Here is a 244,452-nt window from a genome sequence, read left to right on the forward strand (position 1 = left end):
ACTGCAATAAAAAGGAAAGAATGAGAGAGCTAAGGATCCTTATAAGGAAATAATTGTAATGGCAGGCTAGAGAGTCTAAGTTGGAAAAGAAAGGAAGTAAAGGCATGAGGGGGCTGATCAGTAATGAGAGTGTGGTGGCATCAGTGTCTTATATAATAGGGCCAAATAATTACTGTATGGTGGATTCATGTTCTGTTGCTGCCATAGCAAATTACCAGAAATGAGGTGGTTTAAAACAACACCCGTGGATTACCCCCTTGTTCTGTGTAGGTCAGAAATGCAGGTTCAGCATGGCTCAACTGGGTCCTCTATTCAGAGTCTCAGAAAGGCAATGAGATATGGGATTGCATTCGTCTCTGGAGATTCTGGGGATAAAACTTCCTCCAAGTTCACTCAGGTTGTTGACAGAATTTAGTTCCTTGGGGCGCTTGGGTGGCTCAGTCGGTTAGGCATCTCCCTTCAGCTCAGGTCATGATCTTGGGATCCTGGGATGGAGTCCTACACCAAGACCCATGATGGGTTCCCTCCTGCTTTTCCCTCTCCCTCTGCCTGCCAAGCCCCCTGTTTGTGCTCTCTTTCTTGCTCTCTCTGCCAAATAAATAAATAAAATCTTAAAAAAAAATTCATTCCTCAGAGTTTTTAGGCTCAGGTGCCCACTTCCTGGCGGGCTGTGAGCCCAGAGCCTTTATCATCTTCTCCAAACTGCCCATATCCCTGTCACATTGCCCCCTCCATCTTCCAGCCAGTAAGTTGGTGATCAGAACAGCGCTTGAAGATAGTGGTCTTAAAACTGGGGTTTCAAAGGGGATGCAGCACGGAGTGTTCGAGACCCCCTGTTCAGGGAGGGTCTTTGACTTCATATGTACTTTTGCTAAAAAATGACCTTCTGGGTGTACCATTATGCCTCTTGTCCTTCCCCTCTACCCTGTTCACAATCCTCCTTCTCTTGATGGAAGAGAGGTTTATCTCTCACCCATCCTAAAGCTTGTATTATTAATTGACCCAGAATATAAAAAATTCATCTCTTTAAACAGGAAACCTATGGTAGGCTTTGTGTCTTCCCCTGTCCCATACACATTTCTGTTAAGTTTGAAGTACCATGTTGGAAACGGGGTAACTTGGCACATGTTGAAATGTTCCAGTTTAGGTATATGGCCAAATGGGTCCAAGGAATAATGACAAGCTTTATTACTTCTTCCTGCCTCACAGTGCTGTAAAAGAAAGCGCTGCTGCAGAGAGAGAATTCTGTGAGAGCAAAGTGAAGGGAAGTCTGGTAGGAAATACTGGGAGTGGCAACATCTTTTATCATCCAGACACAAACTCATGGCCAGGCTCTCTTGCCTTCTCCAGCCAGTCAATTTAGAACTAGAATTCTGGGAGCACCTGGGTGGCTCAGTTAGCTAAGCATCTGCCTTTGGCCTATATCATGATCTCAGGGTCCAGGACAGAGGCCCACATTGGGCTCTCTGCTTAGCGAGGAGTTCGCTTTGCCCTCCCCCCCCCCCGGCTCCTGCTCTCTCTCTCTCCCTCTCTCTCATGAGTGCATGCGCGCTTTCTCTCTCTAATAAATAAATAAAATCTTTTTTTAAAAAAAGTACTTGGGATGCCTGGGTGGCTCAGTTGGTTGGACGACTGCCTTCGGCTCAGGTCATGATCCTGGAGTTCCGAGATCGAGTCTGCTTCTCTCTCTGACCTTCTCCTCACTCATGCTCTTTCTCACTGTCTCTCTCTCAAATAAATAAATAAAATCTTTAAAAAAAAAAAAAAAACTAGAATTCAGTTGAGATGTGTTTGATGGAAACACAACATGCTTATCACGCTCAAAAAATAAAGCCTGGTTGGCTGATTGATTTGAAAATACACTGGTTTTGCCAATTTTTCTTTTCTTTCTTTTCCTTTTTTTTTTTTTTAAGATTTTATTTACTTAAGAGACAGAGTAAGAGAGAGCATGAGAGAGGAGAGGGTTGGAGGGAGAAGCAAACTCTCCACTGAGCTGGAAGCCCAATGCAGGACTTGATCCTAGAACTCCACGCAAGATCAGGACCTGAGTCAAAGGCAGTCGTTTAACCAAATAAGCCACTGAGGTGCCCACCGATTTTTCATAATGGTAGACATTTCTCTTAAATTGAATGAGTCACATATGCAGCTCCAAGGTTTTGACAAAGTATACATAAAACCTACAATAAGATAAAAGCATTTGATCTGTAAAAATTATATTGGCAAGGCATATTAAAATTAATATTTTTATGTTTCCAATTCTGAGTACATGGAGTTAAAGAAAGAGCCTCTATATGAAAGAATAAAAGATACAAGTAACATTAATTTGTTAAATCTTCGTAAAGCCCTTCTTGGTATATTTCCCAGAAACTGAAAAGTGAATGAGTCTAACTGGGCAACAAATCCTTTTGAAAGTCAGGTGATTTCCAGTGCCTTTGCTTTTAACAAAACTGAAAATCAAGTTACCAGCCAGTCAGTTATTAAAAGTAATTTTTGATAATAGATTACTATGTGATTTTTGGCACATAACTCAGAAGTGGCTCAAGTAAGAAAGGCTGAAATAACAAAACTCCTTCCATTCTCATTTACTGATTTCTGTAAGCAGGATAACATTTAACTACCAATTCATGGACTAATAAAAACACAGGCCCAAGAGAGACAGTGTCACTAAAATTTTGTTTTGATGTTTAATAATTATTTATAACTTATAATATACTTGGTTTTTTTTGACCAAGTGTGTACTAATAATCGTTGCAATGCTCTTCAGTCCAGAAGAAATACAGCACCTATAAACCTAATGATGGCAGGAAATTTTTTAAAATTTCAATTCCTATATATTGTCATTACAGAAAAGAATAATAAGGTAATCAATAAAAGACTTTCAAGAATAAGAATATGTTACATCAGGATAAAATATTGTAGGGAGAAGGGCAGTGGATTTTATAAATTTGAGAAGAGAATGGCACAAGATAAAATTCCAACTTTAAGAAGACTTTGTCTATTTTTAGAAAAATGGATAATGGTGGGCATTGAACTGCCATGGTATTCAGATTATTTTTTTCTCTCATTCTTTCTCTTTCTCTCTCTCTTTTTTAAAATTTTAATTATTTATTTGAGAGAGAGAGAAAAAAGCTAGTGGAGGGGCAGAGAACAAAACAGACTCCCCGTGAACAAGGAGCCTGACACAGGACTCAGTCCCAGGACCCTGGGATCAAGACCTGAGAGGAAGGCAGACACTTAACCGACTGAGCCACCCAGGTGACCCCTCTCTCTCCTTTTTTCAAGTAGGCTCCACGCTCAATACGGGGTCCAACTAATGGGCCTGAGATCAAGCGTTGCATGTTCTACCAACTAAATCAGCCTCTACTCTGGTATGTAGATTCCACTAGATACATTTTCTAAAAGATGTTATAACAGTTTTAAATGTCAATATATACAATAAGCCAGAAATTATTTTGTCCTTTGAAATTATTCAAACTTATAATACAAATTCCAAAACTGATTTCAGAGAACACAGAGAAACTGGACAGTTCAAAGACTGCTGGCTGAGGACGATAGCAGGGAACACGTGGCCTGTAGGAGCATCAGGTGTACGGCTGCTGAATTTAATTAGGAGCACATGTAAGAGGCAGGGAGACCAATAGGCGATCACTGCCATAGCCCATTCACCGTTAATATTTATTGATGGACAGACTGGCCACTCGGCTGGGAGCTGTACTGTGCTCCGGTCACCCGATAGGAACCCCGGCCTTGCCTTCCTGGAGTTCACGAGCCTGGAGAAAAGAGAATGAGGGCTAAATCAAGGCAGGACCATGGAGGGTAGAGGTAAGGGTAAAGAGGTCAGGAATACTGACACTCACTGGCTTATCTGTGTGTCCGTGTTTTTATCCCAATTTTTTTTAAAGATTTTATTTACTCATTTATTTGACAGAGAGAGATCACAAGTAGACAGAGAGGCAGACGGAGAGAGAGAGGAGGAAGCAGGCTCCTCGCCGAGCAGAGAGTCCGATGCGGGGCTCAATCCCAGGACCCTGAGATCACGACCTGAGCCAAAAGCAGAGGCTTAACCCATTAAGCCACCCAGGTGCCCCTTTCTTTTCTTTTTCTTTTTTTAAAGATGTTTTATTTATTTATTTGAGAGACAGAGAGAGAGCAAGAGAGAGATCAAGCAGGGTGCGAGGCAGAGGGAGAAACAGACTCCCCACTGAGCTCCTGATGCGGGGCTCAATCCAGTACCCTGGGATCATGACCCCAGCCCAAAGCAGACGCCTAAAGACTGAGCCACCCAGGCGCTTCCCCCACCCTCCTATTTTCCTTTTAAAAGTATCAGAATAACTTGCAGTAAATTTAGTCAATCTACTGAGGACTCCAGTGCATGGCCCCCCTTGAGACCGAGTGATTTTGTTACACGGGCCCTATCCACCATTGATTTTTTAAATAACAAAAATTAACTCCTGGGGCACCTGGGTGGCTCAGTGGGTTAAGCCTCTGCCTTCGGCTTGGGTCATGATCACGGGGTCCTGGGATCGAGCCTCACATCGGGCTCTCTGCTCTGCAGTGAGCCTGCTTCCTCCTCTCTCTCTGCCTGCCTCTCTGCCTACTTGTGATCTCTGTCAGATAAATAAAGAAAAAAAATCTAAAAATAAATAAATAAATAAATAATTTTTAAAAAAATTTAACTCCTGCTCATTTTAAGAATTCAAATAATACCGAAGTATAAAAAGTGAAAGTTTCACCTTGTCCTGCGCCATCTTATTTCTGCAACCATACTTACAAAATGAGATGCTTTTTATGATACCACCGCCCAAGTGGGAAATGATGTGGAGTAAGTGGTACACAAATGTAGACACTCAGGGTGGTTAAGGATAAAACTGCGACACCCTTCGTGTGTCCAGTGGCTTTTGGATCCCTGGGGGCCAAGGACCTTTGTCTGTGCGTAACCCCTACAGGTAGGTTCCTTTCCTGGGGTACTGCTAACCCTAATTCCAAATCATCTCACTCCTTTCAGAAACCTGCACGATTGAAACCCCTGCTGGTTAGCTCAGATGAGTTTCTAATTGGTAGGTCTTCCCAGCACCCCCTCCATGGGCCAACATACCCTACCCCAGGACTTGACTGGCCTCAGGCGGTTCACAGGAGGTGGGGAGAGAAGGGAAGGCTCTCAGTGTACACAGCAGCCCTACAGAGCTGTTTGGGAAGGTGGGAAACTCTGATCCCAGATATGCTGCCCTGGGATCAAGCAATTCGGCATCCTGCTCAGTGGGGAGCCTACTTTCTCCCTCTTCCTCTGCCTGCTACTCCCCCTTCTTGTGCACATACATACTCTCTGTCAAATAAATAAATAACTTCTTAAAAAAGAAAAAAGTTTTATTTTGAAGCAATCTCTATACCGAGCGTGGGACTCGAACTCACAACCCAGAGAGCGAGAGTCGCAGGCTCCAGCAACTGAGTCAGCCAGTTGCCACAAGAACAGTTCTTAATATATAATAATGATACTGCTATAATCACATAATCCTATGTGTACATAGGAGAGCTGATATTAAAAACAAAATTAGTTATTGTTGTTAGGCCTATTAGCGGGTTTATGGGTGGTTTTGTAACTTTTTTTCTTCACATGGGCACAAAAATCTTGCATTCTTTTTTCCTTAAAAGGAACACGTTTTAATTCCCTGGTCACATTGGCTGAAGAAAACCCAGCCCCCTGAAGTCAGCACCTAAGATCCCCCCCAGAGACTCCCAAGCCTGGAGGGAGGGGTCCTGGGCTGGGCTTATGCAGAGGGCTGCCCCAGAGGCTGAAACCAAGTACAAATGAAGCGTAGGGCATTTGCATGACTAACCCAGGGAAAAAACCCACCAGAGAGTTATTTCTATTTAAGCTTAGAGAAATGCAGAAGTAAATCAACTTGAACCTAACTTGCCTTTAAAAGGAAACCAAGGGGCGCCTGGGTGGCTCAGTGGGTTAAGCCGCTGCCTTCGGCTCAGGTCATGATCTCAGAGTCCTGGGATCGAGTCCCGCATTGGGCTCTCTGCTCGGCAGAGAGCCTGCTTCCCTCTCTCTCTCTCTGGCTGCCTCTCTGTCTACTTGTGATTTCTCTCTGTCAAATTAATAAATAAAATCTTTAAAAAAAAAAAAAAAAAAAAAAAATAAAAGGAAACCAAAATTGCCCCTTAAGTTTTAGTGGGGGGAAGGGGAGTACCTTCTGTAAGGAGCGAGAGTAAATTCAGGCTGCCACGACCCTCAGCAGAGAACCATACTCTTCCACAGGGGTCCAGATTCGTGGCTCTCGGACCCTCAGTGTTAGCGCAAACGGTTTGGAGTCCCTAAACCCACTGAGCCTTAAATTTAGACTGGCCCTGCTTAACCAAACTAAGGTTGTAAGCTCTTTGGCAAGCATAAAAGCTACAGAACCCCTTCCAGAAAAATGCACATCAGCCCAAAAACTTGAAACATTTTCATGGATGTCTCCTCCCCGCCTCCACCAAATCCGACTAAACAATCCTATTTGTCCCCCAGATTAAGAACCCCCGCTGGGCCATAATAAATACAATGTCTTACCTACAGGTATACAACGTGAACGCTATTTTCCAAGCCTGTTGAAAGGACTGTGATGAATAAATACAAATTCATGTAAAAGAAATACTTGGTTCAGAGACTTGGGTATGTTCTCCAGAGAGACAGTAAGTGCCTGTGGAGGACGAAAGCCGCCTCTTAGCGCAGGTGTCCCTCATCCCTGCAGCAAGGCTGTCTCCTGCTGGCCGCTCCCCTACCCCAGGCCCCAGGCAACTGGAGGGTGCAGGGCTCCAGATCGCAACCTTGGAGAATCTGCTGAAGCCTACCCCAGCTTTTCGGGGGGGGGGGTGCGGGCGGGGGGTGTTTCACGGAAATGCCGCAGCGGCTGGTCGGTTCGCATGTATTTACGATTTACTCTCCAGTTACGACTGGGTTTTCCGGACGCCGACTGTCAGACCGTGTCCAGACTTACGGGCGTGGGCCCCCCAGCGCGAGAGGCCGGCGCTGAGGTCGCTGCGGATGAGCGCCCTTGGGTGGAGCCGCGAGAGGCCCGGGCGTGGGCGGGATGTCCGGCCCGCTAGCTCCCTCCGCTGGAAGCGCCCGTGGGCCGGGCCCTGACCGGGAGAGCCCACCGCCTTCGCGCTGCGCGGCGGCGGACGCGGGGGCTCTGGGAGCCCCCAGACGAGCTGTGGTCTTGTACTGGCCGGCACCGCGCCGGGACTGTGCGGTCCCTGGACACCCCCCACCCCATCTCGGCGGCTGGCGGATTCATGGGTAGAGAGCGAGTAGAAGGGTGCAGAGCCCAGCCCCTACCCCGTTGCTGCCCGCTGCAAGACCATCGCCCCAAACAGTATTTGGCACACAGTAGTTATGTGTGCATGTGTTGAATATAGCAAATACTTTCTTTTTCCTGTTTGAACTGCGTGTGCTTCAACACTTCCAACAGCTAGCCCCCTGTTAAGAGTGGGTACAGTCAGTAATGTGCGAAGGAGAGTGAGGAAGTGGAGGGAAATGTGCCGGCCCAGAGGCAGCTTCTTGGTACGCAGGAAAGGCTGCGCCCAGAATCTATCCGAGCGCTGCGCCTCGGGGCCGCGGAATTCAGCGCCCTCTGTGGGAACCACAGGCCGAGTGCCCCGGGGCCAGCGGGGTGGAAAGATACAAATAAGAGAGCCCAGCGGCGACGGTCCTCACTCGACGGTAGGGCTCAGGTCCGGCTCCACTGGGTACCAGAGATACAGGATCAGAGAAACTTAAAGGCCCCAGGAGTCCTGCAGGCCCCATATCTCCGGGGCCCCGAGGGCAGGTTCCAGAGCCGTGAGCACCCTTGCTGCTGGGTCGCAGACTTCCTTGATTCTGGGGAACCACTGCCGCCTGCAGGGGGCGAAATGTTCCTTTGGTTCTTCTGAGCCCCGGGCGGGGGACTGCGGTCTGCGGACCTGAGATCTGAGCTAAAAATAGAAGCTGAGCTCAACGCAAAGGAACGAGACTGAATAAACAGAACGTGTGTATGCATGGGAAAGTAGTATTCCCAAATACGCTGTAAGGAAGGGTTACTTAGTTAGGAATGAAAATTTGGAGAGAAGAAAAATCCAAGTTCCACATTATTCATCAAAATAAACTCTGAAAGGATTGAAATGCTAAATATTTAGAGACACTATATTAAGTAGGATAAAACAGTTATTTTGTGGATAATTGTCAACATTCTGGAGGCTTTCAAACAATAGAAGAAACAAAGATTAACATTTAAAGATTTCAGGGCGCCTGGGTGACTCAGTTGGTTAAGCGTGAGACTCTTGATTTTGCTTTTGGTCATGATCTCAGGGTCCTGAAATGGAGCAGGAGATCTGCCCTGGGCTTAAAATTCTCTATCTCTCTGCCCCTCCTCCCCTCTCTCAAAAAAAAAAAAAAAAAAAATTAAACTTGATTTTTGAAAAGACAAAATCTTGAGGAAAAAGAATATTTGCATCAGGAAATGCCAAAAATGTATAAAAGCTTATTTAAACATGTAAAAATAATCAAGATAACAATAACTAAATAGACAAAGAAGGTAATAAATAATATAATTCACCAAGAGAAATAAAATTAGTACACAAATGCATGGGGAAATGTTGGCTGTCCTTGACAATCAAAAATTTTAAACTCAAAACAACCTTGACACAGTACCTTACACCTACTAAAGTAGCAAAAATATTGTAAGATTGCAATGTATAACATTAGCAAATTGGTAAAATAATAAAGTCACCATAGTCCATACATTTCTTTTGAACAGCAATGTACTGATCTACATTCGTGTAGCAAATAGCTGTTGAGAAGTTCATTGTCATGGAGGAGAACAGACAAGAAACAGATGTACACCACAGGAGAAAAATAGAACAACTAGTGATGGGATGTGCTATTTGAATCTGGCTAGGGTAGGCTCTGGGATAAGATAACATCCGAACAGAGACAAATCTTGTTCATATTTGTGGGAAGAGTGCTCCAGGTTATAGGGAACAGAAAGGACGACCCTGAGGCAAGGGCATGTGACTACTAGAACACCATCTGATTCCTTTTTTTTTTTTTTTAAGATTTTATTTATTTATTTGACAGACAGAGATCACAAGCAGGCAGAGAGAGAGGAGGAAGCAGGCTTCCTGCTGAGCAGAGAGCCCGACGCGGGGCTTGATCCCAGGACCCTGAGACCATGACCTGAGCAGAAAGCAGCAGCTTAACCCACTGAGCCACCGAGGCGCCCCCATTTGATTCCTTTTTAATCATGCAATAGTACTTGAAATATTTTAGGAGGTGGGGGGGGGCATGGGCTAACTGGGTGACAGACATTAAGGAGGGCACTTGGTGTAATGAACACTGGGTGTTATACGCAACTGATGAATCACTAACTCTAAACTCAACCTCTGAAACTAAAAAATAAAATAAAATGCTTGGAAAAAAATTAAATAAAATACTTGGAATATTTTAAAAATTTGTTTACTTTATATACATATTACAACAATGATGAATTCATTAAGCTGAACTGATATAGTATTGTCAATTATGTTATTTTATCTTCACTAAACTAACAAAACCTTAGCCCTCATGGTAGGTGACATTACAAAAAGATTGTTTTAGCCCCATCATCTTCCATAAAATGTTACTTATTCATTTCCAGCACACTCAGCCCTTCTCTAAATGAAGCATACAAAGATATGAGTTAAAGTGTTGCCACAATTTAGAGAAAGGGTGTTCAAAGTAAAGACAAAAATGTGGTTGTTCTTTAGTAGGTTTATCCAGTTTGGGGGATCAACGAGCCCAACCATTCTCAAACAGATCCCTAACCTTGAACTTCCTCAGCCTTGAACTTCATCCAGTTTCAAATATCCATTTGCCCACTTGACCTCACCAAATGGATGCCAGACTTAAATATCCAAAAGTGACCACCTGTTCTCCATCCCTCCATCACACATATCCCACCAACACACACCACGAAGAAGACTCCAACGGTCTCCTCTCAGTAAATAGCAAGTCAGTTCTTTCATTTGCTCAAACCAATTACACGAAGCCATCCTTGACTTCTCTTTCCTATTTTTTTTTTTTAGGATTTTATTTATTTATTTGACAGACAGAGATCACAAGCAGGCAGAGAGGCAGGCGGGGTGGGGGGGGATGGGGAGCAGGCTCCCCGCTGAGCAGAGAGCCCGATGCAGGGCTCAATCCCAGGACCCCGGGATCATGACCTGAGCCTAAGGCAGAGGCTTTAACCCACTGAGCCACCCAGGTATTCTGACTTCTCTTTTCCAAGTCAGGCCAAGTCAGTCCTCTATTTAAACCTGTTCTTATCTCCCCACTTATCAGATGTAAAAGCTGAAGAGTTCACTACGTCCTAACGGCCCAACCTTTCTGACCTCTTCACTTACTCCTCTGGCCTTTCCTTCACTCCGGCCTGTCAGACCAGCCTCCTTGCTGCTCCTCAAACACAACAGGCACCAGCCCACTTAGAGGACTTTGGACTTGTTCCCTCTGTTCGGAATGCTTTTTCCCTCCAGAGTCTCATATGATCAATGCCTCCCTTCCTTCAGATCTTTACTCAGAAGCCAAAGCAACAAAACAACTTTTTCAGTGAGGCAAGCATCCACAAAACTCCCACAAAACAGTGAGGCAAGCATCCACAAAACTCCCACAAAACTCCCGGCTTTGAAACACCTGGTTGGCTCAGCCGCTTAAAAGCTGGACTCTCGGTTTCAGCTCAGGTCATGATGTCAGGGTTGTGAGATGGATCCTTGAGTTGGGCTCAGTGCACGGAGTCTGCTAGAGATTCTTTCCTTCTCCCTTTCTCCCTCCCCCTCTGCTCCTTCCCGCAATTGCGCTCGCTCTCTCTCTAAAATAAATAAATAAATAAAATCTTTTTTAAAAAAGTCTCCCTACTTTGGATTTTCCACTTTATCTGAATCTAAATATACAGACACATATCTTTTTTGTTCCCTGATGTACCCCCAGTGCCCAGAACAGTGCCTGCCACCTGGTTGGCATTGGAAAAATACTCATTGATTGAATGAGAGGGGGTAGGGAAAGCAGATAGTAACAATGTGGTAAAGATAAGAGACGAGGAGAAACATTAACAGAGTAGTCACTTAGGGAGATTGCTAAGGATGCAGGTTAATAGTGCAGAAGACTCTGCAAAAACAGAAATAAGCATCTGGGTCACCAAGGTAGAGGCTGGAGGCCAGCTCTTCTCGGGCAGAGACTGGCTCCCTCCCTGACTCCTAGTTTATATACCTCCAGCTCCGTCTTCAGAATCACAGTCCTCTGAGGGGTAAGAACACCGGAATTCATGCCATGCCCTGCCCCACAGACAGACGTTGGCCCTGAAGTGGGATGTGGCAGAGCCAATGGGAGAAAGAGGTGCCTAAGACAGTAACAGAAAACTCAACTCAGATTAGTTTAAACACTAAAGGGCCTTTATTGTCTCAGAAGCAATGAGAACTTGACTAATGGTACTAATGGTTCGATCCAGAAATTCCCAAGATCTTCAGAGTCTTGGCCTCTTTCAGGACTCCCTCAACTCTGCCCTGCTCTGTATGTTGGCCTTGGCCTTATTCTGTTTCTCCGAATGGGTACAGAAACAGCGTTGGTTTTTTCAGGTGTATATCCTTAGACCACAGCATCCTTACGGATGACTGGGCTTCAATCTGTTGGGGCCAATGTCCATCATGTATCCACCCCCAAGCAACCGCTGTGGCCAGAGGAAAGCCAACATGCAGAGGAAGACGAGAGGGCTGAGGTCCCTCCCTGAACCAGTCACCGGCCAGGAGGCTGGGGTTTCGCTAACTGGCTGAAGACACACCACTAGGGCTGGAGGTGAAGTCAATCCTACCTAAAGAGCAGGGCCCCTCCATCTAGAGGAAAGGGTGGCCATGGATGAGGGACCCACCACAGGATCCACAACAAAGGAATATCCCCTCCTCCCCGACCAGGGCTGGAGATGCTGGAGGACCACTGTCTACTCCTTTTCTTACTCAGGTCTAGTTACCCATCCCTTCATCAGGGCCAGACCCTGCAGAAGCTCCCACAAAATGTCACCAAGTTTCTGTTGGGAACCTGGTACAGATCCCTAAACAGCACAGCATGGAGGCCATTTCAGTCATGGTCTCCTTTGGCTTCGGGTCAACCAGTCCCACCGAACTCCCTCCCCACCATCATCTCAGGCGAACTCCTAAATGCAAGTGAGTCCAGTAACCTGACTTCTCCTGCACTCTTAGGCTGATGCTGCTTTCTGCCCTGCCTGCCACTACACCCAGACTCCTGAGCCTATCGCCTGGAACCTTTGTTCACCTATAGAAAGAAGCTTCCTCCATTTTCTGCCTTAACTGAAATTTCGCTGAGGACACAGCTTCTGTTGCTGCCATTCTGAGAGAGGCTAACTCATTCCCATAGCCCACCTACCATGGCACAAGGAGGAGGGTGGTCAGCATCCTTGATCCCTCACTGTCACTCTAGGACCATCACGTTTCTTTGAGATTCCCTTTCTTAGCACTACCATCTACCTACCTCCCAATGTTCACCAGGACTTGGGTCCCTGGTTCTCAGGGTTCCCAAGGGGAAATACTGCCACCATCTTGGATGACTTAGTGTTTCTGTGGGTGACACATTCTCTATCTTAATTTTAAAGTCTCTGATTCCATCATCTTCAACCACCCTTCTTTCCACTTGGGCCACTTACCCCTTGTACACACTCTGAGCTTTGTCATTGTTTAGCAGAGCTACACTCTCTGACAAAATCCCATTCTCCAAATGTAGCAGTTGACCCAAGTTGAAGGGCCTAGGTTTCTGGGTTTCCTCTCTTCTCCTGAACTGTGGGCTCCCAGAGTTAGGGATCAGCTCTTTCCTAAGTGAAGTTTCCTAGAAAGGCAAATCTAGCTCTGGTACCAGAACATTCCAAAAATGGCCTATTGACAGTTTCTCTGACAGAAGCAGAGTAATCTGAGGTCTGAGGATGAGCAAAGTTGTTGTGTGTGTGTTTTTAAAGATTTTTATTTATTTATTTGAGAGAAGAGAGAGAGAACGAGTGGGGGTGGGGAGGGGCAGAGGGAGAGGGAGAAGCAGACTCTCTGCCTGATGCGGCGCTTGATCGCAGGACCCTGAGATCATGACCTGAGCCAAAGGCAGACGCTTAACCGACTGAGCCCCCCGGGGGTCCCAAGCAAAGTTTTAGATAGCATTAATTTCATCTACCTAGTTTGTCATCTGTGTGAGAATTCCTGGTGCATGATGCATGAAACTAAAAGGGAACCCGCTGCTTTAAGAAAGAAAAGTACAGAGTGGGGCTTCCTGGAAGGATAATTGAGTCTTTCAAGTATCAACTAAACTGGAGGATGGGGGAGGAAACCCTGAGTTTGATCTTAGATCCAAATGACATAAAGATTCAATGTCTGGTTCAGTGCTGGCTCAATTGTCCCTGCTACAGACTGGACTCCTTGGAGTGGCTGAGTGCCAATAGCTCTGGCCTCTCTCACATCCCACCTATCCCGCAGGAGATGAGGGCTGGCCTTTTCTCTCTTTGCTATGAGGAGGGATTCTGGCCTGGCTGGGGTTGAGGCTGGCTCCCATACTATTTATGGCTGGACTGTGAAGAGCCCTCTAAATTTGAGTGTCTACCACTGGACCAATCAGTTATGCTACGAGGATAGGGTCTAATAGTATAGCCTGGCTGTTAGGCACCTGCCTGAGGTAACAAAGATACTTTCCAGGGTAGAAGGAAGTGTTAGAATGTTGGAATTAGAATTAGAATAGGGGCATCTAGGCTAGGGTCGTGATCCCAGGGTCCTGGCGTTGTGATCCCGGGGTTCTGGGATCCAGCCCAGCATAGGGCTCTCTGCTCAGTGGGAAGCCTGCTTCTCCCTCTCCCACTCCCCCTGCTTGTGTTCTCTCTCTCTGTGTGTGTGTCTCTCTGTCAAATAAATAAATTTAAAACCCCTAAAAAAAAAAAAAAAGAATTAGAATGTTGGAACTGGGGGGTGCCTGGGTGGCTCAGTGGGTTAAAGCTTCTGCCTTTGGCTCAGGTCGTGATCCCAGAGTCCTGGGATCAAGCCCTGCATCAGACTCCCTGCTTGGTGGGGGGGGCCTACTTCCTCTTCTCTTTCTCTCTGCCTGCCCCTCTGCCTACTTGTGATCTCTGTTAAATAAATAAATAAAATCTTAGAAAAAAAAAATATTGGAACTGGAATGCGGCACCCATCCCTAGTAGGGATTACTACATCACTACTAAATAAGTGTTTCTTTTCTTTTTTTTTAAGATTTGATTTATTTGACAGCAGGGAGCCCGATGCCTATGCTGACACCGGGCTCCATCCCAGGATCCTGGGATCATGATCTGAGCCAGAGTCTCCTTACTCCGTCCTCCTCCCTCTTAGGTTCCTCGGTCACCCTCCCTTTTAAGGTTGTAGCCCATGGCCCCTCTCCCAAGCTGCCTGAGCCTCCACACCTGCCCAGGCCGCCCTCTGTGTTTTCCTCCCTCTCACTGGCAGCCTCCGAGTCGCTTTCTTTACTATGCCCAAAGGGAGAGACTTGACATCTTTCTGAGAAGGAAAAATGCATACAGATGTAAGTCTGCACATGTTCCCATTCCACAGACAGAGACTGGTGGTCCAGGAAGGATTTCCTTCCAAGGCCAGGTTGCAGAAAGAAGAGTCAAGGAAGGAGCATTCGTGTTGCAGATGCCCCAAACAGATCTGGGTCCCTCCCTGGACGAAACCAAGGTATGCCCTGGCCCCCCAGATGTGAGCCAATGTGTGTGAACAAATGTGTGAGCCAGTTGGCCACATTAGCTGGACACGGCTGACAACCTAAGAGAGAGCAGATGGGATCGTGCCGCCCCCCACCCCACTTACTCCGGGTCCTGCCAGGATCCGAGCCTTCTGCCTGGACTTGGAGTTGAATTTGGTTTTCTGCACTGGTTCTTGTTGCCCCCGAAGATTTTAGCTCTTATTCAGCCTCTGGTGAATAACTTTGATTAGGATCTGTCTCTCTAATTTCAGCCTTGACCCAGAAAGCCCCAACTCAGCCGACTTGGCAAGCACTCCAGCCAAGTTCACAACGGCAACAGCGTGGAGGCTCACCAGCAGATATGTTGTCTTTAGATGAGAGAGGCAACTATTTTCTTGGTTCTTTCTGGGCACTGAGGAAGAAGAAAGGAGAGGCAGCTGCCCCTACCAACGGGGAAGGGATGTTCAACTCCAAAGCAGAGCCCTTCGCCACCACCACCAGCCGCCAGTCCTATCTCTTTGCTGGGGCTGCTCAGTATTCAGAGACCAGGAGATAGGAAGGGGAACAGAGGTGGCAACACCCAAGGCTCAGGCACAGGGCCTTGACCCGGGGAAGACAGCACCAGGAACACAGGGGACAGGAGGGACAGTGCCCAGGGTTGACCTGCTGAAGGAGCAGAGAGCCGGGCCAAAGTTGTGGGAGGACCAGATTCTCTGGGCCCGGCTCAGGAGAAAATGGAGCTTGGAAAAGGCGAAAGTTTCCATGGTGGTGGAAGCTCTTCTCTCCTTTTCCTCTTAGAACTGTTAGGACTCAATATTCCTTGATTGCAAGGCCTCGGACCTCTTACATATTTTTCTTTCACTTGCTCCATTCATCATTTATTTTCAACTCTTCTCTGAATAAGAACAGACAGAAATCTGTTTTTCTCAGCAGTTTATCACAGAACTGACACCTAGACATGAAAATCACAAACCTGGCAAAAATGAAGTTGGGTTCCCAATATCACTGTGCACAGCCAGTTTCCTTGTCCTCTAACACACACAATGTGCCCTCACCTTCCTCATACCCTGGGCAGTTTCACTCTTTGTACCTTGTTCATGCAAATCCCTTTGCCTAGGAACCCCTTCTACCCTATCCACTTTGCAAACTTTTACTCCTGGGAACAGCAATATCCATCCCTTTGTCCACTGGATTAATTGCTTATCATTTTGTTCCAAAGTGATCTCGGCGAACCCTCAAAGAGCCCTTGTTTTACTGTATATAGTTAGTTGTTTCTGCCTAATATCTCCAAAGTCCCTTTAACTATTAATGAGACCGTGTGATGTCTCATCCTGTTCAGCAGAGATCAACTTCTACCTGTGGAGTTCTTTCTGGAACTGCAGTGGTGGTGCTTTACACAAAGTATTCATTAGAACATTTATGTTCCTGGGGCTCCTGTGTGGCTCAGTCAGTTGGGTGTCTGCCTTCAGCCTCGGTCGTGGTCCTGGAGGCCCCTGGATGAAGCCCCACATTGGACTTCTGCTCAGTGGGGGGATCTGCTTCTCCCTCTGCCCCTCACCCCATTCTTGTGCCCTCTCTCATTCTCTCTCTCAAGTAAATAAATTAAAAGAAAAAAAAAATTATGTTCTCACCATAAGCAACCAGGAAAATGAGGTAGGCCAGGAGCAGATGCTGTGGAGTCTGTGATGTCCCACGCCCGTCTTGACACAGCAGGAGGCTCAACAAAGGAGTAATCCAGGAAGCTTAGGATCTGTGGCATACATTTCTCAGTCACACATCTAGACTATGGCCGCCAGTTTAGAAAAATATGTTGCACCAGTTAAACTGTTAATTGCAAGCTACACCTCAGACTCACCTCAAAATAGCGTAGTTTTGTGAAACTGTAAATTCACCTCAAAATAATTCAGGCCAAAAAGAGGAATATACAAAGTTATGGAATCAAACCAAGATTGGCTTCAAGGACTGATCACTGTCAGATCTTACTTTCCTCCTTTCTCAAGTCAGCTTCTGTGTTTGTTTACTCCTTCTCCTGTGGATAGGCCTTTTCCAGGCAGTGGAAATCTTGGCCCACATAGCAATTGGGGCATCTACAAGGTTTCAGGAGAAACTCCATTTGGCTCAGGCGAGATCATGTAAGTGCCCCTGTATTCAAGGGAGTGGTCTCCATTACCAGAAATCTGGGGGAGTACAAGCATGATCACTGGACAAATCTTTGCCAATTAGGTGACTTGATAATTTGTATTGATTGCTATTAATAATGTCAGATACCTTTTCATTTTTTAAAAGTTTTATTTATTTGAGAAAGAAAAGACTAAACACAGGGTGGCGGTGGGGGTGTGCTGGGGGTGGTGGTGGTGTGGGCAGCAGAAGGGTAAGGAGAGGGAAACAGACTCTGCACTAAACCCAGAGCCCCACATGGAGCTGGATCCCAGGATCCTGAAACATAACCTGAGACGAAGGCAGTCACTTAACTGACTGAGCCTCCGAGGCACCTCTCATTGTTCAAAATATAGAAAGTTCAGGGATACCAGCCTGGCTCAGTAGGGAGAGCACGTGAGTCTTGATCTCAGGGTTGTGAGTTCAAGCCCCATGTTAGGTGTAGAGATTCCATAAAAATAAAATCTTAGGGGCACCTGGGTGGCTCAGTGGGTTAAAGCCTCTGCCTTCGGCACAGGTCATGATCTCAGGGTCCTGGGATCGGCTCTCTGCTTAGCAGGGAACCTACTTCTCCCTCTCCCTCTGCTCGCCTCTCTGACTACTTGTAATCTCTCTCTCTGTCAAATAAATAAATAAAATATTTTTTAAAAATAATAAAATAAAATCTTAAAAAATAAATAAAAAATAAAATATAAAAAGTTTGGAATGGAAAAAGGAGTGGGAAATATCCCATAATTCTACCACTCAAACGACAGCCATGTTCGCCTTCTGTTTTAATATTTTTTTAAAAATCCCGTATATGTAACTTTTCTTCCTGATTCTTACTTCAGTATAACACATGCATTTCCCCATAAAACTTCTTAAAACATTGCTTTAAATAGCTATTGTGTGTGTGGGGGGGCTTTTTATTTCAACACAAAGTTGAAAACTTTTAACCACCTCATTCAGAAGGAAAAAGGTGGTGGAGTGAGTCAGCATTCCTCCCAGAAACGAGCACTGGCCTCAGGCACTATACAGTTCAAGGGACTCAATTCCAGCTACAGAAAAGGAGCCATCATACTGGAGTTCTCCTCCCCCATTTCCTTCATTCCTCTAAACACTCCCAAACTTGTCTCATCTTCACTCATCCTTCCCCTGTTCCAGGCTCAGAGGATTTGCTATGAATTTGGATAGTGCTGCAAACAGTTCAGGTTTAAATCCCAATAATTTGTGGTGATATAATCTGGGAAGTTCCTTTTTTTTTTTTTTTTTTAAAGATTTTATTTATTTGACAGACAGAGATCACAAGTAGACAGAAAAGCAGGCAGAGAGAGCGGGGAGCAGGCTCCCTGCTGAGCAGAGAGCCCGATGCGGGGCTCCATCCCAGGACTCTGGGATCATGACCTGAGTCGAAGGCAGAGGCTTTAACCCACTGAGCCACCCAGGCACCCCTGGGAAACTCCTTTTGCCTCTCTTCCAAATACTATATGTAAAACAGGGATTTTTGCTATGGAGCTCTTATGAAGATTATATTATATATGTAAAACACTTAGCACATACTAGGTGATCAATAAGTGGTAGTGAAAACAGAAAAACCCAGATTCCCATCTAGCTATAGTCCTCTCTTGCCCTTCTCTTTCAGCCATGTTTCTTTTCTTTTCTCTTTCTTTCTTTCTTTCTTTCTTTCTTTTTTTTAACAGATTATTTATTTGACTGAGAGAGAGGATGCACAAGCAGGGGGAGCAAGAGGTAGAAGCAGACTCCTAGCCAAGCAGGGAGCCTGACACTGGACTCAATCCCAGGATCCTGGGATCATGACCTGAGCCGAAGGCAGACACTTAACCGACTGAGCCACCTAGGCGCCTCTCAGCCATGTTTCTTGAAAATGATTTATACATGCTATCTCTATTTGCTCATCTCCCATTTATACCCCAACTCACTACAATCTAGCTTTTGTTCCCCATGCCCCTCTTCACCCACTAAAACTGCTCACCAAAGATCTCCACCCTAGATGCCTTCATGGAGCTTTGAGTCACTTCTTAATCTTTTCCATATACAGTCGTACCTAATTTCTCTTCAAAATTCTCTCTTGGGGGACGCCTGGGTGGCTCAGTTGGTTGAGCAGCTGCCTTCGGCTCAGGTCATGATCCCAGCGTCCTGGGATCGAGTCCCACATCGGGCTCCTTGCTCGTCAGGGAGCCTGCTTCTTCCTCTGCCTCTGCCTGCCATTCTGTCTGCCTGTGCTTGCTCTCTCTCTCTCTGATAAAAAAAAAAAAAAAATTCTCTCTTGGTTACCATGACATTAGTCTTCCCAGTTTTCCTAATATTCAGACAGCATCTTCTTAACTCTCCTTTGTTGCCTGCACTTTTTCCCTTAATTAGTATTTGTCCTCAACTTTCACGTGTCCAGAAAAAGCAGGATTCTTTGCCATAACATTGGAGTTGGAATTCTCGCTTTCCCACTTAGCAAACTGAGCTCCTAAGCTATTTAACTGACCTTGGCCTCTATAGTCTCATCAGCGAAAAGGGACCTCTCTCTGGATAATCATCGGAAATAGAGTCATTGTACATTAAACCCATACTTCCCGTTGGCATTACGGATTAGTAGGCATAAGCTGGAATTCCAGGCCTGGAAACCCAGTTCATATCATAAGAATGTCAAAACTCAAATAAGGTGCTCTTCAAAATATTTATTAACATATAAAACTAAACAATATGAACTATGATATAAATGTTCCTTGAGGTATTTTTCTTCATGGGCTGGACTGGCCGAGGTTTCTTAGACTCTTAGTTTAATGAAGTTTGGACAGAACATGTCATCTTTTCCTGGTAAATCTTCCTAGAGCATACATAGATATTTTTCCTTATTCCAGAGACCTTTGAACTGCATTGAAAATTAGGGTCATCTGCCACAAAGAAAAAAAAAGTTCAATGATGTTCAGATGAATGCTTCTCAAAGTTTTAAAAAGCTAATTGCTGGGAAAGGGGCAGTTTCAATGATGTCTTACTTCTCCATTTTTATAAAAATCTACCTTGCTGAGCTTCTGAGAAGTTTCTAACAACATAACCGGGTTTGCAGGAGAAACTTCTAGATCCACTCACTCTGCAGGGTCAAATCAGTTATGGTGATGTTTTTTACAGTTATACAAATGCCTCAAAATACTGAGTGAGAGTTTCCTCCAAATTCCTAGTTCCAGGCTTCACTTACAATTTTCACAATATCCAAAACACGTCCAAAAATTCTTTTTTGATCCATCCTTTGTTGATTGCTTTAATTGGTCTTTAAAAATTTCACACATAAAAATATCTTAGGGATGCAATCACTTATTTGATCTGTTGACTAAAGTTAAGGAGATGCTTTGTGGAGATGAATTGGGGAGGAAGAAAACTACTCTAATGTCAGGATGCTGCTGCTTTAAGGATTAGGAGACAACTGAAAGCGGTACCCAAATCCAGGTGTTAGCAATATTTAAGTACCATTATTTCTTCACCTCTGGAACAGAGTGAAAACCAACGCTTCAGAACTGGCTCTTCAAGACATTAGCTCCCTAGTTAAAAGGGGATGCCTTGGATTCATGTCAAGTTAAAGGTAAGGCAATTTAATTTGTAGTCAACTGCAATGTATGATTCCTCCTACCTACCTACATAGTCAATATTTTAAAATCTTTCTTTACTAAAGTCAGTTTTCCAAAACAGTAGTTAGAGATCTGTCTCAAATAGTAACAGGCCCTTACATTTTGGTTAACTTTTCTGGAAAATTCTTCAATGCTTCCATATTAGCACTTGTAGTTTCCTCCTGATGTTATGCTAACAAGTTCTCATTCTATTATATAAAAACAAAAACTGTTTAGTGTACAGTGCTCCCAACTAATGAAATCCCTATTCTCGTGTGGCTGTCCACAGGGGTCCTAGTTCAGGCCCTTTACTCTTACCGAGTCAGTACAATGACTTTGAAATCAGTCTAAATGTCATTCCCTGGATCTACTCTCTGCTCTACCACCACCAGCATCTTTGCAAGCTAAGTAATTGTCCTTTGAGCTATCACTCTACCTGCAGAATCCCTCCAACATAGCACTTATCAGATTTTATTGTCATTTTATGTTTACATGGGTCTCCTTGATTTTATTCTGAGTACTGAGGGGCAAAGACTATTTCTTACAAGTCTTTGGTCTACCAGTTAGTACACAAAAGGCATTCAACCTAAGTATCCTGTGGTGAATATGAGCCCAACTCGATCAGCTTTTAGATGGCTTAAGAATTCTTTCCTAGAAAACCAGACTTTTTTCTACTTAATCTAATATTCTTAAACAATATGAAAAATTTACTGCAAATATCAACTTGGAAAACACCTGATTTTTTTTTCTTTGAAGCTAGCGCATTAGAAAAATGCACCTTAGTGACTTTGAGTGACCCTAATGTACACTGATTATACTTTTTATAGTTTTGTCTTCAGTGACTACTGAAATGTTACCTACTCCAGTCTCTGCAGTATGTTTTCCTCAACCCCACCTATCAGAGTTTTTATCTCATTTACCTGTCTGCACTAATTCCTCTCACACCTCTAAAATGTGCTTTTTAACATGTCATAAGCTTCAAAGCTAAAGTAATTAAGCTTATTAGAAATGGTTATAGTGGGAAGAAAGAGACCTTAATCAACAGAAATTATGTACCCTTGATCAAAAAGCACAAGGATCTTGCGAAATCCTTTTTGTTTTTTTTTTTTTGTTTTGTTTCATTTTTTTTGTTGGGGGGTGGGGGAAATCCACTCTAAGCTCTAAGGCCTTTGCTGCTTACTCTGGTTCTAATCTGTATCAGAAAAAGATGTCACATAGAATTAGCACTGTTTATCACTTAAATTTGCACTCTCAGTTCTTAAAAAATCTAGCCTAGTTGAGTTACAGCCTTACTTTGAAGCTCTTGTGTGACTCAGCTTAAATTAGAAAGCTGGGTCTTTTTATCCACTTAATATCTAAAGCTATTTTAAACTACATTATCTTACATTTCTAGCAGATCAAATGCATAATATGCAATGTGATACACAAATATTAAATATTTACAGTGACAAAAAGTTTGTGGTTGATGGACAAATTTTCTTCCAATTACCAAATGTAACTAATATAGCCTAAAACTCATCATTAAATAATGTTCCATATTCTATCAAAAACTGTGCCCTCTTTTAGTATTTTATATACATTATACTCTACTAAACGTTAAAATGTAGTGATACTAGAGACAAAATGGTAGAAAACAGGCATCACAAGGAATTAGACAATTAAGGTAAGCTCAGAGTGACTTTTAATATGCCAATCAATGTTAATAAAACACAAGTCAAACAGACAAGTGCAAACAAATTGTAAACCAAAATTAATAGGAAAACAAATAATAGACAAATTCTATGTTTTTGTTTTTTGCAATGTCTGGTTAGCCAGTATTATTAGTCAAATGGCTTATCATTGATAAAATATATTTTGTGTAAAGCTTGGAATAGTCAGAAGTCATTCTGGCATTTCAAATAGCTATATACACTATCACCAAGATTAGTTTATATACACAAATATTGAAGAGAAACTGGGCAAAACATTTAAAAACAGACTAACAATACAATCAAGTACAAAACTTGGGTAGAGGGAGGGAACATTTTAAAAAAGAGTCAGGGAAGGGCATTATCAGGAAAAATTACAAAACCAGTAATAATTATACTACATTAATACAGCAATCCAAAAGGGAAAAAAAGGTGCATTACTCCAATGCACTAGCTTCAAAGTTCAAAGAAAAAAAGGCAAATAGCTGCTTGTCATCAAGAGCAGCTATGTATTTCACATAATTGTTTTCCAAAAAAGCCTATTAACAATGATTGTTTAATGCTACAATTTTACAGCAAAGACAAAACTAAAATAGCAGCAAATTCACAAGGCAATACTTCCACAGAATTATCATTCCATGGTTGATGCAATGCCTACAAAGTGCTCCCAGTTGGATATACAAGTATAATTCACAATTAAAAAAAAAAAGAAATATAAGATTGACACACAGGTACATTGAAGGCTGAGTAGTACTGAGTCTCTTAGCATTCCCCTTCTCAAAGGGAGAATATGTTTGTAATAAAGCCCCTGCATCCCTTTTACAGGTCACTACAGGGAAAGACACCTTTTATTACAATGCAACAGCAAACTATAAGCAGCACACCACCACAGTGGTTAACCCTGGAAAGGCTGGTGTAACATCCAACAGTCACTGATATCCTACAGAAGACAGACTAGTAAGACTAGACGAAAGCCTGATATACCACTGGTCAAGATACAGCTTTCAACTGTAATTCACAAATAAAAGTTCTAAAAGGTATTTCAGTAAAACTACTGACACCGATTGAGAAAGTAATTGCAAACTGGATTCTAGCAGTGATTTCAACCTAGCTTCCTCTTGTCACAGTTTTTTGGGGGAGGTGGGAATTGAGTAGTTCAGTATATGGTAAGGCTGACAGAGCGGTTCATTTTCTTTCCAATAAGTCGAGATGTTCTATTACTCTGGGTGGTGGACCTAGTGGTCATCCGATCAGTGAAGAGTGCTCTTTCCTCAGCTGCAGCTTTGGCCATCTGAGCTTTCTTGAGTTCTCTAAGAACATAAAAATAGGAAACAAGACTTTTCACCTATTGTATTAATCCTAGGAAGGATCCTAAGAGGCCAAACACAAACTATATTATCAGCTGGGAGATCTTATTAGCATGCTATGATTAGAATAATAATAATTAGTTTATTAAGATACAACTGAGGAAAAAAATTACAGTATGAAACTTTAGCTTGTGCTCAAACAACTTAAATTTATGAAATGATTTTATTTTGTGTTCTCAGAATTAAAATATCATATATACTTGGACCTAAGTAATAAAGATGTTAGTAATGACAGAATTGTAATACAAAATAATTTCAACCAGAACTCTAATTCATATTGTGAAAATATTACATAATAGAGATGAAAGGAAACTTCTACTTCCCATTTGTATAAACTGTGATGGCTATCAAATTAGTGGCAAATAAACCTTTTATATTTCAAGTCAGTTTTTATTAGGTTAAAATCAGCAATAAAGCAAATGAATTAGAATTATCATTCCCATCAATTTTCTGAAATGTCAAAAGTCATTCAAAATATGAGACTCATCTACTAACTTAACTGATACTCATTTAATCCCTCCATAAAAAATGAATAGAACGAATGAAGGAAACTTAATCTACGGTGAGACTTTAAGGGGGAAAAAAAAGCCTGTCTATTGTACAGGCTCACTTAGTTTTTGCTGTAAGTTAAGGATTGGGGATTAATACCACTTGCAAATACATGCTAGTCTTAAAAATTTTTTAAGTCCATAATTTCCAAGTTTAGGAACAATACCAAGTCATATGTCACAAATAATTTAAGGCAGAAATCCCCAAAATTTAACTGTATAACATACCAAACCACTACAGCCTTCACTGACAGAAAACCTAAATCATTGCTCATTAAAATTTGAAAATGAAAATGAGAAAGTTAAAACAAACATTCCATAAAACTCTCACTTACTTCTGTAAAAGTGAATTTTTGAATTTTTCAGCATTCAATTCTATTCGTAATTGTTCTGCACTTTTTCTAGAAGCAGACAGCAATACTGAGTGCTTTACCAGTGCCATTGCTGAAGGTCTTTTCTCAGGATCTGGATGAATCATAACCTTAGAAAGAGAAGTAAAAATAAGGCAAAGACATGCAATTTAAGAAATATAAAACCATGTCAATAAAAAGTGCATTATATACCAAAAATGCTCACTTTTAGCAAATCTGTAAACTCTTGGGAAAGCACTTGAGGAATCCGAGGTAATCTACCCTGTCTGATTTCATGCCATTGGTCTCCATTTCTGGGAAGAGGTTCAGCTCCAGCAGCACATACCACTGTGAGGGCAAGGGCAAAAATATCCGCTTTTGGTAGATGAGTATAATTCTGTAAAATTATTAAAAAAAAAAATTTTTAAGGGAATATAAAAATGGCCAAAATAAAGTAGAATTACACTTCAGGGATGACTTAGGTGAGAAATAAGACTAAATTAAAATATCCAGTGCCACATTTAACCTTTAAAACCTATTCAGAGAAGAAGTTAAATTTGAGGAGATTTTTAATATCACAAATACATACACAATCAGGGAGATGAGTAAAAGTAAATGCCTTCTCTCTTTCAATAGTCCAATTCATCTCTCAGAATAAACTCCTATCCTGGGGCACTTATATATGAATACAGGAGACATACATACATTGACAAGTTACAAATACATATATAATTATGAAAAACAAAGGGATCATGCAATTTATTTGTTCTGCTTGTTCTACTTTCATTCTAAACTGTTATCAAGAAATATTTTGTCATACTTTTTTTTAGGTCACACTTTTTCAAACAGTACTATTAACTATATGCTATAATTTATTTAACCATTTCTCTATTGCTAAACATTTACATTGTTCTCAATTTATTTGTATATGAACATTTCTGTGGATAAGACTCCTAGAAAGGAAATTCTGGGTAAAAGGATACAGCATTTTAAAATGTTGATAGATACAAATACTTTGATCTCCTAAAAGGCTATGCCATTTTACAGTTGCACCAGTAGTGTATGTGAACTTCTTTTATAACTCCATCATTGTTGAACACTATAAATCTTTGCCTTTACTGAATTTTGCTAGATTAAATATCCCTGGCTGATGGTTTAGGCTTTCTTTAAGATTTTACTAGTTATTAGAGCTTAAAATTTTAATATGTCTGCATTATTATAAAACAAATAGCATTATTAAAGAAAAAAACTACCTCTTGCAAAACTTCATTTGCAAGAAACCGGCTATCACCCTCTTCAACTTGTGGACTAGAGATCCTTGTTACGTGTCCAAGATCACCTATAAGTATTGAAAAAAATAGAGTCAAGAGTCAAATAGGCTCTTTCTTTATTTTTAAGGCAATAATCTGGTTATCTTTCTTTCTTACCTATTTTAAACATAACTTTGTTGGAAGCCCAGTCATCTTCATCTCCTTCTTCAGAGGAAGCATTGGGGATTGAGGTTCGAGATATGAAAATATTACCTGTCAAACAGTTATTTATGTCAGCTGCACTAACAATTAATAGTGTAACCAAAACTCATAAACAAGGCCATACATCAAAATCATCCCAAAAGCTTTCAAACATATAGATTTTCATATGTTCTACCCTAAAGCCCAATGAGAATAAGAATCTCAGGAGAGAGGAAATGGGTTGTATTTTCTAAGGAACATATTTTCTGGCCTAGTACTGATCTTTGAACACCTGGAAACCACTTCCTTAGACTCTAATCTATACATTGATCTTTAGTTTTAACTACATAGAAACAATACAAAAAAGGCAATAACGTAGTAATCGGTGGTGCTTCCAAATCATAAATTTTAACCTAATGCTAGGGGCTGGTATGAAAAATACAAGTAATATAACTTGAGTTTGGCTGTATCTACATCCCAATGTGGCTCTGTGGTTCCTCTACTATACATACACTTTTCTTCTTCAAATTCAGGTAAGTTCATGATTAACATTAAGTTTCAGTCACAGATTTCATTTTAATAGTTTTACCAATGTAAATAAATAAGTAATGTAAATGTAAAATGTAAATAAACTACTGAGTTTATAAATGTTACACTCACTTAAGTCATCTTTCAATTTCACTTTATTTATGGAATTACTTATTTTTCAATGGTATTTATAAATTTGAAATTTTAAAACTCCACATCTTAATATTTTCAACTTTTGTACTTATAAGGATCTACTATGTTTGTCTGACACTTAAAACAAGGTATGAGTGAGTATAGGCAAACCTTACTAATTTCTATTTACTGCCATCAATTCAAATATTATTTTTTCCCCATTTGAAAAATAAAAATTTTAGTGAGTTATTAACATACAGATAAATTCTTCACATAATTGTGTAAAATGATTTAAATTCTCATGAATCACACATTTCCGTAGACAAAAACAAAACAAAAAAACCTTCATTAAGTTCAACTTAGAAATACCTAGCCTAGGGGCACCTGGGTGGCTCAGTGGGTTAAGCTGCTGCCTTCTGCTTAAGTCATGATCTCAGGGTCCTGGGATCGAGTCCCGCATTGGGCTCTCTGCTCAGCAGGGAGCCTGCTTCCCTCTTTCTCTCTCTCTCTGCCCGCCTCTCTGTCTACGTGTGATCTCTCTCTGTCAAATAAATAAATAAAATGTTTAAAAAAAAAAAATACCTAGCCTAAAATTCATACTTGAATTCATCAATCTGTTAGTTTTAACTTCCAATTTATAGGAAACATAGGGGAAAAAGGAGTAAGATAAATGATGCAAGGGAGCAACCAATCAAATCCATAAAAAAGGACATCTTATATGACAAAGTCCATATCAGTATTATTTTTTTAAGGCAGAGGAAGGGCAAAACCTAAAGGGTGGGGGAGGGGGGTGGGAAATAGAAGCAGATGGAATGCATGGTCCTGAAAACGGATACCAGTTTGGACAAGTAAACCAAAAAGACTTGGGTCACCTGGAAAAAATTTTAATATGATCTAGCTATTAGAAAAGATGAAAATTTACTGAAACAAAAAGGTAGAGTTGACTTACAACTTTTAAAAGTACACATTATGAGGTTATTTTAATAAAATGAGAGGGATGTGCACGCTGTTATAGCTGCATTCACTTGCACCCTTTTAAAAATGCAAGATAACCATACTGCATATGCCATTTGTTTTCTGAATAATGCAGTAACACTTTCATGGTATACAGGCTAGAAATATCACCATGTTTACATAGCACTTAAGTTTCCAAAAATATGTTCAAATATCTCATTTTATTCTAACAAACCTGTTAGCAGCACCAGCACTATTTTGTAACTATAGTTCTATAACCTAGAAGAGAGGGACTTTAAACAATAGGACTTTAAACACTAGGAAGTCTTCTTAGTCTTCCCATCAGAGTCCCACTTCATGACTACGGGGTTTCCATAAGATATAGCAAATTTTTCCAACTTTTATTAAAAATGAATTGCCTCAAATACTTTGGAATAACAGGAGAAGAAGTGAAAGGAAATCATAAAACAGTATGTGGCTCAAAGGTCTTTTAAAACAACAACAAAAAACCGTAGTAAGATGTATATGTTTTCATATTTTTTTAATGAAATAATTTATTCTCTATAACACTAAAGAACACAGGTCAGAGAATTTGTAATACTTACTAGGCTTTATATCCATATGAACCAAAGACATTGAATGAATATACCTCAAGCCCCGGCCAACTTGCAAAAGGAGATCCTTCAACTCTGCTTCTGTAAAGTAACTCATGCTTCTATAGTTTTCACTTATGGCATCAGCTAAACTTCCACCTAACAAACACAGGAAAAATTAGCAATTTCCTCTTCATGAGATCTTACTTCTCTTCCCTCCATCTTTATTGAGTGGCCACAAACTCAAGAAAAAAAGTAGCATTTTATATAACCTATTCTTTTTCCTGCTTGTGAAATCTAAATTTTATTTATTCTTTCAATAAGTAATATATTCACATGGGTACAAAATAAAATGTAAAGTTTTTTTTCATCCATATACCCCAGTGGCCTACCTGGTTCTTTTTCCCAGAATAAACCAATGTTATTGGTCTCTTATATATTTTTCTCAACTCCTTTTCACACAAATGACAACATATTTTCATTATCTTGAAGATCATTCTTTACTAACATACAAAGGATACCCTGTTCTCTCTTGTGTCTCCACAGGATTTCATAGTGTAAATGAATGGCAATGTATCAGCTGGTCTCCTAATTGATGAATATTTTAAAGTAATTTCCAAGCTTTTACTACTATATACTATAGTCTAAGGAATAACTTTGTACATTGGTCATTTCACACACACATTAAACAACATATCTTATAGAAAAAAATTGCTGGTTTAAAGGGTATATATGGGGTGCCTGGGTGGCACTTGGTTGAACATCTGACTCTTGGTTTTGGCTCAGGTCATGATCTTAGGGTCGTGGGATCAAGCCCTCCCTCGAGCTGGCTGCTTATCCCTCTCTGTTCCTCTCCGTACCCAACCCTCATGCTCATGCACATACTCTAATAAATAAATAAAATCTTTTTTTTTTTAATTAAAGGATATGCTTAGTCACAAAACAATGGTAATATGTGGCTCAAGTATGTGTGTGAAACACTATCTTATATATAGAATATGTTTTTATAGCTGAGAGGGACGTTTCTCTGTTTATCCTGCTAAAAAAAGGGTTGGTATTCACACCAGCCTTGCCAAAACTACAGGGCCTTTGAAAATTCACATAAAAAAAGTAACAACGTATTCGGTTTCTGATTTCAAAATGGCCAGTACTTAAACTTTGCTAACATGTGCCTTATGTGAATTTGAGGCTTTGGAAGACAAATATGGGGCAATTTTACTTATACTTACACACACACACACACACACACACACACACACAGTTCCCATAGAGAAGCCCGTACCAATTTACACTCCCATCATTAACGTATGAGAAAAACAGTTTTCCCCACACCCTTGACAACAGTCTATAAATTTTATAGGTAAAAACCAGTATTTTAATAGTTTTAACTTATACTACTATTATTATGAATGAGAATAAAACCTGCTTTTGTAGGATAGGTCAAACCAACCAGTTCATTAGTTTATACTTTAAAAAAGCTTTTAAGTTTATACTCTTAAGTTTTATTAAAAACATTTTTAAGTTTATAATTTATCTTAGGAAAAGAGGAGTTACGTAAAACAAAACAAAAATCAAAAACCAAAACAAACCACTTCTGTCTAAAGCTTAGTTAGGAATAATGAAATCAGAACCAGGGTAATAAAATCAGGAAGGTATATTAGTATACATTAGTCAGGAAAGATTAGCCAGGAATACAATTTGAATAAGACTAGGTAGCAGGGCGCCTGGGTGGCTCAGTGGGTTAAGCCGCTGCCTTCGGCTCGGGTCATGATCTCAGGGTCCTGGGATCGAGTCCCGCATCTGGCTCTCTGCTCAGCAGGGAGCCTGCTTCCTTCTCTCTCTCTCTCTGCCTCTCAGTGTACTTGTAATTTCTCTCTGTCAAATAAATAAATAAAATCTTTAAAAAAAAAAAAAGACTAGGTAGCAAAATGTCCAATGTATTTTAAAAATAAAAATAAATCAGACACCTCAGTATTTTAGACTTAAGTATGTTCTCTATACTCATAACAAATATTGAGCTGCAGGAAAAGGGGCTCTAGAAGGGAGGTCTATAAAAGGGCTTGAAGTCCTAGTCTAAGTTTAATAAGCATTTGAGTGTATCTACCAGCTATAGCTAGGTCAGTTCCTTCTATTTCACTGCTGAAAGGCAAAGAGAAGTAAGAAGAGCAAGACACTCATCTGATATTTCACATTCTCTTCCCCTACCCATCAACATTTTCCCACACTTGATTACAGGGTAAAAATTTCAGTCTATCACCAAACCAAGACAAAAGGCTTAAAATGTAAATGACTATTTGAGATAATAAGGAAACTTAGTAAAGATAAAGGACATCAGTTAATCACCATGTATAAGTGAAATAATAGAATGATTTCCCGTAGAACTGTGGAAAGCGATCTGAAGATCAGGCCTATTATTAGTACATTCAAAGCTTTATGTGGAGAGAACAATGATGGCAGAAGGAAATAGAAGAGTTTAGGAATGTATATAGGTAGCTTCATTTCCTTTCATCTAAACAGAAAAGACAACTAATCTAAGAGGCAACCCTTTTCACACAGGTCAATTTATTTTTAAAGATCTGTGTATTCTTTAAGTGTTTTATACTGTTCCAAATTAATAAACTGTTACAAAATATTATTTTATAATCTAACTGTATTACAAGACAGGGTTTTGTTTTATTTTGTTTTTTAGGACAAGGTCTTTATAATCTGAGAGGGCAGGACATCAACTCACCCCTCCCTATCCCCTCAGGCCCAAAGTTTTTCAAAATCATCTGAATTATATAACCACATTATTTATTTGGTGGATTGTTACAAATGTGTGATCCCTGGACCGCTACTGAAATACTTGTTAAGAGGACCAACTACATCAACAAAGTGAAAGGGAGAAAGAAACCAGAAGATGGCATCTAGCAAACATCTAGTGGAAAAGACATGGTCAAACTGCCCTATATTAAGTGCAGTAACTGAAAACTGAAGGTTAAGAAACAGATTGGTCCACAAGGTCATGATAGCTACATAAATATTCTGATGATATGAATAGAAACATTTCAAGAGATGTGTGAAACAAATTAGCGCCAATGCTATATACTGAGCACTTCGTTTTTCAAGTACAGAGAATTAATATAATGACAACTCAACAAAAAGCTAGGTGTGAGAAATGGATCTTTTACTTCCGTTTTGTTCAATGTTTTTAAATACTGAAAACCTGAATCCACTACCTACACCACTTATTTATTAACAAGCTATGAGAAGGCTGGTCTTGTTGAAGGAAAAAATAACGAGAATAATAAAAAAAAAGAAACAAACCTTTGCTATCACCTCCCAACTGCTCACTAAATTCCAAATTCTCTAATATTCACAGAAGATATAGAGAAATGGAAACCCAGCATATATAAAGATTTACCTATTTAATAATAGGTACTTACAAGAATCAGAATTGAGACTAGGGTTTTGATAAAGATTTAATTAAGAAGGGGGGAACAAAGTTGGTCCTTGAGGGACTTTTTGAAAATTGAAAGCTCTCCAGAGGTCCAAAGTTGATCCTCTACAGAAGCTTTGTTTCTTGTTTTGGGGACGAAATGAGGGAGAGAGGCACAGCTAGAGAACAAAAGGCATAACTTAACAGAAAATTATGAGAGGATTCTAATGGTAAACTAGGTTGGAAAAAATGGGAATGGGGGGCAAGATTATAGAATACTTTAACAAATGGCTGAAGTTGAAACAATGGAGAGTTACAGTCACTTTATGATTAACCAGCATCAGTTTTAACTTCATTTCATAAAATGAAATGGAAAGGGAAGGCTAAAATGAATTGAACCTATATTATGTACTACCATACCCTACGTACACTATGCTACATGCTAGGGATGCCAAAATATGTATGGCAAGACCACTGTCCTCTCAAGATCAGTTTGACTAACAGGCACACTACCATGCACAATTCTACTACTGAAGTAACCGGGACAAGGTTTTCAATCTTTTCTTAATATCCAGGTAAGCAATGAACTTCACTGAAACTCAGGTTAGGCTTCTTCAATTTATAAAAAAGATAGGCTCTCTTTGAATTTATAAGAGATAAAAGAGGCATAGAATTAGAGCAGGATTTCAAATAAAAACGATTTCCTCAGTGTTCATTTTTTTGAGCTCACAAATCTGTAACAGAACCAACATATTACTCACCATTACAATATTCATTCTGTATAAGCATATGATCATCTTCTGCCCATGCAGAGAAATATCGAACTACATGAGAATGTTGTCCAAGCACTGCATGAGCATATACTTCCCTCAAAGCGTTCTGCCTAGGAGAAATTTGAGATTGATAGAATGGTAAATCATTTTTGTTCAAGCCTAAACTGAACAAATTTATCTGACTTCATAAGAGAAACTTAACTTCTGTCATCAATCATTATGCTGAAGGATAACTTGCTTAAGAGAGAGGGGGTGAGAACCTCTGTACCAGATTTTTCTAAAGGATTCCATTAAAGAAGAATGTTACAAATAAGGAACCTTGCTGGCCCTAGAACTTGGGAAAAATGAAACTCCATTTTACTCTGAATTCATGGATGCTATCAGAACAAAGAAATTTAAGTTAGGTTTCAAGGGGCGGTTGGGTGGCTCAGTGGGCCTCTGCCTTCGGCTCGGGTCATGATCCCAGGGTCCTGGCAACGGGCTCTCTGCTCAGCAGGGAGCCTGCTTCTCTGCCTACCTCTCTGCCTACTTGTGATCTCTGTCTGTCAAATAAATAAATAAAGTCTTAAAAAAAAAAAGTTAGGTTTCAAAATCAGACTACTCATATAATTCTTCCAAGTCCAATAAGAATTAATGGCAAAAAATGAAAAGGACATGATTAAATTATTATAGCTTCTCAAAAGTGAAAGAATCTTAGTGCTTGATTATGTAAAACCTTAAGGTTTGTTAACACCATAGGGAATAAAAAAGCAAAAGACAAAATTTTTAATACATACTCATCAACAGAGCCAGCCAATGGCTTTTTTGATCGTTTAATGGCATAAATGCATCCATCCAGCCTCTTCACACACTTAAACACTGAACCAAATTCTCCAGAGCCAATTTTCTCTAGCTCATGAAATTCTGTTGTATACCGAGACTTCATATTGCTTTCAGTAATTGTAATTCTCTGTAATAAAAAAGCGTATCCATATACGTAATACAAAGATATAAAAATGATTTTTTGCTATGATGATAGCACTGTATGTGAAACTTAAAAGTCATTATATCTTATGTTTTAATGGATATTTAAAATGTATATATGGAAACTTGTTAAGAAGTAGAAAATGAAATCTCAGAAACAATAAAAAGAAAATGAAAAGATATTTACTTTAGCAGGTCTTGTTTCATCTTCAAACTCATAATCACTGGCCTCCATGTCTTCACCACAAGAACTGAAAAATATTATGTATTTTTCCATCAAGAGATCTAACAGACACATCAACTAGAAATCCAAAACTTAATCTGATAGGTGTACGGTGAAATTATATTTTAATGAATAGAAACAGACAAGAAAGAGCGTCTGGGTGGCTCAGTCAGTTAAGCAAGCCTTCAGCTTGGGTCATGATCCCAGGGTTCTGGGACTGAGTCCTGTGTCCAGCTCCCTGCTCAGCAGGGAGTCTGCTTCTCCTTCTGCCCCTCTCCACAGCCTGTGTTTATGCACATGCTCTCTCTCCCCCAAATAAATAAAATCTTTTTATTTATTTATTTAATTTATTTGATAGAGAGATCACAAGTAGGCAGAGAGGCAGGCAGAGAGAGAGGGGGAAGCAGGCTCCCTGCTGAGCAGAGAGCCGGATGTGGGACTCGATCTCAGGACCCCAAGATCATGACCTGAGTCAAAGGCAGCGGCTTAACCCACTGAGCCACCCAGGCGCCCCCAAATAAATAAAATCTTAAATAAAAAACGATAAGCACTTAATTTTATAATCACAAGATATGGCTCAGCTGATGAAAATGCTGTCCCTGCTGAAATATACTTATTAACTACAAGCCAACACCACTACACATATCAAAATTAAAGTCTAAATCAACTCTCTCTGCCTGCCTCATTTTTGACACCAGCAGATTTTCTACAAGCTATCTAGGCTTTTTATTCCTTCCTTTTTCACACCACTACTTTTCCACAGCTGATTACTTTCCACCTACCTCTCCTGGAAAGTGGGTGCTAGCAACAGAAAAATTTCAGAGCACAAACTTCCATGTAATTCAGATGAAACTGAATTTTGATAAGTACCACAAACCAGTCGTGAGTGGTTGGGGACCACACTGTGGAATACTAAATAACTTACTCATTCCAATGTGTTCGCTTTCTTCTACGACATTGTCCTGAAGAATGAAGTAACACAGAATCTGGGGTAAAAGGATTAATATTCACTTGAGGAGTCTGTCGCATGTCAAATTCCCTTTTTCCTGATTTTTCTGTATCCATGAATAGAGAACCACCTCGGAGTTTAACAGAGCTGGAATCGATTCCTCGCGCTTTGGAGAGCAAACTCTAGGACAGGAAAAATGAAATTTTTAGTTTCCAAGTCCTACAGACAGCCTTCTCAACCCAACCTTCAACAAGCCTTCAACAGGTCTGATAGTGTAGATCAAAGCAACACACAAGCCTCTGTCACATCTCCAGCAAAACAAACCGTGGATAACTACAGCAGTCTGAAAGGTAGATACCAACCACCCTTTCTAAAACAGATAGCCACATAAAATAGGTCTCTGACCCTAAAAACAGTAGAAATGCAGACTGAAATTAAGTTTATTCTAGAGTCCAGGAGTTAACAAAAACTTTCATTCCATCTAAAAATAGAAAGCAGTCAGGGAGCACCATAAAAGCTCCCTTCCCCCCATCCAAATAGGGCTCTGAAAACCACCTCCGGCTGACTCCTCCCCTCACTTCCAGAGGGATCATGTTTTGGGCAAGTCCCTAATAAACAGTAACGCTCCAAAAACACACTTCTTCGTTAAGTTTACGACCCACGGTACTGAAAGGGACTCAAAAAGGTACATTTTCCATATGAGTCTTATAAACGCGATACTTGTCTCAATTTCGTGATGGGTCCGCTTTTAAAATCTGCCGCTACATCTAAAGTTTCAGAAGTACTAATCTGCATACTCACTTGCTACTCAACAAACAGGTCCTCCTTCATTGTGATATATTATCAGCAATATGAGAGCACAAGGGTCCAAGAAACTCCACCGATGCTGGCTTTTAACAGCTGGATGTCCCTAATCGTTACAGTTAGGGGGACCACACATGGGCACTGCAAACCCAAGGGTGTAAACAAACGCTCACCCCAATAAATACCATGTACGGACAGTAGCTTAAATGCTACTCTGGGTTAAGGAGTCTTTTAAGACTGGAAATGCTTGGAAGGCCAGCCTTTTCTCCGGAGTCGAAGCGCAGTCCCCCTCCATACCTCAAACTTAACCCCTTAAGGTCATGACACGAAACGATAGGCGCATGAAATTTTTTAACCGAACTCCTACGTGCGCCGCCCAAATTACAGGGCCCATCACTGCGTTTAAAAGGCACCATATGGCTGCGGCGCTCAGGAGTGTCAGGTGGCCGGGCCAGCAGCACTCCAACATCCTTCCAAACCACGTTATCAGGGCCACACTCCGGGCTGACACTGTCGGAAAGGCCCCCACTCGACGGGCGTGAAATCATCAGCCACCTGGTCGGCGCCGATCAACCCCTTTGAAAGATGAAGAAGTTCCAGAAGAGGCCCATTGTTCAGTTACATAATCTTAACGGACAACTTCTGGGCAGGGCCAAAAAGAGGGGCTGCCAACTTTTTGTTGCGGCTCAGGGGAACGAGTGGGGGTGCGGCCGGGCGGTTATGTAACCGAACCCGGGCAGCGCCGCGCTCAGCTCCCGGCGCCGCGGCCTTTTTAAAAGGCTGGGCGGGCGCGGACTCCGGGGGCTCGGGGCGTCCGGGGCCCCGCGTCCTCTCACCTTGGGCGTGTGCGGTGTGTCGAAGAGCCGCAGCTTGCGGAAGGTCTTGTGCGGCGGGGTGCCTGGGTGGTCCGGCAGAGGCGAGCAGGGGCCGCCGCTAGCCCGGCGCGCCCCGCAGCGGCGCGGGGACGCGTCCCCCGCGCCGCCGCAGCACACCGGCGAGAACGAGCTGCCCAGGAAGTAGGCGGCTGCCGGCGACTTGACCGGCGACGAGGAGCCGAAACCCTCCTCCTCCCACGAGTCGCCCTCGGCCCCGCCGCCCGGCGCGTCCGCGCCCGGACAGGCGCCCCGCAGCAACATGTCCTCCTCCAGCTCCCCGGGGCTGCCGGGGGCCGGGCCGGGCGAGCGGCGGCGCTCGGGCCCGGGCTCTGTGGGGCTACGAGCGGGCGGCAGCGGCGAGTCGGGCTCTTGAAAGGCGGAATCCTCCCCGGTGCTGTGGCCGCTGCCCTCCTCCTCTTCCTCCTCTTCCTCCTCCTCACAGTCGCTGCAGGGCGAGAAGATCAGCTTCTGCCTCAAAGTGCAGGTAGCCCCTGGGCGGCGGGGCGGCGGCGGCTGCTGCCGGCTCAGGAAGCTCATCGCGCCCCTGGGACCGGGGCCGAGGACCGGAGAGCCGGAGCCGGAGGAGTCCAGGACGCGGACGGCCCAGGGGGCGGGTCCGCCACGTGCGACTGGGCGCGCCTGGTCGCCGCGGCGGCGGACCTGCGCGGTGGTGGGCTGCGGCTTCGGGGCGCTCGGGGCTGCAGCCGGCGGCGGTGGTGGCGGCGGCGGCGGCGGCGGCGGCGTGGACTGTCCAGCAGAGGCGGGGCGGCCTGAGCACCGAGGCTGGGGTCTCCGCAGGTCCAGCCGCAGGTTCGGGCTCCGAGGCTTCCCGCGACCGTTAACCACGTGAGTGCCCGACGGACCAATCCCCGCCCAGCCCTGGGTTTGAAAAAAAAGGAGGGCGCGACGTAGCCCGCGGGGGAGGGATCAACTACGCGATTTTGGCGCGAACCCGCTGGTTCCGCCTCCCCCCACTCCTCCTTCAGGCGGGCCTGGCCGCGGGCCTATGAGGAAGCCGGACTTCTGGGAGCGGTGCCGGGAGCCGCCCGGTCGGGGCCGGGCGGGAGAGCCGAGGCAGCTCTCTGGGAGGGGCGAAGGGTGCCCGCCCAGCCGAACGCCAGCCTGGAGGCGACCTGCCCGCGCTCCCTCAGGCGCTCTGGGATCTGAGGTGGGGGGTGGGGAACATTTCTGGTCCCGGCGGGGTCGGAGCGTTCGCGGAACCACCGTGGCCCTTGGGCTCAGCCCAGGGAGTCCGGCCTCGGGGTCCCGCGTCTCTTTGGTGCAGGCCTGGGGCGTTGTGGGCGTTGCTGTGGCAGTCACGTTCCCCCGTAGAGTTTTGAGCCAGAAATGGTGACTGGGGCCTCGGGAGCTTTGCGAACTGAGCGGGTTGCTTAGCGTGGGCACCGTAATCAACAAGGAAGCCAGCATACGAGAACTTGCGGCGGAGGCACCGGCTGTGGGGAAGGCCTCAGTTCTCCCCCGCCCATGGTTGTTAGGGTCGGGTGTGTCCTCTGCGAGGTGAGCTTCCCCTAGGTGGTGGCCACCTTTGCAGTCTCCCCCCCCCCCCGCCCCAACACACACACTAGTCCAGAGTAAACAGCAGCAGCACCTGCCCGAAACCCAGCGCCCACCACGCTGCCACGGTGTTTATATTGGTTTGCCAGCACGTGGGCAAGTGTTGGCAAAAAAAGATTGGCACACCCCTCTGCAAACTTAAACGCAACTTGAGAAAAAAAATTCCCCCAGGACTCCCGTCAAATAGTGATTTTATCTGCCCTTTATCTTGCACAGACAAGTTTCTTGTAATTTTTCAGTTGCAAATAACCCCGTGATGAATATTCTAACTTCTCATGCGGTTTTTTTCTCTGCGTTCTTTGAGGGTTTGGGTTTTTGTTTGTTTTTGTTTTTTTGTTTTTTTTAAAGAAATTCACTGAAGTGAGAATTACTGGGTCAAAGGATATAAACTGCCAAACTAACCTCCAGAAAAAAAACAATTTACATTGTCATTGGCAGTGGCTTAGAGTACACTGCTCATGAATTCTGGACGTAAGTGGATATTTAATGTTTGCTAATGTAATTTTGTTGTTTTGATACATATCCTTGGACAGTTTTCCTGTGCCAGTGGCCATTTATACTTTTCTATTGTCTTTTTCTTATTGTAGCACTTTATGAATACTAACACTTTGCCATATATGTTGTTCTAACACTTTTCAGAGGCTAAACTCAAACTGGATTTTTAATAATGGGAACATACTTTAATACTTATCACATGGGAAATTCCATACTTATCACATGAAGATGCAGTGAAGGGTAGACAGCTGTCTTCTCCAGACATTTGCTACCTGATATATGTCTTTTTTTTTTTTTCCATGTTAATCCAAATTCAGTGTTAAGCTCCTGCAAGACAGGAACTCTGTCTACTCTTTTGTGTGTTTCAAAGGAGAGGTATTCTCTGATGCCTGCAGGCCAAAGCCAAGGAATGGTTTTTTAGCACTCTCCCTCCAACACCTCCTCTCCTTCACTCCTAATGGCAAATATGTTTCTTTGATATGCTTAGTTGACTATATTGAGTTGATTTTCTCAAGTTCATGTGAGTGTAAATAAAAATAATTTGAGAAAATGACTTTTTATTGATCTTTAACATGAGTTGTATGTAAAAATCGTGTTTCCGAAGTAAACTTTAAAGCCCTGTAGATAACCTCTTCTGCAACTAGAATGTTGTTCCTAACCCCCTCCTATGTAGGAATTCTGTATCCTCTGTTGCTGTCCCTGCAAACTCACATCCCCTCCCTCTTCACTCTTCCACAACGCCTTGCTTTATTCCCTTGACATACTTATATCTATCTCAAAATATGTTGATTCTTTGTTTACTACTATCCCCTTCTAGAAAATGAGCTCTCTGAGTGTAGGGACCTTTTCTATTTTGTTTATTGCAGTGTTCTAGCATGGCTTGAACCTTCAATATCTTCTGAATGATAACAGAACCCTTATTTAAATATTTGTTGATTGGTTTATTTTTCTATCTCAGTATAAATTCAACTGCTACAGATCTCCCAGGTACCCCAGTATAGCCTGTTCTTGGAGGTAAACTGTCCCTTAACTTTTTTTTTTTTTTTTCCCCAACTCTTAACTATGCCACCTGTCTGCTTCTCTAAACTGGGAGGTCCTTAAAGTAGGCTGGAGCAAAACGGCCTGGCTTCTGAACGGGAAGGGAAGAGTTCTTGGTACACAGCCCCAGTACTTCGAATACTTGGCACCCAAGCCCACCCACAGAATGGGAGAGGTAAATTTCCACTGAATGTATAGAATGACCGGAGGAAAGAAGGAGTGTCTTTAAAAGTTGGGAAAAAGGCTCAGTTGGAAAACCATTTCTTCTCTAAAGCCTTTCCTTAACTTTCTCCACTTCTAGGTAAAAGAGACACTGTGCACCAGGTTTTCCACCATACCTGTAATGGACAATGTAAACACTCTTTGTTTACTTGTCTGGCTGCCCTTCCATCCAGGGCTCAGATCAAGTTTTATTTATCTTCAGAGTTTCAGGAGCCAGCAATGTGTCTTGGCCCCTGGGAAGGTACTTAAATAAATGTTTCTGGAATAAAAATCTCCGTGTTCTTTAAAACGAAAGTACCAAAATAAGTAAGAAACCCAGGCCTTACCCCCTCCAGCTGACAACATGGCATAGTGTTATGGCTGAACTGTCAGCAGTGTCCTAACTGAAATTCTAAATGATCTGATTTTTTCAATTTCATGCTCCTCCAAGTACAGGACTCACTGTACTGGAAGAATGGGGTTACGCCCACCTGCCTCAGGGCATATCTAATTCAAATTTCCTGTTCTTTCTCCACCCAGTGTTGTACCTAACTGTAATGTTGCTAGGCAACTTTTGCAGAATCCACAAGTTTGTGGTAATGTTGTAATAACTGAGTAAAAAATCTTGCCTCTAAGTGTTGGGAAAACAAACTTAACCAGTTTATCCCTTTAGACAGATGACTTAGCAAGTATAAGGCTTTAATACCACCATTGTTGGCACAATTCGCCTACCTTAGCAGCAAAATAAACAATATTCCTGCCCTGAAGATTTATAATTGAGAGTCCTAAATCACCCTCCCAAATACTTTTAATACATGCAAGCACATAAATATGTATGCATATTCTTATTAACATAAGCCTGTACTTTTGAATAAAAGATCCTACAGAACTAGTAACTAATTTTCACAGTCTGTAGGAGTGTTTCGTAAGAATAGTTAGGCTTTACGCAAAGCTGAATCTTTTCTAGTTTATGCTTTCGATTCTGGGAAACAATAACTTTCTCTAAACAAGAGCCTGCTCTCTGATAGATTTTTAATTTTTTTTTTTAAGATTGTATTTATTTATTCTAGTGTGAGAGAGAGAGTATGTGGGCGCTGGGAGGAGGGGCACATGGGGGTAGAGAGAATCTCAAGCCAACTCCAAGTGCTGAGCGCAGAGCCCAACCTGAGGCTCAATTTCATAATCTGAGATCATGACCTGAGCCAAAACTAAGAATCAGACACTCAACTAACTGAGCCATCCAGGCATGCCTAGATTCCTAATTTTAAAAAAAAGAAGAAGCAGAAGCAGCCAGGGGCTAGTGGTTGATTCAGTTGGGTAAGTGTCTGCCTTCAGCTCAGGTCATGATCCTGGGGTCCTGGGATCAAGCCCCACACCAGGTTCCTTGCTCTGCAAGGAGTATGCTTCTCCTCCCTCTGCCTGCTGCTCCCCCTGCTTATGCTCTCTCTGTCAAATAAATAAATAAAACCTTAAAAAAATTGTAAGGGAAAAATGCATTTCCAGTAGTGTACTGTATTAATAGAAAAAAAATCCATGTACTAGTGGACCTGCCCAATTCAAACCTATGTGGTTCAAGGGTCAACTGTATTGCTATAATAAGAAATTGAAAAATATAGTTCAGGAAAAGTGGCCAGCTGAAAACTTGTATTTTAATGAAATAAATATTATTTCTTGTCATGCCTAATTAATCTTTAAAGACTACTACTACCATTTCTCTTTATCCTTTTAACATTTATATCAGGTAGATAAAGGGCATATTTCATTACATCCTTTAACTATGGATTATATCAATGATATGGTCTGCATACAAAAAGTTTGAGGACCTAAGATTCTTATTCAGTTCTTCCTTTAGTGTCTTCAGCTATGAGAGATCCTGCTGGGGTACTCAAAAGTTGTATCCACAAATGTCCAAAACCGTGACTGTAACAGGCCTTATTTGTGAAAGAAGCCTTCAGGCCTGCTCCCAGTTATCTTAGCCCTTACACAGGCCTCAGAATCTTGAAAGACTTGATAGTCCATGGCAATCAGCCACGCCTCTGGCAATGATACTAACTTCAAGACTTTTCCCAAGAAAAAATACTGACCACTGACCTTATCAGTCCTAGATGAGAAAGGAGTTCTCAGTTAACATATTTAAAACTAGAGCTCTATAAAGCAGTTAGCCAAAACACCATGCTTCCTCTTCGCTATTTTAAAAATCCTTTCTACTGGGATGGAACCGAGTAGCCCCATTTTCTCCAATAATACTTTTTTTTCCCTTTGCAGAAGCACAAAGGGTTGTTTTTCCCTACATTGTCAGTGAGTTTCAATAACTGAAAAGGTCACTTCACAAAAATGTTATAAACAGGAGGAATCATGAGTGCACAACAGAAAGCTGGTGCTCAATACACATTTGAGTAATTGACTAATTGCCTCTCCTCTTGGGTCAGTGACATGCTCAGGAAATGACCTGGATAACCACAAGGACTACTGTTGTTTGCTGACCACACTGTGATTATTTAAGCCAGCTTTGTTCTTATTATTGCAGCACAAAAGATGTGATGACTCTTCTTCAGTGAGTCAAGGGGTTCAGTCCCATTAGGAGAGGGAAAGGAGATAAGGCAGACGTCCCATGCTGCTCTTTTGTGTAGCAACAGGAGTGTGTTTGGGTATTGCTATTTTGATGACTCAGTAGTGAGTTTTAAAGTTCTGTAAAAGGCCTTGTTCAGCTCAGACAGGACTACGATGAGCTCATTTGATAGCTCATTGGGTAGAGAGGATTGGGTAGTGTGTGGTCCAATCAGCTGATTGGTGGTGTAAATATGTACGTGGAAAAAACATATCAGCAAGGATGAAACTAGTTCTGAATGCAGAAATCAACTGTCCTTGGCAGTCACCTGTTGAGTGCCTGCTGTGTTCAAGCACCATCTATGTTCTACCCATTCCCCATTAACTTTATGAAGATTAGAATATGAGAAATGTGGGGGCGCCTGAGTGGCTCAGTGGGTTAAAGCCTCTGCCTTTGGCTCAGGTCATGATCCCAGGGTCCTGGGATCCAGCCCCACATCGGGCTCTCTGCTCAGCAGGGAGCCTGCTTCCTCCTCTCTCTCTGCCTGCCTCTCTGCCTACTTGCAATCTCTGTCTGTCAAATAAATAAATAAAATCTTCAAAAAAAAAAAAAAGAATATGAGAAATGTGTTAAGTGCTACAAAGATCTGGGGTACTTGAAGGAGCTGGGAAAGGTAGATATACTACCTGCTATATGGTAGGTACTGAATCAGACGCTTTACATATTTATCTTATTCACTCCATTTATTTCTTTTTAAAGATTTTATTTATTTGACAGAGACACAGCGAGAGAGGGAACACAAGCAGGGTGAGTGGGAGAGGAAGAAGCAGGCTCCCTGCTGAGCAGGCAGCCTGATTCAGGGCTTGATCCCAGGATCAAGCTTAACAACTGAGGCACCCAGGCGCACCTTATTTACTCTCTAAAGTACTAATGAAAGAAGTACTTTATTCGCACTTTACAGAAGGAAATGAAAGCCAGATAGGTTTGATGCCTACCTACACCATAGCGCTAGGACTACTGAGACTATATTCTGGAGACTGTATTACTACTGGCTTTCAGACTAGCTCTTTCTACTTCAGCAGGAGTGGGGTAAGGTGAGGGTGAGAATGAACAGTAAGACATGATGAAGGTGGGCGCCTGGGTGGCTCAGTTGTTAAGCGTCTGCCTTGGGCTCAGCTCATGATCCCAGAGTCTGGGGATCAAGCCCCACATCAGGCTCCCTGTTCAGCAGGAAGCCTGCTTCTCCCTCTCCCGCTCCCACTGCTTATGTTCCTTCTCTGTCTCTCTCTCTCTGTCAAATAATAAATAAAATCTTAAAAAAAAAAAAGACATGATGAAGGTAAGGTTGCTGGCCCCAGCCGGTGAGTCAGACAGTCATGCAGTGTGATGCTAGGATTCTGACAGCAGGCCATACGCCTTATCTGGTGTGAGTGAGGGAAGTGCGATCCAGAGAGTTAGACTTGTACCTTTTACTTTTTTGTTTTACATAAAATCCACATGTATTTTACATTTTAAACTCAAGAGGAAATGCTACAAGGATTGATGTTATCTTGTGTTGTGTAGGGTGTAGGGAAATGCATTCTTGTCTACTATGTGGGGGGGTGGGTATAAATTGGCACCATTTTTAAAAAAGATTGTTTTGGGGGTGACTAGGTGGCTCAGTTAGTTAAGCATTCAACTTTTTTTCTTTTAAAGATTTCATTTATTGGGGTGCCTGGGTGGCTCAGTGGGTTAAAGCCTCTGCCTTCGGCTCAGGTCAAGATCCCAGGGTCCTGGGATCGAGCCCCATGTCGGGCTCTCTGCTCTGCGGGGAGCCTGCTTCCTCCCCTCCCTCTCTCTCTCTCTGCCTCTCTGCCTACTTGTGATTTCTCTCTATTGAATAAATAAAATCTTAAAAAAAAAAAAAGATTTCATTTATTTATGAGAGAGAGAGAGTGCATGCATTAGCAAGGTGAGAGGGACAGAGGGGGGACAGGGAGGGGGTGAGCAAGAGGAGGGGAACTTGGAGGGACATGGGGAGGGGGGCGCAGGCTCCCTCTAGGGAGCCTGATGTGGGTCTCCATCCCAGGACCCTGAGATCTTGACCTGAGCTGAAGGCAGACGCTTAACGACTAAGCTACCCAGGGGTCCCTAAGCATCCAACTCCTGATTTCAGCTCAGGGTCGTGAGATGGGTCTCACGACCCTGAGCTGGAGCCCCGCCTCCAGCTCCACACTCAGTGGAGAGTCTGCTAGAGATTCTTTCCCTCTGGTTCCCTCTCCCTCTGCCCCTCCCCACCTTTTCTCTCAATCAATAAATCAATCTTTAAAAAAAAGATTGTTTTGATGGTTTCTGTTATAATTTAAGTATGTATACTCTTTGGCCTAGCAATTCTACTGAAATGTTTGCACAGATTTGCAAAAAAATATGTAAAAGTATGTTTATTGTTCTATTAGTTCATTCAGGGAATACTTAGGGAGATTCTCCTCTGAGCTTGGCACATCTTCGGGCACATCCCTGGGCACACATGAGTGAAATAAAACAAAGTCCTTACTTTCATGAAAATTGTGAGGCCTCTGGTGGAGAAACACAATGCATAAGTGAGCAAATGTACAAAAAAAAAAATCACATAGTGATAAGTGCCATCAAAAAGGGAAATAGATTAAGAAGTGGTAGAGGGTTGGATGGAAATGCTATTTTATTTTTATTTTTTTTTTTTTTTTTTTTTTTAAGATTTTATTTATTTATTTGACAGAGAGAGATCACAGTAGACAGAGAGGCAGGCAGAGAGAGGGAGAGGGAAGCAGGCTCCCTGCTGAGCAGAGAGCCCGATGTGGGACTCGATCCCAGGACCCTGAGATCATGACCTGAGCCGAAGGCAGTGGCCTAACCACTGAGCCACCCAGGCACCCGGAAATGCTATTTTATATCATGTCATGTAGGAAGGGTTTTCTGAGAAGGCAGCATTGAGCAGGAATCTGCATGAAGTGAGGGAATCAGCCAAATGACATCTGGAGGATGTATATTCTAGGCATTGTTTCTAATACCCAAAACTGCAGACCACCCAAATGTCTGTCAAGTACTCAGTAACCACACTCTGCAAAATAATGAGAGGGCTGTATATACTGAATGAAAAGATAGCTAAGATAAGATGAAAAAAAGTTACAAAAACTGCAGAATGATTCAATTTTTTTAAAAAATTTCCTGAACAAATATATTTATCCCACAGAAGACATCTAAGGAAATACACAAAAGTGTCCAAAAAAAAAAAAAACGCACAAAACCAACCACCTGTTAAAGAGTTGTTGTATGGATTGGATGAGAGAACAAGTCGAAGTGCCTAGGTGCCAACTAAAGAAAGAGCCTAACTAAAGAGTAAGGTAGGCCTTACTGCAGTCTCTAAAAACAGAATGGGGCAGACAGGATTAGGACACAAGTCCTGGGGCACCTGGGTGGCTCAGTGAGTTAAACCTCTGCCCTCAGCTCAGGTCATGGTCTCAGGGTCCTGGGATCGAGCCCTGCATCAGACTCTCTGCTCAGCAGGGAGCCTGCTTCCCTTTCTCTCTCTCTCTCTCTCTCTCTCTGATGGCCACTCTGCCTACTTGTGATCTCTGTCAAATAAATAAAATCTTAAAAAAAAAAAAAGACACAAGTCCTAAAGAACAACCATACCTTTGTCTTTTTTTTTTTTTTTCTCCAATCAGGGGAGAGCACAAATGCAGTCGCCCATGACCACAAATTATGCAGTAGAATTTCTCACATCTGGGGGAATCACAAGGGTGCAATAGATAAGCCTCGCCCTGGGAAAACCACCTTCATGATCATGGTCTCTCCACTGCCAGGGAAGTATACCCTTGCCTTTCCTGATGTACTTGGAGCTCTCCTCTCAGGCCGCTGATGTCTGAGCCCTCCTCCCCTCTCCTCTATTCCCCACATCCCTATCCCCCCCACTCCTTTTGCTCTTGAGAAAGGGTCCTGAGCTTCTGTTTTCTCAGCCCAGTTACTTCATCTGGACTGGTCTTCCTTCTCTTCTCACACAAGCAACATTGTGCTCTGGCTGCAGTCTGTGGCGAGATGCTGATAAGGAAGAGGGCTTCCAGGACCACTCTGATTTATTACAGGCTCACTTCTTTTTTTTTTTTTTAACACTTTTTTTTTTTTAAAAGATTTTATTTATTTGACAGAGAGAGATCACAAGTAGGCAGAGAGGCAGGCAGAGAGAGAGAGGAGGAAGCAGGCTCCCTGCTGAGCAGAGAGCCCGATGCGGGACTCAGTCCCAGGACCCTGAGATCATGACCTGAGCCGAAGGCAGCGGCTTAACCCACTGAGCCACCCAGGCGCCCCTACAGGCTCACTTCTAAGGGCAGAATAAAAAGGCTTCATCCATGGTTCCCAGCTCCAGAATATAATCGAGCCAGGAGCTCAGTTTGGGGAATGGGGTTGCTCACACACGGGTTCCTGCCAGTGCTGACCAAACCACCTGCATGGCCATCAAGGTTTCTGAAGTAGTTAACCCTTAAGTGTTTGGTGCCCACCCTTACTCCCCACTGCTACTAACAAAATCCTCTGACTTCCCCTGGCCCTGTGTATCCATATGCTTGTCAACCAGTTGTTAGAAACAACATACAGCACAGAAAAATGGCCAGTATAAAATAAATACTCAAAAAATGTTCTGGGGCACCTGGGTGGCTCAGTTGTTAAGCATCTGTCTTCGACTCGTGTCATGATCCTAGGGTCCTGAGATCAAGCCCCACATCGGGCTCCCTGCTCAGCGGGAAGCCTGCTTCTCCCTCTCCCGCTCCTCCTGCTTGTGTTCCCTCTCTCTCTCTCTCTCTCTGTGTCTCTCTCTGTCAAAGAAATAAAATCTTAAAAAAAAAAAATGTTTTGTGGCCTTACATAGTTTCTAATATTTCTTCAGTCGATATTCTGATTTCTAGGTAGACAATCATATAATTAATAATAATTCTTCTGGTGTTTATGACTTCTTTGGTTGTATTGTCTAATTGTATTAACTAGCACTTGCAGAACAACATTAAATAATAGGAGAGGTGTTCAATGGCTGGTTAGCTCAGTTGGTTAGAGCACAGTGCTAATAATAGGAGAGGTGGTGAGGAGCCTTGTCTTCCTCCTGACTTTAATGGTAATATTAAGAGTAATACTGGGGTGCCTGGGTGGCTCAGTGGGCTAAAGCCTCTGCTTTCGGCTCAGGTCATGGTCCCAGGGTCCTGGGATCGAGCCCCACATTGGGCTCTCTGCTCAGCAGGCTCTGAGCCTGCTTCCCTCTCTGCCTGCCTCTCTGCCTACTTGTGATCTGTCAAATAAATAAAATCTTAAAAAAAAAAAAGTAATACTGCTCGGGGCGTCTGGCTCTTTCAGTCAGTAAAGCATGCAACCCTTGATCACAGGGTTGTGAGTTCAAGTCCCATGCTGGGCATAGAGCTTACTTTAAATACATACATACATACATATATACACACCCAAAAAGTAATACTGGTTGATGGATGTATACACGTGTGTGAGTACACAGGCACAGGATTTCTACCTGTGTTATGTTAAAGAAGTCTTCTTTTCCTTTTATCAGAATATTTGTTAGGAATAAATATTAAATTTTTAGCATTTCTCTTAATTATTTTGCTTTTTCCTATTTTGATTTATCTCTATTGTGAATTGGATTAATGGATTTCTTTATACTACTCTATCATTCCTGAAACAAATAAATGTGTTTAGTCAAGTCATTTTCAAAATACCCTGGAAAATCATATTCATATATTTCATTTAGGCATTTTGCATCTGTATTTATAAATAGGACTGCTCCCTAGTTTTTCTGTTGTACAATCTTTTTTTTTTTTTTAAGATTTTATTTTTTATTTGACAGACAGAGATCACAAGTAGGCAGAGAGGCAGGCAGAGAGAGAGAGGGGGAAGCAGGCTCCCTGCTGAGCAGAGAGCCTGATGTGGGGCTTGATTATAAGATTTTATAAGATTTATAAGATTTTTTATAAGATAATTTATAAAATTTTGGCTTCATGAAACACTGGGCTATTTACTTCTTTCTCTATGCTTTGTATAGCTTTTGACAGTTTTTGCCAATGATTATTTGTTTTTAGATTTTCTCTTTTCTTTGAGTCCCTATTGGTAATTTATATTTCCTGAGCATTACCCATTTCATTCAGATTTTTTATTTTATTTTTTAAAGATTTTATTTATTCATTTGAGACAGAGTGATACAGAGAGAGAGCACATATGAGCAGGGGGAGAGGGAGAAGCACACTCTCTGCTGAGCTGGAAGCCTTATGCAAGGCTTGATCCCAGCACCCGGAGATCAGGACCTGAGCCCAAGGCAGGACCCAACCATCAGAGCCACCCAGGCGCCCCTCATTCAGATTTTAAATTACATTAGCATAGGTAGAATCGGATAAATGCTGACTGAACCCTCTCCCTTGTATTTCCCATTTTTTCTATACCCATCTGTAAATGCTTCCTCATTCCTAATTTGTGCATTTCTGTTTTGTCTTTCTTTTTTATTATGTTAGCTGGTGGCTTATCAGTTTTGTTGTTTGCTTCCTCCCAACCCAAAGAACTAGATCTTAGATTTATTCATCAGTCATGTCTCTTCTCTGATTCTGAAATCATTCACGTTTCTTGTGTCTTTGTTAACTCCTTTCACTGTCTTTGCATTTCGCTTTCTGCTGTGGCTTTTTTTCCCCCCTTCTAATTTCCTGTGTTGTCTGCTTTCTTTCTTTTTTTTTTTTTTTAAGATTTTATTTATTTGTCAGAGAGAGAGAGGGAGAGAGAGCGAGCACAGGCAGACAGAATGGCAGGCAGAGGCAGAGGGAGAAGCAGGCTCCCTGCCGAGCAAGGAGCCCAATGTGGGACTCGATCCCAGGATGCTGGGATCATGACCTGAGCCGAAGGCAGCTGCTTAACCACCTGAGCCACCCAGGCGTCCCTGTTGTCTGCTTTCTTAATAAACTTTTCTTTTTTCTTATTTAGCAATTAAAGTGTTTAGAGCCATCCATTTTCTTGTGAATACAACTGTGGCAGCATTCCATAAATAGTGTTTCATTGAGTTATTTTTAAAATAGCCTATAATTCAGTTTTTAAAATTTTGTGCTGAAGTATGATACACAAACATAAAGGCAAACACACCAATATACGTACAGTTTAGTGAATATTCACAAATTCAACACCTAGATTAACTAACTGGGGCACCTGGGTAGCTCATTTGTTTAAGCATCTGCCTTTGGTTCAAGTCATGATCGCGGGGTCCTGAGATAGAGCCCTGGGTCCCCTGGATCCGGCTTCCTGCTCAGCAGGGAGCTTGCTTCTCCCTCCAACTCTCCCCCTACTTGTGCTCTCTCTGTCAAGTAAATTAATAAAATCTAAAGAAAGAAAGAGAGAGAGAGTGAGAGAGAGAAGAAAGGAAGAAAGAAAGGATATTACCAGTACCCAGGACTACTACATAATTTATAGAGCCTGGTGAGAAATGGAAATATAATGTTCACATTTATTAAGACCTATAAGATGCGTGACAGCAGATCATTAAAGCCAGTGTGGGATCTTTCTTTTCTTTCTTTCTTTCTTTCTTTTTTTTTTTTTTTTAAGATTTTGTTAAAATCTCAGAGAGAGAGGGAGCCAGAGTGCACAAGCAGTGGAAGCGGCAGGCAGAGAGACAAGCAGGCTCCCTGCTGGGAGATCAACACTGGGGACCTACCCCAGGACCCTGGGATCAGGACCTGAGCCAAAGGCAGCCACTTAACCGACAGCCGCCCAGTCATCCCTCAGCATGGGATCTTTCTAAACACAGGGTCCTGTGTGCACACTAATGAAACTGGCCCGGCCGGCACGCCTCTGGGCTCTCCACCCATCCCTCACCCACCTCCTTGCCAGGGGTGTCCACTCTCCTGACTTCAGATGACAAGAATAGCTTTGCCTGAGCTCTTCTGTGTCTAGTTCCCACTGCTCAGCATTATATTTGTGGACATCATCCATACTTTCACATGTAGTTGAAGTTCATACCTTCTCATTGCTACATAGTTAAAATGAGTCTGTAATTCAGTTTTGGTTTGTTGCTGATCGAAGGGTTGTTTAAGAGAACTTGAAAATTTTCCTAGTTTGAGTGCATCAGGGTGACTAAGGACCAACTGCCTAAATTCAGGCTCTTTTTCCTCTGAATGAGTGAGTCCTTACTCATAGAACATACCCTATGAGTAAGAGAGGTGCCTGGGCAGCTCAGTCAGTTAAACATGGGACTCTTGATGTCAGCTCAGGTCGTGATCTCAGGGGTCTGGGATCGAGCCCCGCATCCACACCCAGTCTGCTTGAGATTCTCTCCCTCTCCCTACGCTCCTCTCCCTGCTCATACTCTCTCTCAAAATAAATTAGTTAATTAATTAAAAAATATATAGTAAGAAACAGTGAGCTTTATTCCTTCATCATGTTCTCCTGATACACAATGAAGAAGAAAGAAGTTAGCCAAAGTTAAAGGCAACATCTTTTTTAGCCTCTCCAGGCAGAGGTTTTTTTTGAACTTTGCCAGAGTAGTAGCACACACAGATGGTAGACAAAGGGACCGAGGTCATACTGTCAGCCTTGTGAGTTGCCAAGGAAACTGGAAAGAAATTGGGTCCTTTGTCAGATCAAGGAAAACACAGGACTTCTCTCATGGATCCAAACAGCAATGTCCCCTGCATGTCCATTACCTCAGGTTGTCCTGGAGCAGTGACCAGTGGGCCCTTTCTATGTATGGGGACAACTGGCTACAGTTCTGGCATTGCAAATGGTTGGATATTCAGGGATGAGACCAGATAAGTAGTCCACTGGTCCTTAAAAGATGTTATCACTAGGGGTACCTGGGTGGCACCCCAGCTCTTGGTTTTAGCTCAGGGTTATGAGATGGAGCCTGGGTCGGGCTCTGCACTGATCAGGGAGTCTGCTTAAGACTGCCTCCTTCCTGCTTTGCCCCTCCCTCCTACTACTCTCTCTCTCTCAAATAAGTAAATCTTAAAAAAAAAAAAAAAAAGTATTGCTAAAAGCCAGTCACTCTTTTACACTTCCAACCTAATGCTGAAGGCTAAATTCAAACTATTTTACTAAAATCAACTTGCACCAGCCAACCTTATATTTAATGAAGGCCTGTAGCACAAATTTGGTGACCAAACATAGACAATCTTTTCAACAAAGTGCTACAGGTAGAGGTGAAAGGTCTATCATTGAGACTGAGATTTATCCATTTTTAGGTAATAAAAAGCTCATAATACAAAATTCAAAAGGTACAAAAAGGTATATAGTCGAAGGTGAGCCTCCCTTTCAACTCCAGCTTCTAGCCTGTTCCTCAGGGGCAACCAGCATTATATTCTTGTCTATCCTTTCAGAAATGGTCTATGCAAATATATGAAATCTTTTAAATATTTGTATAAGAACTTGTAGCATATTATGAGGTGCACCTTGCTTTTTCATTTACTGTTTCTTGGATGTTGCTGCATGTTAATATATATAGGACTAGTCCGTTCATTCTTTTTATTTTGTTTGAAGTTTATTATTATTATTTTTTTTTTAGTAATTGCTACACCCATAGGAGGCTCAAGCTCATGACCCTCAAAAGTCACATATTCTACCAACTGAGCTAGCTAGATGCCCCCATTCTTTGTAAAGGCTGCATAGTATTCTGTTATCTAGATGAACCATAATTTTTAAAAAAGTTTTTTAACATCTTTATTGAGGTAAATTTGCATACCATAACATTCATCTATGAAAGTGTACAATTCAGTGATTTTTAGTGAATTTATAGTTATGTGCCCTCACCACAATCCAGTTTTAGAATGTTTCTGTCAACCCAAAATTTTCCTTATGCCTATAATTTATCTTTTAACTATTTAATTAAACTCTGTCTTTCCTTCTCAGTAATTCATTTTAACATTTACTGGGGTCACAGTCTTTTGTTTTACAACACTGGAGAGGATTTGGAACCGTGACCATGTGTTAAGAGAGCGTTTCAAACCTTATATATATTTCTCCTCTCTTTCGAAGAGTCACAATTCTCCATTTTATTCAAGGCTGCGGTGAATTTGGAAAGTGAGATGGAGGAGATCTTGAATGCTCTGCCAGTGAGCATTTTACTGAGTAATCTTTTTTTTTTTAATTTTTCAGGTTTATGTATTTTTAGTTTATGTATTTTAATCTCTACACCAAATATGGGGCTTGAACTCACAACCCTGAGATCAAGAGTCATAAGCTCTTCCAGCTGAGCCAGCCAGGCGTCCCCAAAATAAGTAGTTGGAATGGGCAAGCATCACTTCCTCCAGAAGGTTGCTGGTCGTGATGATCAGTAGCTAAGTTACAATGACTACAGATTGCCCTGGGAGAGAGCACAGAGAAAGCACAGAGCTCCTCGTATTTACTAACACACTGTCTTGGGCAGGTACCCTGTATGTAGCTGAGGGTCATCAGGCTGATCAGTGAGTGTGTGTGTCTTGTTCCACTCACAGCCCATGGTTGGCAGACAGAGCACAATGGAAGGTGACGGCCGGAGAACACAGACTTGCAGAAGAGCCTGCGGTAGCCCTGTCGTCCTGTGGTCCAGAGCATGAAGCTAGCATCAGATGGCTGTAGTTCTGCCTCTTTCCTCAGCTCTAGTCAGTCAGCACTCTCTTGCCTCCGATGTATGGCCATCCATAGCTCATGCTCCAGAAGGGGAAATGTCACACTGGAATATACAGTGCAAATAAAACTTCTATTTTCTGAATCTGCTCTTCCAAAATTAGAGCATTTTTTGTTTTTCTCTGGCCCTTTTTTCCTCCTTGGTGTTAAAACTAGAGTTATGTACCTTTCTGTTCCTGTTACTATATAGCCTCATTTAGATTTGTATTTTCAAAATCCATAATTCTCCAGTCAAAAACTAAGCAGGTGGATCCTGTTCTCTTCATCTCTCACAGGGAGGAGAGAAGGGCAGATACACAGCGTGATCAAACAGAGCCCTAGTAGAGCACAGAGGAAGGGCTTCTAGGCCTTTCCCACTGTGCTGGCTCTGACCAGGGCATTGGCACTCCTGGACTGTCACGGGGGGAAGTGATTCTCCAGGAGGAAGTCATTACCTGGCCATCCTCAGGTCCTCCTAGAGAGTGTGCCCTCCCTCCTGCTGGGAAGGACTCTCGTGACTCAACTTGCAAGTACGGGAAGACCATCAAGCCAGAGCATCTGTGTGCTTCAAAAATCCAAACTCAGGGACCAGAAAGAACAGGAGTCTGAGGACATCTCTGTAGAAGGTGCAAATGCCCATGGGCCTGTCAATACAGTTGCCCTTGTGAGAGCTGCCAGTGCGGGTGGAGGCCTTTCCGTACCTTTTTCATGAACTAATCTCTGAGAGAAGATCCAGGTTGCTCTTTCCTCATGGCCTGGACAAGTGGTGGTTTGACTTCTCTGTCAACTCCATTGGGCTCCAACTCCAATGCCCATGCATGGATGGGAGCACCGAGAACCAGCAAAGGACGGGTTTCACCTTCGGTAGACACTTCATTTAGATGCTGTCCTTGGTCCCTGGGTCAGATAGGCTGGACCAGTGGCCACAGTTTAGCAAGTATGGAGACCAGGAGAGGTGACCAAGACAGAGTCAATCCTGTCTTGGATTGACCAGGAACAAGGTCAGAGCCCACTTACTAGACTTGGAGCCAAGCGCAGGGCAGCAAAGGACATTTATCCCAAGAGCTGCTGTCTAAAAACATGGAATAGGATCTATGGGCATCCTGTTGCCTCCAGTCATGATAGACAATGGGGTCCTGGGCTGTGCTCTGTCTTTGGGTGAGCAAGTGACTCTGGAGATGGAGGACAGTGTCCCTATAGACCTTCCACTTCCCCCTGAGACTGTGATGTGATGCAGAATGCCAAATACTGCCAGCAACCTGCCCATCCATTAGGACTGGCCTTAGGAGTGTTGAGTGACTGGGACTTGGGAATCCTCAGGTCTGGCAGAGATTTGCCCTGTCAGTGTCCGTGTAAGAGTCACAAAGATTCGTGATCCAAGTCACAAAGATTGCCACTGGCATCTCAGGACTGAATCTGAGATGCCCTTGAAAAAATTTCTTTAGTCAATTTGATTATAAATCCAAAAGTGACTGTCAATCTCCTGTTGGGCAAGGAGACAAAGCTAGTCTCCCAGGTCTGGTGTGGGCACGTCCTCCTTAGTATCATCCCAGCAACCTGAGGAGGCATTTGGGGTCTTTTTCCCATCACTCAACCTGTTTTCTCCCAGCATTAAATAATTTCCTTCCAGGTAGAGAAAAGACCACCTCCCCCCACCCCACTCTGGCCCAGGCACAGCAGGTTGATTTGTTCGAGAAGGAGGTGGTGAAGCCAGCTGCTCAATGAGCCATCCAGGTGCCCCAGCTAAGATCACTTGGGCAGAAAAAATGGTCCAGTTTTCTACTGTTCCTGATTTTCTGTTGAAAGGAACATAAAGCAATTTCAGGATTGCTTTATGTTAGAAACTAGCCCTAAGACTGCAGAGAAGCTTCTTGCCTGATCAACTGTATCTGGGTAAAAGATCTGGTGAGTGTGAAGAGCTGCTCCCAGGGCCCTCATCAGCTCAAAAGCCCGTGGCTGGCTTGGAGAAAAACTTCCCCACTGAGAAAGATAAGACAACCCCCTTGCGGCAAAAGAGATTTCACCTCTTTGCTTTTTCCATAGAAATTGCAGACTTTGGGGGCACCTGGGTGGCTCAGTGGGTTAAAGCCTCTGCCTTTGGCTCTGGTCATGATCCCAGGTTCCTGGGATCAAGCCCCACATCAGACTCTGTGCTTGTCAGGGAGCCTGCTTCCCCCCCCACCGCCTGCCTCTCTGCCTACTTGTGATCTCTGTCTGTCAAATAAAAAAATAAATAAGTAAAATCTTAAAAAAAAAAAAAAAAAAAGAAAGAAAGAAATTGCAAAATTTGGAGACCACTAGAACTGAATCTGTAACCAAGATTAGAGCTGTTTTCCACAACTCTTTCTTAGGCAGGTGCGGCTTTGGGACAGATTACCAAAAGTGTTTTGTGGATGCTTCCAGTGGGCCCAGAGAAACCCTGTGGAGGTGAGGCAAACCGGGGAGACATTTGGGATTGACATTAGAGCAGGAATCCCATCCTCCTTCATAAGAATGCAGAAAAGTAACAAGAAAAAGCTTTCCCTGGGTAATTTTCATTTTAACTATTTATGCAATTTTTCCAGATCTTGAGCATTGTTTGTTCTCAGCGTGACCTTCTGCCCTTCAATTTTAGATGTGCTTCGGAAGCCAAATGAAACCCCTGCATGGGGTCTGGAGGATTCTCTGTACTTCTCAAGCCAGGTGAGCTTAGAGCTGGGGGCAGCAGCTAGAGGAGACCCGCTGCTCTGTGAGGCCTCTGGGAGTTATGGGGAAGCTGCAGTCCCCAGTTACTCTAAGGGAGCCCATGCTCTAAAAGGAGAAGCAGATAATGTATTTCCAAAACCCAAGTCATACCTCTTGTGTGGCAAGAAAAGAGAAGGGCTAAGAGAAGCGCTTTCCTCAGCTGGGCAGGCTACAGACTCTGTGGGACTCAGTGCAAAAAGAAAAATGCCAGCCTCTTGGTCAAAAAACAGGGAAAAAGTTCTGTTAAAGGTACATGTAAAGCCAGACACAGAAGGTCAAAGAGTGGGCGCCTGGGTGGCTCAGGGGTTAAGCATCTGCCTTCAGCTCAGGTCATGATCTTGGAGTCCTGAGATCCAATTCCACATCGGGCTCCCTGCTCACCAGTGAGTCTGCTTCTCCCTCTGGCCAACGCCCCCCATCTCCGCCCGCTCATGCTGGAGTGCTCTTACTCTCTCACACAAAAATAAGTAAAATCTTAAAAAGAAGAAGAAGAAGAAGAAGAAGGACAACTAGTGATTCTACTTATGTGAGGTCCTGAGAGTAGTCAAATTTATAGAAAGTGAAAGAAGGGTGGTTGCCAGGGGCTGGGAAGATGGGGGGATGGGAGCTATCATTAAATGGGTAGAGTTTCAGTTTGGGAAGATGAAAAAATTCTAGAGTTGAATGGTGGGAATAGTTGCACAATGATTTGAAGGTGTTTAATGATACTGAACTGTACACTCAAAAATGGTTAAAATGGCATATTTTATGTTATATATATTTTACAACCCTCCCCCCCCACATATGCACACAGGAATACATGAGTTTTTTTCCTTCTTTCAAGGTCTCTCTCTCGACTTGTCTTGAGTTTTTTAAATTTGCTATCTAATATTGTTCTAAGTAAAGAAAAATTAATTTCAAATTTTTAGTGTGAATTTTACCCTTTATGTTTTTATTGCACAATGCTAGTATTTTTAAAAGTTTTGTTTATGTATTTGGGATGCCTGGGTGGCTCAGTGGGTTAAGCCACTGCCTTCGGCTCAGGTCATGATCCCAGGATTCTGGGATTGAGTCCCACACTGGGCTCCTTGCTCGGCAGGGAGCCTGCTTCTCTTGTTGCCTCTGCCTGCCACTCTCTTGCCTATGTGTACCGCCCCCCTCAGAAATAAATGAATAAATAAAATCTTAAAAAAATATATTTTATTCATGTATTTTGATAGAGAGAGGGAGGCAGAAAGCACAAACAGGCAGAGCGGTAGGCAGAGGGAGAGCGAGAAGCAGACTCCCTGCTGAGCAAGGAGCCTGATGTGGGGCTTGATTCCAGGGCCTTGGGATCATGACCAAAGCTAAAGGCAGATGCTCAACCGACTGAGCCACCCAGGTGCCCCAAGTGCAATGCTAGTTTTAAATGAAAATATCATAATATTTAACTTGTATTTGAAATCACTGAAATCCCAGGACCCTGAGATCATGACCTGAGCCAAAGGCAAAGGCTTAACCTACTGAGCCACCCAGGTGCCCCAGATCTCCTCCTCCTTAAGGAAACCTAAGGGCAGCGTGCTTACAGCAGAGGGGCCTGGGCTCCCTTTCCTTGCTCACCAACAGACCTCAGCTGTGCCCTGTCATTTTCACCCTCTCACTCCCTGCTCACTGTTGGGATCTGCCGATTGTCTGGTCTATAGTCTTACCTGAGCTAGGAAATACTGGACTGTAAGTCCCTGAATCCAGTCCATTTCAGCGCTAAGTGTGGGGTTTCCCAAGTTAATTCCGTAGTCCCAGAGGTGCCATGCATGATGGGTAGCATGGGAGACCCTCCAAAGCTGGTTTGCCCTAGCCAGCCTGGGGGCATAGGGTGGGGTGGGGGTGGGGGCACAGGGCTCCCCTGGCCATCTGGGCAGCTGCCGCATTTGGAGGGTTGAGGAAGCCAAGCCTTTCTCTCATTCTATTCCCTGAATTCTTACAACTGCAGACCGTAGGCAGTACCCTTTCTTTTTGTAGTGGCCTCCAGTGTGTCTGCGAGAGTGGGGGTTTTTCTTGGACGAAGTTTTGCCTTGAGGCCTGTCCAGCTCATGTTGCTGAGTTATGCTCCAAGCAGCTCCACTGGTAAAGTACTCTTGTTTCATCAAGTGTCTTTGGGGAATTTTCAACTTCGGAGGGCTCCTCTCTGCATGCTACACTGGGAAGAAACCGCACACCGGCTTTACTAGCACCTCTCTGCACATCAGCTGGAGTCTTCCCTTGGCGGAAATGTGCCCCTTCCTTAGGCGCCCGAGGTCCTGTTCCCAGGCAGGCAGCCAGGTGGCCAGGCAGGGGACACACCCGCAGCCTCCCTCTGCCCTCTTCTCAAGCTGAGGGATAATCGGGCCTGCCAGTGCAGTCCAGCTCTGCCCTGTCCAGTCCATCTAGCAAAGGAGCTAGGGTGAGGGAGAAAGCTTGGGATCTGAGCAAAGGCCGCTGTCAGCGGGGCAGGGAGGCTGCAAGCCTGGGTTTGGTTCTGGGCAGCACAGGGGGCCTGAATGGGCCCAGTGGAGGAGCTCCCGGTCAGTGGCCATGACCCTGGGACTTTGCAGTTGCTCTTCTTCCTCAGTCTTCCCATGTCAGCCCCTATCTAAGCCTCAGCAGGCCTCAGCTGGCAGTTCTTCTATGTGTGTTCCAGTCTAAGACTGAAGACTGGATCCATGTGGGACTAAGACCTTTTCTAATGTTGACTATCTGTGAGGAGCTTTGAAGGGAAAGCAACCAGTCCCGGCCCAACCCCCATTTCAGATGACTGAGTCATGACCCTTTTTAACAAGACTTCAAAGAAACCTCATCAAAGATAACATTTATATTGAAGAAAACAGTACAACAGTTTTCCCTTTTTTACTGTAAAGCTTGGAATGAAACACAAGCCCCATTTCAGCTCTCTGGCAAACAAAGCACAGTGAACCACAGTGAAGGAGTGGTTATTGCAAGACAAACCTTCCCTCACTCAACCCCCCTTTTTTGGGACCTTGGTGGCCCCTAAGCTGAATCTCTGACATCAGACCTGGTTTTTCAAGTGCTCAGGTCATTAGGCAATCAGAAAACACCAGAGCTCATCTTGATCATCTCTGCCACAAATTATCATCTGAGAAGGCACAGTTTCGGTGTGGTGAAGGCTTGTGGGATGAGGTGGTCACAAAGTCTGGGTTTTGCCCTGTCTTTGCCCTCCTTCTGCACAGCCAGAGGCCCCAGAAGGCATTTAGCTTCTTTGGAAACTGTTTCCGCTTGTACAAAGGGGGATAATAAATCCTTTGTATTTCACAAATTTGCTTTAAGTACATTAAAATGTATGAAAAAATACTTATTCTGTGCTTGATCAACAACATACTCTCGATATACGTGTGTTGGGTTATAATCGATGCCATTGGTGGTGTTTTCTGCAACACTTTCCCCCACCCCCATACCAGTTTAATAAAACAAAGGTAAAGGTAACAATTTAAAAATCGCTGTATTCAAAATTAATAATAAACTTTAGGGTAAATAAGCTTTAAAACAAAAGTACATAAGCAAAAATAAATAATTTACACCGACCCACTAACCTAATTTTCAGAGTAAAGCCATTTTCAATTACAGCACTGTTATCCCGGGCTCCAGCCTGTGGTCAAACTTTGATAGTTCATTATTTTTAAAAAACAGTAACAAAAAATTGAACGCTAAGTAAAATCTTTAACAAAACCAAAGCACTGGATTTAACTTTTTAATTTTAAATAACCAAACTTTGTCATTTCATACATAATCCAATGTAATGGATCCAATTCAATATAATTAGCATTTCAGCTTGAAGAGGTGGTATTTTAACAGGGATGGAAACTGTAATGAATAGTCTTCAAACCGTGAGGTACAAATAAAAACATACAAGTATACAGTAGAACAAAAACTGCAGACACTCTATTAACTTGGGGAAATATCCGAAGGCTTTACATCCTTTATTATCCATGATGGCTTTTGGAATTGATTGTTTGAAGTATAGAACCTTTGACGTTTTAGATACAGCCTTTATTTTATTTTTTCACAGTAAGTTAAAAATCCATCATAAGACTCCGAAAGACTCCACTGATCTTGCACGTAGACTCTAGGAGTTTGCAAAGTGATAAAAGAGTAACGTGAAAATTTACCGTATTGCCCTAATTTCATACATCCTTGTACACAATGAATCAGTTTGGGAATCTATTCCAAGAGTTATATACACAAAAGCATCAAGAATAAAATGTTCTCCACTCTTGCATAAAAATGTGTACAGTATGTCAGGAATGGAAAAACTCTAATTTTCCTGGGCCCGGGCTCTTGGATGTCTGCTGCCTGAAGATGAAAGGCTCCTCCCGATGTAGTGCTCCACTGTTTCGAGAACTAATCATCCAACCCTGGCGTTTCTCCTTGTTGGATTCTAGATGCTATTCTGATGGCTTCTTCCAGAGATGGCTGTTCTCCAAGCTGGAACAGGAACAAACACATGGGCATAGTTAAGATAATACCAAAGAAATAGTATATGCCAGAAGTTTAAAAAAAAAAAAATCAAGACTTTTATTTATTTCACAGAGAGAGAGAGAGAAAGAGACAGCACAAGAAGGGGGAGTTGCAGGCAGAGGGAGAGGCAGAAGCAGGATCCCGCTGAGCAGAGGGATCATGGACCCAGGGATAATGACCTGAGCTGAAGGCAAATGCTTAATCGACTGAGACACCCAGGTGCCCCCAGAAGAAAAATTTCTTTCTGTAATTCTGACAGCTGGACTTAAGACACTACTGCTGATGAAAATCATTAAGAGCTTAAAAAAAAAATTCTTGCAGAATGATGTAACTTCTTTCTGTAGGATTTTGATAAACCTTCACTCGTACAACAGAAAAAAGGTGCTCATCTTTTCCAATGGGGGCACTGAGAACACCCTGCGCCTTTGGCTTCTGTGCCCATAAACTAAATTAAAACCAATGGTCAGCATTTTCCTGAATGTGTTCTCTTTTCCAAGTAAATACACGAGAAACAACTCTTCCCCAGGAAAGGTAATCTGCGCCTAGCATTCTAGACTCTCAGCTTCAATCCAGTGACTTCCCCAAGAAGAGTTTTTTCTGTCTTCTAATTTCCCCCCAGTGTGAAATACAGCTGTGCAGGGACTCTCAGGGGATTAACTTAGGGTCTCTGTTTACACGAGGTTCATTTGCAAGGAGGAGCTCTTAAGTGCTTTACAGAATCCGCCTAATGAGACTTATTTGGAAAGTAAAGATGGCTGGGTGGGGGCACACTGGGATGTTTACCAGCAGCTTTTCTTTTTTCTTGCTATAAACCCCTAAAACACGCAGAGATACTAGAGAACAAAGTGCCGGTCTTTTCGAGTGCACCGCAAACAGCAGTTCTCTTCAAGGAGCTAAGTGCCACACATTATTCTGTGTCCTGCCTCCTGTGAAGGTTATGAATGAAAGGCAGTGTAAGAGGCCGAGAGCTATGAAGGAGTCCAGCTGTCACCATACTCACCTGAACTGCAATCTGGGTGCCGTTGGATGTGGCCACTAAGGTCAGAGGCCTGGTTTCTGTGGTGACTAAGTGATGGCTGTGCTGTTGGTGCCCCATTTCTGATGAGGCAGTATGGAACGCTGCCAAGTCCTGAGCCACAATTGCAACCTTTATCAAAAAGGACACAGAAGGAAAGCTATGATTAAGTACATTAAACTCTGCTTAATACAAGGGACTGTCTTTGGATCTGAAAGGAAAAACTCCCTTCTGACCACAGACTTGTAGAAGCCTAAAGCTGGAAGAGAACTTACATATTGTCTATTCTAGACTCTTCTTTTTTTTTAAGATTTGTTTATTTTATATAGAGACAGCAGAGCAGGGGGAGGGGCAGGGGGAGAGGGAAAGAGAGAATCTCCAGTAGACTCCCTCCCCGCTGAGCAGCCCCACACAGGGCTCAGTCCGGGGATTGAGCCCCATATCCGGCTCGCTCTACTCAGTGGGGAGTCTGCTTCCCCACCCCCCTCCCCGCCTCTCTGCCTAGTTGTGATCTCTGTCAAGTAAATAAATAAAATCTTAAAAAAAAAAAAGATCTGTATGTTTCATTGTATGTAAATTGTACCACAATTAAGAAAAAGCATTGTAGGCTGATATGAAAAACCTTGTTAATGGTCAGACAAATGAGAATAAAAACAGAATTCAACTTTTGCTTGTGAATTATGCAAATATAAAAAAAATCCTCAATTCTAGCAAAAAGAGTACAGAAGAACCAGGAAGCGTTTAGACCCATGACATAATTGTTCAAACTTTTAGGAAAACAATTTGGCAGTATGTAGCAAACAGCTTAAAATACTTTATACCATTAATTCAATAATTCCATGTCTAGAATTTATTCCTATGAATATAACCAAAGTCTTATACAATAATTTCTGTATATGGCATGAGTTAATAAGGTCCATTTGATGGATTACTTTACAAATGATAAAAATCCTTTTAAAAGACCATTTAATTGGTATAAGAAAGTGCTCAGAACACAGTGTTAGATGGACGACAAGCACAAAATTATAATCCTAACTCTGTACACACACACACACACACATACATACATACACAAAGTAAGTAGTTCTAAATGTTGAGACTAGTTATTTTAACATCAAAAGAGTATAGTAGATTTTTTTAAAAATATGTTATTTTTAAGTAATCTCTAAGCCCACTGTGGGGCTCGAACTCATAACCTTGAGATCAAGGGCCATATGCTCCACTGACTGAACCTGCCAGGTGCCCCGATTACAGCAGATTTTTAGTTTGAGTCTCTATTTTTAATTACTTTGAATATATTGCTACAAGTGGAATTACAGGATCACATGTAATTCTATGTCCATTAAGTAGGCTCTATGCCCAATAGGGAGCTTGAACTCAATGACCCAAGATCAAGAATCACACACTCTACCAACTGAGCCGGCCAGGCACCCCCTTACGTTCAATTTTTTTTTTTTTAAGATTTTATTTATTTATTTATTTTTAAGATTTTATTTATTTATTTGACAGACAGATATTACAAGTAGGCAGAGGCAGGTTGGGGGTGGGGGAAGCAGGCTCCCCGCTAAACAGACAGCCCGATGCAGGGCTTGATCTCAGGACTCCAGGACCCGAACCGAAGGCAGAGGCCCCAACCCACTGAGCCACCCAGGTGCCCCATTCATTTATTTTAGAGAAAGAGAGAGAGAAAGTGTGAACAGGGCAGAGGGAGAGAGAGAATTCCAAGCAGACTCCATGCTCAGCACAGAGCCTGACACGGGGCTCGATCTCACAACCCTGAGATCACGACCTGAGCTGAAACCAAGAGTCAGATACTTCATCAACTGAGCCATTCAGGCACCCAGAACTGCTATACTGTTTTCCATAGTATTGCATCATTTTACATTCCCATGAGCAATGCACCAGAGTTCCAATTTTTGAGTTGGATCCTCAGCAACACTTGTTACTGACTTTTGAATAATAGCCCAAGCTAATGGGAGCAAAGTGGGATGTCAGTGTGGTTTTGATTCGTATTTCCCTGATGACTAATGATGTGGAACATCTTTTCATGAGTTAATTGGCCATCTCTAAATCTGGATGGAGAAATGTCTGTTCAAGTCATTTGTTCTGGCTTAAACTGGGTGGCTTAGTTTTTTTATTTTTTTGTCATTGAGTTATATAAAGTCTTTATTCTAAATATTCATCCCTTATCACATATATAATTTTCAAATACCTTCCTCTCATTAAGTAGATTGTGTTTTCACTCTCCTGGTCCTGGCCTCTGATGCACAAAGTCTTTAATTTTTTATTTTATTTTATATATATATTTTTTTTCTTTTTCAAATTTTTCTTTAAATTCTAATTAGTGAGTGAAGTTTTTCATTTTGAACAAGTTTGATTATCTGTTTCTTTTGGTATCATACATAAGAAATAATTCGCTAATCCAGGTCATGAAGATTTTCATCTACATTTTCTTCTAAGCATTATGTAGTTTTAGCTCTTAAATTTAGGTCTTTAAAATATTTTGAGTTATTTTTAGGGACGCCTGGGTGGCTCAGTTGGTTGGACGACTGCCTTTGGCTCAGGTCATGATCCTGGAGTCCCGGGATCGAGTCCCACATCGGGCTCTCAGCTCCACGGGGAGTCTGCTTCTCTCTCTGACCTTCTCCTTGCTCATGCTCTGTCTCACTTTCTCGCTCTCAAATAAATAAATATTAAAAAAAATATTTTGAGTTATTTTTTATATATGCTATAATGTAAGGGTTGAACTTCACTCCTTCTCAGTGGATATAATTTTCCCAGCACCATTTGTTTAAATGACCATCCTTTCCCACTGAATGGTCAAATTTTAATTGTTGAAATTTAACTGACTGACTGTGTGAGAGTTTGTTTCCTGACTTTCTATTCTATTACACTGGGAATATTTATTATTTTCGTAATCTCAAACTAAAACAGATGGAGAGCATGGACTCTTCTCTCTCTACCTGCTAACTAGGATTCCAGAGGCATCTACAAAACTGAGTCGAAGAATGGATGACAAGCACAAAATTATAATCCTAACTCTATACACACACACACACACACACACACACACAAAGAAAAGCCAGTGAAGGACCATTTGCTTTCTTCTCATGCATGTGAACATGCATGTGAAGAACTAGGCAATTTAAGCGTTACAGATAATTCACAGGTGGTGTCTGGACACCCCAAGTGGATAGCCGAAGTTTGCCCAATGGCCTACAGTTGCAGCAGCAGAAGCAATGGGGGCATCTGGTACTCCAACGAAACCCCCACTCCTGTTGTAATATTCCTGGTTGCTGGAAGATGCCTGGCTTCATTCCAGCCCTCAAAGCTGCCTCTCCTGAAAATTTTCCTACTCCCCAGGCTACAGATAAACTACAAAAGAATGTTTGCTTTGGGGTCACTACCCTTCCAGACCTGCAACTCTAACTGGCATAAGGTATATGTACCCATGCTGTACCGTGCAGCCATCCAGGGATCCTACACTTATGGAAATGACCAGGACCACTCCATAAGACAGCCTGAAAGCTAGTGGCTGGGTTTTGCTTTTGTTTCTGTGTTTGCAGAGACTATAATTAACAAGCAATAAATGCACAAATCTTTAGGTGTTCTGTTGAGTTCTGGCTGTTAGATACATCTGTAGAACCATCACTTTTCTAAAACAAAAGAGATGACAGTTCCTTCATATTGCATCCCATCAGTTTCCTTCCCCTGGGCAAGCAGCATGTTCTGATTTCCATCACGATGGATTTGTTTTGTCTGTTCTTGGATTCCATGTAAGTGAAATCATATGATACGTATTCTAGTGGAACTGCTGGGTGGTGGGGTGTAAGAAACCACCGAACAGTTCTTCAAAGCGGTTATATCATTTTACACTCCCACCAGCATATACGAATGTTCTAGTTGCTTCGCATCTTTACCATTTTCTTAGTCTTTTCACAGTTTTAGTAATCTTCCTGTGTCTGAAATGGTGGTATCTCATTGCGATTTTAAATTGCATTTCTTTGATAACTACAGATTTGAACACTTTTTTGTTACTGGCCATTCTTTTTTTTAAAGATTTTTATTTATTTATTTGACAGACAGAGATCACAAGTAGGCAGAGAGGCAGGCAGAGAGAGAGGTGGAAGCAGGGTCCCTGCTGAGCAGAGAGCCCAATGCGGGGCTCCATCCCAGGACCCTGGAATCACGACCTGAGCCAAAGGCAGAGGCTTTTACCCACTGAGCCACCAAGGTGCCCTTCTTACTGGCCATTTTTATATCTTCTTTTGTGAGAGGTCTGTTCAAATGAACAGTCAAATGATTTGCTCATTAAAAAAAAATTATAAGGGTGCCTGGGTGGCTCAGATGGTTAAGCGTCTGCCTTGGGCTCAGGTCATGATCCCAGGGTTCTAGGGTCGAGCACCAAGGCAGGCTCTCTGCTCTGAGAGGAATCTGCCTCTCCCTTTCCCTCTGCCTGCTGTTCCCCCTGCTGGTATTCTCTCTCTATCAGATAAATAAATAAAATCTTTAAATAAAATAAAATACAATATTGTATTTATTTTGCTCACTTTTAATAGGCTATTCATCTTTTTACTGTTGATATGTAGAATTTTGTTATATATTCTCAATATAAATCCAGTGTCAGATATATAGTGTGAATATATTTTTCCCAATCTGAAATTTTCCCAATCTCATTCTTTTCTTTTTTTTAAAGATTTTATTTATTTATCAGAGAGAGAGAGTGGGAGAGAGCGAGCACAGGCAGACAGAATGGCAGGCAGAGGCAGAGGGAGAAGCAGGCTCCCCGCTGAGCAAGGAGCCCGATGTGGGAATCGATCCCAGGACGCTGGGATCATGACCTGAGCCGAAGGCAGCTGCTTAACCAACTGAGCCACCCAGGCGTCCCCCCAATCTCATTCTTAATGAGGTCTTTTGGTGAACAGAATTAATTCTGATGAAGTCCAATTTATCTTTTTTTTTTTTTTATTGGTAGTGCTTTTTTTTATCCTAAGAAATCTTTATCCTAGGGTTACAAAAATATTCACTTTTCTTCTAGAAGCTTTATGATTCTGAGTTTTGTATTTCAAGGTGTAAAGACCTTCAACTTCGTTCTTTTTTCTAGGTTGTTTTATTTATCAAAGGTCCTTTCATTTTCATGTAAATTTTAAAATGAGATTATTTAATATCTTCAAAGGAGCATACTGGAATTTTGATTGTGAGACTATGGAATTTATAAATGAATTTATGAAGAATGAGAGCTACTACTTTTGACAGACTCTTTCACTGAACACGGTAAGGCAGCTGCAGCAAATCTCAGCGCTGCTTTCAGCATAGCGTAAGAACAACTGTAAAATGTATTAATAGCCTGTATTTTGAAGGAAATGAAAAATTAAAACTACAAAGAGATACATCAGATTGGCAAAAATGCAAAAATTTGATACCACTGTGTTGACTCTACAGAAGGGAAAGAGGCTGTCTCAAATGCTGCTGGTGGTCATGTGGCTGGGCACCATCATGTGGAATGGAAGCTTGGCACTACTTATCGCAATTATAAATGCACTCCAGGATTTGCCTAGCAGACTTACACACATGCCAAGTCACACGAGCATGAGGTGATATGTTGTTTGAAACAGCACAAGTTTTTAACCATGGTGTTCATATAATGAAACATGGTACAGTTTTTAAAAATGAGGAAGTGGTCTGTATAATGAAACAGAAATATTGCCTAGATGTATAATTAAGTTCAACAGAAAAACAAACAAGGTGAAGAACAGTATAGTTTACTACCATAAGAAAGAAAGGGAGGGGAGAAGACGACCGTATTTTTTCTTATACACTTCATGAATTGCTGGAAGACTACCCAAGAAGCTAGCAAGCGTGGATTATCTCTGCGGGGGCAAGAACTAGGTTGATGGAGGCAGGGCTAGGGGGAAGACTTTCCACTGCACACTTGTGTATACTTTTTGATTTCTGAACTATGTGACTATATTACATATTCAAAATATTAAGTAAATTTTGCAAATCAACTTTTCCTAACTATCTGATGATGATCACTGGAGGGGTTACGATTAACGAACACCTTAATATACACTGGGGCTTTGTATTAACTACTTAATACGCACTTTCTCATTCAGTCCTTACCTCAGCCTTTTGGTGTGGATGCAACAATCACTCCTCTTTTACAGAGGATGAAAAACTGAGACTCAGAGCTGTGTGTCTAACAAGCTGTAAAGCTGGGATTCAATCCAAGTCTGTGTGCTTCACAACACCATATCACACTGCATATCTACATAACGGTTATGATATTGACACGTGTACTGACTCATATCCAAAGAAAATATCATTACCTGCTGTCCTTCTGTGCCCTCGGCTGTAACCATAGCAACAGAGTGTGTTCCTGCTGAGGAGATGACTGCGTCGTGAGCCGGGACTGTAATGGGCGTGCCATCCTGCGTTACCATTGTGATGGTATTGCCAATGGCTTGCATGTCAGCTTGAGATATGTTGACCTGCAATACAATGCATTTTACAAATCAGTATCTCTCTTTTTTTTTCCCAGTTTTTAAAATAAGCTCTACACCCAATGTAGGGCTTGAACTCATGACCCTGAGATCAAGAGTTACACGTTGTACTGACTAAGCCAGCCAGGTGCTCCAAATATTTGGCAATACTTATTGAGGACTAGGCCTGATCCTTGTATAAATCTACTTTGAGGGAGCAAATAGTAATAATAAACTCTTTTAGAAAGAGATAATCAGAAAAACTATTTCTTTTCGTTTTTTAAAGGTTTTATTTTTAAGTAATCTCTACACTCAATGTGGGGCTTGAACTCACAACCCTGAGATCAAGAGTCACATGTTCTACCGACTGAGCCAGCCAGGCAGCCCAAAACTGCTGAGCAGAGAGCCTGATGCGGGGCTCGATCCCAGGACCCTGGGATCATGACCTGAGCCGAAGGCAGAGGCTTTAACCCACTGAGCCACCCAGGCGCCCCAAAACTATTTCTGAAGTACATTTCCTCCTCTCCATCTCTACTGCCCATTTAGACCTTTATTTTCCTCTTGTCTGACCTCCTGCAATAATATAACTTCTTCCTAGGGATCCAGTCTAACCTTATCTAAACCATCCTCTACCTTGACACCTTTTTAAGAAAACAAATTTCAGGGCACCTGGGTGTCTCAGTAGTTAAGTGTTTGCTGCTCTCGGCTCAGGTCGTGATTCTAGGACCCTGGGATGAAGCCCTGCATCTGGCTCCCTGCTAAGTGGAAAGCCTGCTTTTCTCTCCCACTCCCCCTCGTGTTTCCTTTCTCACTGTGTCTCTTTCTCTGTCAAAGAAATAAATAAAATCTCAAAAAAAAAAACCCCAAATTTCATTTCATTATGCTCCCTCCTTATATCCCCAGTGACCTCCCATCACTAGAGTTCAGACTTCTTTTTTAGAGATTTTTATTTATATTTATTTATTTGACAGACAGAGATCACAAGTAGGCAGAGAGGCAGGCAGAGAGAGAGGGAGAAGCAGGCTCCCCACTGAGCAGAAAGAGCCCGATGTGGGCTCGATCCTAGGACCCTGGGATCATGACCCGAGCCGAAGGCAGAGGCTTTAACCTATTGAGCCACCCAGGTGCCCCAGAATTCAGACTTCTTACAAGTCTTTTGCAATATGGCCTTTAACAGCTTCTCCAGACTCATCTTCTACTACTTTGAAACCAGCATCTGGCATTCCTAGCCACAACTAACTATCTGCAGTTCCTGAGTGTCATATTCTGTTATATCTTCGTGACTTTTCCCATCCCTTCATTCTGCCTGCCAAACTATGAAAATTCTTCATGATCCAACTAAATGGCCACTCTTGGGGTACCTGGGTGGCTCCGTTGGTTAAGTGTCTGACTTCAGTTCAAGTTGTGATCTCAGAATCCTGGGATGAGCCCCACTCTGGGCTCCCTGTTCGTCAGGGAGTCCGCTTCTCCCTTTTCCTCTGCCCCTCCCCCCGCACTCATGCTTGCTTTCTAATAAATAAATCAATCTTAAAAAAAAAAAAATGCCCATTCTCCATAAGGGCTTCCAACATTCCTTCTGGAAGAATTATTTACTCCTGGGGCACCTGGGTGGCTCAGTCATTAAGTGTCTGCCTTTGGCTCAGGTCATGATTCCAGGGTTCTAGAATCGAGCCCCACATCAGGCTCCCTGCTCAGCAGGAAGCCTGCTTCTCCCTCTCCCACCCACCCTGCTTGTGTTCCCTCTCTCGCTGTGTCTCTCTGTGTCAAATAAATAAATAAAATCTTAAAAAAAAAAAAAAGAATTATTTACTTCTTCCTCCAGGATGACACTGTGCTTTACACATCCCTCAATCATATGACCATCATTATAAGAAGTTATTGGTCATTTAGGAATAGCTCTCTCCTAGAGACTATGATACCCACCCCTACTTTCTGTACTCCCCACATGAAGTCTATCAAAATATCTGGTACTGGGTAGAATTCAGTAATTGTTTACTATTTAATTGACTAAAGGAATGGAAGAAAATATCTAATCCCTGAAGGAAATGGGAAGGCTACATGTGGAGAAAATACCTCACGATAAGGAAAATAGCTGTTCTGGAACACATGAAGGGGGATGAGACTCATTTTATCTGGTCAGAGAGTAGCCAAGAGTGGTTGACAACAGTAGGTTCCAGTCTGATAAACAACAGAATTATCCAACAATGGAACAGGGTGCCTCTTACGAAAGAAATTGCCTTATCTATTTGGGGGCTGCTGTAGCGGGAAATTCTCCTGTATCAGGAGGGAGGAAGGTTACCTAGCATGACTTCAAGAGGGTCTTTGTCTGTTTGACCTAGTTCAAGAAAGTCTTGGGTTTGATGCTAAATTAAAACTGCATTAGTAGGGCGCCTGGGTGGCTCAGTGGGTTGGGCCGCTGCCTTCGGCTCGGGTCATGATCTCAGGGTCCTGGGATCTCTAAAAAAGAAGTCTGAACTCTAGTGATGGGAGGTCACTGGGGATATAAGGAGGGAGCATAATGAAATGAAATTTGGGTGGTTTTTTTTTTGAGATTTTATTTATTTCTTTGACAGAGAAAGAGACACAGTGAGAAAGGAAACACAAGGAGGGGGAGTGGGAGAGAAAAGCAGGCTTTGCACTTAGCAGGGAGCCAGATGCGGGGCTTCATCCCGGGATCCTGGAATCACGACCTGAGCCGAGAGCAGCAAACACTTAACTACTGAGACACCCAGGTGCCCTGAAATTTGTTTTCTTAAAAAGGTGTCAAGGTAGAGGATGGTTTAGATAAGGTTAGACTGGATCCCTAGGCTCAGCAGGGAGCCTGCTTCTCTCTCTCTCTCTCTCTCTCTCTGCCTGCCTCTCCATCACTTGTGATCTCTGTCAAATAAATAAATAAAATCTTTTAAAAAAACTGCATTAGTAAATATATTTAATCTTTCATGGCAACGAGTGGACAAAGAATATGGTGAGGAAGTAGTGTTGTGATGGTGGAGGGAATGAATGGGATGGTAAAAACACCTTGAACTTGCCAATCCTGAACATGTTCTGTCTCCTAATTAACATCAGCATAGTAACAGTTACCAACACGAAGGCAGATTCATCATGGGGTAGGGAGGTAAGCTCTGAGAAAGACAGGGAAAGAGAGAGTTCTCCATGGAAGACAGTTATAGGTGGATAAAGAGCCCCATATGTCTATTTCTATCAGGTACTAAGACAACCTTAATTGGAGATTAAAAATGAAATCAGTGGGGTGCCTGGGTGGCTCAGTGGGTTAAGCCTCCACCTTCAGCTCAGGTCATGATCTCAGGGTCCTGGGATCGAGCCCCGCTTCAGGCTCTCTGCTCAGCAGGGAGCCTGCTCCTTCCTCTTTCTAAGCCTACCTCTCTGCTTACTTGTGATCTCTCTGTGAAATAAATAAATAAAATCTTAAAAAAAAAAAAGAAATCAAATCTGGATTATTTTAGGCTAGTGGCATCTAGAAACCAATTATTTGGAGAATAACAATTACATGGCTTTACCCCAGGAAATAAAGATACTTGGTCCATTAATTCTGGGAGGTAAGTTAAGTGAACTCCCATTAACTCCAGGTAGGGAGAAAATCACATATGCTGGAAATTTTACAGTTTTGCCCATTGCTAACTTTCCAGGACTTTTTTTTTTTTTTTTTAAAGATTTTATTTTTAAGTCATTCCTACACTGAATGTGGGGCTTGAACTCACAACCCCAAGATTAAGAGTCACATACCCCACTGAGACTGAGCCCGTCGGGCACCCCCTCCCAGGATCTTTCAATGCTGCTTCCCTATCCTCATCTCCTCAGACAAGGTTCTACTGGTTTATCAATCTTACCTCCTGGATTTAATCAACTACTAAATAATCCTAGCCCTTCTCGGATTTATATTTCTCATGAACCATTTACTTTTCAAGCCCTCAATTTCACTGTGGTTCTGACCTTTATCACATTACCTTTGAACTATACCAGTAACTATACCAATGTCACTCCAACAGTACCAACGCTGGAGTCACAGGCATCCTCCCTCTCCTAATGCCCCTGTACGGAGCCTCTCTCAGTGGCCTACAGGAACACCTTTAGCTCTCACACTGCCTAGGAGTTGATATTCTTTTTTTTTTTTTTTTTTTTTTTTTTTAAGGAGTTGATATTCAAGGCTTTCCTCAGTTGGGGCTGAACCTGCCTTCCATGTCCATGTTCAAAGAAATATTATTTAACTCGTTTGGCTTTTGGTGGATACTCACATGCTGAGTCCCATCCTGGGATATAAGTGTAACTTGTTGACTCAACCCGGACTGTGTCACCGTGGCTACTTGTGTAGACACAACATCATCCCCTTCCACGCCTGTAACATACGTGATCTGGGACCCTTTAAGAACATCTTCACTTTGACCTATTTAAAACAAATGAATCATTTGTTTGACCAACCAACCAAGCTGTTTAGAAAACAGAGGATATATTTTCTTTTTTAAATCACTTTGAATATTTCTTATTTATCTTTTCCTAAATTTTTGTTTTAATTCCTGTTCATTAACACACAGTGCGATATTGGCTTCAAACGTACAATACAGTGATTCATCACTTCCATACATCACCTGGTGCTCATCACAATACTCCTTAACCCCCGTCCCCTATTTCACCCACCCCCCCCTCCCTGCCTACCTTCCATCTGGTAACCATCAGTTTGCTTGACATAGTTAAGAGTCTATTTCTTGTTTTGTCTCTCCTTTATTCCCCTTGCTCATTTGTTTTGTTTCTTATATTCCATATGAGTGAAATCACATGGTATTTCTCTTTTTCTGACTTATTCCACTTAGCATATACTCTTTGCCTCCATCCATGTCATTGTAAATGGCAAGATTTCATTCCTTTTTATAGCTGATTAACATTCTGTCGTGTGTGTGTGTGTGTGTGTGTGTGTGTACATCTTTATCCACTCATCAATTGATGGACAGACACTTGAGCTGCTTCCATACCTTGGCTATTGTAAATAATGCTGCTATAAACACAGGGTGAATAAGAGCATGAGTGGGAGGGACAGAGGGAGAGAGAGGGTAAGAATCTCAAGCAGACTCCACACTGAGCTGGAGCCCGACTCAGAGCTCAGTCTCACAAGCCTGAGATCCTGACTTGAGCTGAAACCAAAAGTTGATACCCAACCAACAGAGACGCCCAGGTGCCCCTTGTGTTTTTGTATTCTTCAGGTAAATACCCAGTAATTTGATTACTGAATCATAGGGTAATTCTATTTTTAACTTTTTTGACAAACCTTCATACTGTTTTCCACAGTGTCTGCACCAGTTTGCATTCCCACCAGCAGTGTACCAGGGTTCTTTTCTCACCAACACCTGTGTGATTTTAGTCATTCTGTTGCAGTGTAGTTCTGATTTGCATTTCAAAAACAGACAATATTTGGGGCGGCTGGATGGCTCAGTGGTTGAGCGTCTGCCTTAGGCTCGGGCCATGATCTCAGGGTCCTGGGACTGAGCCCTGCATCGGGATCTCTGCTTAGTGGGGAACCTGCTTCCTTCTCTCTCTGCCTGCCTCTGCCTGCTTGTGATCTCTCTCTCTGTCAAATAAATAAATAAAATCTTAAAAAAAAAATAAAAAGACAATATTTTAAACACGACATAAATACTTGTATAGATAAAGTGTATAGGTATTATATTCCAAATCATAAAAATGGCTTCCAGCACCTCTTTCCAATTCTTCCACCTCCACTTTTGTAGAGCCAAACCGAATCAAAGCAGACCAAACTGAAGCTTTCCAAATCAAATTTAAATGTTCTAATTTCGAGGGTGTCTGGGTGGCTCAGTTGGATAAGCATCAGACTTCCGCTGAAGTCTTGATCAGTCCTGGGATGGAGCCCCACATCAGGATCCCTGCTCAGCGGGGAGCCTGCTCTTCCCTCTCCCTTTGTCCCTCCCCCTGCTCAGGATATCTCTTTCTCCCTCTCTCAAATAAATAAATAGTCTTAAAAAAAAACTCCTAATTTTGGGAGACCCCTTTTATTCTTGGAGTCCTTTTATTCTTGGAGACCCCTTTTATTCTTATGACTTGGAGTCATTCTGTGATACCATGCATGTGTGCCAGGGCATGGGGGGTACAGGACAGGAAAATTGCCTGGCAAACAACCCTTCCAACAGGGCAAGTATGCATGAAGTTCTTGCAGTCACTTAAGAAGCTGTTAAAAATGATAAGACAATCTTCATAAACATTAACCACAAAACCAGAATGTGGTGTCAACAGAAACTACTATAATACTAAATTACTTACTCTTTAACACAAGTGACTGATTGCAAGTCATCAGTACACAATGACCACATTGTGTAAAGACAAGGTAATGGCATATTATCTGGGGTAAGGTTAATCATTTAATGAGGGACAGAACAGGAACCCCCATCCACTTCTTTATTTCATAAAGAACCAGCAAGTAAACAGCAATTTCAACAGTCCATTACTGCTATACTTGGCAACCAGTAAGCCTGCTGATCCTTCTCTTCTATGGCTTTCTACCTCCCACGAAGCCAGAAAAAGGGCAAATATGGGATATGTTTTTTCCTTCAAGGAAGGACTTATGCTAATTTAAGAGTACTTCTCCATGGTAGTGGCTGATGCTTGCACGCATATGGCTCTGATCCCGGGCGTGTAATCTCCACGGCAGTCATTACTTCACGCCTGTCTGTTCTGTGTCACAGCCATTCAGATACTATGATCTGAATGGGCTACAAAACTTCAAGAATCATACGAGAGGAAAGGAATGCAAACACATCGGTATTCTTGGAAAAACAATCTTTGTTGATTATTTTTTTAACAAAATGTACGCCAGTATTTCACGGACTATTTCCAGAATACAAGAAATTCAGACCATCTGCAAGATCAACTTTGAAGGGAGAGACTGAAGAAGATTAAAAAAAGAATTTCCAGGGCACCTGGCTGGCTCAGTGGGTTGAGCGTCTGCCTTTGGCTCAGGTCATGATCTCAGGGTCCTGGGATCAAGCCCCGAATCCGGCTCCTTGCCCAGTGGGAGGCCTGCTTGTCCCTCTCCCTCTGCCCATTCCCCTTACTTGTGCTCTCTCTGTCTGACAAAAAAATAAAATCTTAAAACAACAAAAAAAAGAATTTTAAAACCTGAGTTTGTCATCATTAAAGACTGTTTTAAAAACAAACAAACAAACAAACAAAGCCTGCTTTCTAACTGCAAGGACCCAGCATTTGGGGGGCTACTGGACCGTGCGCACTCACAGCACTTTGCCAAAAACACAGCACCCAGGACTGAAGGAGCTGTTACTTCGACACATGACAGACGTCTGAAAAGACAAACAAGAACTACAGGGAACCACCGCAGCAGGGAGCAAATGATGTGCTCTTCCCCTCATTCTCCAACCAGCATTTTTCACCTAAAAATTTTTCAACGCTTCACTCTAAGAACGGGAAAATATGATTTCTTTTCATTTTCAAATCTATCTTGTTTAGGAGGTATGTGGTGACCAGCAGGACAACCTAGGTTTTGTTTTTTTAAGAAAACCTTCACTTACTCTACTTCCTCACCTATGAAATTACAGAATGTAATCAATCCTCTAATGTTTTTTCCCAAGAGTTTATTCTTATCGAAATGAATGCTTCTGTCTCCTACAACACTGCTGAATAGCACATGAATCAATGAAGAGCTATTTGGCAGTGCTACACCGCTCTAATGCTTAAGACCAACATCGTCAGGGCACCCAAATAGCCTAGCTGCTCCTCCCTTCCTTTCTAGGGCAGAAGCGCCTCACTGGCCAGACGACTTCTTCTTTCTTTTTTTTTTTTTTTTAAGATTGTATTTATTTATTTGATAGAGAGATAGACAGCACAAGCAGGCAGAACAGTAGGCAGAGGGAGAGGAAGAGACAGACTCCCCGCCAAGCAGGAATCCCGATACGGGGCTCAATCCCAGCAAGACCTGAGCTGAAGGCATCTACCCAACTGACTGAGCCACCCAGGCACCCCTGGCCAGACTTCTTTTAGTCTCTCCAATTTACTTTGCTCCCTTCACCCTGAGGGCTTTCTGTATGCGCCCTTCCCTCTATTGTAATGTCCTCTTGACTTTGCTCCTTATTTCCCCTTCTTGCCAAATCCTTGCCTCTCCACCAAATTTACCTCCATCCACCCTCTCCCATCTCTCCTAGTAGCTGTCACTTTAACCTATTTAAGAACTGTGCCTAGCTAACCTGTAATGAACTTTACAAAACTAGGAAGCTCACATAGCCTTTGCAAGTGATTTACTGCAACTCTTTGCCTTCACAGTCTATTATACCTAGAGGTCACTTATTAAGCAGCAAAAGAAGTCACTCAAACTCAGCTTGAAGCAAGGCGAGACTGCTCTAGATATCTAGCAGTGGGTCCTTCCTCTGCTTCCCGGCGTGGCTGACCCCTCTGCTCCTACCACTAGAGGCCACTGTCACTTGAAATAAGCTTAATCTTCAGGCTGCCAGGTTCCAGGACTTCTTTAGTGACAATACAGCTTTCCTTGCTGAACAGAAGCCACAGTCAAGAGCTAAAACCCTCTGTCCTATATGCAAATGGAACCAGGTCTGACAAAAGAAAAACTGCCATTTGAGCTAAGCTGTGTGTCCTAAACCCACTCTATTGCGATCCTTCTGTTTAACAAGAGGAGAACCAAACAGGGAACAAAACAAAACAAAACAAAAACACCTCCCAGACTAGGTTAACTTCCCATAGATGTCCCAGAGCACCAAGCCCATTTCTTTGACAGCACTTACTACAGTTGTAAATTCTATGTCTGTGTGATTATTTGAATAAAACTCTGTGATCTGAGAAAATGCTATGAATCACAAATTATGATAGCTGTTAATTCCCCAACATAGAGTTTTACTGGAAAGTACACTCACCTGGGGGAGGCTCAAAGAAGGCTTCCTGCTCCTCCTCGATGGGCTCAGTGTCATTGTGGGCTGTCCGTTTGTGCATGGCCAGCGTGGAGATCTGCTTGTAGGTCTTCCCACAGTGGTTACAGTTGTATGGTTTGGAATGAGTGTGAACAACATGATGTTTGTATAAACTGGAATATTCTGTAAACCTTTTGTCACACCCAGGGACTGTACAAACATATGGCTTTTCACCTAAGTAAAGAACACACACACAGAAAATCAACTTTGCATAGGAAGGCATAATCAATCCATTTATCCCACGGGGGGGGGGGGCAACTAATAGCAAAAATAGATAGTTCTCAGATCTCTTTCTATACCGCCATAAGACAAAACATAAGAAAAGACTCCATTAACTATGGTTTTTGTCTTGGCTCAAAAGGTAGTCTGATTTCTGAGTCTTATCTCGTGCCTGAATACCATTTTTCCCTTAATTTCAAGGGATGAGAAAAGGACGGAGAAGTTGCCAAGTTTAATGCTAAGCTTTGATAAAACTCATTGATTGTTAACTACAACTAGACAAGCTAGATATGAATACTATACTAAAAAATAATAAATGCAGTTATTTTTAAAACAAATACATCTTTCCCTAAGGGTTTTATAAGGACAATAAAAAATGATTGCCTAAAAAGTCCACTAGACATGGTCTAGACACTTAGAAATCTAAAAGGACATACCCATATAATTTCTAAAATGTGCACATGCACGTGTGTATACACGCGCATGTCTTATTTCATTCTCATTTGTACCATTCCTTGCGTAATCACATTTTCTTGCATGGTTCTAAACACAGTAGAACCACCCACAAACAGTAAAATCTCACCCTGATGTCATCTGTAACATAAGTCTGAGCATAAAGTAATTGGAAATTGCTTCCTTCCTCTGCCCAGTCTATGTTCCCAAAGCCGGGTAGGTTAATGTTCTTATCTTGGTAACCGTCTGTGGGACAGACCTGGTAAGGTCAAGGCCAGGAAGGGAAATGGCAGGCAATTCCAAACAGAAAAGCTGCTCCATTGCTATTCAGGCTGGAGCAGAAACCGCCCCTAGGTGGCAGCAAACCACAGTCAAGACAGAAGTGGATTTGAATTGGGCTTTGGCGCTCTCTACTGGCTATCTGCGCAGCCTTAACTGGATCCTCTAACCAAACCTGAAAGAATGGGTTGCATTTTACATAGCTGAATATTTGCACTCCACTTATAGCATAATGTGGGCATTTACTGTATTATCTACCTGATATCATTAGCTAATCTTTTCTTCCACTCCAGACATCCTCTGGGTCAGACCAAAAATTATAGCTATGTACTATATCTCGAAACTTCACTGCTTCTCAATTACATAAAAGACCAGGTGGGTGGTAATTTCTTTATGTATTTTTACACACACACACACACACACACCTGGAGCTTTCTAAATATATACCAATACCTGGGTTTCATTCCATAAAATTATGTCAGACTTGTGCAGACAGAATATGGGGAATAATCTATTTTTAGAAAAGTGAATCCAATGTACGGTCACATTCAAGAGCACGACTTTATTTAAATGTTCCAAAGCTCTAAACTTAATGTAGGCATCCCTCTTACAGGAATCTAATTTGCCCATTAAACATGTGGAACAGTAAACTCTTAGGTAATGCATCTATATTCCACTTGCTTTAAATGGGAAAAATAATGTTTTCCCAGACCATCTAAAAATTCCAGCCAATGGGCAGTTGGGTGGCTCAGTTGGCTAAGCATCTGCCTTCGGCTCAGGACATGATCCCAGGGTCCCTGCTCATCAGGGAGTCTGCTTCTCCCTCTCCCTAGGCCCGTCTCCCCTGTTTTGTGGATTCTCTCTTTGAGAAATAAATAAAATCTTTTAAAAATTAAAAAAACAACAACAACAACAAAACAGCCAATTTCCCCAAATATCATACAAAGGCACCTGTGTTATAATCCACCAAGAACATCTACCTAATATGAAGCACTTCAAACACCAGTTATCTAATTATTTAACATTCAGGGAACTCAGTAGCAGGTATATGATGATTTGTAATACACAATGATCCAGTACAGAATCAGACAGGAATTCTGTTTTCCTTTTACAACACAAACATACTATAATCTAAAAATCAAGTATCTTAAAGATATAAAAGAAAAACACATTATAGTAGGAAAATATAATTTTTCCTTCTAATCTATGGTTTTCTTTTCCATTTTTTTAGAGAACAGTGTAATAATGGAGGGAACACGATGGCAATAACGCATACTACACAATGTAAGCACAAGACATGACCGTACAGAAATATGACTTCAGTATGTCCTATGTTTTCACAATAGACTCACTTAAAATATTTTTCTTTCACAGAAAAATGCATCACAAGTAGATTCATTACAGTGGGCTTTCAGTTTGGATAATAAATTTTGGGTAAAAATTTTGAAAATCCTTATAGCAAACATACAGATGGTTAGAGTTCAAGTGGGGAGAGAGACCCAGAGACTGTAGATTCCAAAGTGACGATGTTATCTTCCCTTTCTAACCTGCTCTCCCCCATTTTATGATTCACACAACCCAGACTGATAGGTTCTTCTTTACACCTCGTGACTAACCAAGTCCTGTGCAGATACCTCTTCAATGTCTTTTCATCTGTATCCTTCCCCATCTCATACTCACTTTGAATATTCTAACAGCCCTCAGTTTACTTGCCATTGGTCTCATTTTCCTTTAACATCTCTCTGTAGGGGTGTCTGGGTGGCTCAGTGGGTTAAGCCTCTGCATTTGACTCAAGTCATGATCCTGGAGTCCAGGAATCGAGCCCCACATCAGGCTCTCTGCTCAGCAGGGAGCCTGCTCCCCTCTCTCTCTGTCTCTCTGCCTACCTGTGATCTCTGTCAAATAAATAGATAAAATTTAAAAAAAAAAATCTCTCAATAATATGGACTGAGTGATTTTTTTCTTAAGAAAAAGCAAATGTTTGGGTGTCTGGTGGCTCAATCTGTTAAGCATCTGCCTTCGGCTCAGGTCATGATCCCATGGTCCTGGGACTGAGTCCTGCATCAGGCTTCCTGCTCAGGAGGGAACCTGCTTTTCCTTCTCCTCCCTGTGTGCTCTCTCTCTCTCAAATATAAATAAAAATCTTAAAAAAAAAAAAAGGCAAACCTTCTTTAAATCCTCTTAAGGTTTCCTCTCTGCCCATGATGATATTCAAATTTGTTAATGTATTCTCTTCAAAGGGAAGGGATTGTTGTGGATCCCTGAAAAGATTTCCAGAGATACTCAGGGATCCGGGGAATACAGCCAGAGAAACACTGCAACTTCTGTAAAAATGTCTTTTAATTTTAAATTAATGCAAAGTTACTCTTTTTTTTCCCCCCATTTATTTTTTTTACTTATTTATTTGTCAGAGAGAGTAAGCACAGGCAGACAGAGTGGCAGGCAGAGGCAGAGGGAGAAGCAGGCTCCCTGCTGAGCAAGGAGCCCGATGTGGGACTAGATCTCAGGATGCTGGGATCATGACCTGAACCGAAGGCAGCTGCTCAACCAACTGAGCCACCCAGGCATCCCCAAAGTTACTCTTAATACCAGTAATCAAGACAATGTATTAAACAACTTCTTGAAAAACTAATGTACATTCTGCCTTAGCCTCCCTTTTGCCTTTCCCTTTGCAACCACTAAAAATACATTTGCAAAGTGCAGCATCAAAATTAAAAACCTTTGTACTGCAAATGGTACCATCAAGAAAGTGAAGAGAAAACCCACAAAATGGGAGAAAATATCTGTAAATCATGTATCTGATAAGGGACTTGTATCCAGAATATAATAAAGTATTTTTACAACTCAACAATTAAAAGAACCAAATTTGAAAAATGGGCAAAGGATCTGAGTAGACAGTTCCCCAAAGACCTGCATATGGTTAATAAGCACAGAAAAAGATGCTCAACATCTTTTGGATACAGGAAAATGCAAATCAAAAGCACAATGAGATAGATGCCATTTCACACCTGCTAGGATGGCTACAAGCAAAAAGATAATAATTCATAGCTGCGTTGTGGAGCACTGGAAACCCCACATGTCACTAGAGAAAAAGCAGTTTGGAAGTTCCTCAAAATGTTAAATACAGAGTTGCCATGTAAACCAGCAATTCCAGTCCTAAGTATACATCCAAGAGAAATGAAAATAGAATTCCATGCAAAAACTTGTACATGAATGCCCAGAGCAGCATTATTCATAACAGCCAAAGTGAAAGCCACTGGTCAATGGAGAAATAAAATGTGACACATTCATATAATGGAATAATATTCAGTAATTAACAGGAAAGAACTACAGATACATGCTGTGACATGGCTGAGCCTCAAAACCCCATGCTAAGTGAAAGAAGTCAAATGCAAAACCCCCTAGGTTATAGGATTCCATGTGGCTAAAATGTCCAGAATGGGCAAATCCATAAGGACAGAACGAAGACTGCTTACAGCTAGTGGGTGGCGGTGGGAGGAGACCGCTAAGTATGGAGTTTCTTTTAGGTGGAATAAAAATGCTCTAAAATTGGGTTGTGCTGATGGTACAACCCTGTGACTATGCTAAATAACAGTGAATTATATACTTTAGTTAATGAATTTATTCATTTTTACTGAAGTAGAGTTGGCACACAATGAATCAGATTTTTAAGTGATTATACATTATGTGAATTATATAAAGCTGTTTTTTTAAAGAAGAATATAGCCACAGACTGCCCCTCCCCCTCTGCCCCATAAACACCACAAAGGCCAGTTTAAAAAACACCCTCACCATGACAGCACATACACAAGGCCCCTGCCTGCCCCTCCAACCTCACTTCACGATTGTCTCCTATGTGTGCCCTAGGCCTGCCATATTCTCCAAATAAATCATGTTTTTTGTACTTTGTGTCTTTAACTGTGACATTTCCCCTGTCAGGAATCATGGTCCCCCTTCCTTCTACCTAGCAAATTTTAGGATTCCGTCTAAAAGTCAATTTCCGGGGCGCCTGGGTGGCTCACTGGGTTAAAGCCTCTGCCTTCAGCTCAGGTCATGATCCCAGGGTCCTGGGATCGAGTCCTTGGGCTCGCTTCCCTTCCTCTCTCTCTGCCTGCCTCTCTGCCTCCTTGTGATCTCTGTCTGTAAAATAAATAAATAAAATCTTTTTAAAAATAAATAAATAAATAAAATAATAAAAGTCAATTTCCCCTGGAAAGCCTTCCCTGAACGCTTCTCCCTTCCCACAGAGATGGCTGCTCCCCTCTCTACTCCCAAAACATCTTGTTCAAGGAATGGGAGACACTCTGCACTCCGTAGCAATTAGAGGTCTATCATCTCTCCCCAGTTTAATTGCCCTTGACCATGTCGTATCTGTCTCTGTATCTCTGATGCTCGGCAGGGGAACACACAACAGATGTTCAGTGTCTGTTAAATAAATCAGTGTATAAAAGCTAATGGGAAGGTTTTTTTGAAGTTGCTTAATCCCCCTCCACCACGCCAAGTGTTAGGAGGGAAGGAATGACTGGAAAATGGTTTATGGAAGAAAGACAGAGACAAAAAAAATTGGAGACAGTTACCTGTGTGTATTCTCACGTGATTTTTATAATTGGTTGCACTGGCAAATGCCCTCCCACATCCTGGTTCTGTGCAGTAATACGGTCTTTCTCCTGTATGTGTCCTAATGTGCACTTTTCTGATATTTGATGTTGTAAAAGACCGACCGCAGCCTTCAAAAGGACATTTAAAAGGCCTTTCACCTGAAAACACAAAAAAGAATAAATTACATGGTGCAAAAATACATAGAAAATTGAAATGTCTTTTTTTTTTAAGCTTTTATTTATTTGAGAGAGAGAGAATGAGAGAGAGAGCATAAGCAGGGGTAGGGGTAGAGGGAGAGGGAGAAACAGACTCCCCACTGAGCAGAGAGCTTGATGTGGGTCTCGGTCCCAGGACTCTGGGATCACAACCTGAACTGAAGGCAGATGCTTAACCAACTGAGCCACCCAGGCACTCCAAAAATTAAAATGTCTTATCCTTCAATTCTGCCTAGGATTATACTCAAGACTGTAGTCTTCCGGTACAGGGCTTCCCTTTCAGGGTTTTTTCCTTTTTTTCCCTGTAAATAGTATCTTCAACTCCAAATTTAAATTTTTTTTTTTTTTTAAGATTTTACTTATTTGACAGAGAGAAAGATCACAAGTAGGCAGAGAGGCAGGCAGAGAGGGAGGAGGAAGCAGGCTCCTTGCTGAGCAGAGAGCCTGATGTGGGGCTCGATCCCAGGTCCCTGAGATCATGACCTGAGCTGAAGGCAGAGACTTAACCCACTGAGCCACCCAGGTGCCCCCAAATTTAAATTTCTATAGGAAATCTGAATATTGTTCAAAACTTGTCACTGATTGCATGACTTCCCAAGATGGAGTCATCCAGATGGGCATATTAAGAAAATGAGCTAAGAAAAGTAGAGAGAAAAAATCAAAAAGAAATACAAAAGAAAAATAGAGTCAAGAATAAGAATTATAGGGAAACCTGGGGGGCTCAGTTGGTTAAGCGTCTGCCTTTGGCTCAGGTCATGATCCGAAGGTCCTGGGATCAAGCCCCACATTGGGCTCCTTGCTCAGCGGGGATCCTGCTTCTCCCTCTCCCTCTGCATGCTGCTCTCCCTGCTTGCATGAGCTCTCTTGCTCTTTCTCTCTCTTGCTCTTTCTCTGACAAATAAATAAATAAAATTATTTTAAAAAAAATTTTTTTAAAGAGTAAGAATAATATTTGAACAATAAAAAATAAAAATAAATTAAAAAATCAATTAACTAGAAAAAAATATCTGAACTCTAGAATCCCCCAAAAGCTTATATCCTAATTCAATTTTTAATATTTTGAAAAAATTTTTGTTTTTCTAAAAATCTAGTAGTGTCTACCATATAATACATATCAATATATTTGCTGAATATATTATTATGCTCATAATCTAAGCTTATGAAAAAGTCTATTCTGCCAATTACATTCCTCTTCTTCATACTTGTTTTATACAACCTCAGAACTTAAAGGGCCTTTAAACTGTTAGGCAGGAAGCAGTCTTTGGTTTTGATTCCCATGTGCCCTATTTAGAATAAGCTCAAATTCAGCAAACAACTTTTGTGGTTAAAAAAAATAATCTGTGTGTGTATAGATAAACAAATATTTACCTATATATAAAAGTTGGTTATTTTATTTTGGCCAAGTGAAATTATGATTTACCTGCTGGTAAAAATCATTTCAAAATATTTGTACCTCAAGTATGAAATCATTTAAAAAGGAGCAGGAACCTCTGATCCTTTCTTTAGAGAAAGTTTTTTTTCCCCCCTCAATATGTTAACCTAAGGAAAAGAGTCTGTCTTGGGTAAGTTCCTTCTCTCTGGCTCTAGATGACCTTAACATTTTCCCAGCTCTGACATGCTGTGATAAGGAATCTAGCATTCCAGCAATTCCCATGGTGTTATATACACTACTCCTCTGACCTGTAGCACCTTGCTTTGTTTTTGCTGAAATCATTTGTGTTTGTAATAGACATCCCTGAAGCCCGCTTACTCAGTCCAACATCTTACCAATGAAAATACTCACAATTTAAAAACTGATGCATGACTATATGGTTTGCTAAGTGAGTACTATCAAAGGAATCACAATCCCAATGTTTTGACCAAATATTAATGGAACTAGACTGTGTTTTTATGTAACTTTTAAATAACAGGTTGGCATTATACAGCAAATCCAAATAGAATTTGCAGGAATTTGGAAACACTTGCATCTGATAACAATGAATAAAAAAATAACTACATGAATAAAACAGAAGCAGAGATCTATAGCTTTGTTCCTGAACACTGTAAAGCAAAGCGTATCTGGGATCATGTATGAATTATAAGCTAAATTTTAATGACTAGCAAGTCCTCAATGGAAATTTGCTGAACTATTTTAGAATACTTAGAAGTATCTGGGGGCAAAGTTATCAGACTATGTGGTAAAATTTTAAACTAAATTATTAAGCTATAAATCAGCTTAATCAATAGTTTGTAACAGCATCTCTTATCAACAGTTTCTGAGATTCCTCCAGCTCTCATCCAAAGCAAATAATTACCTTTATAATTGGTATTCCAATTCCACAAATAATTAAGAACAAGAAAGAGAGGGGAGGGGAGATAAAAACAAAGTACCCTTTAGGAAAAGGAGAGGAGGAAATTAAAGGAGGTGAGAGATGATCACAAGGAAGTAATAAGCCTTTCTTTCTGTAGGGCAGTTAGGAGTTCATTTTCTTTAGCAGCAACTTAACACAGGAGAAGCAATGCTGAATTGAGAAGGAACTGGGTGCCTTAGGTTCTAGTCTGAGCTGGGCTACTAAGTACATGAGCAATCCTCGGTAAATAAGCCTATTGTTCAGATAATACCTACAAACTGTATCTATGACTATAGTCTATTGACTATAATACCTACAAAGTGTATCTATGTTGTTCATCCTTTTTGGGACATGGACCCCTTTGAGAATCTAACAAAATTATGGGCCTTCATCCTGGAAAGATACAAACAGCAAGGAGTGTAAGAGAAACCCTTGAAGCTAACTCTGAAATTTCCAGAGACTCCTTCCCCAAGTCCCCTCCCTGCAGATTAAGAATTCCTGGCCTCGGGGCGTCTGGGTGGCTCAGTCGGTTGAGTGCCTGCCTTGGGCTGGGGTCATGATCCCAGAGTCCTGGAATGGGCCCCCGGCATCCAGCTCCCTGTTCGGCAGGAGGTCTGCTTGTCCCTCTCCCACTCCTCCCGCTTATGTTCCCTCTCTTGCTGTCTCTTTATCAAATAAATAAATAATATCTTTAAAAAAATTTTTTCTTAAGAATCCTTGGCCTAAGGGTGCCTGGGTGGCTCAGTCAGTTAAGCTTCTGACTTCAGTTTGGGTCCTGATCTTGGAGTCCTGGGATTAAGCCCCACATCGGGCTCTGCACTCAGAGGGGAGTCTGCTTAGTTTGCTTGTCCCTCATTCTCTCCCTCTGCCCCTCCCCGCAGCTCATGGGCACACATGTTCTCTCTCTCTCTCACATACATGAATAAAATTTAAAAAAAAAAAAAAAAATTTCTGGCCTTAAATCAATCAGTCAAATCCCGGCCTACATATGGTATTTCTTCATACCAGTACCTGTATGAGTTCTGATATGTTTCTGTAGATCTCCTGAAGTTTTGAAAGACTTAGTACAATTATCTTCTGAACACCGATATGGCTTTTCTCCTGTATGAGTTCTGACATGACTTTTTAATCCATAACCTTTAAGAAAAATATAAAAGAAATTTCATTATTTGAGATCCCTCTAAGCATGCCAACTGAGATTAAACAATTGAAAAATATGATATAATACTGGCAAACACAACAGAGCAGCTATCAACAATCGACAAGAATATGACAGCTAAGGGTCATCATGCTGGAAATTCCATAGTTTCAACTCTGTCTAGAAGAGGTTGTATGTGTTTCTTTTTTTAAAGTGCCCAAATCTTATTAGATGTTCACAACTCCTACCCCAAAAGCTTGAGGTGGTATTGAGATTAAATGAGGAATAGGGTGGAAGTCAGGAGGCCTGGTCCCAGTGCTGGCCCTGCTGGATGTCTCCCCAGGCAGGCCCCAACCCCTGCTAAGTCCCTGTTGCTCATGGTTCCCTCAGGTCTGTCCTAATGTTAAATTCTGTGTCTGCTTCTAATGCTTGGCCTTTATTTTTCTGCTAAAAGAAAGCAGAGTATGGAGTGAAACACCACCGTAGGCAGAGGTAGGCCTGAGGAGAAAAATGGAAGCAGAAAGAGAAAGAGAGAGAGAGAGAGAGAATAGAGCAAGCAGGACAGGAGAAAGTTAAAGGAGAGACCGAAACCCTGGTTATTGAGCATCTACTAATTCAGACAAAGGCAAGCGGTCAATTCCTGCTCCTGGCCAGTCCCTGCCCCGGGCCAGTCCCTGCTTGCCCCCTAAGTGGAACTATGAAATGAAGAAAATTAATGTTTTTACCTGTTGCAAATGCCTTCCCACAGCCTAGATGCTCACACTGATAAGGCCGGTCTCCCGTGTGTGATCGCTCATGGACCTGTCATTAAAATGCAGGCATGAGTCTATTTTCTTCAGGCATCCCTCAGGTAGATGGTCTCAAGAGAGACCTATTTATTCCCCCCCCCCTGTTGAATTACAGTTGACCTTTGAACCACATAGGGGTTAGGAGTGCTGACTCCCGCCTCTATGCAGTCGAAAATCTGTGTATAACTTCCTGACCCCCCAAAAATGTAAACTACTAATAGCCTACTGATGAACAGAACCGTTACCAAGAACATAAAGCATAATGAAAGTTTATCATGTTATCACATTATTTCCCATACTATATTCTTCCCAAACAGGAAGCCACAGAAAAGAAAATGTTATTAAAATACATTTACAGTACTATACCGTATTTGAAAAAATTCACATGTAAGAGGGCTGCACAGTTCAAACCTGTGTTGTTCGAGGCTGAACTTCAGTCCGTTATTTGTATGTGCTTTTTTTTTTTAAAAACAAAAGACAGCTTTTCTCAAAAATTATAGCCCACCAATTCTCGATACAAACCTAAATCCTGTATGTTAAGAAGTACTTATTTTAATTACAGAACAGAAGTACTGGAGGTGGTCAGAGGTGTCCGTATGGAACACAGACATGGTGAGTGCTAGGAGCAGACCACAGGGAAGCTACACAACGTAAGGTTAAGAGCGTGGAGGCTGCTGCGAGAGGGGCCCTGCCCCGAGGCAAGGCTTCACCGTGGACTAGTGGGATGGCCATGGCAGGTGCCTTCTCTAAGCCTCAACTCCTCTCTGTAAAGCCAAGACATAACCGTATCTACTGGAGAGGGCTGCCGTGGCAAATGAACAATCACGACAGTGGCCAACATTTACTGAATCTCTACCACGCCATTTTTTTCGCTATTTTACATATATAAAATCTACCTATTTATTTCTCATAACCGCTCTGTGAGGGAGATGCTTTTACCATAAGGAAATGAGGCCCCAAGACACCAAGTAACAACATGTCAAGGTTACACACCAATGAGTAATGGGGACTGCTATTCTAAACAGGCTAAGTGACTGCCTCCCGACACATTGTAAGTTATTCAGTGAGTGTTAGCTACTGAGTCGTGGTATGTTGTGTGTAGCCCATGTGCCCCATATATTTGAAAGACAGGGCACATGAACAGCAACTTCTGCTAGATTTCAGCAAATCACTGATAACAGAATTACACCACCAGCTCTCCTAAACTTACATAAATTTCACATCTGACAAAAATATATTCAAATACACAGAGTATCTACCATGTGCCAGGTAGAACGACAGACATTAGGGAGACAGAAAGGAACAGCTCAAGCTCTTGGAGAGTTGACAGTTTCTAAAATCTGCATAGGGTTTTGCATGGCCTGTTCGAGTGTGAGCGTGTGTTTTTATCCTGGTAAGTGAGGGGAAATAACGGCTTTTAATGCTATCAACATATGGTGTTGGCATTTAATGTCCTCATTATTGTCCTACCCAGATAGAGCATTTCCTTTAAACATACCTTAAGGTGATGAGCTGTTGTATACAATTTCCCACATCCATCATATTCACAGCGAAATGCCTTCTCTCCACTCTGCTGGGATTTAGCAGTTACTCTTGTCGCATGTCCTTGTAAGACAATCTAGATGAAACAAAAAGTACGGTTTATTCATACAGAAATAAGGTAGATGAAATTACTATGTGCAGAATAAAAAAGATAAAAAACTGTAATGTGGGTTTCCAGATTCAGATTATTATTTTATAAAGATTCTGTCATGTTGAACCAGTTAGATTATTTCTGTTCCAGAGCTAAAGTCAGCAGCTAGGGAAGAAGTCAAAAGATGAGCTCCACGAGGGGGCAGAGCTAGAGCTCACAGATCTATTCCCGTTCTAGAGAATTCTACCCAGGAAGCATCACCATTGTATGCAAGTATTCCATGACAGGCTCAAGGAATATATATATATATATATATATATATATATATATATATAGGACATCTGTTCTAAAAACAACGTAAAGAGCATTTTCAACTTCAAGAGCCTTTCAAAGCACTGAAAAACGAGGGGTTTATGTTGCTGTTACCGTCACCTGCAGGAGACAGTACAGTGCATCTGATCCTAGTCTATACTTATATTCAGGAGATTTTTCTGGGACTCAACACCACAAGACTTCAAACAATTTTCCTGATTTCAGAAGTTTTTAAAGATGACCACCTATTTTAGAAATTAAGATACCATAAAAATGGAAGAACAACTTTCTACTCTTTGGTCCCTGGGGTGACAGAGCTGTAGGTCAGGGTGCCTTGTTTCACAGTGAAATTTAAAGGCTGAAAATGAGAAGTGAGGCAAGCAGTCCAGACAGAAGTAGAGTATGACCGAAAATATGGAAGTGTGCCTGGAAGAACTAGAAACTTAGTATGAGAGGATTAGGTCTATATAGCAGTTGAGTAACATGAAAAAGAAGGGGAAGCTGAAGATCACATTTGGGAAGAGCTTTAGAAGCCATTCTTCTTCTTCTTCTTTTTTTTTTTAAGATTTTATTTATTCATTTTGTCAGAGAGGGAGAGCACAAGCAGGGAGAGCGGCAGGCAGAGGGAGAAGCAGGCTCCCTGCTGATCAAGAAGCCCAATGTGTGACTTGATCACAGGACTGTGGGATCATGGCTTGAGCCAAAGGCAGACACCCAACAGACTGAGCCACCCAGGTGTCCCCAGAAGCCATTCTGAAGAGTAAACTTAGATAATGAATGCAAAGGCAGGTATTAACATTTTTTTTTAAGTTTATTTATTTATTTAACCAAGTCCTACACCCAATGTGGGGCTTCAACTCAGAACTCCAAGATCAAGAGTCACATGCTCTTCTGGGGCCCCAACATTTTTAAAGTAAGGGACTGACTGAGATCAGTTCTGTGTTTTATAAAGAGAACTCTGGTAATGGCATGCAACAGTGAAAGACAAAAGATGCAAGGAAACTAAAGTCTGGGTAATCATGAATATGCAGGGAAGAAGTGGTGAAGTCCAGCCTAGGACAATGACCAAGGAATAGAAAGCAATAGATGATTCTGCAGATATTTTAAGGATGAAAGTGGACAGAGTCCAAATTTCAAAAGCTAAATGAAGAGGCAGGGCTGTATTGGTTATTTCAGTATAGGACAGACATAGTCTTTGTAGAAAGAAAAGCCTGATGTATTATTGAAAGGGAAATGTCTCAAGGGCAATAGAGAAGCTAATACCAGTGAAATGCTAATCAGCTTCTAGAACCATCTACAGAAAATGACTTCATTACTACCTTGCTTAATGTATGTTCTGGGAATTGAGAGAACCTCAGCTCTGCCATAAATTCACTGTGTGACCTTCTGCAAGTCAGTAGGGCTTGCTTGTCTGTATAAAGAACACACTGTCCTAAATCAGTGATTTTTTTTCTTTTTTAAACTTTCTTTAAGGAGTTAAATTCCTTTGCTAGATGAGATCTTACATAGCATTCTACTGCGTAAAACAGATAAAAGCATTCCTGCCTCTGCCCAGGCAGGTATGGGTGGCTCAAAGCTCTGCTAGTCCTGGAGGGACAGCAAAGAAACCCTAGGACCAGCCCCCACCGAAAAATGGTGGTTTTCAAACTCTGATAGGTAGGAGAAGATAATGCTAATTCCTTTCTAGCTTTAACATTCCTGGGTTCTGAGGATGTGCAAATCCCACTGGTAAATAAAGGGCGGAGCCCAAGACTGAATTCCAAAGTGACTTCAATACTAAAGAGGTTCACTGCCCTTCCCTGAGGGGGTGCACTTCTGTGCTGCCTGGTGGGGGGTGCTTTGCCTGTGTGCTGCCTTGCTGGTCCTCCGTGACTATCCAATGAATTAACTATTTCCTATGATTTACAAATAAGAAAAACGAGGCTCAGGGTAGTTAAGTAATGTCACTTGCCCAAGGTCAAAGGCTGGGAAGTAGGACTTGAAGCAGATGAGCTCCAGAGTTCACGCTAGTGAGCCACCGGGCTTCAGGCTGCAGCATTGGCAGAGCTTCTGTGGCTGCAGTGACTGAGCTGACAGGGCTGTGGAAAACTGGTGCTTTTACTGCCTAGCTCAGTGCTTGAAATTCCATTTACTGTAAAGGTCTGATACACACGGAAAATAGGACTTTTGTTATCTGACTTATGTAAATCTGTATATATTAGGATGTCAATAATTTATACGCTTGGGAAAGGATAAAATTCAAGCAACCTGAATAATTTTCAAAAGTATGTTCTCTTTCAAGAGAGGAATTAATCGAAGAAGAAGTGTGGCAACAGAGGGACCTTTAGGGAACAGGGGACACATAAGAACTGCCAGGAAGATTTAAGAAAACAAAGGTGTGCCTGGCTGACTCAGTCGGTAGAGCATGTGAGTCTTGATCTCAGGGTCATGAGTTTGAGTCCCACACTGGGTGTAGAGCCTACTTAAAGAAACAAACAAAAATCCTTCATAGCCATTCTAACTATGGTTATTATTGGGTAGCGGTCCTTCACTTTTTATTTTTCTCTCTCTGTACCACTTGGATTTTTTTTTTTTTTTGACTTAGAGAGATACAGTGAGAGAGGGAACATAAGCAGGGGAAGTGGGAGAGGGAGAAGCAGGCTCCCCGCCGAGCAGGGAGCCCGACAAGGGGCTCAATCCCTGGACCTTGGGATCATGACCTGAGCGGAAGGCAGACGCCCAACTGACTAAGCCACCTAGGTGCTCCCCATTTGGATTTTTTTTAAGGGTACAATGAGATAAGGTTTTTTTTTAATCTAATTTTTTTTACTTGAGTATAGTTGACACACAATGATGTATTAGCTATGGGTATAGAGCATAGTGGTTCAATGTCTCTATGTGACATGCCACCCTTACAACAATATAGCTACTGCCTGTCATTATGCAACACTGACTAGTTTCCCTGTGCTGCGCTTTTTATTCCCTCAATGTAGTCATTCCATAGTTGGAAGCCTGTATCTCCCTCTCCCCTTCACCCATTCTCTTCTGGCAGCTATCGTTTTATTCTCTGAATTTAGAGGTCTGATTCTGCTTTTTTCTTAATTTATTTGTCTTGTTTTTTTAGATTCCACACATAAATGAGACCATATGGTATTTGTCTTTCTCCTACTTATTTCATTTGGCATACCCTCTAGGTCCATCTAAGTTGTCACAAATGCAAGATCTCATTTTTTTCATTTTATGCTGCAAAATATTCCATTTTATATATACCATAATTTCTTTTATTCATCAGTCAATAGACACTTGGGCTGCTTCCATATCTTCACTATTGTATGTAATGCTGTAATAAAAATAGGAGTGCATATATCTTTTTGAATTAGTATTTTCAGGTCCTCTGCCCATTTTAATCCAATTATTTGTTTTTTTGGTGTTGAATTGTTTAAGTTTTTTTTCTCTCTCTCTTTTTTAAAGATTTTATTTATTTATTTGACAGAGATCACAAGTAAGCCCAGACTCAGGCAGAGGGAGAGGAGGGAAGCAGGTTCCCCACTGAGCAGAGAGCCTGATGCAGGACTCGATCCCAGGACCCTGAGATCATGACCTGAGCTGAAGGCAGCGGCTTAACCCACTGAGCCACCCAGGCGCCCAAACTGTTTAAGCTTTTTTTAATATATAACTTGGATAATAACCCCTTATTGAATATATCATTTGCAAATATCTTCTCCCATTCAGTAGGCTGTTTTGTTTTATTGATGGTTTCCTTTACTGTGCAAAAGCTTTTTATATTAACATAGTCCCAATACTTAATTTTTGCTTTTGCTTCCCTTGCCTTAGGAGATCTGGCTGCAAAAAATGTTGCCATAGCCAATGTCAAGAAAAATTACTGCCTTTGTTCTTCTTTAAGAGTTTTATGGTTTGGGGCGCCTGGGTGGCTCAGTGGGTTAAGCCGCTGCCTTCGGCTCAGGTCATGATCTCAGGGTCCTGGGATCGAGTCCCGCATCGGGCTCTCTGCTCAGCGGGGAGCCTGCTTCCTCCTCTCTCTCTATGCCTGCCTCTCTGCCTACTTGTGATCTCCCTCTGTCAAATAAATAAATAAAATCTTTAAAAAAAAAAAAAAGAGTTTTATGGTTTCAGGTCTCACATTTAGTTTTTTTTTTTTTTTTAGATTTTATTTATTTATTTGACAGAGAGAGGGAAAGAGATCACAAGTAGGCAGAGAGGCAGACAGATAGAGAGGGAAGCAGGCTCCCTGCTGAGCAGAGAGAGCCTGATGCAGGGCTGGATCCCAGGACTCTGAGATCATGACCTGAGCCAAAGGCAGAGGCTTAACCCACTGAGCCACCCAGGTGCCCCTCACATTTAGGGCTTTAATCCATTTTGAGTTTATTTTTGTATATGGTATAAGAAAGTGGTCCAGCCACAGCAGTCAGACAAGCAAAGAAATAAAAGGCATCTATATTAGGAAGAAAGAAGTTAAACTGTTACTACTTGTAGATGACATGATACTATATATAGAAAACCCTGAAGATCCCACCAAAAAAACTATTAGAATAAATTAATTCAGTAAAGTAGCAGGATATAAAATTAAAACACAGAAATCAGTTGTATTTCTATACTCTAATAATAAAACAGCAAAAAGAGAAGTTAAGAAAACCGGTACATTCCCATTGTACCAAGAAGAATAACATACCTAGGAATAAACTTAACCAAGAAGATGAAGACCTGTACTCTGAAAATTATAAAACACTGATGAGAGAAATGGAAGATAAGACAACAAATGGATTTTCTAAAAGTAAACAAGCTGATCTTTTTAAAAAAAAAGTATGCAGTAGCTACCTACATAGTAAGGTAATTGGTCATTTGGTTTTTACCAATGTACTTCTTTGAAATAATTAAAAAAAAAAACCTACTAAACGTATTTTTTGAAAAAATCCTGGGTTCTATCTCAGACCTACTGATCAAATCTCTGGAAAATGATTTTAGTCATGAGTTTTTTTTGTTTGTTTGTTTGTTTTTTAAGATTTATTTATTTATTTTAACAAAAGAGGGAAAGTGTGAGTGGGGGGTTGGGGTAGAGGGAGGGGAAGCAGACTCCCCACTGAGTGGGGAGCCCAACTCGGGGCTCAATCCCAGGACCCTCAGACCATAACCTGAGCCAAAACCCAGAGACGGAGACTTAACCGACAAAGCCACATGACCCAGTCAGGGGTTATTTTTAAAAGTTCTGTAACTCAATCTCATGTTTGCCCCTGATTCATAACCACTGATCAAATACCTTCCTTTTAGAGATGAAAAGAAAAGGCTTAGGAAAGCAAGGTTTGTTTACTCAAGATCACATAGCTAGATAAAAGTACAGATAATATGCATAGAATAGGATCCAGACTAAAACTGCCTATATATACAGGCAGGTTTGAGGGGAATCACCCAACCCATGTTCTGGGAGATCTGCCACACCAGCCACAGAGCCTGATAATCAGAACAGATGGTATATATAAGGCTGACCAGTAACCTATGCCTTACACAGCTCAACTCAAAAATCAAGCTAAGTCCAACTTTCCTTCCCTGGAATATGACCTGAGAAATAAAGGAAAATGTTGAGTTAGTTGTGGGTGGTAAACCTAAAAAAGAATGGCTGTGATGAGCCATATGCAAATACAATGAAAACAGGACACCTGTCTGCATAGAAAGCAGAGATGCCATGGAAGAGGGGAGGAGGAAGAAAAAGGAGTGAGATCAACCTCCAGTCCTGACTTCTTTGCAGTTCTGGCTCCTGTGAAGTCTGGCTATCCATCAGTTCATGCTCTTGGCTTCTTATAAGCTCTGCTGTAGGCTTACAAGATCTCTTTTTTCCTGAGCTGGCTTCACTGGCTTTCTGTACTTTCTATTAGATTAAAAGTAATATCTGATTAAATCAGATATGATCTGATTAAATATCTATCTGATTAATATCTATCTGATTAAAAGTACCAAGCCAAAACACTTTGATCTCCAATATTTAGAATTAGTTTCAAATGAAGTTAAAATAAACTAATGGCTACCATGAAAAAAAGCCTTAGTATTCTAGTATTCTTAGTATTCATGTTGTAAAGCATGAACAATGTCATATAATACTTACATAGTTAAAAATAATGTTCTCATGGGTTACCTAAAATGTCAACCAAATGAAAATTTCATTTGGTTTTCATAACCTCATGAGATGGGTAAGGCAAGTTATTCTCATTTGCCAGATGAGAAAACTCAGATTCAGAGAAGTCAAATGATTTGTTCAGTCACACAGCTATTATATGGCAGAATAGAAACTACATGGACTTTTTATTACACAGTTGTGCTACTTTAATACCATGCTGTTTTCTACTTAACTAAGGGTGGTACAGCATGAGGGCAATGATAGCAGTCAGAGTCTCTCCCAAATACCTACCCCATTAGCCTTATAGTACCCACAAATGAACACTTGGGCATTCTTAAATCGAGTACTTTAGACCATGGTTTTCAAAAATTCGGCACTACTGATATTTTGAACAGGATAATTCTTTGTTGTGGGGGCTGTCCCATGCCTTGCAGGACATTTACCCACTACATGCCAGTAATATTCCCCCAACTGTGACAACCAAAATTGTCTCCAGACATTGCTAACTGTCTTCTGGTGGTGGGGGGTAGGGGAGGAGTTCTGCCCAACCCCATGAACACAGCTGCTTTAGATCCTCTAGGTATTTCTTGTCTTATGAAATCTGGTTTCATGCAAGAGCAACTCAGCAACACAATTAGTATATTTATGTCATAGATGAAAGAAAGAGTTCTAAACTGTAAGCATCAGAATGAAAAGAAAAAATCTACAGCTGTGAAACAAGACTACTTAGAAAAAAATCTACTGTATTAGCTACAGATCTCTTTATTTAAAGTTCAGCCAGGCATGGAGTTAAAAGTTCTTAAGCATTCTGGCAGAAGTAGGAGTACCAAGAGGAGGTGCTGCTTATTTGCAGTGGTTCTTTTGCGATATTTGACCTTTTAATACTATGTACTGGACACTCAACGTCAACTATGGTACTAAATTGTATGAAAGGATGGAGGATTCATGAACTTCTGGTCCAGCATTAATGAAGAGAAATAGAAGTCATAGGTGCAAGCCATGTATATAGTTAAAAATGTTCTAGGGGCACTGGCACAGTTAAGTTGGTTAAGCTCCGACTTTCGATCTCAGCTCAGGTCTTGATCTCAGGATTGTGAATTTAGGCCTAGTGTTGGGGCTCCACACTGGGCCTGGACTCTAATTCTAAAAAAATATGTTCTACTAATGATGAATTAGTAACCACATTTAAAATGTAAAAAGAAACAGGTGAAACTAACTTTAGTAATTTTTTAATTTAACTCAATGTCTAAAATATTATTTCAACATATAATCAATATGAGAAATTACTGAGATATTTTACATTCTTTTTCTCATAATAAGTTTTCAAAATCTTATATGTATTTTACACTCACAGCACATCTTAATTCTGAGTGGCCACATTTCAAGTGCTCAACAGCCACCATGTGGCTACCATATCAGATACCTGTAAAGGGAAGGCACAAAAGGCAAAGGAGAAAAAGCTACAGCTACAAAAAATAAATCCTATTCAAATTCCTTCTGTTTCCTTGTCTACTGGCACCAACACCAAATGGTTATATGTCTGCAGTAATAGGGCTTTTTACAACATTTTCCTTTAGCAGTACTGAATTTCTAGTTATGTTTCTGGATTCAGAAATAATTATTAATGATAATAGAACTTTAAAAAAAAAAGTCTTTATTTATCTGACAGCAAAAGAGAGAGTGAGTGAGTGAAAGAGAGCATGAGCAGGGTGAGAGGCAGAGGGAGAAGCAGACTCCCCTCTAAGCAGGGAGCCTGATGTGGGGCTCCATCCTAGAACCCTGGGATCATGACCCAAGCCGAAGGCAGATGCTTAACTGACTGAACCACCCAAGCGCCCCTGTAATAGACTTTTATGAGAGACTTTTATGGTAACAGTATAATGTTATACAGTCCAGTGGTAAATTCACTCGATTTTTTAAGACCCATTCTATGTTAGTTTATTACACGTGTAGCTACAACTGTCTCTCTTTAAAAATATTCCATTATTGGAGACGCCTGGGTGGCTCAGTTGGTTAAGCAGCTGCCTTCGACTCAGGTCATGATCCCAGCATCCTGGGATCACGTCCCACATCAGGCTCCTTGCTCCTCCCTGCCGAGCAAGGAGCCTGCTTCTCCCTCTGCCTCTGCCTGCCACTCCGTCTGCTTGTGCTCGCTCGCTTGCTCTCCTTCTGACAAATAAATAAATAAAATCTTTAAAAATAAATAAATAAATAAATAAATAAAAATATTTCATTATTTAAAAACTTAATTGTTAGTTACTAATAAGGGACAGACTCCAAGGCACTGACCTACCTCTCTTGAATATATTCATACCTCATTTGCATTTTAGTAGAACTTGACTCGGTGGATTTGACATACTGCAGTACAAAAAATATTTCTCATTTTATGACTTCAAAGACTTGAAAATTTCACCAACAATCACACAGTATCAAAGCTGATGAGCTTGGTGAATTGCTAACTACTGTTCATACTACCACCCCTTCGTGATACCACTTGAGAAAAGAAACAGAAATGCTGGCTCTTCACCAATGTTCAGAAGTATTACATTTCTGGGGGTGCTTGGGTGGCTCAGTTGGTTAAGCCACTGCCTTTGGCTCGGGTCATGATCCTGGGGTCCTGGGATCGAGCCCCACGTCGGTCTCCCTGCTCTCCGGGAAGCCTGCTTCTCCCTCTCCCACTCACCCAGCTTGTGTTCCCTCTCTCATCCTGTCTCTCTCTCACAAATAAATAAATAAAATAAAATAAAATAAGTATCACATTTCTACCAGCAATTTCAGTGATTCCTGTCATTTAATCATTTACTATTATTATAAACGTAAAATCTTCTCTGTAACTTTTTTTTTTTTTTTTTTTTTTTTTTTTTTATTTTAAAGATTTTTATTTATTTATTTGACAGAGAGAGATCACAAGTAGACAGAGAGGCAGGCAGAGAGAGAGAGGGAAGCAGGCTCCCTGCTGAGCAGAGAGCCCGATGCGGGCCTCGATCCCAGGACCCCGAGATCATGACCTGAGCCGAAGGCAGCGGCTTAACCCACTGAGCCACCCAGGCGCCCTTCTCTGTAACTTCTAATAGTATCACTCTGTGGTAAGTGGTGATACTAACGTTCAAGTTAAAATTGTGGCCTGGAAGGAATCACTTTAGAACAGGAGTTAAGTATTACAAAACTGTCAAAGAATGTGAACAACTGCCACGAGGGAACAATTGGCAAACTATTAGAGGTAGCTGCTGAAAAAATAAGGTGCAGCATTAAAGCAAGAATATTTTACAAGGATTATATAACTCCCAAACACCTACCAAACTCCCCACACAAAGAGGTAATTCAAAGCAGAATCCTGAATTATGCCAGTTTGGGATTTTTGACTTGTATATCTCCCAGAATGCATCTGTGACTACTTTGCACTTAATATAAAACTTTTAGAGACACTGCTGCTGTGGGCTGTTGTTTGGGTAATGGATGCCCAATGACTGGACCCAGGGTGAGCATCTGAATTAAGGATAGCCAACCCGTGGCCATGTGTAGCCCGGGAAGCAGTCTGGTACAAAAAGCATAAATGGCTTTGCCCAGTAGGAACAAGGATGATTAGCAAGGCTGGACCTTCTCTACGGAAGTTGAAAAGGAAATGTATGGGGAACCAGGTGGAAGCAAAAGAAACAAAAAGACACAACGAGCAAAGCAGGGAGGGTGCTCCCTGTAAGGGTGCCCTCACAGTAATTGTGGGGCCCCAGAGGAAGGATCCATAACCTGCCATGCCAGCCTCCAAAACTGCCTTGGATTCCAGAACATAAACTTCATTGGGATTTCTCGGATACTTCTATTTCTTTAGTGCCACTGTGGATCCATAATAAATCCTGAGACCGGAGGTAGTTCGAGAAAGCTACTGCCTAATATGTACACTCTTTCCCTGGTAAGATCTTCCTATAGAAGTAATAAGTTCTCTACTCTTGCTTTCACTCACAGAAGGGCCTTCAAATGCTAAGGGAAAGAAATTCTTCTGTAAAAAAGTAGCTCTACATACCTGCATTTTTTTCTCTTGTTCATTTTCTCCAATCATCCCAGTACCTGTTACACTTTCACTGCCATCAATGGACACCTAGAAGAATAAAATAAAGCTTTAAAAAGTTTCACCTTTTGGGGCGCCTGGGTGGCTCAGTGGGTTAAACCTCTGCCTTCGGCTCGGGTCATGATCCCAGGGTCCTGGGATTAAGCCCCACATCGGGCTCTCTGCTCAGCGGGGAGCCTGCTTCCCCCACTCTCTCTGCCTGCTGCTCTGCCTACTTGTGATCTCTGTCAAATAAATAAATAAAATATTTTTTAAAAAAAGTTTCACCCTTTGCCATTTCTTTGGGTGATAAGTACACAGGGATTCATTATCATTTATTTTTGTGTGTGTTTGAAATTTTCTACTATAAAAAGTGGGGAAAAGAAACCTTTTAAATTGTATGAAAGATACATGTTCCGTGCAAGGAAAAAACCCAGTATTTTTGATGTAAAACTTCACTGAGACTTTCCTTCACTTTTTCCAATCTCGAATTTCTGCTTCTTAATTCATAAACTGTTCCATCTATACTTTATTATTTATTTTACGGCACTCATCCTTGAATATATCTTTCTGTGACTTATCAGTCCCCATTTCTTTTCTATAAGCTCTTATTCCATTCTTGTTATCTGTACTTAACTATTTTTTCCTACACTTTACTTCTTTTAAGATAAATGCTGATCTCCTTAAGGCTGTCTGATTTTGACTTTGAATTGCTAGTTTCTTCTTCGATAAAGTAGACTTTTTTTGTTTTATTTTAATGAAAAGTAAAGAAGCTATATCTGGGACATTCTTGACAGTGTAAAATGCTGTACCTTTGCTGCATACTGTTCCAGAGCACTGATGGTATCGGGGTCAATCGTGGCATCTCCAGTGTGCAGACCTGCCACCGTCCCATCAGCCTGAATTGCCAAGATGGTGTCCGATTGCGGGACCTGCACCGCATGGTGAATGTACGCAGTGGTGCCGTCTTCCAGCTGCACCGCCTGTAAGGCGCTCTGGTCATAACTGTCTGGGGGAGAGGAAGAGAAGGGCATGAAATTATAGGTAGTCTGACAGAGTTACAGATTTAAAGGAAGAAGGGAAGGAACTTTGGCTGAGTAGGTCCATGTGCTTCACATGTGTGCTCTCCTTCAATTCCTCACAACAATTCTGTGAGGTAGGTGTATGTACCACCCTCATTCAGGAAAAGGGAAACTGAATTCTGGGGGAAGGAAAGTCACTTTCCTTAGAAACCAGAAAATGGAAAAAACTAACATTTAACAGTCAAAATCAGTATGTGGAGGAACCATGATCTAAACTCATGCCAGGATGACTCCAAAGTCCATGGGCTTTTTTTTCCCCCTTCTAAATAAGCATGTTCAGATATATAGAGCTTTGTAAAATCATAAATCTAGACAATCACAATGAATCTGTGATTAAGTTCCCCTGCCAAAGAAAAAAATTCAGAGTTTACATCTTCTTAGCTTTAATTAAATTACTTACAAATTTAAGTATTCCAAATTTAAAAAAATTTCCCCCTTTGGTTTCACAACTAAAGTCTTTCTAAAACATGTAATGTCATTCTGTAATATATTCTATAAGGTAATAATAGCTCACATTTTTCAAGCCTTTACTAGGTGACAAATAGTATGCTTTACATATGTTTGCACATTTTGTCCTCAAAACTACCCTATGATGTGGATACTTACTGTAACACTCATTTTACCGAGGATGAAACTGAAGCATAGGTTAAATAATTTGAACAAGGTCACACAGCTAAAAGACAGCAGGCCCAGATTTGAACCCAGACAGTCTGGCTTCAGAGCTATGCTCATTACTACTATGCATTCCACCTCAAACCCCTGGAACTCCCTACACGAAGTTAAAAAGCGTTAACATTTTTGCCACATTGGCTTCAAATAAATTTAAAATTTTTATTTCATCTTAAAGACCAACATAATAGCAAAGGATCTTGCTTAAAAATTATATTCAATGGGGTGCCTGGGTGGCTCAGTGGGTTAAAGCCTCATGCTCAGGTCATGATCCTAGGGTCCTGGGATCGAGCCCTACATGGAGCTCTCTGCTCAGCAGGAAGCCTGCTTCCTCCTCTCTCTCTGCCTGCCTCTCTGCCTACTTGTGATCTCTCTCTGTCAAATAAATAAATAAAATCTTTAAAAAAAATAGTTATATTCGAGGAGTGCCCGGATGGCTCGGTCAGTTGAGCGTCTGCCTTTGGCTCGGGTCATTACTTCGGAGCCCTGGATTAAGCCCCACATTGGGCTCCCTGCTCAGCCTAGAGCCTGCTTCTCCCTCTCCCCCGCAGCTCATACTCTCTCTTTCAAATAAATAAAATCTTAAAAAATATATATTTAAGAGGGAAAAAATCAATAATTTAAATTTCAAATGTTTAATTTTATATTCAAATAGTAGCCTCTACTTGAAGTCTTTCAGAGACCAGGGGTTTGCCCTTCCAACCTGTTACTGGGCAGCTCAAATGATCACGAAGTTTTTCCTTAGAATGTGCCCAAATCCACCATCTTGTATTTCGGAAAACAAGTACAAATCTTTTACGTGACAGCATTTCAGCAAATACAGACAGGTCTTACTTTTCTTGCACTCCTCCCTTCTTCCTATTTCCAAAGTTAGTTTACCTTTGGAGGTGTGGTGAATAAACGCTGTCGTTCCATCTTCTAGTTGCACTGCTTGACCATCCTCTAAACGCAAACTGTCCCCTGCTCAAGAACAATGATTACATTTAGATCCCACGTTTCCTAACGATCGGATAACTCGGCGATAAGACTCAATAAACCATTAAACACATTATAAAAACCTACACGTGCTTTAGGAGTCCTTGAACACTACAGTATTTTCAGTAAAGCTACTGTAAGTAAGTGTTAGTAAAAAAAAAAGCAGAATACTTGTTTTAGGAATATCTACTAGTAAGTAAGGAGAGTTGAAAAAAGAGGGAGATAAAAGAAAATGAGAGACATGCGGGAGTGAGCTCAAGTGATAGAAATATTCACGTAGGACTACTGTCCATTTATCTCCAGAGTACAGTCCAGTAATTTCTTTTCTGTGATTTTTAAGACAAAGTCTCAATGAAGTCCAAATGGTCTTTAGATCCTCTCTTTGCCACCTACTGATCTCCCCTTTCAAAAGAAGGACTAGAGACCTGAACCAAGTTTACACCAGTAAGAGTTTACACTCCAAGTTTACACCTGGAGGCAGCAAATACCCAAGGATGAGAATCAGGAGCGTAAGTATCAAATACTTACTACTTTTAGGTATGGGTACATGTTGAACGTAGGCAGCAGAACCATCTTCCAGCTGAATGACCTGGCCATCTATGAGTTTTCCATCTGGAGCAAAAGATTTAAGCCAATAAATTAGCCCAAGCAAACATTTTAAACTTTATACAATTTCAAAATGGTATCAACTATAAAAACATACACTACTTAAGATCATGTTCATCTTGATTCTTCCCTCAATGTTCTGAGGCAATTCAAAAACACATCCAGTGATCCTACAGAAAGCAGAAAATCCTCCCTCAGCCATTCTTCCTCCCCTCCAATTTTCAGTTAATTAAGTTCAAGAGGAAGAGTGGCTCATCACGGCAAGCTATGGGAGCTGAATCTCTTTACCTTTCAGAGCCACTTAGAACAGTGACCCTGACTGCAGGGAAGCTGAAACTGAGAAGACTGACAGATTCATCAGTGTATCTGAGGCCAGATGTCCTTCTCACTCCTAGGTGCTATTCGTCCCTCAACTATGTATACATGCATTCAGTAGGTTCCCATAAAAACAGGGAGTTGGGAGCACTGAGCTATTTCTTGGCAAAAGTAAACGCTGATTTACAGATAATGTTATAAAAGCAAAACCAAACGTTTATACTTCCATGTATATTTTGTAAAGACCTTACATGATAACTCGGAAGTAAAAAAGCAAGAGGGGTCTTACTAGAAAGTGGTTGGGGACAACCCCCCATTAATTTTGACACCCCAGAGTATATTCTAAATGTCTCAAAGGTTGTCCCCAAATTATCAAAACACACTTAAGTGAACCTGAAACTACTGAAAATTACCACATGCAATACAGAGGCTTAATGATGGGCCGGGAAGGGGGGCGGGTAGTTGCTAGGCACTCCAACTCTGAGGTTACAAATTGCCAGTATTAATCAATGGGCTGTGTATGTGGCACATACCTTTAGAATTATGTTGTATATAAGCAGTGGAACCATCTGCAAGTGTTACAGCTTGCAAGCTTACACCTTCCATATTCTCTAAATTGTCACCATCTATTATTTAAAAAAAAGTTATTTTCTTTAGATAACTGTCAAAACTACATGCTAAATTTTTTAAATGAAAATCAGGCATAAGGCAGATTGCTTTAGACTCAAATGGGATTTCTTCTAGCATTTACAAAAAATATTTCCATGCCCTACTGTACCCAGTGTCCACAGCAGGAGAATCCCATGATCCCGTCAAATGAAACTGCTCACCTGCCACCGTTACTGCCTCTGTCAGGCACAGGGTAACGTGTTGAGCCTCCATTCCTCCTCCAGGAAACTCTGTCATTCCCTGAGAATCTCGATTTATTTGGGCTAACAACATTTTCTACCTTGAGGAAAAATACAAGCACTTGAGAACAAAGAACAATGCAAATAAAACAAAAACGACAAAGAATATTTAGGAACCACAGAAATGTGCTACAGAAATAAACAGTGTTTGAAATAAGCTGAAATTTCACTTAATATGCAGGGTAAGAGTATCCATCCACAGTCCAAAGCATGCTTTCATAATCCATCAGAAAACTATTGAGCACACTGACAACTCTGGCCTATCGGTTTTGTCCTATGTCTAGTTTTCACAACTTTGGGTTTAACATAAGATTCCCACTTATTCCCACAATCCTGTTGCCTCAATCTGCAGAAAGCTGCCCTGCTTCTGGCCACTTCTCACTTCGCCATCACTGCCCTAATTCAAGCCACTGCCACCTTTTGCCCACATAACTGCCACACTACAGCATCCTAATGGGTCTCCCTGCTGGCCCTGTGACCTCCCCACGGTCTCTTACCAACACAACAGTCACTGTGACCTTTAGAAGGGAAAAGTTAGATCATGTCCCTCTGCTGCTCAAAACCTTCTGATAACTTACCAGAGTAAAGCCAAAAGTCTTCACCCTGGCCGATGAGCCCGATGATCTTGCCCCTCACTTCCTACTGCTTTCCATCTCATTCATTTCATTTCAGCCACACTGGTGTCCTTCCTTTTGCTCAAACATACAGGGTGATGTTGCCTCGCAACCTTTACATTTCATGTTCCTTCTGCCCGAAACGTGCTTTACAGTCTCTTCACTGTTATTCCCTCATTTTCTTCAAGTCTTTGTTTACTGTTGTCACCCCAATGAGAGCTTCCTGTTCACTTCATTTCAAGCTGCCCTCCCAACCATGATATACCCTAGCCCTCTTCCTTCCTTTATATTTCTACATAGCACTTAATATTTGACATATGACATATATTTAGCTTGTTTCTTTTTGTTTGTTTGTTTTAGAGGGAGAAGGGGTGGGGGTGAAGAGAGGCAGAGGGAGAAGAGGAGAGAGAATCTAGCTCCACACCCAGTGCAGAGGCCAATATGGGGCTCAATCTCATGACTCTAAGATCATAACCCGAGCCAAAATTAAGAGACAATGTTTAACTGACTAAGCCACCCAGGTACCCCTATTTAGTTCCTTTCTTATCTATTTTTCCCTCATGAGAACACACTGGGATTTTTATCTACTTGCTTACCTCCGACTCACACATAACAGACATATAATAGGTGCTAAAATGGATGAATGGCTCTTTTACCAGTCACCATCACAACCTCTTTCTTCTCTTTTCCTACTCTCAGGTCCCATTATTATCTCCTTAGGCCGTGAGTTGCTTCAAACAGTGGATGGTATAACTTAGCTGCCTTGTGCCAAGGAATTGGTCCAGAGGATCTCCTGAGGACTTTCCAGTTCTAAAGATCTGATTTTAGTGCCAATATTTAAAACAACAATGTTCAGAAAGTAATAATTTACAATTATATTTATGATTACTTGAAGATTTTGTTTTAGAAACCCTCTGGATTAAAGCCAGAACTGGTAATTTATGCTCATAGAAAAGAATCACCACTGTGATAAAAGTCAATCAAGGACTTTTTTTTCAGGGAGTCCTGAAAGATTCACACCCATAACTGTTCACGGAGCAGTATGAAACCTCAACACTTCCTTGCTGCCTCTAAGGGCTAACAGAGAAGTCTCAGAGTAATACTAGTATTCTGCAGCGAAGATGCCTGATGAGAGTAGGATTGGGAGAGGTTAATTTTCGAAGAAATTCTCTCACTCTGTAATGCAAATAAATTAAGATAAGGAAATGGAAGGGAAACACCTATAAAGATGTAGTAAGTAAGCATTGTGATTTCTGGAGTATTCTAGGAGATTAAATTTTTAAAAGGCAAATTACAAGATAATTTGGGTCATGATATTAAGAAACGTCTAAGGTTTGTTATTTTCATTCAATTACCTACAATCTCCAAATAACTACAATATATATCATCAATAGGTAACTAACACATCTGCAATAAATAAAGTTCTCCCTTTCCTGCAAGCTGGTCAACTGTTAAATTTCCTTTTTTTTTTTTTTTTTTAAGATTTTATTTATTTATTTGGGAGAGAGAGAGAGCATGAGGAGAGAGGTCAGAGGGAGAAGCAGACTCCCTGCTGAGCACGGATGTGGGACTCCATCCCAGGACTGCAGGATCATGACCTGGGCCAAAGGCAGTCACTTAACCAACTGAGCCACCCAGGTGCCCTGTTAAATTTCTTTAGGAAGGCTTCAGCGCCTACAGTTTCAAACTAATGGGGGGAAGAAAAGCTATATTAGCTGAAGGAAGAAAAGACAACTGTTTCCTGGACACAAACTGATGGCAAATACATGAAGGAGTGATGGGAGAAAGGGCTTAGAGGAGTTCAAATGGCACAATTACCAGAGATAATAAGTGATGGCAGGTATACAGTGCATTTTTTTTTTTAAAGAAAAGACTAGGATACAAAGGACTTTGTTAGAAAACGATCACATGGGGGGAAATAGGACAGTGAAGAAAAGGCAAAAATGGGCCACAGACCCAACACTCTGCTGTTGCTCATATCTTATCCATCATGTCTTCTTGATGATTTCTGTCACTGACATTTTTGGGATGTGTGGAAATGAACATGTGAGATATATATAACATCTTAGAAAGGGCCACCTTATGAAATGTAGTCAATTTCATGTGCTTTAATAATGAATCGTGAGCCAAAGTCAGACACAGAAGAGGCTATCCTGAAGCACCACAGGAAACTCCAAGAAGACACAGTATATAATAAACAAACTCCCTGCCTTTCTGGAAGATAATAATGCAGGTCAGCCTAAGAAAAACAAACATACCATTGGGCGCCTGGGTGGCTCAGTCGGTTAAGCATCTGCCCTCAGCTCAGGTCATGATCCCAGGATCCTGGGTTGGAGCCCCACATCAGGCTCCCTGCTCAACAGGGAGTCTGCTTCTACCTCTTCTTCTGCCCTTCCCCCTGCTTGTGCTCTCTTGTATTCTCTAATTAATAAAATCTTAAAAAAAAAAAAAAAAGACAAATACTGCATGATTCCACTAATATGAGTTATCGAACGTAGTCAAACTCTTAGAAAGTAGAATGGTGGTTGCCAGAGACTAGGGGATGGGGAAAAAGGGACTTGTTCCTCCCCAGAGACGCATTTTTGCAAGATGAAAACTTTCTAGAGGTCTGTAGCACAACCCTGTGTATAAACACTACTGTATTGTACTTAAAAATGGTTAAAATGTGGGGCGCCTGGGTGGCTCAGCAGGTTAAAGCCTCTGCTTTCGGCTCGGGTCGTGATCCCAGGGTCCTGGGATCGAGCCCCACATCGGGCTCTCTGCTCCGCAGGGGGCCTGCGTCCTCCTTTCTCTCTGCCTGCCTCTCTGCCTACTTGTGATCTCTGTCAAATAAATAAATAAAATCTTTAAAAAAAAAAAAAAAAAAAAAAAAAAATGGTTAAAATGTAAATTTTATGTTCTGCTTTTTTTACCATAATTTTTTTTAAAAAGAATTAGGTGGCTCAGTTAAGTGTCCTGGGATGGAGCTCTGAGTTTAAAAAAATAAAATAAAAAACAAAATAAAAATGACTTTACTGATGTATAATCCACATACCACAATATTTACCCATTTAAGGTATATAATTCAATGGCTTTAATATATTCAAAGTTGTGCAAACACCACAACCTATATTCAGAATATTTTTATCACTTTCAAAAAGAAAACCTCATTCCCACCCTACCCCCTAAAGCTCTAGGCAATCAATCACTAAGCTACTTTCTATATCTATAGATCTTCTTCTGGATATTTCACATGAATGGAATTCCACAGTATGGGATCTTTTGTGACTGGCTTCTTTCACTTAAAATGTCTTCTAGGTTCGTCCATGTTGTAGCATAGATCAGTATTTCATTCTTTTATTGCTGAATAATGGTCCATTGTGTAAATGGACATTTTATTTATCCAATCATTTGAATTGTTTGTATCTAGATATTTGGGCCATTTTACACAGTTTGGCTATCATGAATAATGCTACAAACACTGATGTACAAGTTTTTATGTGGACATAGATTTCACATCTCTTGGGGATATGTATGTAAGTAATTGCTGGGTCATATGGTAACTCTATGCTTAAATTTTGAGGAACTGTCAAACTTTTCCAAAGCAGTTGCACCATATTACATTCCCACTAGCAATGTATCAGCTTCCAATTTCTCAATTTCTCATCTTAGCTAACAGTTTTATCAGTCTTTGATTATAGCCATTCTTGTGTGTATGAAGTTGTATTTCATTGTGGCTTTGATTTACATTTCCCTTATGGCTAATAATGTTGACCATATTTTCATATGCTTACTGACCTTTGGTATATCTTCTCTGGAGAAATAGCTACTCAGATCCTATGTCTATTTTTGCCTGTTTTTTAAGTTTTTAAATTTTTTTTTTTTTTAATTTTAAGTAGGCTCCAAACCCAATGTGGAGCTTGAATGCAAGACCTCAAGATGAAGAGTGCACACTCTACCAATTGAGCCAACCAGGTGCCGCTGCTTTCTCTATTTTTTAAAATGGGTTGTCTTTTTATCATGGAATTGTAAGAGTTCTTTATATATTCTAGATATTAATACTTTATCAGATAGAGGATTTGCAAATATTTTCTCCCATTCTGTGGGTTGTCCTCCTATTCAGCCTCAAGGAATACAGTTTCAACAAGGGATAAAATAAAAGATGCTCACCTTAAAGAATCTTCAGATTTTTAGTTTTGATACTTCTACTCTTGGTATACTTCATTTTCCAAACCACCAATTCAGTCTGGGAAATGGACACCATTTTCAAATTCAGTGCATATTATGGAAGATTTAAAATCTTTATTAGCAGTTAGGGTCCTTTTTTCAAACTAAATATTATCTCGAACCCAAATATAAGAAACAGCTAAAAGTAGCATTTTATTATAAATGCATTTTTAAAAAAAGATTTTATTTATTTATTTGTCAGACAGAGACACAGCAAGAGAGCGAACCCAAGCAGGAGAAATGGGAGAGAGAGAAGCAGGCTTCTCGATGAGCAGGGAGCCCTACACAGGGCTCAATCCCAGAATCCCAAGATCATTACCTGAGCAGAAACTTAAGGCAGACACTTAAACGACTGAGCCACCCAGGCACCCCCATAAATGTATTTTTTAAAAAGACTATTTAATTAGACAGAGATGGAGAGAGCACAAACCAGAGGAGAGGCAGAAGAAGCTGACTCCCACTGAACCGAGAGCCTGACAGGGGTCTGGATCTAGAAAGCCTGCAATCACGACTGAAGCCAAAAGCAGACTCTTAACAGACTGAGCCACCCAGGTGCCCCATAAATGCATTTTTAAGTGCAACCCTTCAACTTTACTCACTCAATGAGAATTAAACTACTTAAATTGAAAATTTCAAATCAAGGTAATATATGCCAATAGCAGGTTTATGCACCCAGTATACTGAATAACCAAAAGAAACAAAAAGACAATCATAATTTACACAAGATTAGTTCAGAGGATAACCAGGTTTTTAAAATTCTCATAGTATTCTTCAGTTAAACAGATCAGCATTAAAGAACAGTATAATTTTGGGGGGCGCCTGGATGGTTCAGTGGGTTAAAGCCTCTGCCTTTGGCTCAGGTCATGATCCCAGGGTCCTGGGATCCAGCCGCGCATCGGGCTCTCTGCTCAGCAGAGAGCTGCTTCCTCTTCTCTCTCTCTGCCTGCCTCTCTGCCTACTTGTGATCTCTGTTGAATAAATAAATAAAATCGTAAAAAAAAAAAAGTATAATTTTTACTATATGCATTCTGTAGGTTAAAAAAAAAATCTTCACCATATATAACTTTCATACAGTTAATGTTTCAGGTTGAATCACCAGTTGTAAAAGACTGAGCGTGGCAGTACCTGGGTGCTTAAGTGGTCAGGCATCTGCCTTCAGCTGGGGTCATGATTCCAGGGTCCTGGGATCAGAGTCCCACATCTGACTCCTTGCTCAGGGAGGCTGCTTCTCCCCTTGCCTGCAGCTCCCCCTGCTTGTGCTCTCTCTCTTTAATAAATAAAATCTTTTTCAAAAAGAATTAAAAAAAGATTTTATTTATTTATCTGACAGAGAGAGCAAGAACACAAGCGTGGGGAATAGGGAGAGGGAGAAGCAGGCCTCCCGCTGAGCAGGGAGACCAGTGGCTGTGGGGGGGAGGTGTCAATCTCAGAACCCTGTGATCATGACCTGAGCCCAAAGCAGATGCTTAATGACTGAGCCACCCAGGTAGCCTCAAAAATAAAAGTCTTTAAAAAAAAAAAAAGGGGGGGGGCGCCTGGGTGGCTCAGTGGGTTGAGCCGCTGCCTTCGGCTCAGGTCATGATCTCAGGGTCCTGGGATCGAGTCCCACATCGGGCTCTCTGCTTAGCAGGGAGCCTGCTTCCTCCTCTCTCTCTCTCTCTGCCTGCCTCTCTGCCTACTTGTGATCTCTCTCTGTCAAATAAATAAAATCTTTAAAAAAAAAAAAAAAAAAGCTAACATAAGGAAATTACAATTAGTTCTCACAAAATAATTATGTACATATTTCAATCTCTTGTTTAAAAGTAGTTTAAAGCAAAACAGCAACCATCACCACAACCTTATGTTAAAAAAAATAGAAATCTAAGTAGATTTTGGAAGAAGGGATTGCTTTTTTTTTTTTTAAGATTTTATTTGTTTTACAGAGAGACAGACAGAGTGTATGCACACAAGCAGGGGGAGGGAGAGGGACCAAAAGGCTTTGTGCTGAGCATGGAGCCCAACATGGGGCTGGATCTCAAGGCCCTGAGATCATGACCCTGAGAACATGATGTGAGCTGAAATCAAGAGTCAGTTCCTCACTGACTGAGCCACCCAGGTGCCCCTAAACCCAGTCTTAAATTCACAACAGAGCAACTGCCAACTTCATGACTTTTTATACTTCAAAACCTTTGTTTTCCACCTTCTCACACATTAACTACTGCAGTAACACCTTTACCACTCTTTGCTCCAATCTCATCCTTCCAGTTAATAACACTGCCAACTGTCTTATCTTGTTTTCATACACCATTAAAATTTTCATCGCATATAACACTGTAATATAAATGTGAAAGTTAAAAAGAATCATTTCCAGGGTGCCAAGGTGGCTCAGTGGGTTAAGCCGCTGCTTTCGGCTCAGGTCATGATCTAAGGGTCCTGGGATCGAGTCCCGAATCCGGCTCTCTGCTCAGCAGGGAGCCTGCTTCCTCCTCTCTCTCTCTCTGCCTGCCTCTCTGCCTACTTGTGATCTCTCTCTGTCAAATAAATAAACAAAATCTTTTTAAAGATTTTGTTTATTTATTTGACAGAGATCACAGGTAGGCAGAGAAGCAGGCAGAGAGAGTGGGAAGCAGGCTCCCTGCTGAGCAGAGAGCGATGCGGGGCTCGATCCCAGGACCCTGAGATCATGACCTGAGCCGAAGGCAGCGGCTTAACCCACTGAGCCACCCAGGCGCCCCTCAACATCAACTTTTTTACAAAAATCACTAGCATGATGCATTCTAGTTAGGGTTCTTTATTTTTTTTAAAGGGTTTTGTTTTGTTTTTAGATTTTATTTATTTATTTTAGAGAGTGAGAGAAGGAGCAAGGAGAGGGGAAAAGGGAGAGGGAGAAGCAGACAGACTTCCTGCTGAGCAGGGAGCCAGAAGTGGGGCTTGATCCCAGGATCCTGGGATTATGACATGAGCTGAAGGCAGACACTTAACTGAGCCACCCAGGTGCCCCAAGTTCAGGTTACTCTAAAGTAGAGCAAGGACTTAAGATCCTTGCAAATGAATGATGAGATAGGATCCTCCAGATTTGAACATTTTCCCCTATGATCGCTCATAGTTGTACCATTTAGAGGTGTAAGTCCAATTCCTTGGTCTGACAGTCAGGCTACTTTCCAATCTGGTTCCCATTTATTTTTCAAACTTCATCTCCTACTATTCTTTTAGGTCTTTAAATTTACCATGATCAACTATTGGAAAAAAATATGTTTGTTAGATAAATATCTAGGACTGATATTTTGAGTAGTATATGTATACATAATATATACATGTATGTGTATATACATACATGTGAATATGTGTATACACACATGTATATGTATTAATATGTGTGTGTGCACACACAAGCTTTTAGAGAGGTAAAAAAGAAGTCTTTGCCTTTAAGAAACTTATTCCATGGTGGGACACAAGTAAAAACAGATCATTAGGGGCACCTAGGTGGCTCGGTCAGTTAAGGTTTGCTAAGTCTGCCTTTGGCTCAGGTCACAGCTCAGGTCAGGATTTCAGTCTGTGTCAGGCTCCTCACTCAGCAGGGAGTCGGTTTCTCCCTCCATCCCTCACCTTGGCCATGCTCTCCCTCTCTCAGATAAATAATAAAAATAAGATCTTAAGAAAAAAAAGAAAACAGATCATTAAAACACAATGTGTGGTGGCAGGCGAGGGACCCCACAACAATTAGAACTATCAATATTTTAAATGTAAATCTTCAACCAAGTAATTCTTCTTGGGACTTATTAGACACTCTCAAGTGTGCAAAGTTCATTGTAGTATTATTTACAGTTGTAAAAAATAGTCAATAATCTAAAAGTGCACCCAAAAGAATATATTAAATGACATTCATAAATGAAACATGCAAACATGAAAAAGACTGGGATTGAGGTGCCTGGGGGGCTCGGTCGGCTGGGTCAGCTCCGTCGTTAAGCTTCTGCCTGCCTTCCACTCAGGTCATGATCCCAGAGTCCTGGGATGAAGCCCTGCATCATTCCCTGATCAGTATTCCCTGATCAGCGGGAAGCCTGCTTCTCCCTCTTCCACTCCCCGTTTTTGTTCCCTCTTTCGCTGTGTCTCTGTCAAATGAAGAAATAAAATCTTTAAAAAAAAAAAGAAAGAGGGGTGCCTGGGTGGCTCAGTGGGTTAAAGCCTTTGCCTTCAGCTCGGGTCATAGTCCCGGGGTCCTGGGATCGAGCCCCACGTTGGGCTCTGTGCTCTGCGGGGAGCCCGCTTCCTCCTCTCTCTCTCTGCCTGCCTCTCTGCCTACTTGTGGTCTGTCACATAAATAAATAAAAAAAAATCTTTAAAAAAAAAAAAAAAAAAAGAACGAATGAAAAGAAAAAGAATGGGGAAAAAAAAAGTTATTAAATGGTAGGAAACAGATCCAAGATATATTACAAGTGGAGGAAAAGCAAATTGCAAAAAGAATATTTATGCTATGACTATATTCATGTTTTAAAAAATGTATATAAATACCTGCACATGCTAGTATTTATATATATAAACTCAAGTAGTGGGAGGCCTGGGTGGCTCAGGTGGTTAAGCTTCTGCCTTTGGCTCAGGTCATGATCCCAGGATCCTGGGACTGAGTCCTGCCTTAGGCTCCCTACTCAGCAGGGAGTCTGCTTCTCTCTTTCCCTCTGCCTGTTGCTCCTTCTGCTTGTGCTCTCTCTCCCTCTACCTGTCAAATAAATAAATAAAATCGTTAAAATAAATAAATAAATAAATCTCCCTTTAAAAAGTCACTTTAGGGGCGCATGGGTGGGGCAGTGGGTTAAGCCTCTGCCTTTGGCTCAGGTCATGATCTCAGGGTCCTGGGATTGAGCCCCGCATCGCTCTCTGCTCAGCAGGGAGCCTGCTTCCCACTCTCTCTGCCTGCTTCTCTGCCTACCTGTGATCTCTGTCAAATAAATAAACAAAATCTTTAAAAAAAAAAAAGTTACTATAAACAGAAGCATTAAGAGAGTAAGAAGCACCTAATTTTGCCTCAGAGATCAAAAATGATGGTATGTAAATTTAGGCATAAAAACACAAACATTTCCTAGGGGTAGGAGAAGGGGCAGTTTAGGCACAGGTAACAGTTTACAACTGCCGCTGGCTCTTCCATGGTGCCTCTCCCTCACTAGCCAGATCTCAGTCATCAATTATTTATTTTAATTTTATTTTTTCTATTTGTCAGAGAGAGAGAGATCAAGAGAGCCAGCACAAGTAGGGAGAACAGCAGGCAGAGACAGAAGCAGGAACCTGGCCGAGCAAGGAGCCCAGTATGGAACTTGATCCCAGGACCTTGGGATCATGACCTGAGCCAACTGACTGAGGCAGGCATCTAGGCGTCCCTCAGTCATCACCTAAATCCCATAGTATTTGCAGCTATTTGGCTTGTAGTCTAGACCACTGGGAATTACCAATCACATTTTTATTATCATAGGTTTCATCTGTATATGGCTTCGTAATTTGCTGGTATGCTCTGTATTTGAATCTTGCTCAGTTCCTGGCAATTAACCTGCTGCTGAGCTTCCGTTTTTTCTTTTGAAAGAATGAGCGAATATCCACCTGATAGGTCTACTGTGAGAAAGGAAGTAAGTACATAAAGACTTCAGCACTCAAGATGTACTCAAAACCTGCCAGTTTTCTTTCTACAGGTGAGGAAAAATGAGGTTTACGAACCTCGTTTGTGGCTGAAAGTCTTGATTCCTGATATCTACTGCTCTTCTCTCCTCTTACCAGTCCTTAAAATCCCATGTCCAGTATGCCTAATTAGACTGTCAGCCTTCTAAGGCAGGTACTATGTTCTGTGAGTCTTTTTTAAATTTTTGATACCTAAGATTATATATCAATAAATATCTAATGAGTTTAACATAACTCATGTTGCAGAGTGCTTTACAAATGTCCTCCGTTGTATACATCCAGCCATGCTGATCTTCCTGCTTTAGCACGTACTGTTCCATGTCACTTATCTAAAATATCCATTCTACCACCGTCCCCTTATTCTTTACCACAGAACTCCATCTCCTTCATAGTACTTATCAGAACTTCTAAGTGAACTCTAAGTTCCATCATGGCTGGGCCCCCATCTGTTGTTCACCCCTGAATTCTCAGGGCCCACAAGAATGCCTGGCACATGGTGTATCCTTACTAAATATTTGTTCAACAAATGAATACAATTTGTATAGAGACATGGCAAATTAACTGCCTGAGACAGGTCTAAGACTAGGTCTTCTTTTATTCCGGTGCTCTTTTCATTATGCCTCACTTTTTATGTTATGTACTGTGTATATATTGCATATGTAAACCGCCATTCATTTAAAGGATTCCAACTTCTTGTGACCATTACATCTGTACTATATTTTAAAAAACTCTATTTTTCAATACAAGGCCAAAGGCATTATTTAAAGACATGCATAAATAACAGAAAACATCCCTCCTAAACCATATTATGTACAGTACTCAATTGTATCTTTCTAGGAACTACAGACATCTTACATTTTAGAAGTTAAAGAAGTTGGTATGCTACTGAATAATAACTCTGGTATTTGACTTAGGTTCATAATGAAGGTAATAGTTTTATGTATAGGGGCACCTGGGTGGGTTAAGCCTCTGCCTTCGTCTCAGTTCATGATCTTGGGGTCCTGGGATGGAGCCCCACATCAGGCTCTCTGCTCAGTGGGGAACCTGCTTTCTCCTCTCTCTCTGCCTGCCTCTCTGCCTACTTGTGATCTCTCTCTCTCTCTCTGTCTCAAATAAATAAACAAAAATTTTTTTTTTAATGCAATGGGTTTTTTTTTTTAGATTTTATTTATTTATTTGACAGGCAGAGATCACAAGCAGGCAGAGAGGCAGGCAGAGAGGGGGAAGCAGGGTCCCTGCTGAGCAAAGAGCCCAATGCGGGGCTCCATCCCAGGATCATGACCTGAGATGAAGGCAGAGGCTTAACCCACTGAGCCATCCAGCGCCCCAATAAATAAAATCTTAAAAAAAAAAAAAAAAAAGTTTTGGGCGCCTGGGTGGCTCAGTGGGTTAAGCCGCTGCCTTTGGCTCAGGTCATGATCTCAGGGTCCTGGGATCGAGTCCCGCATTGGGCTCTCTGCTCAGCAGGGAGCCTGCTTCCTTCTCTCTCTCTCTGCCTGCCTCTCAGTGTACTTGTAATTTCTCTCTGTCAAATAAATAAATAAAATCTTTAAAAAAAAAAAAAAGTTTTATGTATAAATGTAAACCACTCAATCATTTAACTCAGTGCCTAGTGGAAATTAAATGCTAAGTAAAGTGGTATTTTAAGTACAAAAAAAATGTAGTTTGTGGAGTTAAATTCCTGTGTCTACACATTAATGGACAAGTTATCTCTACAGGGTGCAGATTTCCCACTGCAGCATAGTTTTAATATTATTTATTTCATGAAATAATAGTTGATAGCAGCATTTTAAAGTTTATTTATAATCTCTACACCTAACGTGGGGCTCAAACTCATGACCCTGAGATCAAGAGTTGCACGCTCTACTGACAGCCAGCTGGGTGCCCCTGCAGCATAGTTTTAAACTGGGATTCGATTTATGGGAAAGTGTAGACAAAAGTGTATCACTGTTTTTAATTTTTCTTTTCTATGAGGGGGAGGGAGATTTCTCAGTCTAAATCCATCTTACAAACAAAATCATTTGGATTGACAGTAAAGTTTAAAACACTGTCCTATAAAGGCCACCCCTTAAAATGAATGCAAACTAAGCACAGTAAGGAGAAACACCACAACACAACTCTAAGAATTATGTCCTGAAATCAAACCAGGAGCAAAAAGACTCAGAACTAGGTAAAACCTCAGCTTTAAAACAAAACAAAACTTCAAAATTAAATAATCACAAAAACCTCGGACTCAAAGTTCTCCTGGGGCTCCTAGATGGCTTAGTCGGTTAAGCACATGCCTTTGGCTCGGGTCATGATCTCAGGGTCCTGCTCTCTCTCAAATAAATAAATCTTTATTTTCTTTTTAAGCTTTAATTTATTCTCTTAATTAATTTATTAAGATTTAATTTAATCCTCTCTTAATTTAAGAGAGACAGAGCACAAGCAGGGGGAGAGGTAGAGGGAGAAGCAGACTCTTGCTGAGCTGGGAGCCTAACACGGGGCTTAATCCCATGACTTGGAGATCATGACCTAAGCCAAAGGCTGACGCTTAACCATCTGAGCGAACCAGGCACTCCTCAAATAAATAAATAAATAAATAAATAAATAAATAAAAAGAAAGAAAGAAAGTTGGTTAGTTTTCCTAACATGATCATAAACTCCATATGTATTGGGGCACCTGGGTGGCTCAGTGGGTTAAAGCCTCTGCCTTCAGCTCAGGTCACCATCCGGGTCCTAGGATCAAGCCCTGTGTCCGGCTCTCTCCTAGGTGGGGAGCTGCTTCCCCCTCTCTCTCTCTGCCTGCCTCTCTGCCTACTTGTGATCTCTGTCAAATAAATAAATAAAATCTTAAAAAAAAAAACAATAATAAACTGCATATGCATCCAAAATAATAATAGCTAAAAGTAATGGTGGGGGTATAATTCCCCAACCTAGCTAGGTCATCATTCCATGAAGAACATGATGAATGCTTATTCACTGCAATATCCCAGCTTGCAGCAAAGGGCTCTGGACATTTTACAAATCATCTATTTGATAAAGACTTTTACACAAAGAAGTCTTACAACTCAATAACAGACAACCCAATTTCAAAATAGGGGAAAAGATCCATTCTCCAAAGGATATGCAAATGCCCAATAATCACATGAAAAGCACACTTAACACCATTGGGAAATGCAAATCAAAATCACAAAAGATACCACTTCATATCCACTAGGATGGCTACCACCAGAAAGACTGATAATAATAAGTGTTGGCAAGGATGAGGAGAAATGGGAACTCACACACACTGCTGAGAGGAATGCAAAATGGTGCAGCCCCTTTGGAAAAATTTGACAGTTCCTCAAAAGACTGAGTATACTGTAATCGTATGACCAAGAAATTCTACTCCTAGGTATATATACATATCTCAGAGAGAAGAAAACATACGTCCACACAAAAACTTACACACAAATGTTCACAGCAGAATAGACCAAAAAACTCCAGATGTCCATCAACAGATGAATATTTAAATAAAATTTAGGTCCATACAATGAAGTATTATTTGGCAATAAAAAGAAATGAGGTACTAACACAAGTTGTAACATTAATGAACTTTGCCAATATTATGCTGTGAAAAAAGTCAGTCACAAAGCCCACATACTGTGTGATTCCATTTACATAAAATGTTCAGAATAGGCAAATCTGTAGATTAGTGGTTGGGGAAGGAGGCAGGGTTAAGGGTAAACGAGTAATTTAACTGACAGTTTCTTTTGGGGTGATGGACATGTTTTAAAATGGACTGTGATGATGGGGACACAACAGAATTTATGAAACCTACCTAATTACGTACTTCAAATGGGTGAATTGTACATAAATTTTATCAATACAGATATTATTTTTAAAAAATAAAAGGGTGGTATTGAAAAAATAGCCACTCAAGTACTTGTAAACTGCCAAATAATTACTCTCCAAAGTAATCAAAATCTGCCTGGATAAAATTAGTTGCGCATCTTATCTTAGTGATGTCCTTATTACCTGTTCTCTTACTAAACACTTTTAACAATAAACTAGGAATCCGGTAAGAGCATTAAATACTGCACAGATTTTTAACTCAGCAAACATTTATCTTCTACTAACACTCAGGAAAAAGACGACCACAACCTTGAACCTACAATTTTTCATCACACCACTACCAGATCATACCAGCTGATTAGACACTTCCAAAGCAAAAGCTTTAGCTGATTTTAAACAAACAATGGGTTTAGCAATGGTGTTCTTCCTATTTTTGCTTAACTTCGTTAATGCGGAAAGAAAACTTAAAATGTTTTTTAAAAAGCACAGGGGAGGGAATAAAAATTGATTCACGTTCCACAGTAATACAGTACAAAGCAACTGAAAGATTCGTTAGCTCTGGCCAAAACCGAGAAAAAAGGCAATGGTAAAACTGACAACTTCTAATATTCGATGTTAGAGGCCCCAGTCACCTAAAAATTAAGGAAAAAAAAAAAGAGAGAGAGAGAGAGAAACAAGAAATTTGTGCACGATATAGGTAGAAGGAAAATTCTGGGTGCGATCTGCAAACGGGATCCCGAGCGGGCCCTGGGCCAGTTCTGCTGCCGGCGTCGGGCTGGGGCCTGGTGCGAACCGTGGCCCAGCGTCCCAGCCGGAGGAGCTTTGCCTCGGCGGCGTCTGGGGACTCGCCCCGCGCGGAGGTCAAGCAGAGAAGCGCCGCCAGGTTCCCGAGGGCTCCACCCTCCCCTCTTTCACTCCCTCCCCTCGGCGGTCCCCTGAGGGGAACAGGCGGGGCGCAGCGCGCAGAGACAAGGGGGGGGGGTGCGTCCTCAGCGAGAAAAGCTCCGCCGCCCCAGAGTGGCGGCCGCGGGTTATTAATAAACTCCGCTTCTGCCCAGGCGCGGCTACCGAGGCCTGCCGTAGGATCGGCAAGGCCTGCGGCGAAGGCTGAGCAGCCGGAGTCAGCGCCCGGGCCCAAGCGGGCCCGCGCCGCCGCGCTGAGGGCGGCGGCCGGGCGGAGAATAATGCACACTGGGTAAAAACACATTTATATACGAACCTCCGAGAAAATTTTCCAACAATTCCTTCGTCCGACCACCATGCACCAGGACAGGAAACAGCCGCCCGGCCCCCTGGCCCCGCAACCCGCATAGCGAGTCTGAGGCCCGCCCCCAGCCTCCATTGGGCGGTCATTACGTCACTCACGAGGCGCTTCCTGCTTTCCATTGGTTCAAATCTAGGCGACGCGAAAGGAGACCGCCTCATTCACGCCCCCTTTTCGTGACGTTTGCCTCGTCTGGCCTTGCAGCCAGCGCCTGAATGGCTTGTGCAAAGTGCGGAATTAAAGTTCCTGTGTCTGACTGGTTGGCAGAACCGCTCATCCTAGACAGATACCGCCTCGCTGACAAGTGATTTATGCCGATTCTGGGGCCCCAGCGGGAGGCGCCATTTTGTAGCGAGGGAGGGAGGTTGGTCCTTGTGACTAGCCGGGAGGGAGATGGGGTGACAGGCGCCATTTTCCCCACAGGGGCTAGGAGGTGGCTTTGACTCTCCCGGTGGGCTTCCTGGAGCGCGTTCTGGTGAATGGTTGGGCTTTGCTTAGAGATTGTCGAGTGTCGCCCCGTTGGGAGGACAGTGGTAGGGAGGCCTAGGACAGGAAAAGACGCTTGACCGCTCCCTGGGGGCTCTCGGTGCCTGCCGAGGCCTTTGGTTTGGAGAGAGGGCTCTGCTTTCCCAGGAACTGCTATATGCCGCTCACTGGCTGCCAAGCCTGCTCGGGCTTTTCAAGTCGCCGGGGCATCAGTTGGTGGGGGAGTGGGCCTCCTGCCCCTGCCAAAGCTCCGATGGAGCTTGGCAACGGGGCGGTCGTCTTGGTCTCTGCTGGGAGACACTGCGGGTGCTTTTGTGCTTTCATGTTGCTTAGGTTGTAAGTTTGAAGTGGGCTGAAATGGTGTCGTCACCCTCGTTTTTAACTTTCCCTTTTCTTTGTGTTGAGAATTAAAAGAAAGTAAGGAGGGTGGGGAAAGCATTGTCTTGGTTGGGCTCCGCAAAACTCTCAGCTCAGAGTTTTTCTAAACTATTGGAAATACTAGTCTTTTCAGGAATATTCATTAAGTGTTCATTTGCTTTGACAACAAGGCCTCGTAAAGGTGAGATAGTGTGGAGACAAGATTTGTTCAGTCGTGTATTCCAGGTGTAGAATTAGGTAGTTAATAAGAGAATGAGGTGGCTGATTGCTTCAACACATTTGTGACCTGCCTACAAAAACTGAAGAGCTTGATGGCGTTTGATTTAGTGACTCGGATTTCAGGTGATTATGGAATTGCCAAAATATTAAGGCAAAGAGGTGTTAAAGATACCCAGCCTACTAATGGAGTCTGGTTTCAGATTTTTAACGTTACCTTCTTTTTGGTGGGGAATGGAGGTCGACTAACTATAACCAAAGCATAGTTGCATAATTGGTGCCCAAACTCCATTAGAAGGCATATAGGACTTTGAGTTTCTTTTGAATAATACTCTTTAGCAGCTTAAAGTAGTTTCTATTTTTTATGTCCTTATAAAGATGGAAAATATGACACAAAACTGGATTAGGTTAATTGAAGCTGGAGGAATTGGCTTACAAAACAGACCATGTACCCAATGGATACATTCTCTTTGAGAAATGGAGTTCAGATGAAAAATGTTTTAATTACTTTCAGTACCTTCCAGCTGTTATATCTGCATTTTATAAGCAGGTATGTCATTAATCAGAATACTTTCATGTAGTTTAGCCAGTTGTTACTGAGTCCCATGCCTTTAGTCTACTTAAAGCACTATAAATATAAAATCTCATAAAGATTTAAAAAATCACCCTGTAGTTATAGATTGCAATTACAGGACATCTTCATGTCCCCAGAAGCTTCTGAGTGGTTGTAAAAATTGAATGGTGGTGGATAGGGGGTTATAATTCCAATAATTCAGAGGGAAACCTTAATTCAGATTTTCTTACAGGTAATGGAACTTTATGTTAACAGTATTTACCAGTGACTATAGAACAGAGTTCAAGTGTACATAGTATTCAAGGCCATTCATAATCTTCAGATTTTCCCCACATCACCTCCTGTCTCATATCAGTACATTTTGTCAAATTAAGGGCTTGTTGAGAATACTTCCAATCAGTGCTAGTCCAGGCTTTTTTTTTTTTTTTTTAAGATTTTTATTTATTTATTTGACAGAGATCACAAGTAGGCAGAGAGGTAGACAGAGAGAGAGGAAGGGAAGCAGGCTCCCTGGTGAGCAGGGAGCCGGATGTGGGACTCTATCCCAGGACCCTGGGATCATGACCTGAGCCGAAGGCAGAGGCTTTAACCCACTGAGACACCCAGGCGCCCTAGTCCAGGCTTTTAAAGCTGAACCATTTCCTCAATTTTAGAAATAAGCAAACATTTCTAGCCCCCTTTAAAAACTGTTACCATCATGTTTTTTTTTTTAAACGTTCCTTTCAGTATCTCAAAACTTTTCTAGAGAATGATTGTTTTTGGCATGTTCGTATAGTGACATGACCATTAAAGTACTACATGCACAGAAGAAAGAGAAAGGATGCATTAAACTATTTTAAGTATCTCTGGGAGAGGGTTTATTTTTTCTGTAATAAATATGGATCTTTTCATCATGAATTTGAAGATTTTTTTTTCCCCAGCACTAAAGAATTTAAAACCAGGGCACTTGGGTGGCTCAGTTTGTTAAGTGACTACCTTTGGCGTGGGTCGTGGTCCTGGAGTCCTCTGATCAAGTTCCACATTTAGCTCCCTGCTCGGCGGGGAGTCTGCTTCTCCCAATGACCTCTCTCTCCTCTCATGCTCTCTCTCTCAAATAAAATATTTAAAAAATAAATAAATAAAACCAAACTAGTAGCTTACTCTCTCTGTTAGGAGTTGTAGAATTGTCTTGTTTCAGAACCTGGTAAAACACGCTTAATTTCACAATGTAATTGGGAGGATATATGATAATGTAGATAAATGTAGCACTCTACTTACCAGAGATGCTTCTCATATACTTCTGTTAGCTTGTCTTGGCTCTTAAGCACCTTGATAACACCCTTGAGATTCAGATGAAAGCTACGTAAGACGTACTAAAAAGCTTGAAGTTCTGGGACACCTTGGTGGCTTGGTTAAGTGTCTGCCTTCAGCTCAGGTCATGATTCCCAGCTGGGATTGAGTTCTGCATTGGGCTCCTTGTTCAGCAGGGGAGCTCTCTCTCTGACAGAATCTTAATAAGAAAATAAAAAGAAATGAAGTTCTGGGGCACCTGGATGGCTTAGCTGGTTAAGGGGTTAAGTGTCAAGACTCTTGGTTTCACCTCAGGTTATGTATGATCTCAGGGTCCTCTGATCCAGTCCCTCCTTGGACTCTGCTCAGTGGGGAGTCTGCTCGAAATTTTTCTCTTCCGCTGACCCTCCCCATTCTCTTGCTCACACTAAAATAAAGTAAATCTCCTTAAGAAAGGGGGGGGCTGAAATTCCATTAATTAAGGTTTAATTAGAACATACTTTAGGAAGTGTATGATTAGGTTATTTAAAACATTCCCATCTCAGTTCTCAGTATATATGCTGATGATAAAGCATAGGTATCATAAAACTGGTAATGTTGTGGTAATGTTGGGGTCCCTGGGTGGCTCATTCGTTAAGAGTCTACCTTCGGCTCAGGTCATGATCCTGGGGTCCTGGGATCCAGCCCTGCATCAGGGTCCCTGCTCTGCTGGAAGCCTGCTTCTCTCTCTCCCACTCACCCTGCTTGTGTTCCCTCTCGCTAAGTCTTTGTTAAATAAATCTTAAAAGAAAAACTGGTAATGTTGTTAGTGACTAATTGCGTGATTTCCTTACTTCAAACTGATAATGCCCATATGAATGTAATTTTTTCTTTTTGCCAACTCTGTGCTTGGACTAATTGGTTAACCCCATTTGAAAAAAATCACCCAAGTAGTGAGCTTCAGGGTTTACCAGTTGTGGTTAATGTGTATTGTTTATTTTAGTGGCAAGCTAAAAATACTCAATCCACACATTTGTAAAGCCCCTTAAGATTTCAGGTGTTCCTTTGAAACTGGCTACCTTGGGCGCCTGGGTGGCTCAGTGGGTTAAAGCCTTTGCCTTCGGCTCAGGTCATGATCCCAGAGTCCTGGAATCTTGAGCCCCACATCAGGCTCTCTGCTCAGCAGGAAGCCTGCTTCCTGCCCCCCACCCCCCACCCCCGCCTGCTGTCTGCCTACTCATGATCTCTGTTGGTCAAATAAATAAATAAAATCTTAAAAAAAAAAAACAAAAACTGGCTACCTTGATAATGTTCTAGCTATCATTTTGGCTTCTAATTAACATTTACTTAAAGTAGAGGAATTGGCTGTAATCAGACAGTAAAACCAGTTTCATTAATATGCATAGTAAATCTGCAGCATTTTAGCAGAATACGTTGTTAGTCCAGGAATGAAACGACTGGTTTTAACATGATTTTATTTTTCTGGGGAAACAATATTTTTTTATTTTTTAAATATGTATTCTTAAATTTGACAGCAAGAGAGGGTACACAAGATAGGGGAGTGGGAGAGGGAGAAACGGGCTTCCTGCTGAGCAGGGAGCCTGATATTGGGCTCGATCCCAGGAGCCTGGGATCACGACCTGACCCACTCATATGCCCCAACAATCTTTTTTTTTTTTTTTTTTTTTTAAAGATTTTATTTATTTATTTGACAGAGAGAGATCACAAGTAGGCAGAGAGTCAGGCAGAGAGAGAGAGAGAGAGGGAAGCAGGCTCCCTGCTGAGCAAAGAGCCCGATGCGGGACTCGATCCCAGGACCCTGAGATCATGACCTGAGCCGAAGGCAATGGCTTAACCCATTGAGCCACCCAGGCGCCCTGCCCCAACAATCTTAAAAAAGAAAAAAGAATAGTTTCATATTTTTAAGACCTTTTTTTTTTAAATAAGCTTATGATTTTTTAAAAAAGATTTTGTTTATTTATTTGACAGATCACAAGTAGGAGAGGCAGGGAGAGGGAGAAGCAGGCTCCCTGCTGAGCAGAGAGCCCGACACGGGGCATGATCCTAGGTCCTCCTGAGATCATGACCTGAGCCAAAGGCAGAGACTTAACCCACTGAACCACCCAGGCACCCCATAGATTTCATTTATTCGAGACAGACAACATGCAAGCAGAGGGAGGGACAGAGATAAGCAGAATTCCCGTACAGAGCCTGACTTGGGGCTTGATCTAAAACCGAGAATCAGATCCTCAACTGACAGCCACCCAGGCACTCCAGGGAAAACATAATCTTGAGATAAAGTGAGAATTTTTTTAAAGATTCATTTTTTAGAGGCGTTTGCGTGGCTGAGTCGTTAGGCATCTGCCTTCAGCTCAGGTCATGATCCCAGGGTCCTGGATCAAGCCCCACATTGGGTTCCATGCTCTGTGGGAATCCTCTTCTCCCTGTCCCACCGGGGCTTGTGCTCCCTCTCTAGCTGTGTCTGTCAAAAAAATAAAACCTTAAAAAAAAATTATTTTTTTAGAGAGTGAGTGAGGGTGCACACATGCGCCCCGGGGGAGGGGCAAAGGGGGAGAAAGAGAAAATCACAAGCAGACTCCCCAGTGAGTGCAGAGCCTGACCAGGGGCTCAATCTTATGACCCTGTGGTCATGACCTAAGCCAAAATCAAGAGACGCTTAACTGAAGCATCAGGTATCCCAATAATTTTTTTTTAAATACAACTCACGTCTCCAAATAAGCATTAAGATTGGTATTATTTTATAGAAAGACACTAACTGCTGTAATTTTTTTGAGAAAAAAGTTTGGTTCAGTCTTAAATTCCTAATACTAGGGACACCTGGGTGGCTCAGTCGGTTAAGTGTCTACCCTCAGCTCAAGTCATGATCCCAGAGGCCTTGGATCCAGTCCTGCAGCCAGCTCCTTGCTCAAAGGGGAGCCTGCTTCTCCTTGTGCCTGCCCCTTCCCCTGGTTGTGCTCTGACAAAAAAAATAAATAAATAAGAGAGATGTAACATTTACTGTAAAAAAGTTAAAAAGAGAATTTTAAGGATCTGGTATCAGGAGTCCCTGGGTGGCTCAGTCTTTAAGCCTCTGCCTTTGGCTCAGGTCCTGATCCCAGGGTTCTGGGATTGTGCCCTGCATTGGGCTTCCTGCTCCACAGGAAGCCTGCTTCTCCCTGTCCCACTCACCCTGCTTGTGTTCCCTCTCTTGCTGAGTCTATGTCAAATAAATATTTTTTTTAAAAAGTATCTGCCTCCAAAATTTTGGCACCAGTTACAGTAATAGGACTGTTTGATAGGGTGATGGAATTTAAAACATGAATGAGGCACCTGGCCAGATCAGTTGGTGGAGCTTGCGACTCTTGATCTTGGGGTCATGGGTTTGAGCCCCACGATGAGCCTAGAGTTACTTAATAACAAAAATTAAAAAATGAGCTAGTAGCAAATGAAATATGGGGAAATATAATTAAACTATTTACTCCTAATCTCTAAGATTGTATTTATTTGACAGAAAGAGAGATGGCAAGAGAGGGAACACAAGCAGGGGGAGTGGGAGAAGCAGGCTTCCCGCTGAATAGGGAGCTCCATGCAGGGCTTGATCCTGGGACTCCGGGATCATGACCCGAGCTAAAGGCAGCCACTTAACTACTAAGCCACCCAGGCGACCCTACTCCTAATCTCTAAACTATTTACAACTGAATAACCATGAGTAAAACTTTTTAATTTGGAAATATTTCAGGTTACCTTTTAGAGAACTTTAACCAAATTTGACTTTAATAAAACTGAAAATGTAGATATTTATATAAAATTCAGCATTTTAAAGTGTTCCACTTTAGTGGTTTTTAGTATATTCACAAGGCTGTACAAACCATCACCACTGTCTAATGCAAATAATCATCCCCAGAAGAAACCCTGTATCACCCATTAGCTGCATTTCTTCATTCCTTCTCCACCCCCACAGCTACGACTGTCTCCGCACTTGACAATTCTACAAGTTTCATATAAGTGGAATGTTTTGTCTGACTTCTTTCACTGTTTCAAGGTTCATCCACATTGTAGCATGTTAACAGTACTTTGTTACTTTTAATTGCCTAATATCTAACGGACTGTATGGCCACAAATTATATTTATCTGTCCATCAGTTAATGGTTATATAGCATGGCTATAATGCTGCTATGAACAATCCTGTGCATGTTTTTGTGCAGATGTGTTTCATTTCTCTTCGTTATGTTTATCTAGAATTTCTGGGTTACACTATTTTCAATCTTCTGAAGAACTGCCAAACTTTTCTAAAATAAGCATTTTCATATTACCAGCAATATATGAGGGTTCCAATTTCTCCACATCCTTACCAAACTTGTGATGTTCACCTTCTTGATTAAAGACGTTATTAAAGTATGAAATATCTACTTGGAATTTCCCTAATGACTAGAGATGTTCAACATCTTTGGGAGTTCTTTTTTCAGTAGGCTCTATGCCCAACATGGGCCCAGAACTCACCACCCAGAATGTCACAGGCTCTACTGACTGAGACAGCCAGGTACCCCTTTACTTTTTAAATTGGGGTTTCTTTGTTGAGTGTTAAGAGTCCTCTATATATTCAGGATTTCCAAATATTTTCTCATATTCTCTGAGCTATCTTTTCACTTTCTGGAAAGGGTCCTCTGAAGCAGTTTAAAATTTTGATGAAGTTCAAGCTACCTCTTTAACCTTTTGTTGCTTGTGTTTTGGTGTTAGATCCAAGAAACTGTTGCCTAATTCAGTCACAAATATTTATGCCAATATTTTTTCTTAAGAGTTTTGTTGGAGGGGCGCCTGGGTGGCTCAGTGGGTTAAAGCCTCTGCCTTCAGCTCAGGTCATGATCCCAGGGTCCTGGGGTTGAGCCCCTTGGGCTCTCTGCTCAGCAGGGAGCCTGCTTCATCCTCTCTCTTTGCCTGCTTTTCTGCCTACTTGTGTTATCTGTAAAATAAATAAATCTTTAAAAAAAAGTTTTGTTGGAGTTTGAATGTTTACATCTTTGAACCACTTTGAGTTAGTTTGTGCATATGGTGTGAGGGTAGATATCCAACTGTCTCAGAACCACTTGTTGAAAAGATTTTTCTTATATTGAATGGTCTTGGCACCCTTGTCAAAAATCAGTTGACCATAAGGGTTTATTTCTGGACTCTCAATCTTATTCCATCTCTCAGCATGTCTATCCTTATACCTAAGACCACTGCCATGATTATAAAATCATGTTCGCTTTCAAGATTGTTTTGACTAGTTTTGAGTCCCCTTGAATATCCATAGAAATTGTCATTTCCTGAAAAAAATTAGCTGTTTTTATAGGGATTACATAGAACACATAGATAAATTTGGGGAGGACTGGCATCTTCATGATACTGTCTTCCAATTCATGCATATAGGACATCTTCTCATCTATTTAGTTCTTCTCTCAAGTGTTCATAGTTTTCACAGGTTTTTCAGTTTTGCTAAAGTTTTTGATGGGTCATAAAAATTTCCTTAATTCCACTGTTGTTTCAGTACAATTGATTTTTTAAAAAAGATTTTATTTATTCATTTGACACAGAGATCACAAGTAGGCAGAGAGACAGGCAGAGAGAGAGGAGGAAGCAGGCTCTCCGCGGAGCAGAAAACCCAATGTAGGGCTCGATCCCAAGACCCCGGGATCATGACCAGAGCTGAAAGCACAATCTTTAACCCACTGAGCCACCCAGGCACCCCTACAATTGATTTTTTAATATTAATCTTGTGTCTTGCAACCATGATGAAGTCAGCTTTTTTTGTGAGAGGATTCCTATAAGCTTTCTACAAGATCATGTCAAATAGTTTCACTTCTTGCTTTCTAATCTAGTAGGAAGCTTTTTATTTTTTCTTGCCTAATTGCCCTGGCTAGTCTTGTATGTACAATGCTGTATATACGTGGCAACAGGGAACCTGCTTGTCTGGTTCTTGATCGCAGCGCCAGGTTTTTAGTTTCTCATTACAGCCACTAGCTTTTAGGCTTTTGGTAATGCCATTTTTCAGTTTGAGGAGTTCCCTTGTACTTCTAGTTTGAGTTTATTAAAGGATTTTTTTTTTTTTTTAATCTTTAAGATTCAGATGGGAAGCATTTAAATACAGGATCCAAACTGAGTATAACTGACAAAATTTCAATCTATACATGAAAGCAGAATCCAGACATACATAGAAGGTCACCTATGCTTTAAAAAACCTGGAAGAGTGCCTAGGTGGCTCAGTGGGTTAAGCCTCTGCCTACCGCTCAGGGCATCATCTCAGGGTCCTAGAATAAAGCTCTGCATCAGGCTCTGCTCAGCAGAGAGCCTGCTTACCCCTCTCTCTCTGCCTGCCTCTCTGCCTACTTGAGATCTGTCAAAATAAATAAAATCGAAAACAAACGTGGAAGGGTGTGTGTCTGTTACTTCACAAAAAAGTTATTTAAAAGACACTTTTTCCTTACATATTAATAAAATCCTGGATTTCTAGCTAAACACCTAGTTTCCCTTTTTAAGAACCACATTCAGCAAAGTGCTATTACAAATTCAGGAATGCTTAAAAAAAAAAAAGTCACAGAGATCTTCACCAAAATTTAAATGATATAAAACAGAACTGGACATTTTTGTGATGGATGTTTTAATGTAATTTTAGGCCATTCATTTCACAAATACTTATGGAGTGCCTACTATGCTTAAGGCATTGTGTTAGATCTTCCCAAAGACATGGTTTAGTTGTATTAATACAGTTCTTAATGACTTTTTCTTCATGCTTGCTTCAGGGCCTACATCTAGGGCTGAACAGAAGCATACAATCGTAAGGCTGTGGTCTGGCCACCCCAGCTCTACACTCTGGTCTCCTCCAGAGGAGAGCACAGCAGTCACTATCTTGATAAGGTGTGTAGCTTAGCAATCATCATTTTATTACCTGGAGAGAAACAGATTAATAACTTCCTTTAATAGTGATCAACGAATAGTTTTTGGAAAAAAAATAGACAGCTTAAGTTTAACAAAAAGTGAAGATTCTACGCTGTCAGTCATTTGACAAAACAAAAATTGAAACCCAAACAAAATCAGAACTTCTATAAATTAAATAAGTTACAGGTTAGTGAAACTGTGGGAAAGACTGTATATTAAATAATATCTACATGCAACCCATTACAAGTCTGTAAATACTCATCCAAAGTCCTACACCCTTACTCAGAAGCACTGACAAGTATCAACGTGCATAATCTGTAAGAAACTATAATTTGATGTTAAATTTAAGGGAATACTGTAAATAACTGATATATATTTGAGACATTAGAAACTAACACTTGAAAACTATTTAATATAATTTAAAGGTCTTTAATTTCAATTACAATCTATAAATGGAGATTAGTTTGGATTGTATGACAGAGGAGACAATAAAACTTTTCTCAAAGACATACCAGTACATTTTTTTAGAATAAAAGCTCAGCAAATGAGAATTTTCATACTGTGCATGGGAATAACTAAAACCTTTATTAGATATGGTTTTCCAATAACAATGTGAAAATTGGAATTATCAATTCAAAGAGCATTGAAGTCTGAAGTTTAAAAAAGTAGACTAGATATTAAGGGATAAAAGGTAAAGGAAGACGAAAATGTTTAATACTATTCAATATATCCCCTCTGTACACAATGTTGCATATATACAACTACTCCATTTTAATTTTATTGATTTTATATAATAGTGAAATCCCCTTAAGCAACCTAGGGTATACAGATGGTGTCCAACTTGGGGGGAAAAAAAGTAGAAACACACTTGATTAACAGTTTTCACTCACACATTTTAGACAGACAATTTTTTTGTTTTTTTTTGTTTGTTTGTTTTTTGCCAAGATTTTCATAGTAAATTCATAAATATATACTTTCACTCCTTCAGTGTTAAAATAGAAAACCAAACAGTGCCAACAGTAGTGGCTTAATTATTGGCATACAAGAAAAACACAACACCAATGGGTTTTCTTCATTATGCATTTTAAATATCAGTATGTGCATTTGTTTCATTTTTACAGTTATAAATTTCCTAGTCTGTTATAGACAACAGCATTTAATAGTTTTGAATCCATTGAGATGTTGCTTTCAATTTGAAATATTGTGTGTATACATGTATATAAAAAAATAACCCAATGTATGACTCATCTGACAGATGTTTAAGATCAATAAAGGCTTATTTTTCAACATGCAGTTAGGAGAGAGGGAAGCAAGCCAACCTCTCCACATTGTCTTTGTTGCTGGCTTGTTTTTGCAGTGGTATCAATAGTGGTTTTTGGAGGGAACCGTGTGCCTTTAGCCTAGCTATTTAAGAGAAGATACCACAATCAAGAGGGGTAAGGAAGAAGGGGGGGGGGAGGAGAATATGAGCAGGTGTTAAATTTTAAAAGTGTGCATTTTGCACTCTTCTAGGTACAGAATAAAAACAGGCCAATGAGGGAAAAGTTTTATAATTAGGAAAAAACTGCAATCAAATCAAGACATAATAGCCGAATTAAGTTCTTTTAATAGATTGCATATATAGATGTTTAGCCATACTCTTTGATCAACTCTTTAAGAGTAGAACTTTATATCCAATTTACATGCTTCAAATATCACCTTTCTTATTTGATACAGTAAGGTCTTGTATCCAAGTCTCCACTTGTACACTGAGAGCTTTAAGAAAAAACAGGACACAGAGGGAGTTGCCATTTTTAGCAGCAATGAAATATCACTAACCCCTTTTAACATACCGAATTCAAGTCACTATCAGAGGTGAGTGCACCACAAAGTCACCAGGTACAAAATTGCTATTTCATTTTTAAATTAATAACTTGAAATTACCCTGCCCCCCACCCCATTACATCCCTTCTTTTTATAAACAGCAAACATTTTGCTATTTTATACATAGGCTAGCAGGCTTGTTTCAATATGAAAGTGCTAATTCATTTACAGATTTTTTTTTAATCAGTTATGTAGTGCTACAATAAATGTCCAATAATCTACATAGGAACAATCTTTGATGAATGAAAATGATGAAGATTGAATAAGGCTATCGATTACCTTATCTTATTTACATATAAAGAATAGATACCCAATGGTGAGGAAGAGACAGAAATCGGACAAATACTCATAGGTGTAAAAATTACATCTACCTTTGAGCTTATACTGTAAATGAGACATTTTAAGTAGTCCTGTAGCCCATGCCTATTTTTTCCTCAGAAAAAGAAAAGCTGCCTTCATGACATCCCCTCATTTCAGATTTCCACAGTGTCACTTGAACTTTCAGTCAGAATCTTTCTTCAAAAAATAAAGAAAATACCACCCCTAAATTACCACCCTCCCCCCCAAAATCCCTCTGGTTTCTTTTTCAGTGCCAAGTTGCATGATCAGGTCCCACCTCCTGGGTTTTTTTGTCCATCTATTGATCAATTAGTTTAGAGTAGATAACATGAACCAGTTCTGGAACCGCTACTAGGAGGAACACAAGCTCTTCACTACAATCACACAGCAGGAAAGAAAGTGATAACTCAATTCATCCCTGGTGCCGGGCCTCCAAAATTGAAAGAACTTGGCACAACTGGAGCACTGAATTTGTATCCTCCATGCTTCTCAATCATTTTGGATTCTAAAAAAACAAGTAAGTGAAAGTTTAAAAGAATATTTAATCATCTTTACTACTTTGGAGAACAGAAGGAATTGATAGACATTAACAAAAGCTTAACCCACTTAATAAACAGAAAGTTCCAAAGTTGTCCTCTCCCTCCTTCTCTTGTATAGGAGTAAGAGAAGGGAAGATGTACATTATAGAGAGAAGATAAACCCTCATGTTATATACAATAGACTTCTTAGCCAACTTTCACTTCCTGATGGTAAAAAGAAATCTTTAAATACACCCTTCTGAGTCCAATACTGAATTAGAACTCAGTCTTCAACAAAGGGAAGAACAGGTAATGAATCTAAATATAAAATACCTTAGAAATTTGTGCCTTCCTTATAAGGAGGATACTTTTTTGAATACAAATATGACTAATAGTATTAAGACCTACAGAAAATTGTTAGGCTGTCTATTATCTAAAATGTCCTTTCCTGAAATGCATATAATATTTCTAAGAAAATGCACAGTTTTCATAACCTAAATTTTTTTTATACTTTTAACAGAATTTTCTACTATCAAGCCATCACCAGGAGCTTGAGCAACTTTATCAAAGCTATTGCACACTGAAACTACACTTAAAGTCAGTTAACTATGGCCAAAAACAAAACTCATTTCTACATTTCATTCTTCTATAATTCCAATAACCTGCAACAACTGTAGATTTATACAATTTTAAATCATTTAATATAAAATGTTAAAGCTGTATTAAGTCATCAATTGCATTAAAGAGGGGTTGTGGTCAATTGACATACCATGAGCTGCTCTTCTTTGATCAGCCAGAGTTGCTATATCCTGTAACTGTTTTCTTTGTTCTTCATTAAGACCGTGAGTCAAAGCCTGATACCACACAGGATTACGATTTTGTATAGCTATCAAAAAAAAAAAAAAAAAAAAAAAAAACATGGGGGAAAAGGGCAATAATATGAAAGGCCTGACAGTTCCTTATAATATGTTCCTTCTACTTCACCTCCAGTTCTGAAATTCTGATCTACTTTATATCTTCCCAGAAGTAATTTAAGTTACTTTAAGTTATTTGTGAAACAAAAGATAAAGGGAAAAAAAAATTCTGGTCTGGCTTTATGCTACAAAAAAATCTAATTATTATCATACTTCATATTTCCAGCAAATAAGAAATCAGCTTGGGGCACCTGGGTGGCTCAATTGTTGAGTGTCTGCCTTTGGATCGGGTCATGATCCCTGGAATAGAGTCCTGCAGAGCAGAGAGCCTGCTTCTCCCTTTCCCACTCGCCCTGCTTGTGTTCCTCTCTCATTGTGTCTCTCTATCAAATAAATAAAAAAATAAAAAATAAAATCTTAAAAAAAAAAAGGAAAGAAATCAGAGCTGAACCCAGCTCTTTTCTTTTCTTTTTCTTTCTTTCTTTTTCTTTTTTTTTTTAAAAGATTTTATTTATTTGACAGATAGAGATCACAAGTAGGCAGAAAGGCAGGGAGAGAGAGAGGAGGAAGCAGGTCCCTGCTGAGCAGAGAGCCCAATGCAGGGCTCGATCCCAGGACCCCGGGATCATAACCTGAGCTGAAGGCAGAGGCTTTAACCCACTGAGCTACCCAGGCACCCCTGAACCAGTTCTTATATTATTAAGTAACAAAGTAGGGAAACTTTAAAAATAAACCAACCTGTATAAAAGATTCAGAGTTCAAAGCAACTGATCAAGGCTACCTTGGTTAGAATTCTCAAATTCCAAAATTAAAAAGCAAAAATCAGAAGCATTAAGTAGATCAAGAAAAGAGTGAATGGTTACAAAATAAATGCCTTATTTTGTTCTGTGCTGCCTTGTCAAAAACTTTCCTTAAATACATCTACTGTCTTTTTCCAATGGTAGTTCTGCAGTATTGAAATGCTCACATTTTATATTATAGCCGAAATGGTTAACAAATTTTGCCAGCATGTGACATGACCAGGTATTAAAATCTCAGTGTTTCATAAAAATTATGCACTAATAAATTGACATATAAGTGTATCAAGTCTGACCATGTATTTCTCTATTTCAATTAAGCAGCTATATAAAGGGGTAGGTGTCTGCGGAGTCAGAGAAAAAAGTTCTCTAGAAAGACTTTCCACAAAAGAAGTTTTTAACACAGTAATTCCATGACTGAAAACTGATTTCCCCATGTACCAGATGGCAGGGTTTTTTGGGGGGCGGGTGGGAAATTAAGGGGATTAAAGGACATCTAATCACATGCTTTTCTATTTCTACTTCACTGCACTTACTATTCGCAGGCCCTCTACTATAAGCCATCCTTTGGGATTAACTTTGTATTTTATAGACTTATATACAGTCACAGACAAAAACAAGTCAGTAATTCATGGCACCCAATCAATTCTTGATGCCTGCCATGTAGCTCAGAAACCATTCCTTTGTGTTTCTGTACCTTGCATCATAATTGGTTTGTCATGGGTTTGGAAGACTAATGCCTTGGTTATCAGAGAATTTATTCCACATCAAAGTTCTCATAATACATAGGAATGATAGAAGAGTTATAACTCTGTGGAGAAAGGGTGTTTCAAATATAATGCCAATTTTAATTTCTTAAGTTGGGCAGAACAGAGATGTTATATTTTGTTGAAGTCCAAGTAAAGGATGGCAAAGGCACATACAATGTATTACAGGAAAAAAAGGGATTCTAAGACCATTAATATTAAAAATGGTCAACTTCTCAGAAAGTTAACTATGGTTTTAGCTGGAGGGGAAAACAAAGATACACATACATAAACACACAACAAACAGATACAAGAGTGCATACTTCTGGAGAAAGCTGAAAGAGCAATCAGAAGTGGGAAAGAGGAATTGTCATTGTATAAATTTTGAAATATACTACTTTCCTATAATGTGCATGTTTCAATATGATAACTTAAATAGAAGTAAAGTAATAAAATGAGGAAATGCTCTACAACTCTATGGCAACAATAGTAACTTTGGATACTTCAGCTACCAATCCCCTCAATCAATCAAGTCAAGTTTGGGTTTGATATACCTAAAATCCCTTCTTTAAGTGACAGACACAAATAAGAACAGACAAGTACAGAGAAATGGATCATACAGAGCTATCGGAATTACAAATCTTACATAAGTCGACTTACTTTGAAATATAGCTTTAAATATCTGATACTCATCAACAGGGTTATCTTCATCATCGATGATTGTGGAATAGCCCTCCAGAGCAGTCTCCTCAGCATCATCCTCTTCCCAATCTTCATCATCTCCATCCTCACCTGCTTGCTTAGCCAAAATCTCCAAATATTCTTGCCCATCTTCATCAATATCATCTTCGTCACTCCCCAGTTCCTCTTTAAGTCATAAATAGGTACATTTGTTAACAATGAAGTATTCTCTTACTCAACAAACTGACAGTGATCACATTTAGTAAATTACAAATCACAACTAAATAAATTCAAGTTCCAGAAACTGGTGTTTAAATACAATATTCTGCGGAGCACCTAGTTGGTGCAATTAGTTAACCATCTGACTCTTGGTTTCGGCTCAGGTCATGAGATCAAGATCCAAGCTGGGGTTCCCTGAGAGTAAAATCTGTTTGAGATTCTTTCTGCCCTACCTTTTACCCCTCCTACTCCTGCTCTTATGCTCTCTTTCAAATAAACAGTTAAGTAAATACAATATTTGGGAATAAGTAGAATAAAAAAATATCACAGAAATCCAAGAAACCCAACCACAATTCCTAATACCAGAGGTTTGAAAAAGGATTACATAATATGAGATTCAGCACTTGCGCTCTGGGCTTTATGGTATATACCGAACCAAACACCAAGAGTAAAATAATATAGTTTTTTTTTTTTTTTTAAAAGATTTTATTTATTCTTTTGACACAGAGAGAGATCACAAGTAGGCAGACAGGCAGGCAGAGAGACAGGGGTAAGCAGGCTCCCTGCTGAGCAGAGAGCCTGACGCCAGGCTCAATCCCAGGACCCTGAGATCATGACCTGAGCTGAAGGCAGTGGCTTAAACCACTAAGCCACCCAGGCGCCCCTAAAATAATACAGTTTATCTTGTATCCACAGAACATTTTTTGTGAGTTTTTATTTAAAAGGCCAAGTTGGTGAATGATAAAAGACAAAAATGGCAATACCTATCTTATTCTGAAACCATTATAATAATTTCTCTTAACCAACATTCTATCAATTTATACTCTTGTAGACTGGTGTCTAGAAGAAGGAATGTATTAGCTAACGTCTAATCAAATTAATTTTATGGTACAGGTATACTCAGGTTTTAGCACTAATAAATGATAGATGTTTGTCAACAGCAAAAACCATAAATGGCTAGAAATGCTTTACATGTCATGAGACCTAGTCCAAGTTCTGCCTTCACAGACCTTATCCTCTAGCAGGAAGATAAGGTAGTCTCTCTATGAATGAACAAACATGAAAGCATTTGCATATGATTCTACATTTCTTTAGAAGGTTAAAAAAAAAAAAAGGCCACTGATTTCTAACTAGGTAAGTTTGGCTTCTTCCACCACAAATCCCTTACCAGTTTCATCATCATCTTCAGCTTCATCATCATCATCACTGTCATTCTCATGTTCTGCATGGCAGGCATATGCTCTTTTTAATCCATTAAATAAAAGGATAAAAGCTGGCAAAATCTGTCCAGAAACCTGATTTAAAACTTGTGGTATTTGTTCCATATCAATAAGAGCACAGAGACCCAGAACACACATCTTTCTGTCATGAAGCCTAAAAAATAAAATAAAATAAAGATTTTCTTCTTCTTTTTTTTTAATAAGCAGAGTTTCTCACAAAGTTAAATAAACAAAGATCCAACATATGTCACTTACCCTAAGAAACAATCTACATCATTAAGCCACTGCGTAATAAAATGATTTGTAACTGGTTCAACATTATTAGGGAAGCGAAGATTTTCTAAGGTGTTGAGAAGCAGGTGTGGATTATAATACAAAGCTGCAATGGCAACTTGCAGGCACATTGTCCGAAGTTCACTTGTCTTCACCTCTCTTGTCAGTCTCTCTAAAGCTGCTTCCACAAATAAGGGAATGCACTATAAAGAAAGACAGGAAAATATTCCAAAACCTTAAGTGACAGCAGTCTAACCATCCTACCATATTAACTGTTGCCTCAACTAACCTCTTTTTGTCTTCATTAGATAACCTAATAGTTTTTACTATTGAGGCATTTACTGAGAAATCTAACTTTAGAGAAAACAAGTTTTCACCAGGCTATCAGAGCCTCATCACGATAGCCAGCTGGATCCACAGTATTCTTACTGACTAATCTTACTGTAATAATCACTTCACACTATATATACCTGTATCAATTCATATCATACACCTTCAGCTTATATGATGTTGTACTTCAAATATATCAGTAAAGCTGGAAACTGACCATGGAAATTTAACAACTAAATCTATCTTACTGTAAAGTGATAATGTGGCAAACAATAAGCTCACAGCCAACTATAAATCTTAGCATGCATGATAACAAACAGCCATAAAACTTGTCAGTCATATTTCCATACATATTTAAACACATGATCATTATATATTGGTTAAATTGTAGACCAATGATTAAAAAGTGTTATCTAGTGTCGTAATAAACAATAATAAAGAAAATACACAACTGTCCCAAAAGAAAGAAAAGTGGAGACAAAGATTCTATGAAACCTCAAATGGGAATCATAAATACTTAGCCTCACTGACCTGGTCAATGCCACGCCCTTTGCATTGTAGAATAATGACCTCTAACAATTTTGCTGCATGACACTCTGCATCTTCTCCTGCAACTCCTGTAAGAACCTGATCAACACAAAAACAAAAAACTGCAATAAGGCATCATGAAACCTTTAAATCAGAGAATACCTGTCCTCCGTCTATAGTCCCTGGAGTTTTTAAGATACTCTAATTAATATAAATCATTACATATTCATTGTACAGACACGAATCTAAAGCAACTGTGAGGATTTGGAGTTACTGGTTGGCTGTATCTCAGCAATCCCACACCTTAGTCTACATAATCAAATCACCTCCCTTGTAGTGCCATTCTGAACTACAGCATGTTGAAAAACACTATCTTCTCATACAACCATCATAGCTAAAGCACCCTACCTTTCTCAGGGATATTAGGCTCCTATGTAAAGAAGTACAAAAAAATAAGTAATAATAATAAGCTGACATTGCTAGGAAAGACATTTTTTTTTTTAAAGATTTTATTTATTTGACAGACAGAGATCACAAGTAGGCAGAGAGGCAGGCAAAGAGAGAGGAGGAAGCAGGCTCCCTGCTGAGCAGAGAGCCCGACGTGGGGCTCGATCCCAAGATCCTGGCTTTAACCCACTGAGCCACCCAGGCGCCCCAGAAAGACATTTCCTTACACAAGTCTCATAAAATAAAAAACAGTGTCACTGGACTGGGAGAGGAGGAAGCAGCAGCAGCTTGTTGATGGCAAATGCTATCCCCAAGCAAGAAATAAAAAACATGGACTTGGCTTGCTACTTAGAGAACTCTCAAGTGTTATGAGTAACTTCTGGAAAAGAAAGGATTTGGTACAGACAGATATCACTATTACCAGAGTATTAACATTAACTGTATAATTGACAATAAATAATGAATAGTACACCAGATGATTATTTTGTGACTAGGTGTTCAGAAAGAAAAGATATCAATGAAGACAAACCCCTCTAAAAATTCCATGGAGCAAATAATTTCTTTTTTTTTTTTTTTAAAGATTTTATTTATTTATTTGACAGAGACAGTGAGAGAGGGACCACAAACAGGGGGAGTGGGAGAGGGAGAAGCAGGCCTCCTGCTGAGCAGGGAGCCTGATGCGGGGCTCAATCCCATGATCCGAGCCTAAAGCAGACACTTAATAATTGAGCCACCCAGGCACCCCCAAAATCATTTTTAAAATGCCTGGTGTTTTTGCTTTGTTTTTACGATTTTATTTATTTATTTGAGATAGAGAGCAAGTGAGCGCACAAGAGAGAGAGCACAAGTGGGGAGCAGAGGGAAAAGCAGGCTCCTTACTGAGCAGGGAGCCTGACGACTTGGGCCTCAATCCCAGGACCCCAGGATCATGACCTGAACTGAAGGCAGACACTTAACTGACTGAGCCACCCAAGCACCCCTAAAATGCCTGTTGTTAAACAGCTAGCTGTCTCTTAGCACTGTTAGAAATGCAAACCCAATTATACTGACTTTGATACTGAAGGACCCCAATTCAAAAACTATATCCCCTATCTCTTGTGTAAGAAAATTATTAATAAACAAAATAAAACAAAACAACACACAAAACACTCGGCATAATACATTTACTTATAGTTTTCCAAGAAACGGCACAGTATTTTTGACTTTTTTGACCTGAGCCGAAGACAGAGGCTTTAACCCAATGTGCCCCATTACTTCTGACTTGAAGTAAACCCTTGGTTTTTACAATTTTGCTATTTACTAAATAATCACTGTAAAGCCTTCATAAACCTGTATCTTCCAAGAATTTTCTTTATAAAACATCTTTGGGGGGGGCCTGGATGACTCAGTCTTCAAGTGTCTGTCTTTGGTTCAGGTCATGATCCCAGGGTCCTGGGATGAAGCCCCATATTGGGCTCCCTGCTTGGCAGGAAGCCTGCTTCTCCCTATCCTGCTTCTCCTGCTTGTATTCCCTCTCTCATTGTTTCTCTCTGTCATATAAATAAATAAAATCTTAAAACGAAACCTCTTTATTTCTGATCCTTTCAAATATCTCTCAAATAAATTCTTGTTCTTTCCTTCTTCTGATTCAAAGGCTAGCAAAGAACTAGGCCAAGGTAAGCTCCAGGCACTCTAAACATAAAAACATTTATAACTCCAATAAAATGTCAGGCCAGACAGGGGAACCTGGGTGGTTCAGTGGGTTAAGTGTCTGCCTGTAGCTCAGGCCACGATCCCAGGGTCCTGAGACTGAGTCCTATGTCAGGCTCCCTGCTCTGCGGGGAGTATGCTGCTCCCTCTGCCCCTCTCAAGCCCGCCCTCTCTGAAGCAAATAAAGTCTTTAAAAAAAAAAAAAAAAAAAAAAAATCAGGGCAGACAGAAGACAAATACTCCTCAAAGCCATTATTGTGGCATGTAGAAATCAGTCTTCTAGTTTATAACTTTTAAAGCCCTTATTCTGTCAGACCCATATAGTGTTCACTATAATGTGTCATGTGACTTTTCACAATTTCATACTTATCACAGCACCAGCCTCATGACATATCTCCTTATATTAACTAAAAAATGACCTACCTTCTTACACATACTATATATCATTTCAAGATACTTGGTATCGGAGAGAAGTGTGTCTGTATCAACTGTTACGTAATTATGGAGCAGAGGCATCATATCTGTATTAACAAAAAGCATAAAAATATTAAAAATGAGTTAAAAACATAAAAAGTAATATAAGTCAAATATCTTTACTAATACAAATGCTGTTTCTGAAAAATAGCCATAGAAAAAGAAAGCAAATATGCGACTGGTCTGTAACAGAGAGAGAGAGAGAGAGAGTGTGTGTGTGTAATGCAAGGAGTATTATTATATATTGTACAAAAAGACTGACAGGAGCAGGATGCTGAGAAAATGTGTTAAAGGAAACAAAGGATAACTAAATCAAAATATATAATGGAAATCAATGTTATCATCTTTGAGCATTAACTACAAATGAAGACTTGTAAATAAAGAAGCCTTAGAATATTCAAAAGCATATGTTCAAGTGATATACTAAAAATAAATCAAAATGGGGAAATCATCAGTATTTCTATGTTTACTTGTCTTACCTGTAAAGTAATCAAAGCCATCTTGCTGAAAAACCTCAAATACTAGAGGTAGCAATTGCCACATTTGTGGAGACACTTGTTGACACGTCAAACTATGTGCTAAAGAGAAGATCTCTTCATAGAATTCTGAAAGAGAATATGGAGTCATTCGGACAGTGCATGCTGATATGAAAAAGCAGGAAATTCTAAGCATAAGTAAAGGTATATACCTAAGACATGCTGCTGTAAAACAGTTCCAATGACCTGTAAGCAGATTCCCTCAAGCTGCTGGGTTATCTAAAAGAGAAGAAAAAAGTATATGTAACTGTAGCACAGCAGTTTATTAATTAATAAGTAATGTATAATGCAATTCACTGCTTATTAAAATACATTTTAAATCTTTGTTTGAAGTGACTCATTATAAAATTGTGGGTCAATGTGGAATTGAAATTTAGTAAAATACCATTATAATGAAACACACACAAAAAAATCACTTGCACAGTTTACCTAAGAAGTAAAGGAAAAAACAGTACCTTGGGAAAATGTAAGTAATTATGAAAATACAGGAGCCAAATCATTTTGCAGATAGATTACAGACCTTTTTGTGTTTAAATATAGATCAACTCAGCCCTGATGTAACTGAAGAGTCACTCTCAATAGCTTACAGAAAAATTATTTGAAAAAAGGCATTATTTTTACCACTTTCACTAATTCTTAAGTCACCTCTATTCACACAATTGTTAGCTACAGTGAACCACACCCCAAGACCAAAAACACAAATTCCTCGTTAACTGTCAGTATAATCCTCAATCAGATCCCAAATCTCTGGAAGCCATGAGAATGTTTAAAAAGTGAAGAGGGGAGACAAAATAAAATTTACTAACTGGATACAGAACCAAGACATTCATTTCAATTACATATACTTAAAACATTTTCAACTCTTCAAATATAGTAACATTTGTTTTGTTAACCAGACACAGCTACAGAATTCCTCATGGCTTCTTCCTATCTCCAATTATAATGCAGAATATAAATAGTTTACCAAAAATCTCTGGTTGCAAAAGGCAATTTGAAGATAACATGAAATTATGATTTATGGATATAAATATCTGCACTGGAATTATAAACACCAAATTCAGGACACTGGTTACTTCTAAGGGAAAGAAGCAGGGAAATGAGATTAGAAAGAGGTCCTCCAGGGGCGCCTGGGTGGCTCAGTGGGTTAAGCCGCTGCCTTCAGCTCGGGTCATGATCTCAGAGTCCTGGGATCGAGTCCCACATCGGGCTCTCTGCTCGGCGGTGAGCCTGCTTCCTCCACCCTCTCTCTCTCTCTCTGCCTGCCTGCCTCTCTGCCTACTTGTGATCTCTCTGTGTCAAATAAATAAATAAAATCTTTAAAAAAAAAAAAAAAAAAAAAAAGAAAGAGGTCCTCCAAAGGCTTCAATTACATCTATCTGAAATTGTTGTTCTTAATGGAAATAAAGTCTAAAGGATATACTATAAAATGTTAAAATCTAATAAATTTAGGTGGTAGCTAAAGGGTACTGGTTATAGTTTTCTGTTCTTTATCCTTTTTGAACGTCTTAAATTACTCCATTTTTAAAAATTCATGATTACAATTCTCTTTAAAGACAACTGTAAGATGGGGCACCTGGGTGGCTTAGTGGGTTAAGGCCTCTGCCTTCAGCTCAGGTCATGATCTTAGGGTCTTGGGATCGAGCCCCACACCCGGCTGTCTGCATCAAGGGGAGCCTCCTTCCTCCTCTCTCTCTGCCTGCCTCTCTGCCTACTTAGGATCTCTGTCTGTCAAATAAATAAAATATTAAAAAAAAATAGACAACTATAAGAGAAAACTATAAAGATGATAGTAATGGTAGCACAACAATGTATACTTAATGCCACTCAACTGTACTTTGAAAATGGTTAAGATGGTAAATTTTATGTTATGTGTAGTTTACCATCATTAAAAAAATTTTATTTTAATTAAAAAATAAAAACTAGGAGCGCCTGGATGGCTTGGTGGTTAATCCTCTGCCTTTGACTCAGGTCATGTCGAACCCCGCATCGGGCTCTCTGCTCAGCAGCGAGCCTGTTTCCTCCTCTTTCTGCCTGTCTCTCTGCCTATTTATGATCTCTGTCAAATAAATAAATAAAACCTATTTAAAAAATTAAAAAAATAAATAAATAAAATAAAAATAAAAACTAGAAAGACGCCTGGGTGGCTCAATCAGTTAAATATTTGCCTTAGTGGGGCGCCTAGGTGGCTCAGTGGGTTAAGCCGCTGCCTTCGGCTCGGGTCATGATCTCAGGGTCCTGGGATCGAGTCCCGCATCGGGCTCTCTGCTCAGCAGGGAGCCTGCTTCCTTCTCTCTCTCTCTGCCTGCCTCTCAGTGTACTTGTAATTTCTCTCTGTCAAATAAATAAATAAAATCTTAAAAAAAAAAAAATTGCCTCAGGCTCAGGTCATAATTCTGGACTCCTGAGACCAAGGCCCGTATGCTTCTCCCTCTACCTCTTCCCTCCACTTGTAATTTCTCTCAAATAAATAAATAGAATCTTAAAAAAAAAAAAAAAAAAAAAAAATCTCAGGGTTTTGAGATTGAGCCCTGCAATGGGCTCTGTGCTGGACATGGAGTCTGCATAAGATTCTCTTCCTTTGACCATCCCTTTCTAAAGAAAAAAACAGGGTCCCTGGGTGGCTCAGTGGGTTAGGCCTCTGCCTACCTCTACTCAGGTCATGATCCCAGGGCTCTGGGATGGGGCCCTGTGCTCAGCAGGGAGCCTGCTTCCCAATCCCCTGCCCTGCCTTCCTCTCTGCCTACTTGTGATCTCTCTCTGTCAAACAAATAAGTAAAAATCCTAAAAAAATAAAATAAAATGGGAAAACTAGGAACTAGGAAGGTTTTCCTAGGAATTACCACACTACTGGATCTGGATCTGAGAGTTAACCTAAGAGGCTGCCAAAATCCAAAGCCTTGAAGTAAAGATACGGTAATACAAATACCTCCTTCCTATTCCTTCTAATACTAAAGAACCTAAAATATTTGTAAGATACCAACCTTTTCCTTAAAAAAGGGAACTAGTTAAAAGATGGAACAGTCAGAGAATTTACATAAGCCAGAGTCTTCCAAAAATGCATTAGAACTATTGCTGAAAAATGGCTTTAAATTCCCTAAAACTTGGATCATTACCTGGAGCAAAAACCTTATAACACTGAATCATTTTACCTCTTTATGATCTTCAACTACACTAAGAAGTGTGTCGATGGTATTCAGAATTCCCATAGCAGTAACTGCTTTGTCATCACTTCCTTCTTCATCTGGCCCAGTCTGGATTACCTGATTAAATGTCATTGCCTAGAATTAAGAGAATATAAATTTAGACTTGCCGTTATAGCAGTATAAACACATTTTGGTCTAAAACTTAATTTTTAAAATGTTCTCACAGAGACAGCAAAACCAATCGATGTTACCACTGATTAATATTAAGAGTCTGGGCTCTACAATCAGAAGGTACTACCACTTACTAGCTGACCTTAAGTTACTTGACCTGTCTCCTGACATTTCACTTGAGAACTTTATCATAGAGATACTTTGAGGCTTAAATGAGGTAAGGCATAGAAACTGCCTAATATTATCAATATTCTTATTAATATTATTGGCTAACATTTGACAATGCCCAAATATAGGTACATTAATCAAGGCTTTTTGTCAAAATTCTGAGGAGTAAAGGATGGAGTCCTAATTAATAACCAGCTTATTATAAATGCAATATACATATTTAATGAATGTTGCTACAGTTATTCAAATATCCTTCCCCATTTCAAAATCAGGTTTTCACAAAATTCTGCTTTTGCTTAAATCCACAGCAGATACCAAGACCTAGATTCCTGAAACCTCAATACTCAGCAAAAATATAAACTGCATCAAATCACTGTACTGGGATTATGAATGGTAGTTGTTAGGGCATGTTCATGCTTTCTATTACCCTTAAACAATTTACATTGTTAATTCTCAGAAGTTTGGGGCTATGTACAGTAAACAAAGGCCAACTATTGAGTAGCTACTGTTTATAAATTTCATTAAACAACAACAACAACAGGGGCGCCTGGGTGGCTCAGTTGTTAAGCATCTGTCTTCGGGTGGGGTCATGATCCCAGGGTCCTTGGACTGAGGCCCAGATTGGGCTCCCTGCTTGGCAGGAGGACTGCTTCTCCCTCTCCCACTCCCCCTACTTATGCTCTCTCTCTGTCAAATAAATAAAATCTTAAAAAACAAAGAAAAGAAAACTACCTGGGGTACCTGAATGGCTCTTTTTAGAGCTCACATTTTCTCTCAGTATATGAATATATTAAAAACATACAAATATATTTTATATATAAATATATAAAAATATATTTTTTATATAGAATTAAATGAGCTAAATGTATGAATTAAATACAGATGTAAGGCTTAAAACTACCTGATATACAGTAAGCTCTATGAACATACTTAATAAAAGATTAAGTACTGAATAAATGATTGGTTCAAATAACATACCAAATGCTGTGTCATTTCTACTGCAATAGGAGTAACTTCTTCACTATACTCGCAGATCATTTTCTGAATTACATTGGTAAGATCATCATTTTCTGTTTCTCTTATTATATGAAGAAGAGCTTGCATTACAGGTCTGATGAATGGTGTAATATACTCTTTAGCTGTAAGAGAAAAAAAATTTGGCCCAAACCTCCTAAAACCTGATATAACATATATCAAATAACAGATACTTTCCCATACAGGGGAAGAAAATGTGTCAAGTTTCTAGGATTATGCCTTTTAAAATTATTTGTAAAAACACTGCACTATTTTTGAGATATAAATCCTTTACCTTTTTCTTGATTGCTGATCAACACCTGAAGTGCAATGGCAGCTTCCACTTTCACGGGCATTTCCCTATCATCAATCAGACATCTTCTTGTCAGCTCTAAGGCCGTTTGCAGGTTCTGGTCACTTTTGAACTTTACTTCACAAAAATAGTGAAGGACCCAGCAAGCCTTTTATTAAAAAATGCAGTGAGTTACTATAGATATCCTATCCTTAAACTGCCCCAAGCTACAGTATGTCTATTCCAAAAGTTCTGTGTGGGAATCTGGAGGCTGGCCAGTGGTAGATATGCCCAGAGACACAACACTAGACCAGTACTATGATCCCAAATTATTCTTTGGCTGCATGACATTTGTGTGGATAGCAAGGTCTGAATGCAAAACACAGACAGACACTGCTATCAGACACAGATGAAAACTATGCACACATTACAGCAGCCATTTAATATTTACATGAAACAGAGGTCTAAAAGGAAATAAGGCTTTTATTAAGGTGAGCATTAAAGAGGCTCCACATAAAAGTCCACATAAGCAGTCATTCATTACAAAACATAAATATGTAAGTGAATAAGGATGAAAACATACCCTTGCTCTCATATAGCCTAGTTCACTGCTGAAGAGAGGGAATACATGATTCTGCAACATGTATTCCATCTGATCTTTGTAGATCTTTTTCTGTAAATATAAACAACAATTATTTTTCAAAGAATTCCAAATATAATCAACTCAAATGCCAAATAAATACACAAATGTTAAAAATAACTATGTAAAAACACTTTTATTCTGATTCTTTGTACCTCAGGATCCATATCTAATTTTCTCATTCTCAAACTTCACCATCAAAAAACACTGAATACCTTTTCTTTAATCTTTTACCTCATTTGCTTAGGAAGTTTTTCTACTAAATCTTAACAGCAATCATGTTTGAGTAATGGGAGTGTGGTTAATTTTATTCCTTACCTTATAAAACTATTATAATGAAAAAAGCCTCACTGAAAAAGTTCTAAATGAATACAACACAGTCTGAGAAAAGACCCTGCTTACAAAGTAATTATCTGGTTATCTAAAAAGATATTCTCAGGGTACCTCAGTGGCTCACTTGGTTAAGCATCTGCCTTCAGCTCAGGTCATGATCTCAGGGTCTGGAGATCATGCCCCATGTTGGGTATCCTGCTGGGAGAGGGGGGAGTTTGCTTCTCCCTCTCTTATTCCCCCTTCCCACCTGTGCTTATGCACTCTCACTCTCTCTCAAATAAATAAATAAAATCTTTAAAAAATAAAAAAAATTTTCTGGGGCGCTTGGATGGCTCAGTGGGTTGAAGCCCCTGCCTTTGGCTCAGGTCATGATCCTAGGGTCCTGGGATTGAGCCCCGAATCAGGTTCTCTGCTCAGCAGGGAGCCTGCTTCCCTTCCTCTCTCTCTGCTTGCCTCTCTGCCTACTTTTGATCTTGTCTGTCAAATAAATAAATAAAATCTTAAAAAAAATTAAATAAACAAATAAATAAAATTTAAAGTTTTTAAAAATGCATGGTTAAGGAAAGAAAAACGATATTCTCATGAATCTTTAGAGTCTTTTCTAAGTGGTAACAAGCTTTTAAGAAGAAATCATGGGGGCACCTGGGTGGCTCAGTGGGTGAAGCCTCTGCCTTCAGCTCAGGTCAGGATCTCAGGATCCTGGGATCGAACCCCCGCATCAGGTTCTCTGCTCAGCGGGGAGCCTGGTTCCCCTCCTCTCTCTCTGCCTGGCTCTCTGCCTACTTGTGATCTCTCTCTTTGTGTCAAATAAATAAATAAATAAAATCTTTAAAAAAAAAAAAAAAAAAAAAGAAGAAGAAATCCTGGAATTGCATATTATATCAAATCTAAAAATATATGCTTGAAAAACTGAAGACTGAGACATAGGAACTAAATACAATGTGGGATCCTGGACTGAATCATGGCCCATAAAGAAGGACATAGTGGGAAATCTTGCACAATGTGAAAGGGGTCTGTAAGATTAGTGACTAGTAGGCTATCAACATTAATTTCCTGATTTTGAGAATTGCAACATGGCTATCTTAGATGCTAACATTAAGGGAAGGTGGATGAAGAGTAATGAGAAACTATTTTTGCCATTTTTCTGTAAGTCTAAAATTACTTAAAAATAGAAAGTTAAAACAGAAAAATCTGAACTTGCCAAGAGAACTCACTAAAGAGTCCCAGCCTGCCATGTAACAAATAAACACTGTCTTTTAACTTATAAGCTAACAGAAGGATGGGTGGACAGGTATAAAAAAACTAAAATATAAACAAAATATACCTACAAACTCACGGTGATATGGAACAAGGTTCCTGGGAGTTAAATGATTCTGTGACTAAATATCCACTTACACTTTGGTTACCACTTATTAACTTTTAAGCAAAATAACTTTCAGATCGCATTTATGAAGTCAGACACAATGTGTACAATTAGGTTGAGATTCCTAAATATAAATCTAATCCAGGGTCAATCTTTATAGAAATTTATGTCACAAAAGCATGACGTTCCTAGACTATGAATGGATTCATTCATGTTTATAAATTTCTTCAGAGATAAATTTTTTGAAGGCAAAAACACTATTTCATAATTATCTTACAACATAAATATAAAACAACTCATCCAAAAGGAGTACCTTAAGCACAAGCAGCAAAAGAAAACATATACTGGACGTAATTTCAGAATCTTATCAAAACTTGTACTTCAAAAAACATCAAGAAAGTGAAATGATAACCCACAAATTACTTGCAAATGATATATATGAAAAAGGTCTAATATTTATTTATTTATTTATTCATTTATTTTTTCTAAAGATTTTATTTATTTACTTGACAGAGACCACAAGTAAGCAGAGAGGCAGGCAGAGAGAGAGGAGGAAGCAGGCTCCCTGCTGAGCAGAGAACCCGATGTGGGGCTCGATCCCAGGATGCTGGGATCATGACCCGAGCCGAAGGCAGAGGCTTTAGCCCACTGAGCCACCCAGGCGCCCCTAATATTTAGAATAAACAAAGAACTCTTAACAATTAAACAATGAAAGGACAAATACCCAGTTAAAAAATAGACCAAGGATTTGAATATACATTTCTCCAAAGAAGATATACAATAGCCAATATGCACATAAAAAGATTCACCGTATTATTATTCATCGGTGAAATGTAAATCAAAACCACAATGAGGTATTGTTTGACACCAACTAGGACGGCTACAATAAAAAGGTATTAATTGTTGGTGAAGACAATTGGAACCCTCATACACTGCTGGTAAAAAATATAAAATGATACAGCCACTTTGGAAAACAGTCTGTCAGTTTCTCAAAATATGACAGCCATTTGACTCCTAGGTATGTGACCCAAGGGAAGTGAAAATATTATGTCCACACAAAGATGTGTGCATAAATGACCAGCTTTAGTATTCAAAACAGCCAAAAAATGGAAATAGTGCAAATGTACACCAACTGATGAATGCATAAATAAAATGTGGTATATGATACAATGGGCTATTACTTGGCAACAAAAAGGAATGAAGTACTGACATATGCCTCAACACGGATGAACTTTGAAAATATTGTGCCAAGTGAAAAAAGCCATTTCTTATGGAGCACATGTTACATAGCATTCCCTTTACGTGAAATGTCCAAAATGGACAAATCCATAGAGATGAGAAGTAGATTGGGGGGTAGCCAGGAGTGAGAAGTTTGGAAGAAAATGGAAATTAAATGCTAATAGTTTCTTTCGGGGTTGATGGTTGTACAACTCTGTGACTATAATAAAAACCACTGAATTACTCACTTTAATGGGCAAAGAGTATGGTATGTGAACTGTATCTCAATAAAACTGTTATTAAACTACCTGCACACAAAAGAAGAAATACCTTCAGAAGTATTTCAGCTAAAGAGCCAATCATATGCAGGGCTCCATCTTTTTTTCGCGGATCAGCATTTGGTTCTGTAAGAATCTGGTAGCAAAATCCCATTGTCTTTTGCAGTACCTAGATTAAAAAAGAAAAGTTAATGCTTTATTCAATTTCCTAACAATCCTTAACAACGCTAAAAAAAAGACAAAATGACTTACATGGCTAACGTTAAAAGCTTAGTGTATATCTGAACAGATTTTAAATATTAAAGCAAAACTTCTCTATATTAAACAACTCACCTCTTTCCTCTTGCTACAAGCTGTAAACAAGAGTGTCTGGGCAGCAGTGGTAGGAGAAATGAAATCTTCAAACACATCTGGAGAATAAATTTAAAATTAATACGAAAACCAGTAATTTCAATTTCTTCAACATTTTCAAGTAATTTATAAATGATGCTCTGTAAAAGTACGACCTTAAAATTATGCTGAATGTTCATGCTAGGTATTAAGAGGAAACCAGATTCCTATATAATTTTGCAATAGTCTAATTTCATGTCTCTTCAGCACAAATTAAATTTTAATCCATTAATTTCTCTTAAGGATCATTATCTTTCATTAAAAACACAACTACCATGAGAATTTTCACAATATGGTCACAATAGTACAATTTACTACAAATACAAAAGATTTTGGTACGAAGGACTAATATACAACATTAGTCAAATTATAATCCTTTAGTTCCATGCAGAGATTCCACGTGATTCCAGCTTCCAATATAAGTCTTCTCGATTCCCATACATATGATGACCGACATGGGATCCAAAAGTATAGTTTTGACACTTGGTGTTAAGGTGTAATCTTGAATTTCTACGTTTTAGCATGTGCCAAAAGCACATCCAATAATTGTAAATTATTAACACTACTATCAGTGTCTGCTAAAAATGAAGACTGTCATTATTAAATGCCATACCTAGTGAAGACACCCCCAAAAGTCTAAAAAATGGATAAATTACATTAAAACAACAAAGATCTTTCAGTACCAAAGGAGAGGCCTTAAGATACCACTATGAATACTATATACAAACTTAGCTACTGGCATATTTTGTTTCTAAGAAGGTGAAAATTTACCAAACTTCATGCGTATATATTCATAAGGGTCTTCTTGCCAAAGTTCTTCATCAGCATCTGTATAGCACATCAATGGAAAAATAACATCTTGGATAATGCCCTGAAATTTAAAAGTTAAGAAAGTAACCTTAGGTCGGTCTTTAAATTTAAACCTTCAATTTTGGATAAGTGTTGAAACAAAAGCAATCCAATAATGTATCTATATATTTAAAAAAATTTTTCCCCAATAATATATATTTTAAAACTTAATACTAAACTTTAGTAATGATTCTCAGATCAACTATTAAGGTACATAGTAGTTTGTGTAACAAATAATTATAAAGTAAGACATTTGTGCATATAGGTAGCAATTAAGTATTCTGAAAAAATACATTATGACATTTTGGTCCATCAACTCCTATAGTTCTAAATAAAGCAAATAAATCACTCACAGAAATAATACATAAGCTAATTACCCTCAAAACCAATCAGGTGAAAGTCCTTAGTTTATTCCAAATTATAGGACTAAAATGTTATCATCATAAGCCAGCACTAAGAATTTAAATGCAAATTTTAAGATAATAGCTTTAGATTAAAAGGAATCTGAATATTTACAAAATACCTCTTATAAGTTTATGTTAAGGTATTTTCTCATTTTCCTTCTATACCTTCAAAACAATTAACAGAACTAGAATAACACAAGTAAAAAATAAGCATTTTTCAACCTTTACGTTATTTCAATTATATTTTCCAGAAAAACATCTGATAGAAAATTATTACTAAACAAAAACCCCAAAAAACAAACAAAAAACAAAACAAAACAATGACAACAAAAACAACAACAAAAAAACAAACAAAAAAAAAGAAAATTATTACTTGTATATGAGGCTTCAGATTCTTCCAGGTGAGGGCATGAGAAACTCCTTGATTAATATAATTTAATGTCTGTTGTAAAACTCGAGGAGCCATATATTGTTTCTCCTTGTACTGATATAATACCTTCAATAAGACCTTCGAAAAAAATATTTGATCAGAAACCAAAACTTAAAATAGAAATTTTAACCACTTTATAAGTCGGCAAAAGCATCTGACCCATATCTTAATACCCAGATTATCATCCTAAAATAACAACCATATTCTCTTAAAAAGAAAGTAATTTTGAAATTTTTGTGTCAGAGAACTGTATTTATTCCCAAGGTAGTCAAATAACAAACTGAATTAATACTATGTCAAAGGACTAGTTTCTGATTAAGTATAAAAAGAAAACCACAGGTTACTCACTGAACATGCCATAACTTTGAGATAGCCCTGATTTGTTGTTTACCTCCCAGAAAAACCTTATGCAAACCACTTACCAATTTAATGTCTGCCGTCTGGCAGGAGTTCTAATTCTATGTATTTGAGAATAGAAATTGTCAAGATCTGGCCCACAGACCTCCTGAAGGGTCTGTGAGGTCAAAACTATTTTCATAATAAGGCTGAGACAGTATCTGCCCTTCTCACTACATAACATCTGCATCGATGCTGCAATGGTGGCAAATCCTCTAGTGCCTAACATGAATCAAGGAGTGGCACCCAAGTGTACCAGCAGTCATCATATTCTTCACAGCCACATTAAATTCAAGACATTCATTCCTTAAGAATACTCTTAATGAATGAGAAATATAAATATTAAACGGGGAGTATACAACATATAGCACTTCTTCTACATACCAAAGTACAATGGTTGGAAGAAAAGCTGAAATAGCTTTCCTATCAAATGCTATCACATGCTTGAAAGAAAAACTGACAGACAAATTTTGGTTATTTAGACTTGTGTGTATGGCATATTTTTCCTCAAAAATGAATAAAATGAGCCTGTCACCTCAAGGAAAATAACTGAGAGTATGTTACTGATGTTAAAATCTGAGCTTTTAAACAAAATTAGAATTCTCAGAAATCTTAGATGCAAAGACTTAGATCTGCTTAATTAGTTTCCAGTATTTAAAGATATTTCTGATAACATCAGTGGTAATATTAGCAAATATGATTTTTTTAAAAGATTTTATTTATTTATTTGACACACAGAGAGAGAGAGATCATAAGTAGGCAGAGAGGATGGCAGAGAGTGAGGGGAAGCAGGCTCCCTTGCTGAGCCCACTAAGCCACCCAGGCACCCCGATTTCTTTTTTAAAACTGCATAATGAAGGGCGCCTTGGGTGGCTCAGTAGGCGCCCCAATTTCTTTTTTAAAACTGCATAATGAAGGGCGCCTTGGGTGGCTCACTCTTGATTTCCACTCAGGTCATGATCTCAGGATTGTGAGATCAAGCCCCATGGTAAGTAAGCTCAGCGCTCAGTGGGTAGCTTGCTTTTCTTCCCTCTCCCTCTGCTCCACCCCCTGCTCATGCATGCTATCCTTGCTCTCTCTCTAAAATAAATAAACCTTTTAAAAAATAAAATAAGGGGAGCCTGGGTGACTAAGTGGGTTAAGGCCTCTGTCTTCGGCTCAGGTCATGATCCCAGGGTCGAGCCCCGCGTCAGGCTCTCTGTTCAGCGGGGAGCCTGCTTCCCTTCCTTTCTCTCTGCCTGCCTCTCTGCCTACTTGTGATCTCTGTCTGTCAAATAAATAAATAAATAAAAATCTTTAAAAAAATAAAATAAAATAAAATTGCATAATGAAGTATATTAACATTTGGAAAATGTTCATTAACTCAGTTTTCCAAATGACCAGCTGTTACAAAATCATGTATGGATAAATGATCCATTCAAAGTGCAATATAGATTAACAGGTGATAATGTAAAAGAATATAAAATGCTTGTTGTTAACAAACTTTACACCGCAATTAACTTTTTTTTTTTTTTAAAGATTTTATTTATTTATTTGACAGAGAGAAATCACAAGTAGATGTGGGGCAGGCAGAGAGAGAGAGGAGGCAGCAGGCTCGCCGGTGAGCAGAGAGCCCGATGCGGGACCCGATCCCAGGACCCTGAGATCATGACCTGAGCCGAAGGCAGCGGCTTAAACCACTGAGCCACCCAGGCGCCCCGCAATTAACTTTTAAGAAACTACCACTATTGAGTGGCTCAGTTGGTAGAGCATGTCACTTGATCTTGGGGTCATGAGTTAGAGTCCCACATTGGGTACAGAGTTTACTTAAAAACAAAAACAAAACTATCATTATCATATTTTGATGTGATATCAAAGAATTTCCACAATTTTGTGAAAAGTTTACAAGTCTTTCCTTTTCCAACTGATCTGGGCCAGTGTCTGCAGTTATGTCCATCAAAATAAATTTAAAAAGACTAAATACATAGGTAGATGAGCATATAACTGCCTTTTATTAAGCCATACATTAAAAATTTAGTAAAACTGTTTAACAATACCATTTCTTTTTGTTAAAAACTTTTCATTTTGGGAAACAGTTAAAAAAAATACATATTCTGGGGGCACCTGGGTGGCTCAGTGGGTTAAAGCCTCTGCCTTCGGCTCAGGTCATGATCCCAGAGTTCTAGGATCGAGCCCCACATCTGGCTCTCTCCTCAGTGGAGAGCCTGCTTCTTCCTCTCTCTCTCTGCCTCTCTTGCCTACTTGTGATCTCTATCTGTCAAGTAAATAAATAAAATCTAAAAAAAAAAGAAAAAAAAGCACATTCTAAAAACAAACAAAAACAACACATTCTGTGTTAATATACATTAGGTTTGTTATTATTTTTTAATGAATTAATACTCTTAAATTTTAATTTCTAGTATGATAAGTAGCATAGGTATAAATCACATAAATGGAAGCTTGCTGAGGCTCTCAAAAATTTAGGTAATAAGGAAGACCTAAGACCAAAAAATGAGAACTGATACAGGGTTCAAAATATTAAAGACTGCTACATTCAATCTTTGGGTACCAATAAACCAGGAAAAAGGGCAGAAATTAACCTAATAATAATATTTCAATTTAGAAAAGTTCTTAGACTTACTTGCTGTACACCAACAGCAAACGCCTTCAGAAATACTTCAGCAAATTCATTATACTCCTTGGAAACATTGCCAGGGCTTCCATACCTAAAAGAACATTTAAATGCCCACTGTTTCTTTATAATGCTTTATATATTGACACTTATAAAACTAAGAGCTTGAAAAAATAAACTTAAGTCATCATACACTGAGAGACGCTTACCTTTCAAAAAGCCTTGCTAAGATATGTAAAGCCCACTTCTTACATTTCCACCATGGTAACTCTGGTCTGTCATCTTCTTCAACCTGAAGTGTTTCCTTCAAAGAGATTTATTTAATGATAGTAAGAGATGATACAATCTAAGAAGAAGAGCATGAGGTGAGAAGAGACTCACAAAAACCATTTATGTTGGCCTTTAGAAATAAAAGGCTAGATTTGGAAAAGTACTAACTCTTATTTAAATATAAGAGGCACTTTCATCTGCTTTACTACTTGGCTACATAGCAAACTCAAACACAAACATTTTAGTCAAAATCCAATTAACATAAAGCCAAGGCCATGAAAAGTAGTTTAATCAAAACCAGTATAGTTCAGGGCGCCTGGGTGGCTCAGTGGGTTAAGTCTCTGCCTTCAGCTCAGATCATGGTCTCAGGGTCCTGGGATCGAGACCCACATTGGGTTCTCTGCCTAGCAGGGAGCCTGCTTCCCCATCTTTCTCTGCCTGCCTCTCTCCCTACTTGTGATTTCTCTATCAAATAAATAAATAATTCTTTTAAAAAGCAAAACAAAACAGTACAGTTCAAATTAAAAGGGCATGAGAAACACCATTTCAAAAATCTAATTTCAGAAATACTGGTATAAACACAAAAGGATAAACAGATGAAGACATTAATTTAAAAACAATAGTGAAAAACTACCACGGTAAACATTTGCAAATAAGAGGATGATTACTTATGGAACACCTATAAAATACTACTATACAACCACTAAAAGAATGGACTGAATCCTAGGGCGCCTGGGTGGCTGAGTAATTACAAGTCTGCCTTCTGCCAAAGTCATGATCCCAGAGTCCTGGGATTGAGTCCCTCCTCAGACTCCCTGCTCTGTTGGAAGCCTGCTTCTCTCTCTCCCACTCCCCTTGCTTGTGTTCCCTCTCTTGCTGTGTCTCTGTCAAATAAATCTATAAAATCTTAAAAAAAAAAAAAAAAAAAAGACTGGATCCTTACATATTGACCTATAATATCCAGACATATTTTTAATTTATAATGGAAAGTAAGACTTGGAGCAACCAAGTCTTAGTTTAACAAACTAAAACTAAAAGCGAGAGCAATGATACAGCCACTTTGAAAATCAGTTTAGAAGTTACTGATAAAGTTAAACATATACCTATCCTATGACCCCATTCTATTCTTTGGTAATCTCCTCAAGAAAAATGAAAACATGTGATCACAAAAAGATTTGTGTTAAGGACATCCATAGCAGCTCTATTAGTACTACTAAAATCCTGAAACCACCTAGCTGTCCATCAACTTGTGAATGGATAAATAAATTGTAGTATATCCACACAATAAAATACTACCTGGTAATAAAAAGGAACAAGCTACTATAACACAACATAAATACATAAGAAACAGACTAACACAACATAATATATCTCATAAATATACCATGCAAAAGAAGGTAAATACCAAAAATTAGCTTTAAGTTCTAAAACAGGCAAAATTAATCTATGGTGCTAGAAATGAGAATGGTGATGATAGGAAAGACTAAAACTAGCCACCAGCAAATATTCTAGGTGATGATTACATGGATACATGCAAATGATAACTCACTGGACTATTTATTTATAATATGTGTTTATAAATTATACCCAAAATGTACAGAGTGGTTGTAAATGAAAACTTAACATTTTATTTTGAACATATTAAATGTGTTCAGAAAAAAAAAATGTGTTCAGAAAAATATACAACAAACTAGTTTCCGACAGAGAGGAAGAAATTTTCTTTCACTTCTTCTACACTGTTGTTTTGTTTTTTTAAAGTAGGCTCCACACCCACTGCAAAGCCAAACACACTGGGCTCGAATTCACAACCCCGTGAGATCAAGAACTAAGCCAACTGAGATCAAGAGTCAGACACTCAACCGAGTCATCCAGGCGCCCCTACACTGTTTTTCCTTTTAAATAGGAATTTAAGCAATAAACCATAAAACAAGGGGGTCTCACTAATGCCACTAATAAAATTGTTTTGGATAAATTATATAATAATTCAATGTCTCCATTCAAAATAAATTCAGAGGGGACAGGGGAGAAAAATTAATTCAGAGACATTTTTTTGAGGATTAAATAAGTAAGGAATATTAAAGCACTTAAAGCGTATTTTGTATTTAGGACTTATAAATTCCCTTACCTCTCTAGAAAACTAGATTATAAAAAAAAAATTGCATTTACTTTAAAAATTGTGACTAAATTGGGCTTTTCAGTGGCTCAGCTGGTTGGGTGTCTTCCTGGGATTGAGTCCTGCATCAGGGTCCTTGCTCAGATAGGGGTCTGGTTCTCCCTTTGCCTCTCACCCCCAACTCGTGTGCGCGTGCGCTCTCTCTCTCACAAAAATAAATCTTTTTTTAAAAATTGACTAAATAAAACAATTCCTATGTACTAAATTCTGTATGTACAATTCTGTATGTACTAAAACCCACTGAACTGTACACTTTGAAAAGGTTAAATTTATGGAATATGTATATCTCTCTATAAAACTGTTTTTTAAAAAAACAAGTAATATAACTAACTACAAAGTCTTCTGGTTCATGAGTAGCTGACAAATTATTAGGATAACTCCAGATGCAAGCACTTTTAAAAAAATACATAATTAATACATAAAATTGTATTAGTTTAAGGTATATAACACAATGATATGATATTAGGTATACACTGTGAAATGATTATCACAGTAAATTTAAGAAGGTGGTCAAAACTTTTAGTTGTATAATAACTAAGTTCTGGAGATGTAATGTTCAGCATAGTGACTATATAGTTAACAGTACTGTACTATATACTTGAAGGATGCTAAGAGAGTAGATCTTAAAAATTCTCATCATGGGGCTGCCTGGGTGGCTCAGTTTGTTAAGAATCTGCCTTCAGCTCAGGTCATGATCCCAAGGTCCTGAGACTGAGCCCCAGGTCAGGCTCTGTGCTCACCAGGGAACCTGCTTCTCACTCTCCCTGCCATTCCCCCTGCTTATGCGTCCTTTCTAATAAACAAATACAATCTTGGGGTGCCTGGGTGGCTCAGTGGGTTAAAGCCTCTGCCTTTGGCTCAGGTCATGATCTCAGGGTCCTGGGATGGCGCCCCGCATTGGGCTCTTTGCTCTGTGGAGAGCCTGTGGAGAGCCTGCTTCCTCCTCTCTCTGCCTGCCTCCCTGCCTGCTTGTGATCTCTCTCTCTCTCTCTCTCTGTGTTAAACAAACAAACAAACAAATAAATAAATAAAAATACAATCTTTAAAAAAAAAACAAACTCTCATCATAGGGCACCTAGGTGACTCTGTCGATTAAGCTTCCGACTCTTGGTTTCAGCTCAGGTCATGATCTCAGGATCCTGGGATTGAGCACTGCGTGGACCTCCACGCTCAGGGGGCAGTCTGAGGATACTCTCTTCCTCTGCCCCTCCCCCTGCTCACCCATGTACGCTTTCCCTTTCTCTAAATTAATCTTTAAAAACATTTCTCATAAGAAAAGGATTTTGTGGGGCGCCTGGGTGGCTTAGTCAGTTAAAGCCTCTGCCTTCAGCTTGGGTCATGGTCCCAGGGTCCTGGGATCAAGCCCTGCATCGGGCTCTCTGATCAGCAGGGAGCCTGCTTCCTCTTCTCTCTCTGCCTGCCTCTCCACCTACTTGTGGTCTCTGTAAAAAAAAATAAATAAAATCTTAAAAAAGAAAGAAAGAAAGAAAAGGATTTTGTAGCTATGTGAGATGATATATATTATGAACTCTTAACTAAAACCTGAGAAGATAAGATGGGATGCCTGGCTGGCTCAGTTGCATGTGACTTCTGATCTCGGGGTTATGAGTATGAGCCCCATGTTAGGTGTAGAGAGTACTTAAATAAAACTTAAAAAAAATTTTTTTTTAATGAAGGGGCTCCTGGGTGGCTCTTAGCTGAATGTCTACCTTTTGCTTAGGTCATGATCTCAGGCCCTGCATTGGGCTCCTTGCTCACTGGGGAGTCTGCTTCTTAGCCCCCACCCCCCCAACCCCAATCATTTGCTCTCTCTCACATTATAAAAAAACTTTATATATAAATACATAAATAAATAAAATTAAAAACTGAGAAGAAACAGAAGCATTAGGATATAAGTACCTAAACAACAGTATATGAAATAACACTGCGCACAATTTTTAATTAGAATTGCACATAAGTAAACACACAAAATGGTCTCTTTATCTAGAATAATTTGCATCATGAATTATATAAACTCATAAAAATGTTACAAAAACTATCAGTTAAAATTCCCAAAAGATAATTAGATATTTCAGTAATACAAGAACACATAGAGACTTACATTTGGTACATCTCTGTTCACAACAGTCTTTAAAATTTCTATCCATTCTGTCAGGTTCTGTTGGTTTATCAGCTCCAATGGTAGTGTATACTAAATGAAAATCGAGAATCAATACTTTAAAATCATTACAAAAGAAAATACCACTTCCTTTAACTCTTCACAAAACCTATAAAAAGTATTTCATTCAATCCACATTTCCCATTTTTAGTACACAAGCAAATTTCTTATCTGGCTGATTTTTTTTTTTTTTAAAGATTTTTTTATTTATTTATTTGACAGAGAGAGGGACAGATCACAAGTAGGCAGAGCAGCAGGCAGAGAGGGGGGGGGAAGCAGGCTCCCTGCTGAGCAAAGAGCCCGATGTGGGGCTCGATCTCAAGACCCTGAGATCATGACCTGAGCCGAAGGCAGAGGCTTTAACCCACTGAGCCACCCAGGCGCCCCTTATCTGGCTGATTTGATCAGTTATCCAAACCCGAGAATTGTGGCACTACAGTGACCATCCTTGTCTTAGTCCCAAATTACTGGGAATACATCTTATTTTTACCCTAAGAGTGATACTGTGGATTTCTAGTCAATGTCTTTTATCAAGTAAAGAAAATTTCTATTCCAGGATCTTAGCTTGTTTTTTGTTTTTTTAAAGTGGGAATGGTTATTAAATGTTATCAAATGCTTTATCTGGCAATCTTAGAGATGGTTATAGGTCTTCTTCTATGAGTTAGTCATAGGGGCGCCTGGGTGGCTCAGTGGATTGAGCCTCTGCCTTTGACTCAGGTCATGATCTCAGGGTCCTGGGACTGGGCCATGCATTGGGCTCTCTGCTTGGAGGGGAGCCTGCTTCCCCCACTCTCTCTGCCTGTCTCTCTGCCCACTTGTGATCTCTCTGTCAAGTAAATAAATAAAATCTTCAAAAAAAAAAAAAAAGAGGTAATCATAGAAACTGATCTCTTAACCACTGATCCACTCTTTCTTGCATTCCTTGGATAAATCCTCTCAACAGGCTCATAAAATCAATACTCTATTTGGGACATTAGAATATCTATTTTCACAAGTGAGAAAGGGCTATACTGAGTACCAGGGTATGCTAGAATCAAAAAATTAGTTGGGAAGATAAATATCTTGCCCTATTCCCTAGAACAATTTACAAAAATAACTTATTCTTAATCTAAAAGTTATAATCTTACCAACTAAAAAACAAACAAAAACAGTGTATTATATACCCAAATCACTTGTAAAAATTCTCTAAGAAGCAGCCAGTGGAATGGCATCAAAGTGTCCTCTGATTAAGACTGGGAGATAACAGACTATCTTTACTAATCTAGCAAAGACACACAAAATCCAACCAAACAATATGGTGAGTCAGTTACAATCTTAGTGGAAGTCACAGGTCTATTTAAATGAGATTTTGAAGTTAAGTAAGTATATAAATGAAACCAAAGGTTCTAGTAGATGAGATGAATCCTTCTACGGCTATATGGCACAAAAAGAACTGAAATTTTAATCTTGATCTAAACCGGTTTCATTTAAGTAATTATATCCCACTGAGAAAATACACACAATCATTTCCTCAGTGGATATCTTTTATCCCAGGAAGATATAAAATATGTAAAAATGATGAAGCCCATCACTGTGTGCCAGCCAAGCCACAGTACTAGTATTTTTGTTAAACTTAGGTATAGGTTTTGTAATCACTGGGACAATCTATATATATTTGGCACATCAGGTTCATGCTAGATATAAATTGTAATTTCAGTAATTGATTTTCAGACTTGTGAGCTTTGCTCAGTGGCAGTATCATAGCCAATGGGGTTTGCTCGAGGCACGATTATTGCTAATTGATTTTCAGACTTGTTAATTCTTAAGGTGAAAGGCATAAAAATTTTTTACTAAAATTTTGTAAATAGTGTCAGATGATTTAAGAGAACTTAAGATTGACCAGTTAAAATTTAAGATCTATCAGTCTTGTTTATGTATTTAGGGAAGTGTGCTTCGTTAGACTTTTAATGCGCACATAATTTTGGCAATTTATATATGACTAGCAAATCATCCATTTGTAATCCATTTGTAATCTAGATTTTCAAGTGAAATTATTTTTAAGACATGGAAATTATTTGTTATCTTTTAATGTAGCAAAAGATAGACTTTTATATATAACAATTACCTGAACAAGAGCATAAAAGATCTTGAAAATCTGTTTCTGGATGAGGACAGATTGATCAGACTGATCAGAAAGAAGCTGGATAAAACGGTCCTTTAGAACTGGCAGGAAATGCTGCATTGCTGCTACCAGTGGACTCCGTTCCTCTGGTTTCTTGTACCTTTGGGTAGGAATACAAACTAATTCTGTAAGAATTTGCATCACAATTTCATTTATATGAATGAGACACAAAATTAAACTGCTTGTTTGTCCACACAAATATAAGCAAATAATTCCTAAGCAACTTTAGATTCCTAGGGAAAAAAAGGAAAAACCAACAATGGAACTATATCACAAGCAAAAGCAACCTAAGAAAAGCCTCAAATAATAACAAAGTATCTAAAATTTTCTGAGCATTCATTATGAAGTCAATAATCCTCAAGGATCCAGGTCACCTGGGTAGCTCAGTGGGTTAAAGCCTCTGCCTTCAGCTCTGGTCACAATCCTAGAGTCCTGGGATTGAGCCCCACACTGGGCTCTCTGTTCAGCAGGGAGCCTGCTTCCTCCTCTCTTTCTGCCTGCCTCTCTGCCTACTCTCTTTTTATCAAATAAATAAAATCTTAAAAAAAAAAAAAATCCTCAAGGCTCCATTAGTATCCTCACTTCAACAGTTTGAGGAAACTGAAGCACAGAGCAGTATCCTCCTCAACATACTCCTCTAGATATGAACTTCAGCAGTCAAGATCCAAGGTCTGCCCTCACTTCAGTCTCTAATTGTGAATACTTATACAATTGAGGAGCTACAATGACTTGGCTTTTAATAGCAGGTAACTGATATAAAATTGATTATCTATTACCCTCCTGAAGTTATTGACATACCAAAAGCATTAAGGCAGAAGTGGCATCCAAAAAGCAGAAAATAAGCACTTTATAAACAGGAAGTTCTTTTGTAACCTATTTGGCAACAAAACCTGACTTCAACAGGCTATTTATGGTCTTCATTTATCCCATCTGGAGTGGATATTCATGTATTTTATAGCAGATATGATAATATGCATCTGACTACTGGCGTTGGTCCAATTTCAACAGGAGTGTTTAACATGTATTATTATGTGAACCTTCTTATCTTTCTAAAATCCAAAAACTTCTGAATTCTGAATCACATTTGCTCCAAGGATGTGGGCTCCAAGAACTGCTGCCCTAAGTGAGAAATTTCCATATATAGATTTCTTAGCATTTTAACAGTATTATTTAAAAAGGTCTGTTATTTATTTTTAATTAAACTGTACTTCAATTTAAAAAACACTGTGTCAACTATGCTTCAATGAAAACAAAACAAAACAAAACAAAACCTTAAACAAGTAAATTAACAGATTAGAACTATAGGGGGACACCTGGATGGTTCAGTTGGTTAAGCATCTGCCCTTGGGTCAGGTCATGATCTTTAAGTCCTGGGAGAGGCCAGAGCCCAGCTTCTTACTCAGCAGGGAGTCTGCTTCTCACTCTCTCTCCCCATTCCCATCACTGATTTTCTAATAAATAAATAAAATCTTAAAGAAAAAGAACTATAGGAATGACACCCCACCTTCTATTATTAAGGAGTGGATAGGCAGAATGGCTTTACAAAAGCTTACTAGTGGTTAAGTCACTATTCTAGGGGCGCCTGGGTGGCTCAGTGGGTTGAGCCGCTGCCTTCGGCTCAGGTCATGATCTCAGGGTCCTGGGATCGAGTCCCGCATCGGGCTCTCTGCTCAGCAGGGAGCCTGCTTCCCTCTCTCTCTCTGCCTGCCTTTCCATCTACTTGTGATTTCTGTCAAATAAATAAATAAAATCTTAAAAAAAAAAAAGTCATTATTCTAAAAAACTGAATTTATCTTTTTAGATTAAACTGCTTTTTAATTGTTTTTTTCCTACCAGATTCCAGTTTTACCTATTGGTAGCCTTCTTGAAGAACAAAATATATTTAAGAATTGAGTATCTGAGCGCATTTTTAAAAGGTAAAGGTAAGGGTCACCTGGATGGCTCAGTTGGTTAGGCACCTGACTCTTGATTTCAGCTTGGGTCAAGAGTTCTAAGATCAGGCCCCATGACAGGCTCTGCACTCAGCAGGCGTCCACTGAAGATTCTCTCATTCTCCCTCTGCCCTTACCCCCACTCACACACACTCTCTCTCCAAAATAAAGAAATAAAATCTTTTTTAAAAAAGGTAAAGGTAAAAAGGCTAGATTATTTTCCCCTACTAGATGGAAATAGAACCGAAATAAATTGCCAAGAATAAAACACATCACAGGGGCGCCTGGATGGCTCAGTGGATTAAAGCCTCTGCCTTCAGCTCAGGTCATCATCTCAGGGTCCTGGGATCAAGCCCCACATTGGGGTCCCTGCTTGGCGGTAGCCTGCTTCCCCACTGCACCCCACCCCCCGTACCTGCCTCTCTGCCTACTTGTGATCTCTGTCAAATAAATAAGTAAAAATCTAAAAAAAATCCAAAAAAAAAAAAACCAACCACAACAAATGTTCTAATAATGATTGAGACTATTGAACAATTAACTCACAGATTATTTAAAATACTGTTTTAACATGCTGAGAAATTACACCTACCATACATTTTAAAACATCTGTATAGCTCTTTCAGTCAGTAAAAACAATTAACAATTTATGAAAGGAAGCCATTTGCAGTCTCCAATCTGATTACACAAACTACAGTGATTAAAGACAGTACTTCCTTTTAACTACAAAGGCAGAACTATATTATGCACTTCTCTCCATTTACCCAACCCAGATGATCACCCACATTAAGAGGGTTTGAGTATCCAGTCCATATTACACATTCTTCTTTCCTACCTCCCTCTCTACATTCAGGAGAGGACTTGAAATTAGATGGTACTAGCTGCTAATCTACACTAATTGGTATATGAAAGTAATTATGGTAGGAAACAAATTACTAACCCTTAAGACCTGAGAGTTCTTGACAGCACAAAAATGTGACACTAATAAAAGCCGACTACTACAAGGTTACAATGTGCCAATCTGGTGAGCCATGCTCACAGGAAATCCTAAGTACTAGCCCATCACTTTACTGTTTAAAAAAAAAAAAAAAAAATTTTTTTTTTCAATGGTACTTAGTATCTAAAAGGTTACATCCAAATTCTCCATCAAGGCACTCAAAACTGTCTTTAACATGGTCCTAATTTACCAGCTCCAAATTTATCCCCTGCCTCTAAACAGAAATTATCCATACTATTGGTGGTCTACTCACTACCCACTGAAGATAATATCTCATTTCTGCCTCTGTACCTTTCTTTGTTCATACTACTGCGTATGGTGTGACATGCCTTTCTCTTCAAATGCTCCTACTGTGCTCTTTCAACTGACAAACATTTCCTGAGGATCTATGCTCCTGAAGACCACCACAACTTCCAATTTCTCCATGAATTTTCTTAGAACTACTTCAGTCCACACAGATCCCTTGTGAACACCTTGTGCTCCACAATCGAACTCTGGCTGAAAATGAACTGGAATTCCAATATTGTAGCAGCCTCCTACGTCTCCCATTTAAAAAAATCTGTCACACTCTCTCCTGCTAAGATTATAGGACAGGAGAGACTTAACCTCCTCAATGACAGTAACAGCTTATTATTGTTATTCTCTCTCATTTTAGTCACTCACTTACCAGAACTACAACAACTGGCACTCTGATAGAAGTTGGAGCAACAGCTGGAACATTCCTTAGCAGGAAGATGGGTAGCTGGTGGGAACACAAGAAAACACCAGTACCAATGCTGTAAATGGTATACTTCTCTCCTGCTCAGAAGAAAAGCAGCAGTTCATCAGCTACTTTAGTTGGGACCCAAAAAGGGTATCGGAGGCTAACTACAGGCCCCAGAATTAACGGGCTCACAATGGCATCTGTGCAGCTGTCAGGACTGGAAATAAGGCCACCATCATGGTGTAAGTGTTCCTCATGCCTTCCTCAAAATTTTCTGTTATCAAAACTTTCAAATGCCTACAAATTTCATTACTTCCACTACACGATTGAGATAATCCCTTCAATGTATAGCTTACCACTCTTAATGCTATACCTCAGCTTCCAAGGTTAGATCTTTTTTCTTATCCCTAAACCCAGATCTAAAATGATCCCTTGGCCTAAAATCTTTCTTACTGATACTAATTACTTATATGAACTATAATTTGCTCAAATATGCAAACACTGAAACAGCTGACGTAATCCCTAAAACACAATGATTAAAAATGATCATGTGAAATCCCAACATATCCTTCTTAAAGAATTACAGGTAGGTTCTTGAAACTTATCAAGACCCCAAATTAAGGTAAAAAATTCACAGAAAGCCAGAAGTTAAATAAGCTCTAATGCTCAAAGTACTCTGATACCCTTCACATTTTAAAAAAGCTTATGTTTAGGCCTTTTATCAGCACAAACTGAGGAGCCCATATTGAGGAATTAGAGATAACCCAGTTTTTGAAAGGGAAACAGATAATATGAAAAAAAGGGCACAACAAGTTTCTAAGCTGAATCAACAGAAGTGACTTAAGAATTAAAATAAGAGTGCTACTTTAAAAAGAAAATACTGCATTAAAATCAATATATAATTCACTAATTTTTATATACCAAATGTAATTTTAAATGTTCAAACAAAATACCTTAAAATTTCCAAATTTTTCCTACTTCTCAAATCTCTGTAGGAATTGAGAGACACTTACTCATAATTTTTCACAAGCTGATAAAGGCAAAGAAGAATTCCTAGCCAACAAGCACTGTTATCAGACTGAAGATAAAAGCCAATTTTGTCCACAATGGCAGTCCAGCGGCTTGGATAATCATGTTTGATGATATGGTGAATGCATGTAGTAAGTTGTACCCTGAAAGTCAAAAATAAACAAAAGGTTATATAAATAAACAAAACATTAAGGAGAAAGAAATGGTACCTAGATAAAATTCTGCTCACACAAAGAAAATGGCTGGTTAGGTAAAAATAAATAAGTCACTGAGAAAAAACTACTCATTCCTACTGATTTAAAAGAAACCCAACAAATGTTACAAATGTAGGTGATTTTATTTTTCCTTATCGTTCATCCCTATCATCAACTAATGAGTTTCATTTAAAACACAGCTATTTTCATTAAAAATTCTGCAAAATCGGGGTGTCTGGATGGCTCAGTCAGTTATGCATCTGACCCTCGATTTAGGGTCAGGTCGTAATCTCAGGGTTGTGAGATCGAGCGTTGCATCAGGCTCATGTTCAGTGCAGAGTCTGCTTGTCCCTCTCCTCTCCTCTGCCCCTCTGCTCTCTATCTAAAATAAATAAATACAATTCTTAAAAAAAATTCTACAAAATCATATAAAAATAAGAACTTTAAGTGATCAAGACCATATAATATATAGTCAGCATTCTATCGTTTTCTTTAACCCCTCTCACCTGATCACACTGTTTCATAAATTTCACATGAAGAAGTTTAGAAGTTCTTGGTTTAAAAATAAAAGAAGTTGTTCTTGGTTTTTATAAATACAAAAACTTAACAGTAAGAAAATACAAAAGGAATTTGCCTGTTATTAAGTTTACCACTATAAAAACGACAGGTTTTTATGTTCTGAAAGAACCCTCTCAAACTCCACAAATTATGTACCTGAAACAATGGGTAAGTTTTAAAATATACATATACCTGATGAGCTCAGGAGAGTGGATAATAGCTTCTACAATATTTTCTCGAATACAATGCCGATCTTCTTCTGGAATGGTATAAGGGGATATATCCCCTGGTGCTGTTTCCCGATCAGGCCAATACTGTGTTATCATATTTTTCAAATAGATAACACCTAAAATGTAGATAAATTTGACAAGAGAGTGTTTACTGTGAAAGTACTGTGAATATCCCTTTTAAGTGTCCACACCTCCATTTAAAATACTGCATATTTTATTATTTTCAAAGTTGATAATCAAAACAGTTTAATTCTTAGCTACAGTAATCACCCCTGGAGTTAGTATTAAACATACAGGCTAAGAAACTCTACAAATAAACACACTATACAAACAAGACTATTAAGACTTTTTATATCACATTTATACTTTTTATCCTGCTGTCTGTAGGAATGCTATTTGGATTGATTTAACCATATTAATTTTCCAAATGAAGCCTCTAAAGACAAAACTACATATACATACTATACTATACATAATAACACTGCTATAGACTGAGTATTTGTGGTCCTCTCAAATTCATACTGAAATCCAAACCCCCCAGTTTGATGGTATTAGGGGAGGGGTCTTTTGTGATTAATGCCTTTATAGGAGAAACACCAGAGAGGTTCCTCTCCACTCAACATGTTGGGCTCTAAGAACCAGAAAGTGGGTCCTCATCAGACACCAAATTTGCTTGCTCCTTGATTTTGGACTTCTCAGCCTCCAGAACTTTGAGGAATATATTGATCATCCAGCCTGTGATATTCTGTTACAGGAGCCCAAACTAAGACACACAAAGGCTGTTATTTTTTATCATAGGAAAATCACAGCATAAAAATTTTTAGTCTATAAATTTAGGCATTTCATTAATATACCACTATCAACCACTTCAAATTCATATTATTTTATGGGAAAATGTGCTGTGTTCAAAAATTACAGATTACTTTTTCTGTTAACTATCATACCACTATCTTCAATACTGCTGGTCAACACAAGATGAACTAGATTGCTAACAGTGCTTTTTATCCAGTCCTCTACCCCCAAATGAGAGCTACATTGTATAGCTCATTGTATAGCTCAACCACAAATGTATAGGATGTATAGGAAATGGAAATTATTCAAAATTAATCAATTACTAAATTCTACAAAACACAGCCCTTCTCTGATTAGTAATTAACTCTTACCTGGAATATTATACCTATTGGAATAGCATAACTCATATATCTATGACTTTTATATTCTACTTGGCTCTACCTTGGGAATTAAAATACTACTCCACCTTACAGTATCTCAAAAAAGATTGATTGCACATTAAAATCCCTTCAACAAAAGTTTTAAGACAAACTACCTCTACAGTAAAGAACACTGACTCAGTATATGTAACATGTTTTAGGTTAGTACTATTTCCAGAATTTTGATTCTTTAGCTCCAAAACAAAACAGATTAAAATTAAGACGTGACACAGTGCTATGTCTTCTGCACAGAGTCTCTAAGTATTTCTATCATAATACATAAAAGAATGGGTATATAGGAGCGCCTGGGTGGCTCAGTCGTTAAGGGTCTGCCTTCAGCTCAGGTCATGATCCCAGGGTCCTGGGATCAAGCCCCACATTCCAGCTCCCTGCTCAGCAGGAAGCCTGCATCTCCCTCTTCCTCTCCCCCTGCTTGTGTTCCCTCTCTCGCCGTGTCTCTGTCTGTCAAACAAATAAATAAAATCTGAAAAAAAAAAAAGAATGGGTATATATATTTATTTGTATAATTATGATTCAGTATTTTAAGGTTTTTGGTCTCCAAAACACATAAACAAGTGAGAACTGCACTGTAAGAATACCGTGATTCAAAGTCTATTCCATCCAGGATGCTTGGACTCTGCTACAAAGACCAAATGCATCTCTCAAGTCTAGCCCACGGAATCACAATATGCCCTACACTAAAGAGTATCATTCAATTATTAAAAGAATGTAATTTGTAAAGTAATGATTAGATTTTAAAATTCTTGACTAATTCCACAGTTTGGCTGCTTCTGGTTTTGTACATACTAACTACACAAATTTCTAGTATAATTTAATTTTGCTAATGCACATAATCAAGTCTCAAAATGTTAATTAAGGTTGTCCCTCCTCCTTTCAACATCTTAGCAAAAATCTGAGATTTAAAGGCAATTATTTTATTCATTTTAGAAGTAGAATTTAGTGACTCATCAGGTGTATATAACGCCCAGTGCTCATTACATCAAGGGCCCTCCTTAATGCCCATCACCCAATTATTCCTTCCCTCCATGCACCACCCTCCAACAACCCTAAGTTTATTCCTAGTGTTCAGTGTCTCTTATCTTATGTTTTGCCTCCCTCTCAATTTTAACCTTGTTTTTCCTTCCCTTCCTCAAATGTTCACCTGTCTTGTTTTTTAAATTCCACATATGAGTGAAATCATATGGTATTTTTCTGAGGCAAAGATTCTTATCTACAAAATAACCAAATAGGAAAATGCCAACTTCATTAGCAGAAGAGGAATGACAGTTAAAATGCATAAAAGCAACTTTTCACATAGTGAAAAGAAGGGCCATATGTACCCCAAAGTTCATGGCAGCAACAGCCACAATTGCTAAAACTGTGGGAAGAGCCAAGATGCCCTTCAACAGACGAATGGATAAAGAAGATATGGTCCAGGGGCGCCTGGGTGGCTCAGTGGGTTAAAGCCTCTGCCTTCAGCTCAGGTCATGATCCCAGGGTCCTGGGATCGAGCCCCGCATCGGGCTGTCTGCTCCGCGGAGAGCCTGCTTCCTCCTCTCTCTCTTTCTGCCTGCCTCTCTGCCTACTTGTGATCTCTCTTTGTCAAATAAATGGATAAAATCTAAAAAAAAAAAAAAAAAGATATGGTCCATATATACAATGGAATATTACGCCTCCATCAGAAAGGATTAATACCCAAATTCTGTATCAATATGGATGGACTGGAGAAGATTACGCTGAGTGAAGTCAAGCTGAGAGAGTCAATTATCATATGGTTTCACTTACTTGTAGAACGTAAGGAATAATATGGAGGACATTAGGAGAAGAAAAGGAAAAGTAAATTGGGGGATATTGGAGGGGGAAAGGAAGCATGAGAGACTGTGAACTCTGAAAAACAAACTGAGGGTTTTGAGTGGGGGCGGGGGTGAGGGGATAGGTGAGCCTGGTGGTGGGTATTTAGGAGGACACATATTGCATGGAGCACTGGGTGTGGCACATAAACAATGAATCTTGGAATACTGAAAAAATAAAATTAAATTAAAAAAAATAAAGGCAACTTTTTTCTATTAATTAGAAATTTTTTAAAAAGACTTACAGCTGACCAGGGCCTAGTGAAATTACTATATTTCATAGGCCCCCAAAAATGTTCCATTGTGGTGCTACTTATATAATACCAATATTTTAAAAGATAATAAACTTATATGCATTCACTTATTTACTGAGTATGTTTGGTGTGTCAGGCAATATTTTAGGTAATGTGAATACAACTATTAATGAAATAAATCTAAGATTAAATGATTGAAAAATGGTTCACTTCACATGGCACATTATGGTAAATTACTTAATCACTGAAATAAATTTTAAGACTAACACTATGTAAAGAAAAGGGATGAGCTTACTATACATTAAATGAAGCAAAAAAATTTTTTAACAAAACTGATGTACAGAAAAAGAACAGGAAGAAATAGATAAATAGTATCATAACATAACTGGTTTTTCTAGAATGGTGAAATTATGAGTAACTTTATATTTCCTATAACAAAATTAATACACTTGCAAATAAATTAAGTAACAGGACACTGAAGATGTGAATTCCATTATTTTGCAGACCAACAGATAATATGAGAAGTAACCTACCACATTTTCACAGACCATCTGTTACTGAGAGAACTGTTCAATATCTTATTGAAACTAGAACTAAGAAATACAGTAGTCCCCCCCATTATGCACTGATTCACTTCCCATGGTTACCCAGTCAAGAAGCATGACCTTTTCTGACATATTATCAGAATAGATTTTGACCACGTCAAAATGCCTACATCTTTAATCTCACCTCATCTCATTACACAGGGATTTGATCTTTACACATCATCACAAGAGTATGTACAGTAAAATAGGATATTTTGAGAGAGAGACCACATTCACATACCTTTTATTATAGTATCCTGTTATAACTATTCTAATTTATTATTAATTATTGTGGCTAAACTCTTACTTGCCTAATTTACAAATTAAATTTTATTAGTATGTACATATAGGAAAATACGTAGTACATATAGCATCATCAGTTCTATACAGTTTCAGGCACTCACTGTGGACTTAAAATGTAACAGTCATGGATGGGGCGGCTACTGTAGTACTTTTTAAATGGTTAAAATCAGTAAATGCACAAGCTCTAAGGAGCAAGTGCATAAACAAAGGGGTTTGTATCTTAGAATCACCCACTGGGCTACAAAGAATCTTTTAATAAACCCTATCAATTTCTCTTTCCAGCTTCTCTTTTAATTCAACGAAATACCACATTCCTTTAACTCTGCCACCAATAACAAGGCACTAGCTGTTATAGTAAAGACATGAGGGCAAACAGCTTTTCAGGGAAGAAAATCACTGAATGGCCACCCCAATATACCTCTGCTATTCAACTCTGAACCTTTTCAATAACTGATTTACAAAAACCCCCAAAAATAATTCAGTAACTTGCCTGCCTGTCTCACAGGTAAATCCAGTTGTTCCGACATAGTAATCTGAAGCAGTGTTGAAACAAAATTCAGAGACTTGTGTGCCTACAAACAAACAAAAAAAAAAAATAGGTTTTAAATTTCTGCAAATAAATATTCCCAGTACTCTGTTCTACTGTTTGACTGGCACAAAAGGCTAACCACCCACAAGTTGGTCCAAGCCTCATTTCCCATCACCCACCAACAATGAACTAAAAAAAAAAAAAAAAAAAGAATAACCTAACTCCTAAAATATTCTGGATGTTTGCATTTGCCTTCATTTCATACTGCTCCACTTCCCGTTTATCCTAACTGGTACTCTTAACCTACCTACACTTAACTTACATGAACAGCTCAAGAACAATATCCTCTTTAATACCTACTTCCCCAATTCAGTAATAATTTCTCCATAGAGATGTTCTACTGAGTGACCAGACAAACTGAATCAGTAAAAATTAATAGCCTGGGAAGTGGTTTCCAAGGTGCTAATAATGTTTTATTTTGGAATGTGGCTATTTTACCGAAGTGTTCAGTTTGTAAAAATTAATCAACAGTACCCTTCCAATTACTATCCCGTATGCATGTTACATTCAAACAGAAGTTTAAAAATCAATAGCTCTGAACATATAATAAAAGTAGGATACAAATCATATGTTGATAATTTAATAAATACATTTATATGAAATTCCAATGTAGCATAAACAGAAAATAAAGAAATACACCCAAAATGTTAATATAGTTATCTCTATGGCGGTGGGATTATAAAGGGACTATTCTTCACATATTTTCTATTTTCCAGTTTATATTACAGACCCTGGACACTTTCATTAACAGTATAAAAAAGTTATTTAATGATTCCTAAACTTGTCATATTTGCTTCTGTTTAAAAAAAAAAAACAAACACTCAAGTTATATCCCTTCTTAAATGTTTTCAGAGTTGTATTCTCTCTCCCCCAATATAACTACCACCTATGTCATCTCTTCCTTTCTGCCCAAGTTTTAGTATTTTTTCTGCACATGTTCACATAAACAATAGTAATTTTTATTTTAGTTTCTTCTTTACAGACTTTCCCCCACAAAAATATTCCATACATTCTTAGAAACAAAAATTTCCCTTTGGATATAAAAAATTTCTTCCATAGTAGAAGCTGGAATTCAGTCACTCCAAAAATTGTTTTATTTAAATGTTCCTGGTGCAAGACCCCATGGCAGGAGCTGAGAATACAAAGCTGAAACAAAACAGTAAGGTTCCATGACCTCATGGAAAAGTGTTTAATGTGAAGGACAGTGAAGATAATCAAACAAGTAATTACAGTAAAGTACAGTAGAAGAGGTAGACACAGTATGGGAGAATCAAAAGGAGAATCTTCCAACCTAGAAGTAACGAGTAAAGACTCAAATGGGAGTAGTTAAGTGGATGAATGATAGGTATTTGTCCTTTCTGGTACTCTAAACACCATTAACCATATAACTTTCCTGAAACACCCTTCTAACTATGCAATTCACACACTGTTCCTTCTCAGATTGCTTTGCTGGTTTCTTATCCTATTTAAACTGTAACTGCTCAGTCATAGGCCATCTTTTACACTTCCCAGCTGATTTCATCCAACCACTGTCTTTAAATACTATGTCAGATACATTATTTCCAGTCTAGTTCACTCTTAAGATTGATTTCTTTAACATCACTACCTTCACAGGCTTCTCAAATTTATTACGTTCAAAGCATATTCTCCCCTAAAAGCTATGTTTCTACTTTCCTGTACCATTTCTTCCCACCTTTTTCATCACCAACCTCAGTTACTTATGTCTAATACCTGAATGACATCTTTAATACTTCCCTCTTTTTTATTCCAATTCAGTATTTCAGGTCCTGTCAATTCTATATCCAAAATACTTCTATAATTAATATACCCACTTTCTCCATTCCCATTAACATCAACCTCATCCAAACGACTATCATTTTCCTTTATGTCAATAAGTACTCCTCACCTCCACCATTCCTCTTTACAGCCAAAGGTCTTTAAAATTGTAAACCAACCCCCTTAAAAAAAGAAAAAAAAAACCTTTTAATAATTTTTTTTAAAAATTTTATTTGTCAGGGGCTCCTGGGTGGCTCAATTGTTAAGCAGCTGCCTTTGGCTCAGGTCATGATCCCAGGGACCTGGGATAGAGCCCTTCAAGATCAGGCTCACTGCTCAGCAGGGGCCTGCTTCTCCCTCTCCCACTCCCCTTGCTTGTGTTTCCTATCTCGCTCAGCCTGTGTCATATAAATAAATCTTTTTTTTTTTTTAATTTATTTGTCAGAGAGAGAGAGAGCACACAAAGCAGGGAGAGCAGCAGGCAGAGAGAGAAGCAGGCTTCCTGCTGAGCAAAGAGCCTGATGTGGGAATTAGCCCCAGGACCATGGGATCATGACTTGAGCTGAACAGAGACCTTGACTAACTGAGCCACCTAGGCGTCCCAATGGCTTTCTACTCTACTTCCCAAAGACTGTATAAGGATCTGTATTATCTTGCCCCTACCTATTTTGTCTCATTGAAAGAAACTTTCTCACCTCCCACCGTCCCACGCTACCAGCCGCCTTTAGGTTCTTTCAACAACAAACGTAATTACTACACTTTCCATTCTGTGACTTTCTACCTATAACACTCTTCTGTCCACTGCTCACTGGAGTTAACTGATCCACAGCTTCACATTCTTTGAGTTTCTCTAAACATTTAGAGAAGGCTTTGCTGACTGATCATTCAAGTTAAAGAAGGGCTCCCTATTACTCTCATAATCTCCAGGGTTTTTTTTTTCCTGTAACATTTATTACATATTTGTAGACTGATTTATGTCCATCTCTTCTGTTTATTAGATTTTAAGCTTCATTGACAGTAACTATTACTATTTTTATTCCCAGTTCTTCATGATGGTTGGTATTTAAGGTGTTCAACGAATTTATTAAATGAAGAACTGAAATGAATCAACAAAAAAATGTCTTGGAAGCAGCAGTGAGCACCTAGGAGCAGTGTAGTATAAAAGAGAACTTACATTAAAGAGATAGATGAAACCACAAAGGACACTACTATCTACACTAACACTGTAGCTCTTTTTAGGACATTTATATTATAGTATATATCTTATCTCCTGCATCAAATTATGAATCCCTGGAAAGGACAGCTAGATTCAGACAGTCTGATTATAAATACAAGTGATGCTACTTCCAACATTTTTAAATCTTGAGCAAGTTGCTTCAGTAAATCTAAGACTTAATTACAAAATTAGTTTAACAAAATCTGCTTCACAGGATGGCTATAAGAAGTAAGTGAACAAGGTGCCTGGATGGCTCAGTTGGTTTAGTGTCTGCCTTCGGTTCAGGTCATGATCCCGAGGTCCTGATATGGAGCCCAACGTGGGGCTCCCTGCTCAGCGGGGAGTCTGCTTCTCCCTCTCCTTCTGCCCCTCCCCCCAGCTTGTGCTCTCTAGCTCTCACTCTCTCTCAAATAAATAAACAAAATTTTTGAAAAAAGGTACAATATGTAAAATATTATAGTAAATGTCAAGACATAAAAAATTGTTATGCTGTTTTTAATCTCCATACACAGTAGAATCTCATCTTTCTCAGAGTATGTTCTGGCATAAACTGAGCATTGCCAAATGGTTCTTAGTTCTTTAAATCACTTAAAAAGGGCGCCTGGGTGGCTCAGTGGGTTAAGCCTCTGCCTTGGGCTCAGGTCATGATCTCAGGATCCTGGGATCAAGCCCCGCATAGGGCTCTCTGCTTTGCAGGGAGCCTGCTTCCCTCTCTCTCTGCCTGCCTCTCTGCCTACTTGTGATCCCTCTCTCTCTGTCAAATAAATAAAATCTTTAAAAAAATATTAGCAAACATATGCAGGCAAATTACGAAAAATCAGTACAAGCAGACAATCCTACCTGAAAACAATGTATGCAATACATGAAAGCACTAGTGAGGATGTGAAAAATATCGAACTCATACACACAGTGCATAAAACAGTACAACCTTATTGGAAAACTGGCATTTTGAAACATGCATCTACCTTATAACCTAGCAATCTCACCTTTACATATCCAAGAAAAGTGCTTGTATCCACAATACCTGTCCACTGACAAGTGAACGCAAAAACAAACTTTAGTAGAAGTCATACAATGAAATACTATACAATAACTTAAAAAAAAAAGTTTACCTGTGGAATCAAGTAATATGGATCTCAAAAAACATGTTAAGAAGCTAGACTACTTGGGTACATACCAGGTGATCCTATTTATATGAAGTTCAAAGACAGGCAAATCTAGTCTTACAGTTAACAGAAGTCAGAATAATGGCAACCTGAAGGAGGAAAGGTATTAATTGGGAAGTGTCTCAAAGGAACATTCTAAGCCAATAGAAATGTTATATAAATTTTGATTTGGGGAGCCTAGGGGGCTCAGTCAGTTAAGCATCTGCCTTTGGCTCAGGTCACGATCCCAGGGTTCTGGGACTGAGTCCCACATTGGGCTCCCTGTTTAGCAGGGACTCTGCTTCTCCCTCTGCCCCACCCCCGCTTGTGCACCCAGGCTCTCATGCTCTCTCTCAAATAAATACCTGAGATATAAATAAATAATTTATTTGACAGAGAGTAAGAGAGAGAGAACATAAGCAGGAAATGGTAGGCAGAGGGAGAAGCAGGCTCCCTGCTGAGCAAGGACCCGAACTAGGGCTTGAACTTAACAGGTACCCCAATAAAATCTTAAAGAACAGCAACAACCACCACCACCACTGAACTGGATACATTACGAAGTGGCTGAATTCAGTAAGTTATTAAAAAAAAAAAATCAAAACTGAACTACGAGGAAAAGTACTGATTTTACTACTCTTCAAAGTCATTTGCCTTCAAAAATACACAAGTACAAATCTAAAAAGTCCAACTGAGAAAAAGTTACTTTCAGACAGCTGAGCTGGGCCAAGAGGTAAGAAAGAATGAGAAAGAATGTTTCTGACAGCAGAAATCACAGAAGCAAATTCAACCTGGCACATCTATCTACTTGACCTATACAAATTTCCATCCAGCTGGAATCTCTAATGCCTTCTATTCTCCCAAAGTTTAACAAATGGACATAAAATAATAATATCAGACATGAGATTCTTAAAATTCTGAGGGAAAGTAGATTAGCAATCACCTAGGCCTGCGATATGAGATTAAACTGGAAGGAAGGATTAGTGCTCCTGGGTGCTTCTGTCAGTGAAGTGTCTGCCGTTAGCTCAGGTCAAGATCCCAGGGTCCTAGGATCAAGCCCTGAGTTGGACTCCCTGTTCAGTGGGGAGCCTGTTTCTCCCTCTTCCTCTGCCACCCGCCCTCCGCCCCCCACTCATGCTCTCACTCTCACTCTATCTCAAATAAATAAATAAAATTTAAAAAAATAATAAAAATAAAAAATCAACTGGAAGGAGGGATCTTACTGGGATAATGAAAATATTCCAAAATTAGATTGTGGGTACACATGGGTGGCTCAGTTGGTCTGCCTTCAGCTCAGGTCATGACCCCAGGTTCCTGGGATTATGTCCTGCACCCAGCTTCTTGCTCAGCAGGGAACCTGCCCTATCCTTCTGCCGGTGAGGCACCCAGGCATCCCAAAGTAGGGTTATATTAAAGAGATTATTAAGAGGGGCGCCTAGGTGGCTCAGTAGGCCCAATGCTGGGCCCAGTCCCAGGACCCTGAGATCATGACCTGAGCGGAAGGCAGAGGCTCAATCCACTGAGGCCACCCAGGCGCCCCGATAAGGTCTTTTTTTAAAATTTTCTATTTATTTGTTTAATTGACAGAGAGACAGTGAGAGAAGGAATACAAGCAGGAGGAGTGGAAGAGGGAGAAGCAGGCTTCCCCCTAAGCAGGAAGCCCAATGTGGGGCTTGATCACAGGACCCTGGGATCACGACCAAGCCAAAGGCAGATGCTTAAGGACTGAGCTACACGGGCATCCTGGAAGATAAGGTCTTAAAGCAGTATCATGGATGTAATTCTGGGTATATGACTATAAAACATTACAGGTAGAAAGCTATTACCACATAGTAATAGGCCTGGAAAACTACTCCATGGGTAGACTTTCCCCACTCCCCCAAATATGTCTAACTTTACAAAAGAAAAAGATGAAAAGTACACATACATAAACAAATTTCCCCTGACCCTACTATGCCTTTAACCTACAGTCTTATTCCCATTCCCTTTCCAGCATTCTAACACTGTATTCAGAAAATTGCTTTCTCCAAGGTTACCAATATTTTAAAAGCTTTCCCCCCAAAGTCTTCATTCTGCTTTAACCCCCCTCATTTGGAAATATCAATAACCCTTTCTTTTTCTAATAGCTTTTTACTTATTACATAAGTAATTCATGTTTACTAGTAGAAAAATCTATGAAATTCATTTAAGTAAAAAGAAAACTAATTACCCACAACCAACCTTCTTACTTAAAATTCCTTTTCTTGTTTCCTACTTTTTAAAAAATGTTTTATTTATTTACTTGACAGAGAGAGCAACAGCACATTTTCAGGGGGAGCAGCAGAGGGAGAGGGTAAAGCAGGCTCCCCACTAAGCCGGAGTCTTTTGTGTGGCTTGATCCCAGGACCCTGGGATCATGACCTGAACTTGAAGGCAGTTGCTTAACCAACTGAGCCACCCAGGCGCCCTTGTTCCTCCTACTTTTATGCACAATTCTCCTTTTTCCTGTTTCTCAAAGTTCCAAAAATGGGCATGGCCAACGGTGAAGCCCTCCAGTCCATCCTACACCTCTAGATCATACTCCCTTCCTCTTAATTTACTGAGAAAAATAACTTTTCCATTGTTGGTTTCCCTCCTAACCTTCAATTCCATATTCTCTATTGCCTGCTATACATTTTCTATCTGATGTTTACCAGCTCGTCAAATCCGACTTAATACTCAAGTTGTGTTTTTCTCCAATTTTTAAAAAATATTTTATTTACTTGACATTTTCCAATGTAATTAACTAATGTCAGTATCTTCTATAGTTACTCTTTTTTTTTTCTATAGTTACTCTTTAAGAAGTAACTTTTTATTATTTCTCTCCATTGGAATCCAAATGAAGAGAGCTTCAATTGCTACTGTACTTTACACTATTTATAAGGAAAAACAGAGGCATAAGGGCACTGTGACATCAAAGTACATCAATGAATATAACCAGATAATTCAAGAGCAAAGTGATTTCGAACTTTTCTGTTGTACTAAAGAATTTGACAAAGACAGGGGCGCCTTCGTGGGGCAGTTGGTTAAACATCTGCCTCCTGGTTTCAGCTCAGATGGTGATCTCAGTGTGATTATTGAGCTGACACAGTCTGCTTAAGATTCTCCATCTGTCTCCCCCAACCTCTAGTGTGCTGCCTCTCTCAAATAAATAAATCTTTAAAAATAAATAAATAAATAAAAATAATATGACAAAGACAATACTATCCCTATTTTATCTACACAAAATATTAGGCATAGTGAGGTTAAATCATCACAGTGGTAGAATCAGGGCCAGGCTTGAGGCTCTTCATTATGTCTTCCAGCTTTTCATTAAATAGTGGTACTTAAATGCTTTTCAACCAAGGAGTTTAAAATAACTTCTTAATCACAAATTACTTTAGTTAAAAACAAAAAAACACGGATGCTTGGGTGGCTCAGTCGGTTAAGCCACTGCCTTTGGCTCCGGTTATGATCCCAGGGTTCTGGGATCGAGTCCCATTGGGCTCCTTGCTCCCATTGGGCTCCAGGCCTGCCATGCCTGATTGTGCACTCCCTCGCTCTCTCTGACAAATAAATAAATAAATAAATAAAATCTTTAAAAAAAAAAAAAAAACAAAAGCAAATTACTTTAGTAACCAAAAGAAAAAACACACTTTAAATCAAACTCATTAATGCGCCACTGACAGAAACAAACAGTAAGTAAAATAGTATATCCATCTACTGTATCTGAAAAAGAAATTTTCTTATAAATATATTAATACAGTGATTATCTTTCTTTCAGATCTTTCACATGCTATGTCACTGAATAACTTCTGTGTAACAGCCAAAGTATCCAGGGACTTTCCCTCTCCCAAATTCAAAACAGTATCTACTTAGGGATATTCTTAATTAAGGAATGTTAAATATACATTATATTCTCATAAATATTTTGCTGAATTTCTAGACATGCCAAATTGTACTATTAACATGCCATCATTTTGCACTTCTCCAGACCTAACATTTTTATTAACTGCACATTTCATAGGTCCTTTAATAAAAGAAAAATCAACTTCATCACTTATAAGTAAAATGTATCACTTACAGTAGTAATTGTAATCATCTGTGAAAATCCTAGAAGTGACTTAGTTTATGAATTTAAAAGGTAAACGCAAAGTATCAAGAAACTTAGCAAAGCCAAGACCACTTACTTTGTCACATAAAGCATATGAGCAGCTTTTCTACCTACATAACCATTTTATAGCACATTAAGCTTAGGAACTGAAGGTTTAAAGGCTCCTAGGTAAGCCTCCTAATTCTACTTAGAGCATTTTTCTTACTGCAAGTGTAAGAGGGGAAGGAATACTGATGCTGAGATCAAATCTGCTCTAAGCAAAGTCAAATTTAAGAATCTCATCTAAAACTTACACACAGCTCTATTATAAGTCCCAACCACATGCATCTGTGAAGGCTGTGTTGACTATGAAACTCCAGAAAGGCAGGAAATCATGAATACTTTCTATTAACCACTTAGCTCAGTGTCTATCATAAAGACATTTGCTATTAAATGAACCAAGGGAACCTGGGTGGTACAGTCGGTGAAGTGCCCCGACTCTTGGTTTCAGATCAGGTCCGGATCTCAGGGTCATTAGATTGAACCCTGTGTCAGGCTCTGCAGTGAGCACCAGTTGGCTTAAGATTCTCTCTCCTTCTCTCTCTGCCCTCTCTCTGTCTCCCTCTCTGAAATTAAAAAAAAAAAAAAAAAAAGGGTTGGGGGAGAGCACCTGGGTGGCTTAGTTATTTAGGGTCTGCCTTTGACTCAGGTCACGATCCCAAGATTCTGGGATTGAGCCCCACATGAGGCTCCCTGCTCAGCGGGAAAACCTGCTTCTCCCTCTCCCATTCCCACTGCTTGTGTTCCCTCTGGCTGTGTCTCTCTCTGTCAAATAAATAAATAAAATCTTTAAAAATAAATTAATCAAATTTAATTAAGTTTTTTTTAAAAAAGTAGAACCAGATTGGGAACTGTTATTCAGAATAAACATTTCAAAAAAAATTTTCCTGACATTACATTTTTTATAAATATCGTATTTGCAAGTAAGAGAGAGCGAGAGCACACACAAAGGAGGGTAGAGGGGCCAGAGGAGAGGAGAAGCCGACTGAGCAGGGAGTCTGAGGGATGGCTCCTTCCCAGGGTCCTGGGTTCATGACTTGAGTGGTAGGCAGACGCTAACTGACTGAGCCACCCAGGCCCCTCTCCTGACATTACATTTAAAACTTCAGTTCAAATGTAAGCTTGTTGAGAAAGAGGACTCTGTCTTGTATACAGTATCAGATCCCCGGCATAAAGAAAGAATCTGCCACATGATAGGCAATATTTTTAAAATATTTGAAAATAATCAGAAACAATTAGTTGTTAGTGTCCATTCTCAGTTAATTAAAAAAAAAAAAACCTTCATCTACTGATTTTATTCCTATTAGAGATAAGTTCAAAGTCCACTAACTTTTAGAGTAGAAAAGAGAGCAATCATCTAGTTCAAATAAAAATAGTTAAAATTTAAGGAATACAGAAAACTAGGTGTTAAAAAATGGTATGAACTTTCAGTTTACAAGTATCACAGAAGGTCAGAGTAGGAAAAGATAGCATTTAAGATGGGAATAATGAGATTTGTGAATAGGAACCCCCCCCCTTTTTAGATTTTATTTATTTATTTGACAGAGAGAGAGAGAGAGGGAACACAAGGAGGGGGAATGAGAGAGGGAGAAGCTGGCTTCCCACGGAGCAGGGAGCCCAATGCGAGACTCAATCCCGGATCCTGACCTGAGCCGAAGGCAGATACTTAACCACTGAGCCACCCAGGTCCCCCCCCCCCCAATAGGAAAACTTTTAGTTTTAGGTGCTAAGAGCTTAACAGGCAGGGTGGGCAGCAGGAGCAAAGGTTTGTATAGAAGGTTTCCACTGAGAACACGGGTAGTGAAAGCAGGAAGAATGCAGAGACTATGTCTGTTATAATAACCTCCCCTTGGGGCGCCTGGGTGGCTCAGTGGTTAAGCCGCTGCCTTCGGCTCGGGTCGTGATCTCAGGGTCCTGGGATCGAGTCCCGCGTCGGGCTCTCTGCTCAGCGGGGAGCCTGCTTCCTCCTCTCTCTCTCTCTGCCTGCCTCTCTACCTACTTGTGATTTCTCTCTGTCAAGTAAATAAATAAAGTCTTAAAAAAAAAAAAAAAAAAAAAAAAAAAAAAAAAAAAACCTCCCCAAATCTTCAGAGATGTCTTAACTTCATCTTATAAATGAAGAAACAAGTATTTCTGAGTGAGAATAGGAAGTAGCAAACAGTCTCTGGAAACATAATAAACAATTAATGTTGAATAAATGAATACCAAATGCCATAGATTTTAGACTTCCTAAAAAAAAAAAAACAAAAACTTTTTTTTTTGAAGATTTTATTTATTAAGAAAGATAATGACCAAGAGCACAAGCGGGGGCAGGAGCAGAGGGAAAGGGAGAAACAGATTCTCTTGCTGAGCAGAGAGCAACATGTGGGGTTCAATCCCAGAAGCCTGCCTTAAGCAGTCAGGATTCTGGGATCATGACACAAGCCGAAGGCAGACACTTAACTAAGCCACCCAGGTGCCCCAAAAACCAAATTTTTAAAACTGTACTTCAAGACATACAGAAGTCAATTAATCTCAAAGTATATAATTTAAGTGACAAATGAGATTCCTGTACAAAACTCTAAAGACTGAAAGACATTTCTAGTATTATACAAGTTCTTACTTCTCTTTGCATACAACAAATATTTACTGAGAGTCCACAGTGTGCCAGGCATTGTGCTTATAATTGTGCTAATTTTCAAGTTACAATAAGCTACTTACTAATGATCTCACTGTTTAAATAGGTACTTATGTTCTTTCTCCATTAGTGCTGATTGTTTTCCACAGAAATATACAACTACTACAGTTAGACTGAGACAGGAAATAAAATGTATGGCATGGTAGATGGGTTAATCAATGGGCACTTACGCACGATTCAAATAATCTGGAGAGAACTTAGTAGGTGCCAAACACTTTGCTGAATTTTTTACATGCATCTCACTTAACCCACATGACACTATGACATATATACTATTACTATTTTTATTTTTTACGTAAGGAAAATGATGCTTAGAAGTTAAATAACTTTCCTAACATCTCCCAGCTAGTACAGAATGCTTCATAATTAAAAAAAAAAAATCAAATAACTAAGCGGTTTTCAATTTTATTTCCAAGAAAGCTTGTACTTCTTACTGGTTTTCTCCAGTGTTTGAGGCAAAGCTTGTTACATGAAGATATTTCAAATTGGGAAATGACAATGCGATCAAAAATTGTTAACAGCATTAGGAAAAAAAAGGACCAAAATTCATGCTATGCTACAGAGTAGTCAGTGGGGAATATTAAAATTCAGCTTTTTTAAAAAAAGATTTTATTTCTTAAGAAGAGGCCAAGTAGGAAGAGCAGCAGGCAGAGTGAGAGGGAGAAGCAGGCTCCTCCCTACTGAGCAGGGAGCCCAATGCAAGGCTTGATCCAGGACCCTGGGACCATGACTGGAACTAAAGGCAGACACTCAACTGTATGAGCCACCAAGGTGCCCTAATACTAAAATTTATCTCAAAAATATCTGCCAAAAAGAGAGTCCTTACTGTGGTCTCCAGCAGTCTAATGGAACTTTCTTAATTTTATCTATATGTAATATTAAAAAATATATAAATAATCTAAAAATCCTTGATTTGGGGGGTGGTATAACAGTGCTAAAGCCTATATTATTATCTGCTATAATTAAGTAAGGCTTAATACTGACAAATCAAAGAATTACAGTAACAAGACAAAAATTCCTCATCTCATAAAACTCTAAAATTACACTAGTGAGAATAAAATATGTATGATAAACTAGTGCTACAGAGAAAAATAAATGAAGAGAGATGTAGAATGTCTAGCGTGTTGTAGTCAGTGGAACTCCTCAGTGATATGAAGGAATTTAAATGATGATAGATCAAGTCTGGGAGATAACTGACAAAAAGCGGATCCAAACAGATGGAACAGTTAAGTGCAATCACTGTGAGGCAAGAGCAGAGCACTTTGTTTTTAACTATCTGCACTAGAATACTTTGATAACATTTATAATTTTTACAGCTAGTGATTACTTCACTTAGCTGAAGAGATTTACTCAAATTCAGTAATCTTTTTCTTTTAACTAAGTGAACCAAAATATAATTTCAATCGAATAAAAACAGTATGGAATGATTGCTTCATCTGTCTTATACAAAGCGAGAAGAGACTGAAGGAAATAAAAATGTTACTTCCTCATTCTTACTTCAGTCAAGCTTCTTCAAGATTTATCTGGGATCTATTTCTTAAATCAAGGTTCTGCCACAAAATAAGTCAAAGCAAGTTAAGTGTCCAAATGGAAGCACTTCATTAAAACAGAATGAAGACTAGAGCTGAGGATATTCTAATTAAAAGAAAAGTTACCGGGACGCCTGGGTGGCTCAGTTGGTTAAGCAGCTGCCTTCGGCTCAGGTCGTGATCCCAGTGTCCTGGGATCGAGTCCCACATCGGGCTCCTTGCTCAGCAGGGAGCCTGCTTCTCCCTCTGCCTCTGCTGCCACTCTATCTGCCTGTGCTCGCTCTCTCCCCCTCTCTCTCTCTAATAAATAAATAAAATCTTTAAAAAAAAAAAAAAAAAAAAAAGAAAAGTTACCTTAGGAAAATTACTAATAAGTTAAGGTGGAATAATTGAAAGAAATCTGCAAAATGTAAACCGCTAACAATCACAGAAATTCAGGTTAGACCACAAATTTTCTTTGACAGAAAATCAGTGTTCAGGGGCGCTTGGGTGGCTCAGTGGGTTAAGCCGCTGCCTTCGGCTCAGGTCATGATCTCAGGGTCCTGGGATCGAGTCCCGCATCGGGCTCTCTGCTTGGCAGGAAGCCTGCCTGCCTCTTCATCTACTTGTGATCGCTCTCTGTCAAATAAATAAATAAAATCTTAAAAAAAAAAAAAATCAGTGTTCACTATTCCAGAGTATTCCAAAACCCTAACTTCTGCTGCTTAAGAGTTAAGCAAAAAAAATGCTATGAATACTATTTTGATTATTCATCTTCTAAAGATCAGCCTGTGAAGTATTTATTCCAGGTCTCAATTACAAGATATCAGTGCATATAACTAGACATTCAATACCTGCTTGAGGGATGAATGAATTTCAGATTTTTCTACAAGGGAGCCAACTCTTTTTTCAAATAATTTTTAAAATTATTACACACAGCATGTTTAGTCAGAATAATAAAATCATGGTAGAAATCACTGTAACTAAACTTTTAGGGTGCCTTAACTTACACATCTATAAATACTTCATGAACAAAATAATGTTCATCTTAACCTGTATCACAAAACAAATCAAAATAAAAAGTGACCCATAACTCCCTCCATATTTTCATAATGGTTCTAAAGAGGAATTTGTTTCAGCACATTATTTTATACAAAAGAAATCTAAACTCCTCCCAAGGTGACTTTGAGCCTAAAAATTTGAGTATGGGGGGTGAGGCCTCCGGCCTGGCTGGCTCAGTGGGTGGAGCATGGGACTCACCAGCCAGGAGTTTTAAGTTGGAGCCCCATGTTGGGTGAAGGTTACTTAATCCTAAAATCTTTAAAAATTTTTTTTGAATATCACTCTTGGTTGAGCTAATAACAGTCGCATTTATGTATATATTAAGACTTAACTTTTTTATTTTAAAACAACTGTACACTTGATTTGTCTAAACTCTGTAGGTAGTCTTCAAATATAAGTTCATTGAGGGCAGAGATCTCTAAAAAGAGCACTGTACATTTAAGATGTCCAATTAGGAATACTCCTGTGGCTTCTGTAAAGTCAATATAATGTTTTTAAGTGAGTTTCCTACTAAGAGGAGCATTAAATAGGAGCATTAAATTAGATAAGAGGAGCATTAAAATAACTGAATTTCTACCTTAAAGAGGGGCTTCTTTTTCCATTTAAAAATAAATGTACACTGAACTTCACTAAAGCTTGCAGACTCAGTGGGATACCAAAAGACAATTATTAACTGGCATAGGAAATTACAGGGGTCCTTTTAAGATGCCTTTAAAATACTCATTGAAATATAAAAAGTTGCAGAAATTTAGAAACAAACAATGAAACTGAAGACAGTACAACAATATACCCCACATATTACGGCTGTTTTCCAAAGGGTGGTCCCCCGAAAATAAAGGGGGAAAAGGGAACCAATCCTCCGCAAGCTGATAAGGAGCTTGGCACGTTTCAAGGCACCCTGCTTTACACTGTCTCACTTTGACCGTCACAGCAACCCTGTGGCCTAATTTTATGAATGGGAGAAATTCAGCATCAAGAGGTTAAGTGACTTGTCCAAGGTCAGTCAAGAAAATTAGTGGTTCAGCTGTACCTAAAGGGTGCACTTCACCTGACACTTTCTACTACACCGCCCTGCCTCCCCGACTGAGGCATTAGCAGAGTAGAACAGTGAATCAGACTGATAGAGGTAGCCCGCACTACCCTCGCCCTGCCCAAGAGGCGGGGGCTTGCCTCTGAAAGCTTTCCCTGGCCGCTCAGTCGCAGAGAAGAAAGTTGTACAGATCACGGATCAGCCCACTGAAGTGACAAGCTGACAGGCGAAACCCCCAAAGGACCGGCTCTGCATTCCCAAGAGCCCCTCCGACCCCGGCGCCAGCGAGACTGCTCCCGGAAACGTCTGAAAAACCTCCCAGTGAGTTTCGCCCCCTCCTGGGCGCGAGGAATGAGCTGGGAATGAGCCAGAGGGCGGCCGGCCACCCAAGCCAGCCATGTGTCCAGCCCGTCACGCCCGCCTCGCCTCAGCCGGCTCCTCATGCCTTGACCGCAGCCAGAGGCCCAGCTCAGGATCCGACGCAAAGGCTGCCTTGGCTGCCACCACCACCGCAGCAGCCCGAGGCGCCCTGGCGTGGCACTCGTAGTCAGGTCCCCGCCCCACACCTCCAGTTGGGCCCCTCAGCGACGCCGTCCGCGCCTCTGGCCAGGCCCAGAGGGCTCGGCCTGCCACAGTCAGCCGCCCGCCCGGCGTCCTTACTTCATTGAGCTGGCGCTCCGCGGCCTCACGCAGGGCTGGGTCCATGGTGCCCCTCAGGGCCTCGATAATGGTGTTGGGGTCCATCGCAGCGCGGACTCGGTCAAACCCTGGGCTCGGGTGCTACTGGGCCAGGAATAGCGCCGCTCACTGCGCACATGGACCCGCCGCGCTCCGCAGCGGCAACCGGCGCGAAAGGAAAGAGAAGCGCCAAGGCCCCGGATAGAACCTCTTCGCCTCGGCGTGGAGGCGGGAGATGCTCCAGCCACTTCCTGTCGGCGCGAACGCAGGGCTCCTTGGGAGATGTAGTCCACGAGAGCTTTACGCAGCCCATGTGGCCCTGAACTGTCCTAGAGACTAGTCTTGTTTTTCAAAAACGAAAAATGTTCAAACTGCAAGAAAAAAATTAAAGCAATCAAACGCAAAAAAATTTCCGAGAATAATATGCCTATAGTGACCGTGAAGTAAATCTGATGCAATGTGTGATGCGATCCATGGCTAGTAGCTTTGTAATTGAAGGTAATCTTCTGGAAAGCAGTTGATCTGTGTTTCTAAATGCCATAAAAATGTTCATAATCTTTGCCCCCAAAATTACCATTCATGAGACTTTATCCTAAGAAAATAACACAAAAGATTAAATGAGCTTTATGCGTGAAAGGTATTATAACACTACATATTTATGATTACCAAATATTAAGAGGGTTTTTATTGAGTATCCAGATTTTGGTTAGGAACTTTATATAAATCACCTGTAAATGCAGAATAAGACATAATCCCTATTAGAATCCCACCTTCTTTAAAACAGTTAAACAGTTTCAGAAAGATTAAATAACTTGCCCCCAAGTTCACTTCCTAAGAAGCTGACCTAGGATTTCAAATCCTAGGATGTTTCTGTTTCGAAAGTTTTCATTCTCTTCACTGAATCACTCTGCCTTTCAAGAAAAATGTCAATGTGGGGATTGTCAAGCAAATTAAAAGAATTCAATCAATTAAATATTTCACAGCCATTAAAAATTACAAATATTATATACATTGTAACAACACAAAAAGTTATGTGATGCTATGGCTTTGTAACATGGACAAAAACTGGGAAGCAAAGCTGGCAAATAAAATCAATTGATTTTCTAGGATGGTGAGATTTTGAGTAATTCCCTTTTATATTTGTCATCATTGTAATAAGATTATATAAACATAGTTATGTAAAATTAATCATAAATCTTCAAATGCAACTTGTTAAAAGGTCACTTATTGTTTTCAGTTTGCAGAAAGGAGAAAGGGGTGCAAAAAAGCTTTTCCCTGGAATAATGGACTTTGCAATATTAATATCTCTTATACGCCAACCATTGTGCCTGGAAGTGAGGTTTATGTAATTATTCCTAATTTATGAATAAAGAATCAAAGGCTCATATAAGCTATTTAAATTGTGAAAGATCATAAAATTTCCATAATATAACTTGTTGTTAGCTCTGTCAGTGTACTGATACAATCTGCTTAAGAATTTCCTCTCCCTGGGGCTTCTGACTGGCTCAGTAGGAAGAACATGTGACTCCTGATCTTGGGGTCATGAGCTATTGATCTTGAAGTCCTGAATTTGAGCCCCACATTGGGTCTACACCTAGAGATTGCTTAAAAATAAACTTAAAAAAAAAAAAAACCAATTTCCTCTCCCTACACATTCCTTGATTGTGAGAGCCTTAAAAATAAGGATTATGTTTTATTCACTTTTGTATCCTTATCTCCTATCATGAAGCTTAAATGTCTGCTAAGAGTTCAATAAATATTTTAGTGAATAAATGAAGAAAGGGATAAATGAACTAGTGATGACTTGGTCGTTGAGCCAGAATTGAAACCTCAATCTTCATGATTCCAAAGCCAGTCCTCTTTACACTACTACATATCTATTTTAGATTCCAGAATTGACTTGTACATTATGAAATTGTGACAATTATAGCATAGCACAATGTATAAAAGTGCTCCAAAAATGTTACTTCCCTGGGCGCCTGGGTGGCTCAGTGGTTTAAAGCCTCGGCCTTCGGCTGGGGTCATGATCCCGTGTTCTGGGATTGAGCTCCTCATCAGGGCTCTCTGCTCAGCAGGGAGCCTGCTTCCTCCTCTCTCTCTGCCTGCCTCTCCACCTACTTGTGATCTCTGCCTGTCAAATAAAATCTTTATTAAAAAAATGTTATTTCTCTTTCCCTGAAACTGAAAGGGAAAAGAAGTAGTAGTGGAAAATAGGGTTTTTAAGCTATAGTACTGGGAACTGGGAACCAGCAAGTTTTGCAGATCTAAAGCTGAAGTGGGGCCTGTGTCTCATGCTTCAGATAGAGCCCATAGGATGCTAGATACCGTCTGGGGAGCCAGAGCTCCTTTATCCACACAAGGAACGTGGCTCCAGGACCCTCCAAAAGGTTAGCTGCAGGGTGATTAGTATACCCAATTTATTTGTAGGTTTATTGTTTTTTTGTCAAGCAAGTGACAGAGAGGATGTTACTTATATGACTAGAAATACAGATGTGAGCTCCTCCAGGGCAGAGACCATGTCTATCTCTTTGTGGCAAACACAGAAATGAACATGTGCTCAACAAATAAATGTGTGAAAATTAAAGAAAAAACTGCCACATTAGGTCAGTATAAACATCAGTAGATAAACTTTTTATCTCATTGTTCAATCCCAATTCCTAGTACCACAATAGCCAATATAGATAAAATACCTTCTCGGGCAAGATTAGTCTGAGGAATTCAGAAAAGTATAAAATAATTTTAAGCTGGAATGCAATTGGACAAAAACAGAGGGAAGGAACAATGTAGGGGTGACTTGGTTAACTATAAATGACTTGGTTAATCTTATAAATGATGGTTCCGTTGTTCACACAGAAAAAAGGCATATCTTCTGCAAGTATGAAAGGAAAGGAGGGTTCAGGGCGTGACCATACAACTATAATATAAGGAAACAAAAAGAATCAATTTTCTCTTTACAAACTTCCATTGGAGGCTTTTGTGGATGAACACCAGTGATAAAGCCTTGAGGATAAATATCTAGCACCCAAAGGTATCTTAAGACCTAGACAGATGTGTCTGAGATAACTGGATTTTGTAAAGACATTCCACAATTACTGAAGCTTCACATCCTATCTATCTTTTGTTAGGCCTATTTCAGACATCCCAAATATTTCAGACAAAATTTTTCATGAAATTTAATTTTTTCAATAATGGTTATCATTATACTTGTAACTAAATGAAATTCATTTTTACACCTTGGTAAGATTTTTACTCTAGGACGCCTGGGTGGCTCAGTTGGTTGGACGACTGCCTTCGGCTCAGGTCATGATCCTGGAGTCCCGGGATCGAGTCCCACATCGGGCTCCCAGCTCCATGGGGAGTCTGCTTCTCTCTCTGACCTTCTCCTCATTCATGCTCTCTCTCACTGTCTCTCTCTCAAGTAAATAAATAAAATCTTTAAAAAAAAAAAAGATTTTTACTCTAAACAATTCAAAATGTAGGGGTTAGGGTGGCTGTCTGGCTCAATCAGTAGAGCTTGGTACTCTTGATCTTGGGGTAGTGAGTTCAAGCCTGACCTTGAGGGTAGAGTTTACTTTAAAAATAAACAAATAAAATAAGTTTTCCTGTGCAATACCCTTTCCCAGTGTCTGCTAACTCCTGGGACCACAGTGGAAGAAAAAAAAAAAGGTGGGAATTTAAAAAAAAGACAAGGAAGCTAAAAAAAAGAGTGATTGGTTATGTTCTGAGCCATGTACCAACTGTATTGCCTTGAGTAAAGCTTTTATCCCACTGGCCCTCTTTAGTTGTTGTTCCTGTGAAGTGTTAAATAATTCTACCTAGGCTCCCAAAATTATTCTGAGAATCAAATGAAGTTGGGGAGTGCTTTGTAATTAAAAAGCTCAGAACAAAAGTAAATTGCTATTGGTATTTTAAGGCAAGGACTGAGGAGAAAGGAAAGTAAGAGGGCAAGGAAGGAGAGTTATAGAAGGTGACGAAAGGAGGACTTTCTTCAGAGCATCCTTCCTGGCAGCTGTGGTTCTGCACGTTCGGCAGCTCGATAGGTACGTGTGTAAAGGTTAGTATGTGCAAGAAAAAGTAAAAGACAATGTTGTACAGAAATTGTTGAATGAAGACCATTCTTTATTGCATTTCTTTTAAATACACTGACTTGCACAAAATTGGAGTTCATGCCCTAAACCACATAAACAATTTTAAAGATAAACTTCATCAAAGTATTATTTACTTAAAATTCAATGAGGGTTCACAAAGTTATACATTCATGTCACTCTACCACAATCAACATATAGATTGTCTCCATCAGCCCTTCCCGATTAATCCTTATGTGTTCAGCTCTGTGCCTCGTATGCCCACCAATGTGTTTTCTATTACTATCAATCAGATTTGCCTTTCCTACTTTTTCATATAAATGGAATAATGCAGAAAGTGCTTTTTTTAAAAAATTTATTTATTTGACACAGAGAGAGAGAGATCACAAGTAGGCAGAGAGACAGACAGAGAGAGAGGGGAAAGCAGGCTCCCTGCTGAGCAGAGAGCCTGATGCAGGGCTCGATCTCAGGACTCTGAGACCATGACCTGAGCCGAAGGCAGAGGCTTAACCCACTGAGCCACCCAGGTGCCCCCAGAAAGTGCTTTTTGTGTCTAGTTTTTCCTTCCATGATGTTGAGGGTATCAGCAGTTCCCACCTTGCTAAATGACAGTCCGTTACCTGATATACAACAATTATTCATTCATCCGTTGCTGGACATTTGGGTCATTTATAGTTTTTTGCTATTGTGAATTAAGCTGATATGTACATTCATGAACAAATCTGAATGTGGATATATGTTTTCATTTCTCTGGTAAATAGCAAAGAATGGAATGGTTGATTTGTATTTTAAGTGTATATGTAACTTTACAAGAAACTGCTGAGGGCGCCTGAGTGGCTCAGTCAGTAAAGTATCTGCCTTTGGTTTAGGTCTTAATTTCAGGGTTTGGGAATTGAGCCCCACATCCAGCTTTCCTGGCTTCCTGCTCCTCAGGGAGCCTGCTTCTTCATCTCTCTCTGGCTGTTACTCCCCCTGCTTGTGTGTGCGTGTTCTCAAGTGAGAGTTCTTGCTGTCTCTCTCTGTCAAATAAATAAACAAAATCTTAAAAAAAGAAAGAAGGAAAGGAAAAGATTTTCTCCTATATTTTCTTATAGAAATCTTGTAGTTTTAGCATTTATGTTTTGATCTATGGTCCAGTTTGAGAGGTGTGTGTGTGTGTGTGTGTGTGTGTGATGGAGATAGGGTTGAAGTTATTTGTTTCTGCATATGGATATCGAGTTAGTTAGTACAGCAGAATTCTTTAAAAAGTTTATCCTTGGGGCGCCTGGGTGGCTCAGTGGGTTGAGCCGCTGCCTTCGGCTCAGGTCATGATCTCAGGGTCCTGGGATCAAGTCCCGCATAGGACTCTCTGCTCAGCGGGGAGCCTGCTTCCCTTCCTCTCTCTCTGCCAGCCTCTCTGCCTACTTGTAATCTCTCTCTGTCAAATAAATAAATAAAATCTTTAAAAAAGAAAAAAAAAAGTTTATCCTTGACCATTGAATTACCTTGGCCCCTTTGTAGAAAATTAATTGACCAAATACGTGTAGTTCTATGTTTGAATTCTCTACTCTGTTCCATTGATCTATTTATCTGTCTATGTCAATATCACAGTGCCTTGATTAATGTAGCTTTATAGTAAGTTTTACAGTCAAGTAGTGTAAATTTTCCAACTTTGTTACTCTTTTCAAATTGTTTAAACTATTCTAGGTTATTTTCATTTCAAAATACATTTGGAAAATTCAGCTTGTTAATTTCCAGTTTTAAAAAATTCTATTGAGGTGCGCCTGGGTGGCTCAGTCCGTTGAGCAGTTGCCTTCCACTGGGGTCACGATCCCAGCATCCTGGAATGGAGTCCCGCATCAGGCTTCCTGATCAGGGAGGAGCCTGCTTCTCCCTTTCCCTCAACCTGCCGCTCTGCATACTTGCACTCCATCTCTCTGTCAAATAAATAAATAAAATATTTTTAAAAATAAATTAAATTAAAAATTTTAAAAAGTCTGTTGAGGGGCGCCTGGGTGGCTCAGTTTAAGTGTCTGCCTTAGGCTCAGTTCATGATCCCACAGCCCTGGGATAGAACCACCGCTTCCCTGTTCACCAGGGAGTCTGCCTCTCTCTCTCCCTCTGCCCTACCCGTCCCCCAACCCTACTGTTCATGTGCACCCGCACAATCTCTCCCTCTTAATAAATCTCTCCCTACTTAATAAATAAGTAAAATCTTTTTTAAAAAGTCTGTTGAGATTTTGATAGATATTGCATTTAATCTACACACCAGGGAGACCTGACTGGCTCTGTTGGTGGAGGGTGTAACCTTTGATCTTGGGGTTGTGGATTTGAGCCCCACATTGGGTGTGTAGACTACTTAAAAATAAGATCTTAAAAAGAATCTGCACATCAGCTTGGGTAAAATTAACATCTTAACTATATTGAGTGTTTTTTTTTTTTAAGATTTTAAAAATTTATTTGACAGAGAGAGATCACAAGTAGGCAGAGAGGCAGGCAGAGAGAGAAAGAGAGGGAAGCATGCTCTCTGCTGAGCAGAGAGCCCGATGCGGGACTCGATCTCAGGACCCTGAGACCATGACCTGAGCCGAAGATAGCGGCTTAACCCACTGAGCCACCCAGGAGCCCCCTATATTGAGTGTTTTGATCCTTGAACATAGTATATCTCTCCATTTATTTGGATATTTAAAAAATTTCTCCCAGCAATATTTTTAGTTTGCAGTACATAGATTTCACACATATTTCCCTAAATGTATCCTTGAATATTTCATGTTATATAAAATATATGTATAATTTCAAATTGTTTTTTAAATATATTATTTCATTACTCATTATTTTTAACTGGTTTTGCTTATATCTAGAAAGACAATTGATTTTTTGTATTTTGACTGTATCCTACAGTCTTGCTAAGTTAACTTACTGATTTTAGTATTTTTTTCTAAATTCTTTAGAATTTCCTGTGCATATAATTAGATCTTCTGCATTTCAAAATGGCTTTAGTTTCTCCCCATACTTTAGCCATAGAGTTTTCATAGATTCTCTCTAACAAGTTGAAAAGTTTCCCTTTCATTTCTAGTTTTCTTAGAATTTTTGACATGAACAGGATGTTGAATTCTGTCACATGTTTTTTCTAGAGCTATTGATACCATCGTATTCATTTTCTTCTTTATTCTGTTCATGGGGGGCATTATATTAATTGATTTTTTACATGTTGCTTTCCTAAAATAATCCTCACTTGGTCATAATATATTAACATTAAAAAACATTTTTATATATTGCTGGATTCAATTAGCTAATTTTTTGGAGACCATTTGTACCCATCTTCATGAGGGGTATTTGTCAGTAGTTTTCTTTTCCTAGATGGCTTTACCTCGTTTTAATATTAAGGTAAAGCTAGTCTCCTAAAATACTCTTCTTCCATCTTTGTTTTCTGAAAGAATTTGTGTAGAACTGGCATTTGATTTCTTCTTTAAATATTTGGTAGAAATCAGCAGTGAAACTATCTGATCCCTGGAGTTTTCTTTCTGGAAAAATTTTTGAATTATGAATATAAGTTTTAATAGAATAGGACTATTTAGACCTTGGGGGGCATACACTAAATTTTTACTTTGTTATTATTATTTTTAGTTCTCTCCTTAATGTTTTCTCCTTTTTAGATAGAATTCTAAAAATTTAAGTAGAGTTGACACAATATTGTATTAGTTTCAGTTGTACAACATAGTGATTTGATAATCACTAACTGAAACAATTAGTTTCAGTTGTACAACATAGTGATTTGATAATTATATACATTACAAAATGCTCACCATGATAAAGTGTGGCTACCATCTGTAACCGAAGTTTTTACAATATTATCAACGATTTCCCCTATGCTGTACTTTTTATCCCCATGACTTATTTATTTTATAACTGAAAGTTTGTATCTCTTAATCCTCTTCACTTATTTAAATCATTCCCCCACTCCTACCCCTCTGGTAACCCCTAACTTGTTCTCAGTATTTATGAGAATGTTTCTACTTTGTTCCATATATAAGTAAAATTCCATATATAAGTAAAGTCATGTGGTATTTGTCTTTCTCTTTCTGACTTACTTTACTTAGCCTAGTCCCCTATGTCCATCCATGTTATCACAAATGGCAAGATTTCATTTTTTTTAATGGCTTAGTTATACCCTATTATATACATTGACAGAGAGAGAGAGAGAGACTCTTTAACTTCTTAGCTTTGACATGACTGAAGTCCTCAATGTGCTATTCTGTAAAATAGAACAATAGTATTTCTATCATTAGATTGTTGTAAGATCATATATACCAAGTAGTTAGCACAAGCCATGAACACAGAGTACAGGAAACTCAACAAGTGGTAATTTGAACAGACATCTCACCAAAGAAGATATGCAGATGGCAAATTAGTATACGAAAAGATGCTCAACATCATACATCATTAGAGAACTGCAAATGAAAACAATGAGATATCACAATATACCTATCAGAACAACTAAAGTCAAAAACACCGACAACACCAAAACCTGGTGAGACTGTGAAGCAACAGAAACTCTCTTTCATTGCTAGTGGAAATGCAAAATGGTACAGACACATTGGAAGCTTGGCAGTTTCTTACAAAACTAAACATATTATTTTTTAAGATTTTGTTTAGGGGCACCTGGGTGGCTCAGTGGGTTAAGCCTCTGCCTTTAGCTCAGGTCATGATGGCAGGGTCCTGGGATCAAGCCCCGCATCGGGATCTCTGCTGGGGGGGAGCCTGCTTCCTCCTCTCTCTCTCTGCCTGGCTCTCCACCTACTTGTGATCTCTGTCAAATAAATAAATGAAATCTCTTTTTTTCTGTTTTTTTTTTAAGATTTTATTTATTTGTCAGAGAGAGAGAGAGGGAGAGAGAGCGAGCACAGGCAGACAGAATGGCAGGCAGAGACGAGGGAGAAGCAGGCTCCCTGCCGAGCAAGGAGCCCGATGTGGGACTCGATCCCAGGACACTGGGATCATGACCTGAGCCGAAGGCAGCTGCCCAACCAACTGAGCCACCCAGGCGTCCCTGAAATCTTTTATTTAAAAAAAATTTTATTTGTTTATTTGAGAGAGAACAAGAGCAAGAGAGAGCACAAATGGGGGGGTGAGCAGCAGAGGGAGAGAAAGTAGGTTCCTCGCTGAGCAGGGTGCCCAAAGAAAGGTTCCATCTCAGGACCCTGGGATCATAACCTGAGCCAAAGGCAAATACTTAAGTGACTGAGCCACCTAAGTGCCCCAAAACTAAACATATTCTTACCACACAATCTAGCAATTGTTTTCCTTAGTACTTACCCAATGAGGTTGAAAACATATTTCCATACAAAAATCTGTACATGAATATTTATGGTAGCTTTATTCATAATTGCCAGACTTGGAAGCAACCAAGATATTGTTCAATAGGTGAATGGATAAATAAACCACGATGTTCATGCAACGGTATACTACTCAGCAATGGAAAGAAATGAGCTATCAAACCACAAAAAAATAGAGGAACCTTAAGGGTATGTTGCTAAGTGAAAGAAGCCAACATGAAAAGATTGCATACTTTATGATTCTAACTAAATTACATTTTGGAAAAGGCAAAACCGTGGAAAAAGTGAAAATATTAGTGTTTGGCAGGGACTCAAGGGATGGAGAGAGAGATGAATAGAAGGAGCATAGAGGATTTCTAGGTAGTAAAACTACTCTCCATGATACTGTAACAGTGGGTACTATATGATCTTATGTATTTATCAAAACCCATAGAATGTACAACACAAAGAGTGAATCCTAATGTAGATGATAGACTTTTGTTACTAATATATCAATATCAGTATCAGTTCATGAATTATAATAGAAGTACCACATCAATGAAAGATATTAATAGTAGGGGAAACTATCTAGGAAGAGGTGAAGGGACAAGTGGAACCCATTGTATGTTCTGTTCACTTTTTCTAAAGTGCTCTAAAAACATAAAATCAATTCAAAAATCAATAGTGGTAAAATGATAAAATTATATAAGGGGAGAACAAATTAGTGGTTATAAAGGGTTAGAGACAGAGAAGGGGGAAAAAAAGTTGTGTATGAAGGGAATAGCACAATGGCGATGTGGCGATAACATTATCTTGATTGCAGCAGTAGCTACACAAATCTATGTGTGTTATAATATGCTATAGAACTATGTACATTCATTGCACCAATGTCACCTTCCTGGTTTTAAAATTGTGCTACTTAAGATATTATGGGGAAACTGGGTGAAGTATACTCAGGGTTTCTCTGTACTATTTTTTAAAATTAATGTACAGTGTTACAATTAGTCTCAGGTGTACAATACAGTGATGTAACAGTTCTGTAGGTTATTAAGTGCTCATTACAATAAGTGTACTCTTAATCCTCTTCACCTATTTCACCCATTCCTCCCTCCCACCTCCCATCTGGTAACCAACCAGCTTGTTCTCTAAATTTAAGAGTCTGGTTTTTTTCTCTCCTTTTTCCTTTGTTCATTTGTTTTGGTTCTTAAATTCCACATATGAATGAAATCTTTTTATTTCTCTTTCTCTGACTGACTTATTTCACTTAGCATTACACCCTTTAGATCCATCCATTTTGTTGCAAATGGCAATAGTACTCACCTTTTTTTTATGGTTGAGTATTATTCTTCTGAGATATCTATCTATCTATCTATCTATCTATCTATCATCTTCTTTATCCACTCATCTATCAGAGGACACTTGTGTTGCTTCCATATTTTGGCTATTGTAAATGATGCTGCTATAAACATAGAGGTACAGGGACACCTGGGTGGCTTAGTTAGTTAAGCATCTGACTTCAGTTCAGGTTATGATCCCAGGGTCCTGGTCAAGTCTGCACTGGGCTCCCTGCTCAAGCGGGAGTCTGCTTCTCCCTCTCCTCCTCCCTCTGCTTGTGCTTACTTGCTCTCTCTCTCTCTCTGATAAATAAATAAATAAAACTTTAAAAAACAAAATAAAACAAAACAAAAGACATAGGGGTGCATATATCTTTTCAAATTACTGTTCTCAAGATGCCTGGGTGGCTCAGTCAGTTTTGTGTCTGCCTTTGGCTCAGGTCATGATCCCACGGTCCTGGGATCCAGCCCTGCTTTGGGCTCTGTGCTCAATGGGGAGTCAGCTTAAGGTTTCTCTCCTTCTCCCTTTGCCCCTCCCCCAGGTTTATGCATGCTCTTTCTCTCAATTTCTCTCTCTTTTTCAAATAAACAAATCTTTAAAAAAATAATAAGGGAAACTAGGTGTAAGGTATAGGAGAACTTTTTGTACTATCTTTACAGTAATCCTGCAAATCTAAAGCTATTTAAAAATAAAAGTGTTTTTAAAAAATAACAAATAGGGATGCCTGGGTGGCTCAGTCAGTTAAAGCGTCTGCCTTTGGCTCAGGTCATGATCCCAGGGTTTTGGGATCGAGTCCCAGATGGGCTCCCTGCTCAGTGGGGAGCCTGCTTCTCCCTCTGTCTGTTGCTCCCCCTGCTTATGCACATGCGTTCTTTCTAACTGACAAATAAATAAATAAAATCTTTAAAAAATAACAAGTAACAAATAACTTGGGGCACCTGACTGGCTCAGTTGGTGGAGTATGTGACTCTTGATCTCCAGGTTGTGAGTTTGAGCCCCATGTCGGGTATAGAGATTACTTGAAAAAAAAATTTTTTTAAAAACACAAATAAATAAATAAATAGTGGCAAGCTAATAAAATACACAAAACTAGGTAAGGGCTTATATCCAAAATATATAAAGAATTCCTACAAATCAGTTGGTGTTTTTTTTTAAGATTTTACTTACTTATTTGACAGACAGAGATCACAAGTAGGCAGAGAGGCAGGTAGAGAGAGAGAGAGAGAGAGAGATGGGGAAGCAGGCTCCCTGCTGAGTAGGGAGCTCGATGTGGGGCTCGATCCCAGGACCCTGGGATCATGACCTGAACCGAAGGCAGAGGCTTTAACCCATTGAGTCACCCAGGCACCCCAAATCATTTTTTTAAATAAAGAATTTATTTACTTATTTGACAGAGAGAGATATCACAAGGAGACAGAGAGGCAAGTGGAGAGAGGGAAGGAAGCAGACTACCTGTTGAGCACAGATTCCTATCCAGGGGTTCGATCCCAGGAGCCTGAGACCATGACCTGAGCCCAAGGCAGAGGCTTAACCCACTGAGCCACCCATGTGCCCCTCTTCTTCTTCTTCTTTTTTTTAAAGACAGACAACTCAATTTAAAAATATACAAAAGACTGTGGTGCCTGGCTGGCTCAGTCAGTGGAAGGTTTGACTCTTGATCTTAGGGTTGCAAGCTGAAGTTGCATGTTGGGTGTAAAGATTACTTACAAATAAAATCTTAGGGGCACCTGGGTGGCTCAGTCAGTTGAGCATTTGCCTTTGGCTCAGGTCATGATCCCAGGGTCCTGGGATCGAGCCCCACATTGAGCTCCCTGCTCAGCGGGGAGCCTGTTTCTCCCTCCCTCTCCCCACCCACTGCTCATGCTCTCTCTCTCTCTCAAAAATAAAATAAAATAATATCTTAAAAAATGTACAAAAGACTTAAATAGACATCTCACTAAAGAGAAAAACAAAATGCACAATAAATATATAAAAAGGTGTTCAACATCATTAACCATCAAAGAAATGCAAATGAAAACCACCATTAAGGGGGCGCCTGGGTGGCTCAGTGGGTTGAGCCGCTGCCTTCGGCTCGGGTCATGGTCTCGGGGTCCTGGGATCGAGTCCCGCATCGGGCTCTCTGCTCAGCGGGGAGCCTGCTTCCTCCTCTCTCTCTGCCTGCCTCTCTGCCTACTTGTGATCTCTGTCTGTCAAATAAATAAAAAAAATCTTAAAAAAAAAAAACAAAAACACCATTAGGTAGCATTACTCACCAAAGAACATCTAAAATTTAATGATTCATGGGGCGCCTGGGTGGCTCAGTCGGTGAAGCATCTGCCTTCGGCTCAGATCGCAATCCGGGGTCCCGGAATCGAGCCCTGCATTGGGCTCTCTGTTCAGCGGGGAATCTGCTTCTCCCTCTGCCCCTCCCCCTGCTCATGCTCACTCTGTCTCTCTCCAATAAATAAATAAATCTTAAATAAAAATTAAAGATTCCCTTAAAAAATTTAAAAAAATGTAATGATTCACAATATAAAGCAACTAGAATTCTTTGTGGGTGGAGTGCTTTGCAGGTGGAGTATAATTTAATTTGGTGCAATCACTTTGGGAAAATGTTTGGCAGTGCTGACTAAAACTAAGCATACATATGATCCTGGATATATACCATAAAGAAATTAGTGCTTATGTCCATCGAAAGACAGGTATGACAATGTTTATGGTAGTTTTCTTTGTAATTGTTCAGAACTGGAAATGACCCAAATATCTACTAAAAGAATGAACAAATAAATTCATACAATAGAATGCTACATTGCAATGAAAAAGGACAGACCACTGATATGCACACAACATGGATGAGTCTCCCTGACAATGCTGAATGAAAGAAGTCACACACAAAACAGTATGTATTATATGACTCCACTTACATTAAATTAAAAAACATGCAAATCTAATCATTGGTGTCAGAATAGCATCTACCCCTGGAGGAGACACTAACAGAAATAGGACACAAGGAACGTTTGGGATAATGGAGGTGTTTTCTATTTGTCTGGATAGTGGTTACAAGTGTTAAATACACACATGCAAAAATTACCTAGCTCTTCACTTCAGATTTGTGTACTCTATTATACATGTTATACCTCAATAAAAAATTTTTTTAAAGATTTTATATATTTATTATACAGATAGAGATCACAAGTAGGCAGAGGCAGGCAGAGAGAGGAAAGGAAGCAGGCTCCCCACCAAGCAGAGAGCCCGACATGGAGCTCAATCCCAGAACCCTGGGATCATGACCTGAGCCGAAGGCAGAGGCCTTAACCCACTGAGCCACCCAGGGGCCCCCTCAATATAAATTTTTAAAAGAAACAATCTTGCCTACATCAACCATAACCAATTAGAAAAGATAATAGGAAATACGATATGATTCACTATAATACTATATTGATATACCATAAAATCATAGTAATTTAAAACATGCAACAATCACTTGCTCAGAAACAGGCAAAAAGAAACAGAACAGAACCGAAAGCTATAAGCTGGATCCTTATATATATGGGGATTTCATATATGACAAAGTGGACACCCCAAAGTAATGTGGAGAGTACAGGTTGTGTAGTGAGTAGTTTCGGAAAAACTGGCCCTTTATAAGGAAAGAAATTAAACTGGTTCCCTACCTCACACCATATACATAAGTGGATCCCAGAAAGATCAAAGACATCATTTTGAAAAGCATAATTCTGGGGCACCTGGGTGGCTCAGTCGTTAAGCAGCTACCTTTGGCTCAGGTCATGATCCCAGGGTCCTGGGATGGAAGCCCACACCCGGCTCCCTGCTCAGCGGGAAGCCTGCTTCTCCTTCTCCCACTCCCCCTGCTTGTGTTCCCTCTCTTGCTATGTCTCTCTGTCAAATAAGTATAATCTCAAAAAAAAAAAAAAAAGGTACTCTTGTGCACTGCTCATAAGAGTATAAACTGGTTTAGCTATTTTGGAAAGTAATCTGTTGGCACTTGGCAAAATTAAATAATGCTTACATACTATAAGGCTATACTCCCAGTCCAAAGGTTTATATTTCAGAGTTTATTCTTCATGGCTTTTTGTTGTTGTAGGGGGAAGTAGGCAGTAACCCAGATATCTATCACTAGAGCACAAGAAAAGATAAAAGTAGTAAATTCACACCGTGGAACACTATGCTGCAGGTAAAAGCAACAAACTCTACGTACCTACCCACAACAATATGAACAGATCTTTGAAAACACACTGTTGTGCGAAGAAGGAAGCAACTCAATGAAATTTACAGCATAATGACATTGATGTAAATTACAAGTCCATACACATGCCACTTTTTTATAAAATATTTTATTTATTTATTTGATGGAAAGAGAGAGATCACAAGTAGGCAGAGAAGCAGGCAGAGGGAGAGGGGGGAAAAGGTTCCCTGTTGAGCAGAGCCCCATAGGGGGCTTGATCCCAGGACCCTGGGATCATGACCTGAGCTAAAGGCAGAGGCTTAACCCACTGAGCCACACAGGTGCCCCACACATGCCACTTCTGATCATAATGGAGTAATTACAGGAATAGACCTCTCATTGTAAACAATGATAAAATTAGAGAGAATATATGAGGTATTGATTTTGGGGTAAAGGAAAAGAAAAAGACAGTGTAAGACTGTGATCCCTTGGAGAAAAGGAACTTAGAAAGTGAGTCCCATGATTGTCCATTTACCTGTCTGAGAATAATTCTTACCTAGAGTTCACAGAACCCAGTTCTGGCAGAACCCAAGGATCCTGCTGATGTGAGGAGGCAGAATCAGAATTCAAGACAGGTGAAATTACTAGGATCTTTGGAGTACAATTTTGTGGAAGAGGGAGTTTTATAGAGATGATCCCTGGAAATCTGGGTAGTGGTTTCCGTACACACACACCATGAGACCACTGAAGTTTTGCAAGATAGAATCTCCTAGAAGCTTGAGAATGGAACAGAGATACTACAGACTAAGCAGTCTGGGGGTCACTGGAGTTTTTGTCCTGATAAAGGGGAGAAATCTCATGAATATCCCTGGACTTCAGCAGAATCACTAGAAAGACTATAGCTTAGGTGTAAGGACCATGTCTTTTTTTTTTTTTAAGATTTTATTAATTTATTTTCAGAAAAAGAGAGCATAAGCAGGGAGACTGGCAGGCAGAGAGAGAAGTGGGTTCTCTGCTGAGCAAGGAACCTAATGCAGGGCTGGATCCTAGGACCCCAGGATCATGACCTGAGCTGAAGGCAGGAGATTAACTGACTAAGCCACCCAGGTGTCCCAAGGATCATGTCTTAAAGAAAAACCGACACTAGGTTCACCTTAAAATTTAAAAACAAACCCTCAAAAAACAAACAAACAAACAAACAAACCCTCAAAGATGTCTAATGTGCTTTCAGGAAATATACATGGAAGAATTTAGCAGTAAAGGTGTATAATGTCTGCCAACTTAATCTCAAAGTTTTTTGAAATATATACGCAAAGAGAATGATAAAGCAAATGTGGTAAAATGTTAACATTTGGAAAATCAAGGTAAAAGGGTATATGAGGATTCTTGGACTCTTCCTGTAAAGTTTGCCATTCTTTTAAAGTAAAAAGTTAAATAATAATAATAATGAGGGGCGCGTGGGTGGCTCACTGGGTTGAGCGTCTGACTCTTGATTTCAGCTCACATCTTGATCTCAGGGTCGTGGGTTCAAGCTCTGCATTGGGCTCCACACCTGTGGAGCCTACTTAAAAATATATATAATATATATAAAATAATATAATATATACTACACATATTATATTAATATATAATTATTTAAAAGTATACATTAATATATAAAATGATAAATATATTTTTATATACCATAAAATAACACTATTTTATATATTAATTTTAATTTTTAATAAATTTAAATAATATAATAAACAATAATAAAAATAAACCATGTTGTCACTCTTTTTTTAAATAATAGAAATGTATTCTCTCACAGTTCTGGAGTCTAGAAGTTCAAGATCAAGAGGTCAGCAGGGTGGGTTCCTGGCTCACTGTGTCAGGAGGAACACACAACTCTTGATCTCTGGTTGAGTGTGGAGGTTATTTAAAGAAAAAAAAAAAGAAAAAGATGTCAGCAGAGTTAGTTTGTCCCAAGGATTCTCTCCTTGGCTTGCAGATGGCTGTCTCCTCACTGTGTCCCCACATACTATTTCTTCTGTGTATGTGCTTCCCTGGTATCTTTTTGTAGAGTTATTCTCCTTTCTAATAAGCACACCAGTCAGATTGGATGAGGGCCCACTCTAATGGTTTCATTTTAACTTAGCCTCTTTTAAGGCCCTAACTCCAAATACAGTGACATTCTGAGGTACCCATACAGCTTCAACATAGGAATATTGGGGGGACACAATATAATATCCCTTGTTCTTTTTCTTTTCTTTTCTTTTCTTTAAGATTTTATTTATTTATTTGAGAGACAGAGATCACAAGTAGGCAGAGAAGCAGGCAGAGAGAGAGGAGGAAGCAGGCTCCCTGCTGAGCACAGAGCCCAATGCTGGGCTCAATTCTCAATCCCAAAACTTTGGGATCATGACCTGAGCTGAAGACAGAGGCTTTAACCCATTGAGCCACCCAGGCACCCCTCTTCTCTTCTTTCTAAGTCCTCTTTGCTTCTTGAAAAATTTTTAAAAATAAAAAATCAACTATGATTGTGGATTTCTAAATTTATTATTATAATTCTATCAATAGGTTTTTTACATTCCATATTTGGGGCTATGTTATTTCCTGGTGAAGTGAAACTTTTGTCATTATGAAATGATTCTTTTTATCTCAATAGTTTTTTTCATTAAAGTCTGTTGTACTTAACATTTAAAGACGAGGGGCACCTGGATGGCTCAGTCCGTTAAGTGTCTACCTTTGGCTCCAGTCATGATCCTGAATCCAGGATCGAGCCCCACATCGAGCTATCTGCTTGGTGGGGAGTCTGTTCCTCCCTTTGCTCCTCATTGCACTCATACTCTCTTTTGCTCTCTCTCAAATAAATAAATAAATAAATAAATAAATAGATCTCTTTTCAAAAGATTTTATGTATTTATTTCACAGAGAGAGACACAGTGAGAGAAATCCCAGAACCCTGGGATCATGACCTGAGCCAAAGACAGACAATTAACGACTGAGTCACCCAGGTGCCCCAGCAAATAAACCTTTTAAAAAAATTTTTAAAAATGCATCCTCACACAGAATAATATTATATATTCTACAAAGATTATAATTATTCAGGGATACATATCAAACATATTAAAGTATTGCCTGTGGAGGGGAAGGAGATGCTAATGAGAGTCTCAGATGAAAGGAGGAAAAGTAAAAGAGTCTCACATAGGCTAATGATGATAATGTGTTAAGAACTGAGATTATATATAATTAACTCAACTTTTCACATCTGCCACCCAGAAAGTAAAGTATGAAAGCGAGAAAGACAGAGAGGTAGGAAGAATAGAAGGACAAATATAAGGCTAAAAAGATGGAACTTTTAAGGTGTCCAGAAAGATTTTCAGATGACTATTTTGAACTCAAAGGATGACAAAGAGACACTTCTGCAAATGGAGTTAAGATGAGCATTTCAGGAAGAAGACATAGTAGGTGTACAGACATAGAGTAATGAGAGCACAGAGTCTGTTGGAGAGGAACAGGGAGGACAGTTATGAGAGATGAGTCCAGAAAGGTCAGTTAGTGCTGAAACGTTCAAGTGTTATGTTAAACTTTCTGCTATAGGTAAAGGTATTTAAGACAGTACTGTGGTGTGTTTGAAAAGCTCAGATTTAAATAAAAAAGAGTTGGACTTGAATTTGAACTGTCCCACATGGCAGGTAAATGACCTTGAGCAAGTTATTTAATCTCAGTGAGACTCAGTTTCTCATGAACATTTAAGTAATGATAATATTTATCTCAGTGAATTGTGAGAAATGCATAAATGCAAGTAAAGCTCTAAATACTGTACCTGGGGACACTTGGGTGGCTTAGTTAAGGGTCTGCCTTCAGCTCAGGTCATGATCCCAGGGTTCTGGGATGGAGTCCCGGCATCAGTGTCCTTGCTCAGCGGGGAGCCTACTTCTCTCTTTTCCTCCCGCTCCCCCCTGCTTGTGCTTGCTCTCTCTATATGACAAATAAATAAAATCTCTCTCTCTTTTTTAAACCCAAGCTGATTTTTTTTTTTTTTTTTACTGATTTGACAGAGAGAGGGTTAGAGAGCACAAGCAGGGGGAACAGCAGGCAGATGGAGAGGGAGAAGCAGACTCCCCACTGAACAGGGAAAAATGTGGGGCTCAACCCCAGAACCCTGAGATCATGGCAAACACCTACCATGAAGAACCCAGAGCTGAAGGCAGACACTAACTGACTGAGCCACCCAGGCACCCCCAAATCAATAAAATCTTTAAAAATATAAACACTGTAACTGGCACATAGTAAATATTCAGGACTTGAATTATTATTAGTACTTGTATTATTATTATTTTTATTATCTTTGTCATCATCATCATCATCATTGTTCTCATCATGCCCATTATTTGAATCAGAAAGTTACCTGTGTTTTAGAAAGATTGTTCTAGGGGTGCCTGGGTGGCTCAGTGGATTAAAGCCTCTGCCTTCAGCTCGGGTCATGTTCCCAAGGTCCTGGGATGGAGCCCATATCGGGCTCTCTGCTCAGCGGGGCGCATGCTTCCCTTCCTCTCTCTCTCTGCTTGCCTCTCTGCCTACTTGTGATCTCTGTCTGCCAAATAAATAGATAAATAACTAAATCTTTAAAAAAAAAAAAAAAGGCGGGCGCCTGGGTGGCTCAGTGGGTTAAGCCGCTGCCTTCGGCTCAGGTCATGATCTCAGGGTCCTGGGATCAAGGCCCGCATCGGGCTCTCTGCTCAGCGGGGAGCCTGCTTCCCTCTCTCTCTCTCTGCCTGCCTCTCTGTCTACTTGTGATCTCTCTCTGTCAAGTAAATAAATAAAATCTTTAAAAAAAAAAAAAAAAAAAGGAAAGAAAGATTGCTCTGGTAATAATACGAAGGTTGACTTGGAAGGACTGAGACTAAGAATAGATAACAGATAAAAGTGAGCTGTAGCCATCTAGGTAAGGGACAATAAAGATCTAAGTGTTGCTAGAGAGTAATATTTCAGGAAGTAAAGTTCAAGGGTCTTTTATATACTCCTATACACCACTTCAAATCCTCATAACTACAGCAATAGTGAACAGTTCTGTACAGGTTTCATCTACCCTCACTCACATCAAGGTACAACATGACAGCACTTCACTTTTTTTTTTTTTTAAGATTTATTTACTTATTTTAGAGAGAGAGAATGTGCAGGTGGGGAGAGTCTTAAGCAGTTGCCACGCCGAGCACAGAGCCCAGCTTGAAGCTCAACTTGAGATCATGACCTGATCTGAAACCAAGAGTGGGACACTTCATCTTAGCCAACTGCGCCACTCAGTCTCCCTGTCAGCATTTCATTTCAAGCCTGCAATTTACCTCTCATTTCCTGCCCTAGGACTTCTCTAATTCCCATCTTGGGATCTGAGGGCACCTGCTTGGCTATTTGCACATGAGTAACCCTGAAGTGCCCAGGCAGGTTTCAGCCTTGTGGGGCAACGCTTAGCCAGTGAAAACAGGAATGGACGGATGGTTCCCCTTCTCTTCCCTTAGGTGGACAATCCCAAGATACATTTCAAATAATTCCTCAGATCATCTCCCAGGACCTAGTGTTCTGTAGTCCAGAACAGTGGCTAACTCCATAGCCCGTCTCTATCTTGATTTCTGCCTCTTTCCTTGTTATAACTCATGCTGTCCCTTACTTCTGCCCTCTGAAATGACACTCTAAAATGAATACATGAGCCTTTGTCTCAGAGTCTGCTACCAGGGCAACCCAGGCTAAGAGCACTGATACAGAAAATGGTCTTAGAAAGCAGACCCTCAGGAGAGAATTGTATCACCCAATGAGGACGTCATTGCTATTGGTAACAGGCTTAGTTAGATGGGTTAGAAGACCTCTGATCTGCCCTGGAATCCCATTTACTAAGAATCTCACCTGTGGTTGATTGGGATGAAGTGCAGGTGAAAGGAAATATTGGCTACATATATAGTGGTTGTGGCTCTTGAACAACATAGGGCAGTGATAACTCTGAAATTACGAATGGAGTTCACTTTTGTTAGCACTGGTAGACTGGAATTAAAAAGGAAAAGGACAAACTCCTGTAAACCAATTAACTACTCTAAGCTATGAAAGAGAGGGCCTCTACAACAGCATTTCAGGAGACCCCCAAGGCTGGTAAAAAAAAATTGTAGCCTGTGTTGAAAATCATGCATATGTTCTAATCATAAGGACAGTATTGCTTCAAAGTCTCAATGGATCTCTTATGTCAAAGTCAATCCCTGATAAAAAGTGGAACTCTGAGATCTAGGATAAAGATAATTAGATGGATAAGCATGAGAATTTTGAACCACTGGATTCTCTTAAATCCTTCAAGCTCGCAGAAGCCAGAAAAAAGTTCAGCTAGAAGCAGTCCTTCCCTTCACTTGAGGATCTGTCATCTGAAGATGTAATCTGAAGCAGATTTCTCATAAGATGACACTTGTCCTTCTTAAGATCTACTCCTGCCACTCTTCACTGTTCCAGGCTAATACTGGTACCTAGGATTTGGTCTCAGTACAGCCTTGGAAGGGAAAGATCATTGCTGCTCCAAGAGAAAATCAATTATATACCAAAAGAATTCTAGAAATTGGCTAATATGCCCCAACAGAAACCAAAGGAGTCTTTCTTGAGCGTGTTAAAGAGTCAGGGTAAGACAGAAAGCTAAGTAGGTGAGAATTTATTAGCATGGAGGCATTCGCCCAAAACTCAAATTCAGTGTTCTGGCAAGAGCAACCCTGGAGCTAGTTCTAGCACCCTGCCAGGAATGGCTCTTTTGAAGCTTGAACATAAGGAATGTATATCAACACATGAACACAGCTTCTAGTAATTAGTAAGTGGCTATGGCTCTGTAGAAAGTAAAGACCAAAACCAGTTTGCCTTTAGTGGAAAAGACATTCATACCTATTAACTGCCTTGCCCCATGACTGTTTTATTTAAGTCTCCTGCTCTGTCCTTATCTAGTCTGTAGTGATCTTGATCTCTTAAGAATATTCTTAAGAGTGCTATAGAGCATAACACTGGTCCAATATACATCATACTAATTGGACTTGGTGAGCAGAAGTGTTAAATATCCCCCAAATACCTTAGTCTTACAAATGCAGACCAGAGAGTGAGAGATAAAACACATGAAGGCTTAAGGGACTACCACATTGGTGAAGTGTTTAGGGATCCTATGGTCTGTGACATCCCTTAAAAGTTTAAGGACAAATTGCTTCCCCTTACACAAAGAAAGACAGCATTCTTTTGTTCTTGGTGGACTTCTTTCAGTTATGAAAGCAGTCTATCCCACATTTGGGGATATTGCTTTATCCATTTATCAGCTATGTAAGAAAGCTCCCAATTTTGAGACAGACCAAGAGCAAGAGGGAGACCCTGCTGCAGAAAAGGTCCAAGCAACAGAGAAAAGCTGTCCTGTCACCTGGATCATATGACTCAGTAGATGGGATACATCAGAGGGATCCATGCTGGGTAAAACCACTCTTGCAAGCTCTAAAGGAGAGTTGCCACATATTTTTAGGCTTTTAGACCAGAGGTTGGAAAACTATGGCTTGGGGGGTCAATTCATCCTGTCGGTTGTTTGGTTTTTATTTCAGTTTGTTTGGGTTTGTTTTTTACAACTCACAAGCTAAAAGCGGTTTTCACGTTTTTTTAAACAGGGTATTATAAAACAGAATATGCAACAGAGATTATATGTTGTCTACAAAGTATAAAATATTGGGGTACCTGGGTGGCTCAGTGGGTTAAGCCTCTGCCTTTGGCTCAGGTCATGATCTCAGGATCCTGGGATTGAGCCCCACATGTGGCTCTCTGCCCAACTGGGAGCTTGCTTCCCCCTCCCCCTCTGCCTGTTTCTCTGCCTACTTGTGATTTCTCTCTCTGTGTCAAATAAATAAATAAAATCTTTAAAAAAAAAACAAAGTATAAAATATTTACTATTTGATCCTTTAAATACTTGTTTGAGAAACAATTTCTTGTGTCTAACTGGGATCCAGTGGAGCCCAAGTGCTATTCCATGGGACACTGGTGACCAGGCAATCAGAGGTCCCAATGATGTGCCGGGTGTTACAAGATCTACCATGTCCTAAGGTCAAGTATTCCAAGGGCGCCTGGCTGGCTCAAGTCAGTAGAACATGCGACTCTTCATCTTGGGGTTGTGAGTTTGAGCCTCACTTAGATATGGAGATTACTTTAAAATAAAATCTTTTAAAAAAGAGAAAGGTCTAGCATTCCGTAGTCCAGTAGAAATGCTGGATTTGGGATTGGTTCTAGGCAGGGTGGGAAGGCATAAGTGAATTGCAGTAACATGTGACCCCAACTCCTGGGTCACTTACCTCTGTAGCACTGAAGCCTCTCTTTCAATTCACTTCAATGATGGGAACAGGAAAGGTAGGCCTGGTTCACAGAAAGATCAGCTAATATGCTGGTCCTAACGAAAAATGGACTATGCTGAACCACAGCTCTACTCAGGGGGTGGCTCTAAAGAGCCCATTGGTGGTGAAGAAAAATTCTCCCAGCAGGTGGAGTTGATAACAGTACACTTGCTCATCACTTTATATGGCAGGGTAAGTGGTTGAGATATGGATATATTTGGACTCTAGGGTGAATGTTTTATCTGGTTAATCAGGGTGCTAGAAAAAGAAACACTGGAAGATGGGAGCAAAGAGAACTCAGGAACGTAAACAGCTGGACTTAAAGAAATAGGCACAAAGTGTGTAGATCTTTGTGCCTCCTTATAATGTCCACCAGAGACTAAACATCACAAAAAATGCACTCAGAAACTAGGCAGGCAGGATGACTTGTCTTGTGGATGGCAGCTAGACTCTCTCTGTGGCCATCCCAGTACTTAAACAATGGGTCTACAAATGGAGTGGCCATAATAGCAGGGATGGAGGCTCTGCATGGGTCCAACATTATGGGTTCCTTCAAATCAGAGTTGATCTGGCTGTTGTTACCTAATGTGTGCCCAACCCGCCAGCAGAAGAGATAAATGCTGAGCGCACAATATCACTCCATTTCTTGAGGAAACTAGTTGGACACTTGGTAGCAGACTGATTACATCAGATCCCCTCGTCCTGGAGGGACAGCAGTTGGCTCTTACTGAGACTGACCATGACTCCAGAAATAGAGTACTGATGTGAACATAAAACTGCTGCTGCCTGCTGTGTAGTGAGTAATAAAGTCTTTTGCCTCTGACCTAGGAGTCTTTAACTTCTGTCAGCATCCCTATAACTGTGGCTTGAAAATACTGTACTTTTTTTTTTTTAATAAATATTTGTTTGTTTATTTATTTATTTTTGCAAGAGAGAGAGACTGTGAGCACAAGCAGGGGGAGGGACAGAGGGAGAAGCAAACTCTCCACTGAGCAGGGAGCCCCATGAGGGACTTGATCCCAGGACCCTGGGATCATGACCTGAGCCAAAGGCAGATGCTTAACCGACTGAGCCACCCCAGAGCCTGCAAATACAGTTCTTGACATATACGTATACAACCTGTCTGGGTGACTGGGCCTTGCCTCGTGCCTGAACCTCAGGCTTCTCACTTCCTACCCCAGGGCTTCTGTGATGTTATCCTACAGTATGTCCACAGAAACATGCTTGGCTCTTCTGCATGTGCAACCTAGAAGTACTAGAGAATTAATAGTCTGTGAGGCAAATCCTATACCAATGAGAATATAAGAGCTGATTCTTCTCTCTTTTTCCTCTTGGTCAGATGGTCCCAAGATACCTTTCATAAATCTCACAATCCCACAGGCCATCTCCCTTAGTAGCAGACAACTGAAACCTTTCCTTGTATTGGCTCTTTCTCCTTCCTAGTTTTATTCCTCACTCCTGCCATCTGGAATTATACATCCAAATAAACTGCTAGCATTATGGCCCAGGCTCTACTTCAGGGGAAACCCAGACTATGGCAATGCAACTTAAGATGAACTGGAAAGACAACATAAAATTTTTAAGTCTGAGTGATTGGAGGGTGGTAACACTATTAGAATAAACATGCAGGGGCCCTGGGTGGCTCAGTAGGTTTAGCGTCTGTCTTCAGCTCAGGCCATGATCCTGAGGTCCTGGGATCGGGCCCCATGTCGGGCTCCCGGGGATCCTGCCTCTCTCACTCCCTCTGCTGCTCCCCCTTGTGTTTTCTCTGTGTCAAGTAAATAAATAAAATCTTTTAAAAAAATAGAATAAATGTGCAATGCAGTAAGAGGAACATGTTCGTTACTCAACAGGCATCCTTTTGATGCCTGTTACACAGGATGTGATGCTGAGCTAGTCTCAAGTAAAACACAGAGCTTCCATTCAGCTAACACATATTGAAAATCTACTATGTGCCCACTAGTTTTGGTTCAATGCCATGTTCCTTAGGATAGTGACACCATGAAAGGATTGAGATCTGAGAAATGGGGAGAAGATAAGCAACATATCAGTTGAAGGAAGAGTGAATAATTAAGCACCCATTCTGAGCATGTGTAGCCCTGCTAAAAAGGAAACATACGTGACAGTCTTTGTATTTACTTCAAGGAGCTCCTAAAATCTAATAAAGATGGTATTTTTATATAATACATATAATATAGAGTTGGGAGGGGAAAATGTTTTTAAAGGCAGTAGAAAAGGGAGCTCTGAGGAGAGAGGGAAGCATCCCTTGCTGCTGAGACTTTGGGTTGGGTAGATGAAGGAGGTGGCATCTGAGCTGGGCTCCACTTGCGTGGCACAGTAACAAGACCAAGGGCAGAACAATGCAAGCAGAGGACATGACAAAGGCCCAGCAATGGGAGAGCGTGGTTTGTGAGAATGTGGTAGTCAGGATCTTTGGTTGCAAAGATTGTATTGCTTTAAGTGATGTGATAATACTTGAGGTGATAAAGATTACTTTCAAGGGATGCCTGGATGGCTCAGTGAGTTAAGCCTCTGCCTTCCACTCAGGTCATGATCTCAGGGTCCTGGGATTGAGCCTTGCATCGGGCTCTCTCCTCAGTGGGGAGACTGCTTCCTTCTCTCTTTGCCTGTTTCTCTGCCTACTTGCGATCTCTCTCTCTCTCGTCAAATAAATTTTTAAAAATTTTTTAAAAAGATTACTTTCAAGGCTATGCAGGGAAATAAAGAACACAGGAATTTCAATCATGTGGGACTGAGGCCTCATGGGGGATTAAATTCTATCTGGGAACTGGGAGGTTATACTGGATCCAAGGCACCTGAAAGGATTAGGTGTTTTGCCTGGATCCCTTTCTGTGGTCTGTCACTACATAGGGATGCTCTTCCAGCATCTACTGCCACTTAACATCTTGTTTTGTTTCTGCACACTCAAGATTCTGTCTACTCCTGGCTTCTGCTGTGTCCAAACTTCCAGTTACACTTTTTCCTCTGTATATCTTTCATCTTATGACCCTGCTATTAACCACTTTACTGTCTAGGTCTCAAATTCAATCTTTGCAAGAGAAAACTTAATTGATCTGGTTAATTATTATCCTTCTCATTGAGCAACTCCCTTGGGCATTTGAACAGGCTATGAATAGAATGGTCAATTAGATGTGTCAAAGGTGAGAGAGTCCTGTGGCATAGAACAAGGTGACCTCACAGCTGTGGGGTGAAGGCACTGAGCCAATGTTAGACGTATTAAGTAGAGCAACTTGCCTGATCTTAGGTATAACAAAGAGGAATAAACCTGGGACAAGACAATGATGACCATAAGTGCCAGGATAAGTCATCTAGATTTAATTAACTAGGCCAGAGTTCTCAACCCTATCAGACCCCTTTTTGTAATGTTCTATTATTTTTTCTTTTTTCCTTTTTTGTTTTTGTTTAAAACTCTCTACTCTTCTTGAATGGGGTACATAGATACTATAGTCTAACTACACAAACACATATATATTTTTAAAATTAACAAAGTGCTCTAACTGTATTACCAAAAAAAAAAAAAAAAACCAAAAGAAAGTTACTTATAATAAAATAATACGTACTTCAGTATGTAATTGCTCATGCATAGCTATACCAGAAGTCATAAAGCAGTAGTCAGATGCTTGCAACTATACATAGCAAAACTATAAATGTTACAGTTGCAATTTGGACTGATACAAGCTTGTTGTATTGGTGACTCAGATGTCATCAGCAACACTGCAATCAGCAATGTAACTTTTTGAAATGGTATCATCAGGCCCAACCATAGTGTCTAGTTAAATTTAGTATTTTGGGGGATTAAAAAAAAAATCTGAAAGCAAAAGATACCCATTAAAGATTTTAAAAGGACAAGTGTCTGGATCAGAACGAACTTCAGGAAGATTTAAGACTCTTAAATGATGACGAGCTTCAAGGTCTGGGTTGTTTTCATCTTTGGCTGATCTCCCACTCCTACCCCAGTGCTTCTAAGTAGTAGGCACTCAATATATGATTTTGAATTGAATTGATTTGAATCAAATAATATCTCCAGCAAAGTACCCACAGGGCCCTTTGGTATAACATTATCTTAGGGCAGAGTTCCAGAAAGGCAGTAATAGTGGAAGCAATTCCCTCACCATAGGACCCAAAGTCAGTCGTGTCTCCATTTCTCATGCGCAGGACCCTGGAGTCTGAAGCAGAATTTCTAGATCCAGCTCTGTTGGGGGAAAAAAAAGGCAAAGTAAAAGAAAAAAAAAGCTACATTCTATTAGATCATCTCAAGATTTTCTAGCAACAAACCCAAGAAACGACGATAACAGAAGTCTTTTTTTTTTTTTTAAGATTTTATTTATTTGACAGGGAGAGAGAGAGAGAGAGATCGATCAATCTAGAGAACAAGCAAGGGGAGCAGCAGCAGAGGGAGAGGGAGAAGCAGTCTCCCCGCTGATCAAGGAGCCTGATGTGGGGTTCATCCCAGGACCTCGGATCATGATCCAAGCCAAAGGCTGATGCTTAATCGTCTGAGCCCCCCAGGCGTCCCTACAATAACACAAGTCTTGAATAAAAATCCATTATAGGTAGCTGGCACACATGTTCCAAATTTTGGTTGATTATTTAAAGAAACATCTTCAGCACATAGTGTAGTGCCTGGCCCATTATAGCCACTTACTAAATATGTGTTGAATGGAGGAATGAATAACAGTAGATAAAAAAGTACCTAAAACAGAAAAATGAAAAAAGAGAATTCTAGTGTGTGTTACACCAGAACCAAATCTAGGACTCAGATGGAAGTAATGAGCTCCTGGCTGGCTCAGTCGATTAAGCCTTCAGCTCAGGTTGTGATCCCAGGGTCTTGGGATTGAGTCCTGCATCTGGCTCCCTGCTCTGCCGGGAATCTGCTTCTCCCCTCTGCCCCTCCTCCCACTAGATCTCTTAATCTCTCTCCCTCAGATAAATAAATAATCTTTAAAAAAAAAAAAAAGAAGTAATATATTTGCATAGTTATAATGTAGTACTGGAGAGTTTAAGATAAAAAGTAACAGCTTCTTGATCTCCCTCTTCCCCCATCTTCAATACCAATGCCTCTAAATAGGTACAAGTTTCTATACACAAACTTTGTTCCAAAGATCTTGTGACATTATACCTCTTTTCAGCTTTATCCATTTTCTCTAACTATGAAATTACTGATCTGATGGCGAAGACTTACACATTGAGTTGATTTTCAAATGGTGCAGAAAGTTTGCAAGGAACTACTTCTACAATTTCAGCCTTGGTAGCCATGATAGATGTGCCTGTCATTGCTCAATACATAGCTATTGTTGTCTTTAGTAGCAAAAAGACAATATTTTTAAGAAAACATCTATGCAGCACTCTGTGCAGGCATCATTTTAAGCACTGTACAAATATGATTTCATCTAGTGCTCACAACAGTTTTCAAGGTTTATACTATAATTAACTCCATTTTTCAGATGAAGAAATAAGAGACCGACACAGGCTAAATAATTTGTTCCAAGTCACACAGAAGACTGTAAACAGTGGCAGCTGAACATAAACTGCTTGATGGAAATCTGAAAATGTCTCAGACACAACTCTGAATCCCATTTAAGTCAGACTCCTGGAAAGGTCTAGTCTTTTTACACGTATACCTCATAGGGGCACCTGGGTGGCTCAGTCTCTTAAGTATCTCACTTCAGCTCAGGTCCTATTCTCAGGGTCCTGGGATGGAGCTCCTCACAGAGCATCCAGTGACCCCCCCACCGTCCCACCCTCCAGCTCAGCAGGAAGTGTGTTTTTCCCCCCTCCTTGTGCCCCTCCCCATACTCGTGCCCTCTCTCATATAAATAAATAGAGAGATAGATAGATAAGCTTTTATTTATTTTTTTTAAAGATTTTATTTATTTATTTGACAGAGAGAGATCACAAGTAGACGGAGAGGTAGGTAGAGAGAGCCAGCGAGAGAGAGGGAAGCAGGTTCCCTGCTGAGCAAAGAGCCCCATGCGGGACTCGATCCCAGGACCCTGAGATCATGACCTGAGTTGAAGGCAGCAGCTTAACCCACTGAGCCACCCAGGCGCCCCTAGATAAGCTTTTTAAAGTAAATAAATAGATATAAGAAAGCTATGAATATCCGAGTAGGATAAAATATCAAAAGAATAATTGGAGAAATTATGCCGGGTCTTAAAAAGAAAAAAAAAAAAAAAAAAAAAAGCTTTCCTATAGTGCAAGGGTTGGGAGCCACTTTCCCAGATGAGGTTCTACCATTTTGTCCAGTGAGGTTTCCTGATGGAGTACAAACATGGACAATCAAAAGCAAGAAAAGAGCGATTCCAGTCAACAATCTATAAGTACACCACAGGAGGATAATTTATTAGTTTATGTGGTGAACTTAAGGAAGTTATTTAAAAAAATAATCTTGAAGATCTGTGAGACATGGGTAAATGTTTATATAACATTACCTGAAGACAGTAAAATAGAAAATGATAGCTCTGATGCAGCTATGGAAAAACCTCTTATTGTGAACAGAAATGTAAGGGGAGAAGCAAAAGTAATTGTGGTTTCCACTTTTAGGGACTGTAATTAGGTATGATCCCCCCCCCCCCGCCCCAGAAATTTCTGTAGTACCGTTTTGACCAAAAAACAGGAACTTGACTAAAAACAATAAAATATACAAAAATGGGTTTCTGGCCTCAGTAGTATAGTAGTGGGGAGAAACTGGAGAACGAGCTACCCATCCAGTTTACCGGGGACCTCTAGAAAGTTTCCTGTGCAATGCTCTCATTCAGGCAGAACTCTATTTTAGGTAAACCTTTATTCCAAGGTTTATTTTCTCCTGGAATTCTTGAGGTTTTGCTTTTGCTTTAAAAAATAATAATAATAGGGGCGCCTGGGTGGCTCAGTGGGTTAAGCCGCTGCCTTCGGCTCAGGTCATGATCTCAGGGTCCTGGAATCGAGTCCCCGCATCGGGCTCTCTGCTCAGCGGGGAGCCTGTTTCCCTCTCTCTCTCTCTGCCTGCCTCTCTGCCTACTTGTGATCTGTCTGTGTCAAATAAATAAATAAAATCCTTAAAAATAATAATAATAATATTGAGTGTGAGTGTTTTAATTATTATTCACGGCATTTTGGAACTAAGACAAATCATTTTTTGGTTCTGGGCAAGTCCCTTCCATCTTCAAGATCTGTCCTGTCTTTGACACAAAGCTTGTTGCTTTTCCAAGGTCAGTAGCTGAAACCTGCTGCTTCGGGCCACCTGAAGATTCGGTCTCCGCTCCCAGTCCCCACCGGGCGCCACCGCGCGAGCCTGCGCCTAATCGAGTCCAAGAGGAGCGGTGCAGACGGATGGCCGGGATCCGCGCGCAGCCCCCGCTCCCCCGAGCTGCGGCGCCCGGACCCGCTGACTCAGCTCTTCCGGCCGCGGTCTGCGGCCTGAAGCCCTGAGTATGCCGACGCCGGGCGTCAGGTCTCCCCCGGCGCCGGAGCTGCCGGGCGCCTGGCCCTCGCCTCGCGCGCGGCGGTCCTGCCCCGCGGTGACTCAGCCGCTTCCGCCTCGAGGCGCACTGACCCGCCGCCGCCGCGACGCGCCTTCTTCCGTCCTTAGGTGGCGGGCCTCAAAGGTCCTGAAAGGGACTGACAGCTCCTTAAGGCGTCCCTGAACTGCAGGTTCTGGGCCCTGCAAAGCCCTTCCCGGTGGAGGAGTTGAGATCTCAGCTCAGGAAAATCTTCCTCAGCTCGCAATGCGGAGTGAATAATCTTGATCTGGGCTCTTGAGGTCTAGGGCAGCCGAGGGTCTTTGAGGCCGAGGACAGACATAGGTTGCCAGCTCAGCTCCATCACTGGGCAGAAGTGGAACACCCCAGAGAATTACTTAATCTAGCCAAATCTCACTTTGCACATGGGTAAAATGGGGGGCGGGGGGAGGCCGTACGCACCTTGGTGGTGGTGTCACAGCCTTGGCAAATCTCAGTTTTTTGGTTTTTTAATTTCCTTTGAAATACCTAGTAGTTGTAGTTGTTCCTCTCACCATGACACCCCAACCATCTGGCACTTCTTACATCCCAGTGCAGGGCCACTGCAGTGACTTCCTAACTGGTTTTGCTGCATTCCCATCCAGTTCTCATACAATGACCTGGTACATTCTTAAGGCACGGCTATGTTCATTAAGACATTGCCTTGCTCAAGAAAATGTAACACTTCCCTGTTGTCTTTTGGTTTGAGTAGAAAGTCCTTTTCCTAGTATTTAAAGCACTGAAGCCTGGCTCGTCCACACCCCGAATCCGTCCCATAAATATTTTATGCTCACTTTTCATCCTGCATTGTGGCACCCCTGCAGGAGCTGGGGGTTGGGGAGATAAACACATAAGCGCATACTTATAAAACCGTATATTAAATGCTTTGAGGTAAGTATGAGCAGGATAGGGAGCAACTAAGTAGAGGCGAAAGGGGAAAGGTTGGAAAGGGTAAGCGTGCTCGCATGCTGTCTCTCTCTAAAAGAAATAATCTTAAAAAAAAAAAAAGGCCAAAATTTATGATTTCACTACTGTGAGAGGATGGGAAAGAAGAAGTGGGATTGTGTAGCTGGTGTATTTGTAAGGGTGCTACATCCTTATCTACCACGGTGGTGAGGCCATAAAGCATGTTTAACACAGACCAGGAAATAGCAACATAAACACATTATTTCAAATATGGAGGTAAATAGCCGAAACAACAGGGAAGGTAGAAAATGGTTGTTCTTGGGCTATGAAGAAGACCAAGCAAGGCAGAAGACAACTGTTTCTCCACTATACATTTTTAAATTTTTTTATTTTTATATTTTAAAAGATTTTATTTACTTGACACAGAGGGAGTACAAGCAGGCAGAGCAACAAGCAGGGAGAAGCAGGCTCCCCGCCAAGCAGGGAGCCCAATTCGGGACTCCATTCTAGAACTCTGGGATCATGACCTAAACTGAAGGCAGACACTTAACCCACTGAGGCACCCAAGCACCTCTCTACATTTTTTTTAAAGATTTTATTTATTTATTTGAGAGAGAAAGAGAGCATGCGAGAGAGAGAGAGAACGGAAAGGTGGAGGAACAGAAGGAGAAGCAGATTCCCTGCTGTGTAGGGAGCTCAAGGCTGGGCTCCCAGGGCCCTGGGCTCATGATCTGAAACAAAGGCAGATGCTTATGGACTGAGCCACCCAGGTACCCCTCACTATACATTTTTTAGTAGTATTGTAGTATTGAAATATTTTTTGATATTTTAGTGAACATTTTCAGTGAAAATAAATTTAAACTAATTTTACATGAATAAAAATAAAAGCATGCAAACTCATCCTTCTATAATTTCATTTCTTTTTCAAAAGAAGATAATTGTTTATTTTAAAGAGGGGGAGAGAGAGAGCAAAAGGAGGGGCAGAGGGAGACAGAGAGAAAGAGACTCCTCAAGCCGGTTCCATACTGAGCATAGAGCCCTATGTGGGACTCTATCTCCCCACCCTGAGATTGTTACTTGAGTTGAAGCTAAGAGTCAGCCACTCAACCCGCTGAGACACACAGGAGCCCCTCCCATACTTTCATTTCTATGTACATACTGAGATAATAATTACAGATAAGGGCAACAAGTTATATACAATAGTCATTGTAGGATAATATAGTTAGGAGCAAAAAAATGGCAGCAATGTAAATATCTAACAGTGCAAAATCATGATGCCTCTTGAGAATTATTTAATTTCAGAGTAAAATACTAATTTAAAAATGAGGGGAGGGGTGCCTGGGTGGCTCAGTAAGTCAAAGCCTCTGCCTTCCGCTCAGGTCATCCTCTCTCTCTTCCTGCCTCTCTACTTGTGATCTGTCTGTCAAATAAATAAATAAAATCTTAAAAAAAAATAAAAATGAGGGGAAAAAAGCAATGCAAAAGTACATAAATTCTTAGTAAACAGACACTTGATGGTAGTCCTTTAGAATGCGTATGCTGTGTGTCTCTGGGAATTAGGATTATGGAATTAAGATCGTGTCAGTTGGGTTCTGTAGGAAGCAAATGCTGAGTTGGAATTAGTGAAAAAGTTTGTCAGGGAGTTAAACCAATAAAAAAAGGGGGAGAAAGTAGAATTGGGCTGATGTGATATAAAATCTTTCCCAGCACAGCAGGGAACTTTGGAGGAGAAAGGGCCTATCGGAGGTGTTTTGTGATGGCTAGAAATAAACAGGCCTTTGTACCGCTACCTACCATCCTCATTGGTTGGGCCATTCTGAGAACGGATTGACCTTGGCTGGACAGCTGAGAATGACCATGAGGTTAACAGCTGAATGCTGTCAACTGGGAAGTAAGTTCTTTCTTGAGGGGAACTCTGACCAGTACATCTCTCTATGTGCAACAAAGTCAGATTTTTTTTAAAACCTATTTTTATACATTTTCTTGTTTTCTTGTGATCTCCTAATTTTGCACCAAATGTGCCATTTAAAAAAATAATACAAATATTAAATTAGTAAGTAGACTCCAAATAAATAAATGTTCAGAAGGGATTCTCTTATGGTAAAGTACATGTGCTTTTAGAGCATTGATTTTTTTTTTTTTTTCTTTTTTGGTCAGAGGTCCTTGCTGTCCCTTTCTGGCTTGCAGGGTATGCTCCAAATATGTAAGATTGCCAGAGCTGAGTGCTGAGTTCCAGGATCTCACCTGTGTGAGATGTTTATCTCACTAAAATTCCACTAAAACTGTGAAAATAATATTAGTTCTTTCACTCACTCAACAAATACTTGCTATATGTTTACCTATTAAATTACTGTACTAGGCAGGACACCAGAGTGGCTCAGTAGGTTAAGGAGCTGCCTTCGGCTCAGGTCATGATCCCAGCGTCCTGGGATCGAGTCCCACATCGGGCTCCTTGCTCGGCAGGGAGTCTGCTTCTCCCTCTGCCTCTGCCTGCCATTCTGTCTGCCTGTGCTCGTTCTCTCTGCCTCTCTCTCTCTGACAAATAAATAAAATCTTAAAAAAAATAAAATAAATTACTGTACTAGGCTCTTTGATATAAAATTAATAAGATGTTAATCATGCACTTATAAAGCTTGCAGTTTAGTAGGTGAAATAAATCATAAGTCATGTACTTAATGTGTTAAAAATGTACATACCCTTAGAGTTTCAGTTTTGCAAGAAGAAAAAGGGTTCTGGAGATTAGTTGCACAGCAGTGTAAATATATGTAACACTACTGAACTGTATACTTAAAATAGTTAAGATAGTAAATTTTATGTTATGTGTATTTAACCACAATTAATTTTTCTTTTTTTTTTTTTTTAGCAGAAAGAGAGAGATAGAGAGGAGGGAAACTGTTAAAAAATTGGTAGTTCTGGGTGGTGAGAGTATGTACAATTTTTATTTTATTACACTGTTTTGTATTTTTAATTTTGATTTCTTAAAAATAAATGACCGGGGCGCCTGGGTGGCTCAGTTGGTTAAGTCTTCAATTCAGGTCAGGATGCCAGAGTCCTGGGATCAAGGCCTGTATTGGGCTCCCTGCTTGTGCAGGGAACCTGCTTCTCCCTCTGCCTCTGCTGCTCCTCATGCTTGTGCTCTCTCTCACATGCTCTCTCTCTAATAAATAAATAAAATCTATTAAAAAATATAAATTACTACAATCGTTTGTTTTGGTTTGGTTTGGTTTTGGTTTGAAGCAAAAGGCCTGTGAATTGAGCCTTCCAGGATGGAGAAGATGAAGAAAGATGAGAAGGGGACTGTGGAGCGGTATTCCAGGCAGGAGGAATGGCACGAAAGAGGCATGAAGACAGGAAATCAAGGGACTCTTGATAGGTTGGCTGGACCAGAAGATACCTGACAACAAATAGCAGGAAGTTGGGGTGTCGGTTAAGTGTCTACTCTTGATTTAGGCTCAGGTCATGGTCTGAAGGTCGTGAGATGGAGCCCACATAGAGCCCCTGAGGGAGCCCCTTGGTGGGCTCCACACTCAGCGGGGAGTCTACCTCTCTCCCTCTCTCCCTCTGCCCCTTCCCCTGTTCCTACTCTCTCTCTCTCCATCGGATACATAAATAAATCTTTAAAACAAACAAACAAATAGTAGGAAATTAGGTCTATAAAGTAGTTTCTGCCTCATCTAAAGATGGGAAACCAAAGAATTTCAGTCTGTTCTGCAGATCTTTAAGAGTTTGGAGTTGGGATGACAGGATCAGAACAGGAAGGTTAATCTGATAGTGAAATATAAAATACTTAGAAATGCAGAAGGCCCAGAGGCAGAAAGAGCAGCTAGGAGGAAATGCTTGTAGCAGTCCAAGGGACAGACAAATACAGGTCCTCTCCTATATGCCCCCTCCTTTTTTTTCTACAGCTTACTGATCCCTTTTGAGTGCACACAACAGTCTCTGAAATAGTGTGTCTGCTTTTGGGTGGATGTTTCCCAGTCATTTTTCATGTTCCTGCACGTGGCTGAGGATTATAACATGCTTTCTCCTTAGGGGGCCCTGGGTAGCTCAGTGGGTTAAGCCTCTGCCTTTGGCTCAGGTCATGATTTCAGGATCCTGGGATCAAGCCCACATTGGGCTCTCTGCTCAGCTTCCCCCTCTCTCTCTCTCCCTGCCTCTCTGCCTACTTGTGATCTCTGTCAAATAAATACATAAAATCTTTTTAAAAAATGCTCTCCTTGGTTACAGTGGTTCACTGAGGCAGGGTTTCTAGCGACAACTGATAGAAAAGTGCAGTTTGAAAGAAGATCCAAGTGGTTTTTCTGATCCATCAGAACTTTCATCCTGTACAAAGGTTGTCCAAAAATGTTTAAAGTTTCCCATCACCTGATTCTATTCAAAGACTCTAGTCCCTGAGAAGAGGACAGAAACTGCATTCCTCAGCACACCCCACCCCTGGATTGGCAGTAGCTTACTTCTCCAGCTTCAGCAACCTCTCCTATACGGATTCTACAATGCAGCCATGTTGACATGTCCTGTAATCCTGCAGATAGAGCCATTTTCTCACTGCTGTCTTTTATTTAACTGGAATTCTCTTTCTCCCAATCTCTGCTGATCAAAAATTCTGTTCATTCTAGGGGCACCTAGGTGGCTCAGTCAGTTAAATGTCTGACTTTGGCTCAGGTCATGATTTCAGGGTACTGGGATCAAGCCTCTAATAGGGCTCTGCAATCAGTGGGGAGTCTGCTTATTTCTCCTCTTCCCCCTGCTCATGCCCCCCCAATAAATACATTAAAAATCTTTTAAAAATTCTGTTCATTCTAGGGCCCAGATTTGACTTCTTCCATGAAGCCTTTATTTCATCACACCGGAGGGAATTATCTTCCTTCCTTCAAGTTATTGAGTCTTCTGCCAGCCACAAGACAGCTTATACTGCCTGTCTCTCTTTAACATTGTGTTTTTCCCTTACTTAGATTTTTTTCTTATTTATTTATTTTTATTATTTTAAAAAATATTTTATTTACTCGAGAGAAAGTGAGCAAAAGAGAGAGACCACAGCAGGGGGGAGGGGCAGAGGGAGAGGAAGAAACCGGCTCTCCACTGAGCAGGGAGCCTGACATGGAGCTCCATCCCAGGACCATCATGACATCATGACCTGAGCCAAAGGCAGAGGCTTAAGTGACTGAGCCACCCAGGCGCTCCTACTTTTTTTTATATAACTTTTTTTTTAGTAGGCACCACACCTAATTTGGGTTTAAACTCATGACCCTGAGATCAAGAATCACATACTTTACACAAGCAACTAGGTACCCATTGTTTTTGTTTTTTAAATGCCCTAGCCCGAAGTCCTTGCAACTCAAGATATTTGATGATTAAAATAAGCATCATCTATTGAAAGCCTTTTAGTGCCAGGCACCATATACATAATTTCTATTCCTCATAATAATCCTATGACATAGGTAATATTATTTCCATTTTACAAAAGAGGAAACAAAGCCTCAGAAGTATTAATTAACATGCCCCATATATACAGCTAGACTACAGAAGGTTTAGGATTTGAACAGGGCTCTGACAGGCTCTGAAGCTTGTGTTGTTTTCATTGCACAATGCTGCTGTTCTCATGCAATAGTTGAACGAATGAAAGAATATCTTTTTGAGCACATTCTTCTTCAACTTGCTTTTCTTTGCTGTATTTCCAACCTGGAGGTTTAACCAGCTGGTAAAATGGGAGGAAATAAGCCAGTCTTGTCAGTCAGCCTTGTCAGCTGTATTAATTTAAATTACTTATTTGTTTCTTTGTTTTAAAGATTTTATTTATTTATTTGAGAGTGGGAGAATGAGAGTGGGGAAGACCAGAGGAAGAAGCAGACTCCCTGCTGAGCAGGGAGCCCTATGTGAAACTCCACCCCGGGACTCCAGGATCATGACCTGAGCCAAAGGCAGTGGCTTAACCAACTGTGCCACCCAGGTGCCCCTGTTTGTTTGTTTGTTTGTTTGTTTTAAAAAGACTCCACACCTACCGTGGGACTTGAACTCATGATCTGAGATCCAGAGTTGCGTGCTCTACCGACTGAGCCAGCCAGGTGCTCCACCTGTATTAATTTCAAAGTAATAGAAACAGGGGCGCCTGGGTGGCTCAGTGGGTTAAAGCCTCTGCCTTCGGCTCAGGTCATGATCTGAGGGTCCTGGGATAGAGCCCCTCATCGGGCTCTCTACTCAGCAGGGAGCCTGTATCCTCCTCTCTCTCTGACTGCCTCTCTGCCTACTTGTGATCTCTGTCTGTCAAATAAATAAATAAAAATCTTTAAAAAAAAGTAATAGAAACAGAAATCCTACTGACTTACACAATAAAAGTAAATATGTCAGTTAATAAACTAAGGAGTCCATTGGTGGATTGTTGGCTTTAGGATTGGATTAGTGTTGTAAGAAACTTGCTTCTCTCTTTAAGTTTTGCTTTCCTTTGAGCTGACTTCATTCCCAGGGAGGCTTCCTTATGTGGGAACAAAGATGGCCACCAGCAGCTCCAGCTTACATTCTACCAACTTAGTAACCCTGGCAGAAAGCATCTCTATCCTCCTCAGGTAAGACTGTCACTGGTCCAGCTTGGGTCATGGGCACATCCCTACACCAATCACTGATTCTGGGTGCGTTGTGTTGCTCTGGTTGACCAGGGCTAATGCTGGAGTAAGTATGGGTCAACTCTGCCAGAACTTTACGGCTTGAGAATGGGGAAGGGAAAATCATGGTATCAGACCAGAAGGGGTGATGGGCAGGCAAAATGGATGTCCACTGAACTGGGACTCAGCAATCCCTGATCCAGGTTGACTGTGCCTGAATAGAGACAATGGGAGATTCTCTGATCCGTCCTCAAAGGGCTCATTAACACAGGGCTGTGCTTTTCCTGGTTTGGTCCCAAGAGTTGCACTGCTCTTCCGACCAGCTGTATAAGAAAACATGGTTCATGCCTGGCTTGAGGTTTGTGGTGGTCTAGGACCAGCTGAGAGGGGACACAGTGTCAGCTGCAGAAGCACTGGGCAGGTCAAATCTGCCATTGGGAGGGCACACTTGCCAATAGCAAGCAGTGCCATAGGCAAGCCGGTGGTATCTGAAGCCAAATAGAAAATGGCATGTTGTCTTATTGAGAGACAGAGGATTCTATGATAGTAGATAATACTCCATTTCAGACAAACAAGTAAGTCTGGTCAGCAGGTAGTAGGACTCCCCTCACTTAGCTAAAGTTCAGGGACATTCCAATCCCAAGGAGTGGATGATTGAAAGGGGCTGGACTGCCCCAGGGACAGGACTATCGGGATAGGATATGAGGCCCAAGGCTGGAATCCATGGACTGGGTCTGGAGTCCAAAGCAGGGCTGTCTTAAGAATGAGACTGAAGGTCAGCTATCTGATAGAACTTGGGCATAAGTTCAGCCTAGCAACAGCCTCCATAGGAAACCCTAGAGTGAGTGCCATAAATTCCTCCTGCCTCAGTTTAGGATCCAGTGACTGATCAAGACTGAGGCTGCAGGTGCTTGGTGGTCTCAGCTAAAGGAAAGGAAGGAGACAGAGGTTGGTCCCATCACAGGGGCAAACGAATTTCAAAATGTAAGAGGCGTGTGTTCCCTCATTGAAATGCATAACATAATAAAAAATTAAATTGAAAAATTTCAGCTGGAATGTGTTAAGAAACAGAGAGACCTGGGAAAGAACTTGATGCCCTTGTAGCAGGATGTTAAATGAGATTTCCCTATTTCTTTCATTTCAGAGCTTAGAATAATAGGTGACAAGTATCCTAATATTATAAGGAGATGTGTCAGATCATTTATGCGTGACTTGCTCAGGGAGCAGTGCCCTAATTGGTTCTGAAACCTGTCGCTTGTCACCCAATTTGGGCCTGAGCAAAGACAAAGAGAAGAGGCTAAAAAAGTGAGGACTTCTCTGAAGAGAACTATCAGAGTGCTGTGTTTCCCTTACTCTCCAGTCAAGGGATGGTAAAGAGTGGGGATCTACCAGGAGGGGAGATTGACTGACATTTTATGGCCATGTGTGCTGAATGGAAGCAATGCCCTGAGGTGACTGGAAAAGAGTGCTTGGGACAGTCTGACCTGAGCCCCGGGAGTTGGGGAGTTGCAGGGTAGAGAGACTGATGTCTTATCCCACCTGAGGATGGGTCAGAGGCTGGAGGACCAAAGACGGTAAATTAAGGGGATAGGAAGGGAGAGTTAACAGAGTTTGAAAGGCAGTAGTAAGAAAGAATAAAATTGTTCTTTCCTTTGGATAAAAGAGAAGAAGCCCGAGTTGTCTTTTCAGGTTTTCCACTTATTAGCTGGGCTAGTGTGGAAAGAAGCCACTTGCTCTGCCTGGGTCTCAGCTTTCTTTTCTATGAAAAGCAAGAACTGGACTAGACTGTCTTTAAGTCACCTTCTGTGACTTTCTAATTCCATGGGGGTATTCGGCTGAACTCTACAGTGACTCCTGGAGTAGAATGGGTTATTACGGTATAACACACTCCATTACTCTGGATGTTAGAAATTCAGGCCACAAAGGTGCAACAGTATTCCCTTCTCCACTCCCTCTTCTCTTAGCAGGTATTTAAAAGGTGAACTGTTTTAAACATTAAAAAAAAAAGTCACCCATTATACCACTAACCTGACACAGTACTAATTATATTTTTGGCATATTCCTTTCCAGATCTTGACCACTTATATGCGTATTTGCCCTGGATGTAATCACTAGCACCTACTTCCTGTGTTCTTATAGCGTACCAGTTCAATAATAAATTGTGCTTGAAAAAGAGGAAAGCTTGGGGTGCTTCCAATTATTGCACAATAAGAGCAGGCAAGAAGCAAGCTGGTCTTTGATAACACAGTCTTTTGGGGCACAGGACTATTCTGGTGTGGCCTCTCTTCCTCCTTAAGTCCCCTTCCCCCGCTCCCCACTTCCTGATCCTTTAACAACAACAGGAACACAAGAGGCCCAGTAGAGGTAAGCCACAGCAGCTTGTGATCTACATGACATTCACTTTGAGGTTGTTTCTGAGTTAGAAATACCTGGTGATCCCTTTAGCAGACATTGCAATAGTCCCCAGAGAGTTATGTCAAGCCCCTAAAATCACAGAGAAAGCCATTACTAAGGGGACATAGAGATGCACTAGTGTTTCTGCTGTTGTTAAGGTAGGAATGAGGAGATGTTTGCAGATGGTCACCAACGTGATGACACTCCACATGTTTCAGTGCCAACTCAGTCTCCATCCCTATAGCTTCAGTCCTACTCACAGGAGCACACCTGAGTCCAACCCCAACAAAGTCAAGTGTTTGGAGAAGTCTTTGTCCTTCCTCACCTAGGCAGAGAAGGAGATGGTTTAGTTTGGACCTTGAGATGCTGTGTCTTATAACTTAGTCTGGTAATTTAAGGAGCAAGGTGAGAGGTAAAGGACAATGGGGCTAGAGAATCAGGTGGGTAACTAGTTCATGGAGTCTCTGGGGCTTGCAGGGGGAAGAGAACTCTCAGATTATTTGAAGCAGGGATGGGACATGCTCAGATCTATACTTTAAAAAGATCACTCTGGTAACAGTGTGGGTAATGATTTGAAAAGAGCAAGGCTGGAGGCAGAGACCTGAGGTTATAATTCTCTTAGGACATTAACATTTCTAGAAAAGCACAGGATTTCATCATTAGAAGAGAAAAAGGACAGCATATGCAAGATACTAGACAAAATACTACTTACTCTCCTTGGAGAGCTCCACAGCTGAAAGTTATTTTCTGTGGGTTGCCTTTTATTAGGCATTGAACATGTTAAAGAAATATATGTTCACATTATTTTCTGATTACAAAAGCAATCCATGATCATTGTAAAAATTTCAAACAAGTCAGAAATATTTAATTTAGGATGTAAAGGCCTGCACAACCCCCACCCCCCAACTTCAAGGTAACAGCTATTATACTAGCAAAATACTTTTCTCACAGTGGGAAATCCTACTCTTACCAAAGGACTTGAAATACTCATGACCAGATCTCAAAAGGCAATGCAATGCTCAGATTCCCTGAAGAGTAAATGATGAAAGATTATTCAGAGAAGGAAAGCTGTGCAGAAATAACTGGGTGAAAAAGATTAAATGCTAAAGGAGCTAATTCCCAATCATATCTTCTGCTCAAGGGATCATTTGCCTGACTCTACCTAGGGTGTTTGACTAAGGGAGGGGCCAGTGTTTACTTAAGGTGGAATAAATGAGCTCAAGAAGTTTACCTTCCTTCTTGTTAACTGCTGATCTGTTGCAGTTTACTCTTGAAAAGGAAAAAATGTAGTCCTGAGGCTAAAAAGGGGTTTCCACTCTTAGCAGGCCTATTGACAGGTGGATGAAAACAAAATAATTCAGTATCTTTGGGTCAGATTGCGATTTTAATACCTCTTGCCTCCCCAGGGAGATGATGAAGCAATTGAGTGATTTGTTCTTGGTCACTTGCTTTTGAAATGATAGGGAAAAAATCTGGACTTGAGGCCTTTTTAAGAAAAGAACTGTCTATTGTAGACAATTCTTGGAGAGTTTCTTTAGAATGAAAGCTTTTCTCTGAAACCATCCTGGGGTTTAACAACTTTTATCATCAGAAATTCTGAATTCTTTCAATTGCATATAACTCAATTTTAAAAATTTTCAGTGAGGAGCACCTGGATATCTCATTCCGCGAAGCTTCTGATCCTTGATCTCAGCTGAGGTCTTGATCTCAGAATGGGGAGTTCAAGCCCAGTGTGGAGTCCCTTAAAAAACAAACAAACAAACAAAGGAACCTGGGTGGCTCAGTCTGTTAAGTGTCTGCCTTCTGCTTGGGTCATGATCCCAGAGTCCTGGGATAGAGACACGAGTCAGGCTCCCTGTTCAGGGGAAAGCATGCTTCAGCCTCTACCACTCCACCTGCTTGTGTTCCGTCTCTCTCTGTGTCTGTCAAATAAATAAATAACTTAAAAAAAAAAAAAAAGCCACTCTACCAAATGTACCAGTCAGGTGCCCCTCAATTTCCCTTCTTTGCCATGTTGACTGTCTTTGCCTTCTTGAATTTCTTCTCCCTCAGTCTCTGTGATTTCCCCCATGCATGGATTCTCCTTTTACTTTTCTGACAGCTCTTTCTCCGTATCCTTTAGTTTTCTTTTCTCCACTTGCCCTATAGAGACCTCTGAGATTCTGTTCTTAGACATCTTGCCCTCTTGCTCTACCCTCTTTGCTGAATAATTTTATCCACTACTACAGTTTTCTGTCTCACTCATAAGCTAATTCCTATGAATCATTTCCTCATTTATTATTCATAGCCTTGAAGTTTGCTGAGCTTTAGGTCCTAATTTTTACTTTCTTGATGAATATCTTCACCTACATAATAAGCAAACACTGCAAACATGTCCCAAGCTGAATTTCTCCTTTTCCTAATCTAGTACCAAATTACTTTTCTAGCCAGCAGTAGCTCTTATACAGAACCTCTCTGGCAAGCCACACTCTCTTCCATGTTCCTGCCCAGTCTTGCAGGCTTCCTTTCTCAACACCTCTTCTCTCCCCTAGGTTCCCTTTCTCGGTACCCATTCCAATTCTCACTTTCTTGTCTAAATGCTGCCTTGTCCCAACATTTATCCTCCTTCTTTTGCTTTGTTGGGTAGCACTTTCCCAGAACATGTCATGCATTTTATGCCTCCGTTCCTCCTTTCCTTCTTTGTGGAATGCTGTTTCCCCACCTTTTCCTACCTAAATCCCACTCATCTTTCAAAATCCAACTCAAATGCTGATTTCTTCCATGGAGCCTCCTGACATATACTCTGTCGGGACCCATCATTCTCTTCTTTGGGTTCCCACAGAACCACTAGAACAAATACTATAACCCAATTGGAGTTATTGCTAGTTATGTGTTTTCCTTTCTCTCCTGGTAGAATGTGATTTTTCCTGAGGGAAGAAACTATCATAAGAGTGCACTGTACAGGGAACCTGGGGGGCTCAGGTCCTGATCTCAGTGCTGTGAGATCAGCTCCACGTTGGACTCAGCCCTGGGTGTGGGGCCTGCTTGTGGTTCTCTCTCTCTTCCTCTCCAAAAAGTAAAAAAAATGACAGACACCCAACAACAATGCAATCCAGACACCCAACAACATTTGTCAAATTGAATCATAGAAGAAACTAACAAAAAACTGAAGAGTTCTTTGACAAGAGGCAAAGTAGCTTAAGAAAGACATTAATCCTTTGGGGAGATGTTCTCTTGTATAAATTCTTTGCTGTTAAAAAATGGAATGAGAGGGGCGCCTGGGTGGCTCAGTGGGTTAAAGCCTCTGCCTTCGGCTCAGGTCATGATCCCAGGGTCCTGGGATCAAGCCCCGCATCGGGCTCTCTGCTCAACTTGGAGCCTGCTTCCTCCTCTCTCTCTGCCTGCCTCTCAGCCTACTTGTAATCTCTGCCTGTCAAATAAATAAACAAAATCTTAAAAAAAAAAAAAATGGAATGAGAGGGGCACCAGGCTGGATCAGTCAGGTAGATAAAGCGTGCAACTCTTGATCTCGGGGTGGTGAGTTCAAGCCCCACATTGGGTGTAGAACTTACTTTAAAAAAAAAAAAAAAAAAAGGAGTAGAGACAGACAATAGCAGAAAGGGCAGACACCCTCTTAACTCTTCTTGGTAGGTGACAGCATTTGGCCTTGATCCTACAACTCAGGTGGGCCTTACCTTTAAAACCTCTGCTTTGTAGAAGCTGAGATTTCTTGAAATTCATATCATGAGAGATTTTATTCTTTAAGGAAGTGGAAGAGAGAACTCTGAACTCACACATTATGTGGTTTGGATATGGGGTGAGCTGCACATACATGAATAATTGGCTTATGAGGAAATCTAAACCTATCAGGGGCATAAGAAGCAGTAGAGCATATTAGATGGAAGGCTGACTGTGGAGCAGGACTGTTGGGGCTGAAATTAGGCAAATTAACTTCTCCATGCCTCAGTTCCCTCTTGTGTCCGGTGGAGATTGTCATGGACCTAACTCACAAGGTTATTATGAAGGTTAAACAAGTTAATATATGTAAAGTTCTTGAACAGGCTAGGCACCTGGTAAGCATTTGGTAATTATTAGGTGTTATTATTATTTTCAATCACCACTTTCTTTTTTTTTAAGATTTTTTTTTTTTTTTTATCTGAGAGAGTGAACTAGAGACAGCAAGCACGAGCAGGGAGAAGGGTAGAGGGAGAGGGAGAAGCAGACTCCTCGCTGAAGAGAGAGCCCCATGTGGGCCTTGATCTCAGGACTCCAGGATCATGACCTGAGCCAAAGGCAGACAATTAAGCAACTGAGCCACCCTGGCGCCCTTCAATCACCACTTTCAACTGAGATGCCAAAGCCCCCTCTCTTGTACCTTAATGACACCCCTGGCAGATTCTATGACTTGACTACTACAGTGCAGATCAATCTGGCTTAAAACATCAGCCTCCTGTTTGGTTCAAAACGTTCTGCCTTGCCCAATACAAGCTAGACATACTCAGGAGGAGACTTTTGACTTTTTCAATCATTTTCCCACTCTAGAGCCCTGGAGGGCGGGTATATCTAGGTCATGCACTTGGGCCAGTTCTTGGGAAGGGATTAGGAAGAAGGATGAGTCAGTCAGAGCTCTCCTCACACAGTTAGCTGCCACTTGTTAGGGAGGTATCCCTGAAATTCACTGCTGGGGTTCAGTTTTGTTCTGCTCCTGATGGGGTCTCTGATAAAGTCTGAATGGGTGCATAGGCTCCTAATGCACACTGTTCAGTCATACTCCAGATACCTTGTTAGTGTTACATTCTTTTTTTTCTTTTTCTAAAAGATTTTATTTATTTATTTGACAGACAGAGATCACAAGTAGGCAGAGAGGCAGGCAGAGAGAGAGAGAGAGCAGAGAGCCTGACACGGGGCTCCATCCCAGGACCCCGGGATAATGACTTGAGCCGAAGGCAGAGGCTTTAACCCACTGAGCCACCCAAGCTCCCCTAGTGTTACATTCTGTCATAGGGCTCAATGTGGCTGAAGCAGATCACAGACCAGAAGGCCAGATGCTACTCAAGTACTTTAGACTCAAGTATTGGACCTCAAGTACTTTAGAGAGAGAGACAATCCAAAATAACATTTACTGAATATCTTCTAAAGCAAGGTGCTTACACCTAAAGCTAGGTATACGTCTCTATTCTATGTGATAAAGATTATTAGTTCCATTTAACAGATGAGGAAAGTGAAGGTAAAAGGAACGAAATCAATTGTCATTTTTTCTGAGGGCCCTGCTTCTTAAAGACAAGTTTCTATACCGACCCAGAAATATAGTTAAGATTTCAGAGAGGCAATATTACCAAAGTTATATTTTGGACATTTAGAATAAATCTGTGTTTGTTAATATGAATTATTTGTGGTGCAAACATAGAGCTTTACTTGGTATCAATTCACCACAAATACAAAGGCCATACAATATCCTTTTTTTTTTTTTAATTTATTTATTTGAGAGAGAGAGCGAGCAGGGGAAAGGGGAGAGGCAGAAGGAGCAACAGAATCTCAAGCAGATTCCCCACTGAGTGTGGAGCCTGACGTGAGATCATGACCTGAGCTGAAACCAACAGTCTGATACTCAACTGAGTGATCCTCCAAGTGCCCCAAGGGCATAAAATATCTTAATTTTTCCATCCTGGTAGTCTTTTTCTCCCCAGCTTTTCTTTCTTTCTTTTAAATTCTAGTATAATGAACATGCAGTATTGTATTAGTTTCAGGTGTACAATATAATGATCCAGGAATCCTATACATTGCTCTGTATAGGTATCCTATACATTGCTCTTCACAATAGGTATACTCTTAATCCCCTTCATCTATATTACCTAACCGCCCCCCTCAGTAACCACTAGTTTGTTCTCTAAATTTAAGTCTGTTTTTTGCTTGTCTCTTCCTTCCTTTGTTCATTTGTTTTGTTTCTTAAATTCCACATATGAGTGAAATCATATGATATTTGTCTTTCTCTGACTTTTCTTATTTCACTTAGCATTATACCACCTAGGTCTATCCATGCTGTTGCAAATGTCAAGATTTCATTCCTTTTTAATGGCTGAATAGTAGTTTATTATATACATCTTTATATATTTTTACTTTTATATATTTTTATATTTTATATTTACATATAATACATAATATAATATATATAATATAAAAATATATTATACTTTTTATATATTTTATATTATATAACATCTGTATCACTTCTTTACCCGTTCATTTATGGGTGGACACTTGAGTTGCTTCCATGTCTTGACTATTATATAATGCTGCTATAAACAGCATTTCCCTAGGTCTTACCTAGGGAAACATACAATAAGCAGATCAATAATATAATTTCAGATGATGTGGTGTGAGAACAGTAAGACTAAGTGACATGAAACAGAGAGATGGGAAGAGGGTATTTGTTATTAAATAGGACAGTCAGGGAGGACTGACATTTGACTGAAACCTGAATGATGAGGAGGGAGCCACTCGAAGATTTGGGAAAAGAGTCTCTCAAAACAAGGGACTAGCAGGTGCAAGTGCCTGGGAATTACTTGGCAATTTTAATGTTTTGGATACTGAGAATATGAGTCCTCTCTCCATTCCTCCCAACCCTCACTGACAAGAACCTGGTGACAAGTACAGAGGAAGATGGGAAGATTTTGTTTAACTTCTGGAAGTTAAAAGACCTGATACGAAGATCAGCAGGAGTCAGGAAGAAAGTAAAAGTGAGTTGAATCCCATCGTATAGCTTATCCCACTGAGAAGCTTTTCTGTGAAGAAGATGAATTCTAAGATTTGATTGTTTTGTTGATTCAATGATGTTATTAACTAGCAAGGAATCTACCCTAAGTCACTCTTCTGTGCTTAGTGCATTATTTTATTTCATTTTATTTATAACTAAATGTTTCCTGAAGTAGAAAACAGCTACTTTGCTCTCTGTATTTATGCTCAACAGAGATCTTATAGTATATGACTTTCTTACATTTGTGGTAAACTGCTTCTAACCATGCATCAAGGCAATAAAAATAGTTTTCATGTGATTATGTCCTTGGAAATCTGGCACAAAATGTGATTTCACTTAGTGAGTGTGGTGTGACAGCTGTAAATTGCCACATTACAGCATAATGCTTCAATATTGTATTTTCAGTGTGGCTGAGTTGCTGTTTTTCTCTGGCTTTGACTGCATTTTCCACAGAGAAGCTGGCATTCAGACAAATCCCCTGAGACATCCTCACAAAGAGATGCTGACAGATCTCTGTCTCTGAGGATCTGACTGGGCAGTGTTCCATCCAGACAGGCTGGGCATGAGGACGGGTGTCTGTGTTTGCTGGCCTGTAGGAGGGGCTTCTCATTTTGTCTTGCCAACAGTCAAGAGACATAGCGAGCCCTTGGGATGGGAGTTCTGCCCTGGGGCCAACATGCTCTGATATGAAGGCACTGGACCAATTTAATGGGGCAAAGAGTCGTATGCAAGAAAGCCCAAAGTAGTGTTGCAGGCCAGAGAATCAAATTTCTCTCCACAGTATATGGGTGGGTCATTGAGTAAGTACTTAATAAATAATTGGTAGAGTGTTTAGGCATGCCCCTCAATGCTTGTGATGTATGAAGGAACTCACTCTAACTTGGTTGGGGAAATAGCCTATAGCTGCCAACCCTTTTTTCCCCTCCACCCTTAATCTAAGACCACTTATAACTCATTCAGTGGATTTTCAGCTAGTTTTTGACCAGTACTTCAGTGCGAGGCACTGTGTTCTGCCTAAGAGGTACAGAAATGAATAAGACAGATTTTTCTAGGATTAGTATCATACACACAGAAGTGTTATTAAGGTTATCTTCGGGAGCTAAATCAGATTGAGATATGGACAAGGTCCCTTAAATTTTTTCCTTTTGAACTGTATTATTTGAACTTTCTGGGACAAGCTTTTGGCCATGATGCTTTTTGTATCTCAACAAAAATCTTCTGAGCCACTGTTTTTGCCACCCTCCTGAGCTTTGAGAACACAGCAATGAATGAGGCAGAATAAGTCCCCTGTCCTCGTGAAACTTCCATTCCAACTGGGGAAGCAACACAAAACAGAACAAAGCAAAATCCATACAGATATGCCATACAATATAGTAATGATTGATGACATGTCCTATGGGAAAAAAATACTTTTTAAAAATAAATAATTAGGGGCACCTGGGTGGCTCAGTGGATTAAAGCCTATGCCTTCGGCTCAGGTCATGATCCCAGGGTCCTGGGATAGAGCCCCGCATCGGGCTCTCTGCTCAATGGGGAGCCTGCTTCCCCCTCTCTCTCTGCCTGCCTCTCTGCCTACTTGTGATCTCTGTCAAGTAAATAAATAAAATCTTTTAAAAAAAATTATTCTGATCTGTTCAGATACTCTTGACTCCTTAGAGGCCTGGATTCTTTACTGGGCTAAGCAGATGGCATTGAGGGAAATGGGCCAGAGGGCCAAGCAAGCCTTGAAGCCTGGAACCAACCATTTGAACTCATTCTGCACTCTCTCCACCCAGTAAAAATGAAAAGGCAGTCTGAGCTGCCTACATTCTTTGGGCAGAAGAGTGATGTCAGTCCAGAGAGTCTGACCCGTCTGGCTGCTCTTGACCAGAGCCCAGACCTTTCTCCAACCAGTCCGGGGACAGAACTCACTGCTATGCCAGTATCTGAAGGTGCTGACCCTCCCTACCCCACATTCATTGCCTGCTTCTTCTTTCCAGCTTCACCAACTGGTTTCCAGGGACCTGATCCTGCTGGCTTCTGGCCTGCCCTGTCTGACAGCTGCCTGAACACTGGAACTTAAAAATTAGTTCTAAATGCCCGAGTCCAGTCACCACATTCCAGTCTATTTTTAGGACAATCCTCCTTCTTTTCCCTGAGAAACTACTCTTCTTTTTGTTTCTAAACTGCTTCCATGCCCAGTTCAGACTGAGGTCTCCTCACCTGGGAATGCAAAGCTTGGGCGTTCCAGTTCCTACTCACAGCTAAGCAGAGATGCTGTTTTCACTAAATTCCTCTACTCAAAGAAGTGGTAAGAATTGATATGATAGTAAGTTAAAGAAACAGCCAAAATTGTATGCACACTGACATTACAAACATCTAAAAATCGTTTTCATTTCAATCATGAAGGTAACACAAGCTTATTTCAAAATGCTAGAAAAATACAGTACAAGTAATTTATGCTTTATTTTTTTAATTTTTAAAAAAGATTTTATTTATTTATTTGACAGAGACACAGCAAGAGGGGAACCCAAGCAGAGGGAGTGGGAGAGGGAGAAGCAGATTTTCCACTGAGCAGGGATCCCGATGCGGGGCTCAGTTCCAGCACCTCGTGATCATGACCTGAGCTGAAGGCAGACAATCAATGACTGAGCCACCCAGGAACCCATAATTTATGCTTTAATATATTTTTTTCTTTTTGATCTGTTCTCGTGCTCAGAAGTTTGTTGTTATTGGTTAAATATATTATTCATGCACATAGGACAAATTTCAAATAGTGAAATTTCACTTTTCCTTGCCATCCAGTTCTTTTCCTTGAAGGAAATATTATTGTTCATAATATTCTTTTATAATTCTTTTTATTTCTGTAAAATCTGTAGTAATGTTCTACTTTCTTTTCTGATTTTAGTAATTTCATTTTTCTCACTTTACACTTTAGTGCCTAGGTAAATTTGGTCGATTTTGTTGGTCTCTTTAAAGAATCAGCTTTTGTTTTTGTGGATTTTCCTTTTATTGTTTTTCTGTTCTCTATTGTTTCTGTCCCCACTCCATTATTCTCTTCCTAATGCTAGCTGTGGATTCAGTTTGCTCCTCTTTTTCTAGTTCCTTAAGGTGTATAATTAGGTTATTAATTTACTCTGCCACTCTTTCTAATATATATGTGTATATACGTATTTTTTAAAAGATTTTATGTATTTATTTGACGGAGAGACAGTGAGAGAGGGAACACAAGCAGCGGTAGAGGGAGAGGGAGAAGCAGGCTTCCCACAGAGCCTGATGCAGGGCTCGATCCCAGGACCCCAGGATCATGACATGAGCTGAAGGCAGATGCTTAACAACTGAGCCACCCAGGTAACTGTGAATATATTATTTTTATTTTATCTAAAAAAATTATCCTACAGTGGAGTGCCTGGCTGTCTCCGTCAGTAGAGTGTGTGACTCTTTTTTTTTTTTTTTTTTAGATATTATTTATTTATTCAACAGAGAGAGAGAGATCACAAGTAGGCAGAGAGGCAGGCAGAGAGAGAGGAGGAAGCAGGCTCCCCACTGTGCAGAGAGCCCGATGTGGGGTTCAATCCCAGGACCCTGAGATCATGACCTGAGCCAAAGGCAGAGGCTTAACCCACTGAGCCACCCAGGTGCCCCGAGTATGTGACTCTTGATTTCTGGGTTGCGAGTTTGAGCCCCCACATTGAGCATGGAGCCTACTTAAAATTTAAAAAAAAAAAAAAAATTATCCTACAGTTTAATTGAATTTTTGCAGTGTTGTTCTATGAATTTTAGCAAAGATACAGACTCACATAACCAATGTCACAATCAGGATCTCCTTGTTTTGTTAACTACTGAGAGATGAGTAATGAAATCGTCAACTATAGCTGTGATTTGTGTATTTATTTCTTTCAAAATTTTTACCAGCAGTTGTTGATATGATAGGTGGAGTTACTTTTTCCTTTTGTAGTTAATCATATTTTATTATTTTTTGAAACTATTATTCTATTTTCATCAGAATTTTAGTTTATTCATTGATTTTATTGATATAAATTCATAATTTCATGTTTTATCTAATGAGCTACTGTCTGTTAATATTTAATATCATTATTTATTTTGCAGCTCACATTATACCTGATTTCATCATTGGAACCTCTTCAAGCTTGTTCTTGAATCCTTTTGATATGTACTTGTCATTCTTTGGACATTAGTTCTTTTTTTTTTTTTTTTTTAATTTATGTGACAGACAGAGATAACAAATAGGCAGACAGGCAGGCAGAGAGAGGGGGGGAAGCAGGCTCCCCGCTAAGCAGAGAGCCTGATATGGGGATCGATCCCAGGACCCTGGGATCATGACCTGAGGTGAAGGCAGAGGCCTTAACCCACTGAGCCACCCAGGTACCCCCTGGCCATTAGTTCTTAAAGTACTTCAGGTACCTTATTTTTTCTTCTTTCTGAAGTTCTGATTAGGCTTATGTTAGACTCAGCCTTTTTCTTTCTATGCTATAGTTTGAAGAGATTCTTTTGCCCTGTCTTCAAGGTCACTGTTTTTTCTTATATGGTGTCTGATCTGATGTTAAATCAATCTAATGAGTTTTTCATATCAGATAATACACTTTTAGTTCCAGAATTTTTATTTTGTTCTGTTTTATGGGTTACATTTCTTAATTGACATTTCTCATTTATTCCCTTATTATGCTCATGGTTTCCTTTAAGTCCTTGAACATTTAATGACAGATTTTTAAAAAATATTTTATTTATTTATTTGACAGAGCAAGAGATCACAAGTAGGCAGAGGGGCAGAGAGAGAGAGGGAAGCAGGCTCCCCGCTGAACAGAGAGCCCGATGTGGCGCTCGATCCCAGGACCCTGGGGTCATGACCCGAGCTGAAGGCAGAGACTCAACCCACTGAGCCACCGGGCGCCCCTAATGACAGATTTTTTAAAAAGTCATTTTTGGGTCTTTATTTTTTGGGGGGGTCTCTCTCTATTGATTAATTTTTCTTCTGATTATGGATCACCTTTTCCTGCTTCTTTGAGAAGGTCTAGTAATTTTATTTATTAAACAATTTAAAATATATATATATTTATTTATTTGAGAGAGAAACAGTATGAATATGAGAAGGGACAGAAAAGGGAGAATCACAAGCATATGGTGATTCTCCCTGTTGAGTGTGGGACCCAATGTGGTGCTCCATCTCATGACTCTGAGATCATGACCTGAGCTGAAATTAAGAGGTGGAAACTTAACCAACTGAGCCACCGAGGCACCTGAATGTCTAGTAATGTTAGATTACAGGCTGAACATGATGGATTCCATGCTATAGAATTTGATTTTCTTTTTATTTAATAAGTTTTTTTTTCAAGATTTATTTATCTTAGAGAGGGAGAGAGAAATTGGAGGGAGGAGCAGTGGAAGAGAGAGAGAGAGAATCTTCAAGCAGATTCCATGTTGAATGTGGGGCCAGACTTGGGGCTCTATCCTAGGACACTGAGATCATGACATGAGCTGAAATTGAGAGTCAGTGGCTTAATGGATTGAGCCAGCCAGGCACTCCTATTTTATTTTTAAATTATTTTATATATTTATTTGTCATAGTGAGAGCAAGCAAGCACAAGCAGGGGGAGCAGAAGGCAGAGGGAAAAGTAGGGAGAGGGAGAAGGAGATTCTCTGATGAACAAAGACCCCCATGTGGGACTTGATCCCAGAACCCTGGGATCACGACCTGAGTTGCAGATTTATTCTTAACTGACTGAGCCACCCAGGTGTCTCCCTGTTTTCTCTTTTAAAAAAATTGTACTTTGAGCAATGTTGAGGCTTCTTCTGGTAGGCAATTAATTTATTTGTGCAGCTGGGGTGCCTGGGTGGCTCAATTGTTAAGTGTCTGCCTTAGACTCAGGTCATGATCCCAGGGTCCTGAGATTGAGCCCTGCACTGAAGTCCCTGGTCAGCAGGAGGCTGCTTCTCTCTTTCCCACTCCCCCTGTTTGTGTTCTTGCTCTCTCTCTCTCTGTCAGATAAATACATAAAATCTTTAAAGAAAACTTTACTGTGCATCAAATTAATCCTTTGATTCTTGTTTTTAAACTTTATTAGGGTGTGTCTAAAATAATCCTTTCTCTAGGGTTAGATTATCCCTAATGCCTAGGCTTTGCCTCTTTTGGGGTCTTTTCTGAATGCCCAATATGGTTTTCTCCACTTTGGTGCTTTTTGTTTTTATGGGGTTGTTTTGTTTGTTTTTGGTGGGCAGCAAAGCAATGTTTATTGAATGATAGCAAAATGATAGTACAAAGCTCTTGAGGAGGGAGGGACCCAAAAGGGTTGCCCTTCTCCACTTTGGTTGGTTGATTGGAACTTTAATATCTTCGAGCCCCATGAAAGCTCTGGTATCTCCATTCCTCTCATAGTTCAGCACTTGTAATTTCAGCACTTGTAATTTTCCCAGCATTTGTTCTTTGCTCTACCTCATATAAGTCTACACCCTGGCTTGTATAGATTTTTAACAAAAGATCCAAACAGAAGGTGCCTGTGTGGCTCAATTGGTTAAGTGGCTGCCTTCAGTTCAGGTCATGATCCCGGTGTCCTGGGATGAAGTCCTGTATTGGGCTTCCTGATCAGTGGGGAGTCTGTTCCTCCCTCTGCCCCTCCTTCCCTCCCCCTCAACTCCTGCACACAGTGGGCTCTCTCTCTTTCCCTCTCGTAAAAATAAATAAATAAAATCTTAAAAAAAAAAAACCCAAACAGACTCCTATGCAGCTATCTAAACCTTATTCTTTATCCCTCTCTTATATCCTGCCTTGCAAATTCCAGCCATACTGATAGCCTTGAACTCCAATCCTTTTCTCCTTGGTTCAGTAACACCACTGTGCCCTCCCTCTTTAGATTACCTCTTCTTGTATAGTGGTCCAGAAAGTGCTTCTAGGCAGAAAGCCATGGTGATCATGAGATTTGTCTTATTTGTTTCCATTATCCCAAAGACTATAGTTCCTGACTACTGTTTGGTACCTAAAACCAGTATTTCAGAGTTCATATTCTAGTTGTTTGCAGTGGGAAGACTGGTCTGGTACAATTACTTTGTCATAGCTATACGTGGAAATCTCAAATTGACTTTATATTAAAAATTGGTTTTACATTGTATTTTAAGAGGCCTTTGTAATTTTTTTTATCATGGGGAGCATGCATAGTGACTTGGAAGGAAATATGGGATCTTCTGTTATCGGTAATGTTCTATTTATTGATTTAGGGTCTCCCATGTTGAGTTAGTGAATATTCAGCAAGCTGTAAACTTATGTCAATTTTTCTTTATGTATAATACACTTAAATGTTTTTCCTAGTCCAATATTAGTTTTAGATTCTCAAAAAGGAAATTTCAACTTTATTAGATAAAGACTTTTTTAAACTTGCAATAAAGCTAGGCCTTCCTGGTCTGTGAGTCAAGATTAAAAGCAGAAAAAGATGGTTTGTTCTAGAGATTACGAGGGAAGAAAAAAGAGGAAGGAGCTGATAATAAAAGAGAAGAAGAAGAGAAATGTCTAAAGGAATTTATTAACTGTTTCTCTTTCTTCAAACAATTCCATAAATTCTTCTGGTGCTTGGCTGGCTCAGTTGGTAGAGCATGCTACTTTTTTTTTTTTTTTTTAAAGATTTTATTTATTTATTTGTCAGAAAGAGAGGGAGAGCAGCAGTCAGAGGGAGAAGCGGACTCCCCACAAAGCAAGGAGCCTGATGTGGGACTAGATCCGAGGACCCTGAGACTATGCCCTGAAGCCAAAAGCACACGCTTAATGACTGAGCCACCCATGTGTCCAAGAGCATGTGACGCTTGACCTCAAGGTCATGATTTCAAGCTCCACTTTGGGCATTGAGCCTACTTAATTAAAAAAACAAAAACAAACAACTCAGTAAACTCTATGCTGCTTGTTATTGTTTATATAGAGTAGATTTTCTTTTGGGTATGTGACGAAGTGTTATATTCTGTTTTTAAGGGTTGCAAGAGGGTAAAATCAGAGGCTTCCCTATTGGATTTACTAAGCAAGGTCTTTTTGCTCAAGGTAACAAAAGCATTCTTTTTTTTTTTCCCCAGTAATTTCATAGTTTTGTTTCTTAAATTCAAAGCTTTAAAATCATTTGATAGGGGCATCTGTGTGGCTCAGTCAGTTGATTGTCGGATTCTTGGTTTTGGTTTAGGTCATGATCTCAGGGTTGTGAGATCTAGCTCCCTGTAGGGCTCTGCACTCACTGAGGAGTCTGCTTGGGATTCTCTCCCTCTGCGGCTCCCCCACCCTGTTCGTGCACACACACACACTCTCTCTAAAATAAATAAATCAATCTTAGAAAAATAAAACTTTTTGATAATTAATTTTGTATATAGTATGACAGGCATCTGACTTTTTAAAAATTGGTTAAATATCCCATACCACTTACTCATTTATTGAATAATTCCTTTTTTAAGATTTTATTTTTAAGTAATCTCCACACCCAGTGCAGGGATCAAACTCACAACCCTAAGATCAAGAGTCTTGTGCTCCACTGAGTGAGCCAGCCAGGTGCCCCTGAGTAATTTTTTTCCCCCTGATTTAAAATGCTTCCTTTATCATATACTAATCCTTATAATTATGTAAGCTTATTTGATCTCATTTATTTACTTTTTTTCCTGCCCCAGTATACCCTTGTTTTAATTACTGTAGCTTTATAGTGTTTTTTATATCTGCTGATGCAGGTCTACCATCCTCAGTCTTCCTTTTTTCAAAAAGTATCAATATTTGACTTTGTTTTAATCTCTGCTGAGCAACAGACTTGTACATTTAATTATCTAGTGATAACTGGAGAGTTTTCATGCATCTCAAAAGCATTCATTGTGTAAAAACATACTGAGAAAGACACTGTGGTGATTACCAAAGGGTGGCAGATAAGTAAACAATTAGAAAATAATTAGATAATTGCTAAAATACAGGAAATCCAGGACAGAAAGTACCTCTCAGGACTGGTATCCTAAGACAAACCCTCCCAAGATAAGCAGTAATTGATCATACAGAAACACTGGGGAGAAGACATTTATGGGAGAGAGATAACTTATGCAGAGGCACAGTAGCACAAATGAGTAAGGTATGTTCAGGGCACGTGTGGTTCAGAATGGCTTATTCACTGATATGTTTATTCATGTTGGATTCAGAGTCAGCTAGAACCATTGAGTTTATTTCAGATTATGAGTGGCTTCAAGATTATCTCTTAGAGACCACTCTACTGGTAATATGGAAGATGGCTTAGAGGCAAATGAGAAGAGGTATCATAGGATTTGAATGAAGTGAGTAAGGAAACGGATATCTGACTAGACCCACGATTTGACTGGATGTGAGTATGAAAGGAAAAATTCATTCATTCATTCATTCAACAAGTTGAAGGGTGCCTGGGTGGCTCAATCAGTTAAGTGTCTGACTCTTGATCTTGATTTCGGCTCATGTCATGATCTCAGGGTTGTGAGATTGCACCTCTTGTTAGGATGGGTTTGGAGTCTGCTTAAGATTCTTTCTTCCTCTCCCTCTGCCCCTGCCCTGCACCCTTCCTTCCTCGCTCTCAAAAACAAAACAAACCAAAAACCAAAAACCAAGTTGAATTTAATGAATATGAAATGAGAATTCTTGCGTTTCTGGCTTGAGCAAAAGGGGAATGGATGGTATCATCTCCCAAGGTTGTGAATATAGGGAGTGGAAAAAGTTTGGAGGTAAGATATTGATTTCAGATTTGGATGTTCTGAGTCTGCAATGTTTGTGTGTAGTACACCCTGGTATAAATAAACTTCATAGGTCTCATTCTGGTTTTAGAGATAAATATTTATTTGTCTTCTATGTATGTGTTAGCAGTTGCAGAAATCATGGTCAAGATTGCCTAGAAAAAATTTGTAGACTGTGAAGAGAGTGACTATCTTGGGGGAAATAACTAGCATTTAACAGGTGGGGAAAGAATGACCTTCAAGAGTCTATGAAGGAGTCAGAGTTGTCACGGAAACCAAGAAGGAAGCAGTTAATGTGTTAACAACGCAGAAAGGTGGCAAATGACTAAAAACTGACCACTGAATCCTGTGAAAAGAAGCCTACTGGTGACCATTAATGAGAGCAGTTTTAACTGAGAAAAGGTGGCAGAAGTCAGGAAGTAAGGAAATTTAGATTGAGGGTATCCAAAACAAAATTCAGCACCTTTCCTTCCAATCTGACTCCTCTTTTTATCTCTTAGGCACAAGTATTTCCCCCAACCTCCTAAATCAGAAACTCTCTAGTCTCTTCCCTTTCACTTAGTAGGCTTGTCTAATTAGGGCATTAGTACCCTAGGTTCTACTTCCTTAATGTTTCTAATATTCCAGAAGGATAAACTCCAAATATCATGGTTATCTATGGATGACAGGATATGATCTTTGTTTTCCTGATAGCTTGCTTTTTGACTTTTCCAGAATGACTATGTATTTACTCATGTAATTAAAATAATAAAAGGTTAAATGTAGTTTTTCTCATATATCATCTTATATCTGATGTCAGATCTTTGTTTCCAGCCCATTACCCTGGGTCAGGCCAGGATTATAATAATTTCTTACCTTCTTTCTGCTACGAGAGCATTCCTCAAATCTATCACCGAGAAGTCAGAATAAGTTTTGTAAATACAAATCCTAGTCTGTTCCTCTCCAGTTAATGACCAGATATCTCTGAGGATTAAGTTCAAACTTCTAGCATTTAGTGACAAGTCCTTTGTCTTATCTCCCTCATTTCTTTCCATTCTTGTACTCTGCTTCTACTTATTTTTCAAAGATTACCAGTAGCTTCTAGCCTTTGCAAATGTTTCCTTCCCCTTTGTTAATTCCTATTCATCCTTTAAATCACTTTAAGAATCACTCTATGTAGGAGGCCTTCACTGCAACCTGTTCGAATTTAGATACCCCTCTCTATTGCTATTGGATTCTATGAGCCTCTCAGTAAGTGTTATCATACTGTATTAATGAGTTGTTCACCTATTCCTAATTTGTTGGCTATTTAATTTTTTTTAAAGATTTTATTTATTTGACAGAGAGAGATCACAAGTAGGCAGAGTAGCAGGCAGAGAGGAGGGGTAGCAGGCTCCCTGATGGGCAGAGAGCCCAATGCAGGGCTAGATCCCAGGACCCTGAGATCATGACCTGAG

The 244,452-nt window shown here is 40.3% G+C and overlaps 3 protein-coding genes, 1 long non-coding RNA gene, 2 other non-coding genes and 1 pseudogene across 15 annotated transcripts; 2 read left to right on the forward strand and 5 right to left on the reverse strand.

Moving 5' to 3' along the window:
- Nucleotides 1-19,557: 19,557 nt before the first annotated feature.
- WEE1 (WEE1 G2 checkpoint kinase) lies at nucleotides 19,558-36,777 on the reverse strand. Of its 4 annotated transcripts, XR_001179294.2 has the most exons (13): nucleotides 36,074-36,777; nucleotides 34,410-34,615; nucleotides 33,449-33,512; nucleotides 33,075-33,247; nucleotides 32,287-32,408; nucleotides 28,120-28,266; nucleotides 25,877-25,972; nucleotides 25,703-25,788; nucleotides 24,676-24,846; nucleotides 24,435-24,580; nucleotides 23,406-23,494; nucleotides 20,617-20,705; nucleotides 19,673-19,788 (listed from the first exon to the last, which is right to left on the reverse strand). XR_001179294.2 is itself a non-coding variant. In XM_004751958.3 (12 exons), exons 1-12 carry the CDS (start codon nucleotides 36,647-36,649, stop codon nucleotides 19,670-19,672), a joined length of 1,995 nt encoding a protein of 664 aa, XP_004752015.2. In that variant the 5' UTR covers nucleotides 36,650-36,777; the 3' UTR covers nucleotides 19,558-19,669. The 4 variants fall into 4 exon arrangements, 3 of the variants coding, with proteins under 3 accessions (XP_004752015.2, XP_004752014.2, XP_004752016.2); XM_004751958.3 differs by lacking the exon at nucleotides 20,617-20,705 and having other exon boundaries at nucleotides 19,558-19,788; XM_004751957.3 differs by lacking the exon at nucleotides 19,673-19,788 and having other exon boundaries at nucleotides 19,802-20,705.
- Nucleotides 36,778-36,871: 94 nt separating this feature from the next.
- Nucleotides 36,872-58,617, forward strand: LOC106005720. Its single transcript, XR_006602232.1, has 3 exons — nucleotides 36,872-36,958; nucleotides 55,201-55,268; nucleotides 57,288-58,617. It is a non-coding gene; the product is annotated as an uncharacterized LOC106005720 (long non-coding RNA).
- Nucleotides 45,650-45,798, reverse strand: LOC123387780 (annotated as a pseudogene).
- Nucleotides 58,618-58,742: 125 nt separating the features above from the next.
- On the reverse strand, nucleotides 58,743-118,483 carry ZNF143 (zinc finger protein 143). 7 transcript variants are annotated; one of them, XM_045065844.1, is made up of 17 exons: nucleotides 118,396-118,483; nucleotides 107,661-107,736; nucleotides 102,820-102,934; nucleotides 102,523-102,615; nucleotides 101,597-101,680; nucleotides 100,973-101,056; nucleotides 99,155-99,351; nucleotides 98,319-98,393; nucleotides 87,748-87,867; nucleotides 86,187-86,262; nucleotides 85,335-85,460; nucleotides 81,757-81,936; nucleotides 76,175-76,402; nucleotides 71,528-71,676; nucleotides 67,122-67,283; nucleotides 60,778-60,924; nucleotides 58,743-59,744 (listed from the first exon to the last, which is right to left on the reverse strand). In XM_045065844.1, the coding sequence occupies exons 3-17, from the start codon at nucleotides 102,929-102,931 to the stop codon at nucleotides 59,661-59,663; spliced, it is 1,917 nt and encodes a 638-aa protein (XP_044921779.1). In that variant the 5' UTR covers nucleotides 102,932-102,934; nucleotides 107,661-107,736; nucleotides 118,396-118,483; the 3' UTR covers nucleotides 58,743-59,660. The 7 variants fall into 7 exon arrangements, with proteins under 7 accessions (XP_044921779.1, XP_004752012.1, XP_004752010.1 ...); XM_004751955.3 differs by having other exon boundaries at nucleotides 102,820-102,938; XM_004751953.3 differs by lacking the exon at nucleotides 107,661-107,736 and having other exon boundaries at nucleotides 102,820-102,938.
- Nucleotides 118,484-128,816: 10,333 nt separating this feature from the next.
- IPO7 (importin 7) lies at nucleotides 128,817-186,187 on the reverse strand. Its single transcript, XM_004751948.3, has 25 exons — nucleotides 185,942-186,187; nucleotides 170,622-170,703; nucleotides 165,892-166,045; nucleotides 164,932-165,090; nucleotides 160,234-160,390; nucleotides 158,073-158,162; nucleotides 153,738-153,832; nucleotides 153,538-153,622; nucleotides 150,465-150,599; nucleotides 149,610-149,709; nucleotides 148,782-148,858; nucleotides 148,501-148,617; nucleotides 145,200-145,289; nucleotides 144,620-144,785; nucleotides 144,289-144,449; nucleotides 142,978-143,106; nucleotides 139,981-140,047; nucleotides 139,772-139,897; nucleotides 139,242-139,339; nucleotides 136,686-136,781; nucleotides 135,807-136,027; nucleotides 135,500-135,705; nucleotides 134,092-134,298; nucleotides 131,744-131,860; nucleotides 128,817-130,961 (listed from the first exon to the last, which is right to left on the reverse strand). The coding sequence occupies exons 1-25, from the start codon at nucleotides 186,023-186,025 to the stop codon at nucleotides 130,864-130,866; spliced, it is 3,117 nt and encodes a 1,038-aa protein (XP_004752005.1). The 5' UTR covers nucleotides 186,026-186,187; the 3' UTR covers nucleotides 128,817-130,863.
- Nucleotides 144,867-145,050, reverse strand: LOC123387808. The gene has a single exon (XR_006602296.1). It is a non-coding gene; the product is annotated as a small nucleolar RNA SNORA23 (small nucleolar RNA).
- LOC123387787 lies at nucleotides 159,847-159,985 on the forward strand. The gene has a single exon (XR_006602277.1). It is a non-coding gene; the product is annotated as a U4 spliceosomal RNA (small nuclear RNA).
- Nucleotides 186,188-244,452: the final 58,265 nt, after the last annotated feature.

Source organism: Mustela putorius, unplaced genomic scaffold (genome assembly GCF_011764305.1).
Source record: "Mustela putorius furo isolate JIRA1106 unplaced genomic scaffold, ASM1176430v1.1 tig00003859_pilon_pilon_pilon, whole genome shotgun sequence".
Lineage (NCBI taxonomy): Eukaryota > Metazoa > Chordata > Mammalia > Carnivora > Mustelidae > Mustela > Mustela putorius.

Bases quoted from the DNA above. Each gene is read 5' to 3' on its own strand.
- WEE1 (XM_004751958.3), bottom strand. From the start codon at position 36,649: ATGAGCTTCCTGAGCCGGCAGCAGCCGCCGCCGCCCCGCCGCCCAGGG. The intron at 25,973-28,119 runs GTAAGTATTACA...ACTGTTTGACAG, and splicing joins TCATATGGATATAAAGCCTA to GTAATATTTTCATATCTCGA. The intron at 24,847-25,702 runs GTAGTTTTTTTC...ATAATTTTACAG, and splicing joins CAAATGAAGTTTTGCAAGAG to AATTATACTCATCTACCAAA.
- ZNF143 (XM_004751950.3), bottom strand. From the start codon at position 118,437: ATGGTGGTCGGACGAAGGAATTGTTGGAAAATTTTCTCGGAG. The intron at 102,616-102,819 runs GTGAGCAGTTTC...TTTAAATAATAG, and splicing joins AGAGGCAGTAACGGTGGCAG to ATGGTGACAATTTAGAGAAT. The intron at 71,677-76,174 runs GTGAGTGTACTT...TGTTTTAAATAG, and splicing joins CTTCTTTGAGCCTCCCCCAG to GTCAAAGTGAAGATGTTCTT.
- IPO7 (XM_004751948.3), bottom strand. From the start codon at position 186,025: ATGGACCCCAACACCATTATCGAGGCCCTGAGGGGCACCATGGACCCA. The intron at 153,833-158,072 runs GTAAGTCTCTAT...ATCTCTTTGAAG, and splicing joins TGAACAGAGATGTACCAAAT to GAAACACTTCAGGTTGAAGA. The intron at 135,706-135,806 runs GTAAGTGACATA...TTTATTTTTTAG, and splicing joins GATGTAGATTGTTTCTTAGG to GCTTCATGACAGAAAGATGT.